The 288,358-nt window shown below is 43.5% G+C and overlaps 1 protein-coding gene across 2 annotated transcripts; it reads left to right on the top strand.

The window, feature by feature from the left end:
* Positions 1 to 75,286: 75,286 nt before the first annotated feature.
* On the top strand, positions 75,287 to 236,004 carry Pip4k2a (phosphatidylinositol-5-phosphate 4-kinase type 2 alpha). Of its 2 annotated transcripts, XM_034510550.2 has the most exons (10): positions 75,288 to 75,654; positions 168,977 to 169,074; positions 170,795 to 170,891; positions 188,024 to 188,176; positions 205,442 to 205,588; positions 211,079 to 211,117; positions 225,878 to 225,991; positions 230,442 to 230,685; positions 232,141 to 232,244; positions 233,733 to 236,004. In XM_034510550.2, the coding sequence occupies exons 1-10, from the start codon at positions 75,511 to 75,513 to the stop codon at positions 233,811 to 233,813; spliced, it is 1,221 nt and encodes a 406-aa protein (XP_034366441.1). In that variant the 5' UTR covers positions 75,288 to 75,510; the 3' UTR covers positions 233,814 to 236,004. The 2 variants fall into 2 exon arrangements, with proteins under 2 accessions (XP_034366442.1, XP_034366441.1); XM_034510551.2 differs by lacking the exon at positions 188,024 to 188,176 and having other exon boundaries at positions 75,287 to 75,654.
* The last annotated feature ends 52,354 nt before the right edge of the window (positions 236,005 to 288,358 follow it).

The following is a 288,358-nucleotide window of genomic DNA, read 5'->3' as shown; positions in this document are numbered from 1 at the left end:
CCCATGGCTTGCTTAGCTTGCTTTCTCATATACCCCAGTACCACCACCCCAGGGGTGGCACCTCCCACAGCAGGCTGAGTTTTTCTAGATCAATCATAATTGCAAAAAAGTACCCTTCAGAATTGCCTGCAGGCAGTGTGATGAAGACATTGTCTCAGTTGAAGCTCCTCTCCCCAGATAACTCTAACTTAAAAAAAAAAATTAAGAGACAAGTGTGTGTATACAAAAATGTATATATACTTGTCTGCATAACAATCTTCAACATGTATACACCTAACAGTAGTGCCAACATTTGTGATATAAAATCTGATAAGACTAGAAGGGGAAAATAGATAAATCCTCTGTTCTAGTTTTTCCTTACCTGAGGTGGACAAGCCCAGTGGGCAAAATTAGTAAAGACATGCAAAGTGACTCAATGCCATCAGTCAACCAAAGGTAACTGTCTTCCAGAAACTTCTTCATTCAAGAGCGGCAACATGCACGTTCTTCTCTTCTCATGTGAAACATTCACCAAGTTCAGCCAGTATGGGGCCATAAAATACACTCTAGCAAAAGCCAAGACCTAGAAACCATGCAATGTCTGCTCTCAGACCACAGTAAATCTCAAGCTAAAAGTCAATAGCAGAAAAGCGGCCAGAAGGCCTCCAAATACTTGCAGAGGAAATAAGAAAACCTTATACAACACCTGGGCCAAAGAAGAAATCACAAAAGATTTCCAACTAAGTCAAAGCAAGCAGAAGCCATGTGTGCTGGTGCACACCTGACACCCTGGTTCACAGGAGAGGGAAGCAGGAGAATTGGGCTTAGGAGCCCAGCCTGGGCTGCATGGCAAGCTGAAGACCAGCCTGATCTATACAGCGGGAATCTGTCTCAAAATATCAAGGGTTGTGGAGGTAGCTCAGTGATTGAATACTTGCCTGGGCTCAAAGCCTGGGTCTGGCCTGCAACACTTCTAGAGAAAAGAGCAGAGCAAGGAGGAAACCAGGAAAGGACTCAAGTAAGCAAAGTAAAAGAAACACTGAAAACCAAAGGCAGAGTCAAGGAAGCCGAAAAGAAGAAGCTAGCAACTAAAACCTGGAGATTTAAAATGAACTGCATTTGTTTTATTTAAATCTATTCTTTTAAAATTAATATCCACAGACCTGCATTTTTTAAGTATATCAAGGAGCTGGGTAGACGGTTCAGTGGGTAGGCTGGCTTGTGTGGTCAGCATACATGTCAGACCCTAGCACCTATGTCTATATGTGTCAACAACATCAGTATCATGGAGAAGATGGAGACTGCCCCTGAGAACTCTCTAGTGGGCCGGCCCTTTGAGAGTGATAAGTTTTTTCTTCAGCAAGAGACCTTGTCTCGAGCCAATAAGACAAAGAACATAGAGGGAAACCCCCAACATCCTCTTCTCACCCCTGAAAGCACACAGATAGGTATACACACCCGCACATCTTTGTACATGTACCAAACACACATACACTAGACGCATGCACCACACATATACACAAAGAATACTGATGCAAAAACACCAAAAAACGTATCCATAAGCCAAATTCAATAATATAAAAGACCTGCAAACTATAATGGAGTGAGATTTAACTCTTGAGCAGTTTGTCTGATCTGAGTGTCTGAAAAGTGACTAGGGTACTGCATCAAAAAATAAGAGAAAAAAGTCATATGGCCTGTTCTAAAAATGAGGTATATTTTTAAAGAACACTAGATTAACTACTGTTAATCACTTCCTCTGTCCTGTGGATTCCCTGGAATCTTCACTGTCTGCATTCATTGCATTTTAATTAGCAATGTCACAACCATTTTCAATTCACAGCAAAACTGAATAACGCAGAGTTCCTGTGTCCACCGCTGAGTCTGGATCACTGAGTTCCGTGTCCACCACTGAGTCCAGATCACTGAGTTCTGTGTCCAGCACTGAGTCTGTATGGCTGAGTTATGTCTGAGCTTCTCTGTCATTTCTGTTAGGGTGCTCATTTGATCTCTTTTTCAGGATGTTTATCCTGCTTCCCAGGATTTTCTCTTCTGAATTTCTTCTGCTCTTCTTTTTGGCTCTAAATCTAAAACAAGAATAGCTTTTATAATAAAAAAGATGGAAGAAAATTATAGCATATAAGTTAAAATAGTTTTTTAGTACAACCAAACCTAACAAAAGAAAAAAAATGTGTTGGATCATAATGAGACATGTGAAGAGCTATTAAAAAATAAATAAAAGAGAAAAAAATGGCTAAATGGAGAGGTGCACACCTCAAATCACAGAACTGGGAAACAGGGGTGAACAGCCAGATTATAATAGATTGTAAATTCAAGGCCAGCAAGTTCAAGTCCAAGTCCAGTCTCAGGAAGAAAAAGAGATTAAAGTTCACATACTAAATTGTTTGTGTTATAGGTGTCCAATAAGAAACAAAATCAGAATACAACCTGCAAATTAAAGTAAAACCAATTTTTAAAGTAGGTGAAAAACTTAAGTGGACCTTATATAAAACAACATCTAATAGTCAATAACAATATGAAAAGATGTTTTATAACCTTAGAGTTAAGAAAATGCTGGTTAGAATCATGCTGAAATAATACAATATACATAAAAGTTTAGCTAAAATGTATAGCATAGTAATTGTTGTGGATGGGCCTGGTGCTGATTGTATTCTAATGCTAATACCGCTTTCCAGGGCAGGGCTGTCTGGAACAAGGAATGAGTCAAGTACTCTTGTGAACCATCCGCTAATGACTAAAGGATCCAATTACTAGGTGAGTAGGAGGCAGGACTTCCAGGTTGGACTAAGTAAGAGAGGAAGGAGGAGAGGGACTTTTGGAACAGGGTTAGCATATGGGCAAGATGTAGCTTCTAGAGTTTCCCGTTTCATGGTAGATCCACCAGGATCCGCCACAGGAGGAATCAAATTTATAAGTTTTACAAGATTAGGTTTTAGTTGTTGCACCCAGAGTTACCATTGTTTCTGAGCTAAGTTGATGTGGTGTTTTTTTTCTCGAGGCAATTCGACTGAGTTCAAGAGAGAAAGGTACGGTGGCTAAGCGTGGGTTTTCCTGATGTGTCCCACAAAGGCCGTGAGGGTTTGAAGCACGGGGATGGTGTGGAAGTGACCCGCCAGTGGGAACTTAGCCAGCTGGGGGGCGGGGAGGGAGATTCTGGAGCTCTGGTGGGTGTTGAGCTTAGTGCGGGAACATGGCGACAGAGCCGGGAAGCCTGTCGGTTGCCTTTTTAAATACCTCCCAATACAAGTAATATCATGGCCTGATAGTTCTAAGAAGCCTTCAGACAGTTCATATCCATGTGGTAGACTTTAAATTGGCATAACCACATTGGAAGACTGTTTGGCAGAATCTACTAAGGCTGTGTGTACCCTACCTTCTCCATATAAACATCTACAGCAAATATGTTCCCACATATGCTTAGCACCAGAAATCTTAATAGCCCTGGGCAGGAAACTACCCAATTGCCCATAAAGAGAAAAATGGATATATACTGTGGTATCCACACACAGTGAGCACTGTGGGGGATAAGGAGGGCAGACAACCACAAAAGCTTACAATGAAACCGCACTGAGGGTATCCAGGATGTACGGCTCTATTTATGGAGAACAGAAAACTGTCCAGTCGAATCTCGGCTGGTATTGAATGGCTGGAACAGGGCATGTTCATAGTGTGTGAAAGTCATGTTTAAAAGAGAAAGGACGATCTGGATTGGTTGAAGTTGTGTAGTTCTACCAAAAAATTAGAGGACAAAAAACATACAAACTGATTTCTACATTGACATTACACCGACACCAAAGTCAGAAAAGAAAAGAAAATTATAAGCCAATTATCTCTGATCAACATAGATTTTTTTAAAACCTTCACACTAGGCAGTGATGGTGCATGACTTTAATCCCAGCAGGAAGGAGGCAGAGGCAGGCAGATCTTCATGAGTTGGGGCCTGCCTGGTCTACAGAGCTAGTTTTAGGATAGCCAAGGCTACACAAAGAGACCTTGTCTGGGGGTGGGGGGAGTGGAAGAAAAATCCTTAACAAAATGCTGTCAAACCAAATTTAATGTACATTAGGATGCTCCTTCACCATGATTAAGGGAGATTTATCCTTGGGCTCAAGAATGGTTAAACATGTACAAACCAATAAATGTGATATACTACTCCAACAGAAACCACATGATCACCTTCATAATGTAGAAAAAAAGCATTGGACAAAATTCAAACCCTTTCATGATAAAAATTTTTTTTCTTAAAAAATTACATATAGAAAGAATGCACCTGAACTATTAAAGAAAAGCCACATATGATGAGCTCGTGGCTAACATGATACTTGAAGTGAAGCGCTGTGATATATGTAACATAAAAAAGCAAGACAAAAGTGTTAGTCTCACCATTTCAGTTCAGCACTGTGCTGGAAGTCTTATCCATAATGATCAGGCAAGGAGAAAAAATTAAAGAATCCAATTTGCAAAGAAGAGGTCTAATTGTTTGCAGATGACATGATCATATATATCAAAAAAAAAAAAAAACCCTTAAAGATTCCATCAAAAACTGGAAAAAATGCAATAGTTACATGCTATAAAAATCAATATAACAAATCAATAGTTTGTATATACTGAATAAACTATTCAAAAGAGAAATCAAGAAAGTAACCTGATATACAATAGGAACAAACTTAACCAAGCAAGTGAAAGATCTGTAGGTTAAAACCCATAACACACTGATTAAAAAGAAATTGAAGAAGACACACATGAAAGGAAAATACTTTGTGTTCATAAACTGCCTGAAGAAGCAACCTGTCCACACCATCTGTGCTAGATAGTTTCATGTCAATTTGCCACAAGCTGAAGTCATCTGATAGGAGGATCTTCAGGAAAATGCCTCCAGCCCAGCATTCAGATACCTTTAATCCCAGTGTTCAGGAGATGGAGGCATGCCTACTGACAAGTCTATGAGTAAAGAAATGATACAGGAGATAGGAGAGTAGAGTTGTGAACCTGGATGAATCCAGAGGACATTACATAAGTGAAATAGTCCAAAAACTCCAGACAAAATAAGTATTCCTTAAGGAAACAGACATGAGATCCCCTAACTAAGGTTTAGTGAGTCTAATCAACATCTTTAAAAAAAAAAAAAAATCAAAATTGGGCTGGAGAAATGGCTCAGCGGTTAAGAGCACTGACTGTTCTTCCAGAGGTCCCGAGTTCAATTCCCAGCAACCACATGGTGGCTCACAACCATCTGTAATATGATCCGATGTCCTCTTCTGGTATGTCTGAAGATAGCTACAGTGTACTCACATACATAAAATAAAAAATGTTTAAAAATTTTTTTAAAACCCATCATTATTAAGTTGCATTTATCCTAAAAATAAAGTTGGTTCAGTATGCAAATAAATAAATAAACAAAATCCGCCAAGTTAACAGACTGAAAGGTGGAGTGGAATCAGTGATTGTCTTCACAGGTACAGGAAAACTAGGCATAGTTTTCCTATTTCATATTCATCCATGATTTTGAAGATGAACTTCCCCAAACCAGGAAGAACAGAAACTCTGGTGGTTGGATGCTGTTGGTTGTGGTTTGTCAAGTAGCCAGGTGCAAAGTGACAAGAAGAAATTAGATATCCTGACAGTGAAGATAAAACTTACCCCAAGGAACTTGGCACCCCTAATCAGCAGGAGGTAGTCTATCGATGTTGTTGCCCCCTTCTCTACCCTTGACTTTATTCAGGGGGTTCTTTCTTTCTTTCTCTCCTCTTTATCCTTCTTTCTCTCCTACCTAGTGTTAGGGGGTTAGTTGAAAGGGAAGAAAAAGGGTGGGAAAGGATGGAAGAAAAAAAAAACTCACAAAGTAGCCAAAGACTGGCTAAAACTTACCTCACATAGTAGTAGTTGTTGTAGTAATAGCAGCAGCAGTAGTCGTAAGTCCCTAAATTAGCTTAGTAATTTAATGCAGCCTCAATAAAAAGTCAAGATTGATTTACCTTGTTGTTTATTTTAGAAGTGTATATTTAGTGTCCTAAAACAGCCCAGTTTTGGGGGGGAAAAAAAAAAACAGCAGCCACTCCTTGAGTTTAAGAAGTACTGGAAAGCTAAAATAATTAAGGAACCATGGTACTAATATAGAAAAAGACACTCAGATCCACAACACTGACCCAAAACTGCAGGGCTGGGGTTGCTCAGGGTGGAGCACACAGTGTGGGAAGGAAAGGGTCCAGAATATGCCCACATCTAGATGGCAAATTACCCAATGAAAGTTACAGAAATTACTAGGAAAAAAGTTGTCTCTTTTGGAATCACGGAAAAATTGCAGAATGCTATGGAAAAGATCTTGTCTATAAATGGGAATATGCAAAGGATGAAGAGGAGAAACTGGCCACTAACACCTCCACACAGGTCAACCGTAAAATCCACTCAAAACCTATTCCACACCAAAACGGAAAAAGCAAAAACCAATAAAACCTCAGTGTGATGGTTTATATATGCTTGGCCCAGGGAGTGGCACTGTGTGCCTCTGAGGGGAAGGAGATCTACACAGCAGTATGAGGAACAGTTTACTGGTTTCTTGGAGGGACTAAATATGCACTTACCAGGAGACCCACCCACAATTCCATTTCTGGTTATTAATCCCAGATAAATAAAAACAAATGCTTACCCCAAACCACAAATACATACTCTCCTGGTTAGCCTTTTGTCACTTTGACACAAGCTAGGACCACTCAGGAAAGGGGACTATCAATTGAGGAAATGTCCCCTTCACAGTGGCCTGTGGGCAAGCCTATGGAGCTTTTTTTTTTTTTAATGATTGATGTGGGAGGGACCCAGACCACTGTGGGTGGCGCTATCCCTGAGCAGGTGGATTGGGGGGTGGGGATGGGGGACCAGGGGGTGTATGTAAAAGCAGGATGAGCCAGCAGGCTAAGCAGTGTTCCTTCATGGCCTCTGTGTCGGTTCCTGCCTCTAGGTTCCTGCTTGAGTTCTTTGCCTGACTTCCTGAATGCCGGAAGTATAAAGTGAAATCAACCCTTTCCTCTCCTGGTTGCTTTTATGAATTATGTCTTATCATAGCAGAAGAAATCTAAGACATGCTCCAGGCTTCTGTTTGTTTTTTATATGTAATAAATGTTTGTTTATAATGACCAGACATTAGATAGACATTTTCAAAATTTTTCTTAACTCCATGTAGTATTACAGCACTACAAACTATGGCATGTTTCTTTCTACCATGGAAATAAATATATTTGCATTCTCCAAGCTTCCCCATGGGCTAACTGGAGCATTCAGCTCTTATCTGTCACCACAGCTGTCCTGGTAATGTTCCAAAACTGTGCACACAATTAATATGTATCATCAGCAGGTTAATGAGAAAAGAAAACATATTTATTCCTGGACAACACAGAACTAATTGGCATACTCCACTGAAATTATATCTTGCATAATTCTTCTATAGCTACCAACATGTCACACACACACTAACCACTGTGGGAACTCTCTCCTCAATTCTCTCCTATTCCCTACTCTCTAGCCCAGAGTCTGACACATAGTAGGTGGTCAATAACACATGATGAATGAGAGACTTGTATTTGGTTTTTGATGTCCATAAAGTTCCAATTTATGCCAGCCATATTCATCTCCCTGCATTCTGTCTCATGAACTCTGTATCTCAATGGAGAGAGTGCTCTTTCCTCTGGCTTCTGGAAACCGTGTGGCTGAGTTACAAGAAAGCTCCTGAAAGTGACTGTGTTCCTTTATTTGTTCCTCTTGAGCTCCGAGAGGTTTGAGATTGAGGCTTTCCCCAGCCTTCCTGTAGATTCAGGCACCATGCCAGCACAAGCCCCAGGATCCAGTTCATTTGCTGGCTGGGCCAAGCTGTAGGTGCCAACATGCAATTTGACTTTAGCAGTAGGCCTGGCTCTTCATGCAGTTCAGGCTCAATAATATTCAAAAGCACGTGAAGAAGAGGATGTTGTCACTCCTGGGCAGCAGGACTTTCTCTGGTCCTATGACCATGTCAGCACTAATAAACACCATCACCTCTGACACTGGCCCTGATGCTTGCTGTGTAGTCTGGGTTGGTCTCAAACCCACAGCCCCCTTGCATCAGCCTCCTGAGAGCTGGAATTAAGGTGTTCACCACCTGCTCTGATCTGATGTCCTTGAGGTGCTCCTAGCTTCCTTCTGCACACCTTCCATCCTTGGGTATGGGCATTTGGCTTTCAGAGATGAGCACCTGGAAGCCCATGGTACCGTGGAAGGCACTATGTTTTCTGTAGGACCTAAATGTGCCTTTCATTTGGTTAAAAGCTTGTTCCTAGGTCTAACAGCCCACAGCAGTTACAAAGGAGAGCAAGTCAGAGAGCAATGTCCTTGTTGGCAGAGAGTGTTGTGGGTCAGTGGTCCAGGAGCCAAGCAGATTGCTGCTTCTTGAGAAAGATTACTATTTCTGCTTGTGTGCTTTCTGTTTTGTTTTTGTTGTTTGTTTGTTTCATTTGGGTCTAGGTAGACTCATAATGTAAACAAGCTCTTGGTTTCCCTAATTCAGCCAATCCATTCTTCTAGATAAGTGCTCTAGTTTCTTCTTGGTTTTTGAGATGACATTAACTGGTGTGTGTGTGTGTGTGTGTGTGTGTGTGTGTCTGTCTGTCTGTCTGTCTGTCTGTATATATGTGTGTGTATGTTTTTCTATGTGTCTGTGTGTCTGTGTGTGTCTATGTTTGTGTCTTTCTGTGTGTATGTCTGTATGTCTATGTGTCTGTGCATATTTGTGTCTAGGTACCTATGTGTGTGTCTGTGTTTATCTGTGTGTATGTCTGAGTGTGTGTTTGTGCCTATGTGTGTGTATGTCTATGTGTGTCTGTGTATATCTGTGTATCTTTGTGTCTGAGTATGTATGCATGTGTGTGCACAAAAGCAAAGAATGGTGGGTAATCTGTACCAGACACTCATTAGGGAGTTCTAATACATGAGGTTCTTGGGCTAGCTACTGTAAAATCTTTATTTTTTAAACAATTATTTATTTATTATATATAAGTACACTGTCACTGTCTTCAGACACACCAGAAGGGGACATCAAATCTCATTACAGGTGGTTGGGAGCCACCATGTGGTTGCTGGGATTTGAACTCAGGACCTCTGGAAGAGCAGTCGGCACTCTTAACCCCTGAGTCATCTCTCCAGCCCCCCTGTAAAATCTTAATACCAAAATATTCTAGAATTATCCAAAATTGCTCCCATTTTTAGTACATATTACATGACAGGCAGTGTATTAGGTACTGTCCAAGGCTTATCTCTCTTAATATTACATACCCATGTGAGGTCAGCTAACATGATTCCCCAGGACACAAGGATGAGCTGAGAATTTACCAAGGTGGAGCAACTATCCCCAAGCCAAACCTCTGGGAATAACAAGATTCTTCTGACCTCAGTAATCTGATAACAGAAGCAGGCATTTTAATCCCTGCTTGTTGAGACTAGGTGTTAGTCCTAGGGCTGGCACTATTAGATATAGTGGCAAATGATGACCTCTCACTTCATATTGCTGACCACAGACAAGCCTTTGCTCTTGGTAAAGGCACAAGTCTACACTACACTACACTGTTTCTGGAAGCAACCGTTTTGTCTTTTTCAAACATCCTCTAATCTGGACCCATATGAATTAAAGGGCGTTCTTATAGGGTGAGAAAGACATTGGTGATTTTTCAAGGAGCCTGTGAAGAATGCAACTCTAATAGGAACAGAGCCTACACTATATCTGAGACTACAAGAAGCCATTCTTCAGTACACTAAGCAGGTTGGTTGGTTGGTTTTTGGAGTTAGAAAGGTAGCAATAGACTCTGAATTCCTGTAGCACATTGTGGAAGAAAAGGGAAGGGATTAAGTCTGCAACTACAACAAGGTGCTGTGAGAGGGAAGCATAGGGGATGGAGAGACACTACACTTTAAGAGGACACTACAGGCCAGATAATGTGACATCAGGGTAGGAAGTCATAGAGAGGCACAGAATCAAACTCAGTCTCAACCTCAAAAAGAGGTAGAGTAAAACTCAAGATGCAGAAAGCATACCTAGCCTGCCCCCCACCCCAACACACACACACACACACACACACATATGCAGAGGATGTGCAGCTCAGTTTTCATGTGAGTCCTCCAGAACTAAAGTAAAGCCTGTCCCTAAAGCTGTTGCCTGTATGTGGATCCTGTTCCCCTCACTGGGCTGCCTTGTCTGGCCTCAGTGAGAAAGGATTTGCCTAGCCCTGCAATGATTGGTGTGCCAGTGTGGAGGATACCCAGAGGTGGCCTATACCCTCTCAGAGGAGAAGGGGAGGGAGAGAGGGATGGTAGGAGGGGAGGATGGGGGAGGGGGGGCAGTGACCCGGTTGTAAAGTAAATAGTAGACTAATGGAACAACAAGAAAGGAAGGAAGGAAGGAAGGAAGGAAGGAAGGAAGGAAGGAAGGAAGGAAGGAAGGAAGGCAGGCAGGCAGGCAGGCAGGCAGGAAGGGAGGGAACAAACAGAGAGCTAGAGAAAGAATAAGAATGAGAATGAGGAAGATAAAAAGAATAAGAAAAAGACCCCTCAGGGTGCTGAAGAGGACACCACTGTCCCAAGACCGTGGAAGCTCTCTGGACACTGCCAGAGGAAAGCAGCCAGGGCAGCCAGGATTCTGGTGTCTCTGACAGACAGGCAGAGCCAAAACATTTGCTATTCTCATTGCAGATGTCAGCCATCCGGCTGGCTGGCTTGCAGAAATGTGAGTACACGCAACTATCCAGATATTTATGAAAAGGAGCCGCTTCAGTTTTTTTCTTATATGGGCTCTGCTGTCTTGCTAGGGAGGGAAGTTCATTTCCAAAGTTGATTTTGCTACAAAGTAAACACTCACTTTGAAAAGCTGCCATGGAGTGACTTGGCAAATTCAGGAAATGCTGTAATAATTAAAACTCGCAGCTCGGCGCTCTCCATGTTGCTCCAGCACGGCAGCAACAGAAGGGACAGAGCCAAGTCCTAAGAGACTCGGGAAGGTCACTACAAGTACTCGGAAATTGCTTTGTAATGTCTCCTTCCAAAGCGCTACATGAATTAGACATTAAGTGTACATAATCTATCAGGGACTATTTTGATGCAAAAAGAGAACCCTGCATCTAGTCTAACTCCTATAGTGATTACTGCTCCAGGAAAATGAGCAAGCTGTGTACACCAGAGTGAAAGAGCATCCCTCTGCACCATTACACATTGCAAAAGAAAAAAAAAAAAAAACCAGAATTTTATATGCAAAATTCAGAGTGAAACTTGACAACATTACACACAACACTTAACAATTCCTCCCTCCCGTTTGGCATAATGATCCCAAGTCTAAACCAAAGAACTTGGTGCTTGTCCTAGATCTCTTTGGATCATTTTTTTCTCATTATTTATAAATTAGAAGCAGCAATATTTGCCACACAAGGATGCTATGAGAGCTTCACTGAGTGAAAGTGCTTCCCATGGGTGCATTGCAGGACAATTTAGAGGTCAGTCTAAAAGGCCAAGATTTCTGCAAGTAACAACTCTTAAAGTATAAGGGCCGAGGGTGTAGCAGAGGAGAACACAGCTCAGTAGTAGATACTGGCCTCATGTGCAGAAAGTCATGGGTTCAAACGCTAGCACTTCAAAAGCAAGATCAAACCACTCAGTTTAAAGTGAGCACTTAGAGGTCTGGGGCTTCATCTTCTGTTTCCAACCCCATGCTGATGTTACAAAAATCCTTAACAAGGTGTAGGAGGCTGTGCATGAGAGTGTAGGTGCTCGTGTCATGAAGTGTGCATGGAGGTCAGAGGATAACCCATGCTTCCACCCTCTCCTTCCATCTTGTTTGAGACCAAGTCTGTTGCACACCACTGCACACATCAATCTAACTATCCTGCAAGCTTTCAGACATTCTGTCTGCCTCCCATGTCACCTGAGAGAGGTTACAGACATGGATTATTGCACCTGCCTTTGTGTATTTCTGGGGATTTGAACTCAAGTCTACACGTTTGCCCAGCAAGTGCCTTTACCACCTGAGCCATATCCTCACCCTAGAAGATAATGAGTTATTGCTAGGCTGTGGTCTTTCAACCCAAAGATTGCAATAATGGTGCTGACTTGTATGAAAAGTGAGACTCCTTTAGAAAACAGAACAAGAAACAACACTATATGGTGCTGCAAAATCCTTGGCCACGATTTTCTAAGTTCATTTGAGAAATTTGATGAGTGCTGTTCTGATAGAATGGAGTTCTTCATCTCTTGGAACATATGAGAGGTAAGAGAGAAGATGACTCGGTAGCTACTGAGCTTCAAACAGGAGAACAGCGATGCCCATTAAACCGCTCAGCACAGATGGATGGCATATCTATAAAGCTAGGCCAGGGTTAGATATCTGATGAAAGACTCTGAGTTTCCTTTTTAAATTTACTGAGCAGAAAGACTGAAGGAAAGAAAGAAGAATATAGTATTGGACTTCAAACCAGTCGCTTTTTTTTTTTCAACCATTATAATGTGGAATCGTATATCCACAAATGGAATATAAATAGAAACTCACTTCTTAGGCACCATTAAAGTACATAAATATTTATTCTACTTTTAAAGCACAATAATAGCTTTAAAAGCTATTTGAAACAAAAAATTAAATGTGTTATGAATGTAAATTAATTAAATTAAAATTAAATTTTGAATTACAAAATCTAGCAATGCTATCAAAGAATTGAAACAACCCTTCAAGTATTATAACAAATTATAGTCTTTATCAAGGCCAAAATGGGGAACCATTTTGTGTCAGTAACAGAGTTTTATTTTCTTCAATGCTGTCTAATAAGCCCTTTGAAATGTTCCTTTATTTAAAAATGGTTCAAGATACTTTATGATGGCTATACTACTCTTAATAGCTATTTAAATCTCTTTTAATAAATGGTAGGCTGGAAACCAAGGTTGACTGTTCCTGGTACTCACTGGATTCTCGTCAGCTATGTGCTAGCTGGTTTTGTTCCAACGGTCACCTGTGTGTTCCCTGGTCCAATTTGTTCATTTGCTGCCCTGCCAGTGGGGTTTCACGAGTTGAATCTTTTAATATCAGATTGTATTTTCATATTTACTGGACTACATGGAGAAATGATTGGAGGAAAACTTTGATATCAGATTGCCACATGAAATTAAATCCGTGTCCTTAAAAATGAAATGGTGTGCTTGACACTCTCGTGTGTTCTTGTGGAATTAGATCTAATGAGGCTTCTATTGGTTTGTTGTTGCTGCTGTTGTTTTGTTTTGTTTTTCATGTCTCTAAGAAACTGCTTCTTGTTGCCTGGAAAATTCCTTTCTGAAATTTTCTATGCATTGTTTCATTTACATTGCAAGACAAGACCATCTTCCTCATCTCACTAAGCATCTAGAACTGCTATGTAAATAGGCAGACTTAGGAGAGAACACCAATTTCTATGTGCAGTAGCAGATATGCAGATGACAAGGCACCATGGCTATGCTCAGCCATCTCTTCCTGATGCTAATTTCAAGATCAACCTTTGCCTGATGACAGCCACTAACATCTGAAAATACATTTCCTGAAATTGGCTCCTGGTCATGAATATTAAGACATTTGAATCTCAAATAAGCCTGCAAGGACTAGTTGTTGGGTTTTATTGCCCTGCTTTTTTATTTGCTTTGTCTTGATTTGATTTACTTTGTTTCCCATTTTTCTTTTGAGATGAGCAACATATACCCACGATGTACCCACAACAGCCTTGAATTATCTAGATAGCTCAGGTTGTCCTTAAGCTTCCTGCCTATGCCTTTTGTGCATTGGAAACATAGGTGTGTGTCACCGTACCTATCTACTATTTTAATTTTATAAGAATTTAAATCAGGTTGTCTCCATATATATGTTTTATATTGCATTTGGGTTCAATGGTCATGTGCTTTCTATGTGCCAGGCCCCTGAGTCAGACTTATGGCTTGCCTTCTTTGATCCTTATAAAACTATGACCTAACATTTATTATATCCATGTTGTAAATGAGAAAACTGAGTCCCAACACTATTAAGATGTCAGTTAGCTTTAAAATGCTGTAACAAATTCCTAGACAAATCAAGTCATAAGAAAGAAAGACGTGTTTTGATTCATGGTTTCAGAGCCTCTACCATTGGTTTCTTGGCCCTGTTGCCTTTAGCTCTGTGGCAAGGCTGCACATCATAGTGTAGCAGAAGAAATCCTTAGCATCCAGAAATCAAAGAAAAAGAGGAAAACTCTGGAATCCCAAATCCCCTTGATGACCTAATTCCCTTCCTCTAGATCCTACCTTCTAAGGAGCCCACCATCTACAAACATTGTAAGGGCCTGAAAACTATGCTCTCAACATGTGGGGCTTAGGGAGACTCTCCAGCTCCAAACTGCTACCCTACACAGCATTGTGTAGACAGTGGAAGCCAATCTGAAAAGAAAACCCTTCGCTTCTAGGCCTCATGTATACTACCATTCTACACAGAAATGTATTAAGGGGCCAGGGAGATGTCCACAGGAAAAGTCCCTGTCACGCAGGTGTGACAAGCTGAGTTTGAATCCACAGAACCCACATAAAAACTGGCATGGTATCATACAGCAGTAACCCCAGTGTTGTAAGGTGAATGGGAAGCAGAGACAGGAGATTCCAGTAGTTCTCAGGCCAGTGAGCTTTAAGTATTCAATAGCTAACAACAAATGAGAACCTTCCTCAAACAAGATGGCAGATGGGGACAGGCAGGTGCACCATGGCACACGCACATGACACACACACACATGCACACACACACACATGTATATACACATACACACACATACACATGCACACATACACACACACACATTCATGTTTTTTAGAAAAAGAATTGAGGGTGGCTTGGAAAGACCATGAGTTATGGACACATAAGGAAAGCAACGAGGGATGGGAGTTTACGTAGTGCCTGGAATTACCCTACTACCTGAAATGCACTGTGCCTGCTTAGGCTGAGCTCTGAAATCTATTGTAAGCTTTCCAGCAATCACGTCAAGGGCCCAGCAAGAATACGGTGCCTACATTATAAAATAGAGCCACTTGGCCAGGTGAAGTGCAATATTCTTCATATAAATTAAGACTATGAAGACAGCCTCATAAGGATCTTCATAAAAAGAACACACTGCCATATAATGAAGGCCATTTCCAACAGCGTCCTTACAGTAAATGGATGATGAATTACACCAGGTTGCTTCTTACTGATCCGCTGACATGGGCAAATGGTCCAATTTAGTTAAGTCACAATGCAGTTAAAGCAATCGTCCAGGAGGCCACAATGACATGCCAGATATACAAGGGCCATATGGAAGAATGAAGGTATTAGTGAAGCCCAGCAAATTGCTTGGGAATAGGAAGCTAAAGCCAAAAACACATCATAAATCCATCATAGCACCTCCTCCCGCTGGAGATAATAACCGACTTCTGTCTGTAGTCGTGACCTAGATCACAATATTTTTCAAGAAGTAGAAGTAATGAAACGCAGGCTTGCACCTCAGAAGTCTGTGTCTTTGTGCCGGGGCTTTTCAAGTGTCCGGCAGCTGTAGACCAAACTCACTCTTCAGTTTCACATTTGCTTCTCTTTGTATGATTTGTGCTCACTTTTCAACAAGATTTGCTTTTCTTTTCTTCCCCCCTCTGCCTGTTCTGATCCCATTACATGATCCCTGTACAACGTGCTGAATCATCCTGTTCACCACGTGGGATAGATGGAGTCTCTTTCTGTGCTTCCATAGCTCTCGGAAACAGTGACACAGGTTAGTGCACACTGAACATGTACTGAACATGTGCACTTTTGCCTTAGACTTTGTGATTCCTGGGTAAAGACGATACATGTAGGGTTTCTGCTTTATGGGTAACGGGATCAGGATACTCAAGGTAAAATAACATGTCCCACATCACAGAACAAGTGGCAGCATCAGCTTTCATAGACAGACAGCTTGCCTCCAGAGCCCCAGATGTCAGCATGTGTTCTCAACAATATACTCCAGCGGTTATCATGTGGCATTGAGTTGTTTATATTCTTATCTCTCGCCCGCCTGTCAACAGCAGACAGAGCTGACCTCCAGCCTTACCATCTCATCAGCATCTACTCATTTGTTGTGGTGATCTGAATGAGAAAGCTTTCCCAGAGGCTTATATATTTGAACACTTGGTCCCCAGTTGATGTTGTTTGAGGAAGTTATGGAACCTTGAGAAGGTGGAGCCTGGCTGGAGGAAGTCCACCACTAGGGGTGTGCTCTGAGGGTTAATAGCCTTGCCCTACTTCCTGTTCCACTCTCTGCTTCCTGTGTGTGATGATGAAAAGGGGATCATCCCACTTCCTGCACCAGCTGCCACACCATGTTTTCCCTGCCATGGAGGACTGGAACTCTCTGGAAGCACGGAAACGTCAAAATAAATTCTTCCTTAAGTTGCTTTTGGCCATGGTCTTTTATCACAGTAACAGAAAAGTAACAAATACAGTTGTCTTCCCACCAGGAAAGATGCTTGCTCTGTGTGATATTAGACACATCATTTGACCTTGCACCATGGCAACCACAGAAGCACAATCACAATAACAGGGATAGCCTCAAAGTGGCCTGACTCCTCTCTCCCTGTGCAAATAAATGTCTCAGCCCTGGATCTTGCCCACCTCTGCTTTCTGTTTCTCTTTCTCCACCACAGTCTGTTATTTCTCAGTCTCTTGGTTCTTCTTTTCCTGCCTATCTTAGTTTGTCACTTGCCCCTCTTCCTCCATCAGTCCATGTTTCCCCTTCGCCCTGTCCACTTTCCCCAGAAGTCTCCCGCGTTTCAGGTCACCCCTTCCCAGCCCTGACCTTTGTTCTGAGAACAGAGCCTGTATGGCAGGGACCCCTTGCTCCCCGCCATCACCTTCATCCCACAGAGCACATCTCCTTAGCACCTGACACAAGGTAGACACAAAATAAATGCTTAAAAAAATAAATAAATCAACTAAAGCGAGAGAGAAAAGTTTCAAAAGACAGAATGTGTCAGCACTGGGGAACTGATTAAACACAGAGTGTTGCACGAGCCAAATGTGATTCCCAGGCAATCTAGTGTAATAGCTGGTGAAAGGCTACTGAGTATTGAATGAAAAAAAAAAAAAAAATGAAGGTATGACTGCTCCAAGCTATGGTTTGAGGAAAAGGTTTATGGAGAAAATAGCCAGAGGCATCTGAGAGGGTCCAAGCTGAACTGGCCCATGGGGAAAAAGGGAGTGGAAGAGGAGAGAAGGCAGAAGAGAGGACCAGGAGCTAAGAGACTAAGAGACCACTTAGCCAAAATGTAACCATCCTATAGGGGTTAGAGAAGCTGGAGGAAGGGAAGGGGCTTGTGAGGTTTTAGGTAGGGGCGGGGTAAGAAGTGCTAAGAGCAATGAGAACTCTAACAGGCATTGGCAATGCTCAGGGACTGGCAGCCAGCCTCCACTCTGCTATGTTAAATAGGCACCTCAGCCATTTGTCCAGGTTTCTTTGAAGCCTAATGGGAATAATACATGCAAGGAGAGGAGTGGTATTTCCCCTTGACTAATGTACCAGGTCACTATAATAGGTCAGTTTATCTGTTCTGTGCACATTCAGACAAACCTCTATGCCAGATGGACACCAAGGAAGAAGATATTCCTCCTAAACGAAGTTAACTGTGCCAATCCCCTGGACCTGCTAGCTCTAGACATTGCTTGGCTTAAGATAGATCTCGAGAAGGATGACATTCTCCTTAAGCCATAAGCCAGCCATGCCACTCCTGAGCCAGCCATGTACCCCCATCAGTTCACAAGCACAAGTACCTGCTGTGACTAGTGTATCATAGGCACCCAGTATGACAGCAACAGTATACACAGATCGTCTTTCATTGAGTCTGGCCGCTGTACTTTGTGTCTGATACAAAGTCGATACTCTTTAACATTTGTTTATTCTAGAGCTCATTTATATAGCAGAAGCAGCTAAGGCAAAAATTAAATCTACATCAGTCTGATCTGATATGGATTTCTAACACACAGGTTTTCCAGGAAAATAAATGGACATTAGGTAAATCAGGCGATAGGATGAGAAGATCCCGTCTATCTCCACGGGGGGTTATTACCTCAGGGTCTGAATGGAAGATCTTTTTCCTTTATGAATTCTTATATGTGGCCACTCAAATCAGGAATGCTTTCATATCCGATCTCAGTGCTTGACCCAAGCTTGGGATGCTGTTTAACATTAAAAAAAATTAAAATAAATAAAACCACATAGATGGAGTGATTCTTTTTTTTGAATACATGAAATAACAATTTTTAAATTTTATGGCATTTTTTAAATATTTTTCATTAAATAACTTTATTCTGTGTCTTGCCATAAATCCTTATTATATGTGAAAGACGGAATTCTACATAAAATTACAATATTTAAAGTGAAAAAACCAAACATAGATAATACATGTATGCATGTATGTAATCCCTAGAACACACCTATAGAGACATGAAATTTAAGACATATTTAAGACTGTTTTAGCTGGTGTGTAGTAAGGAGTTGTTCTTGGCATATATTCCGCCGATGACTTGCTCTATGACTAAGCTTGATATTTTTAGTATGCATGGGATTATTTTGATCTTATTGTATCTGTTGAAGCCTGTTTTGTGACCAATTATATGGTCAATTTTGAAGAAGGTACCATGAGGTTCTTAGGAAAATGTATATTCTTTTATTTTAGGATGAAATCTTCTATAGATATCTGTTAAATCCATTTGGTCCATAACTTTCATTAGTTTCACTGTGTCTTTGTTTAGTTTGTGTTTCCATGATCTGTTCATTGATCATGAACACCTCAATGTGTGAGGTGCAGTGTGTGCTTTGAGCTTTAGTAAAGTTTCTTTTATGAATGTGGGTGCCCTTGCATTGGAACATAGATATTCAGAATGAATAGTTTTTCTTGGTGGATTTTTCCTTTGATGAATATGAAGTATCCTTCCTTATCCTTTTTGATACATTTTTGTTGAAAGTTGATTTTATTCGATATTAGAATGACTACTCCAGCTTGTTTCTTGGGACCATTTGCTTGGAAAATTGTTTTCCATCCCATTACTCTGAGGTAGAGTCTGTCTTTGACACTGAGGTATGTTTCTTGTATGCAGCAAAATGCTGGGTCCTGTTTACATATCCAGTCTGTTAGTCTATGTCTTTTTATTGGGGAATTGAGTCCACTGATGTTAAGAGATATTAAGGAAAAGTGATCGTTGCTTCCTGTTATTTTTTATGTTATTTTTATGTTTGTGTGGCTGTCTTCTTTTGCGTTTGTTGAAAGATTACTTTCTTGCTTTTTCTAGGGTGTAGTTTCCCTCCTTGTGTTGGCATTTTCCATATATTGTCCTTTGTAGGGATGGATTGGTGGAAAGATATTGTGTAAATTTGGTTTTGTCATGGAATATCATAGATGGTTTTTTCATCTATGATAATTGAGAATTTTTCTGGGTATAGTAGCCTGGGCTGCCATTTGTGTTCTCTTAGGGTCTGTATGACATCTGCCCCAGGATATTCTAGCTTTCATAGTCTCTGGTGAGAAGTTTGATAGGTGCAATTCTGATAGGTCTACCTTTATATGTTACTTGTCCTTTTCCCCTTACTGTTTTTCATATTTTTTCTTTGTTTTGTGCACTTGGTGTTTTGACTATTATGTGCTGGGAGGAATTCCTTTTCTGGTCCAATCTATTTGGAGTTCTGTAGGTTTCTGGTATGTTCATGGGCATCTCTTTCTTTAGGTTAGGAACATTTTCTTCTATAATTTTGTTGAAGGTATTTACTGGGCCTTTAAGTTGGGAATCCTCACTCTCTTATATACCTATTATCCTTAGGTTTGGTCTTTTCATTGTGTCCTAGATTTCCTGGATGTTTTAGGTTAGGAGCTTTTTGCATTTTGCATTTTCTTTGACTGTTGTGTCAATGTTTTCTATGGTATCTTCTGCACCTGAGATTCTCTCTTCTATCTCTTGTATTCTGTTGGTGATGCTTGTGTCTATGACTCCTGATCTCTTTCCTAGGTTTTCTATCTCCAGGGTTGGCTCCCTTTGTGATTTCTTTATTGATTCTATTTCCATTTTTAGATCCCGGATGGTTTTGTTCAATTCCCTCACCTGTTTGATTGTGTTTTCCTGTAATTTTTTAAGGGATTTTTGTGTTTCCTCTTTGAGGTCTTCTACCTGTTTATCTGTGTTCTCCTGTATTTCTTTAAGGGAGTTATTTATGTACTTCTTAAAGTCCTCTGTCATCATTGTGAGATGTGATTTTAAATCAGAATCTTGCTGTTCTAGTGTGTTAAGGTATCCAGGGCTCAATGTGGTGGGAGAACTGGGTTCTGATGATGCCAAGTAGCCTTGGTTTCTGTTTCTTATGTTCTTGCCCTTACCTCTCATCATTTGGATATCTCTGGTGTTAGCTGGTCTTGTTGTCTCTGTCTGTGACTTGTCCCTCCTGTAAGCCTGTGTGTCAGCACTCCTGGGAGACCAGTTCTCTCTGGGAGGCATTTAGATATGGAGAGCTATGTCACAGGGTCAGCTCTGGGGTACAGAGGGAAACCGGAAGGATCCTGTCCCTGGCTGCTCCTTGATTCCTGTGTCCTGATGGCTCTGGGCAGGTCCTTCTTGGGCCAGGAATTTGAGAAGTGGTGGTCTTACATGTGCTCACAGGTGTGTCAGCACTCCTGGGAGACCAGGTCTTTCCCAGAGGTATTTGGGTTTGGAGCATTGTGGCACAGGCAAGTAGATTCTTTATGATACTGTGTGTGACTATTTTTGCTGCTGTTCTTTTTTTCCTTCTAGAGCAAAGAGTTTGTTTGCTTTGACTAAAACAACCACTTCCCTCTTAGGGCAAGTCTCCAAGCCTTAACTCCGGTGCCTCAGCATGGGGAGAGTCTGCAAAAGGCCTTTCTACAACTGCAAAAGAGAAATAAAGACAGATACATGAGAGACAATTCAGAAATGCTCCTCAAGAGACTGGGAAGAAAAACTAGAGGCGAGAACAGTATTCAGTATTCGATATGGAAAATCTGAATACCGATGTCAAGGGAAGGCCTGACAAGATGGAACTAAGAAGCGATGCTTCCTTCTTGACAGACCCTGTGTTGGAAGGAGACTTTCCTGAGCTGTGGAAAGCTCTGGATTCAGCCACTAGCACTTAAAACCAACAACAAAGGGGTGTGAGAAGAGGGCCTCTGAGGGAGAGGTAGGTGTGACTGCACCTGACTGGGAAAGGGATCAAAAAAATCACATCCTGCCAGCATGGTCCTCCGCAGAGAATAGTCCAGCTTCAGACTAGCCAGTGCCCCACCCTGACCTACACAGGGACCCATACCTGGCCTGGTGCACTGCAGTGGGGTACCTCAGCCACAGTAGTCACGTGGGCTCCAGACAAGGGCATAAAAGTGAATGGGTAGATGCGGTGGCTTCCTGTTGCCTGCCCCCTGCTCCTTCTTATAGATACTGGGTGATAAGAAATGACACCATAAGAGTGAATAGTGACTGGAGATGGTGTTAGCCTAAATGGAGTGAACCAAGGGGCATCCTGGGCTACTTCTCTGTTAAATGACTTTCTGAGACAGAGACACAGAGACAGACAAACAGAGGCAGAAGCAGAGACAGAGACATAGAGAGACAGAGTCACATAGAGACAGAGACACAGAGAGGGGGGAATGTTTAATGTTTCTGTTAGTTTCTTGAAACAAGCAGTTTGTTCCTTTTTCTAAGCACAAAGCCAAAAATAGGAATGGTTTGACTTTCTCTTCCACAGCAAATCAGAGTAAGCCTCCTCTGAAAAAATCCTCCTTGCCTATTAACTAAAGGAGCTGTCAAGGAGGGATTCTGGGATCATGATATACATGGATACAGAGCCTCTAAATGGGAAACAAAGCTTGACTTTTTTTTTTTTTTTCATTCAGTCACACACATTCCCACCCATGTCAGTAAGTCATCTCTTGTTCTCCTGATCTCTGTAAGTCGTCCCCAGTTCTGGGGAGACTGAGATAGGAGGATCAGGAGTTTGAGGCCAGACAGGGCTATATAGGGAGATGTCACAAAGCAAACAGATAGGTGAATGAAACCAGTTTGTAAAACTCACATTGCTCCCAGCTCCTAGATGCTCTGGAAACTTGAGTCTCTAAAAAGAACATGGCCTGGTTTACGGCTGAAAGTGAAGGCAGGTGTTTTGCCCTTGAGAAAGTAAAAGCCACCTTCCTTATCAAAATGGCAAGCTAAGTAACCCAGCTGATTTTGGCTGTAACTCAGTGGCAGAGCTAAGCACGCACAAGGCCTTGAAAATGCAAATAATTAGAATGATGAAGGAGGACGGGAAGGTGGGAAGGAGGAGGAAGAGAGGGAAGAGGGGGAAGAAGGAAAGGGGAGGAGAGGGGGAGGAGATAGTGATGACAGTGGTGCTAAACTTTACTGTGTGTTTTCCTGGGCTTGGCATACTCTCTACTCTGCAAGTCCTCATTCCATCTTCACCGAAGTGCTACCAGGAAGTATTACGATGACACACACAGCTAGGCAGAATCTTGGACACAGTAAGTACTGTGGCTTTGTAGTTAGCAAAAGAAAAACCTGCAGTGTTAACCTAAGCAATGGGCCTATATTCAGTGCTCTTGGCCATGCAGCTCTGAGTCTACAGATGTAGGACACACCAAAAATCAGTGAAATGAACCAGTAATGGTAGCACAGGGAAAGAGATGCTTTCAACGCAGCCAAGACGAGAGAGGAGGAGCTAGCCTCCAGAGAGGTGAGCACTACTGAGCAGTGAAGAAATTAGGCCTCATAAGCACTCTGAGCTGTTGCTTATTTGAAGCCAGCAGTCTGAGCTTGGGAGAGATCCCTGAAGACCTCTAGAGAGGAGCCCCGAGTCCGTTAGGTGCAATCACCAGCCTTGCTTGGTATCCACTGGAGCCAGCTTCCACTAAGGCCACCAGCTGCCTGGACTGTCCATTTCTAATGAGGACACCCCAGAATAAACATTACTGTTCACATACCCTAACCTTGCACATGAAGAAAGAAAATAAAGTCTTCTCCCCACCCCAACCCCTAGCACACCTTCATTTAAAATGGTCAAGCCTCCTTTCCAGATTTTGGCAGATCTTTCAGGAAATACTAAGTTAGACTAAAAATGTAGACATCCTAGCAATGTTCTGGACTAATTTCAAACAGCCAGCCTGCTACAAATACAACCAAAACATAATTTAAACACTGATGCTTCTTAATTTTAGAAAGACAACAGCTGCTTAAAATATGAATTGAGAACAATAAATAGAAAAAACAGATGGATTTTTCACACAGGAGCTAAAAGGAAAATGTCTGTGACAGACCTACTGATATATATGTATATATCCATAGATGAATAGATAGATAGATAATGGAAATATCCACAAAGCACCTTACCACACTCTAGCACTAACTGCAAAGGAGAGTGAAAATACTGAGCTGTATTATGCCCTGTTCCCCGACTCTCCATTTTGAATGTGAGACTCAAACCTTGCACTACCCGACAGGGCAAAGCAAATGTTTAACATTGACTGCTAGGGCCTAGGCTGCAAATGCAGGCTTCCTCTTCACGCGGTGCATTTAGCCTATCTTCAGAGACTAGATTAGAAACAAAAGAAAAGGAAGTGGATGGGGACAACTTTATCTCCAGATGTAGCCACAAACAGCACATCACCAAAATGGGAACCGAGAAGCCTTAGTACAGCACAGAGAGTAACATCCTTTGGAGGGTTGTTGGGTTTTTTTGGGGTTTTTTTTTGTTTTTTGTTTGTTTGTTTGTTTTTTGAGGGCTGTTGTCTTAATCCTTCCTTCCATTTTTGCAAATATGCTGTGATATTGGAATGGCCAGAATGGCAGACATTTTAGAGTCAAGAATTCTCTCTGTACATGAATTCAGGCTCATTTTAACGTTGATCTCTCTCTCTTGTGTGCATGTGCTGGTTTAAATGAAAATAGCCCCCACTGGCTCATAGGGAGTGGCATTATTTGAAAGGATTAGAAGGTGTGACTTTGCTGTAGTGGGTGTGGCCTTGTTGAAGGAAGTGTGTCACTAGAGGTGGGGCTTTTTTAGAGGTGGGACATTTCACAAGTTCAAGCCAGGCCCAGTGGCTCATTCTCTGACTGCTGCCTGCCAATCTGGATATGTAACTCTCCACTTCTTCTCTAGCACCATGTCGGCCTGAGAGCTGCCATGCTTTCTTCCATGAAGATGATAGACTAAACTTCTAAAGCTGTAAGCCAGCTCCAATTAAATGTTTGTCTTTATAAAAGTTGACCCGCATTTTGCATGTCACTAAGGTAGCAAAAATGTCCACTGAAGCTACATGGAAGCATTTCCTAAAGGAACCCCAAATATTCAGACACTATTTTCAGACACAGTATTTATAGAACTATTGAAAACTCATTTCTCTCATCGTCACTCTTATAAGATGGAAATCAAGCACCAATATATACACCATTGCCCTAGAGACACAAGTAAATTGGGTCTGGAAGTTATTTGCATTTAAGACACTGTACATCATCTGTTCTGACCTTTTTTAGCACCATACTTGTTTGGTCATCTTTTGGTAGCAATTCTAATTCTGTTTTACTATATAACCCAGGCTGGCCTTCAACTCATAATCCTCCTGCCTCAGCCTCCCAAGTGCTGAGACTATAGATATGTGCCACCAAGCCTGGTTTTTTAGTTATTTCTTCTACAGAGTGGTGTAGAGGAAATAGATCATGTCTTTATTGATTGGTATTATCAAAGTATTTGGTGTTTTCAAGACAGAGAGAGGGAGAGAGAGAGAGAGAGAGAGAGAGAGAGAGAGAGAGAGAGAGAGAGTTAGTTTGTTTCTGGGAAAGGCTGAATGACATTTCCATCTCCACTAACCAAGCCAGCAGAAAAACAGATCTCAGACCTCAGAAGAAAAACTAGCCTGGACATTTTCCCTACTGATAAAAAGTCTTGGACTTTTTTATCCTAGGTAGAATAGGAAGCAAGCATGTTAAAGTTGATGTACACATACACACACACACACACACACACACACACAAGCACACAACAGAGACAGAGATCCTTGTGTATCAAAAGCTCCCAGATTTATATGCACCAGCTTCAAGCACTAGCTAATGTATACATTTTGGTCTCTGGTAGTTAATTTCAAGTGGAGACTCTCTTTCACTGTGTTTTGTTTTGTTTGATTCTTTCTCCTCAGAACCAGATTCTTAGGGCACTGCCTGTCTTAGTTTGTTTTCTGTTGATATGATAAAGACCACAATGAAAGAAACTTGGAGAAAAGAAAGAATGTATTTGGATTTCATGTTCCAGTCATGATCCAGCATGAGGGAAGTCAGGGCAGGAACACAAAGCAGGAACCTGGAGAAAGGAACTGAGGCAAATGTCATAGAGAAATGTCGCTTGTTAGCTTGCTCTCTGTGGCCTCCTCAGCCTAGTGTCTATACAGCCCAGAACCTCCTATCCAATGCTGGCACCACCCATAGACAGCTTAGACCTCCCCCATCAATTATTAATCAAGAAAATGCCAACAGACTTCCCTTGCAGACTAATCTGATGGAGGCTTTTTCTCAGTTGTGGTTCTCTCTTTCCAGATGACTCTTCTTGTGTTAAGTCAACAAAAACCTAACTAGTCCACTGATTGAACCCACCACCCTTTCATTTCATCACCCATCAAAATAACAACGCATTTATTAAGTCTATGTGTGTGTGTATGTGTGTACACATGTACACAAGCACACATGTACACATACGTATGTGTGTGTGCATGTGTGTGCGCGTCTGCATGTGTTTGCATGTGTGTGCATGATCATCTGGCACAGCTCTCAGACCAGTATGGATAACAACACATTTATTGTGCTGTCATTTTGGCTTACTAAGTAAATCATAATTGAGAACAACAGACTGAGTCACAAGTGACAAACTTTGCCTGTCATATCTAGTTCATCTCCATCCCTTCTCAGTTCTACTTAGTGTGTGTAGAATCTGGCCTCTGCACCTAGTCCTTGCCATAGAGCATGTGTGCATGTGTGTATGCATGTGTATGTATGTGTGTATGTACAAGAGTGCATGCATGTATATGTTTGTGCAAGCTCATGTGTGTGTGCAAGTCCATGTGTGTGTATGTATGTATGTATGTATGTACACATGTACACAAGAACCTAGATGTATGTGTGCTTATATGTGTGCATGCATGTACATGAGTATGTGTGTGTGCATGTGTGTGCGTGATCATCTAGCACAGCTCTTGGACCAGTATGGATAACAGAACTTTCCTTGGCTCCCCAGGGCATTCATAATGAAGTCAAAGCATTTTGCTGTACCTAAAAGGCCTCGTCCCTGCTCAGCCTCTTGTCAGTACCCAGTCCCTTTCCTCCTTGTCCCCTTGAGTCCCAGCCACCCAACCCACATGTCTCTGAGCTCTCTGCTTTCTGTAGGACAGTGCTTCTTCTGCAGATGAAGTTCCTTATGTCAGAGGAAACTCCTCCCAAGGTCAGCTTTAAGACCACTAGACCTCTTGACACACATCCCCAGAGCAGGCATACATGTGGAGCAATGAAAAGTTGGTTAGACTCAAAATAGTACATAGCTGGTGTCACTGTGGAAACCATAAGGGAGACATGCCACCACCACCCCAGATTTGAATGCAAAGATTTCAAAGGATAGGTACTTTTGACTGCAATTCTAGTCTTAAAAATACTCTTTCTGCTCAACTGAATGATATGAATGAGACCTATAACATCTTTCCAGGATATTCTGGTTTTTGGACTTTCCCTCTCCTCTCTCCTCTGAATGATCATAAAATAAGGATGTATGAAAAAACTTTTATTTCAACAAAACTCCAGATTTATATTTATGGCCCAACTACAATCACAGCTTTATAAGGCCAAAATAAATTCCCTAGTGGCCAGGGACCTTTTCTCGAAATAAACAAGCGATTACATCCACACTGTCCAGGCACCAGCACTGCAGAGCTGTGAAGAAATGTGGATTGGGGGGGAGTGGGGGGAAGAGCTGCTATCATTGTCATCTGTGCCCTCAAAGGACTTGGCTGCAGCTCTTCCTTCTCTGTCCTCACCCCTCTCTCTCTATTTTCACTGAAACAAGGAGGATCTGGGAAGATCAAACAGATGAATCTCTTTCTGCTATCCCCCCAATTCCAACCCAAAGCCATTCTTTAAATATGAGGCTTCCCCTTTAGTATCTGTTACCAATATGCCATTGTTAATGACACTTACACAAGAAGAGAACGGTGGGTGTATGAGAAATGTGAAAGAGATTTTCAGTCCCTGTTTTCCTTTTTAAAACCTCAGGATGAATCAGGCACAGTGGCCCATGCCTGTACACCACGCCACCAAGGAACTAAGGCAGGAAGGTCTCTTGAGGCCAAGAGTTTAGGACTACCCTGAGTAACACCCTCAACTTAAATCAAAGCAATGAGGTACAAACCTCCTCACCTAAGGCTCAGAGAACATCTCAGAACTGAGAGTGAAAAGATTTTAAGAACCAAAGGACCAAAAAAAAATCTGCTGTGATATAGTGTTTAGATATGACATGAAAGCCACACCCATGAAATTTCAACAACATGGTTACAGAGACAAGACCTGAATAATGCTAACACCAGTTGACATGCCAACATGGATGGGAAAAGTCTTACATGGCCCAATCCCTCACATGGCCCCACCCCTTTACATGGCCCCTCCTCTTCACATGGCTCCTCCCCTTCACATGGCCCCTCCCTTAGATGAAGAGCACAGACAAAGGGATTCTGGAAGAGGAAAAAGAGTCTTCCCCAGAGAGGTGCTCTTTAATAGTTATTCAATAACAAGTGATCAGCCCTAAAAATATATATATACCAGTAATGCTAAACAGCTCATCAGGTTACATTTATGTATTTGTTCATAAATATTTATAATAATAATTAAAGAAAAAGAGGCCATGATTTTGAAAAGAGAGAATGGTAGATGCTGGAGGGAGGAGAGAAGGGAAAATGATGTAATAATATTTTAATATTTTAATGTTTGATATATACATATATACCAAACAGGTAAGGTGTGAGAAGTAAATGCACATGGATAAACACTCTTGCAGTCACAGAAAAGTACCACATGCAGCACACATATGCACACACACACACACATGCTCCACTGCCACAGAACACTGGAACCAGGCTGAGCATGATTTGTCTGGATGCTTCCTTCCCTCCTGCCAATTTTGTGGTTCTAGGAGTTTCTGTGCCTCAGTTTCTTCATCTTTAAAATGGAAGTTAAAAGCAACCAATCTTCCAGAACCACTTCAAAGGTCATGCAATTTATGATCAAGCACTCAGAAGATTAAGTCTCAATAAACATTAGCTATTACTATATTATACGAATTATTTATTTTACATCTTTAATACTCAATAAAAATGAAAACAACTGATTGGCCATATAGTTTTTAGAAAAGGATATGATGGGAATGTTTAGAAAATAAATTTGGCATGGCCAGCAAGTCAGTTTGGAAGAACTATTTATAACTTCATCATTAAATCACCAAGCAAACAGGAAGTCATCTTGTCCACTCGCCTTCAGACACACCCCTCTGGAAGCATCATTAACTCTAAATGCTCTTCACACTGGCAGGCTGAGAAAGGAGCGAAAATTTGTTTCCCTTGTCTTTTCAAATTCCCATGAAAGCCAAGTCTAGAAGAGAAACCGAGGTCACTAATGTTCTGGTTAGCTGTCTGAAAAATTTAAAGTTTGCAATTAATTTGAAATTTTTAAGTCCATACGCTATACCACTGTGTGATATATATTTGCTTGCCTCTTGATAGGATCCTTGACAACAAGAGCTATTATCACCCCATTACACAAGGAAGGCGAAGACGAATTAATTATCATTAATTTATTAGGTGTGAGAATGACATTATTATTTTAAAGTCCATAGGTTTCAGTGATGAAGAGTGTCAGGAACAGAAGTTAAAAGCCAAATCTTGCATTTGCTCTAAAGACCAGTAAATTTCGAAAGCTGGAAAATACAAGAGAGATGGAGAAAATATTTGGATTTTAAAATCTGGGTGATGGAGAGAAATGGATGTGTCTGGAGTTTCTCACAATGGAAGCATGCAAATGTAGTATCAGGGTTCTGCCCCACAGGCTGGTATGTTCTCTCTGTGTGAGCTTGAACCATGTGTTCTTCTGTAAAACCATGTATCATCATCTAATCTGTGTACTTTTTTGGTGGCTAACATGAGATGCTTGGCCCCACAGAGGTGTCTGGTCCATGTCAGTGTTCTTGCTTCCAATCTTCTCCCCTTTATGTGTCATATGCAGATGTAAATAGTGAGGTGGCATTAGCCATGGTAACTAATCAGTCTACCAAATGTGCTTCGATGGGTTTTAAAAGAAACAAATCTCTGCAGTGCAATTGTATGACTCCATTCATAGTAATAAAACATACAGGAACATGTTCACAGACCTCACTTGCGTGGAGTATGATACAGTTGAGATAGGAAGTGATAATCATTTGAAAGTGGTTTTTAAAATGTTGCTCAATAATTAATTTTTTAAAATGTTGCATTTCAAAGTTTTATTAGATTGTTTTGACTATAAACATATTTCATTAATTAATATGCATGTGCAAATACAACTTGCATAACACTATCAAAATACCTCAGCCTGCTTCATAGATAGACATTGCTTACATCTTTCCTTGACACAGTTTTATGGAAATCTCTTAAAATCAAAACAGCTGCTGACAAAACTTCAGCCACTTTGTAGCCAAAACACTGTATTTCTATATTAATATAAATAGCTTTCATAGGCGGACATGATCTTTTTATTTGTATAACGCTGAGGGTTATTAATGAAATAACGAAGAATTATGTGTAAACTAGACAGTCTTTGAAACTTGATGAATCTCAGCTGTGAGGAATACTTGAAGACTGACCCAGAGATACCCCTTCACCAGCTTGCCTCTCAGGTCACCCCCATTATCGCTTATGGATACTAAAGGCAGCAGAGGCACCCCTTCACCAGCTTGCCTCTCTGGTCACCACACTTTCATGTACAGAGGCTAAAGGTGGCACCTTAAAAGGCATTTATTCTGAGACTTTTACACAAGAGCAAATTCTGTGCCACATGGATAGTTTAAATTTTCAATTAAGAACATTCATCATTTTCACTAGCACACGACTGTGCTCAGACTATTCTAAAGGGCAGTAGAACGTTAAATCCTGTCAAAAATAACCTATCAAGGGGACGACAAAAGGAACTCCAGCTTTGAAGCTTGAAAAAGAAATGTATTTCTCTGTGAGATGTCATCTGTCTTTAGGATCTGTTTCATGTTTCTTCAAACGTTCCATGTCAGCCCTTCTCCGCAGCAAGATTTGAGAAAGAATTATGCAATTTATTGCCATGCTTTAAGCGTGTCATCATACTGCTGTGCCTGTTCAGGATCGAGAACCCCAAAAGACCACCAAGGAGCCGATTCCGATGCAATCACACTAGGATCTCTTTTATTTAAGCTCCAGCTTTGGCTTACCACCGACCCTGACGCAGCAGGACAGGAGGGTGAAGCCCCGAGACCAGTTCTAAGCAAGCATTTGTAGAGGCAACCACACAAGCAAGGGGGTTTTCAGCTTGGCACACATCTGATTGGAGCCCTTAAAATGATTGGCTGGTGCTAGGAGCCAAACCATAAACTTAACTTCTGCTTTCCTCCTGATTGGTGGTTGTTAGGCAATGACCTGGAGACCAGTGCTAGGTGCAGGCTTGATGGTCAACTTGAGTGCAGCCTTAGATCTGGTTCTCTAAGATGGAACCTGAATCCAAGATGAAGTTGGTCTGGTCTCTCAATACTCTTCTTCTCTGTACTCTTTTTTTTGTTGTTGTTGTTTTGTTTTGTTTTGTTTTGTTTTGTTTTTCGAGACAGGGTTTCTCTGTGTAGCCCTGGCTATCCTGGAACTCACTCTGTACTCTGTAGACCACCAGGCTGGCCTCGAACTCAGAAATCCGCCTGCCTCTGCCTCCCAAGTGCTGGGATTAAAGGCGTGCGCCACCACTGCCCGGCAATACTCTTCTTCTCAATACTCTTCTTTTTGTGTTTGGGTTTTTTTTGTTTTTGTTTTTGTTTGTTTGTTTCCTTCATAGGTTTCCGGAAACAGCAAGGTGACTCTGAAATCACTTTTGCTGTGGAGGATAGAAAGGCGGCAGGATTTATAGAAATAAGAGGCTAATGGGAGTACTGATGGAGACTGGGGTGTGCTGGGTAAGGGGAAGGGAGGGGAGCAAAGGGGGTTGCAGAAAGAACACTTTGCTGCCTTGAAAGCTACAACCAAAAGGATTTGTGTTCTGAACACAGAAACAGGATGTACACTCATGGCTAACTACAAATATCAGTAGAGTCGTGAATTTTGCATCAAATACAACTTCACTGAGTCCAATAGCTGCATACAAGAAGAGAAATCATATCTGATATGTAAATAAAAAGATAAAGAGACAGGGAATATGCTCTATGGGTGTGTGGTGAGGTATTGGGGAAGGGGATGTCTCAGTGGGCACATGCCAAGGCATCCCTTCCCCTGAGGGACCAGCCACACACGGGTATAGTATAGAATAGAGTTTATTCAGGGCACGGGGAGGAGAGTTAAGAGGGTAGTAGAGGCAGAGAGAGGCACAGAGAGGGAGAAAGAATAGAGAAGTAGAGGCAGGCCATGAGCTCGTGGAGAGAGGGGAAAGAGATGGGGGAAGGTGTTAGTGGGCAGAGGGATCAAGAGATCAAGAGAGAGCAAAAGAGGGAGGAGGAAGGGCAAGCAGCCTCTTTTATAGTGGGCCAGGCCTACCTAGCTGTTGCCAGGTAACTGGGGGGAGGAGCATACCTGGCTGTTGCCACGTAACTGTGGGGGTGGAATTTAGACAGAATGCTAACAATATCTGTTGTGTCTCCTTGGTGGCATAAAGTATGGCAGGGAGATGCTTTGCACACTTCAAGTTACATCATCTGCCACATGAGGCAGTGCCTTTTTCCCAGTGCATAGATCAGGAAACGGAGACTCAAGGGAATTGCAACTTGATGTTCCTACAGCAGAACTTGGTTTGCTGTAGCAGCAAGGATCTGAGCTCTCTGTGGCTCCCCAATTGATCAAAGGCAGAGAAAGGACTTATGGGGATGATCCTGTCGATGGAAGACTTTTAAGCCATAAATTAATGAGAATCAATGAAGAAATGTCTCCAAATGATACAGACAGAGAAGTTAGGAACTTGAGTGAAATAGCTTCAACCACACATCGATCATCTGAATCCATTGTTCTTCATCTCTATGTGGCTCGTGTGATTCTTTGAGATGCTGGCAACAGTTAAGAAGTTGAATATTCACATAAACGGTGCACGCACACACACACACACACACTGATGGTTTGGGGGTCCCTAAACCCTTCCCTATCGTAGGCACAAAAATATTCTTGCAAACCAGTAAAGGACTCTTCAGATGCCCCTTAGGTACTTGGTAAACATAAATTGTCTCAGGCTTGACCACTGTGAGGCACAATCTTTAAATGTATCCATCAATGGTGAGGGTTACCTAGGATCCTGGATAGTGAATTCACTCATGTCAGGCAAATCCATCAGAAGGGAAGTATACAAGAAAAACATTATGTTGGCATGTAAAACCTATGGCATTATCCCATCCCTTGGAGATCTGGATAATGCATGAAGAATTAGTATTTATTTTATTTTCATCCATCAGATGAAATTATGCCTTAATTATTGCATGTAAATTGGTGCCAGACGAGGCTGGATGGCTATGGGCCTCAAAGCCTGACAGAACCAAACCCTCCCATCTTCAAGTCAGCCTCCTACTAATGGGGAAGGAGGTTGTAAGAGGAATAGAAACCTCACTGCCCACCAGCAACTCTCTTCTCCTCCAAAATGAGAAGCTCTGAGAAAAGCCCAGTAGAAAAGTGAAGCTGTAGATACTCAAGATAGCTACTGTGAGAACTTAAAGGAGTTTTTCTATATGGAAGGGAGCACCTGTGAATAAAGCAAGGAAGGCACTTAAGCCAGCTAAGCAGGGATAGTGCACAGTCTGAGGTTCGAAAGGGGGCAGGGCATAGGCAGGGCATTTTAGGGCACTGGCACTCATGATAAATTAGCTTTCCCTGGCCCTTGCTACTTCATTTCTGTATTTTCATATGCAGTGTTTATTAGTTAATATTACAGACTCAGCAAGGTAATTTCTGTCTTGGGATCTGCCACCAATTTGCTCTGAAAATTCAAGAATGTCTCTCTGGAACTTAATGAGACTTCCTCAGCCTTCCTAATAATCTGGAAGACTGTAAGGCATGGCAGACAAGCATGAAAAATTATCTAGTGGTACAACAGAATCAGGAAAGAGGAAACTTCAGGGCCAAATCCAGGGAGGTTGCTCTCTGAATTTTCCAGCATGAGGGGAGGGAGGTGAAACCTCAAATAGAGCAGGATTCTTTTTCTCCTTTTAAACTAAAACTGAAAGCCAGTTTATTTTACATATCCTAAAGTCATTTGCATCTTAAATAATATCCCTCAGAGAGGAAGGGAAAGAGAGAGAGAGACAGAGGGACAGAGACAGAGACAGAGACAGAGAGAGACAGAGACAGACAGACAGACAGAGATCATCACTTTTGATGAACTGGAAAAATGGACACAGCAAAATCAAGTTTTTTGTTGTTGTTATTGTGTTTGTTTATTCTTCGCTCATATCAAAGTCACCTGTTTAGACAAGCTTTTAATTTGAAGGATATCTCAGTACACAGAGAGGTCTGATTTGTGAAGGAAGATCCCTGCATCTATTTTGCACAGTTCCTTCTAATCCTCCTTTTTTGAAGCCAGAGAGAAGAAACTTGGAATGTTCTTCCTGGCCCTCCCCTCTGGCCAGACAGATTCCCAGGGACCGGCTGAGACTTTGGCAGCTGAGATAAGGGATAAATATTTGTAACTGTCTGTTATTTTTAAGTCAGAAGCTGTTTATGTTGGTAAGCTTTCTAAAATTCCACCACTACATTTGTGACAAATGACACAAACACCAAGTTAATGCTTAAAATCAAATCAAGAAATGGAACACATTCTTTTCTGAGCCACTTTACACTTTGCTTGTTTTCACTGTTCAGAGAACATCAGAGAAGGAATGACATGGGAAACTAAGTATTTTTGGTGGTCCTGATGGTGGGCAGCCAGGGCTTGGGGCAGACTGGACAAGCATTCTGCCAGTGAGCTACCTCACCAGTCCTGAAGGGAGTTTTATTTTATTTTATTTTTATTTTTATTTTATTTATTTTTTATTTTTTTATTTTTTTAGACAAGACTCACTATTTAGCACTGCTAGCCTGCAACTCACTGTTGTAGACAGTCTTCTTCTGCCTCTTTAATGCTGGGATTAAAGGCGTGCGCCACCTTGCTCAGCCTAAAAGAGATTCTTAGTGATGGCTTACTTAAAGGTTTACAAGCACATAATTTGGGAGGTCACAAATACTGTGATATTCCTATATCCTTTGAGCTTCATAAGAGTGATTTGGAAATGATGAAAAGAAGGTCTGAACCCATCCAGTATCTATGGAAGTTCGTCCATTCACATGTATGCACAAGTAGATATATGAACATGTGACTATAAATACAAACACATATGTCTCTATGTATAGACATAGATACATATACACACTTATTTATATAGTTGGGTGTTTTTCTAAATCTATATACTTTACCATTCAATTGACATGCTTATGTTAAGATTTTTAAATTTGTATCTAATTTTATTTAGTGTGTGTCTGTGTAAATGCCAAAGTGTTTATGTAGGGATTAGAGGACAGCTTGTAGGAGTCATTTCTCTCCTTCCACCATGTGGGTCCCAGGGATCAAACACTGGTGATCAGTGATGGAATTTTAGAAATCTTACCAACATAAACAGTATTGGCAGTAAGTGTCTTTACTCACTGAACCATCTGACTGGTCCAAGAAGATAATTTTTGACTTTCTCACATTAGAATACTAACATTTCGCTGTTGGTACAGGTAATCAAAAATAGCAAATAGGTTTAGCATTGCAGAAACGCAAAGCTGGAGCATTCATGAGGGGCATGCGGCTCTATGGGCCTACCCACTCTCACCCATTTTAACTTTCTGCATTATTCCTACAAGCATCCCAATGGAAACTGTGAAAGATCCTGATAAGTAGGAAGGTCAGTTGTCTAGACCTGGTGGTTAGGATGAGAGAGACGCCAGAACAGAAAACTACAAAGCATTCCTCCTGCTAGTAGTTCTTGGGGGAAGGGAATTTCATCCTTAGTGATGGACATTACATTAAGGAGTTTGGAGAAATAACTGGCAGGGAAAATGTCTTCAAGAGAAAAGGAAGTGAGAGACATGTGGCACCCAAGCACACACTGAACCAAGGACTCAACAATGAAAGCCAATACTGCTGAGTCCCAGACCTCCATCTGCCACTCAGGAACTGCATGACTAAGGACATGGTTCTGACCCCATAGAGAGAATCTCTTGTACTAAATGGAAGTATCAACTGTCAATAAAAAATGATCTGCCTCAGAGCACTAGGGCGGCCCACTAGATTCCAGTGCCTTGATATTGGACTCCCATCCTCTAAAGCTGTCAGAAATAAATGTCTTCTCTGTAAATTATCTAGGCTATGACATTCTGTTACAGTAATATCAAATGGACTAGGCTTAAAAACAAATCTACTTACATTTGCAACCTCCATTTTCCTTATAAACTGATGCCATGCTCACATCTGAAGGCTGTCATGAACATTAACATAAGATGATGTATGGAAAAGTGCTTTGTAAACCATATATTCTAGATAAATGTGACCATATCTATTACACAAGTTAAAGATGTTCAATAATGACGCTCAAACTTTGTTGTAAAATTGCTTCCTCATCATCACATGTAATATAAAGCAGATCTTTCTTGGAGCTTGCCAGAGATCATTTACATAATGAAGCATCTTGTAATGTCATTTTAAGAGAATGTGGAATGTGGATAAGGCCCATTATCTAGGAAGGCTCCAATTCTCAGGTTTGTCATGCCATACAGAAGGCTTTTTCATATTTATACTTAAGAATCCTACAATCTCAGCAAGGAGCTCACAGGACAGGACAGCTGAAATGTCCTTTAACAATGCTTTTCTTATTTCACAACACATAAAGTCTGTGTAGATCTTGCTTCTCAGAGGTAACTGTTATAGATATTTTAGGACACATTCCTAAAAAACATTTCCTGTTTTTTAAGCAGATAACAGCATGAGGTTGAGGAGACAGCTCAGCAGGCAAAGCATCTGTCCTGGAAACAGGATGGTCAGAACTTGATTTAACCATCACAGTAATGTATGTCTGTAGCCCTAACACGAGGCAGCCAGACACAGGCAGATCCCTGAATACATGGATGGGCCAGGCAGCCTAACCAAATGCTGCTCTCTGGGTTCAATGAGAGACTCTGTCTCAAAAACACTCAGATGGGAAATGATAAAGGAAGTTACCTAACATCGGTCTCTGGCATCTGCATGCACATATGCACACACAGTAATAATAACAGGAAGAAGTAAAACTATATCAGTATATATCTAGAAACATAGTTACTAACTACAGAGGTTACCAGGCAGCTCTCTGGGCTGCACGTTTCATAGTCCATTATTTTGCTCAATAACATATCTCAGATGGTTTCGTGTCAGCACAGTAGCAGTAATTAATGACTTTGTAATATGACATTGAACAAACCTCCTGATACGGATTCATCTAGCCCGGGCTGTGAGCTATGCTGTCTGTCCCCTTTCCTTTCTATTTTGAACAATGTTAAAAGCATTCTCGTTGCTACATCATTGGCTCAGAACAAATTGCACATCACTCAAGGGCCACGTGAGGTAACAAAGCTAGTGGTAATATTGCTGAGCCTCCGTTCAGACAATGTGCCAGCTGGTGCTTATTAGAGTAGTTGTTTTCTACTGTTGTTTATACGGATACTGCTGATTTATATTGTTACATGTTTATTAAAGAATGCTTTAATGGCTAGAAAGATGGCTCAACAATCAAGAGCACTGACCGCTCCTCCAGAAGACCCAGCACCCACTTAGTGACTCACAACCACCTGTAATTCTAGTTCCATGGTATCCGATGCCCTTATCTGGCTTCTGAGGGCACCAGGCAAGCATGTGGTACATAGATATACATGCTGGCAAAATACTCATACGTGTAAAATAATTCTAAGAGAGTGCTTTAACAACACACACATCCCAAATGCCTATTACTTCTCAAATTAATCAAATCAGATTAATAATCAGTGTTTGCTATTCATCTTTATGGTATTTTTAAAAATCTGTATTGCATTTTGTTTTGTGTTTTTCTTGTAGCATGTTGGTGTATCTGCCTTATTAATTTCTAAAAAGTTTTTTTTTTTGAGCTACACATTACAAATATTTTCTTGTGTTTGAATGTTCATTTTTGTACTTTGGGGCTAGGAAACAAACACAACCCACCCTCATTTTCATCCTCTGACTCCTGTTCATTTTGGGTGGGGCTCATTCTCATATCCATTGCTCAGACTTACTCTTTTCGGCCCTTCTGTGTTGGTATGGACAGAGTTATTTGCACACTTTTTGTTAGTTCTTCCACCCACCTAGAATCAATTTGGCATCTAATGTGAGGCCAACAATCTGTCTCCCCAAACAGATAACCAATTTCTATAAGATATTGATTTTTTAAAATATCACTTTATTCTTGATGGAAAAGGCTCCACTTCTGTCTTTAACATAGTTGTTCTCTGTCTGCCTCAGCTCTCTGGATACTAGTGCTCGGGTGCCATTCAGAACAAATTACTTTGTCTGTGTTAGAAAATGTTTTCCTACTCCTGACTGGGAAATTTTATTTGCTTGTAGCTGGCCTTTGCTCCTTTGTGGGTTCTTCATCCCACCCTTTGTCTCCCCCTGGCTTTACCCCTATCACTAGATAAGAGAGAAAGAAGGATAGAGGGGGAGGAGAGGGAGAGAGGGAGAGAAAGAGAGAGAGAGAGAGAGAGAGAGAGAGAGAGAGAGAGAGAGATTGATTCCTGAGTTTAATTTCTTTCCTTTCATTTCTTCTTTGAATACTGCTACTAACAAACCCCACCAACCCCACTGAACAATCATCAACCACCAAACCTGCCCTAGCATTTATGTACCCTCTGAACAGTTCCCAGAATTCTAAATGTCATAAAATCACAAAAACTATCTGCAGCTGGCCAAAACATCCCTCTGCTAGAGCACAAGGCAAACCATAGTCAGCAGCTACAGACAGTCCTAAGCAGCCTCATAGCCCAACCTTGGGATTAAAATGAAAATATATTCTTACAGTACTTTTATGTTTTCTAAGGAAACCAAAATTCTCAAGACTGACATTATTACATTTGCTTTTTAAATTTACAAAAAAAAAAAAAAATAGCTGCTTTGGATATATATATATGTGTGTGTGTGTGTGTGTGTGTGTGTGTGTATAATATATTTAAACTCTGATTGTCTTCCATGTATACAAATGTATGCATATAAACACATACACACACAATCACACATGTTTCAAGGCTGAATGAATACATAAATTAATGTCTAATCACCAAACATCATTTACAGTATTTAATAAGTAAGATCTAGCTTTTCCTAGTATCATTTCTATTTGTTTGATATTGCTTCTATCCCCTTTCTCTTAATAGACAGAACTGCACATACACACTTTACCCCAACATAGAATCAGGAGTGGATGTGAACAGGGCACGGGGTAGCCCACCCCACCCCCCACCCCCACTTCCCTAAGGTAAAAAAACTATACCAGTCAGATGCAAAAAAGAGTTTCCGCTTGCACACAAATCATCTGTGTGTGGAAATGAGGCAAATTTCTTAAGTTTCTAGGTGTACCGACACCATTCACTTTCGTATTGTTCCTCCATTGCAACAGAGCTGTGGATGACCCAGAGACTCGCCACGCCGACTTGGCTGGCTCAGAGGGCTTGGCTGGCGTTACTTGGCTGGCAGCTTCCTTACTATTCTCTGGTTCCTCCTTTGATTTCTAGTCACGGCTATGTCAGTCACCCTAGCCATTTCTAATCATTTCTAGTCTTCATTTTTTTTTTTTTTCTGTCTCCTCAGCCTACTGCTTGTCAAGTGGAGCCCTGCCTTCAGTTCTTAAACTCCACTGCTGTGATAAAACACACTGGCAAAAGCAACACGGAGGATAAAGATCGTTCTGCTGCAAGTTCAAGAGCGCAGTCTGCAGCAGTTCGAAAGTCAAGGGGAAGCAGGAGCTTGAAACAGCTATGGCTTTGGATCTGAAAGCAGGAAGCAGAGAGGGATGAGAGCAGACTATGGCTCAGTTCCGTCTTCATTTACACAGCCCAAAATAGTGGCCAGGAAATGGTACCACGCTCAGTGGGTGGATCTTCACAACTCAGTTCAATCAAGGCAATTCCCCACAGGCATGCCTAGAGAGGCCCATCTCCCAGGTAACTCTAGATCCAGTCTAATCAACAGCTAAGACCATCCATCACAAGTCCCAAAAAGAAACAAAATGAAATACCAAGCATTTTTCTTCAATGATTATACATCTACTATCAAGATAGATTAGAGAATTACATGGCTTTAATTATGCAATTTACATATATGTCATAGCCATAGTTTGAAATTCACTAAAACATTAGGTGAGATAAGACTGAACACAAATTATCTTCATGTGCAAAGGGGATCCAACAATTTAAAAACTTTTTGGAAAACTTTGGTATTTTGATTTTTATGTTTAAAATATAGTACAGCATGTGAGGCCAAAGTTAGATAATCCTTATCACATGCCAGAACACATATCAGGACTTCCCAAACTTGATCTTCAAGATGAATGCTAAGAATGAACCCTAAGCTATATTACTATTATTATCCCTCAGTTGGTAAATTAGAAAATGAAGCACAGAGAATTTAAACTGTCTGTCTGCAGGCACACAGGCAGAAAGCACAGAGCCAGGCAGCTCAGTTTACCATCAAGACAGGCATCATCACACTGACCATGAATGCAGGCGGTAAATGTTGTTTCAGAGTACTGACTGTCGGCCTCAAGATCATCCAGCAACGAAGCACAAGTCCCACATATGAAAGTTAAAGTACCTGCAGCTCAGAAATTAACACATCTTACAGCGGTTTTCAACTCAGTCTGTTCATTGCTTCTATAGCAAAATGCCAGAACCTGAGTATTTTACAAAGAAGAGAAAAATTTTAGTAGCAGGTTTGGTTATCTGGTAACAATTGCTTTTTGCTTCCAAAATAGTTGCAATGCTAGTAAGCTTTCCACCCCCAATAACTATCTGAAATGAATTTATGAAGAGAAAAGGTTTACTTTGGCTCCCCCAGTTTGGAGGTTTCAGTTGGTCATCAGTTAGCCCTGTGATGAGGCAGCTCAACATGGCAGAGGTATGGAGTTGGACAAAGCACATCTGTTCAACACCTGGCCATAAAACAGACAGGAAGAAGGAAGTGGCACAGTCCACAGAGCCATTTGAGGGCATACTACCAATGACCCAAACACCTTTTATTAGACCCAGTGCTAAGCTGGGAAGTCAAACCTTTAACACAAGGGTTTTGGGCATTGTTCAATATCCTAACCAAGCCAGGCATCTTGTTCCCACACCTGCAGGAGAAAACAATATGGTGGAAGATGATAGAGTAAGTATACCCAATACAACAAAAACTCATTGACGAGAAGGGGGCCTTCAAGACCTAATCACTTCTTCAAGACCCCAGCTCTTAATGCTGTCACACTGGCCATAAAGTTTCAACACTTGAGATTTGGAGGAGGCACAGCCACACAATAGTACTGTGAGCAAAATATGAGTTCATAAGGAATCAAGAAAGAGTGGGGGCGAACATGTGTGCCTAAAGTTATGCTGGTGTCATAACCTGACAAACCCACTGTTAGTCCTTAGTCGCTGCTCTATGACTGTGAAGAGTCACCATGAACAAGGTAACTCATATAAGAGAAAACATTTAATTGGTGACCTTCTTATAGTTTCAGAGTCATTATCATCATGACAGGGAGCATGGTGGCATGCAGACAAGCCAAGAGCAGCAGATGAGACCTGCATCCTCATCAGTGGGCAGAGAGACCCTGGGATTGACATGAGCTTCTGAAACCTCAAAGCCCACTCCCAGTGACACACCTCCTCCAACAAGACCACACCTCCTAATCCTTCTAATCCTTTTAAATAAGGCCACTTGCTTTTTGCTTCCAAGATGGTTGCAATGTTAATAAGCTTTCCACCCTAATATCTATCTGAAATGAATTTATGAAGATAAAATGTTTACTTTGGCTCAAATATTCTTAAATCACCTAATCATTATGATCTTAAGCATGCCCAGGACACATTAGCCTATAATTGGGAAGAATCATGAAGCACAAAACTTACATTAAAAAACATTTTGGCAGCATGATATTGAAACCTGTACATGAGCACACTAGCAACAAACTATACCACAGAGAGAGTTGTTTCTGTGTAAGACTGCACAGCTCCTGGGAGACTGTAACTCATACCACTGTCAACATCTCAAGAGAGGGTTTATATCTATCCCCATTCTCAAAATTTTAAGCTCAAAATTTAAAATTCACAATGTGCTATCTTCCAAATGTACATCATTTTCACAACAGTTGAAAAATCATAGGACAAAACTGCAGAAGTCAGTACTGTCTATGTCTACATATTTATGTATAAAGCAGAGCAGGTGAAGACTCATCAGGAACTTGCTGCCAAGCCTAAGGACCTGAGTTCAATCCCTGGAACTCTCATGGTGGAAGAAAAGAAATGATTCCTGTGAGTTGTTCTCCAACTTCTGCACTAATGTTGTGGCGTGTGCATACATACACACACATACACACACACACACACACACTAAAGAAAATTTAAGTTTCAATGTACAATGTTTTGAAATAATTTGTTATGAGCAATAAAGACAGGATCATCATGTGGCACGATTAATGAACTTGATGTCACCGAGTTTACTCAAAGATATGAAATGAGTAATGTTAGAGGAATGGAGAAACAGCTGCTGGTCAATACCATGCACGCCCAGAACATTCCAAGCTGAGGATAATGAAGTGCATCCATTAGGCTCATCACAGTGTGGCTGGCTTACAAGGCTGTAAGTCTTCTACAGTAAATGGACAAGATTTGAATTACAACAGATGGCTGCCTGTTGGGTGCACCAGCAAGGCGAGGGAGCAGTCCAGGAGTTAAGTGTAAGGAAGAAGAGCCAAGACTTGAAATAAATATCGTCGTCAAGCACATACTTTGAATCTCGTCATACCAGGGGCTTGTAAAAGTGTTTTAAAATTTAAAAATGGTCCTCGTGGTACCAACTCCATACAAACCAATACCGCCTCATCTGCAAAGATATGACCAAGTTTTTCAAATGAATATGAAGTTCGGATATAAAAAATCAGACATACCAGTGAAATCACTTTGGGTGCTGTGTGTTATGTTTTATCAGCTGCGGCTGAAGTGTCTGGAGATTATTAAAATCCTGAGAATAGGAGCTGGGGAGATGGCTCAGCATACAAGGCAATTGCTCTGCAAACAGGAAGACCTGAGTCTACATTCATAGCATCGACCTGCAAAGAAAGCTGGGCATGGCTTGTTACTGGCACCTGTCAATCATCTCAAAACTGGGAGACTGAAGAGATCCTGGAGAGCTAGTCTAACCAATCAAAAGGGCCCAGGGTTTCGAAGAAAACCATGACTCAAAGAGGGGAGGGGCGAGTTGGTCAGGGGAGAACTAGAGGGTTAGAGTGGATGAGAGAGTACTTGAAGTGCAAGAATGAGTTCAAATCTCCAAACCCAATTTTAAAGAGCCAGCTATATTCATGCCAGCATCTGTAACACAGCACTCCTAGGGGAGACTTCAGGAAGCTTGGGGGACAGCTAGCCTGGCATTCACAATCTGGAAAACAACAAAGAGACCTGGGCTCTAGCAGGGTTGTCTTAGGATCTCAAATACTTGCTGTAGCATGAGCAAGCCCCAAATTTACACACACACACACACACACACACACACACACGATATACACACATACACACATAATACATCAATAAATATCACAGATAAAACTGAGAATTGTATCAGGGCATTTTCTAAGAACTGCCTTTTATGTGGACTTAATTTTTGCTTCTAGATTTTCATTATGTGTTAACTGTTATGGAAATTCTTTCTAAAGATCTTCAAAATGAAACGAAAGAGGTATTCCTTATGTTTTAAAATGACAGGAGTATTCTATGGCTTAGCATGCAAAAACTAATTACTTTTAACCCTTAATTATGACAAAATAATCTGGAAATTTTTCAAAGTGAAAATAAATACTTCCTTTCAGAGAAAGAAAAAAATTTAAATAGATAATGGCCATTCGTGTAAATACTTTCTTTACTTCCTAAAATGAATAGGATAATATTCCTGGCAACAACCAAGAACTGAGTATCACAGTGTGAATGTTAACTATTCTTAGAGTACAATTATAGCACCATGGAATAGATTCTGGGTTAGGATAGCTTGTAGTCTAGATCTTAAAAACCCCTTTATGACTCTTGCATTACAGTCTTGGTTTCCAAAGCCTTGGTCTCCAGTGTTCACCTCAGCACATCACAAGGGCTCTAACCTCATAGGTGGATTAACTCACTGAGTGACATATTTTAGGTGATATTGGGAGGTAGTGGAAACTTTAGAAGGTGGGACTAATAAAACAGATCACTGAGGGTTGAAGGGCATTCTCTCTCTCTCTCTCTCTCTCTCTCTCTCTCTCTCTCTCTCTCTGTGTGTGTGTGTGTGTGTGTGTCTGTGTGTGTGTGTGTGTGTGTGTGTGTGTATGTCTCTCCCCTAATTTCTCCCTCCCTCCAAGCTCACATAAGCTCCACCACAACATTCTGCTTCACCATAGATCCCTAAACCATGATGTCAAAAGACCACAGGCTGAAACCTTGAGCCTGTGTATTGAGTATTTCCTCCATTAGGTTTGTCTCTTCAGGTCTGTGCCACAGTGACTGAAAGGGGACTTCTGCACTAAATGAGATGAGTCGTTCATCACAACATCCACCAAATGTGCTGATTTTATAAGCCCAAGGTAAATATGATCCTGGAACTAACTCCAATCGTACACAGCTACAAAAACTATCAGGTTCATCTACTGTCGTGTGAGCCAGAGACACAGGCCATTACTGAGCGTGACCTTCCTAGCAGTGCTTCTATGCTGGCTCAAAGCCGTTAGGTCTTGCTCTGATTTATCCAGTCATAAAAACAAAGGCAGGGTGTTTGGTGGTTTTCTGACTAAAACCTTGTTAAAAGCATGCTGATATGTCAAGGAACTAAATACATCTCTCTAAGATGGGAATGGGCATAAAACATTTGGGAAGCATAGCTTCGAGGCCAACAGGATGGGAGAGCCCATAGTCGGGGGCAGAAAGCATTTGAAAGCTGTCCCAGAGTTCCACTTCATCACGAGACCATTTCAGGTTGGGATGGCACTTTAGAGAGTGCCATCTAGTGAATGGATTGCAAGAAAATAAAATTAAACTGGGGGCAAATGAAAAAAAACTTTAGAAGCAGACTTTAAAAAAAAAACATTGTAAGAAAATGGGCTGTTTCAAAGAGATGCATCACTTGGGTCTGTTACATGGTGGACTGGTGACTTAGATTTTTTTTTTTTTAATTGTGTTACTTATAACCACTGTAAGGAAAAGTGCAAACGGTATAGTTTGAATTACCCAAAAATCTTATATGAGTAGCATTTAGTCATGTGTTTATTTATATGTTTTATTTGGCTTGAAATTTTTTGAGATAGGGTCTCACTATATAATCCATGTTTGCCTGAACTCAAGCAAGTTTTTCTGCCTCCACCTCTGCCATGTGAGATTATAGCCATAAGCCACCTGCACCATCTAATACCTGTATTCACTATGCCCTCAAGACTGAATGCTTTGTAAATGGGAGAGAAGGCTAGTTTCCCTTTTTTCTGGGAAAGAAGGGGTGCTCTGTGAACCTCACATTTGGAGATAGTTGACGGGAACAAGGTCCCAGAAGTTCTCCAACCATTTCTAGAACTCAGAACCATTAACCTAAAACCTGGCACGCCTCCTGAGGGTACTGGTCTCAAGTCATATCCACAGATGACTCGGGGATGAGGTCTCTGGTCATCCTACTCAGACCCCCAACCAACTGCTATAAGAACATCTTGGGAATATCAAAGACATCATAAAGTCAACATACCTAAGTCCAGACTTGTACTTTCTTTCCCCCAGATTGACTTTTTCCATTATTATGTAGTTCAGAGATTGATATCATCCACCCAGAAAGCAAACTGGCTAGAGTAACTTTGGTTATGATCCTTGACCACAGTCATACCCAGGATCCTATTACACACTGATACCTGCAATTCCCCTTTTTAAATGTCACCCAAATCTCTCCATTCCCAGTGTCATCAATACAGCATCAATACTGGACAACTCCAGGGTTTCAACTATCATAAGCCATCAAACAAATCGATAAAGCAGCCTTCTGGAGTGTGACAGGCTGTGGTCGTCACTATCACACCCTTGTTAGTGACGTCTGTCTTCATTCTTACTGCAAACACACGCACGCATACACACACACACACACACACACACACACACACACACTACATGCCTTCTTCTCTTCTGGCCCACTGAATTTGTGCTGTGTATCTCTAAAAAAAAAAAAAAAATTTAAAGTCTAATTCTGCATCCTTCCTGACCAAGATCCTTGGGTGGACTCCCACTGCTTTTAAAATTAAGGCTCAAATATAGGCCGGTACGTGTGGGTCAGGGTCAGTAATAGATGCTTGTCTAGAATGGATGAGGCCCAAGATTTGACTCCCAGAGTCACAACAGTAAAAATAAAATAAAAATAAGACTTAGGTCTTTAATGTGTTCTAGGTCTAGGAATAGTGATTGTGAAATCCTAAGTTCAATTCTCAGCCCCACACATTAAAAAAAAAATTTAAAAAAAGTGTCCTGTGTGGTCCAACACACCCAGACTCTGCTTACAGAGTTTCCCCAAGCTGTTTCAAGATGCATCCACATAGGGGCCCACTGTGCCCTCTTCCTGACCTCTGGGTTTGCACATGCCTAGGTAATCCCTTCTCGTTCGTTATCAGCCAAGCAACAGCAAACCTTTGTCTCTTAAAATCAATAGACATTGATTACAACTTAGAGACCTACGGTCAGTGGAGTGGCTCAGCTGCTCCAAGCTAGGCTGGCCTGCTCTAGGGCTGGGTTTGTTCATTTAGCCGAGCCGCAGTGGCCTGGCCTGATGGTTACAGGGCTGTTAGTTAAGGTGTCAACGTGGGGGCAACCTGCCTGTGTGTCTCATCTTCCCTCAGCCTAGCCCAGTGTATTTATATAACAACCAGTTCTCAGGGAATGACTCATCAAAGCTCATTAAAGCTGTCATTCAGCACTGACTCCATGTTACTTCTTCCAGCCTATTGACTAAAGCCCTCTAGAGTCAGCTTGGAAGGGAAGGGGGGAGTGGAATAGATTCGTCCAAGGGGAGGAGCTGTGACATGACCTAATAAAAAGGCAGAAATAACGTGGTCAGTCTACTACATCGTCTTTTAGATTTTGCTTAGAGATAAGATTCTTCAGGAGAACCTTCACAAGCTTCCTGCCTGGAAAAGAGTCACACCATGATATAAGGCTTGCCCTGAGAATGCCTTCCTCGATCTCGTCACAGTTGGAACTGCCCGTGTATTTGTGTGATTTGCCTATGTTCTGTTTCCCCTGTCTCCATACACTGATTGCCTAAGAATAGAAGAAGAAGGAAAGCTGACCTCTCTCAGTGCTTACCGTAGTATTTCTAGCTCCTGGCACAAAGTAGCTCCTCAATAAATACTTATTTGATGAATGGTCACAATTTCCATTTGTTATTTTCAGAAGATGCTGTCTCCCAATAAATTTTTTTATTTAATTTTTTAAAATCACGTTGAGGATAGAGATATAGCTTAGTGGTATAACATTTCTTGGTGTTTGCAAAGCCTAGGTTACATTCTATTACAGCACCCCCACGTAACTAGTTTGTGAGAAAAACATTAAGAGGGCATTGCATCCTATGTAGAGCAGAGATCACAGGTGATAAAGTTAATGTCCTCCCTTCTCGTCTGTGTGTGGATGTTACTAGTGTGTACAGAAAATGTCCAGTGTAGCTTTCTCCCTCCAGATATTCATAGACTGAACACTGTTCTGCCAGAGAGACTGCTCCTATATTGATTTAGTTAAACCTTCTCCTTGGTCCAGCTGTACACCATAAAACCTGCCTCATTGTTTATCTGTATGTAATAACCACAACTTCCTATTCTATATAATAAACACCCTGGGCTTGTTAGGGAGGGTTGGGGAGGCTATGGTCTCGCAAGCAGAGAATCCTGTCCTCTTGACCTCAGCATTCTGTCTGTCTGTCTGTCTGTCTGTCTGTCTGCCTGCCTACCATCCTATATACAGTTGTATTTTTTTTTCATTATCTGGCCACTACAGTCAGGTCTATCCCTGGAGCCAATGCTGGATAAAGCACATGCTGTTGATGTTATGAATTGTTTTTCTCTCACAGTGTAGGTATGCAAATTCAAAATTCCTTAGATGCAAGCCAAATACGTACAAGCACTGTGGTCTACACTTTGTTACTCTGCACAAAAGGTTAAGGAAGACCTATTCAGATTCCTGTTCCCTTCCCACTGTGCTGCATGACCTCTCACGTACATACATATGTGAAATTACTTCAATAATTGTCACTACCATTCATGACTGGTATAGCTGGGCATGGTGATATATGTCTGAAATGCATGTCCAGGCTTGGCTACACAGCAAGACCCTGCCTCAAGAATAATCACACCCTCTCCTCCATCGGAGCAAGATGCCCAAAGGAAAGAAGGCCAAGGGGAAGAAAGTGGCCCCAGTCCTGGTCGTTGTCAAGAAACAGGACATCCAGCCCAAAAGAGATCTAACACACTTCAAGTGGCCCCGCTACATCAGGCAGCAGCGGCAAAGAGCCATCCTCTATAAGCAGCTCAAAGTACCTCCTGCCATTAACCAGTTCACCCAGGCCCTGGACAGGGAAACAGCTACTCAGCTGCTTAAGCTTGCCCACAAGTACAGGCCAGAGACAAAGCAAGAGAAGAAGCAAAGGCTACTGGCCCATGCTGAGAAGAAAGCCGCTGACAAAGGGGACGTCCCAACTGAGAGACCACCTGTCCTCCGAGCAGGAGTCAATACAGTCACCACCTTGGTGGAGAACAAGAAGGCTCAGCTGGTGGTGATTGCCCGTGATGTAGACCCCATTGAGCTGGTGGTTTTCCTGCCTGTCCTGTGTCAAAAGATGGGGCTGTCCTACTGCATCATCAAGGGAAAGGCCAGGCTGGGGTGCCTGGTGCACAGGAAGACATGCACCACAGTTGCCTTCACACAGGTTAACTCGGAAGACAAGAGTGCTCTAGCTAAGCTGGTGGAAGCTATTAGAACCAATTATAATGACAGATATGACGAGATCCGCCGCCACTGGGGAGGCAAGTCCTGGGTCCTAAGTCTGTGGCTCGCACTGCCAAGCTGGAAAAGGCAAAGGCTAAAGAACTCGCCACTAAACTTGGTTAAAAATGTACACTTGAGTTTTCTGTACATAAATATAATTACAAAATTAAAAAAAAAGAATAATCAAAAGCCAGCATTGTTGCTCAGTGATAAAGCACATACCAAGCTATTTCCAGCACCAGCCACCCAAAACGTAAGTTTATCTTAAGTATGATTTATTCCCATATTCCACTGAATCTTAATTTTTTTAAAAGCAAGACTATCTAGTGAAGCAAACAGGGCATGTTAGCTCCTATCCCCAAGAGAGAACACAGCTGCGGAATCTGGCAGATTCTCTCATTTGTTAAATAAATGTTCACTGTTGAATGGCTCGCCTGAACCATATAGGATGCCTCCTCTGAATTCTATCTTTTCAGAGAATGATAATGCAGAAAAAGAAAAGTGGAGTAAAATGTGTAGGGGAATCAAGGGACTAAGAAAGAAACCTTAAACGTACAAAGATGTAAGCATGCCGTCTGCTTCTTTGTAGGTACTTTGCTGGCATTGAGATAGTCATAGCTGGGCCAGGTGTGGTGACTCATTCCTTTAATTTTAATCCCAGCACTTGAGAGGCAGAGGCAGGTGGATCTCTGTGAATTTAAGGCCAGCCTGCTGTACCTAGTGAGTGCCAGGACAGCCAGGGCTATGAAGAGAGAGAGAGAGAGAGGGAGGAGAGAGGGGAGAGGGGAGAGGGGAGAGGGGAGAGGGGAGAGGAGGAGACAGAGACAGAGACAGAGAAACAAAGAGAGAAACAGAGAGGGAGAGAGACAGAGAGTCAGAGCCATAGCTAGGATGGCTTGGCAGTTGTCTAATATAAAGCACTTTTAAATATTCTTTTGGTTAAAACAACTTCAGATCCATTATTTCTAAATTTTAAATAGGATGCATCCATATAGGATGCGTCATGAAAGAGAAGCTGACTTCTGCCCACAGCCAGTCAGTTATATAGTGGGTTTCTCTAATAATTGAGAATCTACAAACTTGGTGTTTCCATTCATCATAGTTGCAGTTTTTGGACATAGATATATTCCTATAAAGAGAATCCATAATTTTACTGCTAAAATACAATATGGAGGGTTTTTTCTATCAATGTTGTCTAGGGTAAAAAGAAACTGGGTGTTCAAAAGATTAAATGATTTACCTAAAATTACTAAGTAGACTCTTTTAGGTTTCCCTCCTATTTCCTTTCTCTTCCATATGTGCATTTATAATAATATATAAATGAAGTTCAGTAAGTTGAACTTTTAATCCAACAGGATAGCTTATCACCATGAAGATGCACTATTTATACAAAGAAATAGTTCATAATATTAATTTTTTTGTGTCTTTTCAAAGTTGTCATGCTGTTTAAGTTGGCACAGCTGTAAAAGGTTCTGTTGTAGTTATATTTCAGAGGAGCATGTTGGAAAACAACTCAGTAATTGTACTCAGCCTGAGACTCTTCCAGAACAGTTTAAAAAGAAACAAACAACCAACCACCACCACTACCAACATGGATGAGATCTTCGAGGTGTACTATGGTAATATTCTAATCTATCTCAAAGCGATGGTAATCTTCACAAAGGTTTTAATTACATATTACTTATTCTGTGTGTATGCGTTTATGTGTTTTTGTGTAAGCATGTGTGCTACAGTGTCAGACATCAGAAAACAGAAGTCAGAGGACAACATGCAGGAGTTGGTTCTCTCCTTCTACCAGGTAGGTCCCAGAGATAAACTCAGGTAGCTGGGCTTGTGGCCAGTGCCTTTACCTGAGCCACCTCACAGGCCCTGCAATGTTAGCCTTTTAGGGAGTAGATAGATGGCAAAAAAAAAAATGGCCATGAATTCTTCCCCTCCCTGCATCTACAACCTTGTAAAATGCCTTACAGCTTATCCATAGGGAAATTGGCTTATTTTTCACTCATAATGTGGACTTAGCCATCAGAGTTGACTTTTCCAGTAGGGCGTTAGCAAATGTCATGCAAGTAGATCCTTAAAAGCCATTTGTACATAAATGCCCACTCTCTTGAGATCCTGAAAACTCTTCCACCACACAGTGGGAGAGCCTAGAATGGGCTTCTAGAAACTGAGAGACTAGGGAGTGTCTCCATCCCAGCATCCCTCAGTCCCTACCTGGCATACCTTGTCCCTAACTCTGAACTTTTCAGCCTGGAGCCATGCTACCCTTCCCCAAGAGGCTCTTATATAATCCAACCATGTCTGCTAAACTACACCCTGGGCAGAAGTGGTAAAGTATACATAGCTGGTAAACAGCATGTGACTGACCACCATCTTGGTTAAGGGCAGTCACATGACTCACAGCCATCTTTGTTATTGGAAAAGTTATACCTTCACTGCAACTCCAATTTTATACAGGTAATTACAGCTCATTCCTGGTAGACACAGAGGCTACCTACTCTATTTTAACCTCACAGTTAGGTCCCATTGTCTCATCACCAACTTCTGTCATGGGGGTAGACGAAACTACCTCTAATGAAAGAAGTAACTTTTTACGGTGACATTATCTAAAGGAATCCGCCTTACAATGATCAGCCACCTATGTCTCATGGTGGATAATTAGATAGGAAAAGATGTAAAATTTAAGGTTTATGTAAAGTCTAAGACTTTGCACGCTTCTGAAGGTTGGAGAACATGAAAAACATGGATGGTTAAAGTGATTTAAGGTACACAGGAGGAACAAGAATGCTCCAGATTTCTTTCCCTTACTACACTACTGTTGTAAACTTCAAAAGATTCTTGTAAGCTTCAGGGAATCCACTCGAATCACCTCTCATGTCAAAAAATGGACTCCAAATAAGTGCCGTCAATTAACACCCTATTTCCCTCCCACCTCCCCACCTGCCTATTCCTGAGGGTGGGATCCATTCCCTTTCTCTGGTTCTGGGACCCTATCAACCCTCCTCTAACTCCCAAGACCATAGGCCTAAGAGTGTCAAATGTACACCCAAGAAAAAGGTTTTCTCCCTAAACTCCTTACCTTTATCTTCTGTCCCTAACATGCATACATATATACGTTCTAGCTTCCTGCCAAGGCCAGATGTTTCCTTAGAACTGCATCCAGGACAGCTCCAAAGCAGTTACCCACAGGTACCCTGGCCCAGATTCACAGACTGCTTTAACAGGACCTGCACACTTCGACCCCCAGACGATTCCATGACCTGGACAATAGTAAAACAGCCAGCTGTTACTGGACTTGGCCAACATTCCAGCTTTTTTCCCAACCCTCCACAATGATGTTCCAACTTCAGCAGGAAGTAGTCATAGATGATTATGCTGTCCCTAATTCATTTATCATCAACAAAAGGCTGGGATATTTGATTTCACCACAGGACAAGGGACTGAGGTGCATATTTTCCATACCAAAGCAGATCTGGCCTCTAGGTTCTCCCAGCATCCCTCAATCCCTACTTGGCATACCCTGCCCCCAACCCTGAACTTTTCTGCCTAAGAGCTGTGTTCTCCTTCCCCCAGAGGCTCTTCTGTTTTGGTCTCTCCTCATCCTCTTCTTCCTTCTCTTCCTCCTCTTCCTCCTCCTTTTCCTCCTCCTCCTCTCCCTCCTCTTCTTCCTCCTTCTTCTGTCTCTCCTGTCTCTTCTAGAATGTTCTTTCTCTCTTTCTCCCGGCCCCCTTCCCATGGATACTTACATGGCCTCCTTCCTTGGAGCCAGTGAACTTGTCTGAGAGCAGCTTCCCAATACACCTATGCTTAATATAATCTAATCTGGCTTGAATTGGTTCCTCTCACTGGCAGAGAAATAACTTATCAGGTAGTATGGTTGCAGCTGAAGGATGGGCTATCCTAATGCAGCCCCCAGTGCCGACAAGCTCCCAGTGTGTCTAGAAGCCGCCACAAACCACTGAGAACTCCCCAGCTGAGATCATTCCAAAGTACTGAGTCACAAGCTCATGAGCTATAGAAATGCTTGGTTTTTGAGGACACTAAACTGGAAGACGGTTTGTTTCATAGCAAAAGCTAACTGACACAGGAAGAAAGAACAAAAGCCTTTCAGACAGGCATTACTGGTGTTTGATAAAAAGGGTTAGATTGGAAACATTACTTGATCTAACCTGTGAAACCAAACCATGACAAAACTCTCATTGCTTTCTTAAAAGTTACATTGTTTAGTGAGGATTTTGGATAAAAACCATCTGAATAACTAAATGTTCTAATTACTATTTTGTAACTGCCCTAAAGAACCTAAGATATTGTTTCTCTATAAGATTATTACAATCTGACTTTAACTCTGGTGTAACTAATTCCATTGTAACTACAGGTTCTAAATAATCTACAGCTGGTTGGGCTGTGAACCAGTTTCAAGGAGTGCTTCCTTAGCAGAGAGAGGATGGGTCCACATACAGAGTGTCAGTGGTTTTTTATTGTTCTAAAATTGTGAGAAATATGGAAGCCTTTTCTTACTGATATTTTGAGGGTTCTAGAATGTCCAAACAGATGTTCACAGCCTTTTTGTTCTCTTTGTTTTGTTGTTGTTCTTTTATGTTACAATGGTGCAAAAAAAACGATATGCTTTCATTAGAAATCATTATTCCAGGTTTGCATTTTGATCTTTTCCTGGGTGAGCCATATATGACACAAGACTCTTTCTCATGTTCCTGGGGAAACACCACAGTCACAACCCATGCAGACCATGAGAAAGGAAGCCATCCTTCCCAGTGTACTCTCTAAGTTATGGGCCAGTAAATGCAGGTTGGTTTTTTTTTTTTTTTTTTACTTTGATGTTTTTTGTTTTCAACTTCTGATGCCTTCCCCAAGACAGGATTCTATTGTTATAAATCAGAGACCATGGGCCTATTTGGGTTTTTTTTGTTTTGTTTTTTGGGTTTTTTTTTTTTTTGGGGGGGGGGGTTCCAGTGGAGGAAGCCATCAGTCTAGATGACACTGGTTCTTGCTTGCTTTAAATAGAGTAAACATCAGCAGGACAATGGACAATGGGAATTGGCAAAACCTGAATCCGTAGCAGTCAACCTTCTGTTTGGAATGATTTACATATTAAACCTACATTCTCTGTTACAGAGAGTCACAAGTCTGTTGAGCTGGACCCTTATCTAATTCTTTTCCTTTTTTTACTTTGCTGTTTTTGTTTTGTTTTTTATTCTTAAAAGACTTTTATATTGTAGGGTGGGGGAATCGTCACAATGTGTTTATGTTGATGTGCTTTGTTTCTGTGCTTACAAGAGTCAGCTCTTTCTTTACACCAAGAGAACCCCAACAGTCAAACTCAGACCATCAGACCTTGCAGCAAACATCTCAATCCACCGAGCCAGCCTCGAGTGTCTAAATTTTACCAAGAATCATCACTTAACTGAGCCGGCAGCTTTCAGAGCAATCTGCTCTCCGAGCTAGCAAAAACCACCCACATTTGTAATAAAATATTTAATAAGTATTAAATATTTAAGGTGTGGCGGTCTTATGCAGTTTCTAAAATGTCCAACTTAAACCAATAAAATGTATTGGAGTAGATGAGCACACTAGCTAACTGCAATCTTTGAGATTGGTTCATTCTCCCCATAGGATCCCATCCCGGAAGGAACAATGTATTGTTCATTGGAGAAGAAGTCAGACCTGTGGAGGTGAATAGATACAGTGTATCTGCAGTTCAGAGCTCCAGAGTGAAGCTGAGTAGAAATAGAACACAGACGATGTAGCTAAGTGGTAAAGTCCTTGTTTAGCATAGGTGAGGCCCTGGGTTCAAACCCTGGCACCACCAGAAGTAGAAATAAATAGAAGTAAAGCAACAAACATTCTTTTTTCTAGGATCTCCTAATCCAAAACAAACCCTCCTGTAATGAATAAACTCAATTTGAAGAGATTATATCTGAATCGAATCTCTATTAAACACTTGGGAACTGCTTAATCTTATGTTCGATCTCCAATATAAGCTGAGAGTATAATGTATCCGCCTATACCTGCCACTGAGATCTTCTGAAGGTTAACTGCCCGTCATTTCCTTTTTAAACAATAAATGCTATCACTACAATAACCATTTCTCATCTCATTTACTTGAGTCTTCTGGAGAGCACAGTCATCCTTATTAAATCAGCAGATTAGGGCTGGGGAAGCAGCCCAGTAGTAAAGAAGTTACCTACCACGGAAGGCCCTGGGTTCAATCCTCAGCACTACACACACACACACACACACACACACACACACACACAGAGAGAGAGAGAGAGAGAGAGAGAGAGAGAGAGAGAGAGAGCAAATTTCAAACCCTATTTTGATACCTTTACTACACATGTATGTTTGTATAAGTAATTGCATTTGATGTACGTTACAAGTTAGAAAACACTGTCTCTCTGTTTACATGAGCAATGCATACACCCAGGAGAACCTCAAGGACAGCTAATCTAAGGGACTGTTCAGGACTTGGTTCTCAGCTTCTTCACAAAGAATCAGTTTATGCAGAAGCAGAAGATGAAGGGAACAGGGTTTAGGCCCTTTGTGGCTGCAAGGTAGGAAGGGAAGGAGACAGAAAGTAGGTCAGCAGCTGGGCACACGAACATGGACTTCCTCAAAGAGTCTAAGCTGCAGATCACCTGGGGCATGATCCAATGGTGCAGCTGGTTCTCAAACATCTTCTCAGTCAAGAACCCCAAGGCAACACTAGAAGATTTGAAAAACAGAAACTAAGACTTCTGTTAGTTTCTGTTAGTTTCTGTCCGGCATATAAATGGAATAGGACCTGTCAGAACTGTCTGTCAGTCCATCCTTCACAGTAGGGAAAAGCCAGAGAAATGGAAAGTTGATGACTCAAACTTACTGCCACAGGACAAATGAGCTGGACATCTGAAGAGACAAGCAGGGACAGCTGAAGCCAACTGCAGCTGCTCGCTTTGCGAAGAATAAACAAACTCAACAAATCTTTATCGAGAGCAGTGGTTCTCAAGCTGTGGGTTACGACTCCTTTGGAAGTGAACTGACCCTTTCCCAGGGGTTGCCTGACACCACTGGAAAACAGATATTTATATTACAGTTCATAACAGTAGCAAAATCAGAGTTATGAAGTAGCAACAGAAATAATTTTGTGGTTGAGGGTCACTGCAGCATGAGGAAGTGTGTTAGAGTCTCAGCATTAGAAGGGTTGAGAACTGCTGTGTGTGTATGAGAGAGAGAAAGAGAGACAGAGAGAGAGAGAGAATCAATCAGATGGATCAGATGGCCATGTTAGCGATGCCTCTAAGTTCCTGTCCTCAGGAAGCTGAGGCAGGAGGATTGTAAATTCCCAAGCAGCCTGGGATATACAGCAAGTTCCAGGATAGATTGGAAACTTAAAGTCAGTTGTGTTGGATGGTCTTTTGTTGGGGCAAACATGAGAAGGAGTGTTCTCTTGAAGTGGATCCAAGTAAAAGGCTAAGGCATATCCGTGAAGGAACGGACCTTTAGCTGAAACAGACAAAGGAGAGAGGATGTTCTGTTAAAGCAAGCACATGAAAGGACATGTGATGAAGGATTCTTTGTTGACGACACATATGCATTGATCTGTATTACATTGTGTAGTTGAGCTCTATTTGTCCGGACTCCATAGAGAGAAACCCAGTAAAAAAAAAATTTTGGTGGTGTGTTACAATGTTTTGTCGTTTCCTCGAACTTGGACTGAGTGATGTCAGTTGGCAGAGTGATGTCAGCTAAGACAGATGCACATGCTGAGGCAAAACCCATGGAGGACAGGTGATGTTTGGAGGGTATAAATAGGACTCTACAGACAGTGATGGGGGCTGAGCTAGGCTTGCTTATAGACTTATAGAGCTAGCTGTGCAACACTTGTTGGTCTCAAAACTTTGCTGAGAGAGGCACAGCTGAGAACTTTTCCTGGTGTTCCTCCTGGTCCCTCCTGTTGACTTGTGCAGAGGCTTAGGCCTGGCTGTCTCTGCTAGGTAGTGCCACTGCTGCTGATTTGTGTTTGCTATCTCTACTCTACTGAACTGGACTGCTGGTGTATCCATAAAGTGAGAGGATTGTGAGTGGATCAAGCTGCAGCTGCTGACCTATGAACTGAACTTCGGATTGATTTTCTGACAACACAGATGGGAGTTGCTCCAAAGAACCTTTCTAAACAGGTCTCCCCCCCCCCCGCCCCCTTTCTTTTCTACTACCTCTGGTGGGTGGTAGAATACAAAAAAAAAAGGTAAAAGTGTTTAAGAATCATCATTAAATGTAGATGTTGAACTTGGGAGACAGAGGCAGGCAGATTTCTAAGTTCGAGGCCAGCCTGATCTACAGAGTGAGTTCCAGGACAGCCAGGCTATACAGGGAAACTCTCGAAAGACAAATATACATACATACATACATACATACATACATACATACATGTTGAAAAAAAATAAAATCATACCAGGCCAGTATAGGATGGAATGGGGTGGGGGTGGGGGTGGGGAGGGAGTGAATCTCATCCAGTCTTAAAATTGAAAAGAAGATCTGGTTGCTGGCAACATTGTAGATGAGACTGGAGGACAATTAAGAAGCAAGGCACAGAGCAACAAATAGCACATGGTCTCATTTACACTTGGAAAGTAAGGAAGTCAACTCCAAGAGAATGGAGGATTGAAGCTTTGCAAGGGCTGAAGGAGAGAGGGTTAGGAAAGGGATGATGGAGGTCAAACAGTGCAGAGTTTCAGGTAGGCAGGACAGAGACACACTGGAGAGCTGCTGCACAGCAAGGCGACCACAGTCAGTGCTGTGCTGGGCAGCTCAGCACCAAAACAATGCAGTAACAATCATATGGCAGACTTGAAACCTGCTAAAGAGTACAACCTTAATGTTTCTAAGATACACATACTCACACACTCACACACACACACGCTCACACACACACACACACACATACTCACACATATACTCACAGACACACTCACACACACTCTCACACACACTCACTCACGCACACACACTCTCACTCACACCCACACACACTCACATCCACACACACTCACACCCACATACTCACACACACATACACACACACACAGTACCTATGTAGGGTGACAGGCATGCTAATTAGCTTATTATAGTAATCATTTCACAGTGCATGCATGCAACAAACATCACGTATGTTCTAAACAAGTATATGCATATTTTTTCTCAATTTTATTTCAACGAGAACTGAAAAGTGAATAATAAAAGTAAAAACTAAACAAATATTAAAAGGCAAAGATGTCAAAATGGATTCTTTTAAAGGGGCCCAACTTTATGCTATCTGTGGTTTAAATATAAAGATACACTTAAGTTAAAAGCAAAGTAATGCAAAAAGACACCTTGCTAATATTAAGCAAAAGAACACTGAAATAGTTACATTAATCTCAGACAAAGCTGACTTTAGAACATGAAGAAGTTGTCAGATAAATGAAATAAAATCATATATTCTTGCTAGGTAATTATTATTAAAGTAACCAATAATAATAGCATATCATAAAAGAAAGTACCAGACTAGCAGGTTAAACTCAACCCAATTTCCAGATAGAAACAGGGGAAACATCTCCTAACTCATTCTGTGAAGCCAGCATGACCTGAACAGCAAGATTATATACAGATACATACAGAAACTACCTCGACTAGGAAGGTGAAGTTATCCCCCACATGAAGGTTGGTTCAACATTCAAACATCAGGCAATGCCATCTTTATGTTAACAGGCTTTAAAAGAAAATCATACAACTATGTCAACTGATGAAGAAAAAGCAATTGGCACACAAATCAACTGTCTTTCCTGATTAAAAACTCTTAGCTTACTAGGAAAAAAAAAGTTTCTTTAATTTCCTGGAGAACATTTACCAAAATCTTACAGATATTGTCATATGTAAGGCAAGGAGGTCCCCTCTTACTGCCCCCAGCATTGTCCCAGAAGTCCCTGCTGGTACAAGTTAGTTAAAAGACAAATTAGTAAAAAGATAAGGAAGGAGGAAATGGAAATGACTTTGTTGACAGATGAGATCTGTCTATGTAGAAAATTCCACTGAATAAAAATGAAAATGAGCAGGTTTGGTTGCACACTCCTTTAATTGTACCACTTGGGGACAGAGTCAGGTGAACCTGTGTGAGTTTGAGGCCAACATGGTCTACAGACTTAGTTCTAGGTCAGCCAGGGCAGCATAAAGAGACCTGTCTCAAAACAAGAAAACAAAGGCTGATACCTGGAATATAGGATATAAGGATATGGTCCAAGCTCACGGGATGCAAGATTAACATATAGCAGTAAGTAGAATGCACAACCATTCCCCCACAGCAGTGAAGATTAACTGGAATCTGAAGCCAGAACACAATGTGCTCCACAAACAGCCTAACCCCAAAATGAAATACTTAAGTATAAACGTAGTAGACTACATTCTAAACCATGGCTAGAAAACTGCCAAGGTTTTGACAAAAAATATCTATTTGAATCTCTAGACAAACAGTTCATATAAAGTATGACTTTTAAAAACTCCACATTAAGATGTCAGTTCTTCCCTACTGGATCTACAGATTCTATACAGTTCCAACCCAAACCCCCAAAGCTCTTTCACAGATACTGACATAATTCCTTCTAAAGTCAACTCAGGGAGGCAAGAGATCCAGAGTGGCCACCAAAAATGCTGAGGAATGAAGTTAGAGACTTGATGCTGCCACCAAGACACCGTATTGCTGGCAATATCATATCCACAGAGCAAGTGTACACAAAACACAGAGTCGTGAAGGAGACCCTGCAAACATAGCAACCTGAGTGTTGACCAAGGAGCAGAAGTAACACAACGGCAGAAGGACAGTCGTCAATAAATGGTGCTACAACAACAGACACAGAGCCTCACACAGGAAAGAGTAAAGAATGTAGACACCTAGAGACAGAGAACACACACACACACACACACACACACACACACACACTTACTTTATGCCTTTCATGAAAAATGAACTTGGAAAGAACAGCCTAAACCCACCACAGAAAGCTCTAAAACACCTAGAAGAAAACATACCAGCCCTTGGTTTGGGTGGTAAGGTTTTAAACATTAACCAATAAATAAATAAATAAATAAGTAAAGACTTCATCAAAATGTAATATATCTGTCATTAGAGGCATTGCTGAGAAGAGAAAAAGACAAACCATAGACAAAGGGAAAAAGGCAGAACGTGTTCTTAGTAAAATATTGTATCTAGAAGAAACAAAGAACCTTAAAATCTCAACCGTAAGAAAATGAACATCCCAATTTAAAGACAATCAAAAATCTGAAAAAAGAACTTTGCAGCAATTATTAGGGAAAGGAATCCCCTCCTCACCCCAGTCCCTCACTCCCCACCCCACTCCCTCAATCCCCACCTCACTCCCTCACCCCCACCCTTCAACCATCTCCTCACCCCACCCTCTCACCCCTCACCCCCACCCCTACTCCACTTCCTCACCCCTCCCCTCACCCTCTCACCCACCTCCTTACCCCTCACTCCCCACACCCTACCTACACCCTCACACCTTCACCCCCACCCCTCACCCCTATAGTCCTCCCCACCCCAATCCACCACTCCCAACACCACCTCCCCACCCCCACCCCCATGGTTAGGATCCCTTACATGGAGCCTGGGTTGTCCATGTGACCCACGTTGTCACTGGTGACTTTATAGAACAGGAAAGTCATCTTCACAGAAGGTCCTGTGACAGCTGGGACAGAAAGATAAGGGCCTGTGAAGATGAACGTGCAGATCAGAGTTAGGGAGACTCCAGAATGCTAAACTGTCGGGGTAAATTTCTCGGTCAAGAAATGCAGCAGCCTCTAAAGGCTGGAAGAGAAGAGGAAGTGGGTTTCCCTCAGAGCCAGCAGCAGTAGAACCCTGATGGACTGAATTTAAACCCTGAAACCTATCTCAGACCTCTGAATTCCCAAGCCAGGAAAGAATCAACTTGGAATGTTGTAGGCTAATTTAAAATAATTTCTTGTTCCCCTCCAATCCTAAGCCAAGCTCTTTAGTAGAGACCCTGGCCATGGTCGAATCTGAGAAAGTGGTGTGGCCCCCGACACGCTACAGTGTTTCCTAAATTAACTGCAGTGGGTTACACCTGAAATAGGAAGGCCGTAGAAAGTCTGTAGAATAGTCTACCTGACCATGTCCCTGTGTGGTTGGCAAGCTTCTTTGACCAGGTGGGTGGGCAGTGTTCTTTAATAGTGCCTTTCTGTGGGTGAGGCAGGGTTTAAGCTCAGGGCTCAGTGCTGGCTCTCGAGGCTGTGACTTTCAGTGTTTACATCCTAAGCCGACCGTTCCTCCAGCTCTCCCTTGGCCAAGTGCCTTCTTTTTTCTTTTGTTTCTTTTGAGATCTTAGAAATATCTTTGTCATTTTAGCTAAATCCTTCGTTGAAAATACTTTATATTCCTCATTCATTTTCAAACAACTCTTTGGTTAAAAAGATTCCAAATGACACAACAAACTGTTTAGCAAAGGACAAAAGTGAGACACAGGCAAAGTTATACTTGAGTAAACACACACAGATTGAAAGGCATCTATTATAGAAGAAAGGTTAAAATAAATACATAAAACCCTATTTAATTCAAGAAAGTGGAAAAAAATAAAGTAATGGTCTTAGCTAGGGTTTTACTGCTGTGAACAGACACCATAGTCAAGGCAACTCTTATAAGGATGACATTTAATTGGGGCTGGTTACAAATTCAGAGATTCAGTCCATTATCATCAAGGTGGAAGTATGGCAGCATCCAGGCAGGCATGGTGCAGGAGAAGCTGAGAGATCTACATCTGCCTTTGAAGGCTGCTAGCCGAATACTGGCTTCCAGGCAGCTAGTATGAGAGTCTTAAAGCCCTCACTCACAATGACACACCTACTCCAACAAGGCCACACCTATTCCAATAGTGCCACTCCCTGGGCTGAGCATATACAAATCATCACAGTAACCAAAGAAGAGGAGGAAGAGGAAGGGGCAGAGGGGGAGAAGGGGAGATTTTATAACTAAAATTAGAGTCAGATGTGGTGGTGCATACCTTTAGTCTCAGTACTCAAGAAACAGAGGCAGGTGGATCTCTGTGAGTTCGAGACCTGCCTGGTCTACATAGTGAATTCAAGAACAGTAAGATCCCATCTCGAATAAAAATAGAAAGGAAGGAAGGAAAGGAGGGAGGGGAAGGGGGACAAGAAAACACGAGCAGCTAGCAATCACATCAATTTGTTAAATGTACATATAACATGTGACATCACCAGAAGAAAAGGAAAAGATTCCATTGACAAAATGCTCAAGAAATCAAAAATGCTTAGAGCCAAACACAACAAGAAACATGTAAGGTCTGTGTGAAGAAAACGATAAGATTTACTGAAGACAATAAAAGTAACTTTACAACAAATAAAGTAGATATTCATGGTATATCCTTAGATAAGAAGTCCCAGTGGTATATGACTGTTGAGTTTAATGTTTGTCTGTAAGCTTAAAGCAATCCCAATAAGAGAAGTTCACTCCCAAGGTCATAAGAAGGAAAAAACTTACACATAGTCAAACTTTTTTGGAAATAAAAATATGATAATGGAAGATTTGACCAACAAGTTAGCAAAATATGAAACTACAGTAGCTTTTAAAATAAGTGAATATGGGAAAGTAGACAATAGGCTACTGGAGATTGAAAAATAGCACATTCTCTTCCAAATGAAAATTTCTTTAGAAAGTGGCATTTTATATCAGTCTGCAGGGAAGAACGTATTAAAATACACTAACCTGGGATATCACCACATACCATGAACAAAAAAACTCCAGAGGAATTAAAAAGATATTCTAAAAATTATTTTAAAAAAGATTCAAAGAACACATAAAATATTTGCATAATCTCAGAGAAGGGAGGTAGGTAAATGACTATTTTGAAATGTAGCATATCTTTAATATAATTAGTACTTTAAGAAAAAGAACAACGATAGATTGAGGTAAGATATTTCTTACATATATAACATATGGAGAATTAGTGTCCAGGATAAAGCCCTTCTACAAAACAATAAAGAAGCTGAGAGACTGAACAAGTCAGTCACAAACTAATGAACTCAGTACAGCACAGGTGCTGTGTCATGAGGCTGGAGGATTTATTTCCCTGGCTAACAGCACGCTGCTCTTGACTCTCTTGGGAAATTTTCCTCTGTGGAAAAGACTCTCCACACCAAGCTTGTGCAGTCTTCAGCCTGTCATAGAACTGACAGAGGAACACAGAGCAGAGAAGCCCAGTGCTGAGTGTTTGGTAGGTCAAGGACACCCAGCGTCTTTCTTCCTTGGCATACAAAGAGAATCCGTCTGTAGACTAGACCCATCACATGCTAACACAGGGTGCAGATGGGGCTGATCAAGAGGTGGGAGCGATGATCTTGAAAGCATTCATCCAGTCTCTCTAACCAGCTCTGCCTGGCTCTTTCACTTCACTAAGCAAAGAGTTTCACCAGTTGCAATAAAACCAGCTGTTTCTGAATAGAACCCCTGTAGCATAAGAAATAGCCCCCAAGAAATGACAAATGGGATTACCTGAAATTAAAAGGCTCCTGAATAGCAAAATCAACTTTCAACAGAGTGAACAGAGAGCCCACAGTAGGGGAGAAAATCATGGCCAGCTATGTGTCAGACAAGGGATTGATCTCTAGGATATATAAAGAATTGCAAAGATGAAACACTCACAGGACAAACAACAACAAACCCCCAAAGCCTGCCAACCAATAAATGAGTAACTGACTAAACAGATAAGTCTCAAAAGAAAAAATAAGAAGGGTCAATAAATACACTTTAAAGGGTTCAATATTCCCAGCCATTAGAGAAATGTAGATTAAGGCTACTGTGAGATTATATCTCAGCCCAGTCAGAATGGCTATCTTGAAGAAAATACATGAGGATGTGTGTGTGGGAAGAACAATGGACTCTTATCTATTGTTAGTGGGATTGTGAATTAGTGTGGCCACTGTAGCAATCAGTGTGTAAACTTCTTAGAAAAAGTATAAATAGAGTTTTCATATGAGCCAGCTATGGCACTCTGGGGCAGATGCCCCGAGAGCGCTACCTAGAGACAGACATGTGCACACCTATGCTCATTGCTGCTCCTTTTAACTGTATCCAGGAAACGGAACCAGCCATCAAGAAGTGAATAAGGAAATGATGGTGCATATACACAAAGGAACTGTATTCAGCTGCAATGAAAAATGAAATTATGAAACTTGTGGGAAAATGGATAGAACTGAAGAATGTTATATTAAGCAAGGTAACCCAGGTTGAGAATGACAAATACCATGTTTTTGATAATATGATAATATGCAGATCCTAGCTTCTAATTATTGAATATGTACGTATTCAGGTGGGAGTATACGTAGGTAAAAGCCACAGAACCAGAAAGAGGCTCCTGAGGCAGAAAAGAGGCTTTTATAAAAGTGGAGGAGGAAGAAGGCAACAGGACACATGCGCTATGAAATTGGAAGAGGATATGAAGTGAGGGTTGGGGGGCAAAGAGAATGTGAGGGAAAGTGGACAGAGAGGGAGGGTGTGGTTGGAAATTAATCTAAAGGTAATACGGACTAAACTACTATAAGCAAACCTGTTACTTTGTAAGTTAATTTAAATGAATAAATAAACATTTTTTAAAGAAAATAAAATATTTTGTAAGTGCAAGCATGCTGATTTTTTCTCCTCCAGGCAAAGGTAAAGTTTTAAAGGAAATATTCAAAACATTCTCTAGAAAGGAAGAGAAAAACCAATTTCTTGTATCTTCTACACATGTTGCTTTTAGCTTTTTACTGTATTTAAAATATTATACGTTGTATTTTTAAATCCATTTTATTGTGGTACTAAGATTGACACAAGTAATCAAGACATTTAATCAAGGTAATAAAACTCAAAAAGAAACAATCAAAAAGCGTGCTGAGTGCTAGGGACGTAGCTCAGGGGTTGAACGGTTGCTCATGCGCAGGAGGTCCTGGATTGCATCCCTACCACTATAAAAAATGACCCCCTAAAAAGTGCCTAAACTTTTCCACCACAAGAATATTAATGATTTGTTGGGCACTAGACGATGACCTAAATAAACAGTAGCCGAGAGTCTTTTACTAGGGAAAGGCTTTTGCCGGGGGAAGCCAGGGAAAGCCTGCCCAAGTCATCTGCCCAGGCCCTGACCGTGTAGCTGGACCACAGTGGTGGTCTGAAAACAGCCATATATAATTCCTAAGCACATGAATGTGGCCAGTTCCCACTTTACCTACAAAACCGGACATAGGCTGGTCCAGGTACCCAGGAAGCAGTTAAAAAGTGACGTTCAAAACTGGGGAAATAGTATGGAGCAGGAGCCCCACCCCGCCTGAAGGCTTGAGGGGAGGAAGATGCAGGCAGGACTGGATTTGAAATAGCAATTGCTGATTGTTGGGAGCCGACTTTAGTAGAAAGCGGCTAGATCAACTTTGCAGCCATCTGGAACCATATACCCTGATGAAAGACTTGGTTGTCAAAAGCCTATAACAGCTGAAGCACACTCTGATAAATATATTGTTTATCCCACATAGCTGGTTTTGCTGTTTAGTGACCTCAGCTGTATGGTGCACGTGGTAAAGTGTTTTCACCTGTGTTCTCCTGCTTGTGTATATAAATACCTCAGAATTCCCTTCAAAGGAGAGACTTGAGAAAATAGAAGAGACTGAATCACACCCTGTCTTGTCTCCATTCTTCGAGTCTCTTGCCCCAAGAGCCACACTCTCTCTTGACCAGAGCACTTAGCCCCAAAAGTGTTGAGGCAAAAGTGTTGAGGCAGAATGTGGGCCTCAACAGCTGATAGTCTAAGGGTTATGGGAACGGCCTGAGCACAGCCTCAATTCCAGGATGAGCTCCAATAGCCATGGACGGCGGAAGGGAAAAGTCTCTGAAGGGAACTAGATGCCCCGGGACTGAGTAGTGGAGATGGAGGTTATTTAAGTGTATGGCAGAAGCTGAGCTAACAGCCGCCTGTGGTTTCCATTCCAAAGCCAGAAAACGTAAGTCTCTGTCCCCATCTTGTCACTCTTAGAGGGAAGGGAATTGAGTTTCACTGAACAGTCCCTAATGGAGACGGAGAATGCCAGTTTAATTTTGAAAGGCGTAGGTCAAGTTCTCCGCTGTTGAGGAAACAGCCGAATGAACTTTTGGTTGGGTGAAGGTAATTACAAGAACTTTGCATACATGATATTTGTGATGATAATGAGACCGTCCCAGTTTCTCCCAGATGCAAAGCACTCCAAGCTTGGTGTTAAGGAGAAAGGAAGCAGGTCTCAGAACGGTGTGTGAAGTCTGTTCCTGTTTACATAAAAGCGACCGACGCGTGTGAGTGCCTGGACATATATGTGTGTGGAAAGGACTTTAGAGGGGGTGTTCTGGGATGCTAAGCAAAAGCCAGAGGAGTAAAGAGGAAATGGAAGGGCAGGAGGCGGGACGCCACGCGGGGGCGGGGAGTCTCTTTGTAGTCCGTTCACTTTTGCACTGCCTTTTCTCTTAATAGGAATGTAGTCGACAAATTTAGCACAAAGACCACAACGGAAAAAAGCCCCAGTCCAGTCAGGCGCACTGTGAACGCCACCATCTCAGGGCATCCTTCTTTGGCTCTGTGGACCCCACGGTCCTTCCTTCCGCTGCCCACACCGGTTCCTCCTTCCTTTGTTTTCATTCAGAGCAGTACCCCTAAAATCCCACTATGGCATCCACTAAATAACGCTGAAAACAGCGTCCTTCCAGGTTTATCTTCCCTGCTTAGAGAAGAGGCAAGAATGTGTCTCGTTCATCTCCACACTGAGAATCTTCTCAGCTCTCGATGCATAGGCAACAAAGAAACGATGAAAAGAGATAACGAACATATTTCTGTCTTCAGATGAGACTCTCTGAGTTCTATTTTACCAAGGTTCTAAAATACCAGTTCAATGACCTACTTAAAATTTAATTTTGAAAGCTGAAACAGAAAAAGCCTCAATGAAGAGAGGAAAATCCAGGCCTCCATTGAGAGTTAGTTTGACAAGTACCAACTCACCCTGGAAGAAGCCTGCCATGATTAAATTAATGCAGACAGAACATGAATAATACCAATAGCCAACCATCTACAGCCCTTAAAATCCAGATCTAAAGTTTCTGTAACAGTGACGTTTTCTGTGGCTTCTGTATAATACAGACTGTTAGCTGGCCCTAAAACTATTTTTTTTTTTTTTTAAGAAAAATTAAGAGGTGTTTTTCTGAGTCTGTAAAACCACTGAAGCTCAACTTTGCCAAATTTCAAAAGGCCTGAAAAGCGACTAGGGCATGTCTGAGATACCAGGTTATTAACAGAAAGTAAGGAGCCCTTGACACCTAAGTCCCAAGTGGAAAACATTCAGAGACAGAATTTCGAGGTAAGGTAGAGGTTCAGAGACAGCTTGGTGAGATTCTAGTCTATCATATGCCTCTTGGGAGTGAAGACGGTGGTGCTGCGGGTTTGCCAGTGTGGGAGCGAGGCCCACAGGAGGTTCTGGGGTGCTGTGACAGCTGTGCCTCTGACCCATGGCTCCGGAACTACTTCTGCTTCTGCAGGGGGCCCCAGCAGCTTTCAGGAACTGAGAACCAAGAGGAGGAAGTGGAAACAGCCCGGGGAGCAGTCGGGACAGCTTCGGGACCCCAGGTTCCTCTTGGTGGACAGGAACTGCCTGGCATTAACCATCTCAGCCCCTAGGTCTGAACATGACAGAAGGAAAGTTCTTTGCTGGCTTGCCAGCTATTGCTTTGACTCTTTCACTCAGTTCTCAGAGGCATGGAGACCATGGAGGACCCGCCTATCAGCTTCTCCCTTCCCACCCCCCCCACCCCCACAATGTTGTTCATAACACCCTGAAGATGGCCTTGAGCTGGTCTTGATCACCCCAAGTCACATTGCTTTAGGTGTATTCCAAATGTATGCATCAGTCATTTTTCTAGATTTTCTCCCTTCTTTTCCTCTCACCTTTTCCCTTCCCTCCTTCCTCTCTTCACTCTTTGCTGACCTCATACACATAATTGTCTTGTCCCAGTCTCCCAAGTGCTGCCGTTATAGGCATGTGCCACTTTTCCGGCGCCTTAGATTTTCTTTAGTGAAGAATCTATGTGATATATATACTTAGAAAATGAAAAGAAAGCTGGGAGGTGGTGGCGCAGGCCTTTAATCCCAGCACTTGGGAGGCAGAGGCAGGTGGATTTCTGAGCTCGAGGCCAGCCTGGTCTACAGAGTGAGTTCCAGGACAGCTAGGGCTACACAGAGAAACCCTGTCTCAAAAAACAAAAAAACAAAACAAAACAAACAAACAAACAAAAAAACCAAAAAAAAAAAAAAAAAACCCAAACAAAAAAAGCCCCCCAAAATAAAACAAACAAACAAAAACAAAAGAAAAGAAAAAGAAACCCTAACTCTATTAATGAGACTTTTAAGAGGCGGTGGATTCCACCGTAGCCACCTTCAAGGTGGTTGCATCAGGCCCTCTTGGTTGCTACTCTCTTAAACCTGCCTTAGGCAGGGAGGTGGTGGGGTTTGTAATTTCACCCCACCCCCACCTTACAACACCCCGCTCCTCGTAAACAAGTTCCCCCCTTCCCGTTGTCATCATTGCCAAGATTCCAGATTTCTGTAACAGTTTCCTTATTCGATTCCCTCATTTGACATTTAGGTCGCTTTAATCTATCTGCCACCCTAGAGCCACTGGGATCTTTGAATAAACAAACCCTCAAATTCCCAAGCTCCTGCTGCATTTATCCGTCGCCAGGGTCTTGGTCACTGGCTTAGCTAGCTCCTCCCATCCTGGGCTTTGACTGCCTCCTCTCTTTTGTGTCCTTGGCAGAAGCCCTCACGATGGCAGGCCCTTCTGTCCAGGCCACTCTTCAACCCACTCTACCTAGCTGACCCCTTTTCTTTCAGACTTACATACTTTTCCTTCGGAGAGGTTTTTCTATGCACCTCCCTCCCCCACTCCTTCCGTATCTTCTTACGTATCCCAGGATGGCTTTGGACTTACAATCCTGCCTTCTCCTCCTGAGTGCTGGATTACAAACACCACAGCTGGGCTTTGCTTGTTTGCTCCCACTTCTCAGGGTTGATTACCTCCAGAGCCATCCTTGCAGCTGTGATTATGTGATTGTTTACCTAGTTAGTCCACATCTTCTCAGGCCAGAAATTGTGAGGGAAGAAACTGCGGGCAGTACCTAGCATGTTTTCTGGCACATAGTAGGCACAGTCAGTATGAATTGCATAAGTCTGTTTTTCCTAAATGTAAATTAAAACCATCAAGGAAAACACCAAGCTCCTTAATAATAATCAGACTTAATTCCTGCCAGTCACAGTGAATTAGGCCAACTTCACAGGCATCTTGTGAGACTGCCTTTATTCCCAGTAGGGTCTTCTCTGGCTTCCACAAAATGGGGCTGCCTTGCGTCTTTGCTTTGTGGATATCACAGACTTTCCCCTTGGCCAGAATCTAATTCATCAGATATTCTTACCCACTGATGAAGATTAGACCAGTTTGTAGGGACACTGTTGACTGACAAAGAACTTCCCTCTTAATATGCCCACAGGCTGTAAACAGAATGCGTGAAATGAAGACTTTATAATAAAGAATAGAAGTGTATTTGGTGCACAGCTCTGGAGGCTGAGAAGTTCAACATCTGATGCTACACCTGCCCAGCATCTGTCAAAGACCTAATGCCATGCAGAAGGATGAAGGGCATCAGGAGAGAGATGGGCAAACCTGGAAGGCCAGTTTTACTACAAGCCTACTCAGTCATGATGGACCAATCTATTCCTGATCCATTCACATTTCCAAGATCCTACCTTTCAAATAACTTTGACATGTAATTTCAGGGGCTAAGTTCCAACATATGAAATTTGGGGGACACATTTAAATCATGTTGCCTCCCTTCTTTCTCCCAGGGGCAGAAAACAAACAGACAAACAAACCAAAGACCTGATGTAGTGGTTAGAGAGATGGCTTAGTGGGTAAGACTGCTTCCTGGACAAATATGAGGAGCTGAGTTCAAGTCCCCAGCACTCAGATAAAAAGCTGGGTGTGGTTTAGAATACATATTTGTAACCCCAAACTGTGGACAGTGAGACGGCAGGCAGGATCTCTGGGGCTTTCACCCAGTCCTCTTGCCTCAGTAAGTACACACAGAGGTGCACATACCATGTACACATTTGTTCACAAGCACACATGCAAACACAAAATCAAAATTTAAAAGCAGAATTTTTCTTTATTTAGTTCAGTGACACAGAACTTGCCAAGTATGTTTATATAAGAGGCTTTGACATTGATCTCTAGCCTCACAACAGCAACCAAAATCTGAATGACTAGATATTCTTTTTGTTGTTGTTGTTGTTACACAGTCTCACTAGGTAGCCATGGCTGGCCTAAGCCTTGCTAAATAGGACCAGGCTGGCCTTGAACTCACAGGCGTGTCTGTTTCTGCCTCCCAAATCTGCCTGGATCAAAGAGCTGTATCACTAAGCTGGTTTTAGGCATTCTTAGTAAGATATGAAAATGCATTCACAGCCTATATTTAATACAACATTTTTGTTGTATCAAAGAGTTTCATCAATCTTTATACATATTTGTACATTAAAAAAGCTAATAAAGTGAGATAATGTATGTTATCCTAAAAAAAACCCAGCTAACTCATAAGTTGCTTGTGAATATTTCCAAATTTACATTTAACATTCCCACTCAACTCAGCAGTGTTCTGCAGACACTGAACCGTGCTTACTACTGCTGTTGCTTCTACACTCATTTGAGTCAATTATTTTGTCACAATTTCAACTTTTTTGACTGAGTGTGGTGGTGCACACCTTTAAATTTAGCACTTGGGAGGCAGATGCTTGTGGATCTCTGTGAGTTCTTGGCCAGCCTGGTCTGCATAATGAGTTCCAGGACAGCCAGGGCTATTTACAGAGATCCTGTCTCAAAACAACAAAACCAACCTTTTTCTACATCCATGAAAAACTCAAAGGCTCTATGCATTGGGCAGATACTGCTCATTTATTTTCAATCTACAGCTATCTTTTTTCCTCAAAAACATTTTGCAAACTGAGGGGAGGGGAAGTTCATCTCCTTCCTGCATCTAGAAATATGATCTAAATGTTCCACAATGAAGTTGGCTCATCACTGCCTAAATATTATGATAACAGTAATAAGTGGTAAAGAGTACCTGAAATGTCTCCTCCCCACACTGTGTGTGTGCACACACACGCACGAACGTGTGTTTGTGGGTGTGTATTTGATGGGTGTCCTTGTGTGTTATAGCATGTGTTTGGAGGAGGTCAGACAATCTCAGTTGCTTCACTTTCTGCCTTGTTTCTGCACAGGCAAGGTCAACTGACCTCTGAGCTCCAGGCAGCTTTCCTGTCTTCCTCTCTTTGGAGAAATGGGATTATAGACATTTGCTATCAGGATTGGCTTTTACATGGGTGCTGGGCAGCAGGGGTGGGGCGGAGGGGTGGGGGGTGTTGAATTCAGGACTTCATATCTGCACAGCAAGCATTTTAGCCACTGAGCCATCCCCTCAGCTCCCATAAGGCTCTCTTCTAACAGTTTCACATACGAAGTTTTCATTTACAGAAACTGGGCTCTCAGTGTGAAATGCCATTCCTTGGTTACTCATTCAACTAGGGAAGATGGTTGTGCTTGAAAACTATAAAAAATAACATTCATCTTATAGAACCTGCAAAATGCAAAAATGCAAAATGTTTTGTAAAAATCATCTATAATCCAAAATGTACCCCTGAGAACGCTGTCAATATCATAGTTTGTGTTTTAGATGTACACTCACACATCAAAATCAGGCCAGGTATATCATTTGTATCTTATTTTTACTTATATAAACATTGGTGATTAATAATAATGATTAATTACTATACCATTATAATTTCTATGAAAATATTGGGGAAATCTGGGGTGGGGGGAACCCCTGGCTGATTTATTGGGAGCAGTAGATTGAGCAGAGGGCCTCATACCTGATCTGAGCTATATCCTCAATCTGTATGGTTTTTCATGGATGCATCACATGTTCTGACTCATGAATCTGCTGTAATTCACTGATTGCTTCTCCTACATTGGAAATTTCTCTTTCTGCTATAGAGACCTATATGCCAAAGACCTGAAACCTGGTGAGTTGACTCCGGCCCACCCCAGCTTCCTGCCTACCTAACTCTGATTTAATTTAATTTTTTTTCTTGAGACAAGTTTTCTCTGTGTAACACTGGCTGTCCTGGAGCTCTGTAGACTAGGCTGGTCTTGAACTCAGAGATCTGCCTGCCACTGCCTCCTGAGTGCTGGATTAAAGGCGTGCATTACCATGCCTGACTAGTTTAAATCCTTATCCTCTGAATATAAACTGGGTGATAGAAGACAATCCAGGAAACGACTGGCCCTTGTGTATAGCTTTTGAGCTCCAACTTCTCTCCTACACCAGACTAATCATATTGATAGCAACTCAATGGTAGATTCTTGAAATTACAGCCATTATCCAGGAATTCCGAGTCAACTAGGTAAACCAGAAGGCTGGCCATAGATATTTAAATTGAAAAATAAATCTCTAACTAGCTGCTAAAACTAGTGCAAAACCTCAGACAGAAGGAGTTTGAATATCATACCCCAGAGACTCACACATAGCATCATCTCACAGCAGTGTCTTCCTACAGAAGATGGATCCTAATTGGAGCCTGCTTAATTGTATTTGGACCCCACTCATTCACTATCCTTTAGCTAGGTGTGACATTATATTTACTTTAATAATGGTCTTCCAAGTGTTTTGAATGACAACGTTATAGAACATACAAAGATGGAATGGACTCATCCTACAGCTCTCTGTGATTTCTACCTAAAGCAGTGAAAAGGCTCTGGGGTGTAGCTCAGTTGGTAGAGTGCTTGCCTGCTACACTCAAAATAGAGGTTTCTGGTACAGACCTATAATCCCATCAGTTAGGACGTAGACAGGTGGACCAGGAATTCAGGGCCATCCTTTGCTACATAGCAAGTTTGAGGTTGGATTGGGTTACATGAGTTCCTATTTCAAATAAAATAAAGTCATACAAATACAACCAGATAAAATTAAACCAAGAAAGCTGCTGATTCTCCTCTCCTTAGAGAATCCTAGTCAGAATTATTCAATTGAAATATTTTTATCAAAAGTGTAGTAAAATTAAACAAAATCAAATCTTGCATGGTAATGCACACCTTTAACCCCACCACTCAGAGGGTGCACACACACATGGATCTATCTATGATTTCAAGGCTAGCCTCCTTTCTATATAGGGAGTTCCAGGCCAGCCAGGCTCTGTGGGTGTGTGTTGGGGGTGGGGGTGGGGTGGAGGTGTGGTGGTGGTGATGGTGGTGGTGGTGGAAATCATAGAGCATCTACCCTCTCCCCACAGCCATTTCTGGTTGGACGCTAAGTCATTGTAACACCGTCAGCATTGTGGCTTTGATGAAGGGCTTCAAACTGCTTTATGTGTGTCAAGTTGGTTATAGTAAGAGAAGGAAAAACAAAGTAACAGCTGCAAGAAGCAAAAACAACTCAGCGCCAGGAGCCTGTCAATCATACATTTCCCTGCTAGTACTTGTCTTTTGAACAATTCCTTGCTTAGAGATTGACCTCAGCCTCAGAACCAACAGCAAAAGAGTTTAAATGCAAATAGGCGTGCCTCCCTTCACTATGGAAGCCTCTTGCAAAGGTGCTGAATCAGGATTCAGCAGGATGTATCAATGTTTCATGATTATACCTTTGTTTTCTTGTCCTTGTTTCTGCCCTTCCCAGGAGAAATCATGACCTCTGGCCCATCGGTGCCCATGTTTCTCTGAGAAGGGTTGCCTAACAATGCCCAGAGGTGCCCATTTCCTGTTCTCGTAGGCTCATACAGCTCTTTGCTGTCACTGAATTTAGTTTTTCAGCAAGCCCATTGTCTTGCATTATTAATATATAATTAAGTACATTAGAGTGATTGTGAACAAATAAAGAGCTACAGAGGTATTGAAGTAGAAAGACTCATTTCAATCAGGAGGAAAGAGGTAATTGTTTTCAAGGACAAGGGCTGGTACAGGTTTCTGTGGAGTGGTGATAAAGAGCAATAATCAATGATGATGTGAAGCTCTTGAGTCTGGGTCAATGAGAATTTGTTAAATAAATGAACTCCTAGCTGGGTTAACAGCAATATGAAAGCTATTTCCAATAAAGCAAGAGAAATGAAACAACTTGTGGGCTGTGTAGAATGTTGAATTTGGTTGCAGATTCTTGTGTAAAGGTGCCTGTGGACAAGCTATGAAAACTGGTTCAGACGGGCTCTTTTCTGAGGTCAGGTGAGAGTTTATGGGGTATCAGCAAGGTAAGGACTGTACATTCCCCCCACCCCAGACAGGATTTCATGTATACCTGGCTTGTCTCAAGGAAACTGAGGATAATCTTGAATTTCTGATCCTCCAGCCTTGCCTCCTGAGTGTCAGGATTACAGGTCTGCAACGTTGTGTACTTTTATCTACTGCTGGTTTTGAGTCTAACAAACAGTCTATAGAATAGTCCCTAAAGTGACCTTTGTGTCAGATTATACCTATTCACACAAGTAACATCATTCTCTGGTTAAACGATTTGATCAACTAGTGGAACGGTGGGTCAAGCCTATGACTTCTCAGCACTAATTTAGGCTGGTTTTGTTACTATCTTCAACCCCCTTAGTCATTAACAATGGTCACCATTGGTACCAGGAGAAGCAAGGTATCATTTGGGGGGATAGTATCAACAAGTTAGAACGACCAAGGGGACTTGGGGGCAATCGTGTTGAAAGGTCAAATGAAGAGTAAGGAAGGTCCCCCACAGGATCTGCCCCCTCTTTGTCTTCTTGAAAGATCTAAATTGGATTGTAGACTTGGAACAACAAATGCCAGCATAAGGAGGGCTAAATTTCAGTGGGGTGGTGGTGGTGAAAGGGAAAACATTTTCAAGTTAGAGGGTGTGTGTCCTGAATAAGAGAAGAAAAGGGTGGTCTGTAAAAATGGTTGATGAGTTCCAAGCAAGCGGTCCAGTTTGGGACATGGCTGTCCTGACTAAAGCAGGGAGTTTTCAGTGAGGAATCCCAGGGTAGGCTAGGAAAGACGTGCTAGTATTCGACAGCGTGGGAAGGCCCAACCAGAATCCAAAAGGCGTAAGGTTAGGAAGTTCAAGGCAGGGACTCTTTGGCAGACAGTTGACCAAGAGGAGCCAAGGTCCTTTCCCTAGATGCTGGGAAAGCTCGGGTCCCGATGAAGCGCTCCGGGTCCCACGAACTCTCCAGGCCCTTGGCACAGGAAGCGGAGGTTCCGGGACATTCCTGCTTGCCCCATGCATTTGGGGGCTCCCTCCTCGAATCTCCTTAGGCTCCGTATCCTTTCCTTGCTCCTCCCTGGGTGCGAAAAAGGCATGCTCGCGCGAGTCCCCGCACTCCCCAGCAGCCTCCGCAGAGAGTCGGTTGCGGCCGCCAAGGAGGTGCTCGCCTAGCACCGGTGGCGGAGCGCACCGAACAGCTTAACGGTCCGGCATCCGCATCCGCACCCGCCCCGCCCGTCGGCGCCGCTGCCCCGCCCGCCTCTGCGTCATGACGCCGGCGCTCAACGCGGAAGCCGCCGGCCGCCTGGACCAGCCGCGGGCTGTGCGCCGAGCCGCGGCGGGCGGGAGTCGGGCGGGGGCGCGAGGCGAGCGCAGCTGCAGCCTAGGCGGCGGAGCGCGCGGAGCGGGCGGAGCGAGCGCCCAGGACCGAGCGCGGGCGGAGCGGGGCTGGAGCAAGCGCGCAGCGGCGGCCGCCCCGGGGGATGCGGCTGCTTCCCTGGGCTAGCGTGTAGGGAGGGCGGGTCCCCGGCCTCGGCGGCGCGGCAGTGGAGGGGACTGAGACTGCGGCCATGGCGACCCCCGGCAACCTGGGGTCCTCCGTCCTGGCGAGCAAGACTAAGACGAAGAAGAAGCACTTTGTGGCTCAGAAAGTGAAGCTGTTCCGGGCAAGCGACCCGCTGCTCAGCGTGCTCATGTGGGGGGTCAACCACTCGGTAAGGCTCCTCTGCGGCGCGCTCCTCTTGCTCCTCGGGCTCAGCCTCCCGGCTCTGCTCCTCCTGCTGCAGCGGTGGCAGGGCGGGGACCTCTAGCCGCCTGGCTTGGCCGGTCCTGGGCCCTCTGGCCACTCGCCTCTTGGGGTACCCCTAACCCCACGATAAGCGTTCGCCTCCTGGGTTTCTCCAGCGGCGCTTGCGCTCCCTTTGGAACCCAGGGAGGGTGCGGGATGAGTAGCATTCTCTGTGCTGTGCTTCTGAGCCTCTCTGCGCCTGTCCTGCCCCGCATCGGTCCTCCCGCTGGTGCTTGTTGCCCGGGAAGTTTGTACGGGGACCTTCTCCGTCTCAGTTATCAGTCCCAGCGGGGACTGCTCAGGGCCCAGTCCGAACGATCGCTCCACTTGTCTGGGACCGATGGGCCCTCCTGTCCTGAGCCGGTGGGCAGGTGTACCTGTCCCTGTCAGGAAGCGTTCGGAGCCTCTCGGCGGTAGGACTAGAGTGAACCATAAGATTTTGGGCGGCAGCTTGAGAGCTTAGCTTTCTTTTTTCCTTTAAAGGCAGTATTGTCAGACTCTAGGAGAATTTTTGTGTGTGGGGGGAGCAAAGGAAAAAAAAAAAAACAGCATCGTAAACATGGCCCTGGTGCTGAGCGTCTTCTCTCCATCCCTTCCCGCATCGCCCAGCTGCTGTGCCCTTTCCAGACCTCCTGGCGGGGAGTCTTCCTCCGTCCCCCTTGCTTCCCCCCTCCTTGGGGAGCCAGGTAGAAGTCACCGACTGCGGAAGGGCAGCCTTGGTGGTGACAACCGGAGGGGGTCCCGGCGGGCGCGAGTTTGAGGTGGTCTAGAGTTAATTGTATCCATTTGAGAGATTGTTTAAAAGGCTAGCGGGGAGCGCGTTGGGGAGGTTAGCCTAGCGCACAGCCAGGGATGCAAGGAGGCGCGCGGCTGCGGACTCTGCGGACTGCAGTGTTGGGGGCTGAAATAGCCTCCTGCTGATCTGACAGCGAGAAAACTCCTGCAGCTTTAATCTACTTAGATGGGATCAGGAAACATGATAGGCGCTGTTGGCTGAGCCTTGGAAGTTTCAATGAGCTTGTGAATTTTGACCGTGACCTTACCCACTGCAGTCTGCCAGCTTCCGAGGCAGAGCGTAAGCCTGCTGCTCTGCTTTTGATTTCGGTGGATACCCTGGTGTCCTTTTCAGCATAATAGAAGTGACAGAAAGCCAGTGTGGTTTTTGCACTCTCAAATTAACAGAGTTGTTTAAAATGGCTCAGTATCTTTTATTTATAGTTTTCCCCCAAGTGGAAAAAGCTGGAGAAAGGTGAAGCAATATGGAGATGATTGTGTTTATCTGGAACGATTTAAAGAGTTGAGAAATCTATTACTTTACTGCTGGATCTACCAAGGTTCATTTTACTGACATCTTTAGTTGTTAGGAATGTCATCTGTTAAAACAGCAGACAGCAATGACCCCCTCCCCCCCCCCAGTTTTATTTCAGAAAGTGAAGTTACAGTTTTCCAATGTCATAAGCCTCTAGGTATGTTTGATTTTGTAAAGTTCTTTTTGTTATTTACGTTACTGTTAGCAGCTTCCTAATTACTGCAACTATGATAAATACCAGTTGAGCGTGGACCCAATGTTTACAGGGGCCCTTTTCAATCTCCTTTCAGAGTTCTGGTGTTTTGGTCAGGAGTGTTTGTATGTGTGTCTAGGTTTAATATAGTAAAGCAGTGGCAACAATATGCTTCTCGGGGTAGGGGAGAAGTGACTGAGAGTGTCTGGAAAAAGTTGCCATTGGGTGCACTTCACTGTAACATTTGGGTTGTTACCTTGTACTTACTTATTTTTGAGTTGCTACATTTGTTTTCCAGTTACTCTTCTTGGAAAATACTGAATGAATGGTGGTAGGAACACTGAGTGTTACTTTCTGTTGCTCTCAAGAACAGTTACTAATTCTAAGTATATACATTGCCAGCATAGAGTATCATGTAAGCATTTTATTAATTCAACACATACCAACACATTTGGAGCCTGCTACAGTGGGGAGGGATGCTAAAATGACTCTCCCTTTCGTCCATGTGCCTTTATTTTGAGAAATGTGAGTTGACATAAGACAGTTACGTTTCTTCTTTTTTCTATCAATGTATTTTTTTTTTTTTTTAAATAATACCCCTCCCCCATGCTTGCAAGTCATGTATTTCTGGTTGGTTTTATTTTAGGAAATGATTATTGGTACCAGGAAGATGTTTTACCATGCTTTTTGTGCACCAAAGTTTATAGAATAATATCAAAATAGGTAAATCCACATTATCAATAATGAGCATGTATATAAATGGGGACATTTGAGAAGGCAGATAATTCAAATCAGAGCCCTTCCTTTGTAATTTTAGTGTAGCTAGGATTAGCAAAAAGAATCTTACCATGGGTATAGCAATTTTTTGCTTTTAAAATTCCATCAGACTTTTTATTGGATATTTAAAGCAACCATAAATTTGGAGCACTGAAAAGAAACCATACGTTTTTATCATGTGAGTGTCTTATGGTGGAGTCTGTGTTTGAATTCTTCAACTGTGACTAGACATATTAACCAGTTTTGGGGACCACTGTTTGTAACTGGGAAATGGGATTGTTGGACTTGATGAGTTGCAATTCTTTTTAATTTGATGACTTAATTATTTCTACAGCTTACTAGTTGAATAGCATCATATTAGGAGTCCTAGAGTATGCAGACCTTTGGGGATTTTTCAAAGCCTAGACGGGAAGAGGGAGAGATCTGAGATCTGTGGTGATTTTTTTTGGGGGGGGGGGGAGGAACTGAACTGAATTTGCCAGGTTGATTGTAGCTGAACTTCATTGCCATCTATTAAATCAAAGTCTATTTGATTGAAATGTAGAAACTTACAATTAAGGTGAAAACTTTCCAGTCCATTGTAGTGGTAATGAAAAATCTTGATTTGGACAGTGCTCCGTGTAGAGAATAAGACTGCCATTGTGCGCTTAATTTGATATGTTACTGCTTTCTAACTTAAAATCTCCATCAGTGTGTGGATCTGTGCCAATTTTTATTTTAAGCATTTTAAGCAGAGAATATAATTGAATACATAAAGGAAAAGATGACTTAAGGAGGCAGTTTTATCTTGTTACATTCAAAATTAAACTAAGAATGATCAGGCAGTTAGCTTCTTAAAGTGGTGTTTTAATAGTGCAGGGTGTATGTCGAATGCTTTGAGCCAAGGTTTGTTTTAAATAGATATTCTAAAAGATTTTTATACACTGTGAAATGTTAGCTCTTTGGAGATTAGTATCAAATTCTATTTAGATATATGAAGGAAGACACAGTGTTATCTGTATGAAGAAACTTATGTAAAACAAATATTGTTTTTAGAAATAACCACTTTATTGCTTTTAGAGCATTGTGGCTTCGAGCCATAGAAACACAAATAAGTTACAGGAAAAGTCTTAAATATTATGGGAATTTTGGAGATAGAAGGATAGGAAGCAGAACTAGGTACTATGGTACAGTCTGATTTTCCTATCCAACCTGGCTTTATATACCTTACTTTGTTCATAGCCGGCTGAGAAACTCTGTGGGACTGGGAACTGTTGACCTCCTAATTTCAACTTGTCATTTCTGCTTTCCAAAAGAATGGTCTGTTTTCCAATTCAGGCCTGAAAATAACACTGAAGATCTTGACTTGTCTGGATTCAATCAGTTGTAGTTTCCTCTTGGACTAAGTTAGTTAGAAAGTATGTAGGAAAAGAACCCCTAGAGAGAGTTCCTAAGAGCTAGGTGGGCAGACATCTGCCCTTGGGATGGAGTTTGGTGTTGATCTTCATGCCTGTGGGGATCTGCTCAGGCCAGACTTCTGACAACTTGCCTTGTCATGTGTGGGTTAGAGAATATGAAGTTTTCCATGTGGGGCATCTGAAACATGCATTTTATTCTCAACAAGGTGGGGACTGAAGATAGGTAATATTGTATTCCAGAAATGTAATTTATTGTGGGTTCCATGGGTTGCTATTTGGATATAGACAAAAGGAGGAGGAGGAGGAGGAGGAGGAGGCTAGGTTTGTAAGTGGTATGGATTACTATGGAATGATAATGACTGAAAAATGACATTATAAGGAATTAAAATATAAAGAAGCTAGATATTCGACAGAGCTCACCAAGTGGAACCCATCCCATCATGCATTTCAGAGCTAGTCCCATATCATCTTCCCTTTACTTTTCAGAGGAAAGAAACAGTCATACATGGCAGTTTACTATTAAGGCAGTAGCTTAGTGTTTCCTTCAAAGATGTGATTATTATCTTTTTCTCACCCAATCAAACACCTTAGTATGTTGTTAGTGTTCAGAATGCTGCCCCAAGGCAGGATGATCTGCGGTGCCTTTAGAAAGACTGCCAACAAGAACTGCAATAAACGAACAGAATCTGTGTTGATAGAACATTCGGTCATCTTGAGCAGTTAATTTTGCCAGCATGTACTTGAAATACATAAATTGACACTGACAGGAGTTGGTGCAACTTAGAAGGATGGTTTGTGGTCTGGCTGATTAGGATCAATTCCTGTTTCATTGTTTATGGGTTTTTAAGCAGCTGGTTTACCCACTTGAGTCTCAGTTTGTGCATCCTTAACATGGAAGATTGCCTCACGGAACTATTTTGAGGGTTAAATGAGACAATGTATTCAAAGCCTCGTGGTACATAATTAGGATTCAGTAAATGATTCCTTAAACTGACCAAATTTAAATGCAGTTATGTAATTTGTGGATGATAGCCTTATCTGTTCCTGTTTTAGCTTCCAAATAATTGACACAAAGATCTATTAAGTTTATTGGCAAGCTTTAAGCACTCCGACTGGGCAGACAGACATTTATTCTAACCCTCTAAACTATCTGCATCCTGGCCATGGGCCCCATATTACTTGTAGTTTGAGTCTTGCCCTGACTTGCTTTGTTCCATTTGTGTGTCCTCATGGTGAATCCCTTGGCAACCCCTCATCATGATTCCAGGACCTTCTGCCTCATGGCACCTCTCCCCTCTATTCTCTGGTCATTCTCTTACTTCTTTTGACCCCTGGGATCCCCAGCTGAGATCAGAAGTCCAGTCTTCTTATCTCCTCTGCCCAGTAATAGCCTGACTCAGCTCTTTATTGAGCAACCAGAAACAATTTTTACATGACATCGAGACCAGAGATGCTTGTCCAGGCCATTGTCTGGACTGTAGACAGATGTCTGGGCATAGAGATCAGCATCTGAATACATGGTGCACAAGACCAAACCACCCAACACAGTTATGTTGGTAACATATTAGTAAGCACTAGATCAACAGTTTTCCAAATTTATTATGTCTATAAATCACAAGGATCACTTGGGGACTTTTCAAACACTGATTCAGCCGGTCTTGTGAGGATGAGGTCTAGTATGATTTTAGGTGATGGTGGTTTGAGTTTCTGGGCAGAGGAAGGCATGACTTTAAACATAAATGTTTAGAATTTGTCCCCCAGCTGTGTGTGATGAATTGCCTTAGCTCTCAACCTTCCTAATGCATTATTAATTATTAATTATTAATCCATTATTAATGCAATTACTTATGTTGTGGTGACCCCAATAATAAAATTTTTCATTGCTATTTAATAACTAATTTTGTTACTGTTTTGAATTGTAATGTAAATGTCTTATATGGGACTCCTGTAAAAGGGTCATGACCCACAGGTTGAGAACCACTGCCTTAATATGGTACTCCTGTAATATAGAAAAGCTAAGAGAGGGATTGTGCATTGAAAAGGAATTTTAGAGTTTATGGAATACTGACTTGCTGGTGATGATTGTGGGTAGTGTGGTTATCACTTTGTGGGATTAGAACTCCAGAACAATTAGGAGGGTGGAAATAAAGAGTTGAGACTCTTCCACAAACAGTTGGTAATTGTTGTGGTAGTTTGAATGAGACTAGCCCCCATAGGCTCATATGTTTGAATGCTTTGTTCATTGTTTATGGAACTGTTTTGGAAGGATTAGGAGACACACCTTTTTGGAAGATGTTTCACTGGGGATGGACTTTGAGGTCTCAAAAGTCCACATCAGGCCCAGCATCTCATTTTTTTTTTTTTCCTGCTTCCTGTTTGAGGAATGTAGATTGAGACATTCCATCCTGCAGGGAAGCCCCTTAAGCAGGTAGGTAAACAACTCAAAATAGCTTCAGGAAGTCCCTGAAACTGACCAGACTCAGTAGGTCTACTACTACAGTAAACAAAAGCCAAGAGTCCTTCAGACAAAGTTAATCTGAGCTGCAATGCAGACTCTGGAAAAGCAAAGCTGCAAAGACTCTGAGATGAGACCAGCTGCCTCGGAGCAGAAACAAGTCTGAGCTACCTGGAAGGGATTTAGATCAGCTGAGGCACCAGGAAAGGATATTCTCTAATGTGTTGAGCTGCAGGTGCACAGTGTTTCAGGTTCCTGGCTTTGTGAGCTCTCATGTGTGCTGGAGTGGGCCTTGGTGATGCAGTTGTCTCTGAGTAGTTTCTGTTCCTTTAAGTAGCCCCTCATAAATATTCTTGTAAATAATCGCAATAAAACTCATTGGTTCATTAAGTCAGACTTTGGTGGTATCCATACTTTGGTCTGTCATGGGTTCTCTCCATCTGGGATGTTCCTTTAAGTTTCTGTTCCTTTAAGTAGCCCCTCATAAATATTCTTGTAAATAATCGCAATAAAACTCATTGGTTCATTAAGTCAGACTTTGGTGGTATCCATACTTTGGTCTGTCATGGGTTCTCTCCATCTGGGATGAATAGATACATATTTTGTATCTCCCCAGATGTAAGATCTCAGCTACTGTTCCGGCACCATGCCTTCCTGCTGCCCTGCTCCTTGTCATGATGTTCATGAATGTACCCTCTGAAACTATAAGAAAGCCCCACTTAAATGCCCATTTTTATAAGTTGCCTTGGTCATGGTGTCTTCACAGCAACAGAAAAGTAACTAACATAGTTATCGAGGAATGTATTATTTACTGTTCTCATTGCTGTGAGAAAATACCTGCAAAAATCAATTTAAGGTATTGCAGGTTTTGGGTCACAGTTCGAGGTGTCAGTCTAGCATGGCAGGGAAGACATGGTTGCAGGAGCATGAGGGAGAGACGGTTACATCAAGTCTGCAATCAAGACATAGGGAGAAATGTATGTTGGTTGATTGAGTCTGAGACCCCAGCCCATGGAATGGTGCTGTCTACCTTCGGGACAGGTCTTCTCTTCTTAGTTAAGCTTTCCTGGAAACACAAACATTCTTGTAGACACAACCCAAAGTCTGTTTCCACTGTGATTCAAATTCTTGTCTTGTTGACAATGAAGATTAACCACCAAAGGGTGAAGTAGGTGTCGGAAGGGGAAGGTAGAATTGTGGGGCTTTGAGAGAGGGACAGAGGAAGAAGAAAGAGGGAACAGGAAACAAGCTGAGAGAAGAAGTTCCAGAGAGTTCAGGCTTGTGCACCTTGAGGGTCATTGCTTCAGGGATGGAGGGAGGGAGAGAGATAGTAAGATTAACTATCAAAAGTATTAGTGAGTGAAATCGTTTTCCTTTCTGGAAGATTGGGAATGGAAGGTGAGACATGCCATCTAATTTGGGAATATGTTATCTCTTTTTTACTGTTTATCCGTGCTCAGCTGTATTTCTCTCATTTCTAGACTTGCTAAAGCCTTTTAGCTACAGTCCCTGTATGTACTTTAAACATCATTTCTTTAATTTATTGCTCCAGGGAGCCCTATTGTAGTGAGAGAAAGGGACTATTCCTGTCTCAAAATAACACTCTTAAATGAGTCCTGTTCAGTTTACAGTTACCCTGAATTCTGTCCATGAACTGTGCAGGGACTTAAGGAGCCTAGTGAAGAACACCTCCAAGGATAAGGTGAACTTGGTGTAGGGAGATGATGCAGGCAGCAGTGGCCGAATGCTGAACCAGAGAACTTGAGTAGACTGAGTGCATGAACTGCCTCACCGAGTGCTGGGTAGATGTGGGATTTTGACCTGTACCCTAACCCTAGGTCCAGGAGTCTGTTATCATTTCTTTTAGAGCTTTCGTACACAGTTCCTAGTGTTGGAAGCTGTTCTTGGGTAGAAATCATGAACTGTTGACATTGGGTAAAACTGGTTGAAAAACTCCTTTTTCCCATGACAGAGGGAAAAAAAAATCATTGCTATGTGGAAAGCATGTAGGCAGAAATAAATATATAATGTATTCATAGAAAACTGTTGTTGAGAGTTTTAAAACAGTAACTTACTGTGCCGGTCAGAATTTTTGTCATTGATAGCTAACAGGCCTACCCTAGAGTAACAGTACAAGGAAGAAAGGCTTACTTTGGATCATGTTGCTTTGGGCCTAAGGGGAGGCAGTGCTGAGAGCATGAGGCAGGTGCTGCTCACCTCATGGCTCCTGGAAGCAGAGTGGGAGAATAGGAAGTGGCAAGAGGCCAACATACTCCCTTCAAAGGCATGTTCTTAGCGACCGACCCACTTTTTAATACTAAGCCTACTATAGCCTGGTCTTTGGCTACTTTGTGGGTTCTTTCTTCCACCCTTCTCTACCCTTTTTCTTAGATCCTTTTCAATGCCCTAACACCAAATAAGAGAAAAAAAGATAGATGGGGAAGGGAAGAGATCCCTAAATAAGGTCAGGGGTCAGAAAGGAGATGATGTTACTATTAAATTATTTCCTATTGATTGAAGCATCAAGTTACTTGGGGCAAGTTTGATCGTCACTGTCAGGGTATCCAATTTCATTTTTTTTTTTTTTTTTTTTCTGTACACCACCACTTGGATCAACAGCAACCAACCAATAACCCACCCTGCCTTTCAGGGCCCTCCGAAAAGTCCCCAGAATTCCAGACATCACCAATGGCACAAACTGCCTGCAGCTGGCAAAATCACTCCCGCTCCAGAGCACGAGGCACCAAAGCATAGTCAGCAACTCCATATCCCACACCTGGGATTAAAACAAAAATATATTCTTTTAATATTTCTGTTTTTTTTCTTTTTCAGAACCCAAAATTCCAATATTCTCATTACACCTTCAGGTTACCGTCTGCTAAAAGTCTTTTAAAATTTGAACCTCTCAAGCGTTAAACTGTTGAATATGCCAGAGCCTTTGTGATTTAACTCTCTCTGGAAAGCCTCAGTCATCTTCTAGGCTAGTCAAAAATAACCATCACACTTACCTAAAGTTACAATTGTCAGTCTGTCTTTAATTTTTAAAGGTTCGGTTTGGCTCACAGTTTTAGTTTTTTTTTTAAGTATGTATTTATTATGATGTGTATATGGCATGTGTGATTTATGTATTCATTGCTATGTATGTGGCATGTGTGGAGGTCAAAGCATGGTTTTGTGTGTTGGCTTTCTCCCTTCACCTTTACATGGCTCCAGGGATGAATATCAGGTGGTCAGACTTGTTCAGCAAGCACCTTTTACTTTCTGAGCTATCTTGCCATCCCTAGTTAAGTGTCTTAATTCTAAGTATTCAAAAATGTTCAAATGGAAGTAGTTAGGAGCTGGATTGTTATACAGAGCCTCTTGTGATAATAGTACTTCATATGGAAGTAGTGATGCAGTTAGGATAGGTGTTCTTCATCTGGCACTGGGTTATGTCCTGATAAACCTAGCATAATTGAATATATCCTGAGTGTATTCAATACTTCTAGGCCTCACATCTCAGCCTAGCCTATTTAAAGTGTGCTCAGAACACTTATTCGTGCCTATATTTAGACAAGATTGTATGTCTTAGTTGATTTTCCTGTTGCTGTGATAAAATACCCTGACAAAAAAGCAAATTGAGCGGTATTTGTGTTTACCATTCTGTGTTACAGACCATCACTGCAGGGAAGACATGGAGGTGGGAGCTTGAGGTAGTCACATTGTATCCGTAGTTAAGAAGCAGAGACACATGAATGCTTGTACCCAGTTGACTTCCTTTTATCAGTGTAGGATCTCAGCCTAAGGAATGACACCACTCACAGTGGATGTGTGTTGCCTCAAACTAATCAAGATAATCCCACATAAGAAGCCCAGAGACCGTTCCCAAAACTGTTTCTAGATCTCAGCAAGTTGACCTTGCGGATCAGTCATCACACAATCTAAGAAAGAGCCTTTGTTGTTGAAATAAAGTCTTGACTGTCAAGTACTTTATTGAATGTAGTCTGAAGGTGAAAACTGAAACGGGCATGAGTATGCTTTATACAAGTGGAAGTTGAAAGATTGTAGTCATCTTTGGACTGTACTTGTAAAATGCCTAAGTAGCTGCTGGCACACATTCTTATTAAATGGTAGCTTCCATTATTATTTTAAAAACACTATGAGTGCTAAGACATACTAAGTTATTAGGTCATAGATAAATTAACTATCACTTTATCCTGGCTCATATTATCAGATTACCATTGTATTTGATATTATGTGTCCGTGAATTATTGTAGTGGGCTGGCCTGATTCTGTTTTTTTTTTTTTTTTTTTTTGTTTTTTTTTGTTTGTTTGTTTGTTTGTTTGTTTTTTTGTTTTTCGAGACAGGGTTTCTCTGTATAGCCTGGGCTGTCCTGGAACTCACTCTGTAGACCAGGCTGGCCTCAAACTAAGAAATCCACCTGCCTCTGACTCCCAAGTGCTGGGATTAAAGGCATGCGCCACCACTGCCCGGCCTGATTCTGTTTTTATTCTAAAAGACCTGGTTGCCCCAGAGGCAGGAGAGTCTGTCTGTCTGCAGGTAGACCCAAGTGACAGGTGTTGCTATGTGACCTTGCCCCTAAGTTATTTCTGATGATGATTGGTGAATAAGATGCCAACAGCCAGTAGCTGGGCAGAAGAGACATAGGTGGGTTTTAGGGTTCCCTGGCTAGAGGTTAAAGGAAAACCACGAGAGAGGGGAGAAGAAGGCCAATGGAGGAGAAGCCACCATGGGTTAGGTGAGTCATGAGAATGTGGCCCCGAGGGCTGGCCAGTTGGAGTTAAGAGCAGTTCAGATGAAACATAGTAAATAATAACTTGGGGTTATTGATAGAAAAGTAAGTTCTAATAGCATAGAGTGTAGTTATCTGCTCGGCTCTTGTGCTGTTTGTAAATAATAAAAGTTGTGTGTCTTTTATTCAGGAACTAGAGATCAAGCCCCAAATTGGGATTAAAAATTCCTACAAGTTACGAATCATTATTTTAGAATTTTTTTATTTGTCCTAGCTTTGCTTTATCTATTTTTGTCACTGTATTCATTTTTTTTTGTTTTTATCTTTAATACCTCCACAAGTGACCAAGTGATTAGAGGTGTCAAAATCTAATTCACATTCATTAATTAGAAATTATACGAGCTATCGAATCGATATCTCACTTTGTTTTCTTTTTAACATAAGAGCCACTTCAAGGTGCTTCAGCTGCAAATTGAACATCTAGACGTAGGGTAGACACAGGCACACACATCTGGAGTGTGGTGGAGGCCGTAGAGCTGTGTGGATGGAGCATAAGCTTAAGAAGACCACACTGAGCAAAGTCATGAAGGAGGTGAGGCCTTGGGCAGGATGAGGAGCGCACAGCCCAGGATGCAAAGGCCCAGAGGCTCACACTTGCACCGTGTGGCTGAAGCAGCAGAGAGAAGAAAGGGGGAGACGGGAGGAAGACGGCTGGATCCTGATTGCTTGTTTGGGGGCTTGATGAACACTTTCTGAGAGGTGACGTTGAGGGGGATCCTTGAGGGGGATCGTGAAGATCAAGTGGACTATCCTGGTTACAGAAGTTGGAAAAGGGTCTGTGAGGCCAACGTGAGGCCAACATCTGGCAGAGATGACAGGAGGGGAGTGAGTGGTTGGTTCTGGCTGTAGCCTGGGGCCTCACCTCCTACACTGGGGCTCATGGAACTTGCCTCTAGCCTTTACTCACAAAGCTGTTGTGGTGGTGGTGGGGCTGGAACACAATGGGCATTTTAACTAGCAGGCACTTTGTTACTAGTTTGGAAAAGTACCAGCCAGGATATTCTGCTTTCAAGTCAGGGCTCCTTGGTGTGTCCCAGAGCCAATTGCCAATTGCCTGGGGAAATAAGGCCCGCATATCCTGTCCTCAAGCAGGTTTTTGCTTTTCTTTCTTTCTTTGAGGAATTGGATATAAAATATACAGGCAAAGAAAGGGTTCTCTTGCCAAAAAGATTGAAAACCAAGAGATGATTTGTGGGCATTGTTAGGAGATGGCTGGAACACCAGTTTGGGCTCCAATTTGAAGAGATAAGAAATTGATGTTAGACAAGCTCGCAGTGCTGACTGGGTCACTTGGTAATTTATGGGTATCCTTACACTGGCACTCACCCTCCATGCTGCATTTTACACTGTTTGGAATAATTTCCCCCTTTTCTTCTCCATAGACCTACATTGTATCTCATAGTTCTCCCACAGCGAATACCTTACTAAAAATCACTGGACGTACAGAAGTCGTCAGTGTTGGTCTTTCCACCCTCCACCCCCGTTGTTCCCCAGAGTAGTCTGCAAATATGCCCGGAGCTGCCTGCTTTGGTAGGTACCAGATACACACTGCTGTATTGATTACAGTTTCTCTGTAGCCATATGTGGTTAGCCGTCGCTGGTTGGACATGGAGGCTGCAGTGTCCTCCTCATTACCAGCCTTGATCTGAATGCTTCATCCCATCTTCATAAGCCACTTCTTTTCTAGTGTGACGATTAATCTCCTTCGTTACCTAGACATAGTCTAGAATCCCCCAGAGACACAGGTCTGGGCACACACTGGTAAGTTATTTTCCTGGGTAAGTTAGCCTCTGGCCATGCCTGGGATATCTTGTTCAGGTCAATTGCCACAAGAAGACCTGCCCAGTGTGTGTGGTTTGGATCCTGAACAGTATAAAAGAAGGAAGGGGACTGAGTGGCAGAAGCGAGTGCTATCTCTTGAATGCTCTGCTCGATTTCTGACCTGTTCCTGTCATGTGTGAAGCCTGTGTCGTCACCTCTGTAAACAGACCACCGTCTCTACATGTACTCAAGCTAAGTGCCCAGGCATTAAGCTCCAGTCCTTCTGCTCTCTGTTCACACTCTTCTAAGGCTGGAGTCAGCATAATGCTTTTGTCATGTGCCATAAAGAATGCAGGGAGGCTTCCCGTATTCTCCCATGCCCTGCTTGAATCCAGGTCCTCTACAGCAGTGGCAAGATGAGCTTATGATGTATGCACAACAGCTCGTCACTTCCACAGACTTCCCACCACATGGAGAACAACACTTAGACTGGTTTTTCCTACGGCTCTTCTGTTGCTTGCTTTTCTCATTGTGACCAAATAAAAGAACAGACAAGGAACAATTTAAAGGGAGGATTTATTTTGGCTCAGGGTTTGCCAGGAAAGACACAGAAAACATGGCAGGGGGAGAGGCTCAATGCCGTGGTGGCAGCGAGGTTGCTTGCACACATCTTGGATGAGAGGAAGGAAAAGTGGGGTGGACAGTGGGGTGGGGCCGGCACACAGAGACACAGACACACCAAGACCAGAAGTGGCGCTTGGCTATATAACTGTCAGCCCCCCCACCCCCCCTACACACACACACACACACACACACACACACACACACACACACACTCTTGATACAGTTAGGATCTCCTAAAGGTTCCACAACTTCCCCAAACAGCAGACACCACCAGCTGGGGATCAGGTTTTCGAACACAGGAGCTTGTGGGGACATTCTGCATGCAAGTCATATCATCTCTTGCTGCTTGCTGGCCTGGCCCAACTCCCCTCCTTGCCCTCACGGGTTCCCTCCCTTTGCTTCTCTTGCCCTGTAGTCACATAGGAATAGCCACAGTGGTGTTTTCTGGTCCTTAAACAACCACAGAACTTCAGTGAGTATTTCTTCTTGGTTTAATTACAATGTTCTTCCCTGGATTCTCAAATGGTTCCTGTGCAGATGGCCCCTGTAACCTAATGTAGGTTGTAAGCCAACCTCACATGCTCATTCCTTTTCTGTGGCAGACACTGTCTAAAACAATTGCTTACTTGTTTTTTATTATTCTCTCTCAACTACATTTGGTAATTTTCAGAGAATGAAAATCCTGTCGTATATACACCCTAAAAATGCTTTTATATAGAATTGGCATTCAAAAAAATACCGTTGAATGAGTAGGCCATTTGTCCCCAACTGGTGTCCCAGGAGCCCTTCCACACCCAGTCCTCATCGCCGAGTGAAGGTTGTTGGGCGATGATTGAGCATACTACTAGAATGTTCTGCTGAGCTGGTTGCACAACGTCTTGAGAGTGGGGGAACTTGCTGCAAGGTGGTAGTAATGTGTGGGGAACCACAGGGCCAGACAAAACAGGCAGGAGCTGCGCCTCAGCCCCGGAGCAGAGAGACTTCCTCAGACGCTGGTGGAAGCAAAATGCCCACCAAGAGAAGTGTGTGAAGACTGAAGTTATTTCTAAATAAGTGATGTTATTGTGTGGCAGAGTCACAGTGCAGTGTCCTTGTGACTTGTTCCATGAGGTTTGAGTCTCTGGAGGCCTTTAGACATATCTCTAAAATGTCCCGTTATCAAAAGATGTGCCCTAAGCTGTTCCATAAGCGTGTCAGATGGTGACAGCCCCATTGTCTCTGATCTTCCTGGGTGTTTTCTAGAGTGTGTTTTTTCTGCTGGTTCTTCCCAGACTCCTTATTGCCAAGCCTACTCTTCTTGGTTGAGATCTGCCCATTTCTCTTGAACAGTTACTGAGGCAGGATTTCTTGAATCTTAGGGTGGAAGTGTGACTCATGGGAGGGTGTTATTTTTGTCATGTGTCTCTGGGTACTAGACTTTGAACACTTCTGTGTTATTTTGGACCTTTTGTAATGTAAATTTGGGCTGTAGTCCCTTGCAGGAAGAGTTGGCTTCATTCAGCTGATATGGAGAGTATCTTGTCTGTCCTTCCTTCCTTCCTTCCTTCCTTCCTTCCTTCCTTCCTTCCTTCCTCTTTCCCCTCCCTCCCTCCCTCCCTCCCTCCCTCCCTCCCTCCCTCCCTCCCTCCCTCTAATGTGCATTAGTGTTTTGCCTGCATGTATATTTGTATGATGGTGTCAGGTCCTGGAGTTACAGACAGTTGTGAGTTGCCGTGTGAGTGCTGGGATTTGAACATGGTTCCTCTGGAGGAGTAGTCAATGCTCTTAAACCACTGAGCCATCTTCCCAGCCCCAAGAGTGTCAGTCTTTAACACAGCCACAGGGAAAAGGGGTTTCTTGGTGGACTCCACTTCTTGGTTGGGTGCTAGGCTCTGCCCTGAGTTTCCATATACAACATATGTCAAGGACAGTCACTTTGACTGTCTTTGGCAGGCCATCTCTCCTGCTACCCTGGTTCTTTGATGCCTTTAAGAAGGTATTTTGAAAACCCACTTGTTTCTGATAGCCGAATTCAAGTCTCCGCTCTCCCCCTCCTCTCCTAATTCCTTCCCCTCCAGCTCTAGGCTAAGGCTACAAGCTTGAGAATATAACCAAAGGCAACTTTGAGAGGAAAGGGTTTATTTTAACTTCTAGTTCATAGTCCATCACTGAGGGAAGTCAGAGCAGGAACCTGGAGGCAGGAACTGAAGCAGAGGCCTTGGAGAAGTGCTGCTCCCTAGCTTGTTCCTCATTGTTCACCCAGTTTCCTTTCTTACCCCAGGACTACCAGGGATGGTACCAACCAACAGCAGGCTGGTCCCTTCCCCCTCCATGATAAAGCAAGACAACACCTTGAGGTCTGTCTTCACAGATGGCACTAGCTTCTGTTGAAGTGACATAAATAAGCTTTTGTCCTACTACCTAGCTTAAGCTGTCTTCTTAATGGCTTCTAGGAACCCAGGTCTTAATGCATGCATGGCAGGCGTTTTACTGACTAGTGACCCTTCATCTGTTAAGAAGTCTATCAAGACCACGTTTTAACTTCATCGTTGTGGGGGGAAATGATCTTGGCTTCCTCAAATGTGTATATATTTCAGTGCATCGTAATTCCTTAGTTTTCTTCATCTTCAACCCAAGCCAACTGCCTTGTAGGTGGTGTGTTAAAAGGGGAATGTCAAGAGAGTGTGGTTGGTTAAGTCTATCCCTAGTACTGGGCAGGGAGCCTAGGCTCTTAAAACTAACCCAAGGATTCCTACTGACTACGTGGAGGTGAGGGAAATTTATTACCTTTTCAGAATATAATAGTGTGGTTTTAGCGTGCCTGAGATCAATGCCTGTTGAAACATCAACGTGAGGGGGATTGTTGTGGCTCACCACTTCGGAGGGTCCTCTCCATATTTGCTTGGCTCTGTGTGCCTGGACCAGACAACATGGCAGTGTAGGGGATAGCAGAGGGCAGTTGTTCACCTCAAGGGAACAGGAAGGAGAGAGCAACAGGAAGTGGCCTGGAGTAGTGCATCTCAGTGACCCACCTTCTTTTGTTAGCCCCGCCTCCTAAACCCTGGGAAAGCTCCTAAAATAGTTACCAGCTGGAGACCAAGTGTTCGAAACGTGAGAGGGAGACCTTTCTGATTCAAACATAACAGATATTCTTTTTTCTCCTTTTATTGACAGTAGAATTTTTCTCACATAATATGTCCCAATTAAGGTTTCCCATCTCTCTGCGTCTCCCAGTTCCTTCCCACTGTAAGACCCCAAAAGGGGACTCTCACCCAAGTCCGGACCTGCACGAACCCAAGGACACACGAGAAACCTTCTTGATGCAATTGCAGAGGAGGTTTAATGACGAGGGCCCTCGGGCCGGAATATATCTCACGCAAGAGATAGAGATTCCGACCCCAAGCCCAGGAAACTTGGGATATTTATGGGTAGGGGTTGGGGAGAGCGGGAAAGTTTGGCGCGGTTACATATGATTGGATATATCAAACATCCGTTCCCAAGCCTGGTTTCCATCTAGCCCCCATCCCAATTATCCTAATTTACATCTGTATCTTGCTCCTGAGAGAATTCCTTTCAAGTGATTTCCGTTTACCCAGGTGTTTTATTGCCTCTATCTTGGGTCTTTTGTGCCTTTGAAATGTTTATTCAAGCCCTTGGAATGCACCCCAGGGGCAGCTAACACTTGAGTGTAAATTGAAACTCTGAACCTAAGAAACTCACGTTGAGACCTAAAATTTCATTTTTACAATTTATTCTTACACCACCTCCCCTCATACCCCTATCCAGCCCCTTCCTGTCTCTCATTGGAAAACAAGTAGGTAATAAGATAAAACAAAGACCAACATAAGGTCTAAGACAAAACAGAAGGAAAAGAGGCCAAGGGAAGGCACAAGGAAGAGCAGTAGATGCAGAGACCCATGCATCTGCACGCTCAGAAGTCCCCAAGTCATCAAACTGGAAGCCATAGATTATGCACAAAGGACCTGTGGGGGGGAGAGGGAGGGGGGAGAATATCTATAAACAAAATAAAAATAAAAATTAGATTAAAAAAATAAAGGCCTGGCACAGCTTGAGAAAGAAACCCTCAAAGATACCATTGAGTTCTTTTTCTGCTGTCTGTCTACTGCTGGGCGTGCAGCCTGTGAGTTCTTTTTCTGTTGTTTGTCTACTGCTGGGCGTGCAGCCTGTCCTTAAGAGTTGTTTGTTTCAACAGTGAGACTTCCCTTTGAGGAAACAGGTTTTCATTTGCAACTGGCTACCCATTGGAGGTAGTTTCTGGGTTAAGGATAGGGACTTGTGAGTACTCCTTTCAGCTCTAGGCCTTGCAGACCCATGCAGGCCCTGTGCGTGCTGCCTCAGGCCCTGTAAGTTCGTAAGTGCAGGCCCTGTGCATGCTGCCTTAGTATCTGACTTCATGTGAGCATTGGCCCTGCTGTATTTAGAAGGCCTTGTTTCCTGAGTTTCTTCTGTCATCTCTGGCTCTTTTGCTGTTTGTACTTCCTCTTCTTCAGGGTTTCTTAGGGGGAGTGATTTGTTGGAGACATCCCGTTTCAGGCCTAGTGTTCCATCTCATTCTCTGCATAGTGCCTGGCTCTGGGTCTCTATATTTGTTCTGCTCTGCTGCAGGAGGAAGCTTCTCTGATGATGGCTGAGCAAGGCCCTGATAAAGGAGTGTAGCAGAGTGTCATTAGGAGTCAGTTCATTGCTACATTCTTTTAGTAGAAGTAAAAGAATGTAGCAATGGTGTCCGCCTCCATCCTTGGGCTGCATTATTTAGTCTCAGGGTCTTGGACCCAAGCAGTGTCAGGTATGGGTTGTATCTCATGGAGTGAGCCCTAAGTCAAACCAGACTCCTACAAGCTTTGTGTAGACATTGCACTAGCATTTATTGTGGCAAAGGACAGCCTCGTAGATCAGAGGGTTTATGGCTGAGCTCTTGCTTTTGTTCCACCTTCGGTAGCGTGCAGAGAGCCTTCCCATACCAAAGATGCTAGCACTAAATGGTAAAGGCTCTTTGTAGCCACCAGCTCGACCTTCTCCGTGTTCAGTGAGTCGTAACAAATATTCTTAACCAAAACTTTAAGATAAGTTGTTTTTATTTATCCCACACAAATTTATTACCCATTTATTAATTGTTAGGTGCCTATCAAGGCCTTAAGAAGAGTGGCAAAGTTTTTGCTTTGTAAGAAGGGAGTCTATATTCTGACTGGGAAGATAGGTACAGGGTTGTAGGGTAGGAAATAGGTGGGGTCACAGAGGTGCCTCACTCTATGAGTTTGGTGGCATGTAATTGTGACAGTTACTAATCAGAGTATCGAAAGGCAAGCGGGAGGAGGTGCAGTTGGTAAGCCTGACCAGCACCCCCCAGTCCCTTAGATCAGGACCCAAAGCAGCTTCAATTTCTCTTGGAGTATAATAGTCTCTAATTGTGGTATGTGTGAGTGTGTACATGTGTATGTGTGCTCGTGCGTGTGCGTGTATGTGTGTATGTTTGTATGCATGAGTGTGTGTGCATGTGTATACAGACATGTGGGCATGTATGCCTGTGTATATGTGTGAGTATACACACGTGTGCCTGCATGCCTGTGTATGTATGTGTGTGTTACATGTGGGCATGTGTATGTATGTGTGTGTTACATGTGGGCATGTGTGCCTGTGTATATGTGTGTGTGCATGTGGGTGGGTGTGCATGTGTAGAGACCCGAGGTTGGGAGTCTTCCTCTCTACTTTGCTGAGACAAGGCCTTTCTTTGAACATGAAACGGCATTTCAGTTAAACTATCTGCGGCACCAGGAGCCTGTGGCCATGTCTGGTTTTATGTGGTCTTGGGGGATTTGGGCTCAGGCTCTCTTCCTTTTACAGCTAGCAAGCCTAGTCAGAGAGCCACCTCCCCAGCCAGAGCATCAGTTTTTCTGAAACTTTTCTCTAAGTGTATTAATTTTTCTGGTACGTTTATAGAATAGAACCCACATACTCCCTAGTTTACCTGTCCCCATATCTGGGTACATCTAGATTATAATCAGTCATTCTGAATTCTAGTTTCAGATTTATTAAGAATGAGACAAAGCCTTGGTGTGCATCCAGAGACAACCCACTGTGGCTTTCAGAGCTGGTAGCTGTGCACCGCCTGAGTGGGTGTGGCCATTCTTTGAGTCATCCTGGGCAGGGCACTCCTAGCCTGGGGTGCACAGATGCTCCAGGGCAGCAGAGGGGTCATCCACTGTCTGGAGGAGAGTTTGTGGTATTCGAGTGGGATCTTGAAATTTTTGGGGAATTGGGCTGGAGCTTATGTGGTGGGAAAGCAAAAGAAGGTGGGGTGTAAGCATGGTAATCAGCAAATACCAAAGCAACAAGTGTGAAGGGCCCAGGGACTGCTGAGCCTGCCTTCTGTACAAGTCTGCTTCTTAATACTTCTTGTACTTATATACTTAAGTGTGTGTGTGTGTGTGTGTGTGTGTGTGATGTATGTGTACTGCATATGTAATATATGTGCACTGCATGAATGCCTGGTGCCCTCAAAAGCCAGAAGTGTCAGGTTCTCTGGAATTGGGGTTCCAGACAGTTGTGAGCCACTATGTGGGGTGCTGGGAAATTGAGCAGCAGGTGCGCTCGGCCACTGAGCTATCTCCTAGTCCCCTTCTACTTTTATAGTTTTAGTCATTTCCATTTCTAAGAACATACTGCTGTTTAAATAGTTTCTGTTTGCACTTGTTTCCGTGGGCTTAGTCCTTTATGACTTGAATCCTGTCTGGAAGCTGCTGAACGCTTTTCCTTTCAGAGTTTGGTGTCATTTGTAATTATACAGAGTATCCTTTGTAATAAGCATGCTTGGATTGGTTGGTTGCTTTGAAGGTTCAGTAGCATCGAACCCTAAGGGCGAGCTCTCTGTGGTGCCACATAAAGGCCCTGGGTGTGGGACTAGGTGGGAGCCGACTTGAGCATTGCCTGGTGCTCATCATGTCTAGTGCTACCTTAGCGGGATAGGCACTGTAACCCACCGCTCACAGGGAGCTGGCTTTCTCATGTGCTCAGACGGCCAGTGCCCTGGCAGTGCTCTGCTTGCCTGTCTTTCTTGGGTCATGTATCAAGCATTTCTCATCTCAGGTTCTCAGATGTATAATTCCTATGACTCTGACAAAATACCCAACCAAACCAACTTAATGTTGCAGTAATTATTTAATCTCAAATGGGGGTTTCTACCCTGCCTTTAATCATTCCATTCCCAGATAAAAGACACACAGCTGTTTTATTTAGAGCTGGGCAGATACCTACCTTTCCCATCAACAACCCCGAGTTAAAACATGGCCAAGTTCCATCTGGGTAGCTCTTACCTCCAGTTGGCCAGCCCTCAAGGCCATGTTTTCGTGACTTCCCTACCCTATGATAGCTTCTCCATTTTCCACCTTTTTTTTCTCCTCCTCTTGGTTCTCCTCCGACCCTAAGCCCGGGAACCCAACCTCTGCCTACCTCTCTTCTGCTCGATATAGGCTGTAGGCTTCTTTATTCCCCAATCAGGGATAACTTGGGGGACATAGCATCACTTGGGTCTACATGCGTGCAAATTTACTTGTCCCTGGGGGCAACCAGACCTTGGGGGCAGTACTTAGCATTACAATACATAGCAAAAGACCCAACCTCCACAACTTAAGGAAGGGGTTATTTTTGGCTCATTGTTTTGGGGTACTTCCATCATGGCCGGGAAACTGAGGCTGCAGTGTCCGGAGGCAGCTGGTCACATCACGTCTGTGGCTGGGAGGCAGAGTGAATTGAATGCTGGTGCTCACCTCATTTTTTTTCTCCTTTTTAGACAGTCCAGTGCCCCCCCCCCCATGTTCAGGGTAGGTTTTCCCACTTCCGTTAACCCAGTCTAGAAATGTCCTCAGACACGCCCCGTCTCTTTAGTGAGTCTAGGCCCTGTCCAGCTGACAGTATTAACCTATCACATCAAGTATCTGTATCCTAGAAGAAGCTTTTAAGAGTCACACTTGCTGGAAAGAATCTTGGCAGGCTTGATTCTGTTTTAGAAATGCAGGGCTATGCAGTCTCCTGACCCATGCTTGTATGCATCCAAGCTGATATATAGAAGATAGGTAGGTAAGCAGGGGGTGTAGCCAGTGATGCAGGAATCCATCTTAACAGTTTCCTTTGAGTCCATCACTGTCCAGTGCTTCTGAGTAGTAGGAGCTAGATGCAGAGGGCTTCAACAGTGAGGATGGGGGTGGGGTGGGGGTGGGGGACTTGGCAGACCAGACTGTGCTTCTTGCTCAGCTGGCCATGGCTTTCCTCCTGCTTGTGTGCCAGGTGTTCCATCTCGGAATATGTTTTTAGTGTTTTGGAGTTCTTTTTTTTGTTTTTTTGTTTTGTTTTGTTTTGTTTTTGGTAGTTTTTCATTTTCATTCTGGTGATGGAGTTCTATAGGTTTTAATGGCCTCCTTAAAATTTGGGATGTGTGTGTGAATATACAGATTATATCCCAGCAGAAAGGTTCACATTTACAGGTTATTGTGATCAGCTGTGTACCCAGCCTGGCACTCTTGCAAACACACACAGACATGGTTGGTTGGTTGCCCCTCTGTGCTGGTAATCTACCACCTCCTTCAGCATCCACCCGTGCAACCAGCTTGCAAGTGTACATTTGGAGCAGGACTCAGTTATGAATTTGGTCTTGCCTGCACCCAGGCAACAAGTCCCAAGTGCTTTGGTGTAGAAAGGTCTCTGCGGCAATGGCTATGATAAACCAGCGAGGTGTTTCCCCCCACCCTCCACATTAAGCCAACACAGGAAGAGAGCAGTAAACTTAAGTGACATTCTAAAATGGAAAAGAAAAAGAGGAGGAGCTAGTGCATCCCTTTGTCATGTTCTTTCCTTTAGGCTTAAAAGATCCAAGTGAATATTTAATCTAGTCCATAGCTAATGGGGCTTATTTTTTAATGTGTGTTATGGGAATGTTGTTTAGTGAGTGTTAGAAAGCATATTCTTATGTGTCTTTAGGTGGTGTGTTCACATAGTTTCAATAGAACTTAAATTTCACTGTGTATCTCTACGTGCAGTATTTTCTAAGAAACATGGAAGTGCACATAAGTCTTGCTTTCAGTATTTCAGAGTTGAACAGCAAGACCTCTAGTAACGGACACCTTTTGATTATATAAAGCATACCTTTTGCTATAGTTTCCTTTTTGTAATGACCTCTGAAAGCCTAGTGTTACCAGCTATAGCACTGTGTGGGAGGTGGTGAAGAGTTTAGCAAGTGTCTGATAAAAGGAAGTTTGGTCTGTGGTACATGCCCTAGAAGGAGACTTTGTGGCCCTGGGTCCTCTTCTCTTAGCCTTTCCTCTTCAGTTTCTTCTCTCCTCCCCTGGAGAGAACAGATCTTGTCTACCAGATGTCAGGTAGAAACAGTTCATCATGATGGACCTGCTCCATAGGCTCAGAGCAGCCAGATAAGCAGAAGCCAATAACTCTCCCTTACTTCGAAGCTGATTAATTCATATATTTGTCACAGAGATGCGAGGCTGACTCGCAGACTTTGAGATCTCTGTTCATAGGAATTTTCTCCAGCTCAACAAAACTGGAGCACATGTGTGTGCTGTGCAGAGTCAGGGCTGGAGGTGTGAGCTCTGCTTCCAGGAAAGCAACCTGGCCTGAGGCTGAGAGTGGAGGGAAGCTGCTCAGAGTTCTTTCTTGGTTCTCTGAAACATAAAGCCAGCCTCCTTCTTCCCTCCTTCCCACCCTTCCACTCTAGGGTTCTTTGAAACATAAAGCACCCCTCCCTCCCCTTTCCCTCTCTCTCTCCCTCCCTCCCTCCCTCCCTCCCTCCCTCCCTCCCTTCCTTCCTTTCCTCCCTCCCTCCCTCCCTCCCTCCCTCCCTCCCTCCCTCCCTTCCTTCCTTTCCTCCCTCCCTCCCTTCCTTCCTTTCTCTGTGTGTTGGGTGGTCTATACAAAGGAAGCAAGACTAAAACATTCATTCCTTCATAGAAGCCCAGAGTGGGCAGTTAGTTGGAGAGGATGGTGGTGGGCAGACATTAGCCTGAGGTTGATAGCTTTCCAGGCAGATGGTGCCTGGACCTTGGGAGGATGTTAGCAGCGTGTACAGTTGGTGAGCTTTGCACTCAGGCCAGAGCATTCGATGGCAGGAGTTTGTAGCTGGTAAGCCAGCCTGACCACTCAGTCCTGCACCTGACCTTGGCATGATTCCGATAAGAATGTGCAGAAAATTTAACACAACATTCCTTTGGGCCCATAATTAGAGTGTGCGTGCGTGCGTGCGTGTGTGTGTGTGTGTGCGTGTGTGTGTGTGTGTATGTATGTGTGTGTGTACACATGTGTGCTTTTAGAGAGGTTGGGTGCTGTCATCTCTCTGTGCAGACAGGGAAGGGAAAACAGTGAGAAAGGTAAGTTCATGCTTGTAAACCCAAGCGCCTTGGAGATCCGTGCCGCCGTGTGAGGATATGTTGCTACAAGTCTGTCATTGCTACTTTCCAGAATCTCATACGGGCTTTAAGTGGAGCCCTTGGAAAACTTCATAAAATTTGAACCTTAATTGATTCTTTTATTTTTAATTTAATTTAATTAAAACCTTTTCATTTTATGTGTCTGGGCAGTTTGCCTGTATGTGACTCTGTACCGTGAATGTGCCTACAGAGGCCAGAATAGGGCACCCGATCCTCTGGAACTGGAGTTATGATGTCTGTGAGCTGCCTTGTGCGTTCCTGCAGTCAAACCTGGCTCCTCTGAGAGAGCAACCAGAACTCTAACCACTGAACCATATCTCCAGCCCACTGATTCTTATTTTTTTATAGTTTAAAATTAAATAAAACAAAATTAAAAGTCCTCTGTGAAAGGTGATAGTATATATTTAGCTTGGACAAGTCTAATAAATAATTAAACATTGTTATGTTATCACATAAAAATATAAATGTTTGAAAAAAAAAAAAAACCAGACCTTCCTAATAGGCTTTGGGAAGCAGAGGACTTTCCAGTGTGAGTGACTTAGGTACTTTTTCATTAATTTTAGAACAGAATCTTTAAAATTATGGGTATAAATCTCTTGTGCCCTTTCTATTTTTAAGAGGTAGAAACAAGAGTGTACCTTGTTTCCTCCTTCAAGACTTCCAAAAATTCTCATAATAGAGGAATATTTTGGATGGATCATTTTCCCTTTAGCTGGAATGACTAAATGCTACTTTAAAATAAATATATTTTTATTTTTGGACCTTTAAAACAAGATATCACTGGAGAACTCAATCGATTGGGCTACTTATATGAAGAGAAGACCATTGTAAAGGCGTGTTGCTTATATTAGGAAGTTTTCCATGGAACTTTTAGAGACACGGATTGAGAAGAGATATACAAGTGGCTGCCTGAACACGGACCCAGACAAGGCTAACACCAGCAGACTCACTAACATGTAAGGGGGAGAAGCCCAGCAGTCTCAGCCCTAGACAGAACTGCAGGCTACTAAGGAAAGTTGTGAATGAGAGAAATTGCCTTCCCCAGGGAAGAACAGTAGATGAGATCATGGACAGAAATTTTGGAACAGCATTCAATAGTGGAAGCAGGGCTGGATTGCATACCTACTCTGGACCATGCTGGTGTGTGCTGCATTCTTCCGTGGGTAGTGTGGCTGATAACTTTGCAGCTGCTAACTAGTGTCGTTCTGCTGGAGTCTGACTTCCTGAAGATTAGTTTCCTTCTCGTATTTCCTGGCTCAGTGTCTTTGCATCCAAGCATTTGTCCTTGATATCACCTATCTGATTCTTTTTTGCTTCCTTCTTGCCAGTGACATAATGTGTATATTCTAGCCAGGACTGAAATGGATACTGTTTTTATTGATAGACCCTCATTTCCTGAGCTGTCTAAGAGGCTAACATGCACTTATAGAATCTGGAATCAGCCTTAGGAAGATACAAAATGTTGCTTTTATTTCCTCAGATGAAGTGATGAGATGAGAGCCACACCCAAGCTGTGTGAGAACATGGCTTGGGCTGAGCCCAGAGTGCTTCATTTTTTTTGTTGTAATTAATCCTAGGATGCTTCTAGCCTCCATTCAATCTAATCTTCCAAGCTGTCTTCTCTCGGCTTCTGACTGAATTGCTCTGCCTGGTTTCACACTAACTTTGACAGTATGTTCTAATCTTCTGGTTACTTGTATTCTGTGGCTTATTCTGTTTTCACCTGTGTCTAGCTTGTTCTCTTGTGTCTAGCCTGTCCCTGTAAAACTGTTCCAGTAAAACTGCCATACATACACAATACCACCGCCTACTACACTACCTATTTTTCTCTCTCCTGCTTTTATGTTGCCTCTCTTCCTCTGGTGTTCTCATGTGAATTAAGTATATCCTGACTCTGACTCATTCTGTCAAATCTTTCTCTGATTTGTCACTTTGTCTGCCCTTCAGTTAGAAGTCACTTTCAGACATGACTGCTTCCTTCTGCAAACTGACCTTACATTGTTAGGAATTAAGGTATGTACTGAGGGTGTGTCTGTATTCTAGCCAGATCCTACTGTAATCCAGGGCGAGTCTAAATTCCAGGTAGACCATATCTTTGGATGTGATCTTTTGTCAGAGCAGCAATGTTGCTAGATTAAAATTCCTCTACAGGAAGAGGTTGAGAAAGCTCTCAATATAACTCTCAGAGGGAGCCATGAATCCAGAGCTGTCTATTAGAAAAAAATGTTAAGAGGAAGAGACTCTTCATACTGCTTGCATAGTGTTTATTAAGAATATTCTATGCTGCTTTCATCCTGTATAGCCTGTTGTGGCTTTTAGACAGCTTTCTGTTGTCTCAGGCACTGACAGTTTCTGACGTGTTGCTCAGACTGCCAACGAAAAAGAACAAAGTCTCAACTGTAGCTCAAGGATGCTTTGAGCAGCTTTTTTGTCATTAGAAATAGATTCTTCGAAAACCTTGCTGTTGAGAAATTAGACTTGTGGTTTGTTGAAGTTTGTTTGTTAGCTTTGAGACAGATCTTCCCATAGCCCAAGCGGACCTCAAATCTTTATCTTTCTGCCTCAACTTCTAGAAGAAGTTGAGATGCCAGAATTACCATGTGAAGTGTGACATTGGGAGTCATAAGCTTTTCCAGGTCAGCACTGTACTGAGAACAGGGATTCCCCTTTATGAGTTGGGCTCACTGAGGGTCATAGCAATAGCAGCAGGCAGTAGCAGTAGTGGAAGCCCCAAGGAGGCCAGGTGTGAAGGACAAAGTGTGGGAAGTAGGAACTGTTTATGCTCTCAAAACAAAGAGCAAAACATAGTATACAGATGTAGATTTTTGTAAAAAGTAGTGAATTTTTGAAAAAAATTAAGGAACCAGAAATCTGAATAAGAATGTCTAGAGCATTGGTTCTCAGCCTTCTGAATTCTGCATGTGACCCATTAATATAGTTCCTCATGCTGTGGCAATCCCAACTATAAAATTATTCTCATTGCTACTTTGTAACTGAAAATTTGCTGTTATTAATAATAATGTAAATACCAGTGTTTCCCATTAGTCTTAGGGGATCTCTGTGAAAGGGTCATTTGACCCCCTACCCAAGGGGTCACAATCCACAGGTTGAAAAACAATGAGCCAGAGGAAAACTCTTCTTTTTATAAGAACATAAAACAGAGTTTTAGGGCAGAACCCCAGTGTAGGGAGAAGAGAGGCATGAAAATGGATGGCTACATTGGAAGCTCAGATAAAGGGGTCTGGTGACCACAGCTCTGTCTTCAGGTTAAATAAAGACTTGTGCCTGGGACCACTGAGGTTTGGGACAGTGCAGCTCTGGTCAGGATCTGGCCAGGCTGGCTATTGTCTCAGCCTGGCTCTGCAGGATTTTCCTTGGGTTATCATCCTTAGGGAAGGCAGTCTGGTTGGGAAATGGCTCCTACTGCAGCACCTGTCTTCATCCTGATTGCCCTCCATGACCCATTTCCGTAGGCTTAGTTCCTTCTAGATTCAAGGTCACAGCAAGCTCAGGCCCGTGACTTACCTTTGTGCCTTGTGGGTCCAGGGAGCAGTTAGTGCTTTTTAGCAAAGGCAGTTTCTCAGGACTGTTTCGTGAAGATGCTTATGCAAGGAAATATGCCAGGCTGGAAATGAGAACAGGAGAGAGAGAGAGAGAGACAGACAGAGAGAGAGAGACAGACAGACAGACAGAGAGAGAGAGAGAGAGAGAGAGAGAGAGAGAGAGAGAGAGAGAGAGAAGGAAGATGACTTGTAGGATGGGGCGAGAAGAGCTATGGCCCATGAACAGGCACTTAAGGTTCTAGGGCTCAGGAGGCAGGATGACCATGACCAAGCTAAGCACTGCAGGCTCTGTCCAGACCGAAGGGAAACAGCACATCTGAGCTCTCTCTATCACGAGCTCCTGTCAAGCACGCAGCTCTGTGGAGAGAGCTAACCACAAGCAGCCGTCCTCATGCTCTGTTACATGGCATTTCAGGGTTCCTGTTTATAAAACGTGGATCCATGCTTCTTCTGCCTTCTTTTGTGGGGGACCACAGAGAACCTAGTGCCTCAGTCCTTACTCTGAGCTAGTAGAGCAAGGAGATATTTTTGCTCAGTGCCCCATAGCCCCTTTGTTCTTTTGTCACATTTGACCAACTCTTTGTTGTTGTTTTTTCCTTGTTTAGAGGAAATGCAAATTATTGACTTCAAAAGTCAAAGCAGCCAAAATGCCAGTGCATCTAAAACCACAACAACCCCCCCCCCCCCCCAAGAAAAAAGAAAAAAGAAAAAGCCAACATTGGAGCCAGGTTGTTTAAAATTCTAGCCCTGCCGTTTGCTGTGGACAAATTGCTGATTGCCAGTCTTTCCAAGCTCAGTTTTCTCCTCCACAAAGTGGGCGTTCTGTAGTGTTGTCACAACACACTGTGAGGCAAGGGCAAGTGTCACTCAAGTGTCCGTAGGGCAAGTGACCTGGGCTAACAGTAGTGGCCCTTAGGCTTTTTCTTTGTTATTTGTATCTTTTGAAGGAAAACTCTCTTGGAAGGAGGCGCTCCAGTTTTGTGATAGTCCCTGGGGGTTGGGAGGGCGGGGTGAGGGGTGAATGAGTCAGTTATTCCCATCGGGAATGAGCTCATTGGTGCTGATGCCTCATTGACGGGTGGGAAGCAGTCCAGCCAAGTACCCAACACTTGTGATTTAGAAACTGACAGACCCGATCCTGTCCTGCCAGGTCTTCCTGTGTGACCTTGGGCAAGCCAGTTAACTGGTCATCTGTGTCTTGGTCTTCTATTGTGAGGATAGAATTCGCATGTAACTCATTGTTTGTCTCCCAGTTAACCAACATAAGGTAGTTTTGAGTGTAGAGGCGCCTTTAAGACCCGAGGAACCCTTAGAGCTCTGGCTGGCACACACCGGAATCTTTGTTATTATGCTACTGCTGCTGTAGTATGAATAAGGTCAAGATTAAAGAAATGCTTTCTCAGAGTAAAGCCTCTTCTTGGAGGAACAGTTGGAGGGCATCTTTATTCTTTCTGCAGGACTCCAGCTTTGAAAACAGTGAGCACATTCTGCCACTACTTAGGGTTGTTCTGCTGGTGGCCCTGAACTCACACACAGATCTTCTCTGACACCCAGCAACACCCAGCATGCATCTGTGGTCAGGCTCCTGCAGTCAAGCCATTAGTTTCCCCTCATACACATTTGCCCTTTCAACGTAATGCCTTCATGTGTTGTTTACATTTCCAAGTGGAAGCCACATAGTCCTTGTCTGTCCTGCACACTAAAGTGTGGGCAAGCACCTGATGGTTATCTTTGGTGCTATAGCAACATAGCAGAACATGCCTTTTTTTTTTTTTTAGAAAAATATTTTTATATATGAAGGGCCTCTTTTATCAGTTGAAGTAAACTCAGTATGTGTCAGAAGTGTCTACAAACTGGCTTGCTGTGGGGAAATGAAGGGTACTGGGTAGGGTGTGGAACCTCCCCAGGAAGAACAAAATGACAGGTCTATGCTTTTGAATTTATAGGCAGACTGGGGCTGGAGAGATGCTCAGCAGTTATGAGTACTTGAGACTCTTTCAGAGGCCCTGGGTTCGATTCCCAGCTCCCCTACAGCAGCTCAAAACTGTAGCTCCAGTTTCAGGCAATCCAGTGTCGCTCCTTCTGGACTCTACAGGTACCAGACACAGATATACATTCAGGCAAACCACAATGCACATAAAATCAGTACTAAAATAAAAGATACAAGCAAATGAGTCTATATGTGTTTCCTCTGGCAAATACTAAATTTGTTTTATATAGTTGGTTATTTTGAGGTGTATGACAGATTATAACAATTACAGATACTTTGCTCACGAGTCAGGGTATGCATCCCTGTGAGGAACTCTGTGGGGACAAGAACACCTTTTCATCCACACTAATGCCAAACAGACACTCTTTAGTATTGATACATTGTATCAGCCACGGTTTAGGGTATTAGAGACCTCGTGGTTGTGGATACATGTCACAGCCTCAGTGAGTACAGGATTCTGTGCACATAGAGACTAGTCCCCCAGCCCATGGGCTGTCCTTACTCCTGGAGCACAGATGAGAATCCTGCAGCTGGTTTTTCACCATGTGCTTGATTGCCTGTGAGTGTGTGTAGGTGTGCTGATGGACTCTGTCATGCTGAAGGTCTAGAGCCCTGGCCTCCGTTTCTACTGTATATATTATTAAAAGCTCAATGTTCTGCCACCAATTTCAAGTTTTTCTGTTTATATTGCTTTATTACTACTTTTTAGAAGAATCTTTTTGTTTTGTTTTTTTTTTTGTTTGTTTGTTTGTTTGTTTGAGACAGGGTTTCTCTGTGTAGCCCTGGCTGTCCTGGAACTCACTCTGTAGACCAGGCTGGCTTCGAACTCAGAAATTTGCCTGCCACTGCCTCCCAAGTACTGGGATTAAAGGCATGTGCCACCACTACCAGGCAGAATCTTTGTTTTAAAAACTGTTGTAAATAATTTTCATGTTGTAGGAGTATTTGTTACTGATTATAAAATGAATAATTGTCTACATGTTTGAGGGTTTTTGTTTTTTGTTTTTTTTTTCTTCATGCTGGAACTTTTCCTGTCTTCTTAAATTACCTATAGATTGTTCTTCCTCCTCCTCTTGTTTTCTCTGCTTTTTTTTTTTTACCAGAACTTTAGTGTTTTATAGATTTGAGATTTACATCGTGGTATTTTGGGATATGTATCCAGAGTGGTTACTATAGTAAAGAAAATTAACATATATTTGCTTCCATAGTTACTTTTTGTGACAAACAAACAAACAAACAACCCCCCCCCAAAAAAAAAACAAAAAACAAAAAACCTCCTTGGTAAAAAGTACTGTAGACTTGGCCTGTGCACCTTTGTCAGTCCACCTTTCCCCCAATATTGCCTTATTTCCTATCATCTCTGTAGTTTTGGTCTTTTGTAGAATTCTACATATATAAGTGAGATTTTATTTTATTTTTTTGGTTTTTCGAGACAGGGTTTCTCTGTGTAGCCCTGGCTGTCCTGGAACTCACTCTGCAGACCAGGCTGGCCTCGAACTCAGAAATCCGCCTGCCTCTGCCTCCCAAGTGCTGGGATTAAAGGCGTGCGCCACGTGCGCCACCACCGCCCTGCTATAAGTGAGATTTTATAATACTTCTTTGTCTGATCTGTTTTACTTAGGAAGATGCCCTCCAGGGTCCCTTTTGTGGCAGAGTTAGGATCTGGGTACCAGTTTCTTTTCTGGTTTCATGAACTGTGAGTTAGAGAGACCTAGGTTCAGTATCAATGCAGCACATCAGACTATAACATTTAGTTGATGAGACCTTGATAGTAGAATAACACTTCACGTGAACCAGCCTGGATGAGTTGGGTAGTGCACCTGCAGGTTGGGAGCCTGGCTGTGTGCCTGCCTCAGCTTCTGGAGTGCTTCACAGCCAAGGTTTTTAGTATAGTTTGATGTTTTGAGATAGAGAATTCAGATGGGCTAACTTAACTGCATTGATGGACAAAACTTAAAACCCTGAAACGTTACTAACCTACTCCCCCCCCCCCCCCATATTCTTCTTTTTTTTTTTCTTTAAAAAAATGGATTAAAGCAGAAAATAGAGCTTGTGCCCTGCAGTTACTGAGAAGCTACTCAGTCTGAAGGGGAGGAGATAGTTATTTTTATGTAGACTGCTACCACTTTTCAGAACACTGAAAGGCATCTGGATTTTAAGTCCCCTCTCACGTTTCTATTATGGAGCAGAGGGTGGACACTCTTGGGAGTTGAGATTTCCTTTAGCAGATAGGAACACTTTCTCTGAGTTCATGTTGTCCAAGGCTGTATGTAGCCAGTTGCTTTTGGAAATAATGAGTTTCCTGTTACTGTAACGATGCAAGCATGTGCTGCTTCAACCTATTTCAAAGTTATTTTTCATAGCAAGTTGGATAAATACCCAGTGGGGCAGACTGCATGGGCAGAGTTTGGTTGGGGCAGTGTTCTTGGCATGCTGGTGATGTTTCATAATGTTCCCTTTACTTAGGAGTAGATATTGGAGTTATAGGGTGAGGGCTATGACCATAGTGAATCTACCTAAGTTCATATAGAAAAAGTAAATGATTAGAAGAAACCTGTTGTTAGCTGGGTGTGGTGGTGCATACCTTTAATCCCAGCTCTCAAGAGGCTGAGGCAGGTGGATCTGTATGAGTTTCTGGCTAGTCTTGTCTTTATAGTGAGTTAGTTCCAAGCCAGCCAGAGCTACCCAGCAAGACTCTGACTCAAAGAAAAAGAAAAGGAAAATGATTTTTGTATGAAGGTCCAGGGTGAGTGACTTATCTTCTCAACTATTTGAGTCCAGAAGTGTTTTGGATTTTGGATTTGTTTTCTGGATTTAGAATGCTTATATACATATGAGAGATCTTGGGGAAGGTTCCAAGCATATGTGTGTTTTATGTTCATCATATGCACACAACCTGAAGACCATTTTAGGCAGTACTTGGCTTTTGACTGAGACCTGTCACTCAACATCAGGTTTGGAATTTTCTGTTTCTTGTTGGCACCCTGAAAGTTCAGATTTTGGAGTATTTTGAATTTTGGATTTTCATATTGGGGTACCCAGCTTTCTTAGTTAGGGTTTCATTGCTGTGAAGAGAAACCATGACTAATGCAACTCTTTAAAGGAAAACATTTAATTGGGGCTGGCTTACAATTTCAGAGGTTCAGAACAGAAGGCAGCCAGAAGGAGACTGTCTTCTGCAGGCAGCCAGGAGGAGGCTCTCTTCCAAACTGAGCGGAGTTTGAGCACTAGGAGACCCCAAAGCCCGCCCACAGTGATGTACTTCTTTTAACAAGACCACCCCTACTCTAACAAGGCCACACCTCCTAATAGTGCGACTGACTTCTCATGGGCCATCCAAACTAACACACCAACATTAAACCAATGATACAATAGATACATGACTTACATAGTCATCAAAATTTACACAAGTGGGATTGATGCCAAGGACGAGCCTTGACTTGGAGAGGGATTCTGAGAGAAGGGGTGTCTGGGAGCCTCAAAACAAACAACTCAAAGTCAGAATGTGGGCTACAACCTTAAGACCTATGTTCTGCTTGAGACAGCTTTCCCTCCTTGCTCTTTCTTGAGCTCATTCTCCCCGCCTCCCCGTACCCCACCCCCCACCCTGTGTTCTGCTCTCTCAAGGCAGCTTTTTCTGGCTATTCTAAAAACTCTCTGGATATCCCTTCTCTTGTAGATCAAAAGACCAGTCTTTTATTTTATGTATCAATTCAGTCTTTACCTCAGGTTCCCTTTTGATTATCCCATGAATCAGCATCCCATGATCTCAGTCCCTTGATTTTTAGAGACAGCAAGCACAAGCACAGCCAATAAGATAGCTGGCGAGACCTCACCCTGAAGTTACTACCTTTCTGACCACGCCTGGGTCTAGATTAGGTCTGTCCTAGGATGACCTTGAACTCAGTAATCCACATGCCTTTGTAAGCATAAACAAACAAACAAAATGCCTGGGTGGGATCACCAGTCCCTAAATTTATCTCCTCCCGTATTATCTTTCTGACAAGCTGGCTCATAGTGCAGCTGCCTCTGTTTCTTTAGGTCTGTGAAGCTCCTTATACAATTCATATTGCATCCTTACATTTTGCATAGTTGAGCAATGATATATTTTTGAACTCATGTTTTCAGAGTTCCTTCCCACAGCCTTAAGGGCCATCCTGAAGGTCACAGTGTTCTACCATTTTACTGAGATATTAGATACACCCTTGCCACCCGGACACAGACGCGTGCTAGCTCTGCTTATTGTGGAGTCATGAACCTTGGCAGAGAGGACATTCCTCAAAGGAGGAACATGAAAATATGTACACTATTATGCAAACAAGCCTTATGCCCATAGCAACCATCAACACTCATGGAGGCCCACACTCTGCTGGCTCTGTTCCAGGGGCACATGTCATGCTGTCCCTTACACATGGCCAAGCAGGACCTGGCAGTTTGGCTTTATATAATGTCTTAAAGACTGCTACTGTTGAGGTTCTCCAATACCAGGTAGTTAGAAAAAGTAAGTGCTTTTATTTTATTTTTTAGAAAGGTCTTATCATGTAGTCTGGCCTGTTCTCCTAACCAAGTGCTAGGGATTGCTGGTGTTGACTATCATATCTGTTTTTTGTTTTTTTGGTTTTTTTTTTTTGGTTTTTTTTTTTTTTTTTTTTTTTTTTTGATTTTGTTGTTTTCCCCCAGGACTTTGATTCTGTCGTGACCAAATTTCATTGAGAAAAACTTCATTTTAGTGATTCATTTTTCTTTTGAAATTCAGTATGATAGTTAAAAGAAATAGAGACTTTAATTCTTAGGTCTGACCATACTTTGCCTGTTTCACAGTGAATACTACATCTTGCATTAGTTATGGAAAACATGAAGATCATATGAAAAGTGGTGTGTGTGTAATCTCATGCTAGGTAATTACAAGTTTTAATTGCAGCCTCAGAACTTTACATTCTCCTAAAGTCCTATTGAAAATGTAAAGATTGGAATTCTTTAAAAAACAAACAAACAAGCAAACACATGTGTATGCTGCTGTGCAGTGGTCAAAATGAAGTAAGTGCCATGGTTCTAAGGCTCTTGCATTATGTCTGTTCCATATGGGTGGCAGTAATCCTGCAGAGCACAGTTTACTCAGGCGGACCCTTGCAGAAGCTGCCAGTGATGCGAAGGTCAGGCAGCTGTGTGTGGTATGCTCGGGTGGACAGCTGCAGCCAGGAGAGAAGCTGTGCACAGCGAGCACTACTGAAGAAGGCTTGGCTGGTCAGCGGAATGCCGGGCAGCATGAGGACAGGCATCTCCCCCAGTTTCCAAGGAAACTTCGCAAGTGGTCACTGTGCATATGCCCGAGACAGTTGTTAGGGAGTGTGTGACTCTGCTTACAGAGAATACTTCCAGGAGACTCTGCTGTCCTATAGATTATTGTTCCTTTAGATATAAGGAGTCTTGAGCCAGTAGAACTAAGGGGTCCCTCTGATACACAGAAAGATTTTTGTTTATTTGGAGCTAGAAATATTTTTAAGGGGACAGGGCAAACCAGCTGAACATACTTTTAAATTGAGTGTATTACACTTAGCTGCTTATTTAGAATTCATCATATGTATGTGTATGTGGAGGATGGAGGCCTCCCTCCTCCCACATGGGAGTTACAGGGATTGAAATCAAGTGGTTAGGCTTGGCGGTGTGGTGCTGCCGCTACCCACTGAGCCACCTAGCCAGCCTGAAATGGTTTTTGAATTATGCAGAATGTATACAGCAGAGTAAAGTGAAAAAGTTACAAGTCAAAGAATTAACAGTAAAGTGCATAATGCGTGAGCTGTGTGTGGGGAAGATAGATAAGCCGAAAGATTTATCAAGCAGTTTTCTTCAGCAGAAGTAGAGGGGGCTGCTCCGAGGGAAGACAAAACCAAAGGGTTTTGGAGAGCACTATTGATTAGCCGTACTGTCAGTGCTGTGGACATCGATGCTGGCACCAATAGAGAAGACCTAGCCAAGTTTGCTAGTACACGTCTAGGATTCCAGTACTCAGATGGCTGAGGCAGGAGGATTTCGAGTTTCAGGTCAGTTTCCACATTGTCAGTTCCTGGGCTATATACTGAGAGCCTGCCTCAAAACAAATGAGAGAGAAATGAAAGAGAATCTATCCTATAATACCTCTGAGATTGTTTACGTTTTTCACTCTGATGATAAGTATTTATGGGTGGTAAAACGAAAAGTTGATTTGTCCCCAACCTCAAACGACTTGGAGAATTTAGTGCATCAGATGTATACGAGTGATGTCATCTATTTAGGGGCTAGGGAAGGCTACATTCTGCCCATAAACACAGAGCTGCATGCCTCCAACTGCATAGATGCCATTCAGCTTTTGACAGGTTTGCCTGCTGTGTCTCTTGTAACCAATGTCAGAACAATCCTTCAAAATTGTGTGCCCTGTGCATAATCACGTGTATGAACTAAACTGCAAAGACTGCTGGGAAAGGTTAAGAGAGAAGGAGTCAGAAGAGGCACTGAGGTTGTGAGAAGAAATTATAATGAAAAAAGATCCTGCCTAAGGCCAGGGCTGTGGCTTAGGCTGTGGTCTGCAGCATGGAGTAAAAATCCTTCTGATGATAATACATAGGCTGGTGACTTCTCACCAGATCCTGCAGAACTGAACTGGAGAGAGCTGCTAATGCCCACCAAGGGCTTGCAGGGAAGAGTTGGCTGAGTGAGGGGAAGAGAGGAGATGTGTTAGGGATCACATTTGACAGCAGAATCCAGCTCTCGGAGAGTTGACAACAGGGCAGGTAGGAGGGTCAGGACCACAGCCGGCTGACATGGACCCTGCACCTGTCCTCTGAGCTTCACTCAGGATCCAGGTGTCAATTCTGTCACTTTGGGCCCTGGAGATGTCCTGCTGCTGCTGCTCTGTGGAGTTAGCCCTTCTCACAGCAGGGTACAGTTGGCCTGCCCTCCCAGAGACCCCAGGAGCCAGAGAAAGGTGGAGAACGTCACTGTTTAGTAGGATTTAAAGGCAAGGTCAGATTCTCCACTTTTGAGGCCCTGTCATATTTTATGTGGTTCCCAACTCCTGCTCCCACGGCCACCTCCACCCGTAAGGTTATTTCCCTTTTTACCTTACTCGATGTTAGCAAAACTATCAGCAAGGACCTTTTATTTTTAGCTTCATATAAAATATTAAGGATAAAATGGTCAGGACAGGGAGGCTTCTTACTAAGTAAAGCCAAGCATGTGGGGCTGTGTGAGAGCAGGCCTTTAGGCCGTGGCAGAACCAGAACCATGTAAGAATAACAGCAGAAAAGAAATTAAGTAAATCAAAAAAAAAAAAAAAAAAAAAAAAAAAAAAAAGCAGAAAAGTTGGACGAAGGTAAAATCCACTCTTCAGTAGGACCATGGAGGACAGACAGGAAAACCTTAGCTGAGGTCCTAACAGGTTGTTACGGTTTGCGGTGAGAGATCCCCACTGGGTTATATGTTGGATATGCTGTCCCAGTTGGTGGTTTGGTTTTAGGAGGTTTTGGGAGTTGAAACCCCAAGAGATGGGCCTAGCTGGAGGAAGTGGGTCACTGGGGGTGGGTTTATAGACCCACAGGGCTTCTGGCCCAGTCTCTTACTACCACATTCCTTCCATGGAACAAGGAGTCCTAGCCTCAAACCACACCTATTCTCGCTTGCCATGCACCATGCACCAGAAGTCCTTCCTGCCCTAAATTGCTGCTGATTTTTGGTTTTGCTCGTGTGTGTGTGTGTGTGTGTGTATGTGTGTGTGTGTGTGTGTGTGATCAAGTGTAGACAGACAATGAGCTGATGTCTGATCCCTTCCACAACTGTTCTCTTTTCTATTTACTGAGGCAGGGTCTCCTGCTGAATCCAGATGTCACTAATTCTGTAATTCTTCCTAGTCTAGCTAGCCATCCTGGTATGAGGGTCCATGTTTTTAAGGCTGGGATTACAAACTGTGGCCACGCCTGCCCGTTTCTCCATGAGTGCTGGGAATTTCAACTCTGCTGGGCATGTTTATAAGGTAACCCTTCACCCCCGGGGCCAGTTTCCCAGCCCCTAACCTGTTTCTGTCAGGTGTTTCATTCCAGCAATGACAAAAGTAAAGGGAAGCAGTGGACAGAGTGCTTAGCGTGAGCTCCCGTGTACAGTCCCCAGCACCAAACATAATACGAGTTCTGCGTGTATTATACATATATTCTGCATTTTCCAGGAGTGTTGCCTGTCTGCATATGTGTGTAAAGATTATATTAATCTTTTGGATTGGCTTCTGCTGTAGAAGGTTTTGCTATGCCACACACACATTGCAAGGAGCCAGGTTGCCTCTCAAACCCTCTGCTCTGTTTTCCTTCCTTAACGTAGGAGTAGGAGAATAGATTGTTTTCCCAGAGCTCACCAGAGTGAAGTAGCTCATGAGAAAGTGTCTGGTGTCCCTGCCTTTGGTCTGGACTAGTGTGATACTGTACATGTGATCGAGTTCCGCTATAACACGTTAGAGTCCGTCAATGTGTGGTGGCACACTAGTCGATGTTGAGGTCATGGGGGCCATTAGGGAATTCGAGGTAGCACTGTTTTTGTTTTTGTTTCTTTCTGGGCATTAAATTTACTGTGCATTATTGAACAGGAGATTAGAAAGGCTAAAACTTGGCTGATGTTTTTCACTTTATTCTGCCAGAATTACCGGCATTAAACAAAATTAAACGATGAAAACTGGAGACACTCCCTGCTCCCTGCGCATCCTGCCTTTCATTGTAGTGGCCAGGCTTATCTGGAGCTCGTGGGCTCAAATGAGTCTCCTGATTCTCCCAAGTAGCTGAGACTAGGTGCATGCCACTGCGCCTGGCTGTGTAGTTTTTAATCACTTATTTTTAGTGGTTTAAAAGGAGTTAAGGGGTCAGAGAAATGGGCGCTTATACACAAGGACCTGAGTTCAGATCCCAAAACCCACACTGAAACACTGTGCCTATAATTTCAGCATTGTTGGAGGGCAGGGCAAGAGGGTCACTCAGGCTTTCTGGCCATCAGATTAGCCCCAGGTTTAGTGAGAGAGTCTGTTCCAAGAGAAGACAGTGGTAGAACAGGATTATCTGAGGTTTGTTTTTTTCTGGACTCTGCATACACCTGCATATACATATGTAATTACATATATACATATGTACATATGTAATGCCCTTCAAACCTCCACTGAATCTTAAAAATAAGCAGGCCAAAAGACTTAAACCTTGTAGGTACTTTAACTGATGTCCTGGCCCTATAAAATCTATGCCAGTATAACCATGATCAGCTGTTCCTTTAGACGGAGCAGAATAGCCATGAGTGTTTCATATTTTTAGAGCCCTTTAAGAGCCCTTGGTGGCCTTTCACGCCGACTTCATTATCCTCACTTAGCATCCTTTTAATAAACCTGGAAACTGCTGCCATTATTCAGACATTAGTGAGAGGACCACTTTAGTGCTGTAGCACTGGATTGAGATGCTAAATTATATTTTAGCGTTATTTTAAGAACATTCCCCAGTGCTTTGGGAGGCTCGTATTGCTTCCCATTAGCTAAACTCAGGCAAGGAATGTGTAGGAATCTGATAGTGAAGTGGGGTTGAGGGTATTTTCGGAAATCTTTTTATTAATGAAAACTGTTAAAACACTTCAATAATAGAGAAAACAGTGGACTGTCTCCCCTTCCCTGACCTCCTTGCTTAGAGTCCTCTCTGCTGGTCATTCTTCAGGGTCCCATATGGTAGGTGCTTGCCACTATGTGGCCATTGCTGCTTGTGTAGCAGCTGGTCTGCACTGAGATGGGCTTAGCTAAGTGTCAGTACCACCCCCAGGGGCTGCCCTTAGTTGGAGCTCCTGAGGAACTGTTCTCTGGCTGGTCTGTCTACCTCATCTTCTAGGCTCTATCTGTGAGGTCCCTTGCTTCTTTTTTGCAATACTTTAACAACTTTAATAATCTGTTACTTTTAAAGTTTCAGTCTGACCCCTTGCAGCCACTATGAGTAGGGAACCCCCCACTAGGCGCACCCAGCAGGAATGAATACTAATACATTTGCTGTCTTTCTTTTTGTGATGTTGAGGGTTGAACTCATGACCTTGTGCATAGCAGGTGAGAGCTTTACTCCTGAGTTATACCCTCAGCCCTCATTTATTATCTTAATGCACATTCTTAAAAAATTATAATATCCTACCAATAACATAAAAGAAATCAAAGGAAAATACCTTGTGATAAAATAATATAACCCTCCCTCTGTTTCCAGTCCTGGTGGTTAGATTTTTATCAGACTAACCTGCAAAAGAATCAACTCTGAACACACGCAGGCATGGACATGTGTTAGGAATGTGGGCCCTGGCCACATCATGGCTCCTGGAAGTTATGAGGCAGCCCCTTCCTGACTGAGTCCATAGACAAAGCCCCGCCTACTGATATCCAGCTCCTCCCACCACTCCTGACCAAGCCTTTGCCCTGGAGCATCCAGTGTAGCCTGCCCTGTGTCCCTTCTGTGTGCCCCACTCAATTCATGAGCCCAAGAATGCTTCTGTCTTCTGTTCCTGACTCTGCCCTTAGCACCTAGAACAGAGCCCAGAGCTATAGGAGGTTCTGTTGGATAAGTAAATCTTTTTCTCTGAGTTCTCTGTTGCATACTGCCTCTTGAGCTCTGTGGTCTTGTGAACAGCTGCCTTGCTGACAGTTGTCTCCCAAGCATTCTGTCTGGTCGGTTGCTGCTTGTGTTGTGGAGTGAGATAATATACACAGAATTCCTCACTTGGCAGCATGTACACTAAATTCTGTTTCAGTTAAGTGCTGAGGCAGACGCAGAGGCAGTCAACATGAAGACTGGGGGAGAGGTTTCTGTGGGGAACTGACTGGTATTCGAAGTCTCCTGGGAGTCACATGGCTATTTGGGAAGATCAGTTGTTAACTGTGAATTCTCATCAGTTCTAATTCTTAAAAAATAGAAATATATTTTTGGTTGATGCTATCATAACCCTATTTGCTGAAACGGCTTATTGGTGCAAAGTCTCAAAAAGCAATAGAAATCCTGGAGGCGGCGGCATAGTTTCTGTTTCTGAGACTGAGTTTCCCTAAGTCACCTAGGCAACTTGCTCACGTTGTCCTCCGGAATGGCTGGGACTGCTGGTGCCCACCACGGTGCCAGGCTGGACCACAGGGTTGTGGCCCGTGCTGCAGGCTGCAGTGCAGCAACACATTTTAAAATGAGGGACCCAGAAAGAGGCGAGTACAGAAATGCTGTGAGGAAGAAGAGGAACCACTAGCACAAAACACGTCGAGGGACTGTAGGCCACAGAGGGTAACAGTTTGCCCACTTCCCTGTGAGGGTGGTCGGAAAATGCTAGTCAGCAGCTCTGTGCCACAGTATTTCAGCCACAGAGGACATACGGTGCACCATCTTATCAAAAGATAGTTCAGTCTGCTCTTCCAAGTTAGGAAATTACAAAGAAATAGCTTCCAGATTGATAACCGAAGCTACTGAGGCTCCGCCATCACTGTTTTTGTCTCCTAGACTCTCAGTGGAGAGGAGGGGATGGTCCAGGTGTGTGATGTACTTTTCAGGTCCTAAGAAACACACTGTGTTGGTCGCCAAAGGCCCACTTGTTCACAGGACTATTTTCATTAGACGGCTAATTGATTTACTTTATGCCTTTCTGTGCCAGAGACCAAACCCAGGGCCTGGTGCATGCCGGGCAGAGCCTGGTGCATGCCGGGCAGGTGCTCTGCTGGGGATCCTCATTTCCAGCCCTTCATTTTCCGAGGCGAGGGTTCATTGTGTAGCTCAGGCTACCTCAAACATATGACCCTCCTGTGCTGGGTTGTGAGCACCATATACCCAGCAGACACTTATTCTCTGCTGGATTCTTCTCAGCGTTGTTCTAAGGAAAAGTTTAAAGCGAAGGTAGCAGGAGCAGATTCGTTGTGCCTCTATTGCTCGCCGCTGCCTCAGCTCTTCAGAGTTTCCAGTTCTCAGCCATTGCATTAGTCAGCACTGTGTGAATTGCAAACAGTGCTGGTCACAGGATTGCGGGGTCAGGAAGGTGTCCAGTACCAGGGCTGTCAGTTCTGAGTCATGTTCTCTTAAGGCAATTAAAAAAGGTTTTTGTTTGTTTGTTTGTTTTGTTTTTGGTCTACATGGGCTGCCTTCTATTTTGATGTTTTTTTAGTTTTTTAGTAAAAACTGGTCAGTAGTCCAAATAGATTGAATTCATTCTTTAATGCTCTAATTATAAAATTACATTTTTAGAAAATACTTCCCCATGTTGTCAGCTGAGGATAAGAGTGAAGAACTACACCAGCCTCGGGGACTTGTGTAGAGCAGCCGTATCGTAGATACTTGCAGGGTGTGCAGCTGGCGCGCTGATGTAATGAACTGAAAGTAGTGAAAGCAGCTTTCTCTTGGTCCCTCAAAACATGTTTTCTCATGGTTTTCTGTATTGTTTATGGTTCTTAGGAGAAGAGGGGTGTGTGTGAGAGAGAGAGTGGATGTAGGGATGGGGTAGGTTAATGTTGGGTGTCTTCCACTGTGGCTCTGTATCATTTTTTGACACAGCATCTCTCGCTAAACTCAGGGTTCATTGATTGTTAAGTCTGGCTGGTTAGCTAGGTCTGGTGTCTTCCTGTCTTCATCTTCCCAGTGGTAGGGTTACAGATACTTGGGACTATGCTTGGCTTTTATGTGAATGCCTGTGATTCAAACCCAGGTCCTCATGCTTGTGTGACAGACGGTCTAGTCACTAAGCCCTTCTCCTCAAGCCTGGAAAAATGGGCTTTCAAAAAGAAAGAGATGTAAGCTGACAAGGATTATTAGCGGGGTATAATGTCAGCTCCTGTGAGCGCCGGTCAGTACTCACAAACACCCACCAGGCACACAGCAGTGTTTCCTGGCTGTTAGGGAGACTGGAAGTCTATGTCTCCATGGCGGAATGCTTGGTTGTCAGCATGCTGCAGTAGATACGACACCAAATTAGAAACAGGAAAAGCAGCAGCAGCAAGACAAAAGGCTCTGTGTACAGCCCCGGGGGCGGGGTAGAGGCATGTTCTTGCATAGCACATTTCTGAGGAAAATAAGTCAGTTTTTCAGTGGGGAAACAACTTTTCATTTGGCTCTAATATTCCTCTCTGGGATCGCTTCGTGAATTCAATCAAACAAAACTAAAGAAAAACCTTTTCTGTTTGTGGGACTATATAATTAACCCATAGAAATTAGTGCCATCCAGTAATTACTGAAGAAAGCGGATTAAATGCTGGGATGAATAAAAATAGTCTCTGATATTGTTCTCCCTGGGATAAGATTGTAAGGCCTGTCAGTCATTCTGCGTAAGGGTCTGGGTTGTTATTGGTTGGGTTGGGAATAGCACTCTTTGGTTCCCTGTTACATAAGCACGGCAGAGCATTGGCGGGGGTTGAAGGGGCATGCTTTCTCCCATTCTCAGGGTATGGAGTAAGGTGAACTAGGACAGAGGGAAGTTCTGGTTGCTTAGAGGTTGTGTTTAGTATATATCTAAATTGTGTTGCAATAATCTTTACACTTTTTAAATTTTCTCTCTTGCTGAAGAGAGAGCTCAGCAGTTAAGAGCACATACTGTTCTTTCCGAGGACCCAAGTTTGGTTCCCAGCACTCACATCAGGAGGCTCACACCTCCTGTCATACCGGCTCTGCAGGATCCAAAGCCTCTGTGGGCATCTGCATGGTCCCCTCCCCATGCCCAGGACCTCCCCCCCCACACATACACACACACACACACACACACACACACACACACACACACGGGGAAGGACTGGTTTTATGACAGATAGAACACCCCTGATGTAAGGAAGGACTTCCCAGAGGAGAGATATAAACTTAGGGAAGCGGCCACTTTTTGGGATCATGAGTCTAGCAGGCCATGTAAGATAGCAGCAGCAAGGTGCTCACACGGAGAGGTGGAGCTTGAGGCCACTCCCAGGAAATGTCGGGGACCACTTCTGTGCCTGAGCATGAAGCTGTGTTGGCACTGCCGAGCTTTGGAAGACCTCAGAGCCCCTCAGCTCTCTCCACTGCTCTGATGAACGTGCCTAGCCTCTTTAGCTGTTGCCCACCCATTCAGAGTGCTGAGGGATGGACACTTTCTCTCTCCAGTTTGACAGCATTTTAGAGAAAGATATTCTAAATTAAAGTCCGTGCGACTTAGGTTTAAGTTTATTAGACTTGAACCCCCCTGTCCCCTCCCCCAATCTCCCTGTCTGCCTGGCGAGGTCTCTGTGTCTTTCTACCCCTTACTAATCAGCTCTTCTGGAATTTATCTCTGCATCCAGCTCCTCAGGGCGTAACATTTTCATTTTCTTATGCCCTTCCCTATATCCATCCAGCTTACAGGAGATATCCTACAGATGTGGCTGGCTTGGTCCCCATCCTGATACCTCTTCTCAGGTATACCTTTGGCAGACATCCTCTGTGTTTTCAAAAGCTGGTATTTACAAAAAGATACACACGTCTAAGCAACTAGATTTTCTTTTTTGGAGTCATAGCACCAGAGCTGAGGAGTCGTTTAACAGTTTGTAACAGTCTGGAGAGAGAAGGTGCTGGGGGTAATGTGGTCTGGCTGCCCCTTCATCCTGCCCTGCTCTGCAAGCTTCTGGGCAGCCAGGAAACTGGTCCCAGAGGGCTGGTCTGCACTATTGCTCAGGGTTGTGTGGCACTCACGTTTTAAGTTAGTAGGCTCAACAAACAAACAAACAAACAATGTAGCTAACTAACTAGTAACTACATAGTGTCAATCAGTCTTCATTACAAGAAAAACCACCGGGAGTCTTTTTGGAGATGAGTATCTTAGTTTAGGCTCAGATGTGCCTTCGATAGATTTCATTAGCAGGGAGAGAGTGCAGGTAAAACGTAGCTGCACAATTTTATCATGCCTTTGTATTCGGCAAAAGATTGGCTGTCAGAAGGAAGTCTCACACATTAACAAATTGTTAAAGTATGGCTGCATACTTCACACAGATGAACCCCTCTCCACTCTTCCTCTCGTAACTTACTTCTCACTGGAGATTAATCTCCTTTCCATTCGTACATGCACACAAGCCTTTCTGTCTTCAACCTCTCCTTTCCATTTTCTTCTGGTGATAGCTGAAAACCATGACAGTTCCCTGTGAGGGAATTCACAACCATGAATTGCTTGAATGCACTGTTCTTAAGTCTCTGGTGACATTTTCAGATGGTTCTCTCAAATACACGTAGGCTAAAAATGTGCCACATAATGATAATGCTTTATTATCAGGTTACAACAAGATGTAGGGCGCTAAAACCAAGTGTGTTGTATTGAAAATGAAATATGCTAGAATTGGAAACAGAGCAACTCATGCAGATTACAGCCGTGACGCTTACTATTAAATTTTCCTGTCTGTTTTTAGGCAAAACCCATCCATGTGTTACTGCAAGCTTCAGCACTGAAGAGGAATATAAGTTTCTTTTAGAATTTTAGTATTTTGTTTAACGACTAGACATTGTTGAGATAGAATTGGCATGTAAAAGAAATTTATGTTAGCATTTTCTTCTTTCTTTCTTTCTTTTTTTTTTTGTTTTTTTTTTTTTTGTTTTTTTTCGAGACAGGGTTTCTCTGTGTAGCCCTGGCTGTCCTGGAACTCACTCTGTAGACCAGGCTGGCCTCAAACTCATAAATCCACCTGCCTCTGCCTCCCAAGTGCTGGGATGTATGTTAGCATTTTCTGCACCGACACATATTCATTGGATTTCATTTACTTTACACGTCATCATTTTTGGACTCGTTTAGTTAAATGGCTTTGGTTCATAACATTGAATATTCTAGAACATGCACTCTGCATTTTGAATAATGAGCTTTGAAGTTTCACTTTGACAGGCAGCCCAGCCGTGTGCCAGTGGCTGCGTTATAACTGGCTACTCTGCTCAGCTGTGGCCCAGAACATTTAGTTCTCTCAGCATAGATTTCCCTAACCAGCCTACCAAGATTGAAGTTTTGCTCTGAAATCAACTGTTTTGTAGCAATAGTCTGGGATGCAGAGGAATGCTGAGAGACAGCTCTACATGCTTCAGTGTTTCAAAGCGGGGTTTTAGAGAAAATTTAAACACATTACACAGAAACTCAGAGAACCTCACAATTTACCACACATAGGAGCCACTATCAATTCTGAAAAGTATGCCCTACTTCTGGAAAGTTCTTTGGAAGGGTGTTGATGCCATTCAAAGCTTTTTCCTGTGTTCTTTGTACCATTATTAGTCTCTGGAGAAAGGTGTGTAAAAGACAAAGTTTCTAATTAACAAATAAAGGCCAGTATTAACTTGTCTAAGGGGAGTCCAGTTTCATAACTTTGATTATTTTGGGTGTGAAAAATGTTCGTCTTCTGGCTTCTGCCATGAGGAATGTTCCATTTGTAAGATGTTGATGACATGTTTTTATGACCACTGATTTTGTAAGTAATCCTCAGTTAGTTGAAAAAAAAAATCAGTCAAACTCCACAGACATGTTTTTCTGTTCCTGTTTTAGTTTTGGGTGAACACAACACATTGAGGCCAAAAGGTCAGAAGTAGTGAAGTGTTAAGGTCTGTGCTGCCCTGGTTCTGATTAGATAGTCCACAGAGTCATTGCCCACTGGTTCAGCAGTGCTGTACTGTGCATCACACATCACACATCACAACCTTCTGTTGACTTTGCCCTGTGCGCTGTTAATTTGCAGCTGGTTAACAGAGTGTCCAGAAATGACTCATTTTCATTTCCTTACTTGTGGTCATGAGCTGGCGCTCTTCAGCATCTCAGGAAACAGGACCCACCTTTACCCCGTGAATTAATGTGTTTGACAGATGCTTGAAGGGTTCATTCTGACTCCAATGAGGGACTTTAATGCTAGGATTATGGTTTTATTTTATTTTTTTTAAGTTAGGGTGTGTTGGAAACATAGACTTTTATCTAAAATTAGTTTATTCAAGACATTATTATCTTTGTGCAGTTATGGGCTGTGGGTTCAAAATATGCTTTATTGTAAATGAACAGCTAGCGGGTTCACCTGATCTCATAGGAGGGAAGAGGGGGAGGTAGTGAGGAGAAAGAGAGAAAACAAGACTGACTGACTTGACTTGACTGAATGAGTGAATGAATGAATGAACAAATGCATGCATGAATGAATTAACATCCACTGGGGTTAGAATCTAGGTTCTAGTCCATGTTAGAGAAGCTCTGGGCCACACTGTAACCCCTCATGGCCATCTGTCATCCTCATTTTGTGCTTCATAAAAAGACATCAGTCAAGGACTGAGTTTCTCCCATCGACAGAGCTTTATTATCCTTAAAAAGCAGCGGAAGACGTGTGTGGATGGTGACCATCAGCTGTGTCTGTGTGAATCTGTTTCCAGTGAGGCCTGTTTTAAAAGAATGGATGGCCCGGAAACTCTGCTGAGAACTTGAGAACATCACAGGGTGTGTGGTTGCATACAGCATTTGAAGACAAGCCAGCTTCGGACTGTCACAGGACGCCTGTGTTCCTCGGCGTGTAGAATTTCCTTCTGAGATGCTGTTAGAAGCTTCTTTCTTCTCACCTGTCTTTCACTATTTGAATATGGCTTTGGAGTTGATAAGTTTCCAAAGCAGGCTTCCTAAATTAATACCGCCCTGCTGCAGAAAAGCCTCTCCCCCACCCTTCCTTTTTTTTTTTTTTTTTTTTTTTTCCTGTGAGTTGGGGAAGGAAGCTTTGAAAGACTGTGGTTTCACTTCGGACTTTTATCTCAGGTCCCTGTCCCCATGGTTAGATGACAAACATGAACACTGCGGTTGGTAGTCAGGAAGTTTAATGTTAACATCATTGTAGCTGCACAGTCTTGGATGCTTATTTTGAAGCTCATACTAATGGATAAGCGCCACTTCTGCACTGTCAAGTGGAAACTAGCAATTGTGTAAGTTGAGATTGGGAAGCAAGGCAATGAGAACAGAAACAGAGCTGGGGTTGGAATTTGGAGAGAATAATTAAGATGTGTTCATGGGCTAATTGTTTTCCTTAAGGTACTTCCTCAAGATTCTTTCTGGTAAGAAAAAAAAAACTTTAAAAGAAATTTAAAATATGAAAATATGTAGTTTTTAATCCCACAGTTATACTTGATAATCTGTTCCATAGATATAAAGGAACTGGTGACTGGTTAGTAAGAAAATGTGTATATATAAGTCAGTCTCTCTCTCTCTCTCTCTCTCTCTCTCTCTCTCTCTCTCTCTCTCTCTGTGTGTGTGTGTGTGTGTGTGTGTGTGTGTGTGATTGTTAGAATGTTGAAAGCAAAGTTAATGATCTGTTAGTACTGAAGTAGCCAGTTAGGCTGCAGTGCATTCATACAATAGGAAAACTTGTGTTAGGAAATTAAGATAGACCAGCAGTGTAGGAGGGAGTCTATAAAATTCCATTAAGGAAAAGGAAAGTCCAGAGAAAAATATTCCGTAAGAAATTTTAGTATATCTCCAAGTCATATTTTAAAGACACAAACCATTCCCTATGTTATTTAAGGATTCTAATTTTTTTTGTTTATCTGCATCTTTGTGTGTGGGTATGTGCACATGAGTGTAGTGTCTGCAGATGCCAGATGGGGACGTTACAGGCAGTTGTGAGCTGCTGGAAATGGTTTATGGGAACAGAGCTCAGGTCCTCTGGATGAACCATATGTGTCCTTAATTGCTGAGCTGTCTTTCCTCCCCAACCCCATGGTGTTTCCTCATAGCTACACTGGCTGTGAAGCAAAGTGATAAAATCAGATATTCGAGAGACACTTATTTGGTCATGTAGTTTTATGTGTATTTGTGCTTGGGTGTATTAGATATATAAATGAACATGTACATATAAGAATTATCAAAATATTAATGAAGATTACCTTCAGTATTGGTAATAATAGGTGTTTATGTTTTTCCTCATTTCTTCCTATTTGAATTTTTGAAGAACCCCATAGTTATATAATGTTAAAGAAAAATAAACCTTTGTGGATCAGGGGATAAAAGAACCATTAGGGATTGCTCCTCGACCATTAAAATCTGTTGTGAAAAAAAAAGAACCGTTACAGATGATAGTCAGTTCTTTGCTGCAAAACAAACAAAAAACCAGTTCTGTGTCTAGAGTGCTAGAAGACTCAGAAAATATCCGTGGACCCCCAATAGTAACGTGTATTGAACTCATAAAGTTAAATATTTTGTGATGAATCTCTCAAACCTCACCAGTTAGTATCAAAGACCAAGGCAGCTTAGCATTACAGAGTCTTTGTAAATCACACAGATATCAACCTAACAATAGAGGGTAGACTGGAGATTGGCTCACATTAAAAAAGGACAGAAAGGATGCAGACAAACGCATGGCACAAAAACATGTTACTATTTGTTATTAACACGAAGAAGTACCTGTGTAGATAATGGGTGAGAAAAACCAGCGATGAAGACTGTAAATAGCCAGTAAGTGCGGTGATGCCAACGTGAATGGGACAGTAGTTAGCCATAGTTGATGGTAATGAGTATCCTATACACATGCTCACATGCTCAGTCCAGTACTTCCTTTCCTGGGGGCATATCGTCACATAGTGTGAATAAGAAAGTTGTTTCCAATGCAGCCTGTTTGAAATGTAATGAAGGAAAAGTTAAAATGTGTAAAAATAGCTGGGCGGTGGTGGCACGCGCCTTTAATCCCAGCACCTGGGAGGCAGAGGCAGGCAGATTTCTGAGTTCGAGGCCAGCCTGGTCTACCGAAAAACCAAAAAAAAAAAAAAAAAAAAAAGTGTAAAAATAAGAGATGATATTCTTCAGTCTCTCTTCCTAGTCCAAGTCTTGAGTTCCTAGTCCCTAGTTCCTAGTTCTTAGTGCCTCCAAGTTCCAAGTTCTTTCTCCAAGTGATATCATGTTTGTTTGTTTGTTTGGTTGGTTTTTTTCCGGGCTAGCTTCAGTTGAACTCATAGAGATCTGCCTGTCTTTGTCTTCCAAGAGCTGGGACTAAAGGTGTGTGCCACTGTTGAAGACCACTCTGCCCCATGCTTGGGGGCCCAAGTGTTGTGGCCTGATCAGCCCCATGTTTGGGAGCCAAAATGTCTCAGACCGCTCTGTCAATGTTGGAACCCACACTGCCCAAAGCCTTGGGGGCCAAGTTGTTAGAGCCCGCATTGCCTCAAGCTGCTTTGGTCTGCGGGTCAGGGTTCAGCAAGAGAGAGCATGAGGAGGGACTTGAGGAATGGAGACCAGACAGAGTGTGATTCAATCCTGTTTATTATTCAGTCTCTCTTCCCAGTCCAAGTCCCAAGTCTTGAGTTCCTAGTCCCTAGTTCCTAGTTCTTAGTGCCTCCAAGTTCCAAGTTCTTTCTCCAAGTGCTAAGTGCCTAATACCTAATAATAATAATAATAATAATAATAATAATAATAATAATTCTTTTTTTAAGTTCTCTAGTCCAAGTGTCTCCTTCTACCTCATGCCTAATAACTAACTCCAAGTTGTACTGAACTCTTCTGTCTGCCTTTTATATGTCTCACTTCTAAGCCACGCCTCTAAGTCACGCCCTTAAGTCATGATGCCCTTAGGTCTTGTCTCTAAATCTGATCTCTAAGCCACGCCCTTAAGTCACACACCTTTAAGTCTCACACACCCAAGGGATGATCCTGGGTATCTAAAACAAGATGTTATCAGAGTGTGCTCAGCTGTTGTAGGCTATTGTAATCAAGTCTCTTGTCAGGGTATATGGCTCAAGATGGTTGCAAGGATAATAGCCGCCTTCTGTCGGCTCCCCACATGCCACCACACCAAGCTAAGATAACATTATGTTAAGAGCTATCCAATTGAGCCCTCTGCCAAACAAATCACAGAATAATTCTGTTTGCATATGGAAAATTTAGTGAACTTAATCTAATGTTTAAAAATAATTAAAATTGGTAATTGGTTAATAATATACATATATGATTTTTATTTTTAAAAATTATTTATAGGACATTTTATTAAAAAGTGTCTAGATGACTATGTGTTAAAATTTAGTAACTTGGTGACTCAGACAGAGGCATATACTCAACAGCCAAATAGTGGATGGAGCTTGGGGACTCTTATGGAAGAATAGGAGAAATGATTGCAGCCCCTAAGGTGATAGAAACTTCACAGGAAGACCAACAGAGCCAACTAAGCTGGACCCTCAGGGCTCTCTGATACTGAGCCGCACAAAGAACACACTCAGGCTGGACCTAGACTTCCCCACACATATGTAGCTGAGGTACAGCTCAGTCTTCATGTGGGTCCTCAACAACTGGAGCAGGGGCTATATCCAATAAGCTGTTGCCTGTCTGTGGTATATGTTCTTCTAGCTGGGCTGCCTTATCTGGCCTCAGTGGGAGAGGAAGCACCTAGTCCTGCAGAGATTTGATATGCCAGGGTTGGGGGGGCGGGGTACCCAGGGAAATCCCTACCAGCTCAGAGGAGAATGGGAGGGAGGGAGGGGGAAGGATTGTGGGAGAGAGTGACTGGGAGGGGAGCAGTGTGTGGGATGTAAAGTGAATAAGTAAAATAATAATAATAGCAACAACAACAATAATAATATAATTAGTAAGTTGGATTGGGAAGCTGGAAAGATGACTTGGTTAAGAACACTTACTGCTCTTGCAGAGGACCAAGATTGATTCCCAGCACCCATGTCAGACAGCTTACAGCAGTAACTGCAGTCCTAGGGGATGCAAGCCCTGGGGCCTCATCAGGCACCTGCAAGGATGTGATGCACATATAGTCACTCAGGAACACACACATAGACATAAATTAAATCCACCTTTAACAAAAATACTGTGACTCAAGCCCCTGAGGTGACTCAGGGTAAAACTGTTTACAAACCTAAGAAGTTGAGTTCAATTTCTGAGACCATGTGAAAGGAAAGAAGGACCCCTGGAAGTTGTCTCCTGACTGCCACAGCCTGCCATGGTGTGTGAGCGTGTCGGCACAAGCACACGGTAGTGGTAATCGTGATTAAGTATCGTGAATAACAACAATAACAGTGAGTATTCCTGGCTGATTTTCTCCTCTTTCTTGACATTGTTTGATCATTCTGAGAAAACCCCAAATCCTTAGTAACCACACTACCAACATTCAAATAACTACATTTCCGAATTTATAAATGCCCCTCTCATAATTAGATAAAAAAAATCATTTGATACGTTAATAAAAAGCTAGCCTTCAAACACATAGAAATTGTATATTGAAGAGGAAGATTAAGATACTTTAAAACATTTATTAGGCACTTACTATGTGTCCTTTCTTCACTTACATTATTCTAGCTAAGTGTTTGTTTATTTGCTAATTTAGTGACTTTATATTGGACATCTGTTGCTATGTTATAGTCCCAATAAACAGTCCTTTTTATAGGCAAGAAAATAGTCTCGTAAATATAGCCTTTGGAAATCACACAGCTCGTTAAGTGGAAAGCTGAGGTTAAATACAGCCAGAATCGTCAGGATTCTCTCCATGAGTTGCTGACTCGGGGCTCCCGTGGTTGGTCTGCCAGCAGTCACCCGGCTGTCAGTAGGAAGAGCAGAAGCCAAAAGAATGTGTATCCTAATTCCAAACTGATTCCAGAATGTGGGAGATTCCCAGCTCCCAGTGTAACCCAGCTGCAGAGTTCTACTCCAGGCCACTAGGTCCAGGCTTGGGGTTTGCTGCTGATATTTTCTGCTTTTCCTGTCGCTGCCTGAGAGTTTTTAAGTCATGCAAGTGGACATCAGGCTAAAGGCTCTTTTTTCATTTACTGTCAAATGCGATTTTAAGTGAACTGCAAACTATATATTTCTTCCAATTGAACAATAGTGTACCCTGCATATTAAAGGGCAGAGCTGAACACAGGAGGCAGGAACCTATAATTATGTGCAAAATGTTTTCAGTTGAGCCTGTTGGCATGCACACAAATGGCAAATTGAGGCTGCCCTTTGGAATGCTTACAACACGACACTTCAGAAACTGTTTCCAGTATTTGGTGGAATCTCTCAGAAATGGTGAATCAAACCAGAGAGAAAACTCTTCTGTATTATGGAAGGCACTTGGTTCTTTGAGTTGTTTAGAAAAAGGTTCCCACAGAGGTTTTAAAATATGGGGATGTAGGTGCAGCTGATAGGAGAATAGAGTCGAACAGAGAAATGTTGACTCCTTCATAAGCTAGTTGGGGTTGCAGCCTGAACTGGGGCAGGCGAGGCTGGTGGTGCCAGCCCAGGAGGGGTGAGGTGCCAACCTCTTCTCTTTGGGACACAAACTGGGTTTTCTTGGGGTCTTCCTCTTGCCATTTCTTGCCCCTACCTTTTCAATAAGTTTGTCATAAATCCCTAAGGCTGTTGTGTCTTTTAGGTAGGGAATTTTAATTCTTACACATTTGGGGTCTGGCAGAGTTCCTCAGAATTCCGTCTGTCTCTTTCTCTGTTCTCATTTCTCAGAGTCAGGGTTTTCTTGGCCCCCTTTCTCTGCTCCTCACTGGCCATCACCTGTAACTTCCCCAAACAGTTCACTCAATGCTTACCCATTCGTGCATCATTAGTAGCAGCAGAGGAATGCAAAGCAATAACAAGTGAGTCCCACGTCCTCAGGGAGCTTACGGTTTTAAAGTGCCACCTAAGGTGTGCACCTGCTTAGACCACATGTAGCATGAGTCACAAAGACAGTGCAGCAGAGCTGGAGAGGTGATGTGATCTTTGTTATCAGGAGCCTTTGGGAGAGGCTCCCACGTCAGCTCTGCAGCTGTTCAGTGGGCCTGCCATTATCCTGGAGGGAGGATCATCTCCCAGAATGCTTCCCTTTGCTGGCCCTCACACACCGCCTGCTTTTTTCCTGTGTTTAGCAATGCCATGGCCGGTGGTTTTGACTCTTCCTCTCTCTTTAGAACATGGACAAGGTAGATGGCACTTAATATCCATGGCTCGAGAACAAGATGAATTTTCAGGAAGAATGTACCAGTCACAGCCAGAGTCCATACGGTTAGTTTGTAGTGTTTTAGATAATCATGTCTTTGTTGCATGTGGTTTGCAAAGGGTGACTAAGGACTAAGGTTCAACACTTAACTCTCAGTAAGGTAGAGTAACCAACATGGCTCCTGTCCCGTGGCCCTCTAAAAGTAAACTTTATTTCTGAGAGTCACCTTAGGGTCACAATGAAATTGATAAGGAAAATGAAGAGTTGGTTTTTTTTTTTTTTTTTTTTTTTTTTTGCCTCCTATCCCCAACCCCAACAAGTTTCCTCACTTTGATTTCCCACACCACAGTGATATGTTTATTAAAAATCAGTGATTCTACATTGACACCTACCACTCCAAGTTCAGAGTTCACATTGGAGTTCACTCTTGAAATGCTATAGCATCTGGGGATTTGAACAAATACATACACATGTAAATGATGGCATCCCTCTACCCATTGAATGTGTAAGTCAAGATAATCAGCACAGTATCATACATTTTTCTTACCTGTATGTCCTGTATGTTTCTCAAGTTAAAGTGTATAGAGAGTATTGGTGTGGAAAAGGGAGCAGCCACACAGGTTACAAAAGAAAAACCTGATGAAGTACAACAGTGGAAATCAAGGTGAGATTAAGGGAGTTACCACAAGGTTGGTTTAGCTTACAAAATTCGTTCATTACCTTTTAGGAACTTATCTGTCGTGCAGAATGAGATAGGCCAGTACTGGCGTTTGTTCAGTAGGATCCTGTGAGTCACAGAGGACAAAGATCATTCCTCTCTCATCTGATTTCCTGCCTGCCTTTCAAAACAGAAAGTTAAGGATCCACTAAACATCTTTTAGAACCCTGATTATGTACCAGGCATTGAGGCAAGGTGTAGTTGCTAGAGTCATAGGAGGATACTCACAGGAGATACATTCATGCCTCTCTAGGAGCTAATATCCTGCAGAATGAGCTTAAAGGAGGTTCAGGACAGTGTCCGAGACCTTATAGCCACAGGGCTGAGGACTCTGCTGTGGATGGGAGGGATGTAAGTCAGGAGGGGAGGGCTTTCTAAGGCAACTCAACGGCCAGCCCTGCAAACAGCCTCTAGAACCAGATCTATCCCTTATGGATACTGAATAAATAGTTTCATAGCCAAAACGGGGCAGGACTTGTCCATCACTCCCCTGTGTACTGGCGGGAGGGAGCTGAGGCATGGCTCCACCCTTCTTGGACTCTCATGTCGGGCATGAGCCGTCCCCGTCCCCGGGAGCCTCAAAAGCCTGGAAATGTACTCAAACACATTATGGAGCCTTATGGAGAGGATATTAAAAGCTCAGCGCTAGATTGTCCAATATTCAGAGGATTAACTATGACCTCAGTGAGTTATTGAACTTCCCAGAGCTCAATTTTGTCTTCTGTAAAATGGAGATAAAAAAAAAAAAATCCAGCTATAATGAGATTCTTCTGCAGACTTCAGGGATAATGTGTGTAAAACACCTGTGGCATCTCTGGGCTTACGGTAAAGAAACTGTTGGTCTGCAGCTGCGTAGCAACTATGAAGTACCATGGGCTAGAGAGGCTCAGTTTTCATATTTCTGTATGTACATAAAACATTATATGTTTTCTCCTCTCCTCTCCTCCCCTCCTCCCCTCCTCTCCTCCTCTCCTCCTCTCCTCCTCTCCTCCTCTCCTCCTCTCCTCCTCTCCTCCTCTCCTCCCCTCCTCCCCTCCTCCCCTCCCCTCCTCCCCTCCTCCCCTCCTCCCCTCCTCCCCTCCTCCCCTCCTCCCCTCCTCCCCTCCTCCCCTCCTCCCCTCCTCCCCTCCTCCCCTCCTCCCCTCTTCCCCTCCTCCCCTCCCCTCCCCTCCCCTCCTTCCTAGCTTATGTAACCTCTAGCATCTTTGGTGACTTTCTGTAACTTATGTTTTCTAGTTGGCAGTGTTTTTTCCAGACTTGTCATGGGCATAGCCTGTGCCTCCACATCTTAAAGAGCAAGCCTTCCAGTGTGTAATTCTCCAGTCAGCACAGCATGTTTTAGGAAACAGTTCTCTTGTGGGTGAGCAAAGCACTTGCATGGTTTATTCTGCCGTTGCTCAGGAACACATTGCCTGCTTCTTGTTCTGCCTGTACCTCTGTAATAGTAACCTCAGCAGAGGTTGTAGTCCTCCCAAATAGGTAAGCCCTATTTCTAAGGCCAGCTGAAAGAGATATTTTTTTTTAATAGCACTCATTTAGATAGCCATACCCACCCAAAAATACTGAAGACAAAATTTTTGTCTTCAAAAATTTTAGCTTGGGTGCACCCATTTTATTGATAATATTAATAGTAGTAACAACCTGCATCAGGAAAAGAAAGGGAGAAAATAAAGAAAAAGTATTCTTTTAAAAAGGCACCAGTATTGATGAGCATCTCATCAAAATTGGTTTTAGTTTTTATTTCTCTTGGTTTAATCTTTGTCTTTGCTCTGGACTAGGAAGATTAAAAGGCACCTTCAGAGCTCTGTGGACAAAGAGCAAATCTAAAGTTGCTTTTGGAGGAATTGTCAGAAGTTTACAAAAGTAAAACTACGGACTCTGACTCTATGGACTTCCTGTAGAGTCTGGTACGAGCCCCTTCAAATACAAAGGATAGAGGGAAGATGGGCCGCTCTGTTCCTGAGACGCGCCATTGCCCTAACTGTTTTGGGATGGTTCCCAGACCTCCTCTTGGGGACGTCTGGAGGTGATGCTTCCTGTTACAGAGGCAGGAAGTGGTGCTGTGTTCCAGTGGGAGGCTTGAGCTCTGCAAAGGGGCAGTCACTGTGTGCCATGTCAGTCACTGTATTGTGCGTCAGGGCAGATGCAGAACAAAATAAAACCTGACCCTGAACCTGCGTCGTACATTAAACGCTGAACGTTCTTGGTGCCCTTGGGAGCCAGGGCACACTTAATCAGACTAAGGGAGTTTAACATCTAATTGGCAAGTCGTTTGGGACTCTGTTTTCAAAATCAGGTTTGCAAGTGACAGAACATGAACTGATGTAATCAGAAAGGGAAGTAAGTCCAGGTGTTACTGCAGCCAGAGGCTCACGTGGGTAGCTGCTGCAGGCTTCAAGATGCCCCCTTTGCCCAGTGCTCTGTGTTCTGTGCTCTGTTTATCTTTACCCTTGAAGTATCAGGGTAACCTGGAAGCCCTTGCCTTGCCTTTCCCATCACCGAATCCAGTAGAACCATGGGACTACTGTGGGAATCCAGACCTTCCGGCATGACAGTAGCTGGCTCAGCTGGATTTTATGTTTGTCCCAGAAGCAGCCACCATGTTCTCAGTGGACAAGGGTGCTTATTTTCTGGGTACAGGTCAAGTTCCAGCTCTGGGGGGGTAGGCCAGGAATCAGAAAGGGGTGGTGCACCAGGTGAGACTGTGAGAAGGAAGTTGTTTTCCTAGCTGAGTGGATGCTGAGTAGAACAGCTGGGGTCTAACAGCTGGGATCCAAGAGAAAAACACCATGACAAAACAGAACACGTAAGCCGTTATATACATGGAACTTTCCAGTGGAACAGTATAACACTACATAAAAGGCTGTGCCCTTAAGACCAGCAGAGGAACCAAGAAACAGAATTCTTGACTTAAAATAATGTACATTTGAATGACTGAGGAGTGGTCTAAGAGTAGTCTATAAGTAAGTGAGTACGTGGTACAGATGCATGCTGAGATATTTTCTACCCACCCAGTCTTGTTTCTGTTTCATAAATGGCTGCTGAACACCCACCATTACTAAGTTTTGGAGAAAGTTTTCAAGGAGATAAATGAAGCTATAGAATTGCTTACAACAGGAGCTCCGCCATCTGCAGACATCTTAAGAGTACCAACGCTTATAAGCAAATACATCCAGAAGATAAGCAGTTGCTTCTGCTCTTTATATTTTACCTGTATTTTTAAAACAAATAAAGACCACACAGCTGTGAACCCGTGAAAAGATGAGCCTGCATTAGAAGCACAGAGCATTAGGCTCCTGTGGGGCCATCTAGAAGGCACAGCAACTGTCACAAATGAGGTGTTAGACTAGAAAATGGGCTATTTCTGAACACATGGGAGCATTGACTAGTGTATCGAAATAAGAACTTAGGTGTCCCTGAGAGTCTCAGGAGCCCTTATCAGTATTGATCCAGTCTTTGCTTTCCACTTGGTACCTCCCTCCTCCAGCTCCCCTCAGAAGCATCCCTTTCTGCCCCCATCCCCAAGCCTGTCATCCTCTCCTCTCTTCTCTGAGGCACTAGCTCTCTTCGGTCTGTATTTTCTTCTGGTAAACCCCATGATCTACTTTTGCCGGAGATTTCTTTATTTGAGATTTGACAGGTGTCCCCTCACAAAGCTTTCTATCAGATCTCCTATAATACCTTGTGACACCACATTATAATAAAAATCAGGAAGACTGGACAGAGCATATGCTAGTTTATACTGCCTTATATACCCTGTTGCACACTGCAACAGGGGGGCTACAAGTTCAAGGACAGCCTAGGCCACCTAGTGGGGCTCAGGACAGACTATCTACATAATGGGACCCTGTTAGAAAAGATAAAAAGATATGGCCTAGTGGTCTGAAAATCTAAAATTTAACCTGGAATCTGGCCCTTGCTGCCTCACTTCAGAGGGAAGGCTTGGCCAGAGCAAGCAGGAAGGATGCATCGTTGCTGGAAATTACATGCCTAGCCACCCATGGAACCTTTAAAACTTGGAAGATTTTGCTTCTTAGAGACAACCAGTTCTGTTTAGTCCCAGAAGCTGCTTTTTATAATGGTGGCATATATATGGGATGCAGAGGCCAGTTATAGGCTAGCCTGGGCTACATAATGAGACCTTGTCTCCAACACAAATAAATAATATAATAAAATGAATAAAACCCTTTAGTTTGGGCCCAGGTTAAGAAGCCTTCCGTAGATGGTGTTAAGGAGTCTGGCTTTGGTATCATTGTCAGACCCCAGACTGTGCTGGCACACCTTTCTGCTTCCCCAGTATGTTCTTGGAAAGTGAGAGCCCTGTTTTCCATTTTCTTAAGAATTAATCCTCTCCTAGGGCAAAGCTCACTAAGGGCTGAGTGACCAACCCTGAGGAAATAAAGTCATTTATTCTCCAGGAACATTGTCCTAGCATCTCTGGAAATAATTATGTGATCCAGTTTTCCTGAAAATTTTACTATAACATCTGTTTTCACAATTAAGTTGGAATTATTAATGGCCTTGGGCATCTGTGCCCAGCAAAATCATTTACCATTCCAGAAACCCTCACTATGGGGTTTCCCTTCCTGCTGCTTATTATATCCTGACTGGGCAGCAGGCAGGAACACAGGACTCACTCACCCAGAAGCCAGTGGCTCCTTACTGAGATGCATGGGCACCCCTGAAATCACAGCTGTTTCTTCTTCATGTGAATTCTGACCCCCAGATCAACAGTCGTTCAGAACCCAGGCTTTGCCAAAGGGCTTCTCTGATGTTGAGAATGCACGTGAGTCCTGTGCTTCGGAGGCTTACCTATAGTCACAGCAATTGGGAGGCTGGTACAAGAAGAGTTCTGGTGACGCAAATTTAAAACCAGTCTTGGCATCGTAGTGAGACCTCATCTCAAAGCCAGGCACCCAAAATATCAAGCCATCAAAAAGCCAGTCCAGTGAAAATCTCAGTAACACACAGTCTTGGGGCAGGATCACCACATGGTGTTGTAACCTACTGGACTGTGGGCGGAAGAGCGCGGTTGCCTTCCTGTCCCTCACAAGCATGAACAGCTGCATCTGTGGCATTGAATGCAAGAGAAGAGGTGATGTGACAGTGTGTGGCTGAAGGGCTCATGGAGATGAGAAAGGCGTGTAGGAGCTCAAGGGCAGATGTTCTCATCACCGTGGCCTGGGGACTGAGGTGTCCTGAGCCGATGGCTAGGAGCATGGGAAGGAAATGGCTTCCCTGGGGATGGAGGATTTGACCTTTTGATCTCTTTCATTCCTTATCACCGGCTCCACTCCAGCGTCTGAGGTTTTCCTCCTCTGAGATTTTCCTTGTTTTCCTTTTGTTCCTTCTTATCTCTTCTGTCAAACAGACATGATGGTGGAGTGGCCCTGGGCTTAATTTACAGTATGATTCATAGCCCCAGGGATGGTCCTTGCTGGAACATGTTTTTCAGTTGGGATTTTCATTTGAAATAATGTTCACTGGATAAATACTATTTCCCAGTTCTCTGGGCTGCACACAGTAGCTGTAATCCGAGTGGTAACAAATTTACTGGTCAGGAAGATGGACTTTTCCCATGCTTAATGTTAGTACACATTGGCTGTTATAAAAGTAATTATTACCATCAAATTAGGAAATAATGTGCTTAGTGATTTTTTTTTTTTAAATCATAGATACGTAAACCTTCCAGTTTGATGGATTTCTTAGAGCCATGTCACTATGAAGACATTATTTCCCAGAAGTAGTCACCCACTGGGTTGCTACAGTTACTGCATAGGATAGATAAGAATTGTCATGCTTATACACTCATGGATGTTAATTACTGCTTGTCAAACACACATCGAGTCCTGTGTCACTGTGAGTTCACTTTTAGAAATCAGAGTCAATGGAGGGCAACTCCTGACTTGAGCCTTAGGCCTCCACATCTATGTGCACACACACATCCTCTCACACACACAAACATGATTACACACATCCTCTCACACACACAAACATGATTACACACATGAACAGCACATGCACTACAGAACAAGCAAGACGTTTATTAAAGATCGGTACTGTGTTGATGTACAAATGAAATGGTACTTAAATGAGAGAGAGAGAGAGAGAGAGGGAGAGAGAGAGAATGAATGAGAGAGAATGAATGAACACACATCTGAGGCCAGAAAGTCTCCTCAGTAACCTCAGTAACACTGAGGCGAGATCTGTCTTGTTTATAGACTGAGGTGTGCCCCGATGTTCCATGGGGAGCATGTAAGGCTGATAAATCCCGTCTTTATTTTGTAATTAAGGAAGCTGGGCCTGAAAAAGAATGGTATTTCAGTAAGGCGTTTCCTGTAATAGGTTGTCGGGTCACCTGTGTCCTACAAGTCCCTAAGGGGTTGGAAATTGGGGAGTGCCATTTGTGCTGGAAGACTGGCCTAGAAAGGTTTGGGACACAGTCTGGTCACGTGTGTGTTTAGTGCAGTATTCATTGAGCCAACCCCATGAGTGGCTCAAACTCCATTTTTGTCCCCAACAAGTTTATGGAATGAGGGAGGAAGAATGTAAAACATACAGAAGTCAGTCTTGAACAGATTCCAAGCCATCCCACCCTTTCAGGTAGGGACCTTCTGTGACAGCAAGAGGAGGGGAGGGTGACATGATTGGCCATAGGGAAAAATAGAAAGCCAGGTGAGACTGGTGGTGTGGGCTGAAGGACGAAATGACCTGAACTCGATGAGGCCAGGCCAGTCCCTTCACTCACTGAGGGGACTGCTCTGGCCATGGCTGTCCCTCCTAGAGACTTGGTTCTGTGGCTGTCACTGTAACTGACGTGGCGTGCATGTGAAGGTGAGCCAGTTTGTTACAGTTGGCCAGTTGGCCACTAGCAACCTATGTGTTTTTTCATCTCTTTCGTATCTCCTCATAGTTGTGAATCACTTCTCTAGTGACATCACTAACAGCTGAAGGCCAGGGCTCATGGGCCCTCAGACTGCTGTCTGGCCACCTACCCTGTCTCTACTGCAGGATGTTACTTCCAAGGAAGAGTAGTGACTACGTATTTTGACCCACGGTATTGTTCCTCAAATTCATCAGTAACTTAAACCACTGCCTTTCAGTGTAGAAGAGAATTCTTGGGTCAGTCATGTGGATCGTTTAAGAACATGAACTTTGCCAGGCGAGGTGGCCCACATCTGCAGGCCCTGCAGTGGACAGGCTGAGATAGGAGAGTCAGAAGTTGGAAGGCTGCCTGAGCTACATGGTGAGACCTGGTCTCAGCAAAACAAAAAGTGAGAAAGTAAACTTCAAACAAGAAACTTTTTTTTTTTTTTTTTTTTTTTTTTTGAGTGGGAAAAATACAACCCAATGAGAAAGAGTCTTGCAGGCATTTATAGAGCCATCTGATAAAGGAATACCGGAAAATGTTAAATTATTCATAAGTTGCCTGATAACTAGTAAATAAATGCATGACGGAACATTTAGAATTTGGCACAGCCTTCGAGAGAAGCCATTAAACAAATGTATTGTGCAAGAACAAAAGGCTTTAGTGAAATTTTTGCTCTGATAAATTGGATGACAGACAGCTAAACTCCAATTAAAGCTACAAATGAACATATCACAGTGATCTAATTAGTAAATTATCTTATTAGGGCCAATTGACTTAAAAATTTTTGAGGGAGCAGAGAGGACTGGTTCTGAGGTGAGATGCTGCTGAGTGAACTGCACTTGCTGCCCCTGGGCACATCCTCAGCCCCGTCTTGATCCTCACGGAAAACCCTTTGCGTTGCTTGCTTTCTGTTTGAAGACCGTGTGCAGTCTCTAGCCTTTATTGGGCAAATTGATCTCTTGAAGACATTGTGGTCTGGCAGGGCCACTTCTTGTTCATTAGGTTTGGAGTGTGTTTTAAATAGCTACATTCAATTAGACTGGTTGCCCGGGAGCATGTGAAGAAAGTGTGCCTCTTGCCGACCACAAGAACAGGGGGACGGTTTCTGTTGGATTGTGGTTAATCTGCTTTCTGTACTTCCTGGAGAGAGACTGCTTAAGTAAAGATCACATGCGTTAGGGTTTCTTCCATAAAAATCAGTGCTATCTGTGAAGTAACAGGGCAGCCATGTATTCATGACAATTTTTTTTTTTTTTTATTCTGGGTGAAAACACAGGGAGCAGATAAAACGCTTATTATCTAGAGCACGTGGTTAAAAACTTTCAAAGACACTCATAAAAATTAGAATAAGAGGAATAATAAAAAGCTTTTCCATGGGGCGGAGGGACCCCTGTCTTGTGGGATCTTTGACAAGGTAATAACCCAAGGCCTAGGTAACGCGAGGTAAAAGCATCCACAGACCGAGCGCCTACACCATGCCGAGTTAAGGAATTAACCATCTCTCCTACATGTCTTAATTGTTAAGGTTTCTTGTTCTCTAAGTATTTTCTATGCTTCATGTCGCTTGTTACTCATTTAAGTTTTTTTCTTACTCCTGTATCATATGGTGGAGTTTCTGTAGAAGAGAAGGAAAAAAAAATCACCTAGATAAACCCGGGTGGATCATGTGATGTGACCGAGGAATGAGGCCAACAGGAAGATCAGGCAGGGCCACAATTTTCCAGGAAGGCTTTGAGGATGAAGGGAATCAAATCTCAGCAGCCTTGAGGGTGTGCAGTTCTGGAGGACTGTGGGTTAGGGCTGTGCCTTCAATGGCTTCCTTGGAATTTTTATTTTCTACATATGTTTCCTGGAACATCTCTCTTCTGTTCACATGTGGTATTCGTTTACCTTTCCTTACCCTTCTGCTGCCAGGCCTGATGCTGGATCCCCCTGCAGCATCCTGGCAGTGCTGGGGAAAAACTCCAAACCCACGTGAGTTGCATGTTTTCATGGGGGTCACTTGCGGATTGCTTCACTTCACGCTCCTTCCGTGGACCAGGTGAGCAGAAAACCTCCACCATCCCCAGTGTCTGTTAGGATTGTGTCTCTGAATACCTGAGACAAAAATGAGGAACGTGGTTGTGGAGGGAAGAGTTCTGGGCCAGCTGTCACCCCAGCCATCTGGTCTTCTTGTTGAATGTGGGCTACAGTAGCAGCGTTGGCTTTCCCCATCATGCCTGCCCGCTCAGTGTCCAGAGCAGATGTGCCTCACACGGGGCGGACACTGGGAGGCCGTGTGTGCTAACTCCTACCAACTCTCTTGCCTTTAATATTCTTATCTGTGTCCTTCCACTCTGTCCCTGCTGCTTCTCATGAAATGATGATGTGTTTACTTTAAGACAGAGCAGGAAACACACATTACCATTTACATATGGAACTATCTAGAAAGACTTAGAATCTTATTCTCCTGTTCCCTGCTGTGCTACTGAAGTCTACTGTGGCCTCCTCCTTACCCTGTTCTCCTGCTCCTCCTTCCCCCACTCCCTATCTTAGAGCTCATGAAATAATAATAATAATGATAATAATAATAATAATTATTATTTATATAATAACACTACATTATTATATGTACTACCATTACAAAAGGCATTATATTTCCTATTCTGCTCTTACCAGCTTCTCTTAGCTTCTTGTTTGACATTCTTTGGAATGTCTATAATAAATGCTTGGTTTATTTTTCTGCGGAAAAATGTTCCTTGATCATCCAGGTGACCACCTGGTCAACATGCTACTTTTCTCCCTGCTGATTCTTTACTGTGAGACGTCAGGTTTTACCCAGATGAAAGGTGGTGATCTCAGCCTGTTCATCTCAGGAATGACCTAGCTAGGCCCCACTATATCACTTCAGTAAGTAGTTAAAACTGGGTCAGACCTGGCTATACTACACTACACAGAGCTCCCGCCCCATCCTCGGAGGACCACCCCTGTTCCTGAGACACACTGCCTGCATCACACGGGAAAAGGACAGCCTCTGCTTCTTCTAGTGTGGCACAGGTATTGCAGCTCTAACTGAGGAACAGAGCACATTCCAGAAGTGAGGGTGGTCTTGTGCGCCATTCACACCATTTGGCTTCCTGTCTCTCAGGGAGGTTGTCTGTGAGACAAAGTGTGTGGACTGGAATCTACCTCCTTTGAGAAGAGAACTACCCAAGGAGACACAGAACACATGGAGGCATTGGGCTTGTCTGTATGCTGTTTTCATGAGATGGAAGAGGAAGGAGACCTCCGTGAAGAAGTATCCAAATTCTTGATAATAATGTAGACATGCGTTACAGCTTCCCCTCTGTCCTTTGCTTTGTTTCTGGCCACATCTATCCTAATGAGGTGTCTGTCTGCTCTGGCAGAAGAAAGCATTTCCATTCCTTCACCCCAAGGTAGGAGAAGTCAGTATGACACTTAGATAGATAACCATGGACTAGCAGTGACACAAGACAAGGCAGACCTGGGATGGAATAGGAGACACTTAAGTCACGTGAAGGAAAACTTGGGCAGTGCTGGTTGTAAAAACCTAACACTACCTAGGAAAATATGACGGTTATTAGAGCTGAGTAAAACCAATTTTCTTCTGTGAGCCAGACCATAGACTATCCGTTGGTCTATTCAAATTCTAGGTACTTTTGTTGGGTTACTGTCTTCTGTTTATTATTTTTGAGACATGGTCTCCATGTAGCCCAGGCTGGCCTCAAACTCACCATTGCTCCTGCCCTATCTTTCTGAGATGACAGGCATGTGCCATCTTGCCCACTGTTCATGTTATCTTTTCAGTTCTCCAAGAAGCAGATTTCTGGAAGGGTATTATAAATTCATGTCACTACACACAGTTTTTCAAGTTACACAAGGCCAAATTATTTCATACTATTTAGTTTAGTAGAAATGTGTGCTTGCTTATGTTTCGAGTGATGAGGTTTTGGATTTTTTGTTTTGTTTTGCCAGCTTTTATGTCTTCTACTAGTATAGTTTTATTTATTTATATCTTATGCACCAGATGTTAAGTGTACTCAAAACAAAAATTCGGTGGACCTAGATTGAGTGACAAAAACCCAAGAACACTGCAGCAGAAGGCGAGTGTCTCTGCGGGCCCCCAGGGCGGGGGTTGGCCCTGCAACAGGCTGAGGCTGCAGTACAGCTAGGTTGGGAGGTAATGCTGGTCAAGACCTCTCTGAGTCTCTCTGTGCCTCTGACTCCTGTATCCTGCAAACAGGACCCGGCACTGTATACTTCTGTCTTTTAGTCTCCCTGTTGTATAATGGCGATGGGCTGGAATGCTCAGCCATGCGTGGGGCAGTTTATAGCTAGGGAATGAGGAGCTGTGCCAACTGAGGAGCAGAGTGGTGGTCAGAGTTATGGCTCAGTGAGAACCAGGTAGATTCGGGGATTAGAAGGATGGGGTACAAGCAGCAGGCTGGGCATTCCAAAGAGAAGGAAGGCCGAGTGAATATTAGTTAAGTAACCAAATCTTCTAAAGAGTACACGTTCTGTCCATCATCGCTTGCGCGGTCACTTTGGATCTGTTTTCAGTCTTTGTCACAGGAGTGGCTTTGGTCAGCTCAGGGTCCCTTCACGGCTCACATCCTTCTGTGTGTGAAAGCCAAGCTCTTTAGCTGAAGGAGTCTTTGGGGTTTTGCCTATCTTTGTCACCTGTGACCTCAAGCCTAGGTCTCTTCATTGGTAAAGCGCGGAGTTAGGGTAGATAATCTCCAGAGGCCCGCCCACGTTCAGCGGCTCTGTCCGTGTGCAGCACCATTGCCTTAAGACAGTGGCGTGTACGATGCAATATATGGTGTTGCGTGTAAGGTCATCGTGGCCACACAGCACACGTCGCTTTGTCTTATTGATGAGGCTGGAACATGATACAATTTTGCATTTTCTCTGAATCTTTTATCGTCCCTCTTAAATGCTGCTAATTACCTTTTGATTTGGTAGATTTTTTTTTGTTTCCCAAGAAAACTAGCCTCCACATTTTTGCTGCATGATTAGAAAGAATATTGACACTTTCTTCATCCAGCTGCAGCGGCCCCTCTCTATTGCAACTGCCCTTCGTTTCCCTTTGCACTAGGGAATACAAAACCTAGGCATGTTTAAGCAACTTAGTGTCAATCATGGAGTCCAGAATCTGTATTCCCAGGCCAAGGAGAAGGTAAATAAGTTGAATCTAGGGAGATGGCTGAGTATTAGGATGTGGCCATCATTGTCTCTCAGCAGAACTCCATGAGGAGAGCAGCAGTTCCTGAGGCTCTGCATGGGTCACTGGGTGAGCTGCCTTATTATACAACATCAGCGTAATCCACTCTTAGGTCCTTTGTGCGACAGTGGGTCTTGGCCAGCCCATGTTCCTGCCCCAGCTGCTGCCCTGCAGCCAGTTCTGATCTTTTTTACTTTTTAATGTCTCCGTCCCCAACAACAAGACCTGGCGTCATTGCACAAGCCCAGCCCTCTACAGGATTCCTAGTTAGCCCCAGTCTACCCCTTTGCTGGGGAGTACACTTCTGTCCGTAGAAAGAGCACTTACTTAGTGGTCACCAAGGTTTGTAGGTAATAAATTACCGGGTGCTACCAAGTGAGAAACAGGGAAAGAATTTCCCAAGGTGCAATATTGTTGCCATCCTTCCACGATTTACAAGTCCCTGTTAAGTCAGACAAAGATCTTCTTTCAGTATTCCATAATGAATTTGAGAAATCTAGCGAACTTCTTGTACAGGAGTGTGTGTTAAGAAAGGTGATGATTTAAAATGCCTGCTTCACTTGTGTCTTTAGATTCTATTCAAAGCTCGCTTAGTCCTTCGCTTGGGATAGTCTAATTCTTTTGCTTTCTTTCATAAAAAGAAAAATAGAAAAGAAAAGAAGAGAAGAGAAAAGAAAAAGACAGCATAACCAGTTGGCTGAAATTTGATTCTTCTTAGTACAACTGCCAGTTTTAAGTTTGGAAACTGAAGTATACTAGGTGTTGGATGGAATTTGCCATGATTCCTTGACATGTTCTGAAGCAGTTGTGAACTTGTGTTGACAAAGACATTGTACAGCCTTGATTGTTCCTGCTTCTATGAATTAAATAAGTCCTTCTTTTGTTGATGCTTATAAAAATGCATGTATGCTTATTGGAAGAAAGACAGCACTAAAAAAAAAAATTCAGGCTCAGCCTCTGGCGAACATCTTTAATTCTAGCACTTGGGAGGCAGAAGCAGGTGGATCTCCGAATTGAAGGCCAGCCTGGTCTACATAACAAGTTCCAGGCCAGTAAGGGCTATAATAGCCATAGGGTTTCTATGATTTTTTTTTTTAAACTTGGAAAGTTATAAGTACATACTAATGTGATACGATATTTTGATATATGAATATTTTATGGAAGGATCAACTCAAGGTAATTAATATGTTCAGCTCCTTAAATTCTTGTTATTTCTATGCAGTAAGAACACTTAAAATCCTCTTTCAGCTTCATTGGGAGTTCATTTACCCTAGTGTATGATCTCATTGTGAAATGCCATTACTTACCCCTTCTGTACCTGGTTTTGTTCTCACTGATAGCTGTCCTTCTTAGGTGGGATTTCATTAGGAAAATTAGACACCCTCGTGCCATGACGTGTTGTGCTCTGATTTCAAGGAATTGTAGAGTTGACTGTCCTGTGACTTGTGTCTGCTGTGTGCTTAGCGGTTGGCATTTGTGCATTATGCATCTTTTTTTTTTTTTTTCTTCATCTCCAGCTTTTGGCTTGGAGAGGGGGAAACTTGGGAATATGCAAACCTTTAAAGAGAGAGGAAGAGAAGGGGAACCCCACAAAACTCTTGAATAGAGAAATTGGGAAAGTATATTTTTGTGTTACTGAATTAATTCAAACATTTTGAAACTTCCTTTGGATGGCTTTTAAGTATAAAATGAGTGCCTATTTGGGGAAGCTCAGCACTCACTATGTGTGTTTGTAGCATGTTTGTTCCCACATGCTGGAGGATAGACCTTCCTTCTCCATGCCCTTTCTTGGTTTTCTTAGCCATCAGAACCATCTACCAGACTCTTTGCTTTCTCACACCTTTGTTTGGGGGTAGGATGGGGGGATGGGGTGGAGGTGTGGGGGGTTCCCTCCTACCTGAGGACAGCTCTGACTCTTGTTTTTCTTTTCAGGGTACCTAAACTAATTGGGAGGTGTATATAGTGCTTCTGGCTGTGTCCTCCAGAATATGCATTCAGGCTAAAGAAGCGACCATGTCCCCTGGGGTAATGGCAACACAGATAATCTTTTTTAAAAGTTGTAAATGGGTGCTGGAGGTCTTTGGGGACTGAAAAATGTAGTCAGTGAGTAGAAATAGTCTAAAGTAGGAATGATACGTTCATTGAGGAAGCGTACCACAAATATCCTAGGACACCTTGAGTTTAATATCTTCAGTAAACTTCAGAGTTGAACATACTTCTTGGGAAACAAGTTTGCCAGAAAATTTCTTTCATCTATACATAGACTGCAACAGGAAAGTGATTTCTCTCACCTTCAAAACCTCATCCCGGCTTACTGAATATTCTGTTCAAATATTTCCATTGAAAAGTGTTAGAGGGAATCAGGAGAAGGTGGGAATATGAGTTAGTTCTACCAGAGGCTCTGTGTCCTTTTGTTTTCAAAAGTAGGAATACTTAAAAACATACTTTAAGAATAATTGAAGACAGAAAGACAAGAATGGGGAGCCTGAGAATTCTGAGAGAGGTTATAAGATTAGGTCCAAGTAACTAAAGCCTATGACCAGATGTATAGTGAGATTTAGGTTTTTTTTTTTAAGGCTTATATAAACAAGAGATTGTTCAAGGCAAAGGGGCAGTGTGGTAGAGAAGGGTGGAGGTCATTTAGTAGGATGTTCTTTTAATGTCCTTAATTCCAATTTAATATGCCATAGGTGTTTTAAAAGCAAATGCTTTCTGTTTTAATCATATCCATTCGAAGCAAGTACAGCTAACCAGGAAGATGAGACCTGCCTCAGAGAACAAACTCTTCTCCAAGACACAGCCTCCCAGAGCCCCACTGGGGATCATTACTGCGGATTGCACCATTTTAGGCCAGCTTCCAGGGGACTGCTCAGGAAATGGCGTGATGAGAGTGAGCTGATGGAATTGTAAAACACAGTTACAAAGGGCGGACTGTGCAGAGATGGTTTTCATTTACACATCTATCACAGAACAATTTTCAAATTATCCGTTAAGGTTTATTCTGTGATCAGGAAACACAGTTTTGAAAGTCCATCCCTTCGGGAGCCTTCGGGAACTTCGGCTGAGTTCAGTGAGAGCTATGCACCTTGCCCATCCTGCAGCCATGGGCCTCTAGCAGGGCATCCTCTGAGCCAGACTGTCTTGGCAGTGGTGGGGCCAAGCATGAATGGTTCTGTGCCATTTCAGTCCGTTCGCTGTGTTCTGTGCTGCTTCATTGCTTGGGTGAGTGCACCTGACCATTGAGCCTCATTTGTGGAGGCCTCTTAGTCTCTGTGTGCTAGGCCATGAGAAAGGCTGGCTTCCATAAAGATGGTGACTCTGATGTTAGGAGCCTGTGAAGCCCCTGATGCAGAGTCTGTGGCTGTGGATAGACATTGTCATAGACTGCACACAGTCCAGTGTGCAGTCAGCTCTGGATTCTTGTTTGGACACCAAAAGTAAGTTGTCTCTTACCTTAAGAATGGGCCACATTGTTATTTTTAATTTAGTTTTTGGCCATCCCTGGGTTTTTCCTGATTTTATGTTATATTTTATTTATTTACTTGCTCATTTATCCATTCACTCTTTGACAGTTTCCTATGTGTTTATAAGATATTCTGGTTGTTAAAAAAAAAAAAAAAAACATAACCCTTCCTTTTCTCTTCCTATCCACTTCTGTGCGTGTTCTTCCCAGTGAGTCTCTTCCTACTTTGTGTGTGTGTGTGTGTGTGTGTGTGTAATTACGACTATTTACATGAGCATGGATGAAAACTTACTGTTATATGAACAACTTACCAGTGGCTACACCATGAAGAAAAATGGGCGTGAGGCCTCATGAGCCCCTCCATTCATTGTGGACTATTGATGAGCCCCCTCTTGCCTGGTCTTGTGCAGATAGCTGCTGTGTGTTCATGAGTGCAGCAGGTGAGTCTTGTCCGGAAGACAGCACTTGGCAGTGCTCCTCCTGATCACTGTGCTTACACTCTTTCCACCCACTCTTCCTTGCTGTTCCCTGACTGTAAATCATATGAATGGGGTTAACAATAAGGATATAGCAAATTTTAAAGCCCTACTAGGAAAATTGCTTAAGACTGAGAAGATCAATCCATGGGGGTATTTGTAGTATTCTATGGTGTTTTATAATTTCTTAAATTTAGCTGTATTTTACCTATATGAGTATTATCCTGCATGCATGTGGGCCTGGTGCCCAGTAAGACAAAAGTGGGCATTGGATCTCCTAGAACTGAAATTACTGTCGTAGGCTACCTTTGGGTACTGGGAACCAAACCTAGATCAGCCAGTGCTCTTAACCAGTGAACTACTTCTCCAGTCACCACAATGGTGTTCTATATAATTATCTAAACCTGGCCTAAAGATTCTTTAATATTCAATGCCTTCTTACAAATACACACTGGGCTGCCATCTTTAAGATACTCTGTACATGGCAAATTATCCTAACCCTCTTGTGCCTTCAAAATGTTGAACTGTAGCCGGGCAGTGGTGGCCCATGCCTTTAATCCCAACACTTGAGAGGCAGAGGCAGTGGATTTCTGAGTTCAAGGCCAGCCAGGGCTACACAGAGAAACCATGTCTCAAACAAAACAAAACAAAACAAACAAAAATGCTGAACTGTTCTTCTGGCCTCATCCAGGTTGTAGCCACCTGTGGACTCTAGGGTGTCCGTGAACTAAAATTCCCTCCCCGCAACACCTCACATATCTGGTGGCCTGTTAGCTGGGGCTGCCATAAAATCAGCACTGCAGATGCTATGTCTGGGCAGAGTTTCACACACTTGTACTTGGGGTCTCATCTGCCCATGTCTCACTGGCTGGAGCCAACTTCCCAGCAAAGAACAGTCTAGGTTGGAGGCATTGCCTTTTCTCAGCGACACAAATAGGCAAGTGGCCCAGTTTAACTACTAACTTGGGTTCTGGACATCTCTCCTTCAGAATTGAAGTCAAGCATATACTTGCCCTGTTATAGCTTAAAAACTTACAGGAATTAGTAGCTCGCCCTCGTGTAACAGTATCTGTCTCTGCAGTGAAGTAAGGGACACAAAGTGAATGGCAGGTGAAGGAGGAGGTAGCTCTAGTCCCATGGCAGGGCTGGAAGGGAACTGTCTCCATCACGTCCTGGTTCTGTCTTGGAGAAGCCTTTTCTTTGTTCATTATGGGCAAGCATGTTGCTGCTTTATCTCTGAATTCATCTGGGATGTTATCAGTTCCACTAGCATGGTTCTTCCTGAGCTTTAACTACCATCAGCTTGCAGATTTCTCCCAAGTATTTTCTAGTTACAGAGTCCCATTTATAACTGACTAGCCATCTCAGGACCTGTCTGTGCACACTCCATACTAATGGGTCACGTACATACTCCACATCAGCTTCTCTCCTCCTTAGTGAAGCTTTAGTGTCCGAGGTTTAAACATTTGAAACCACTGCTCCCTCTCCTCATCCCCGCTTGGCCTCCCACCCTGCCTTGTGCCAGCTGGTACTCAGGCCAGCTCAGTAACGCCTGGCATCCAGCACCCTTCCTTTTTCCATCTTACTCTGCGGCATACACTGAGCTGACTGAGGGAAGGTCCTCATCATGTGACCCATGAAATCATTCGCTGGTACCTCCTGTGCTCTGTAATGTGTTCTCTCATCCCAACCCAAGTCCTCTCCTTTCTTCAGTATCTCTTCCAACAGTCTCTGCTCAGACAAGCGCAGTAGTAAGCAACCCCCTTTTCTGGAACCCTCTGTTATAGCTCTCCATGTTAACAATGCCAGACCATTCCTGTGTTCATCTGTTTCTGTATGTGGTTAAGACCCCCTCCTCGAGCAACAATACCAGCCAACCAGAGCTCCCCAGGGTCTAAACCACCAGCCTGGGAGCACATAGGGAGGGACCCATGACTCCAGTAGGGGAGGATGGCATAAGTGGGAGAGGAGGTTCTTGGTCCCATGAAGGACGAACACCAAGTGGGAGGGAATGTGAGGGTGGAGAGGTGGGAGTGGGGGGGTAGGTGGGGACACATCCTCATAGAAGCATGAGGAGGGGGGATGGGATAGGAGGTTCCTGGGTGGTGGGGGGAAGTGGGGTAAGGGGATAAAATCTGAAATGTAAATATAATACCCAATAAAAATAAATTTAAAAATAAAAATAAATAAATAAAAGTCTATATAAGTAAAATACAAAAAAAGAGACCCCTCCTCTGTCTTAGTTTTTCCTCATTATATATCTCTGTAAACAAAGGGATACACAGATTATATCTTTAAAGTCACAATGACAGAGCACAGAGCAATCATGTGGTGAGGCATATGTGTAATCCCAGGACATAGACAGAAGTGAGATTATGGAGAGTTCTAGGCCAGCCTGGGCTACATGATAATTCTCTGTATGAAATCAACACAAACTAAAAAGACAGAACCAGAATTCTCTCTTACAGAAAGGCTGGAATGAATCAGATTTAGACTTCTGGAGAGGCTACAAACATGTCAAGTTTTGAGGCTACTAAAACTTGACAGGGCAGATTTTTTTCTCAGCATTTCCCCACCAGACTAACAAGTATTTGGTGAAATTAAAGGTGACTTTTTCTTTATGTAATTATTGTGTGCTCTGAATGGTTTCTCTATAGATTTAAAAGTTAAAAATTCATAAGGCATCTAATTTCTGCTTGATAGAAGAAACACCTCGGGAAAGGGTCCTTCAGTTAACCTTTTTACGGCAATCTCTTATAATTGGAATGATTGACCATTAGTTAGCTTTTCAAATCTGGACTTTTAAAAGGTGCTATTTCAGAGGAGAGATGGCTCAGCAGTTACAACATGCTCTTGCAGGACACTGACTGCAGTTTGGTTCCCAGGAACCACATCCAGGACTCACTGGTCCCGGTTTGGACCCCATGGGTACTTGCACTTACCTGTACATGTAGTTTGCATGCACATGTACACGTGGCATTGACATATGCAGGACACCGTAGACTATTACAGGAAAGAACTAAACCAGAAAGAGAGAGAGCCCTAATCACCTGAGCAGTACTATTGGCCAGTACCCCAGGGTTTCCCCAAAGCTGCAGCCACTGGGGAAGCAGAACATAGAAGTAAGCAAGAAGCACTGTAGGAAAGTCAGGCAGTGTCCCAGGGACACACTTTACGATTCTCCAGAGCAGAAGGTAAAAGGTGCTTCTTTATTTAGACTTTCGAATGAAGCAAAGGGAAGCAGGCATAGCCAGTTCTAGAACAGTCTAGGACCGTTTTGGTCACACCTGCCTCCTTGCAGCCCTCTGCTAAGTGAGCCCTCTGTCTGTCTGTTTTGACAGGCATCTTGCAGATGGGCTGTATCGGTTTCAGCTGTGTGCAGCTGCCCTGCTGATGACCAGCAGCTGCACATCCTCTCATCACGAGTTCATGACTGGAAGCCAAAAGATTATGATTTGGATTTCGATTTAATGACTTTTTTTTTCCTTTCAAGTAAAGATATCCTTGGTGTTTGTGTGGAGTTTGGACAGCAGTGGTGTGGTAAGATGTGCTTCTGGGTAGCATGTGCACACAGCAGCTTAGAGCCCCAAGGCCACTGAGGCTGATACCCCATTGCTCCTGAGAGTCAACCTGTGATGCCTTGCGAAGACTGAGGCTGGCTGTGCTGTGTGCACACCCTTTGGTCTCTCACTTGCATTGCTTCCTTGCTGTCTGTCATACCAGGCTGGAGATTTGAGGAAACAGTGCTACACCAGAGTCATCATGACTTGTCTCATCTGTTGAGTGCTCAGGCTGGGAAATGTTTTTAGGGCATACTGTGAACAGCCTTTGGGTTGAGCTTTAAAGAATGGCAATTCAAAGTAAGCCCAGTGGCTCCTGCCTGTAACCCTTAGGCTTGGGAGGCTGGAACAGGAGTTATGATAAATTCAAAACCAGCCTGGGCTACACAGTGAATTCTAGGTCAGCCTGGGCTATAGCCTGAGATATTCTCTCACAAAAGAGAAAAGAGAGTGGCAGTGCAGAGTGGAGTATGGTAGTGCACACCTATCCTCTTAGTGCTCAGGAGAGACGAAGCAAGAGGATCCTGAATCAAGGCTCACTGGTTACACAGTAAGAGCCTATCCCAGCACAACCAGAGGTGGGCGTTGGAGATCCATGATAATGGGTTTGCCTAGCATGTGAAGGGTCCTGGGTTCCATCCCTAGCACTGGGGAAAAAATGACTTAGCTCCTGTCATATAATTGGCCTGCTCCCTGCTGAGGCTTGCTCCCATTCCTCCCTGCCTGTGCTGTATGCCTGGTACCCTCTCTCTGCAAACACTGTCCCCTTTACCTGTCTCTTAGAACCCTCCAATAAGTCCCACCCTATCCTCAACCATGACCCCTGTATCCCCTCTCTTTCTCCCAAGCTGGGGAAAAGCATTGTTTTTTTGTTGTTGTATTTTTTGTTTCTGTTTTTTTTTTTTTTTTTTTTTTTTTTTTTTTTAGAACAGGTAAAGAATATAGAGCACAGACCTACAAAAAGACTTAAAGAAAGTAGACCTACAAAAAGCGAGTCTTTTACTGAGGCTGGATGTGTGGTGTGTGGTGTGTGGTGTGTGTGTGTGTGTGTGTGTGTGGTGTGTGTGTTATCATCTAAGTTGCCATCTCCCCTAAGCAGCTTTCTTCTAGCTACTCTTAAGTAGCCCAGGAGGTTTTCTTTCTTTGTAAAATGTGTGTCCTTTTTATTTATGTATGTGCATATGGACGAGAGGCCTCTCAGCATCAAGCCAAGGAGTCCCGGTTCTGGAGGTGCAGTGGTGGGCTGTAGCACAGAAGCTATGATGACCCTGAACCCTGCTTTTCTCACTTCCTCCCCAGTTTTCTCCTTGGGAAGGGGTGCAGTGTACAGAGGTTGAGCCTAAGCTCATTAAAATGACACATAGGAGAGACTATAGAGCAGTGAACCAGACGCCTGGTGTGTGGTGTGCCCTAGATAGATGCTGGCCTTGGCAGTGCTACACTCTGTTTTCAGATGGATGCTGAAGATCAGAAGTGCTATAGGGATAGAAAACCAAAGGGTGCAAGATAGTGTAGAAAACCGAACTGACGATGGAAAGTGTCTCCACTCTTATCCACTTTGTTTCTGTTTGCTTTGTTTTTTGAAACAGTGTCTTGCCCGTTTGCTCTGACTGGCCTCCATATTTTCTCAGTAGCCCAGGATGGCTTCACATTCACAGTCCTCCTGCCTCTAATACCGGAGATGGGATTACAGGCATGTACCACTGTGCTTAGCTGTATATTTTCTATACATATTTCCCCCTCATATTTTCTATTTAAAAGCAAGCTGTAAGGGTTTATTTATTCATTTTGCATTGAGCCAGATGTTCAGGTATGTGTGTGTCCTACGTGAGTCTCATGGCTTGTTTATGGATTTGGACAAGAACTGCTTACCCAGCGAGACCTGAAACATCCCACTACGATAGATTCTGTGGCCCAGAAACTACTCAGACCAGCTAACTTGTGAACTCATAAGCATGGTGTAGATCATGAGGGAGAGAACCAGTGAGATACACATTAAAGATGCCAGTGGTATCTTTGTTTTCACTTTACATTTTCAGAGAATCTCAGTCAAATAAACCTGTAACAAAAAGAAGCCAAAGAGTGCCCTAGCCTCTTAGACAGGTGTCCCCATCTTGCATGACTAATGGTTAGGATGACATCAGCGTTCTCCACTGTGAAATTATTTTCCCCTTTGCTCTTGAGTGTCTTGAGAGTTTCCTAGAGATGCCTGTCACTGTCCTGCTTCTCCTCAGACATTTGCTGCCTAATTTTAACATCCATTGCTAACTTTTAGCCTGAAGTAGTTGGTAACTGCACAGTCACATCTTCATATTTTGTCATTCCATGTTTAGTGTTAGAATTCCACTGTAAGGAAGATGTCTTTCCCTTTATCTGCTTAACTACATTTATGAAAATAAACGTAAATTCATGAATTCTCAGTTTGCAGGTTGCCATACTAGCCAGCATGGGCCACCATAGCAAAAGACCTTATGGCCTGGATGCCTTAGACAATAGATATTTTTCTTTACAGCACGGGGGCTGAAAAGCCCAGCATTCCTGGGAGGTTGGGTTCTGGTGAGAGTCTGCACAGACCACCTTCTGGCTCTGCTCATGCAGTCTCTCCTTAGACCATGTGCTAGCACAAGGTATACGAAGGTGGTGGGAACAAGTAAGCCTTACTTTTTCTTAGACACCAGCCTCATCAGATTCAGCCCCCTCCCCCAACTCTATGACTTCATTTAACCTTAACTGCCTCCTAAGTGGTGGTATTTCATCTCTAAGTGTTAAGGGTTAGGAATTCAATATACAACTTGGGGCTGGAGATATTACTGTTATTATTCATAAGGAGCTATTTTTAAAAGTTAGGAGCAAAGATAAAGGAAAAGGAACTCGATTGCCGGTCAGTGCAAAGCACATGGAGCAGTGAACATCATGTTCCTGTGGTGGTGTGGTGGTGGGAAGCTGTCACTGTAGTACCTGCCCACTTCCCACAGCCCCCATTTCCACATTGCTAGCTGTTAATGTTTATTTGTTTATGTGTATGGTGCTGTAGTTCGAACCCAGGGCCTTGCTCATGTTACTGGGACACTCTCCTGCCGAGCTCCAGCCTACTGTTCACTCTTATAAAAAGAGGAGAACCGATGTGTCCTGCTCTGCCCGTCTGCTCCTGCAGTAGCATGGCCTGGTAGACATGGGATCACCCCTCCAATCTGCATCTCTTTGCTGAGCCTTGGGGGTATTGCAGTTCTAGAAACCAAGACTTAGAATATTTGGTTTTTGTTGTTGTTTGGGGGCTTTTTCCTCTATTTTCTACGTTCTAGTGTTTTGTTAATAATCTTTTCCCCCTAATGTCTGAAAACTGAACATTAGTGTCACTGGTCTACAGGGAACAAACACAACAGTTCTAGAAGCTGCTGACACAGTGGACTCTCGCCCACGGTGGGGGGGTGGGGGGGGCGCGGGAAAGCAGTTTCGTTGCCAGATCTCCGTCACACAGAAGAATCATTCTGTCCGGTCATATTTAAACAGTTGTTTGGTGATTCTTACTTAGTAGCTATTCCAGTATGTTCCGGATAACTACAGAATAGTGTATTTGACATGATGTTTATAACCTTGAAGTGTATAATAAGCACCGTCAGGGCTCACAGTGTTCTGTGCCCTTGGGGTTAGAGGAAGCAGGCTCAATCACATAATGAATACTATGATCACTGGGGCAGAATAAGTCATCGTTGGAAATTAGAAGTTGGGAAGAGGAAATGGTACGGTGTCAGTGACAGTTTCACATCACACAAGGGGACTGCTGGGCATGCATCGGCGGTCACACCGAGCCTGCTGACCACACTGAGAGCATCCTGTAGGTACACCAGTCAGCTAAGGAGGTTATTTGAAAGCCATCCATGTGTCTTTCTTTTCTCCATCATCTATGTAATTGTTAAGTAGCTTCAGGCTCTCACATTGAGTTCTTTAATGTATATTCCTCCTCCTGATTCAAGTGGAAGAAAATTAAGAGTGGCTGGGTTGATCAGGCCACATATTAGGATGCTCACACTTCCCAAAGCTTTGCTGGAGGCGTCGTCTCCTGCTAAAAGTGTAAATTTAAGTTGTAGGTTATGTTATTTGAATCTTAAATTTATCTTTGGGTATTATCTATGTATTGCTTAAAAGTCACTCTTGGCTGGGGAGATAAAGGGTTTGCTGTGCAAAGTTTAAATGCCCCCGAGTCCATGTAAAGCCAGATACAGCCATGTTCATTGCCCATCCCAGTGCTGTTGTAGCAAGATGGAAAGCAGAGACAGAGAATCGCCAGCCAGTCTGCTGTACGTGAGCTGCAGACAGCAGAGACGCAGTCTCAAACCCGGTACAAGGTGACGATTGATACCTGAGGTTGTCCTCTGACCTCTATGTGTGCACTGTGACACGTGTGTGTATGTGTACCCACACAAATATATATTAAAATAAAATAAAAACTTAACATTTCACTCTCGGGTTTTGAAACATACAGAATTACAGAGTGTTTGAAAAAGAATAGCCTGTCTATAATGAGATCTCCTTGTAGATTGCTTCTCTTTAAGTCATTGCCCCACTTGAGCTGTCTGCAGATGGCAGAGAATACTCACAGGTCTAGACAGCTCTTAATAAAAAAAAAAAGCACATAAAAACTAGTTATGGGTACGTGAGGTATTGAGTTTATATATGCTAGTGGGTAAGTGAGAAACTGAGTTCTGTACGCTAGTGGGTGAGTGAGGTACTGAGTTATGTACACTAGTGGGTGAGTGAGGTACTGAGTTATGTACACTAGTGGGTAAGTGAGAAACTGAGTTATGTATACGAGTGGGTAAGTGAGATACTGAGTTATGTACACGAGTGGGTAAGTGAGAAACTGAGTTATGTATGCTAGTGGGTAAGTGAGAAACTGAGTTATGTACACTAGTGGGTAAGTGAGAAACTGAGTTATGTATGCTAGTGGGTAAGTGAGAAACTGAGTTATGTACACTAGTGGGTAAGTGAGAAACTGAGTTATGTATGCTAGTGGGTAAGTGAGGTACTGAGTTATGTACTCCAGTGGGTAAGTGAGGTACTGAGTTATATACACGAGTGGGTAAGTGAGATGCTGAGTTTTCGCATGCCAGTGGGCTGTTGGCAGTTGTTGCTGCTTTCGTTTTCAGATTTCAGTAATCTCTGTTTAGAGATGGTGGATTTGTTTCTCCTCGTTATTAAAGGGGATGCTTGCAGTGTTTGGAATTGAAGCTAGACTTTTAGTCTTGCCCAGGCAAAGTCTGACACCGTGCTTCATCCCCAGACCTTGAGACAGACAGGTACAGTTGGCTGCATCCTTAGGCACTGTTTGATGAGCTGTCAACAGACCGTATGGGAGTCAGAAGGAAAGGTTTTGGTTATTATGGAAAGCTGCTGTTTCCTTCTATATGCTTTAAAGCATTTAAGGCACCACTTTCCTGTGATTTGCTGGGACTGTGGAAGGCTTATACACTGAAATAAAATTATAAAGGTGACTTTATACTGGATGTGGCCATTCTTTAGTTTAAAATGTGTTGCAGACACACAGAAAGAACTGTCAGTGGAATGTGTGTTTGGTAAATATTTTTATTTCATTCATAAGTTTAGTTTAGTTGGGGTAAATATTCTTGTATTTAATCAGATCAAAGTTTTGCCTGGTAAACAGAAATTGATCCTGCAGCTCTCTGAAAGATTAATAAGAATGTTAAAATCACTTTTCTCGATGTAGTGGTCAAGTCACGTTTCAGTTTATAAGTACAGGACTTAGTTAAAAATGGTGTCCCTAAGGATGGGCAGGAATGCCAGAAAAACAAATGGATGTTGTTTGTACCCTTATGTTGTTTCTACCCTTACGGCACTTGTACTCTTGGAGAGAAGAAAGCCATCCCAGGCCAGCTTTGCTCTCATCGTGGAATGTTTTGTTTCTTCTGCAGCTGTAGCCTGTGTTGAGTTTGTTCTTCATTTATCTTACATTGTCTTTGCAGAAGGCATCATTGTCCTCTGATAATTGCTGTCACTGAACACAGTGGGACTGATTCAGCTCACACAGTCAGAGCTCTTGCATGGCTTGCTGGCAGCCTTGCAAAGCTTACTTCTCAGGCATCATAACGAGCCTGCACAGAACCGCAGCAAGGGGCTTCCTTCTTACTAGATTTTTGGCTTAACACGTATAAGAAATTTCAAGTAAATATTTCTTAGATTTCCATCCTCTGTGAGCAGGGGACAGTCCTGTCCCTTAAGGTTTCCTGGAGTTGATGCAAGAGACAGGGGCTCCTAACAAAACATTGGGAAAACCAGGACTTTTCAAACTCTGCATCATCTTCTGCATAAAGACCTTTCAGGACAAGTGTAGCTGGTTCTAGGAGTGTGTTTGTGATGCCAGAGGCAGGGAAGGTTAGGTTAAATGCCTGCTGTTTGCTTTTTATCTTGACAAAACAGATTAGTCCTAAATGCCTCAGAAAAAGTTCCCAAGGGTGGTTGATCTGTCATGACAAGAGAAAGTTTTGGATATTTTGTAATAGCTAAAGTGCTGATTCTTGTTCAGTCTTTTAGAGATTTCCAAATTTACAATCCAGGGAACTGCCAGGATTAAATCTGGGTAGATCACACCCTTAATCTGTGTTCAGAATTGGGATTTGCTGTCACCTAATTCTCAGCCCATCTATTTTTATCGGGATAGACTCTGTAGAATGATGTGTTGGGAAGAGGGGAGAAAAATACTTATGGCACATTCATGTGCGGGCAAACACTCTTTTTTCCAAAAATAATTAATATAAACAGTAGCATTTTTGTTCTTTTGACAATTTGCAAAAGGCACATTTGTGGCTAGGAGATTTGCAAATTGCTCCGGCATGCTTTTAAAAATTAATGAATCTTTAAACTACAACAGTTGTTGCAGTGACTTTTGGTTTATCTTTTTTTTTAAACCACAGAAATATTATAAGAATATGTTTTTGTTTTAATCCCAGGTGCAAGAAATGGGGCTGCTTCAGACTGTCCACGGCAGCTGACTATGTCAGCTGTGACTATGGCGGATGTTTTAGCAGGTGTGTGATTTTTCGAGCAGCAGATAGTTTCTGCATTGTGTGACATTTGGAATTCTGGGGACTCTCAGAGGGTATATAAATGCTAGGGCCGAGAGTGAGTTGTTGGTTGGTTGTAGTTTGTTAAGTAGTTATGCACAAGGAAGGAAGAAGAAGAAATTAGATACCCTGACTGTGAAGATAAAACTTGCTCCAAGGAACTTGACACCCCAATCGGCCGGAAGTAGTCTAACGGTAAGGCGGCCTCCTTTCCCCTCTATACTTTTTTTCTCTCCTATCTAGTGTTAGGGTTGAAAGGGTGGAAGAAAGAACCCACAAAGTAGCTAACGCTGGCAACAAGTTGGGTTTTTTTTTCCATGTTACTTGTTTGTTGTGTGTTATTTGCAAAGCACTTCAGCACATTATTAGTGAGTTTGCAAGCATCTGAGAAAAAGTTTTAAAGTATCCAATTTGAGGCTAGGACTGGCTCTGGTGGAGCACTGGCTGAGCATGCTTAGAGTCTTGGGTTTGATCTCGGCACACAAGTCTTGTTCTTAACCACATTCCTACACTTCACATCAGAATATAAAAATAGGGACTTGTGGTAGTCCAGCTGTTGGAGTGCTTGCCTAACGTGCATGAAGCTCAGGTCCAGCCCTCAGCACCACATAGAACCATGCATGGTAATGTGTCCTGGTTTGCTTTTTATTGCCATGATAGAACACCGTGACCAGTAGCAACTTAGGGGAGGAAAGGATTAATTGCTTACACTTCCACATCACAGCTTACTGTTAAGGCAAGCCAGGGGCAGGAACTCAGTCAAGCAGGGTCCTGGAGGCAGGAACTAAAGTAGAGGCTGTGGAGGAGTGTTGTTTACTGACTTGCTCAGCTACTTTTTTTATATAACCACTTGCTCAGAGGTGACATTACTCACAGCGAGCTGGCCCCTTTTACATCAGTCATTAATAATAATAAAAAAAAAGTGCCCCCACAGACTTTCATATATGCTAAGCTGATGGAGGCATTTCCTCCCAGATGACTGACTCTAGCTTATGTCAAGTTGATAAAAACAATTCTAACTAGCACAGTGCGGTGGTGCAAGCCTCTAACCTCAGTTCTTAGGAGATGGGATCGAAGGGGCAGAAGTTCAAAGTCATCCTTGGCACCTAGAGTTCAAGAGCAGCCTGTTTCTCATACGTTAGTTAATTTTTTTTATCTATAAGGGGTTTTCTGTAGGCCACTGTAACTGACTGACTGTAGGCGTGGTAAAACCTAAGCTGAAAGATATTTAGAATTCCTCATGAGAATAGAATACCCTCAATGTTCAGAAATACTTTCCTCCACAAAGGAAAGTTATGTAAAGCATGGCCTCTGCATGCCTGCCTCAGACACAGCTTTGTCTTGCTTGAATTCAGTCAGAAGCTTGGGGACATTGTTTGCTAACAGTTATTTCTTTTTTTAGATAAAATTTGATTTGCTTCTCAGTTTGCTTGTTTGCTTTTTCCTCACAGTACATTTATTTAAGAATGTGGCCATCTCTCCTCCCCTCCAAAAAAAAAAAAAAAAAAAAAAAAAAAAATGACTGCTCACACAAGCCTATAGGAAGAGAGTCCAGACTCTTGCTTCATTTTAAAATGTCCTGGGAAAGGTTGGGCCACAGTGTTAACACCTCTGTCTCTGTGGCCTCAACTTTGGGACTCCAGGGTCTCCTTGGAAAAAATGCAGGTGGCCTTACCACACTGCAGAGCTGGGTTCCAGGCTTGTCGTTGGAAGGAGTTCTTCCTTTATTTCTCACTGCCTGGGAAGTGCTGTTTTCCCTTGATGCAGTTTCCAATCATTACTACTTGGTGAGAACAAGCGTACTTCATGTTAACAGGAAAAGCAGCCTTATGGGAAGCTTTTGACACGGATTAAAAAAGGTGATGTTGCCCTAACCATACCACATGGCGGGGTGTGAAAGGATGAGCTCTCTGTCTGGGGTGGGGGTGGGGGAGGGAGGGACAAGTGGGGGAGACAAAGGGGTGGTCCCAACTCTATGCCCAGGAAAAGACTGTGTTAGAAAGATCCCAGAACTCTTTATTCCCTGGAGCTCAACACCAGATTTTCTGTTTTCCACCTGGAGTTTGATGGGTAAAGATATTGAAAAGTCTCAAAACAAAGGACCGAGAGATTTATGTGGCCATACTAACATGTAGACTGAATTGTATGTATGTATAAATGTTAATATATGCTTTATAGCATATTTGCAAACTTTAGAAGTTCAATTAAGTATATAAGTAATTAGAACACTACAAAGAACCTGCAACTTTCATTAAAGATTTTTTTTTGTTAGTACAAGTACTATAATTGTTAATTATATTTTTTCAAAGTTGTATCCTAATTGTGACTTTCTGGAAGCCTACTTCTGAGTTCTGTGCCATTTGGTTCTTAGCTTTCATAGCTTTGTTGTTGAAAATTACACCTCACAAAAATACATAAATCCAGATAATGACAGAACATCATCGCTGACTGTATTTGGCAAATTACCACATCCTCCCTTATCAACCTCTGCCAGCTGCACTGAAGTTTTATTTTGTTGACTTTCAAGTGATATTTTTTTTTTTTTTTACTGAAAACTTCAAAATTGGCTAGGAGGTTTGTTCATCTTTAGAAGTCCAACAGATATGTTCTAAAGCAGTTAATAAATGGACCAGAGCTCTCAGGGCACATTTCTCAAGGGCTGGGTAGAGCATCCTGTAAGTTGTGGATGTCAGAGTTTTCATAGGTGGCCCAAGCCAAGTTGCTTTTGGCAAGCTGGCAACATGGAAACTTACAAATACCTGTTTCTTACACAACTCTGGTTTCAGCGCTTTAGTTTTTCTTGAGGTGTTACTTTCTGACTTACTGTAGAGTTTCACCTTTCCCCCCAAAAAGGAGGTGTAAGGAATCTGTATGGGGTTTTGCTTCTAGGTAGAATTCTGCTGAGTGCTGGGGACTGGCAAGGTTCACCAGTGTCTAAAGGAAGCTCATGACTCATCCCCTAAATGCTACAGTGTTAAGGGTCTGTGCTTGGCTTTCCTCTGAACCACACAGTCATTCTTCAAATGTAGCAATCACTTAGCAGTGCCTGGCCAGGGAATTGCTAGAATCAACTTTAGTGCAACTATGAAGCAAGTTTCCCCAGGGTGTGTAATTTATTCTATTTTTAAGTCTTGAAATTTTGACCCTGCCTTGAGGGCATCTACCAACAGTTGGTGCTAGTTGGCAGAGGGATTTGGACCAATTTGATCTCAGGTTGGATTTTGTGCGTCTTTAGTCATTTCTACCGTTGGTAGGAGTACAGAGCTTTTCTCTATAGTGTTGTACAGGAATTATAGTGTTTGTTTGTTTGGACTTTGCTGTTAATGGCACCTTGTATGAAGCATGCACATCAACCATGAATTTTAGTAAAGACTAGTGAAGCACTAAATTTGGTAGTTCAGTGTCACATGCAGCACACCACTGTCTTCAGGTCCTCACCGGCCATTCCTTCCCATAATCCTCAAGATACAGTGTGGATTAGGGGTGGGTTACCATTACCATATATAGTTAAAAAGCAACCCATGTTTTAAATAAAGTCTTTCTAGTCATTTCAGTTGTTCTGAACAACAGTTCTTTATTCCACAAAGCCCTTAGCATTTGGATTGACTGATGGAGGGAACAGAGCAAGGTCAGCCCCGCCCAGTCTGTATAGGTCCATGCTTACTCAGGACTAAGTAGTAACTTGGTCTGAGATTTCTTTGCAGACTCCCCCTTAAGCACCTGCTTGTTTTGTGGGGGTTTGTTCACTCAGCTAAAGATGAGCACAGTGTGAATCTAAGGGCCAGGGCACTCAGAACCTCCCGTTGTGTCTGGTGAAATCAGTGAACAGATCATGGCAAAGGCTTGGTACACTTGGCACATACACAGTCACACACACAAAAAGCCACCAGTCTTGACAGCTTGTTGATATTAGTTCATATTCCAGACTGAGGTTCTGGTGGCCATTTGGTGAATTCAGGGTGCATGGAGGGTAATACCTATTGGCTGGTAGGTGGGTTTGTGGCAAGCAAGGTAGCCCATGTAATAATTGCCTATGGTGGAGTTTTCTCCCCTGGGGACTTCTTCAGCAGGGAGTGCTCCAATGTCCCTAACAAAGTGGCCTGGACTGCAGGGGAGAGGGTGGAGGTGCAGTCCCAGGAGTTGGAGTACAGCTTCTGTTTACTCCTGGGCCCAGTTGGTTTCCTGCTCTCAAACCCAGAGCCTCTTGGAACCTGGTTTCAAGTCATCAGTCCTTGTCTCTGCGTGTTGGAGTCCAGCTGTGGAGACAACCCAGGTGCCCAAGTCCCTGTGTGTTTAGCTAGTAGTTGCCTCTCTCCTGTCAGTTAACAAATGCTTACTTGCTGCCCGTTAAAGATTCTCTGTGGTTTCTCCTCTTCTGTCTGTGGTACCTTTGTCTTTGCCACAGGGTTGGGGTTTTTGTTGTTTTTGTTTTTGCTTTGTTGTTGTTTTTCTATTGGTTTGTTTTGGTTTTCACCCCCCCCCCCCACTTCCTCTTTTGTCATTTCAGTAGGGTTTCTGGAAGGGAAAAGAAATAAAAATGTAGTCAATTCATCAACTACAAGCAGGAGTCCGGGAAAACACCATTACCAGCATAATGGTAGCTTTCCTCATATTGTTCTGTGGGAGCAGATCTTGGGTAGTGAAGCTGGCTGCTCTTCTACCCTGTGCCTGGAAAGGAAAACAGGAGTCTAGCCTAAGAGACCAGGAATCCAGCACTTCCTCTCTGGAATCTTAATGCTAGTCCAGCAGTGAAATCTCTTTGAAAAAAATCTCTCTCCGGGACAAAAAAGAAAAAAGAAGCCAAACTGCAAACCGAATCCTTCCCCATCGTCTGTAGGTTTTACTAATGCTGTCTGTGTGATTGGTGCACTAGGCTGCATGGTTATCTTGCATTGCTTACTTTTAAAGCATGTATGTTTGACCTCTAGGATGCCAGTGGGAACACTATGTGATGGGCAACTCATCTTCTGCATGGCCAGTTGCACCCCATTCCCAAAGGACTGTGAGAGTTAGGATCCTTGCCAGAATGACCGTCAGCATCCCATTGTTCTGATAGAACCCTAACCTCACAGGGCACGTGGTTTAAGAGCGTCCCCCTTACAAGATGAATTTACAGGAAGTAGTAAATCATTTGAGGATATTAGATTCTAACTTAAAAGAGAGGTATGTTCCTTCAAAACTTTCCAGATTCATTTCTTAGAGTCTTGCTAATTGCTGGCATGCATGTCACCGGGAGGAGTGTAGTTCCTGTACATGGACACCCACCAAGTGTTTCATTCACTGCTGCATTTGGACAGCTTCAGTTGCGAGTAGCAGAACCGCCCCCCCCCCCCCACTAGCTTAAAGGGTTGGTCTGTATTAATTATTTTTCTGGTCACTGTGGCTGTGATTTCGGTTCAGGTTTTCAGAAGGTTTGGTTTGTCATTGGAAGAATGGGATTGGGAACAGAGAGGGCCGTAGCCTTCAAAGGCCCAGCCTAATGTCTTAGATCCTCCAGTTTAGGTCCTGGATCCCAGAGGGATCTACAATCTCCCAGCACAGTGTCACCTGCTGGGAACCAAACATAAGACATAAGCCTGCAGGAGACTTTGCAGATTCGACTTCTCTATCTAAAGCACTGGTTTTCTAATGTTGCAACCTTTTAATATAGTTCCTTGCATCGTGGTGACCCCCATCCATAAAATTATTTTGTTGCTACTTCATAACTGTAATTGTGTTACTGTTATGAATCCTAATGTAGATATCTGATATGCAGGGCATTGATATGCAATCCCCAAAGGGGTCTTGACTCACACTTTGAGAACTGCTGATTTAGTAGGATCCTGAAGGTAAGCTGCCCTGGATGCAGCCTAGGGATTTAAATGATGATTTGAATCACTGGCACATGGTTTTTGTTCTGAGTTCTACCCAGTGCCCTCCTAAGAGGTGACTTGTTGAACAAGACTGAAGATGTGAGTTAAGTCAGCTGCAGATGTGTAATCTTGGCTTTCCTCATATGACCCTGCTTGACCAACCTGGATGAGCTCACAGAGATCATACAGGAATTGGTGGGGGGGACCCAAAAATCAAAATGTGTTTTCATTTATTAGAATTTTGGGGACTGCTTCAGCAAGGAGAAGCACTGGGGTTCTTTGGTGCCTGAAAGACTGAACAGTCATCCAGTCAGGGGACTGGGGACTGATGGTAACAAGGGATGCACCCCTGCAGCCACTCAGAGACAGGATGCCAGGAATGATACTACATTATCCCTGCCTGTTTTAAAAGGGGCCAGAAATCCAGATTTGTGTGTAAATTCTCTGAAGTCTAATAGACAAGTAATTAATTCAGGCACTTTCTAAATCACTGTGCCAAAAAAGCACATCACTTGACATCTCTTCTCAAGTTCATTTTAAAGATGTAGTGTGAGATGAAGAAGTGGAGCCAGTCTCAGTCATGGTCTCCAGACTCCAAGGCTGGGGTCCTCCTCAATGGACCACTTTGCAACACTTGTTTTCATTGGCATAGTCTTTCTTAGATTTTTTTTTAAAGCCCATATGCCTCTGCCTCTGGAATAACTCTGGAAATAGAGATTTCCGGACTACATTAGGCAATTAAATGTTGGATTCTGTGTTTTATGGGTGGTAAATTTTAATATGAATCTATTCTTGGGGTTGGTAGTGGGCCAGCCACTGAGGCCTGTCCATCAGAAATCTCTGTGGTACTGGACTAGGGAGATGGCTCAGTTGGAAAAGTGCTTGCCTCACAAGGATAAAGACCTGAGTGCAATCCCCAGGACCTACATAAAGAAAACCAATACATATTTATAATTCCTGTGTTGGGGGAGATGGGCACAGGAAGATCCCTGGGGCTTACGCCTATCTAACCTAGGCAATGGGATAAGGTCCAGGTCCGTGAGAGACTCTTCAGAACAACAAACTGGATGACTCCTAAGGACTGACACGTGATGTTGACCTCTGTATGTGTATGTATACAGATATTTGCACACATGTGCACATATCACATGCACACACTCACACACACACAAGAAGGGAGCAGGTAGGGAAAGGATTCCATGCTAGAGCTTTGGGGCACTGTGTTGCTGAATGGTAGAATTTATGTTTGCATTATAAATTCAAGTAAGATTCTAAGCCAGGGTTTCAATAACTGCTGGTGCCATTTATTATTATTTTAATCAAGTAGCCGCTGTTCAAAAGACTGACTTGATTGCTCTTAGTCACAAGGAAGTAACACCTAGGTGATTAATTTAGGTTTTTGAGTTTGCAGGTGAAGGGGGCAGACCCTTTTGTCTATGCTTATATCTCAGCTTTGCTATCAGAACAATTTCATTTGCCCTGTCAAAATGAAACATTATTTTCTAGATATTGGAAGGTAGCTCACACTTGGATCCTGTGGTCTGTGTGATCTGCAAACATGGAAATGTTAGCTTTTCCAGAATGCCTTCAGAAATGAATATTGATGGAGCCTCAGGAGAAAATTGGCCTCGCCCTGGGACAAATACAAATACACTTTGCAAACACCTTCAGTCGCCTGTTCTTCCTACCCCTGTAATTGGCTGTAATTTGCTCTGCCAGGCCCCACTGAAACCTCAGAGCTTTCAAATTGCTATTCAGTTTGCAGTGTCAGCTGTAACCAGAGCCACTCCAGCCCAAGCGTGGGCCACATACCTGTGTCAGGGACTGGTTTTGAAAGTTCTTTATTGTTTCAACCCATGCTCGTGATGAGATTGTAAAAAGTATTTACAAATGATGTGCAAATTATTGAAGACTTCTTTTTCCCTTGTATGGAACGTAACAGTTACAAATGGCTATTCAATTGACACTAAAAATCTGATTTTAAAAATTTAGGTAATTCTCCCCAAACTTAGTGGGAAAAATATAAAGTGAAAATGTTTTGTTGTTGTTTTGTTTTCTTCCTGATGTTTTGTTCATTCTGCGCTACTCTTCTGCTTTGTTTTGTTTTTGTTGTTGAAACAAGATATCTGTGTTTTTCTTCATTAGTTTCAATTGCAAATCATTGTAACCTTCAAAGATGTGAGGTTTTTTGGTCTCTATCCCCTGTGATACCAAATAAAGCAGCTCAAAAAGGGCTGGGGGTGGGGGTGGGGGTAGGGATCCTGATGGCTTCCTGAGTCGCACAGGGGAAAAGATTTTCTTAGAAAAGGCACCCGGAGGTAATTTTTTTTTGTAAGTATTAGTGAGAATCAGTGAAAGTTTCCATTTGTGTGAGCGTGGACCCCTCTCTTGTGGGAGTGGGTAGAACAAGCCATTGGCATCGAGTTCCTGCAGTGCATTATAAATACTGTTTTCATTAATTTCCCAAGTGGAATAAACCTCAGGGCAGAAAAATGCTTAAAGTAAATGATTTGATAGAAAAATCTTTGTGTGCTTTATCAGAGAGCTGCAAAGGAATTTCTTAGGATGAGTCCAGTAAGTATAGCTTACTTATTTTTGAATGTTGATAATGAAGGGGTTGTTCTTTAAAACAGTAACAAGGAACTAGTCATGCTGTTTACGTTGAAGTCAGGATTCTTCTGTGAAAGCTAAAAGCAATCAAAAACCCAGTATGGGGAATGTGGCATGGCACAGGTAACAGTTAGCTTTCTCTTAAAAATTTTTTTTTAGTAATGGTAACTGGCATTTTAAATAACCATACTCAGGTATGCACGATAATTCTTTTTCCTGTTGGGTCTTTGTTAATTGTGACTCTTTATGGTGCTTATTCAGACCCAATTACCACCTTGCAGGTTTCTCTCTGCTGTTGAATTGTGTTTGAACGTAGGCATGTAGACATTCAGGTTGCTTCTCTTGAGATTTGGAGAGGGAATGAGTGGATATCTCTGGGTCCTTCCCACTCTTCCTGTTGCCACCCCACATCCTGCCCCAATCTCAAGTAGACTTGGCCGACCCCAGACACCTCTGCTCCCAAGGAAGCTCTTGATTGATTGTGTAGCCCATAGCTGTTCACGCCAGGGTCCTGTTTTAACTCAGCGAATAATGATTTGTAGAGAAGTGTCTTTCCTAAAATCAGATTAAATGTCTGTGTCTCCTCTACATGTGAGGGATTTTGGGGTTTTGATCTCACCCCCCTTTTTTTCTTGGTTGAATTAAAACCATTTGCTAGAAAAGTGAGCTGGTGCACCCCTTTAATCCCAGAGACAGGTAGGTCTCTGTGAATTAAAGGACAGCCTAGTTTATGTAGTGAGTTCCAAGCCATCAGGGCCTCTATAGTGAGGCCATATCTAAAAACAAACAAACAAGCAAACAAAGGGAAAAATAAAAGCCCAAAACATAATTATCTATTTGTCTAAAAACATGTTTAGGGTGAATATATCTTAATTGTCATAAATAATGCCTTAAAATTTATGAACTTATCCTTTGTTTGGCTTAAAATGTGTGTATGTGTATGTATGTATATACATATATTATATATGTGTGTGTGTGTATGTGTATAAATGTATATTTTTCTTAATGTCTCAGCATGAAGCAGCTTTGTGGGGACACCTTTATGTGCCTTCATTTTTTGTTTATTTCTTGTTCAGAATCTGTTCGTTGGTCCTGATTTTTGCAACTTAGGTGCAAGCTTACAATGTGAGTTCACATACAGGAATGGTACTCACTTCAATCATGTAACTCACAGTATTTACACTCATTTACAGTGTTGTAGCTAACTTGCACATGATAGGAATTGGAGCGTTCTTCTGAGGAGAAAAGTCGTCGAGACCCCCTTTTCCACATAGAGCTGTTAGGAAAAGTCCACAGAAGGCTACTGTGTAGTGTGTGAAGCATAGTTTTTCCATGAGTTAGAGGAAAACGTAGACAGTTGTCTGTAATAAATAATTGCTATGGAGATTCGTGTCCTTCAGTGATAACTGTTTGTGATTCGGATTTGAATGCAGACTGGGTGACTGAGTGACAAGTAGCAGCACAGGAATGATAACAGTTGAGGGACGAATCCCAGCTTAGGCTGTGTGGGTGAGACCGCTCCAACTGTAGACTGCAGCACATTAAATACTAGTAATTTACTTTTTTTTTTTTTTAAAGAATTTCTTCAGAAGTTTTTAACACAACAAAGGCATAACTTTGAGATGAGCTTTTTATGGTTCTTTGCTGTGAACCCTCACCTCTGGGCCGGTAGGAATGTAAAAGGACCCTGACTCTGGGAAATCTAGCCACTTGCTGAAACTTCTGGAGTCTTGACTTCATGGGCTGGATTCCAGATGCAGATTGACCAGCTAATAGCAGATAGCTAATGTAACTAAGCCTGCATTGCCTTATCTGGGAAATGGGAATGATAGAACCCACACTACTGAGTTGTAAATATCAGACTAGCTGTTATATCCAGAGGGGTCAGTGTGGCATTTGGCAGATGTCCAGTAAGTATTATCTGTGGCATTAATGCCACGTATTAAAGTGAGTTCAATCAAAGCTGAGCAGAGACAAGACATCTGCCTGCTCCTCTTCTTTGTTTCAAACTTTGCCCAGTCCCCTCTGTCCTGCCCCCTTCCTTAACTCTGGAATAATGAGGTCAGGTCATTTGGGCACTTGGTACTAACAGACATTTGTACCAGCCCTCCCCACCACACCAGAGCCTTGCTTCCACTGATGTTGACAACAGAGCTCCTTTATTTCATATCGTATGCGAGGCCTGGGCACTGAGTCTGTACCCAATGGCTCAGCAGAAGACAGCACCTGTGTTTTAGGGGGTGACTGGTACGGCATAAACAGAACCACAAGGTCCTTTGCTGGGTACAGGGAGACCCAGCTGGTGGCCTCTTTGTAGGGACATATGTCTGATTCACTTAGAAAAGTTCTAAGCTGAGTAGGATGGTGACCATGACTGTCTATCTGAGCGGAAGAAGAGTGGCTGTACCAGAGCGGTTTGATGACCACTAAGTTCGCCCCACCCCCTCCCCATAAAGATGCTGCTGCTTTTGTGATCTAAGAGTCCATTAAATATTTGTAGCCCTATAGAATGTGCCCTGCGTAATGTAACTAGTACTTTCAGTTTGCTTGGCTTCACTCTTAGTCCCAGAAATAAAAAACTATTTGGATTTTATAACATACGCTTATTTCTAAGGGGTGGGGGCTGTTTTTTCAATATAGTAAGAATTAATTACAAATATTTGCGTGTCATTCCATAAATATTATGTAACCTACACAAATGTGTGTGTGTTCTCAATTTAAATATATGCAAAGACAGAAATTCTTTAAATACTGAAAAGAGCTGAGTGTAATAGCTCAATGGTAGAACACTTCTTTAAATACCGGTAAGAGCTGAGTGTGTGAGTTCAGTGGTAGAGCACAAGACCCTGAGCTCTATCCTAGCACCACAAAATAATAGTAGTAGTAGCAGCAGCTGCCTGCTGGAATCGTCTGTCCATCTGTCTATCCATCTCTATGCCTATTCCCTGATCCAGACTCCGACAGCATGTACTCGATGATGCCTTTCTTTCCTCTGACCCTTCCAACTCAGAGGGCAAATGGACTGGAAGCTCTGACCCAAAGCCACGCCCCATTTCTCTGACCCAAAGCCACGCCCCATTTCTCTGACCCAAAGCCACGCCCCATTTCTTCACACCTCATTTTCTACACTTTTCAGGCTCTTTTTCACTATAAGCCTCTGAGCCACCAACTGCCATCAGCTTTGCCTGACAGTGTTGGGACCAGCATCGGCCTCCAGGCTGCCCTGCAGGAAGGACAGCGTCCTGAAATCAGGCTCACTTTCTAAGAAGTCATTAATGCATTCAAATCCCTGTTCTAGCAAGAAACTCATTGCTTGTTTGCTTGGTTTTGTCTTTGCTTTCTGCAACCAAAAACCCTTCAGAGTACCTTCCATCCTGCAGGAAGTACAAATGCTTAAAGTGCTTTAATGTTTTTTATTGAAATCAGCAAGGGAGAAAATAGCATGGGGATCAAGTGTAAACAACCAAGAAAAAAAAGCCACAGTCACGCATCAGATCCACCACTGCCACTTCCGTGCCATAAAGGAAATGGAATTCTGTATTTTGCCCTCTGAAGCCTGTGCCTTTGCTTTTGGTTTTTTCTTGAAATAGCTTCACTGGGTAGCTCAGGCTGGCTTCAGACTTTCCATCCTCCTCCTCCAGATGCCCAAGTGACTCTGCTTTGGCTCTTAAGTCCTGTTTGAGCGTCTTATTCTCATCTAACCCCATGAAGCCATCTTCTTCCTGAGAGAAGGTCTCGACTGTCATGTTCAAGTCCCATCCCAATATTTATGTTTAAACTCAATCCCTATAAGAAAGAGAATATATAGACATCCAGATCATTGTTGGGGTGCTCCAAAATATAAATTGTGTCTGTTAATTCAACAAATACCTCGGTGGATTAAAATCTCTATGTCTCAGATAACACTTTGTTAACAGAGAAAGTTGTCCTTGAGGTGGGATCAGTGAGTTGAAGGTCTAGAAAAAGAGAGGGAGACAGACTGAGGATGGAGTGTCCCTAAGGGGCAAAGAGCCTTAAGGACTGGCCCCCTGTGTTCCTCCTGCACCACCCAGGCCCAGTGTGAGGGAGAACCTGGGTGGCAGCTGGGAGGAGTGAGGACAAGCAGAGGAAAGAGTTCGTGGTGGGAAGCCCAGGGCAAGCAGAATTCCTGTGCTCATGGGTTTCTTTATGTGGCAAGATCCGGGTATTCTCACTAGGATGTTAATAATCAATGCTATCTACTTTGTGTTTTTTCTAGATCAATGAACTGAGCCATGTTCAAATCCCTGTCATGTTGATGCCGGATGACTTCAAAGCCTACTCAAAGATAAAGGTGGACAACCACCTTTTTAACAAGTAAGTATGGTTCAGCCTTTCGGAGACTCCCTGGCTGCGCAGACTAGGACTTTTTGTGACTTTCTGTAAACTTACAGTTTTTTCAATGGGTGGGAGTAAAGTTTTGCTGATAAAGTTAATCCTATGATAAACACAGCCATCTGTCATATTCAGAGAAGTAGCAGCAGGCCCTCTGGGATAATATCCCTTTGCCATATGGCATATTGTTCCCTATGAGTATCTTATACATTAAAAGTGATATCCTCATTACTATTTAAATTTTTGGAGATGTAAATTACTTGGATTGTTTGAGCAGTTATGACTTCTGCTCTTATACACAAAACTTTAAAAACAGGGCTTTATGAATAGAAATGACTACATTAGAAAACAATAATTAAGGTATGTTACTATAAAACATAATTGGATGTCATGTTTGGGCATCAGTAATGTCCATCATGTGAATGGGATACCTTTGATGTTAATAAAGAAAGCTAAATCCGTATTAGTCAGTTCACCCGAAAGCTGGAGCTACAGCATAGCCCTTCCTCCACAGGGGCTGCAACCAGGACAGTGGCTGGAAACTGTCACATTCACAAATCACTGTCATTCCTGTACAAAGAACAGTAATAGAGGGGTGTCCACAAATTGTATTTATCGTTCTGTGAGAGTACAGAGGAAGGGCAGTTCTGTATGAGTGGGGTGAGCCTCAGAGTAACCTCCCATATCCCAGTAAGTGTGAAATGTCTCTCCTCCTCTTCTCTTTGTTGTAGTACTAGGGATTGAACCCAGGGACTCCCACATGCTAGGCGAGTGCTCTACCACTGAGCTACCTCCTACCCCCATGCAGTGTCTTAACCATGCTTTTGTTCTGATGTGAACTCATGAGTTCCCACAGTCATGTTTAGAGGTTGACTTTGTGAGGATATAAACACACAAAAGTGTAGTGGGGGGGGGGGGTTTATTGTAGATACAAGGGAGAGTGCAGCCAGAGACATCTGGAATGGTCCAGAGGAGAGACAAATAGAACCCAGAACATGGTCAGCAGACTGCACTGGACCATGAGATCCATGAGATGGGGCAGGGAAGAGTGAGAAGGAAGACGAAAGAGAAAGCCAAGAGAGCACAAGAGAGATGCTCGGGATAAATGGACCAAGAGAGTGGGCCAAGAGAGCACAGGGATGAAAGGGCAGGGTGATACAGGAGTGGGAGCTGGGGGAGGGAGCTGGAAAAGTTTAGGGTAGGGGTGGGGTGAGAAGAGCTGAAAGTGAGCCTGGAGGCCAGCCTGGGCTTTGGTATGCTAATTGGTTTGCCATTTGGCCTGTGTTTCTCTTGAACCTGACAGTGAGGAAATGTTGAATGTGTGAATTTAGAATGTGGATCTTGGGTGTGAGGTGAGCCTTGACAGCTGCCTCCACAGTGAGCTTGCTGTCCCTGCCCTTTCTCACTGCCCTCTTTCCTGCTCTTCCAGCTTGTCCCTCTTCACCCCTCTTCTTGGGGAATGGCTGGTGTGTGCAGGCAGTATTAGGGGATACCACAGTCCCAGTGTGAGAACAGACAGCATTTTCAGTCCATCCCTCTGTTTGTCAGATCTGGTCTGTACCTGGTTCTGTGGAATCCTCTGTGCTTGCTGTGGGCAGTGAGCTCTCACCACCTAACGGCTACACACAGGTCCAGGTTGGACAGAGTGAGCCTGTTAGCCTCCTGTCTGTCTGAGCCTCACTCTACAATGTGACCCTTGCAGGGAAAACATGCCGAGCCATTTCAAGTTTAAGGAATACTGCCCGATGGTCTTCCGGAATCTTCGGGAGAGGTTTGGAATCGACGACCAAGATTTCCAGGTGAGCTGCTTTTGTGAGATGGGTTTGCTCTGTCAAGTAGGACGTGTGTTCCTGTCCTTTTGAGCATCCTTTGCAGGCTCAGTTTCAGTGTTCATTCTGAAGTTAGGCATTCTCTTAAGTAAAGGGATCGGTGTGGTTTGATTTTAGTGAGATGTCTGTAGGAAAAAAAGACAGCACTTAAGAGTAAATATTCTCACTTCTAGATGTAGGCACTACTTTCTGCTTTCTAGAGTCAGTGTCTGATCACCATGTAATAAGCATGCATACACGTGTTAAATTCATTTTTTATTATTATTTTGACAGAGGCCACTAGGAATCTTAGGCTGGAATTGTGTTTTAATTTTCTGGGTTGTAAGTGGGCAAACTCTGTCTCCAGCCCCAGCATTTTCCTCAGGCTATGCTTGTGGCTCAAGGTGCTGGGTTGTAGAGGGGCCACCACTCTCCCATCACCAGTACCAACCTGCACAGTTCTGCATGCCCTCCTCACATACCACATACTGGTGTGCTCTGGCTTCTCTCCCTGTACTTGGCACAGTCTCAATTTTGACTTTTGAAATGTGATAGAACTTTTTAAGTATCTGCTGCTCTCTGATCAGTCTACTAATTGAAGGCCTGCTTTCTTAGTACTTCTACGCGGCTGTGATAAGATGCAGTGACTGAGGTAACTTATGAAAGAAGATGTTTATTTGGAGCTTACGGTTTCAGAGATTGAGTCCGTAACCATCATGGCGGGTAACATGGCGGCAGACATGCATGGTGGTGGAATAGCAGCTGAGAGCTCATATTGTGAGACACAAACATGAAGCAGAGAGAGCTAACTGGAAGTGGTGTGGGCTTTGAAACCTCAAAGCCTGCCTCTCAAGACATACCTTTTCCTAATCTTTTCCAACTAGTTCCACCAACTGACAACCAAATAGTCAGATGTATGAGAGCACTCGCATTTCAAACCACCACACCTGCCAGTGGTTCCTTGATCTTTGTATAGACAGCAGATCAATAAGTACTAAAGGTTTGGTTTTTGTTTGCTTGCTTGTTTTAAAGCAGAAATCTGAGTACTAACTTGTCCTACATCTTCTCAGATGAATAAGCACACTCTCTCTAACCTGCCCTAAATTTAAAACCTGCATCAGTGCCACATTGCTACCCCAGGCAGTCTCACAAGTGCTACATGGGCACAGCTTGCTTTAAGGTTTCTCTTGAAGAATAGGCTTGCTCAGTCAGGCAACTGTATTTGCTTAACCTACCCAAAGATTAGGCTCCCGCTCCCACCCACCTTTGTTAACCTTTCCAAGAATTTCTGCTGTGCTTCATCAGACAAGAGACCACTGTCCGGGTGACCTGTAGGGTCATAGGCTCCCCAGATGCTCGGGTTCTGAACTGAAGGTCTGGCTACCAAAGGAAGGCTCAGGGATAGAGTGTGCAACATGCGGAATTCCTACTAATTGAAGGCCTGGGTATTCCTTCCCTCAGATGGCTCTGACATCAGCACCAGGTTTGGACACAGTTATGGGAGCGATGTTCATGGTGGAAAGAGTGTCTTCTATAGAGAAATTACTGGAGTGAGATAGGAGATCTGTGTGAAGTAAGAAAGGGTCATTTCATGTGATCTGAGAACTGTCACTGCATCTAAACAGGCCATGGATTCTTTGAAATCTCTGCTTGACTCTGGAGTGTGACTCCTGCAGCCCACCTATCCCCATTTTAATTAGGGAAAAAAACAAAACAAAACAAAACCCAGGAACCGTGGGATGGCTCAGTCAACAAGGAATCTGCTACACAAGTGTGGGCACTCAAGTTTGGATTATCGTGGTAAAGCCTGGTATGAGCCAGTGGAGACAGGCAGGTCTTTGGAGCTCACTAGCCAACAAGTCAGTCACTGAGCTGTGGCTTCAATGAGGAACCCTGACTCAAAACATAGGGTGGGATGCAGTGGAGGTGTGACTCCTTATGTCACATCCAACACATGCATCTACATGTATTTGCACCCATACCCACATACAACACACATGCATCTACTTGTACATGCACCTATATGCACATACCACACATGTGCAATGCACAGAAAGAACAGCAATAATAATTATAAAAATTATTGGCATTTTACAGAAACTGAGCTTCAAGGGCCCCACTACAGAACTTCTTGATTGATTACTGAATTGAAATCTTTACGTTTCTCCTCATCAGTTCTATTAAAGAGATGGAAAATAATCTCATTTTGTTGTGGCAGAAAAAAAAGTGGTTTTAAAGTGTCCTAAAATGACAGTTGTGTTCCTGAAAGACTAAGGCATCACTCGGTTCCCCTAAAAATAACACCGTAGAAGTTGATATTTACGCATGTGCAAATCGCGTCATGCAGACTTTGAAAGGAAATGAAGCGAGTGGCGTGATTCATGAGTAACTAATTGGCAAGTCTCTTGAACACTGAGCAGGAGACCAGAATGGAGGAAGTTAGTCTGAGTGTAATTAATCATCGGAACACCTCTTTCCCTCAGCTTTGCCTGCTACTTCAGGCACGTAAATTGTTACTTTCTCTTTGTAAATTGTTGCTTTCTCTATGACAACTGTATTTCTATTTAAAATATTTTTCACGGAGAGTTCGAGAATGCCTTCAGTAAACCAGAGGTGGACTTGTCTCTCCATGTTGCAGTCTTCCCTTATGAAGACTGTGTTGAAAGATGACATCTAAACTGTATACGCTTAACACACGTGAAGCCTTGGTCCCATCCATTGTACCAAAACCCAGAAATTTTAAAAGGTGGCAGAGGCCATTCTGGTCAGGGGCTATGCATGTGAGCCTAAAGTACCCTTCCAGGGTGACTGGAAAAGTTGGGCCAGCAAATGAAGCTCCTGTCACCCTTCAGAGGCACTGGCTTGCTGATGGGAAACAGCTGTTGTCTGGCTGTGTTTGTTTTCTGAAGGGCTTGTATTTTAGACAGGTGACCTTAAATCACTGTGGAACCATCTGATTAATTGTGTATTTGTCTTTCCTTTAACTCCAAAGGATACCTGTCTCACCTTTTTCCTTCAGTGTTGTTTAGTGAAGACTTCTTTGATAATGTGTGTGTGTGTGGGGGGGGTAATTAGCCAGCCAAACTGAGCTCTGTCTGTGAACATAAACATCCTGAATGAGATTGAAAACAGTCCTCACAGCCAGCAAACGTGTGGGTCTTTGCTCTGGTATTGATTTCATGGCTGCATGGATGTGTCTTTAACCTTTTTTTTTTCTTCTTGCTGTTAAAGACAAGTTTAAACAACAGTCCCATTATGGGATATTAATCGTTACTTTTATCAATACCATCCATGATAGTCATTTTTTGTTGCTGTGACAGAATCCTTGAGAAAAATAATATAAAAAGAAGTATTTTGTTGGGCTCATGGTTTCAGAAGTTATAAACCCATGATGCTTTGGGTCAGGATAAGGCAGAATATTATGGTTATAGAAGCATGTGATAGAGAAACTGGCTGGTCTCAAGATAGCCGGGAGCAGAGAGAGAGAGGAGTGACCTGGGGATGGAGAGGAGAGCAAAGAGAAAGGAAGAAGGGAGAGGGGGAGGAACCCCTTCAAAGGCACACCCTCATGACCTTTCATCAACCAGGTTCAGTCTCCTAGCTTCTGTCATCCCTAGTAAAGCCATCAGATTATGAGTTCATCAGTGGATTAACCCACCCTTAGCCTGAACTCACACAATCCCATCACCCCCCAGGAGCTCTCCAGCTAGAGACCAAGCCTTCCAAACCCACACCCACCTAACATACATAGATGTGTGTGTGTGTGTGCATACATGTGTGTGGGCACGTGCCTGCACGCACGCCTGGTGATTTCAGATTCAGTCTGAGTTTAGTGGCTTAGTAGGTTTTTTTTAATTATAAAATAGGTTTGTGATATGCTTAGATTGAGTTCCATTTTTGTGGTTATTGTTGGCCCATTGGTCCCCTGTCCCTGCCTCTTTAAGACACTTTAAGGGGTGACTACTGTCATTGAGGCTTCCGCCACTACCTTTTCTATTTTTCTTCTAATACCGCAAGCCCTGGCCCCTTTCACTCTGATGTCACTCAAGCTGATTGACCCTGTGTGTATCTATTTGTCCTACTGTAGTTCAGATTCTGTGCTAAACATTCTAGGCATCTTCCCTACTTCCACAGTGCTGGAATGTAGTCATCTGCGTGCTCAGGATGGATGCGTGTTAGGCAAGCATGCCACCAACTGAGCCACATCCCCATATTTGATGCCCAAAGGCCTAGACGTTCTTGGGAATACAGACAAAAGAGTAAAGCACTGTAGATTCTATAGTAAATGTTAAGAAGATGTTTCATTAGCTTTGAGAAAGTCTGCAGCCCCCTCGCTGGCTTTGAAGGGCATCAGCCCTCTTAAGACAGTCCTGGGAAGTCGGATAGAATCTTCAGTTTGCTTGTGGGTGTCCAGAGAAGACTTCCCACCAAACCAAAAAGTTGCCCAGGATGGAGCCTGCACTGTTCAACCTAAATACAGGGTGCAGTTGCAACTAACTGAGCCCTCTTGTTCATTGTGTTGGATAATACCAGGTTTTGTTTGCCCCCACTGTGCCTCCTGAATTAGAATCCCTCATTATTCACATTTGATGCCCTTTCTTCTTTGTATCTGCAACAGAGTTCTAATTTTAAAAATAATTCATTTTAGAAGCTAACATTTTAAAGTTCTGATATTCTTGTTTTAAGTTTCAAGCTCTAACTTCCCAGCTCACCACATTCTAGGGAATAGGGGATTCTGCCAGGACATCTGTCAAATAAAGATGTTTGCAGGGCAAACTTCTCAAGCTGACTTAAAGCTGTATGAAAGAAGGAACTATAGTCTTTCCTATACTGCCTACCTTTCCATTGAGAGCTCTGGAAGAAGGGAGAGGGACAGGGTTATTCATGCAGTAGAAAACAGTTGGGTAGAGAGGGAGCTGAGGGAGAGACACAGATGGGGAAGTAGCCAGACACACAAGGAGAGTGTGGTAACAAGTCTGAAGGCCTCACCTTACTCTGCAGCTAGTAACCAGTTTTGTGGATTTTGTGCAGGGAAGAAGAGATGTATGAAGTCTGCTTTTGTTTTATTTTGTGGGTATACTTGTATATGATTTAAATGCATATGTGCATATATATATATATATATATATATATATATATATATATATATATATATATATATATTTGCATGTGTGCATGCATGCAGAAGCCAGAAACTGGTGTCTGGTATCTTTCTTAGTTACTATCCACTTTTCAAATGGCCTCTCACTGAATCTGGAGCTCACTGGTTTCCCTAGGAACCCCTGTCTCTATCTCTTGAATACTGAGATTATAGTGGGCTATCATACCCATCTGACTTTATGTTAGGATGTCTATAGATCCTAACTTGGATGGCAAGAACTTTATCTGCTGAGCCATCCCCCAGATCCTGAAGTCTGGGAGTGGGGGTGGTAAATAATTTTTAAAGGGCTTATTTTTATTTATGTTTATGTGTGTATGCCACATGTGTAGGGGTACCCAAAGAGCCCAGAAGAGGGCTCAGGTGCCCTCTTGTGACCTACCCTCCAAGTATAGGAAGAGCAGCGGAACTTTGAACCATTGAGCCATCTCTCCGGGCCTCTTATCCCGTACATACCTTTAAGATAGTGGGATGGTTCCATAGAGAGGGTCTAGAAGAGAAAGAAGAAAGTAAGAGGCTGGGGGATGTCTCAGTGTGTACAGAGGAGAAGAGAGCTGAGTCATTTGCCACTGACAGAGAGCAGCTGCACAAAACTGTGACAGAGTCAAGCAGAAAAGTCAGGGCCAGGGGTCAGTGAAAACAAAGAGAGGCAGCAAAGAAGAGTTGGCGCCTGCACAGCTGAGAGAACAGATCGTATGAGTCACAGAAGGAAATTGGGAGTTTAATACAAGAAGGAAGGGGAAGATAAAGTTGAGTTTCGGACCGGTGGCATGGAGACCATGAAGTGCCCACAAGACTGGTGACCACTCAGTTGAGTGCCCTAGGTGGTACTCACTAGGAGTCTGGGGGAGGGGCCCGGCTCCCGGAAATCCTTATGGGAGCCTTCCTGGGTTCTCTTTCGACAGTCATACTGACAGTGTCCCCCGCCTCTGTGTGTGCTTAGTCTGTACACTGTTTCAACTCTTGTCTCTTTCCCACTGGGTGGCTGGTGTCTTAGGCTTTTATTGCTGTGAAGAGACATGACCAAGGCAACTCTTATAAAGGCAGACATCTAATTGGGGCCGACCTACAGTTTCAGAGGTTCAGTCCATTATCATCATGGTGGGAAGCATGGCAGTGGCCAGGCAGACATGGTGCTGGAAAAGCTAAGAGTTTACATCTTGATCATCAGCCAGGAGGAGACTGTTTCCCACAGGTAGCCAGCAGTAGGGTCTCCTCTGTCCTGGGCAGAGCTTAAGCATAGGAACTTAAAGTCTACCAGTACAGTAATGCACTTCCCCCAACAAGGAACACCTCCTAATAATGCCACTTCCCATGGGCCAAACATTGTCAAACCACCACAGTTGTTGGCTTTGCCCAGCTCACTCTTGCAGTTTGTTCTCTCTGATAAACACCTTCTGTATCCCAAGGGTCTCTGGGCAGTTACTCCACCCTGCGCATGGAGGCACTTGGGCTAACACACAGGAATCCCGTCTCAGGTGCTCAGCCTTTTGAGAGAGTAGAATGCACTCCACAGCCAATCTGTATCCCAATTCTTGGGTATTTTTCTCTCTTCTCTGAAAGCTGAGAAGATGATTCTCCCCACCATCATGTCCCCACCACCATGCCCCTGCCTCCCTTCAAGCACAGTTTTCCTGCTGGCCCTGTGTTTCCTGCCCTGAACCCCAAGGCTAATAATCAGTAGTCATTCCTTAGCCCTGGATGTGAAGTAAATACAATGTTTCCATTCTGCGAGCCTTGGAGACTGACTTCTGAAATTAGAGCTCCAAAATCAAGTCCCACCCTGAGAGTTCAAAAGACTGTTCTCATAATGCTCTGTGAGGCCCCTGCACCATGCTCTCCAGTGCATCACCATTCGTTGCCGCCTTCCTCTTTTCTGATAGTTGTTTCATTATTGATGAGCATTCAGTGTTTTGCTACGTTCCAAAATGAAAGCCATTCTGTGCTTAGGATCCCACTTCTTTTGATAAGCGCTTAACATGGGGCTTTGAACACGGTATGCCTTTAATGACTCCACGGTGATGGTCAAGTTAGCATGGTGGTCTTTAACATTCTGATGATGTCAGTAGATCACCTGAGCTCGCTCCCATACGTCCAAGGGAAACCCAGAATTAAGCTCTCTGGGTGATGATCACACTTTTCTCTTGGGCTCTGTGATTTGAGGCATACAGTCATAATCCTGAGTTGTCAGCAGGCTTGAGACTGGTTTCTAGGCCATGAAACAGGTAGCCTACACTGGGGGAAGAACACTTCATGGGAGTCTGGATGAGCCCTGGGTCTTCAGCGACTGATGCTGTGGCCACGTTCACCCACCATGAACTGCGGTTCTCGGTTTCATCTGTGACATCGGGGTGGGGTGGGGCAGCAAGCTTTCCAGGCTCTCTGAACTTCAGCTTCACTCTGTGCTTCCCGCCTGTCATATCCTCCACCACACTGTCCTGCTGCCATGATGTCCTGCCTTAGCCATGTGACCAAGCAGTCAAGACTAAGCACTCCTAAGTCACTGGCCCAAATAATCCCTTTCTACTCAAGTTGTTTTCATCACAGTGACTTAAAGAGTAACCAATACAGGTTCTTGTACATAATATTGATAGGTTCTCCTAGGAAGCTAATTGCTTTCCCACATGTGAGCTTGGCAGAATTGATTTTTTTTTTCAAGTGGTCTTGCTTTTGACTAACATTTTTTAAAGGTTCCATATATGATTTTTTAAAAACTAAAACCTACATTTATTTATTTATTTATTTATTTATACTGTGTGGGGATCATGATAAGGAGTGGACAGAGGTGCCTCAGCACACAAATGGAAGAGTGCAAATGTCAGATGTCAGTGTCATCAAGTGTGTTCGTGTCAGAGGACAACCTCAGTTCTTTCTTCCAATCATGTAGATCTCATAATCCAACTCAGGTCAGGCTTGGCGGCAAACGTCCTTATGCACTGAGCCATCCTTCTGTCCCTTCACATGTGACTTTTGCCAGAACGTGCAAGCTACAAACAATACGAAAAATTACAAAAAATAATATGGAGATACGAGATTATATCAAGAGAATTAAGTGTGAAAAATGCTTGGTATTTTCAACAAAGGTGCTAGGGGAGTGACAAGCATTGAAGCAGGTTGTTTTATGAGAACTATAAAGGACTGGTGATTGCAATGAGCTAATTAAATTGACCTTTATGATTGCTCCCCTCGTGGAGGGCTCCACTAAGCCTGGCTCTCCCACTGTGAAAGTAAACATCTTCGTGCCCACTGTTGGAGGAGGCGGGTGGGAAGGAGGGCGCACTAATCCTTTTCTGAAAGAGAAGGGATAGTAAATTTCCAATTATAAATTCGAGAAGACCCTCCCAGGGAACATCTCTCATTATCTTGCTTTATTTCCTGTTGAGGGCACCGGAATACCAGAGCTTCAGACACAGCTGTTGTTGAGGCTTGAGACAGGATATCATATGCTACAAGACATTTATGGAAAAAGGAGCTTAACTACCAACGTGTGCAGTTGGCTTTAAAAGGGATATCGATCCTTAAGTAGTTTTATCTGCTCATTACCATAGCTTTGTCTTAGAACTGCTACTTCTGTCCAGATACAAATTTTACCCTCAGCTACCCAGCAAGCCCAGAATTGGCCTTAGAAGCAACATCTGCTACCCATGATGTGTCCCCCACTGTCACAGGTCAGCAGAGGTCACTTGTAGTGTCTCCTTCCTCAGTCTGGGGTCTGCAGCTTGCACAGCTGGGCAGTCAGTGGCCTCATGAATGATACCTGCATTTCTGAGCCTTGGGAAAAATGTGTGGGCCAACTGCAATCTCACTATGTGAAATGTAACAAGAAACCCTAAGAAGGGGACAGACAAGGGAATCGGAGCAGAAATGTGGACAGGTTGCTAAAGATGCTGTAAAAAAGATATGGCAGTAGTGGCATGGGTTTGCAAACACACGAAACCTTCCGAGTTGTGCGCTTTAGGTGAGTGGTATGGTCTATGAGTGGCTTCTCAGTCAAGGCACTGAAAAGGAACGTTTAGGAACTGGCAGGATGGCTCAGTGGATAAGGACACGTGGTGCCAAGCCTCATCTAAGTTCAATTTCCAAAACCCACATGATAGACAAGAATTAGCACAAGTGGTCCTCTGAGCCATACACGGTCATACATATATGTGCACAAATAACTAAGTATATGTTTACTTAAAAAGTAAGAGAGTGTTTAGGGGCACAGGCGATGTGCCTCAGTAGGTGTAGTATTTATCATGAAAGAATGAAGACCTGAGTTCAGATTCCGGGCAGCCACATAGAAACAACATACTTCTTTAATAACCCAGGTGCTGGAGAGGAAGACACAGGAGGGTACTGGGGGCCAGCTGTCCAGCCAACCTAGCCAAATTGGTGAGCCCCAGGTTCAGTGAAAGACTGTCTCTCAAACAAGAGGCATAGACCAAGACACCTGGCATCAACTTCTGGTGTACATACATGTACACACACACACACATACACACATTCATATGCATGTACATTATACACAAAATTCATTTGTTTTTAGAAAAGAAATTCAGAGTTTGAAATTAGTTTATATTTAATATGAGACTTGGAGACGTTCAGTCCAGCTGTGTCTCTTTGTCGATAAATGAGTTTGCTGTGGGAGTGGGGGCACTGCTGTTGGGCTGTGGTTTGTATTGCGTTGGTTTCATTGCAGACCCTTTTGTCCTGCTCCATGTTGCCCCTGACTCCATCTTGAGCCCTTAGTTTGAGAAGATGCTGAGCTATAAGGGTGGAAGGAGAACCTTGGGACGGCCTGTTACGTCAGCTTTCTTGGGAGAGGTGGGAATAAATTCTTTTCCAACAAGCAAACTGAAGAACCGGTTTGAACCAAGTCCAGTCTGGTAAACCACTGAGTTTATTAGATCTACGTCAGGAGCATGGATTATCCTGAGACAGCTGCTTCACTGAAAAGTCCCAGCCCAGTGGCTGACAGCTGCCAAAAGCTTCGTGGAGTGAGTCCCTTCTTTTTCCCCTTGTCCTCAACCTTCCCAAGGCTCTGTCCAGCTGGGGCAGGATTAAGGACAGCTGAGAGAGAGAGGGCAGGAGGGAACATGTGGCAGAATCTCTGATGAGGGCCTAATGACCCTCCAACCCCCTTCCTGTGCAGGAGCATCAACAAGCCCTTCTTGACAAAGTCTTCTTGGGAAGTCCCAGCTGCTCCGGTTTAGATAACAATGGTCATGCGGTGCCCAGAAACACCTCCCCACAGCTGGGGGTCCTCAGCTTGAAGCTGCTCCTTGAAGTGGTTTGAATTCTCTGATACAAACTTCTTGTAGGAAGGGGTTGAGAAGATCTTCACCTGTCACTTTTGAACTGATCCCTGCAGAACCCTAGATTAGAATGTAAATACTGTTAATCTTATTTCGGAATGGAAAACTTGTCCAAGCTTTGTCTAAAGCTTAGGAATTTGAGTTTTCAAGGGAGCAGATCTCTTCAAACCTGGGGTGGGTTTCTGCGGGTCAATTTTTGTCTGACACCTTTTCTTGAGTGGATAAGAGTCCAGAAAAACAAGTGTTGTAATTTGGAAGTGGAGATTACGAAGATTAAAACAAAAGTGGTACTTTTCAGCCTTGATTGGATTAGATCCGAAACAGTCTTGCTTTTGTATCCGTTAATTAAAATAAGATTTTTAAAATTAACACCTCTGTTGGCCTTCCTTCTCACTGACTTGCCTACTCCATTTATGAGATTACTGCTGTGGAGGAGAAACTACAACTTGGCTTCCCAAAGCAAAGAGATTCCTCTCAGGATCTTCTCTACCAGCAAAGCCTATGTGCTTCTCAGCAAAGAAAGTGGGGCAGATAGAGCTGAGTGGTAGAAGGAGAGTTAACATTCCCCAACAGTCCTCAGCTTAGGCGTGATAAAGTGAGTTACATGACTAGAAATATGTGAAGAATCCTAAGGTTGGCATGGCCTGCAGCCCACAGGACTCTGGGAAACACTAGAACCTGTGCATCCTCTAGCCCCATCCTCATGCTATAACCTAACTCCTAGGAGCAGCACCAGATGCTCTGTTTCTCCTAGAGTCTGTTCCCCAGCTCTTGCCTGGAGAGAAGATGGCTCCTATCCCAGCCCCCTGCCAGCGCTACCTTTGAATGAACCAAGGTTTCCTACACAGGTTAATAAAAACGTACTTAGAGTAGACTGGTTGCTTTAACACCATGGCTGTTATCGATATTTTCCACACACTTAACTCAGCAAAATTGAAAACATAGGAACAAGTTTGATTTTGTGCCACCTGGCTCACACTCTAAATTGGTATTAGAAGGTGTTTGTCACCATGGAAAAATCAATATGAGCTATCCCGTTGAAATGCCTGCCACACTCTAGAGCCTGAGGCCTCGTGGGCACTGGAGTAACTGGGTGTGCTCCTAAGAACTTAGATGGGCTTTCGCTGGCATCCTCTGGGTCTGTTTTCTTATCTCCAAGTTGAGGGTACTGGAATAATCTTTAAAGCTGTTTCCAACTCTGATGACTTTTTATTGTAAGAAGGACCCTTGCGGCACCTATAGTCCCCAGCCTCCCTGCGGTCCAAGGATACTATACAATGCTGGGATTTCTGTTTCCTTTGCAATAGAACAAGGACCTTCAGATCCTTCTTTTCTATTCTATTTCATGAGATCACAGGCTTTGAACAGTTCTTACCTTAGTGTCAGTGCTTGCTCTTTCTGGGGCTGTCCTGAACACACCTGAAATTTATGTAAGCCTTATGTAGACCTGTGAATATTGTCATCTTTTTAATCTTGGCCTAGATGTCCTAAACTGTCAGTACACACTTCCAAGACTACAATGGCCTTCCAGTATCCTGACTAGAATCTCTTTGGGAGACGTGCTCTGTGTTCTAAGACCTATACCTCCAGACTTTGCTTAAGCAAAGAGCCATGACTTGGAGGAAACTGTATATTGGCTTGGGTTGGGTTTTTGTTTTGTCTTTGAGTGTGTTTGGTGTGCCAACCTGTGTATAGGCGTGTTTACGGGTGTCTGGGTACATGTCGGGGGTTCATGTTTGGGGGGAAGCTAGAGCTTGAGGTCTGCTGTCTTCCTCAGTCGCTCTTTGCTTTAATTACAGAGGCACGCATGAGGCCCCGGGCTCTAGAGTGTGGCAGGCGTTTCAATAGGATCGTTTATATTGATTTTTCCATGGTAACAAACACCTTCTAAGGTCTCTGGCTGAAGCTAGCTAGTCAGCTTTCTGCAGAAGCATTCCCCCCATCCCCCTACCCCTGCCTCTCCCTCTAAGCACCGGGGTTACAGGCAGGCCAGTTCCCATACTCAGGTTTGTGCAATGAGTGTTTGATTTGTTGTCTGTCTTACTGCCCTTCACTTTACAGACCAGAAGCTGAATCTCAAAGAGGCCAAATGACATATGCAAAGGCCAAGGAATAACAGGTGGTACAGAAATGTCAGGTGGTACAGGAATGTCAGGTGGTACAGGAATGTCAGGTGGTATAGGAATGTCAGGTGGTACAGGAATAACAGGTGGTACAGGAATAACAGGTGGTGTAGGAATGACAGGTGGTGTAGGAATGACAGGTGGTGTAGGAATGACAGGTGGTGTAGGAATGGCAGGTAATTATAAATGAGGGAACATTCTGGATACCTGACCCTCACCTTCACCATTACACTGCATTGGCCAGAAATGCGAATAAATTTTCACTTTTTAAACCTTTATTTTTATTTGTATGGGTGTTTGTCTGAATGTATATCTGTGCACCAAATTTGTCCAATGTCTGTGGAACCAGAGAGTGTATTAGATCTCCTGGGGCTGGCGTTAGACATAGTTGTGAGCCACCGTGTAGGTTCTGGGAGTTGAACCAGGTCCTCTGAAGATTAACCGGTGACTTTAATTGGTGAGCCATCTCTCTAGCCCATGTCTATCTCATTACAAAGGCGATCTACAGTTATGTTTTGTAATGACGAAAGATTATTCTTGACTGTCAGTTACTCTGTTCGTTTTAGGCAGGAACCTAAGACATGCATTACCTGCCTCACACTGTCCATCAGGTTTTTAATTTCAAGTGGGAAAAATGTAACTCGTGGGACTGCTGCGAGAAAATACAAAATACCGAGGCGAAATTCTCTGGGGCTTGTGTCACCCCAAGGGTCAGGCGCTTTGTGTACAGTGGCATTAGCTTTTCTGATTTTCTAGTTGTCTCTTAGATGGGGCTTTCACTAAATATGATTAATACTTTTTATGTTAATTCTACAGGCACAGTCTAAGTTTTGGCTGACTATCCCCAGCTCCACCAAAGTACTTGGAAACCAAGAATCTTAACGAATTGTTTTCATACATAGCCTGCTAGTGGGGAATGCTCGTAGCTCTAATAGAAATGAGCTCAGTCAGAACCAGGATGAAAGCATTTACCATCTGCATATGCCAAGATCAGGACATGGCCAGTATCTAACACAAAGAATGCAATAAGGAATTTCCATGTCTTTGAAGATGAGGGGAAAGGAAGAGACTCCTGCATGAGGCAGAACCTGAGCTCAATTCTTACACTGTTTATTAGTGCAAGTTTCACACTTGTCAACACAGGCAGCCTTGTCCTTGCTCAGGGTCGTTCATTATCAACTACTGAGGTGAAGATTCGAGTACAGCTTTCTGTTTTATCTGAACTTAGAGTTGGAGGGAATTGATTGGACAGCGTGCTAGTGCAAGTGTGCATTACTACACACTAAATAGTTCTTCACATACTGCAGCTTAAACATGTTACAACCACCACTGGAGACCCTCAGTTATCATGGTGGTCTGACCCGGTCCGTTCAGGTCAGTCAACAGGGTCTAGCAAGAGGGAGAGTAGGGATTGAGAGGCAAGAGACATGAAGAATGGAGACAAGACAGGGTGTGTGATCAAGTCCCGTTTATTGAAAGGAAATCTTGGGTTATATATAAGCAGAAGCAGGGGAATGCAGCTGAAGACACTTTACCATGTGCACCTTGCAGCTGGGGGCACTAGACAACAAAACAAGATACGTGAGAAAAACAAGATGTTTATCAGAGTGTGCTCAGATGTTGTAGGCTGTTGAAAACAAGTCTCTTGTCAGGGTATATGGTCTGAGATGGCTGCAAAGATAATAGCCGCTTTCTGCGAGGACTTGGCTCCCAACAGTGGTCCATATGCCAGCTCCATCAGTATCATCTACTTCCTAGAATGCCCTGGCACCAGCCTGTGGGGTCAGAACCTGCAGTTCCACATGGTCTCCACGTGGGCTGTTCACTGAACTTGAGCAGTGTTGACGACTCAGCTTCTGATTTTGCTCTCCCACACTGGCTCCTGGGAGGATGGGCTAGTTTTCTTGGGCTATGAACCTTGAGGTAGCAGCTGGTTTTGTCAGTTTATTGGATTAAAAGCTGCCTAAGTGTGAGTGGCACTTCTGGTTGAATATGAGGGGATTTTTCCAGAAAGAGTTGATATGTGGGGCTAAGGAGAAAAGACACATCTTGAGAGTGGACGACACCATTAAATGGCCTTGTAGCCCAGGTGGAATAAAATTTGGACAAAGGCAGAGGTGTGCCCACATATCCACACACACTCCCTGATCCAATGTTGTGTGAACAGCCATCCTCCTCACATGATCCTGCCACAGTGTTCTGTAAAGCTCGTAGGCCAAGTAGCCATGAGCTGAACCTACTGACATCTTGAGCCAAAATAAATCTTTCTACAAGTTGAATGTGTGTGTGAGCTCTGGGTGAGTCCATGCCATTCCTATTCCTGCCCCCCAGTTACCCTGCGTTGTCACTTCCTCTTGTCTGTTAGAATTGATGATTCCTGCTTTGATTTTATGTCTGAAGATAATTTGTAGTATTAGTGGTATTTACAGTTCTTATTTACTTGCAGTAAATACCCTTTTGCATATTAATGTTTGGTAGGGAAAAAATAAGACCATTGGTGATATATAATAATAATAATAATAATAATAATAATAATAATAATAATAATAATAATTTTTTTGTTGGCATTTACCCACAGAAGGGGCATTGACTTTTATTTTCTTCCTTTTTGTTCTAAGCAGGAAATGGTAAAGGAGGCTTAAAAAAAAAAGAAATAATTAACTGAGAATTAAACTCTTACTAATGTTACCATTTCCATCCTGAAAAATCCTTTGTTCTGCTTTATTTACCTGATGAATTTCAGTTGTCTTGAGAGTGATTTAACACTGCCAAATCTTGATACTTAAAGTCCTGCTGGAATTAAATTGATTTTTTTTTTCATCTCTAGTTTTCTAATTACCAAATTTGCTTTTCTTAGCTTAATTGGCAGTCTTGCCTCTGCGCTTGGCAGGTGTGCCTGCTTACATTGGAGCTGAGACACACTCTCTCAGGATGTAATAGTCCAGTGCCATGATGCCAGGTGCATCCTGGGAAATCAAGATAAGCTGGGGGGCCATTTCCCTCCTCAAGCTTCTGTCTTGTTGTGGTCTGATTCTACCTTGGCTGTCTCAGCCCTTGCTGTTTTCACCTGCAAATGAGGAAGTTAGAAAGTGACATGAATCTGTTAGGCAGAGGCCCTTCAACTGAAAATCTGTAGGACCCTGATATCTCCTGACTCTCCAAAGTCACCTGTGTTCCCTGAAAACAGTTTAGTCCATGGGTTCCTATGGATGCCTTGTTTAGAGAGGAAATTGAAGGGGGAAGGTGACTTTGCCTTTGAATCCCCATACACATGGGCCAGCAAGCAAGGCCTGGAAGGGGATGATGTCATTACTCGTGGGTACAATTAGCAATGATGAAATCCAGACTTCCTCAGACATGGGAGTTTGCTAATGCTATTAGTCTCTGACCAGTATAAAAAGAGTCGGGCAAGCAGGGGGATTTTCTTGACAGTTCAAAGAAAGAAGAGGGACACTGGTTGAAGTCTTATGTGAGAGAAGACTTATAAGGCTCTATACCAGCTATAGCGTAGATATCCTGACTCAAACTCTGGGGTACATCATTCTGCACAGTCACTGCAGAGACCCCATGCCTCATCCATCCTCAGTAAGTGCTTGAAAACTACTGCAGAGGAGTGGAAGATGGACTAGGCCAGGGGCTTCTTAGAAGTTTTAGAGAACACACTTTCCCACGCTCCTGTTCCTCCACAGGCCATGACTGATTCTTTCAATAATCTTCTAGCTTATTAGTTGAGAACTTAGGTTCTGGACCAGCCATACAAGCTGAAATTCTGGTTCCTCGCTGACTGGCTATATGACCTTTATTCTGTCATGACCTCTCAGCTCATCTTGTCCCCTGTGAAATGATGTGACAGTGAGGGCAGCGTCTGCACAGGGTCCTGGTGGCCTGCTCTGTAAAGACGTGCTCAGTGACTGTCCTTTTGTGACAAAACCGTATCCTATTCAGAAGAAAAATGTCAGCTTTTGACAAATCTGAAAAGAACAAGGCAAATAAATAACTCATTACAGTTCTGGATGTGGGCCTGCTTTTTTATTTGTTTGCTTGGAGACAAGCTCTTTGCATGGAGCCATGCTAAGTAACCTAAAACTTGCTGTATAGCCCAGGTTGGCCTGTGTAGGTCTGATCTACATAGAATTCTAGGCTAACCTTGAGCAGGGTGGGGTTGTATATCCCAACTGAGGCTGAGGCAAGTGGATCTCTGTGGACTCAGGACCAGCTTGGTAGACTTGGAGAGTTCCAGGACAGCTAGAACCTTGATCAAAACCAAACAGGAAAGCATGGAACTCACGGCCACCCTCCTGAATCCTCTTCTCCAGTGCTCCCAGCACATCCTCCTCGAAGAATGTTAGAATCAGTTCTTACCCAACCGTTTTCATTTCATTTAGGAGACTTGCAATCGGGTTACGGAGAATTGTGAAATATTGCCAGCCACTTACCAGTTTATTCCAATTGCAAATGCTCTTGCTATGATGACAAATGACCCAAACCCCAAAGCCACACTTTAACCAGTTCTCTTCCCTTCTCCCTCCTCCTCCCACCGGGAAGAATTCCTTGACCAGAAGTGCACCCCTTCCCAATGACTCCCAGGCTCGCAGCGGGGCTCGGTTTCACACGTCCTATGATAAAAGATACGTCATCAAGACCATTACCAGCGAGGACGTGGCAGAGATGCACAACATCCTCAAGAAGTACCACCAGGTAACTTCCCCTCATCTCGATTGACTCTTGGAGCAGGTTTATCTTTATGCCAGAGTGTCATCGAGGCCAGTGTTCTGAACTGTGCTTGGGCAATTTGACATGAAGATCTCCTCCAGCCTGGGCTTCCAGAGCGATTGTGGCCTCATTACTGGCCCTTAACATGAGAATGCTTATGCTCCTATTTGCATAATGGTCATCTAAGTTATTTAAAATAAATTCAGTCTAATTATGCTTCCAGTGATCCCCATTCTGGTTGTAAAAACCACTTCACTAAAGATGTGGCAACTTTCCAGAAGATTCCTTCTGTGCCAGAAGTCAGATGTTAACCCCAAGTCTGTATCTGTTTACACTCCTGAATCCTGTGCTGTTCTCAGTGTCTGGCTCTTCTATGACTCACCCATTGCCCAGTTGGACCTTGTAGAAATTCTCTGGTTTTAGGGAATATTGTATTGGTCACTTTCTGCCCCAGTTCATCCTCAACTATTACCACTTTGTAATCTCCTGGGGGAGAAGCCTTTGGGAGTTGCTTTCTCTTTCCTGAAATAGATTCTAGCATAGTGCATGCTGGAGCACAGATCCACAGGTCCAACTGGATCAGTAAAAGACTTCTCACTATGAAATAGCAAGAACACCAGAGCAGAAGCAAGACAGTTCTCAGCTCAGATCCTGCCCCAGTCTCCTGCTGGTCGTGTGGCTTCTGGATTTTGAGACCTGTCTCTTCACTTATACAATGAAAGTATCAGTACTTTCCAAGTCCTGAGAATTCAGTGAGAAAACACATATCAAGTACATAGCAGATCATCTGACATGCACTCTGTGCTCAGCATATGGGAAAGTGCCTGTCATGTCACCATAACTAATAATATAAGTCATCCTGAGAAATTGTAGTCTTGTTGCACAAATGCCACGGCTTATGCAGCCATTCCAGTAACTGTCCTCAAAAGAGGAATTTAAAACACATAAGTAGGTATGTGCACGCATGCACGCATGCTCGCATGCACACACGCACACACACATACTTTGTTGTTTTCAGAGTCTGTCTTGGTCTGTTTGGTGTTATTAACAAAACACAAATTGAGTGATTTAGATAGTAAACATGTTTTGCTTGCAGTTCTACAGGCTAGGAATTTGAGATCAGGGAACCAACATGGTAGAAGACCAGAGAGGACCCTGCCCCTGCCTGTGTGGTTAGTCTCTCCTCACCTAGGGATGACAGAACTCTGTGCTGCTTCCTGCTAATTGCAGGAATCACATCAGATCCACAGCATCATTTACCACACACTGGTGATTAGGGCTTTAAATGTTTTATTCGTGTGTGTGTGAGAGAGAGAGAGAGAGAGAGAGAGAGAGAGAGAGAGAGAGAGAGAGGCCAAGTAAGTGTGGCTGCCTATGGAGCCCAGAGAGGACATCAGACAGCCTAAAGCTGGAGTTACAGGTTGTTGAGCCTCCTGACCATTGCTGGGTACCAATCTAGTCTTCTGGAAGAGTAGCAAGCACCCTTAACAAACAGCTAAGCCATTGTTCTAGCCTGTGATTAGGATTTAAAACTATGCATGTTGAGGGAACACAAATATTTAGAGTTTGCTTTTACTTAAGTAGCATTAAATTCCCCTCAGCAGTTCATACTATCACAGAGAATGTTCAGAGTGAAGCTTTGTGAGTTCTGACTGCATCAGATTAGGATTATCGTTAAGTCACATCTGCCAAGTATCACTCTCTCCTACCGTGTTCTCTGATGGCAGCTGTCTGTATCGTGAGCTCCGACATGACTTGTTTAAAGCGTTACCTTTGGTCTTGCTCTGCGCCCTAATGTGGCGGTTGTTTCTTGGCAGTAGCCGTTCTTCCAATCTTGCAAATGTGATGGACAGCGTTTCACTTGCAGTGAGGTCTATAAAAGCCTTCATATTGCATTCTGTCTCTGGAAACCTGTGGCTGACTCTAATGTACTTTCTGAAGGCACCAGTCTGCCTTTATATTCATTTAACATCTAATACATCTTTGATAATGGATATTGCTTTAGAAATTTGTTCTGCCATACGTATGCTATTGCATATGTATGTGTATGTATATATATATGTGTGTGTGTGTGTATATATATATGTATATATATATATATATATATATATATATATATATATATATGAATGATAAAAACTTTTGAAGTGCCCAGCTAATCCCTGTGAGGGCAAATACACTGGCTCTGAAGTACCTGAGTTCCAGCTTATGCTTCAAGCTCCTCACAGATTCATATGCTCCCCTTTCTGGAATTGGATGCCACACCCATGCATCTCTTTATGCTTTGGCGTATCCTGGAACTGCTCAAAGCAAATTGGCTTCTCGTGACAAGTGAGAATGTATTCTTCTGATAAACAGCTAAGATACCTTTCTGATGAAATGGGACATGGTTCAGGTGTCCAGTTCTTGATCAGCCTAGGCTCAGAGTGAATCCTCCAACTTTACAGAAATCACAGTTTGAGGTGTGTTTTGATTATTTACTGTGATAAAAGATCACAGCCAGCAGCAACTTAAAGAAGGAATGGGTTTATTTTTTTAGTTCCAGGTTACAGTTTACCCCTGAGGAGAAGTCAAGGCAGGAACTCAAGGCAGCTAGTCACGTAATATCCACAGTCAATACTGGAGAGAAATAAATGCATTCCTGGGGCTTGCTCATTCACTTGGCTCTTTTCATACTTCTGTAGTTTAGGACCTTTAGCCTAGGGAATGGTCCCACCCTCAGTGAGCTAGGTCAATTAACAATCAAGACAGTCTCCACAGAGATCTCCACAGACCAGTCTCATTCCTTATTGAGATTCTCTCTTCCCAGGTGACTTTAGGTTATGTTGAGTTGACCATAAGACTAACCAACACAATGTTGTGGCCTTTACTCTGCCTCAACGCTTTGCGGCTAAGTATTCTGGTCAAGAGAGAGAGAGAGAGTGGGGCTCTTGGGGCAGGCGACTCGAAGAATGGAGACAAGACAGGGTGTGATCAAGTCTCTCCTATTGAAGGGAATTCTGAGGTATTTATATACACAAGCAGGAGAACACAGGTGAAAACATTTTACCACGTGCACCATACAGCTGAGGTCACTAAACAGCAAAACAAGCTATGTGGGATAAACAATATATTTATCAGAGTGTGCTTCAGCTGTTATAGGCTTTTGACAACCAAGTCTTTCATCAGGGTATATGGTTCCAGATGGCTGCAAAGTTGATCTAGTCACTTTCTACTAAAGTCGGCTCCCAACAACACAAGGTGTTTTTCTGGGGGTACTTGCTGCGATGACACACAAGTCAGACATATCCCCAGTATTATGTAATTACATTGGGTACCAGGACAGTTGCTGACACACTTCAAGGTCACTCACAGTACTGAGGTTCCTTTTTGCTCCTTTTTTGGTATGCTGTTCATTCAGAAAAGTCACATGTAGCCAACATATGAGTTTTTCTCCCATCTTAGAAAGTGATACTCTAGATATAATTTAAAGCATTTCATGACTGGGAACCACCAGTATTAATACACTTCACTTAAAGGACACTAAATTGGAGTCAGATTATGTAGGCCCTAGCTGCTTAATGTGATCTGTGGGCTTAGATTTCCCATCTGTGTTTCATTTCATTAACTCACTCAGGCATTTACCCACGACCATGCTCCAGAAATGATTTGAAGTCACCCTCAGAGAAGTAAAGATAAGACAAATTTAAAAAGCAAAAAAGGCAGAGAGGTGGGATAAAAAGGAAATAAGCCTGAAACTTCTTGATCAGTCTTCAAAGCATTTTGGGAAAACACTTGCCATCTGGAGTTGCATCAGTTTGAACTGAGCTACCTGGTAGTTAAGGAGCACCAAGTAAGTCATACGTAGCTGTCTGAACATAATTAAACCTGTTGCTGAGGAAGAGAGTAGAGCTGCCCGTGACATGTTGCTCATAAGATGCCTGACCCTATAAACAGCATCTTTGCAGAGGCACGGTGCACACAGGAATGCCACAGAACTTTCCATAAAAGAATCATTAGCTATTGGAAGCACACCAGCATTTTCCATTACAGTCAGTGAGCACCTTGCATGTGCTGGTTACCTGGATCTCTCTCCAACTTCCACCAAATGTCCTGCTGTCCTTCATACCTGCCACAGGCTTTGGTGAAGATAATGCAGTGGGAGCCAGGTCTTGATGTCCTCCCTGTGATCCCCTGTGGCCAGCCACCTGTCTCTGGTTCTAAGATGTCCTTGCAAGTTGTCTTCGTTAGGGTTTCGATTGCTACGATGAAACACCCAGGACCACTAGCCAAGGGGTAGCACCACCCACCATGGACCGAGCTCCTCCCCAACTAATTAAGAAAACATCTTACAGCTGGGTCTTACAGGGGCATTTTCACAATTTAGGTTTTCTCCTTTCAGATGACTCCAGCTTGTGTCAGGCTGACATAAAACTATCCAGGACAGTTGACCCTTTGTCAGCTAGCCACACAGCACATCACTGATAAGCCAGAACCATTCTTTTCTTGTTCATCCCCGAGGTCATACATTAACGTTAACGTCTCAGCATAGAGCATTTTACAAACTTTAAAAATTCCACAGTTTTCACAAACTCAAACACTTTTTAAAATTCAGTCTCATTAATGTTCCAAAATCTCTTTTAAAACCTAAAAATATCTTTAAAAATTAAATATCTCAACTGTGGGCTTCTGTAAAATAAAAAATAAATTTAATGCTTTACTTCAAGAGAGAAGAACCAGGGCACTGTCACAATCAAATCAAAGCAAAACCAAACTCCAAAATTGTAAATAACTTAACATCCAATGTCTGGGACTCACTCCTGATCTTCTGGGCTCCTCAATGGGGCTTGAGTAACTTCTCCAGCTCTGCCCCCAGCAACAAACACAGGTTGTCTTCTAAGCTTAGGCAGGCTCCACCCTACTACTGCTATTGTTCTTGGTCATCGGATGGTGCTGGCATCTCCAAAACTCTAGGGTCTTCTGCTGCACCTGGGAAACACTTTCACCAGTAGCCTCTCACAGGCTCTCTTCATGGTGCCAAGCCTCAACTTCTCTGTATGACCCCCTCATTCCTTCAAAACCGGTACCACTTGGTTGGCTCTTCCACGTTTAAAAAAAAAAAAAAAAATCAGTTTTTTCCTCCCAGACCCTGTTTCCGGGATGATACTCTGAGTCTAATTATTATTAAATGCTTAGTCCTGGGTTCAGCTATGTGGCTCATTTCCTCTTTGTTTATTATATCTATCTCTCAGTGTTACTGGGAGAATTACAGCTTTATTTCCCAGAATTCTCTCTGTTCCTACTGGATGTCCCACCTCCTATTTCCTGCCTCAGCTCATTGACCGTATGCTTTTTAATTGACAGAAGTGCTTATAAGAGATTTCCCTCTACACTTACATGTTGAGGCCCACATTCTGCCTCAACACTTTTGCCTCAACGCTTTTGGAGCTAAGTGCTCTGGTCAAGAGAGAGAAAGGGGCTCTTGGGGCAAGAGACGCGAAGAATGGAGACAAGACAGGGTGTGATTCAGTCTCTTCTATTTTCTCAAGTCTCCCTCTTTGAAGGGAATTCTGAGGTATTTATATACACAAGCAGGAGAACACAGGTGAAAACATTTTACCACGTGCACCATACAGCTGAGGTCACTAAACAGCAAAACAAGCTATGTGGGATAAACAATATATTTATCAGAGTGTGCTTCAGCTGTTATAGGCTTTTGACAACCAAGTCTTTCATCAGGGTATATGGTTCCAGATGGCTGCAAAGTTGATCTAGCCGCTTTCTACTAAAGTCAGCTCCCAACACTTACATGACCAAGTTCATTAGCTAGCACAGGGTATACCTTGGCTGCCTCTAGAACACAGCTTCTGTGTGCTCTCAGGAAACCTCCCCAGAAGATTTCATCTCAGTGATGCTGGTCTCTTCTTAATTGCTACTAATTTCTTAGCTCCAGCTAACCATCATCATTTATCCTAATAATGCAAAGGTTTCATGTCAACGGTGCTGGTCTCTTGTTAATCACAGCTTATTCTTCAGCCCCAGCTGACCAGAACCACAGAATCTTAATTAAAAATAGCCAGCGTTCCGGTAGAGTCTTTAAACTTGACTCTAAAACCTCACAAGAGGCTCCATCATCTGTCCTGACCTCCACATTTTCATCCTCCAAGCTCCTACAGAACAACTCACAACACTCAGTGGATCTTCTAGCCCAAAGTTCCAAATTTCCTCCACAGTCTTCCCTAAAACATGGTCATGTCTGTCAGAGCAATACCCCACTACCCTGGCACGGTCTTGTCTTTGTTAGGGTTTGTATTGCTGTAATAAAACACCATAACCAAAGAAACTTGAAAAGAAGAAAAGTGTATTCTGCTTACACTTTCACCCCACTATTCATCATTGAAGGAAGTCAGGACAAGAACTAAAACAGGCCAGGAAACTGGAGGCAAGAGCCGATGCAGAGGCCATGGAGGGTGCTGCTTGCTGGCTTGTTCAGCCTGTTTTTTATAGAAGAACCCAGGACCACCAGCTCAGGGATAGCACCACCCACAGTTACTAATTAAGAAAAGGTAGGTATTATGGAAGCATTTTCTCAATCGAGGTCCCCTCCTTTGAAGTGACTCTAGCTTGAGTCAAGTTGACATAAAGCCAACCGGGGCAGGTAGGATACTATTCTCATTCTGTTCTGGGATGCTCAGAACTCAAGCGCCTTTGTTCTACTGACGAACATTTTTAAAGCTAGCATGCAAGGTAATGTGTGTTGCTTTACTGTGTTCTCACTCATTCTGTTCCTGCTTAAAGTGGACACAGTACAGTCAGGGTTTGTGTAGAATCATAAAGAATCATAAAGGTTTCTGCCCCTCTTCAGTGGGTTCTGTCAGGTCTTCTTTCTTCTGGCTTTTTAGTTTTTATTTTATTATTATTTTATTCTTGTTTTTTTCTTTCCAATCAGCTATGTTCCTTAATTGCCCAAATCTGGACAAAGTGCTTAACTCTGTTGAGATTGCATATTGGAAGGAGAGCCAGGCTCTTAGGTAAGGTGGATCTTCTGACTAGGCTATTACTTTGTATCTCTTTCCTTGGTTGGTTGATTGGTTTTAATGAAATGCATTCACAGTCATCATAGCCATATTCTGGAGACTGAGACTACCAAGAAGTCAGCCTTGGAAGACATTGCTTTCTACCTAAATTCTTCCCAGGGTTAGTTATTTCCTGACCAGCCTCCCCTTACAACATGTGGTGAGATAGGTCAAACAGAACAGGAATTTGGATCAACCAGCTACCTCCACGCCCTGGCTTTGTCCTAACCTTGGATAACTTACTTACTTTGGCACATACTTAAGTCTATTAAATTGGGTTAATAGTACTTTTGGTTCAAGACTTGGCTCATTAGGGCCAGCGAGATGGCTCAACAGGGAGAGGCACATGCTAACAGGCTTCCAGCCATGACAGCCTGAGTTTGATTCCCTGGGCCCACAAGATGGAAGGACAGGACTGGCTTTTTTATGTTGTCTTCTGATCACATACTTGTAACCTCCCTCCTCCCTCCTTCTCTTTCTTCTTACCTCTCTAGGGTATATTTTGGGGGGTGGGGGAGTAGTGGTGTGGGTTGCTCAGAGACAAAGAGGGCTTTCTGTTCTTCTTGACCTGAGTTTGGTTCCTAGAACCCACAACTGCCAGTAATCCAGCCCCAGGTTATCTGGCACCCTATTCTGGATTCTGAAGATGTACACAACACACCACCACCAACACACACACACACACACACACACACACACACATGAACGTGCTCGACATTTGCTAAGACAGTCACAAAATAGAAATAAATTCTTTAAAAGAAAGCATAGCCACAGGCACAGTAAGGATAACAGATAATTTAATCTTCAGTGACATTAAGTAAAACAAGACTTTACAGTCAGTGTTAATTTGATGTTATGTTAAACTCTCAGTTCAAGCCTCTTTAAAAAAAAAAACAAAAGTGAAACATGATGATAACAATTTTGAAAGCCAGAGCCCAGTTCACATCACTTAGAACCCTCTCTGCTGGAAGTTTCCAGGGGTTGTGGATCTTTGAATGGTGTCCACTTTGCATGAGAAGAGCAGCAGATAAGAATTCACATTCCTTGTTATTCAGTCCCAGAGCAAGGGGCGCTGTGCTCCTGAGTCTGTTACATCCATATACTCTGCAAATCTGCTTCCTGCATGTTACTTTTTCAATGCATTGAGGCTCTAGTAAGCCCACAGTTAATTCCGAGAAACACAGGAAGAAAGGCAATCTGTCTGTATTGATGATGGTGTATCCATAGACTTTTGAGCAGTAGGCAGGGCACAACAAGCAGCAGTTATTTATGTTAGAAATGCCAGTTATAGCTGGTCATACTGGCTGCATATTTAAAAAAAAAAAGAAAAAAAAAACTTTCTGAGAAAACTCTAGGAAAGAAGCCATGACTTAATAATATATTATGCAGACAGGTAACATGACATAAGGAATGTTAAATAAAAATAATTCTAATGCGAGCATAGGTAATGCGATGAATTCCTATTGAGAGTATGGAATCCAAGCCTAGGAATAACAGAGATTAAGTTAGCCCCAAGAGTAGATGACAGCAAGTTTACTTAGTAGAATTAGGGGCCAGTACTCAGCATCTTCTGATGCAGGCGCAGGTCATGGGTGTGTTGTGAGCACTGAAAGCCACAGGGCCACACAGGCTTTTTTGATGTTCCAGAAGAGCTTGGTGACATTGGAGGCCAATGGAGGCAATTGGATAGCACTGGGTCCCAGAGAGCAATGCGTCCAGGAGAATGGCAGCTTTGAGTGACCACTGGGAGCAGCCCTCTCAGTCTTTGTATACATGGCACCTGTCCTGCCTAGGAGAGTAAACCGTAGTCTGCCGTGTGCTCTGGATGTCTGTCGGAGTCCTGGGAGATAACGAGCAGTGGTAACTGTTGCTCAGTCTGCAGCTGACTCTCCCTTGGGAACTCAGCGGGTCCCAGGACAGGAGTCATGAGATTCTTGTGCTCCAGAAAGACATCTACCAGGCTATGTGAGGGCTCCTTATGTGTTGATTTGGTAAACAGTACAACAGGTAAGAATGCCTGGGTTAATTGTGCCCTGTGGTCAGGTGGGAAGGATTGCTTGTCAGTAATATAGTACTTGAAAGTAAAATGAACATTTGTACTTGCCGTAAAGACTAGCTCTGAGGACTAAATAGCTACGGTTCCTATTCTCCCTGACCTCTATAAGGCAGGATCTCAGGATATAGCCCATGCTAACTTCAAACTCAGGGTTCCACCTCCCTGGTGTTGATTACAGGTGGTGAGTACCTTTATAATCTGGAAATTAAGCAGAAAGAAGAGAAAATAAAATCAAAGCTTCCTCAGATTGCCCCTGTGCCTGTCAGCAGTGGTAAGAAGTGATTGGATGCTAAAAATCTTTTGACTTTTTTTTTTTAAAGGCACTAAACAATAGATATTAGAATAAAAAAAATCATAGCATGTGGTACCCAGTACACCTGCTTGTTGTTCTTGAAGTATTTGGACAAATTATTTTCCTTATTCACCTGTGGTCTTTAAAGTTCTCGGTTATTACCTAAAAGTAGAAGAATACAGCAATAAACTTTGAAATATTTTATATTTATAAAACATTGTCTTACCTTGTACATATACAGAGTATTATTCATTGATGGAAATATTTTACAGATATTCCTAGAAACACAGAACTCCCATCATGTGTTTAAAATGTGACCATGGCTGGACTAGCAAAATGGCTCAGTGAGCAAAGAGCACACTGTGCAGGCGTGTAGACCTGAGCTGCATCCTTAGAACCCACGGAAAGCCAGGCTTGTAGACCTGAGATGCATCCTTAGAACTCATGGAAAGCCAGGCTTGTAGACCTGAGCTGCATCCTTAGAACCCATGGAAAGCCAGGCTTGTAGACCTGAGCTGCATCCTTAGAACCCATGGAAAGCCAGGCTTGTAGACCTGAGCTGCATCCTTAGAACTCATGGAAAGCCAGGCATCTAGACCTGAGCTGCATCCTTAGAACCCACGGAAAGCCAGATGGGAAAGCACTTCTCTGTAATCCTGGCAAGGTGGAAGGTGCAGATAGGAGAATCCTCAGAAGCTTGAGGTCCAGCTAGCCTGGTGCCCATTCATGCTCAGGAGATCCTGCCTCAAGGATTGGAAGATGAGACCCAACACCTCTACATACATACCAAGGCATATATATGCCTATAACACACATACGTGCAGGCATGCCCACAATAAAAATCTCTGCCTGTGTATAGCCATTTCTTTGAGAATGCTTTAGTGGGGAATCCCCTGGTTCTTTTGGGGATTCCCCCTCCTCACATTTCCTCCCCCACTCTCTTTCTCTCTCTCTCTCTCTTAGGTTTATTTATTTATTTTATGTATGTGGGTGGGTACACTATTGCTGTCTTCAGACACACCAGAAGAGGGCATCAGATCCCTTTACAGATGGTTGTGAGCCACCCTGTGGTTGCTGGGAATTGAACTCAGGACCTCTAGAAGAGCAGTCAGTGAAGTGCTCTTAACTGCCGAGCCATCTGTCCAGCCCACGTTTCCTCTCTTATTCCCTCCCTCCTAAGTCTTCTCCCTCTGCACATTTTGTTGTTATCTGAGGTTCTCTGTCCTTATATTCAGTCTTCAGCTTAGAACATTAGTTTTTGCTTTGTTTTGTTTTTGTAAAGACGGGTCTCACTATGTAGCCCAAACTGGCCTTGAACTCAGTCTTCTCAATTCAACCTCCCTAGAGATGTATACCACCACACCCAGCTAGCACAGGGCATCTCAAAAGCACCAGGTTTTGCCCTAGTACCTGTGGAGGACCAAAGTTTCCTTCCTAGTCACTGTGAAAATAGCAAGGATGGAGAGGAAAGGGGCCACCCGTGGATTTTCCCACATCACCCTGTGGCTTGAAAGGTCATCCTTTGCCATCTTTGTAAGTTCTTACATACTTGGGGAAGTTGGAAGAATTTCCAGCATCAATTGTGTATGAGTCATCGAATGGTCTGTGACTCAGCTGCCTTTCCTTGCGCTTGTAACCTTGTGATACCTACTATGCACAGAATGAGAGCCTACTGAGTGGTTTTCCTCAGCAACATAGCTGTACAACACGTAAACTGTGGCTCTTACCAGGGTTGCCCCCAAGTTAACCATGCAATGGCAGTTTCCATATTATTAGACAGTTCTTCTGTGATACCTCTGGATTGGTTAGTTTCAGCTTGACACAGTCTAGGGTCACCTTGGAAGGCAGTGTCAATAAGACATTGTCTAGATTAGGTTGGCCTGTGGGCAAGTCTGTGGAATACCTAGTAGTACTTCCTGGGAAGACTTGCCTAGTATGGGTGGCACCATTACCTAGGCAGGGAATCCTCTATTGTGAAGTGGATAGAGTGATCTGAGGGCCAGCATGCATGCATGTGTGAGTACACTCATTCATTCATTCAGTCAGTCAGTCAGTCAGTCAGCGCTTTCTGCTTTAGACTGAGTCTGATCTGGCTAATCACTTCCTCTTCCCGCTGCCTTGGCTTCCCCACAGTGATAGACTGTAACCTGGAATTACAAGCCATATAAATCCTTTCTCCCTTAAGTTACTCTTGTCATAGTATTTATCCCAGCAACTGGAGGTGAAGCTGAACCACACTGTCCTCCTGTGGCTGACACATACTTCCTTTTCCTTGCATGATTTCTTTTATTTATGATGACATCAAGAGATTACTTGGCATTTCCCCTCATTTATAAATCAAATTGGACTTTACCATCCCTGCTTTCAAAATCCAGAACATTCAGATTTCTAATGCCAAGAGCTGAGAGTCCTAATACAATTTTGAACAAAGCAGTGTATTTTTAAGTGTATACAACAGAGTATTTGTAAGATGTACCTTGGGTTATTTATCTACTTTTTTTTTTTTTTTTTAAAGTATATGGGTGCTTTGCCTGTTTGTATGTCTTTGAATTCTGTGCATGCCTGGCATCCACAAAAGCCAAAAGAGGATGTCTGAACTCCTGGGACCGCAGTTACAGATAACTGTAACATGCCATGTGGGTGCTTGGAATTCAGCTTGGGTCCTCTGGAACCAGCGAACCATCTCCAGCCCCTTGTTTTCTGAATTTTCTCAGTGTATTTAGTCATTAAATGCTTTTGACATGCTAGAGACAAGTGCTGGGGATATGATAATGAACAAAATAGAAACAAGGTCTCTCCATGGAACTTATAGTGTGCAAAGATGCTGCGTGACTGAGTTGGATCCTATGTGAATAAAACTGGAAAGATGACTGCTGGCTGGAAATAATAAGCTGCCCGGATGCAGAGAGAATGAAGGGGGCTGGGGGAGATGAGATGCCTACAAACTGTGTGGAATGGGAAGGCGAGAAGAATAGCTTTTGTCAAGACTCTGAGTAAACCCCATGTGTAATAGGCACACGATAGAGAAAGAATCGGCCAACAAGTTAAGGAGAGACCCAAAAGAGAGAAGCCAGACAGGAACCTCAGAAGTTGAAAACAGGCAGCAGAGACCTTAAAGTTCACTTGCCCAGTGGGAAGACTGAGAGGCATCTGTTAACATTTACCAACCCACCCACGAGCCACTGAGGATGTTAGTGAGGGAGGGGCCCTGAAGAGATAGAGGGCAAAATCTAGGGGGAAAAGAAATTCCAGAGTGGGTGGAAGACAGGGAAAGCCATAAAACAAATGGAGACCAGTCCTTCAGGAAATTGGTCAAGAGATTGTAGATGAAGGATATGGACCAGAAAGGGCTGGGTTCATTTCAATTTCTTCATTTGTGTGTGGTGTGTGTGTGTGTGTGTGTGTGTGTGTGTGTGTGTGGACGTGTACTTGCATGCCCACACAGTGACTATAGATATACATGAAGCACAGAGCCCATGTGGAGGCACAGGACCGTCCTGCTCCATCCTCCTCTTCTTCCTTGTTTGAGAAAGGATCTTTATATTTTGTCGCAGCCTATACAAGGCTGTCCATCTGGCCCTTCTCCTTCAGGGACTCACCTGTCTGTGCCTTTCCTTTAGAGGAGGTGGTACAGACTTGTGTGCTACAGCATCCTGCTCTGACATGGACTCTGAAGATTCTAATTCTGTTCCTTATGCATGCACAGCAGAGCCTTTGCCCACTCCTGTTTTACTATTATAAAATGTTTTCAAACACGAAGGAAATTGGTAACATACCCACTTTACTATGGTGACATCATTCTGAGGTTTTGCTGAATTATTTTAAAATAAATGATACATATATAGTGTTTCTTTCTAAATACCTTAGTGTGCTTCCCTGAAACCCAGGCCTTTTTACTCTTAAAAAATAGACAATTAATCAATCCCTCGCAATCACTAAGTAGCTGCTGAGGGCATACACAGAGGACCCCAGTTAGCTGCATTTGGCGCCTGTCATAAAGGGAGTGTTTGGGTTTTAGTTCAGTTTCATGAAGGAATTTATTAATGTAAGCATTGTCTGGGTACTGCCAACAGTCATGGAATCCTGAACTAGGGGGAGATGAGGGTGCCTGATTCCTCAAGGTAGATCCTGGGACACATGGAGAGGGACATTAGACTCTGAGCCTGACCCTCTCCCCACTGGCTGAAGCTCTGGATGGGGACCTAGGAGAATGTTAGAGCTTCAGTTGGTGCTGAAGCAAGGGCACCTCTTAGGTACTCTTGATATATGAAGTGGGCAGTGGGACCAACTGGAGACTACCTGAAGATGTGCCAGCAGGAAGTAGAGGTCAATCATTGTCCTTTGTAGGACAAACTGTTTAGGGACAGGGTCTCTCTCTATTCCATGCCATACTGTGACATGCTCTGCTTGGCATGAAACAGATGCCCAGGAAACAGTTTTTATGAATGAACATTGAGAGTGAAGGTGGGGATTAAGGTTTGGGGGAAATAAAAACGATCCAGATTACAAGTACTGCTTCTACTCTATATCATTTTCATAAAAGGCCTGTTGTTAGGTCACTTTGTCCCCCTCTTTTCCAAATGCAGGGACACAGAGAAGTTGAGCAGTTTATTCCACAGGTATTGAATGAAGCCAAACCAAGCAGGTCCTAGCAGAATGTGATTGGGTTGTGTACTGTTCTAGCAGGAACTGGGGCGTTACTTTAGAATCTCTGGTCTGTGGATTGTCTCTAGAAATTGCTGTCTTTGCAAGGGGCTCTGTAGACCTGTAGACTGATGGTAAGAGTTTGTAAGCAGAAGGACTGGAAAGATGGCTCAGCAGTTAAGAGCACTTGTTCTTGCAGAGGAGTCAGGTTCTATTCCCAGCACCCACATGGTACCCCACGTCCATCATTAACTCTAGTTCTGAGGGATCCAACATATTTTCAGACCTCTGGGAGCACAGGGCACATATGTGGTAGACATGGCCAAGATACTCAAATGCATAAAATAAAATAAGATAAAATAAGCCTATACATAATATTGTTGAAGAGAAAGAGTTCGTGTGCAGAGTTGCCTGGGTCATCTGGGGAGGAGCCTAAGGGATGCCCTTGCTTCAGTACCAGCACTGTGCCGTCAGAGCTATCTCAGATGCCCTTCCAGAACTCCAGCCAGTGGGTAGAATTTTCTCTCCTTCAAAATTTCTGATCCATAAGTTCTTTCTAGACTAATAGTATCAAATGCAGTTTGGCAGCACTGATATGAAAAAGACAGGCTTTGATGTAATTTGTGGGCTTGTATGTTTATACACTCGAGAGTTTGAAGTTCATTTCATCTGTGTTCATCAAAGAGCCCCACGGGGGAAGTAAGGACACCTGACACTCGTGGACAGAAATGCATCCAAGTTGGTTGTTTCAGCCACGATATCTACTCTCGGAGGCAAGGAAGTTGTGGTGTGTAACCTGTGTGGGCATATTTCCAAAACTGAAAGCTTGTCAGTTTCCTGTATAACGCTCCTTAATGCATCCAAGTTGGTTGTTTCAGCCACGATATCTACTCTCGGAGGCAAGGAAGTTGTGGTGTGTAACCTGTGTGGGCATATTTCCAAAACTGAAAGCTTGTCAGTTTCCTGTATAACGCTCCTTAGCACCAGTCACTATGGGTGGTACCTCTGTGAGCCAGGCTCTCTGTGACTGTGGAGAGATCTCCATCTTGGCATTCCTGTTGTGTGGTACTAGAGATAGAACCTTTGGCCAAATGCATATGAGGTAACATGCTCTATCCCTGAACTCCAGCTTCAAGGATAGGAATGAACTCCAGCTTCAAGGATAGGAATGGGTGGGGATTTAGCTGAGTGGTAGAGTGCTTGCCTAGCAAGCACAAGGCCCTGGGTTCGGTCCTCAGCTCTGAAAAAAAAAAAAAGTCAAGGATAGGAATGCAAGTGGAGGAGTTGATCATCCAGTGCCCATGCCTTGCAGGCCTCGAGGGAAAAAAAAAAAAAAATCCAGGTAAGAAATAATGCTTGCCAGAGAATGAATGAGCTCCAGAACAGATCCTAGGAAGAGACTGAGTGGTTTGGAGCATGAGAAAGACTGGTGTGATGTTACAGTTTCTTACCAACGTTTTGAGTGACAGCTAACATCACGTCATTGATAATTGAGAAAGAGTGGGGTCTTTTGACGTGCTCTCACTTGCCATCCTCACAGCTGCATTCAAGGTGGGTGTTTGGGTATTCATTCTCTGGAAAATGAAACTAAAATATAAAGAGATTTAGTTAACTCATCTCAAATCCCACAGCTGGTAAACGGCAACCCTGGGATGCATGCTTCAGCATCCTGGCTCACAGCCTGTTCTCCTTGACCTCACTCACACAACATGGACGCCTTCAGACTCCATTAAGACCACTCATCCACCATCCACCTCGTACCACCGGCAAACAACACACTTGAATCCCTTAAATCTCGGTGGGAAATTTTCTTTTCAGCCAAGAACTATTAACCACCTGTTGTACATTAGCGAACTCAAGTCCATTTATTGGTTTGAAATTAAGCTTCACTCATCTGATTTCAAGTAACAAGCTGAGAAGAAACACAATGGGGAAAGATAAACTGAGATTAATATATGTCTCTCAGCTGTTACCTGTAAGGAAGGGGAAATCTGAAGCATCTTGGAGATTCAGCAGAACCTTGCATAGCAAAACCAGCTTCAGTGGCAGATGCTGTTCGGCTCTACTGAGCAGGATCAAGAACGCTTTTCTTCTTTAGCTAGTTAAATATTCCCAGAGTTGATTATTAATAATGTTTATCGCTAAAAAATTCAATTAGAATGTTTTTGTTAAAGTTTTGTTGTGTTTAAAAAAAAATCAAAACTATAACCTTTTTTTAAAAAGACTCAAAATAGGGGTTGAGGAGATGACTCTGTGACTTGTTTTGCTAATGTAAGGATCAAGTTTGAATCCCCAATGCCCATGTAAAAAGCCAAGCATGGATGCATGTACCTGTAACCCCAGCACTGAGGTACATGCATGCAACACATGTGCACAGGCACACACTCGTGCATGCGCCCAGGCACACATATGTACTCGAGGAAGGCACACTCCCCAAAATAATCCAAAATACAACCCTTAACTGTTGGTAATCATCCTCCCAGGCATCTGGTGTAGGCACAGTGTGTACAACATTGGATTTGTGATGTCGACACTATGCTGGAGGTTTAATCTGTGTCATGCGCATAATAAGGCTCATTTAGACTCTTCCCCCATTTTAAAGGCCCCAGTGGTAGTTTATCAATGGCTACTTCCAAGAGGAAGTAGCTCCCTCTTGTGGCTCATTGGCGTATGACCCAAGTCATGTGTTTTTGCAACCCTGGGACTTGATGGCACTCAGCACCTGGCCAAAGAAAGCTGACTTGCCTGTAGCTCGGGGCCCCTTCGTGCCCATTGAAATCTAGATGGAAAGCAGAACATCAGGCTTCCAGCACCAGATTCCCAGCATCCTCCTCTTCACCCTCTGCCTCTCTACCCTCAGGGTCTTGGTCTAATGGTGAATCATCTCAGGATTTCTAGTGGGGGGAGGAGGAGGAGGTAGAAGGTCCTTCATTTAAAGGAGATTTCCATTCTTGCCTTGAGCCACTGTGTTCAATTTTGACATCATAGATTACTTGGGCTACTAGGAAAAGAATATCTTTAGTGGTAAAATTAAATATTCTAATTTATATATCGAGAGAACACAGATCTGATGGGTGAGCAGCATAAAGCAGCTTAAATGTTTTCTGAAAATAAAATCTCAAGAACTGGATCTTTCGACTTTATATAATAAGTGATACACTATGTTTTGACAGCTGCGTTTCCTTTCTCTGTCTTCCGTACAGTATATAGTGGAATGTCATGGGGTCACCCTTCTTCCTCAGTTCTTGGGAATGTACCGGCTTAATGTCGACGGAGTGGAAATATACGTGATTGTTACAAGGAATGTGTTCAGCCACCGTCTGTCTGTATATAGGAAATACGACTTAAAGGTGAGGTTGACTTTGATAATTTTCATATTCATTTTTCATATTCATCTGCTCGTCCACATTGTTTATGGCCGAGTGCTCCAAGACTTTAGCAGGCACCTGCCAACACCATAGGATTAAGAAATCCATGCTGTTACAAGTATATCAGCCACATACCGTGTAGTAGGCTAAGTGCTGGGAATAGTTTAAGAGTGAAACAGACCAGGGCCAACAAGGTGGCCCAGCAGGTAAAAGCACTTGGCCCCTAAGCCTGGTAACCTGAAAGAATTGGTTGCCAAAAGTTGACCTCTGTCTTCTACTTCATGTGCATAAAACACACACATACAATGATAAAAGAATACCTAACAAATCTTTAAATAGGGATAATGATGATGGTGATGGTGATGGTGGTGGTGGTGATGATGATGATGATGGTGGTGGATGATAAATAATGAGTGCTGTGGGTAGAAATGAACAAGGGGCAGGCCATACTATTTTTATTAACAATAAACAAGTACTCTGCCGCTCAGTCACAGCCTCAGCCCTTTTTCTTCTTATTTTGAGACAAGGTCTCACTAAGTTGCCCAAGCTTGCATTAAGCTCATCTTGTAGTCAACACAGACCTTGAGTGATAACCCCCTGCCTCAGCCTGCCTAGTGGCTGGGATCATGGCCTGTTCCACCAGGCCTACCAAGGCATACGTAAGTAGGGTATTAGGTAAGATGTATCTGAAAGGGTGGCATTGGTCCTATCTCGAGAGAAATGACAAAGGGGACAGGTAAGCCCAGAGATACATGTCAAGGATTTAAAATGAGACCCCTGGAAAGTCCTGAATTCAGTGACACGACCTGACTTTTAGACGGCCAACTATGACATGTTTATATGCCCAAACCAAGAGGGGTTGCAGTTTTATAAAGTTTTGTCACTGTGTCATCTTGTGCATGGCTTCTGGGTTATCTGTACTTTTGCACGATCCTGGGCACCTTGAGCAGTGACCACAGATACTGTATGGACCGAGGGGCTAAAATACTTACTCTCTGACCCCTGAACAAGCTTATCTTCCTTTGATCTGTGGTACATAGTTCTCAGGATTTTGTGGGTTTTTGTTTGGTTGGTTGTTTTGTTTTGTTTAATCTTAGAATTCATTCACATGCACAAAAGAGGACCCTAAAAAGTTTTCCTTATGTTGTTTATGTCTGGATGTCTACAGTATTAGAAATGGATGTGGGGCTGGAGAGATGGCTCTGTAGTTAAGAGTACTTGCTGCTTGCTCTTCTAGAGGACACGAGTTTAGTTCCCAGGGTCAGGCAGTTCATAACCACTTGTAACTCCACCTCCAGGGGATCTGACACCCTCTTCTGGTCGCCCCCGTAAACCCTTACATATGAATATATAGGCTTTCTCATATCCCCTTACATATAAATAAGAATGAGTCTTTGCTTAAAAGAAATGTATGAGAAACATTAAACTGTTAATATTAATAATTTATAATTATTTTAAATAATGACAAACTCACATTTTAATGAATTTTTATGACAACTATTAGTGAGTCAAGCTTCTTGGTTTTACATTTTTTTCCATTTATTTATTTATTCACCTCATATCCAGATCTCAGTACACCCCTCCTCTCTCACACAGCCCCTCTTCCCACCCTCATGTTTTTGCATTTTGTGTAAAAAAATTTACATTAAATGTGTCCTTTGACTTTCGTGTATGTATATCATGCATTCCTCCCCCACCCCTCCTCCCCTTCTATTCCTCTCCTGACCCTTATTTCTGATCTCTGTAAATGTCTGGATTAATTCGGGAGAGTTGGGATGTCCTATCCAATCCTGTTCCTGAATTAACACAGTTTCTCCTAATGTTGACATTGAATTAGAAAGTATCAGAAGTCATCTGATCATCCCTACTGGTCATATTGAAAGCCTTCCCTGTATGGGAACCTGAGGCGCATACAGTTTTCCATAAGTCTGGTTTGATAGCCAGTTATCACTGACCTCAAGTCCTGTCAGCCATGTTGGGAAATGACAGACCCCAGCAACTCCAGGGCACAGAGCCATGCAGTTTCATTCACTGTCAAGAACTGTCAGTTTCTCAGGTCTGGACAAATATGCTTCAATGCAGATGAGGTCCTGTCTCAAAAACACCAGACAAACAAGCAACAGTTTTGATTGCAGGCCCCTGAGAGCACTCGGGATTCTGAGCCACACTTGGAGAATTGCTAAAGGAAACTTGCAGCCTTTTGTGTTTGCTCTCTTAACTCCCACTCAGGCTGAACTTCCTGGGTAGGCCTTAGCTGTCCCACATCCAGCTCACAAATCAAGCCGTTTTATTGCCTTGGAAGTGCCTCTGGGGAGTCCCAGCCACACCCCGTCTCTCATTTGGCACCTGCTTCTTCAAGACACTGGAGCTACACTGCTCACAGGCTCTACTGGAAATTTTGGAGTTCTAGGTGGTGCTTTGACTGTCCCATGCCAGAAAGCCAGTGTGGCCTCAGGAGCCTCATGAAGTTAGCAGCGGTGTACAAGTTGCTGGACCTCTGAGCCTCAGTTTCCTGATCTGTTGCAGCAGGAATAGTTTTATCTGCACTTGGAGGATACTTTAAGTAAGAAGCATACATAGCCCAGCCCATCCAGCATAAGACACGGCATAGAGGAACTGGGGGTCTGAGTGCCCCACCTAACATTCATCCCCTTGAAATGCCTAAGATAGCGCTGCCTTCAGGTAAGCCTGCCTAGATGTGAGTTGCATTTATCGGCTGGGCACTGTGCTGTGATTTCTTAGCATCCCCCAATGTTATCACTCTCTTTCCCTTATAAAACCACACACTGTTCTGTTAGAGCCCTCGGGTGCATGGTAATCATGCATCATTTGTGATTTCCATTCAAGGCCTTAACTACTTAATTTTTCATTTTAATTTCTTTTACTGTGCATTAATTCAGTTTTAGAGGACCCCCCCCACACACACACACACATACAGGCTAATGACATTATTTTACATAGAATTAAAGTGTTTTCAAAAATGTGGAGAACAAATTTCATTGTAGGAGAGAACACACACAAACCAACAGAAAAAGGATACAAACGTAGGGACTAGGGAGATGGCTCAGCTAGGAAAGCACTGGAGGGGCCTGGGTTTGATTTCCAGGACCCACATTTAAAAGCCATGTGTGGCAGCACTTGCTTGTAAACCTAGCACTGGGGAGGTGGAGACAGGAGGATCCCTGGGGCTCCCTGGCCTGTCAGCCTAGCTTGATCTGCAAATCCTGGGTACCATTATTACGAAGTAAAATAAAATATAAAGTAGATGGCCCAAACAACAGCCAGGGTTATCCTGTAGCCCCAGGTGCAATGCACACATACATACTCATACACTCAGTGTGTAACGTGCGTGTACACACACAGGTTACAAAAGAAGATTTGTTTCCTTCTCTGCCCAACACCCTAGGCAGTGCTCAAGAATTACAGACATCTTCTGAGAGAGAGAGAGAGAGAGAGAGAGAGAGAGAGAGAGAGAGAGAGAAATATTGTTGTAAGGCAGTGTGCAGAGGAAAGACAGATGTCTGTGACCCATATTATCATATTATTCAGGAACCCTAAATAGACAGTGTCTTCCTTTGGCCCTTTGACATCGTCTTACTGTGATAGAAATATCCTGACAAAAGCAATGGAAGGCAAAGGGGGTTTATTGGTTCACAGTTCCAGATTACATGCAGGCCACTATTGTGGGAATGCCAAGGCAGCAGGCACCTGAAGTTACTAAACACATTACAACATTACAACAATCCACAGTCTACAACAGATAATAATGAATTCCTGCATGCATGCACACTTCTGTTCAGCGTGCTTTACCATATTTTTATACAATCCAGGATCCTCTGCCTTAGGAATAGGGCCACCCACAGCAGGAAGGTCTTCCTGCTTCAATTAAGATAATCAAGATAATCTCCCACTCAGAGGCCAATGTAATCTAGATAGTCCCTCATTAAGACTTTTTTCCCAGGTGCGTCTAGATTATGATAAATTGACAATATAAGAATAGCCATTATTGGTAGACTGTGGACCTGACCTGGTGGTGGCGGAGCCTGCCTTTCATCCCAGCTGTGCTGGAATGGATCCTCATTTGGCAACTACACCTGGTGCTTCTCTGGCTTACTCCCCAAGAAACTTTGTTTTCTCTGGTCTACTCACCAGGGGCTTGATGCCCACCAGTGCTGCATGCCAAGTAACAGGGAGTAGTGAACTTACACTGGGGTGTCTCAAGCTTGCTTTTGTCCCCACTGCCCAAATCTGGACCACCCCCACCCCCACCCCCCCCACCCCCGCCACCAGTTTCTGCATCTGTAGAGGTGCATGTGCACATCAATGGAGAGGTGGTCATCGGTAGGATTTTTTCTTCCATTCCTTATCTAACCAACTGCTCTGTTCAAATCAAGTATGGGTTCCCTTCGTAATTGGCCACTTTAATGATCCAGGATGATAGTTGTGTGTTTGAGCAGTAGCCAGGTTAGCAAAACACTGCACTGGAACAATTTAGGCATCTGGTGCTGGGGCAAAACAAGTCAGAAACTCTCTGATCCTTCTCCAGCCACTAGTCAGTAAACACAGACCCTGCCATGGATGAGCCACAGATGGCTGAATTCACATATTTAGAGATCTAAAGTAAGATTCAACTTGTCTGTGTGTTCCTTAGCTTTTCTTTATGAATTAAAATCCTCCACAAAAAGGAAGGCTTCTCTGCTTGAGCACCGCCTCCAAAGCCTCCTGGGGATTTCAGAGGCGACTTCCCACCTCCCATCAGGCATTTTGGCCAGCACATCTCTGAGGCTGCTTTTGAAAACCTGTGCAGTAGACTAGGTGCTGTGGAGATCAAGGGCTGTGTTTTCTTCCACTTTGTACCCTAGGGCTCAGCATAGGGCCTAGAACAAAAGAGGTGTAAGGAAGAGTGTGGCTTTGAAGGAATCTCCAAAGTAAGGGAGTCAGAAAGCACTCACAGGGGATGTGCTCCGAGCCTGTGGAGCTATCCTTCAGTAACTCAACTCTGGGGAGAAAACAGTGTATGGTACAGAGAAGGCTGTCAGAGGCAGGAGGATCCACATCTGGACGTCTGATACAGGGAAAGGGCATCCAATGCTTTTGTGGCCACGGCCATCTGATAGCCCCACCTCCCTTTTGAAGATAGTGAAACCTTTCATGTTTTGATCAGTGCATAGCAAGTTTATTCTTCAAGTGATGGCAGGTTTTCTTACTTCCAAGCAGGTGGATAAGAACCGGAAAATGACAGGTCGGGCAACAGTGACAGGGACGTGGTTGGAGAAGAGTGGACAGCAGAGCACTTTGAGTGGGAGCCACAGAGCAGATGAGGGTTGTTGGGACGGGGGGAGCATGCTGAGGCTGGACCTAAGGCAGAGCTGTCTTTATTTCTCTTCCGTTCTTCCCAGAACCACTTACTGTGCCCATGGGAAACCAAACACGCCTTGCAAGTCCTTTCTTAACCATTTCTTTGTGTTTCAGGGCTCGACAGTGGCTAGAGAAGCTAGTGACAAAGAAAAGGTAAGCATGATGCCGCCCCTCACTGTCCCAAGAGCGCGCCTTGCATGGTGTTTTTGTCCATTCTTCTCATAGCCCACCGCTGTGGTTGCCTTCCTGCGGCCACCAGCACAAGTAGCAGTCCCTGCAGCCTGGGGATGCATGCCTTCATCCCCTTCCTCGGTGCCTAGGTGATGCTACAGCTACTGGTTATTAGTTGTATGTGTGGTTGACAGAAATGGGTCACATGCAGCCTGCTCTGCACAGACTAAATGTAGCTGAAGTGGAAACTCCAGCTCAGTGTGTAAGTCCTGGATGTTGAGAAACTGGGGTCCCAAGCCTTCTTCACCCCAGTTAGACACGTGGCCCTGACTGTGTTCCTTGCCTCTTCTCTGTCCTTTTTATTAGCCATCACATACTGACTTGGGTGAGCATCCATTTTTTTCAAGTATACAGTAGTGAGAAGAGATTGGGGTTTGTTTTGCTTTTTAAAATCTGGGATGAAAAGACTGCATCTTTGTATCTCCTGGCTGATTTGTAAATCAAGTAATACTTGACTCTTATGGCTTCTTTTAACAGAATTACAGACTTGAAGGGTCAGGCTATTGGGACTATTATAAAGAGGCCATTCAGTCTTAAAATTTCAGTCTACAATGTTTCAGTATTGGTAACTAAGAAATAAGAAGGTATCAGCTGAGGTAGGATCAGTAAAACAGAAAGAGAAAATGGGCTTGCTGTTAGTGAGACCTTCCGAGTAACAGCTGTAAACTGTGCATGTGTGTTTATGCTCCGAAAAATACATTGGATGCTGACAGGAAACAATTCATCATTAACAACTAAGTTTATAGTTGGGATTATCTGAAGTCTTTTGGCGAGATCTAGGTTTTAAGTCAGTTTGGAGATTATAATTAGCCTGAATTGGTAGATGGAGACCTAAAGAGTTGGAAGAGACAAAGTTAAGATTAAGCAGTTACACGCTGGAAAGACTTTTGAACAAGCAGAACAGGTTGGAGCAAGTGAGCAATTAGATACTGGATGACTCTATTTAGTGAAAGACTCGAGATAAGACTTGGATCATTAAATAAAAAAACAAACAAAGCTGCCATTCTAGGTAAGAGAAGGAAAAAAAAAATGGTTCATATATGATTCCTGTTCCAAATTAAAATTCTTCAGTTTTAAAAATAAAGAATTTGGAAAACAGTTTCCTATGTGTAGATCTAAACTAGCCCAGCCTGACACATGGTGAAAGGTCACCAGGCTTTGCACAGTTCCTACATATCAGAAGGGTCTTTTCTGTACTGTCCCACTTAAAGCTAGACTGGAGAACTTTTTACATTTTTATTAAGTTCTTTTAGGATATCATTTTGTTTCAGTTTGAATTTTATGAATTTGTACATGTGCTCTGCTGTGTTCAGAAGTGTGTGTGTGTGTGTGTGTGTGTGTGTGTGCGCGCGCGCGCGCGTGTGTGTTTATAGTTACTGTCCCAGCTTCACTCAACCACATCCAGCAGGAATGATGCTGTTCAGTAGGAAATGGTATTATCGTGTGAGGAACTCTGCAGTCTGACAGGGAACCGTGCATGCTTGAATATGTAGCTGAGGAACCTAAGTGACTCGGGCTGGAAGGGATCAGACAAAGAATGTTCCCTGGAGGAGGTGATTTGGGTGAAGACGGAAGGATCCAGAGGAAGAGTAGCAAGTCCTGCAGAGGCCACCTGGGCACTTAGTAGGTTAGCTAAAAGTACATAACAAGCTCCAGGAGGAATATAGGCTAGATGTGAGACCAAGGTGGGGCTTAGCTGGTGGACATGGCTAGCCACACCACAGAGAGATTTGGTGGCGAAAAAAATAATAGAGCAGATTCATTTATGTGTACAAAATGTGGGAGGCGGTCAGGACAGAGAGTGTCTTGAGAGTAGGCTGTGAAAGACTACACTTCAGATCTGACCAGAGGATCTTTGCACTCCCCACCACACAGCAGCAGGCCACACGGCAGCAGGCCACACAGGATTTTGGAAGGCAAATGCAGCAAAACAGAGATGCCCTCAGGGATGTGAGGCTGACCAGGTGTCCTGGCGAAGAAAGGACAGTCAGCACAGGCGTGCATTGAGTCACCCAAGAGAAAGTGTGGTGGATAGAAAAGAAGCATGTCTGTCGCCAGGGAAGAGATGTGCCACTGCCAGGCACAGCCAGATGAGCAGGATCCTCAATCATTCAGTCAAGTACCTGTTAGGCATCTGTGGTAAGCAGGCATTTTGCCAGGCTTTAGAGGGTATGCCCCATGAGAAGGTGGGTAGGAGCAGAAGCCAGATGGCAGTGGTGAACGGTGGAAGAGAGCAGGAAATAGTGGCTGTCCCTCGTGTTTTCACTGTGCACAACTGAGCATGTATTTTCACATTTCATCCAAGCTCCCTTGAAGATGTCTAAGAACCAGCAATGATTGTTAACTTCCAGGTTGCTGAATGAGCGTTTCTTTCAAGGGCAAAAACTTGAGCAAAGTATTTAACTTTTAGCACATGAGGAGTTTTCAGAGGTTGTACATTATTGATACTTTTAATATTATCCAGAGAAAATATGTAATTATTTAAAGGGGGCCACACGTACACTCCCAAATCCTAGCCACACAGTGGCCCAGGAAAGAACACGTGGACAAGATAACATTTGTACTCCATGACAGTTGCTGGATTTCTTCACCACCACCACCCTGCTTTGGTCACCAAGTCCCTAGAGATCATGTCAGGCATTGGTTTTGATATCTTCAGGCTCCATCTACAAGGGCTGTTCCAGCAATAACCAAACCCAAGAAACACATTTGTAACTAATGGTTGCTGGCGATCAGGGGTATGTAAGGGAAAGCCTCTGACGTTTGATAACTGTGATCTGCCGTAGATACAGCACTGATGTGCCTTAGGACCACAGAAGCCGACGACAGCCACGGTTCCCCTGCCCTCCTCCCTAAAGCCCTTTAGCCCCTTTACTTCTCTGAGTAGAAATAATTAGGATAGAGAATTTGGCTGAGCAGAAGTGCAGTGCCTCAAGCCTCTGCTAGGACGCTCTTTTACCTCTGGCATGGATAAATGGCCAGCGTCCCTCGAAACATTCCTCCTGGTGGTGGTTTCAGAGAATGGGTGGGGCCTTGGGGTGGGGGTGGGGGGTCAGGGCCCAGCTGTACATGGAGCTGAGAGAAGCTACTGTCCCTGAGCACTGTCACAGGCTGTTGGCAGGTTCTCTGTCACAGTCTTCCTCCTCCACCCCTCTTCAAGGGCTACCCCCCTCTCCCCAGCCCTAGCTCCTGAAAACACCGAGAGGGTCTAGCCAGCAGGGTTCCGAGCTGTCTGACTGCATTCTCTTAATCTCTAGCTGTAAACCTAGGCTTCTCTAGTTGGTGGCACAGCAGAAGCCTTCCCTTGCCCTGGGATGTATTTCTATCTAATGTCAATGTATTGGGATGCAGACTGTCAAGCTGAACATGCATTTGGCCATATCCTCTTTATGTTAACGACAGTGCAGTGATTATTTCCTCAGAGCGGAGTTATTTCTAAAGTGGGAACTTAAGTGGAAACTTTGGAAAGTCAGTTGTGTTGGATGGTGTTTTGCTGGTACAAACACGTGAAGGAGCATTTTCCTAAAGTAGACACAGGTAAAAAAAAGACAGGCTCAGGAAGGAACATTTCACTAAAGCAGACACAGAAGAGAGGATGTTCTGATAAAGCAACACGTGAAGGACACATGATGAAAGATTCTTTGCTAACAATACACATGTATTGTTCTGCCATACTTTGTCGAGCTGCATTTGTCGGGACTATAGAGAGAAATACACCAAAAAACTTCTGGCGATGTGCTACAGTTTCTGGCTGATTGGCAGAGTGGTGTCAGCTGATATAGACTCACAATGCTGAGGCAAACCCATGGAGGACACGTGATGTTTGGAGGGAGTGTAAATAGAACTAGACAGACAATGACAGAGGCTGAGCTTGCTTATAGTCTTGTGGGTCTCTCATCTTCACTGATCTTCACTTTGCTGAGATAGGCACAGCTGAGAACGTCTCCTGATCTTCCTCCTGGCTCGGCTGTCTCTGCTAGGCCATGCTGCTGCTGATGATTGTGCTCTTTGCTATCCCAACTCTACCAAACTGGACTGCTGGTGTATTCCTGAAATGTTTGCAAGTGGGTCCGAACTTTCGGTGCTGACTCCAGTGAACTCAGCTGCTGATTTCCTCACACAGATAGGCATGAAACTGCAGCATACCACCAGAAGTTGGGTTTTTTTTTTTGTTTTTTTTTTTTGTTTTGTTTTTTTTTGTTGTTGTTGTTTTTTTTTGGTGCATTTCTCTCTATGGCATCCTGACAAATGAAGCTCAACTAGGCAATGTAAGGTGGACCAATACATGTGTGGTGTCTTTAGCAAAATATTCTTCAACACCTGCTTGCTTTAGCAGACCATCCTTTCACCTGTGTCTGCTTCAGCCAAACATTCCTTCCTGAGTCTGCCTTAGTCTTTCTCCTATGTCCACTTCAGGAAAAAAACTCCTCAGTGTGTTTCCCCCAGCAAAACACCATCCAACACAACTGACTTTCCAAAGAACCCTTAAGTTTCTATTTCAGTTTCACACATGGGTTTGATACCTTGTCCAAGGCCATACAGTTAGGAAGTGACAGCCAGAGAGTGAACCCCAGGAACTCCTAGCACCAGAGCTCACACTTCTTATCTTTGTGACTCCTTCTCAGTGACTGGGATCCTACTGTCTTCTGTGTCTTATTTATTTATTTATTTATTTATTTACTTACTTACTTACTTACTTTATATTCCAATATCAGCCCCCCTCTTCCCTTCCCCCCTCACACAGACCCTCTCCCTTCAAGAAGGGGGAGGTCCTCCCTGGGTATCACTCCACCCTGGCACAAAGTCACTGAGGGACAAGGCACATTTTTTTCCCATTGAGGCAAGACAAGGTGGCCCAGTTAGGGGAATGGGATTCACAGGCAGGCAGCAGATTGAGGGATAGCCTGTGTCTCCTTTTCTTAAAGAACCTATAAAAATTTCCTGTTGGTCCCAGAAGCTATGCAAATGAATGAGAAAATTAACTGCATTAACCAGAACTGAAGGCTAAATATGGTGCTAAAACAGTCCACCCAGGGTCTCAGCTTTTTTTTTTTTTTTTTTTTTTTAAAGAAATCAAAGAAATTATCTGGTTTTAAACTATTTTAGCAAAACAACCACTTACATTTCCTCCACCTAAGGAGTCCGAGCATTTTTCACGCGTGGTTTCTGGTGCATGATTTGGGCCAGTTGCTACATAAACTTTCCTGTGACTCTTGTGGTGCAAGCACTGCAGTGGTCAACACCGCTGCCCTGAGGAAGGGTGGAGCACTCTGCTCTGTGTTGGAGGTTTAGGGCTGACAACTCTGTGGAGCTGCCTCACCCATCCATGTATGTTTCAGATTCTAACTGGGAAGGCGAGGAGAAATCACTTGCAATTACAGGCTACAAAGGCAGTCAAAACTGATAGTTACCCAGGAGAGTATGGCTGCTCCAGGGGTGGGGTGATTCCCTCTGGGAGTTTACTGATAATCTGGAAATACTCAGTTACAATCAGTTAGCAAGTGTGCTGCCATAGTTGAACTCTGACCTTTCCCTTTTTTTTTTTTTTTTTTTCAGTTGTTGATTTTTCTTTCCATGATCAATTAATAGTTTTGACTCTTCTTTAAAAGCATAGCATGGGGGGGGGGGGGTTCATTGTCAAAACCACAAACACCTTCAGAATAGTCACTGGTAACCAGTTATTGAAATACTCTATTTCTTATTTTAACCTCTGAGAGGAAGGCTAGTGAAGTGTCGGCTATAACTGCTGTGCGTCCTGCCCTGCTCAGAACGGTCCCTGTTAGGTAGAACCTCCTTCCTAGAGACTCTCCACTGTCGTCGCTAATTAGCGATCTCAGTTCTTACCCTTCTCCAGTCTCCCTTCACTGGAGTCATTATTTAATTTCCTGTACTTTTAACTTGTTGGTGACAAGTTTTGGAAACTGTCATTTTCAATGTTTAGTGATATAGGTGCAGACAAGTTCCATTCCCTTGGATTTCATCTTGACACATAATTAGTGTGGTTTCATTAGCATGATAATGGAGATGGAGCTGGAGGAGATATGGCCCTAGATTCTAACAATAAGGGATTAACTTTTACGGCAACAAGTATCAGAACATGTATGTATAGATGTCTAGGGTTTTTTTTTTTTTTTTTTTTTTTTTTTTTTTTTTTTTAATGGGAGTCCTTCCAAAAAAACATCGTCAGATTCTGACAGCTGCTACAGCTTGTTTTATTCCTTAATTCTTTGCTTTTTAGTGGAAGGGCATCTTCCATTCATGACTCCAGCAGTTTCGCCCCCTCTAAATGAGACAGAGAAATGCGAATCTCCCTGGTGGTCGATCTTTTCACAGCTGCGGTCCAATTCCAGTGTGACATCAAATTACTAATTATAGCTGAGCAGACCGCCTTTTACAAATGACAGTCTTAGCATGCTGCCAGCTAGCCAGCTCCACAGCAGGGGCTCTGGTGGAGTAAAAGGAAATGTAACTGGACTCACTCGATCTCCAGGGGATTTGACCTGACTCTTTAAAAAGCCAGTGTTCTTGAGAGAGAGAGTCCCAGGGATTTACACAAATATGCATTTTGTACATCGCTCTGCACAGTTCTCCAAATGCAGTTCTGATTTCCTCGGGTAAAGTGAAGCTGGTGTGAGGAGAGTAAGAGGGTCAGAGGACTGCTTTTAACACATCACTTCTTCCTGGACCCACTGGAAAGAAAGCAGCAGCCCTGCAGTTGGCATTTACAGAGCTATATTGGTAATAATCATTGTTGACACTTTGATAACCTGCTCCAAAAAGCCTCCTTGTTGATTCTTATGCATCAAATTGTATTGACAATTAAGAGACTGCCACTGGCTCTGACTTTTTTACCTATTACTGGCTAAAAGGTCAATAGAATTGATCACCTCTACCGCCCCCCCCCCCCAAAAAAAAACCTCTTTTCTCAACCCCCTTTTCAGCATTTCTTCTGAGATCTTTAAATGGTCCCCCATCATACTTAATCCCTATCCCCTGTCTGGTCCTTGCAGTTATAGGCAAGATAGGATGAGTGCCTGGCCCCTGAGAAGGTACAGAAAGCACATAGTGTGCCCTTTAGGAAACCTTTCTCCAGTCTGCCTTACCTCTGGTGGTGAGCTGTCACCTCAGGGGACATTGGGAGGACTTCCAACTCTAAGCAGCTAATGCTTTTAAACTTACTCTGTGTCTTCCTTCTTCTCCCTAGATAGAAGGAAGACATCTATCTAGGGAGACATGCCTGAGGAACACCCAAAGGGCAGGGCATGGTTTCCCTTCAGAGCAGAAGTAGGCATTATCTCACAGGCTTTTCCCCTGCAATCCTGGCAGTCAAAGTTTACGCATGCAAAGCAAGCACTTGAGTTCCTTGCCCTGCCCCAGACCTTAGAAAGACAGCACTTCAGCAACTTCAGACCTGTGGGCCAGAGATGGTTTTAAAAAAAGAGTTTGGGACCAAAGACATCAGAGTCTGGGATCTGAGTCCAGCTTTGAGACCAGACAGGGTGATCCCAGTGATGGAATTGGGAGGTTTAATGACAGGTCAAATTTTAACAAGAAAGGAAGTGGGTGGGGAGAGAGGATTTGATTAGATCATTGGTTCACTTGTTTCAGGATTTTGTAAAAGTCTCTGGTTTTAAATCAAGCCTTTCTGGGCCCTCTCAGAAATTCTGATTAACAGTGACAACATTTAGAGTCCTTCACTTAACAGTCACCAAAATTACACTTGTTCTATGCAAAGCTTAAAGTGATGATACTATTGATAGACACGTATTCTGAGACCATCAGCATGTCTCAGTAAGCCCTTGGGAAACTGAGAAAACCCTGAGGTATTCTGGGAAATAGAGCGGTTTGCTTGTGTTGCATGTGATGCTGAAGATGGAACCCAGGAGTCCCTTGCATGCTAGGCAAGTGCTCTACAGATGAGTTGAATCCCTTGTTTACAAGCAGGGGTTTCCAGCTTTTAATTCACTTGTAATTTTTCCAGACTGGTAAGCCTGGCATATGAAGAACAGAAGATTTTTACGAACATCTTCTAGATTTGGCACTTCCGATAGCACTGAAATCGCCCAGTCTTTTTGACATGTATGCTGTGTAAAGGGGAAGGTGCCTTAGGTTCACTTGCTTCCATTGGACAGAACTCAGCTGAGCATCAGAGGCACACACAAATACACGGGAAATATTGTAAGCCAGCAACTCCTGCGCAGTTGCTTCTCGCTACAGTTAGAGTAGAGAGAAGGTATCTAACATGTAGTATGTGGCGTAAATTTAAGCCAGCCTGCTGCACATGTGCAGTTGTTAGAATGGCAGGCAAAGATCTTTGCTGTGTTCATGTTAAACCAGAATCAAGAGGACTTAAGAAACTTCCCTGGAGTCTTTAACATTTCTTACATTACCACCAACAATAGATGTGCATATCATAGAATCTTTTGAATTGGAACAAACCTTAAACAAATACTCTTCATTTAATTTTTATTATTTTAATTATATCTCTCTCTCTCTCTCTCTCTCTCTCTCTCTCTCTCTCTCTCTCTCTCTCTCTCTCTCTCTCTCTGGGTGTGGTTCAGTGCATGTGAGTGTGCCTGTAGAGGTCAGAGCTGTTGAGTCTCCCTAGAACTGCAGTGGCAGGCAGTAATGAGCCAGCTGAATGGGTGCTAGGATTTGAACTCGGGTCCTCATCAAAAGCTGTGCATGTTCTCTGCCACTGAGCCAACTCCCCAGCTTATGAAACAAACTTACTTTGACACGCCTATTTTCTAGGTCTTGGAGACTATTTAACTGCCACATCATTGCTTATGAAGGAAGACCAAACCTTTACTTTTTTATATGGCTACTTAATATTAATTAAAATGTGAAAGTACTTTAAGTAATATTTTTTTACATGTTAGATACTTAGAGAAAGAGCCCATAGCTAGAGTTTAACAGTTTCAAAGAGCAATATGACAGTTAAACTTACCCAGTTTTGTGCTTTTAATCTCAGCATGTTTTACATATAAACAGGGATTCCAAAATAAAATTATGAAGCAGTCTTATCCAGATATGCACTCTCCTTGTTTTATTGTAGAAGTTAGAAGTTAGTAAGGATCTACTAGGCCATCCCCAAGCTAGGTACTTAGGTCGCCGACATTCCGTTCTGTGGTGGGGAGGTCATTACATGCAGCCTGTGGGAAAGCACCTGTTATCATTGCCTCTTCTCTGTGAACTTCACCCACATTGGCTAATTTGCCTTTTCATGTATCAAATTTGTGGCTTAGCTGTTTGGGAAGCGGAACTGATTTTATTATAAAGCCCTAACATCTCTTGTTACCCAAAATTGATACCATACATGTGATGTTATTCCATCAAACTACTTTTATCCCACCCCTAGTGCAAGGATTACCTACATTCTTTCCCTTACAGGGACAGTTCTGGGGGCATTTCTACTTTGTGGACAGATTCTTTATGACAGGCACAGAATTCTATTCTTCACAAGTTTATTTCCATTTAGGTGAGCTTGTAATAGCAAGTAAATTGGGAACCAGTCCCTGGCATGAGGCAACAGTGACTACATGTCTTTTAAGTTATGTGTTTGACTTGAAGTGTCACAGGAACAGCCATCAAAGACACCCCAAGTAGCAATCTTTGACATCGAGGCTTATAGTGGAAAAAAAAATTAAGTAGGTTACTAAATAAGCACATTGAACAAAAATTCATCCCATTCCAAAATACAAGTCCTTTAATCCCAGTGTACGGTGATACATAGAAGCCTTTGCATTGAAACCTCCTGGTACCAAATCCTGTTTGCATTAAACACTCCAGTGTGACCGGAGCACTTCATCTTCCTGATAATGTCTGGATGCAGAACAAAGCACAGCTCTATGCTGTGGGCTCTGTATTTTAGTGTGAAGAAACATGTATTTCTCACCTTGCTGTTGCTTATAGCCATTTATAATACAGTTGGCTGTTTTGTAAAAAATTCAGATTAAAGATAAAACTCAATGTTGTTCATGCTTGACTTCTGTGTGTTTAGAGCTATATTTGTGACTACAGGCACAAATTTAATTTTGGTGGTAATTTTTTTTTAACCTGACATCTGAAAGCTTGATTTTTTTTAATTGAACATAAAATCCTGTGTAATTTCTGATCGTATAAGCCTTAAAATGGATTGTTTATCAAACTGTACAAATGACAGCAGTTATGCACACACATGTGCATGTATGTTAAAGTTGACCCTTACTTGAAAAAACTGCTCTGCTAAATCACCTTGGTAAAAAACACTGTTTGTTATATTTTGGTTTTATATTCAGAGAGTCTGTAAGAAGTCATATTTTTAAGTGTAAAGGAGGTAAGTAATATGAAACAAATTTTTGAGGCCTTGCTTTTTACCTTGAGTCTTCCCAGTTCCTGGGGCGGGTGGGGGAGCATGGGGAATGTCCTCACTCCTTTATGTGAAGTGTGTCCAAGTCTGTCTCTCACATCCGCCTTTATCTGCTGAGCTGTCCACTCAGGCTGTATTCACTTCTACAATTGAGAATGGTGTTCTGAACGTTTTAAAGCCTCAAACCTCTGGTTAAATCTTCCCGAAAAGGATCCCTTACCTCCCTTGTTGAGTCATAGGGAATAGGGATTCACTAGAAACTTGACCCTGAGCTGGATTGTGGTCCAGGTCCCTGCCCCTCTTCATTTGTCTCTCATGTGTGTCGTCCTGACCTTGATCAATACTGTTGAACAGTCCGTTCTCATAGTCTGTTCCTCACCACAGGATAAAACCGACTTGCTGAGAGGGTCTGGTGCTGTGTTTTGACCGAACGAAGCCCAAAGCTCTCAAGATTTCATACGTCATAGGGAATTCCAGCAAATTCACTACCTCCTGAGAATCGATTTATAGCTCCCTTGCACCTCGGTTATATTTTCTGGCTACTAAGCATGGACTTTTGCTTTAGGTCAGCAAAATAATAACCACTAAACCACCCACTCACCATGAAAACCCAAACCATAGAAAAGTAACAGGGAAAAGAATTCAGCAAATTCCTGTCCTTGCCTGTATGTATAAAAGCATTGCATTTTATTCCATAGATTCAACTTATATTACATAAGTTTAAATAATTACTCCAAGGAGTTAACTTAGCCAGTTTTAGTCTGCAGTCCTGTTCTAGTCTTAGTTGAGATTTCAGGTTTTAACACGGAATATTCGTGAGGATTTCTACTGGGATAAGCTCTGCTGAAGAGCTCAGGTTTTAGACACGGGAGGCAGAGTTGAGGTTGACAAAGCAGCTTGTAGATGTGGAGCCACTGAGGCAGGGCCTGAGAGACCGGCCAGGGTCACCACGGCTGCATTTGTCCAGTGTGTGCCCTGTGCCACCATATACTCTGGACAGTAGCACTTACACACACCAACAGGTCCAGTCTCATAAAGGGCTTAGTCAGAAACCCATGCGTAACATGCGACTAATAAAAACTGAAAACTGAGATAGTCTTAATCATGGTTTATATTACTGATAGCCTAAAGTAAAAGAGCCTATGCCTTTAAAACCTTAGGAAGGAGAAAGGAGGGGTGGAGAGAAAACAAACCAGGTTCTTACAGGCAAGCCTGCGTATTCCTTTCAGTCCACACACTAACCCTATTGCATAGCTATGATTACTTTCCCATTAATCAGCTGAAGAAATGGTTTGGGGCTGAACCAAGCAGCTAGTCCAAGTCACAGCCAGTGAGGTAACTCTTAATGTGACATCTTTTAGAAAAGAAGATAGCTTTGCTCAGGATTTCCCAGAGACAGCTTTGCCTCAAGAAGCCATACCTGAAAACATGACAAGTGTGTCATGGTAACTGCACGTGGCAAACACTGCTTCATCCTTCGACACGCGTGGCCTGTGGAATTCTCACAGCAACCCTCTACTTACTTATCCTACTCAAAGATGAGAAACCACGTCACAGAAAGAGTCACATGCGCAAAGACACACAGCTAATAATTAGAGGAGCCGAGATAACTGGTAGCAGCCAGCCTGGGTCCAGTTGTATCTAGAACCACAAGTTTTAATCTATATCTCCTGGATGGAGGTGGAGATATAGAGTCAGCCTAGGGTCGGGCATCACCCAGCTTGCAAGTGAGACGATTGATCACACACTTGTATGTCCAGATGCCGGATACAGACACTGGAGAGCTAGATGGTGGGGGAGGGGTTCGCTCTGCTCTTGCCTTTAGGTGTGCTTATGTGTTTGTACATATCACAGTAATAGAGATGCCTTATCTTGAATCCAGGCCTTACCTTGCCTGTACTGACTAGATACGGATTTGGATGTGTCCTAAGCACTGTTCTCGGGAAAGCTGGGAGAGGGCCGTTTGCCTACCATATTAGACTCCTCACCCACAGCTGCTCTCCTAAGGACCTGCCTCTGCCTCTTGATCCTTTCAATAAGCCCTTAAGTCGTTTAACCAATCTGGTTGCTCCTTTTGAACTTGATCCAACCTAAATACATCCCCAGTGCTTGTGAAATTCACAAGCAAGCTCAGTATGGCACAGGGTATCCAGAGTTTTATGAGGTGTAGGATTAGACTTTGCCCTGTCACAAGAGGGAATTCTGCTGGGGTGAGATCAAAATAGTGTTCATCTTTATTAATGTGACTTGTATTACAAACACACACCCAGAGTGTACACTTTACTGCTTCATGTGTGGTGTGTCATCTCAATCCTCAAATTGCTTGAATTCTCTCTCTCTCTCTCTCTCTCTCTCTCTCTCTCACACACACACACACACACACACACACACCCCTACCTCTTTTCCCAGTAATTTCTTACATATAGAATTACATATAGAAATACAGATGAGTTGTAGAATCAAAGTGGAAATGTAATCTCAGCCCCTGCAACCCCAAAGCAAAACTACACAAAAGCATTCAACTGTCTCCCAGGCCTCTCATTCCTGGCTTCATGGGAAGGTCTGCCTGCTTCTTGAGGGCCTAGTCTTTTACATCAGAGCAGGGTATATCCTCTCGCTGCTCTCAGAATGAAGCTTGCTAAAACTTCAGGGCTTGTGCCTCATTCACTTCTACACCATGTTTGGGAAGCTAGGCTGATGCCTCAGTGGTTAAAGCGCCATGCAAGCCTGAAAAGCTGGCCTCAGATCCCTAGCACCCATGTAAAATTCAGGCATGGTGGTGTGCTTCTGTAACCTCTGGGGTCAGGAGGGTCTCCAGAGCATTCGTGCATACACACCTGTGCACGCGCGCGCGCACACACACACACACACACACACACACACACACTGTGTCTGCAGTTCTAAGTCTAGTACAAATGATGTCACTATTAATATCAGTGTGCTGTGTTCTGAAGGAAGAGGTTCATGGTTTCTATTTTTAACTTACTATATTATTTTTAATGTGCATCTTACTTTCTGGGTTTTGAGAGAGCCACACCGTGCTGTCTTGACTGTGTTCTACTTCTGAGTGCCTCTCTTTCTCATAACCCTTCTGCTTAAGCCTGTATTAAAATATCTTTATTAATACTCCCCTTCCAAAAAGTGGACACTGACTCCGCATAATCGGATATGAAAACACACCTCACTCTAAGTATCGAGAGGGTATCTCCTGCGATCCTGCTTCAAACAAGACAACCAGCTCCGTTACAGTAGGGACTTTACTGCTCATAGCAGCAACTCCCTGTGTGACAGCAATTCAGGAGCTGCCTATTGAGTAGAATGAGAGAGAAAGAGATGCATACCATTCAGACATTTGAAGGGAAACTCGGTAGATAAATTCCAATGTATTTTCTTTAGCTGGAAACCGTTTAGGAACCAGGAAGGGGGATATGTTGTTTCCATAGATTTTTTTTTGTTCCCTTAGCAGAAAAAGGACCATTAGGGGCTTAGCATAAGGCCAAGAAGGGCAGTGTATTCCATTGGATTCCTTGCGGCTGAAAGAAATAAACTATGTTAGCAGAAAGGAATTGGGGTGGAGGGTGGTTTGTTTGGCCTTTGAACTATCCAGAGTGTAGATTGCATGAAGTACAGTCCGTACAATCTTAAAACCAGATGCCTGTGTTCTGTGTGCCGTAGCACAGGCTAACACCCTTTCCTCCGCTGTAACCCACACTTTGAGTTTCTCCAGGCCTCTTGCATTGGCAAACCGAAGGGCAGTTACTCGGCTGCTCATTCTTGTGAAGCATGAAACTTCTCATCTTAATCTGCTGTGTGTTACAGTATTATTTGTTTGGAGTTATCCTACAGCAGCAGGGCTTTGAGAAATAACTGCCAAACCTCTGGTTGGATGCTCTCCCTGACTCAGCACACAGCTGATGGACGGGACTGTGTGAGACAAGATGCTATGTGTATCTAGAGTTCAGTTTAGGCCACCCAAGATGGCCGGAGGGTAGGTAGCGTACGATTAGACAGTAGAGAGCTCCTCATAAAGTACTCCAAGAATACATGTTCAGTACTTGGAAAATTCTTGTAAGAAAATGAACCAAAGAACTCCATCAGTGTCAATCCCCAGAAAACTGTGAAGTGTCACAGACAGGGAGCATGCCTCGCCCCGGTTCCCAGTGGGAATGCTTCCAGAGGTCCCGGCTCACTGGCTCTCCCTGCTGGTATTAAGCCACCTTACACTTATTGCCCCCGCCTAGGTGGGCAAAACCACCATCAGTGTCCCTGTTGGAAAGAGCATGTCATTTTTTTTAGACTTTATTCAAGCTCCTTCTTCTCGTTCGTTCTAGGCCAAAGAGCTGCCAACTTTAAAGGATAATGACTTCATCAATGAGGGCCAAAAGATCTATATTGATGACAACAACAAAAAGATATTCCTGGAGAAACTGAAAAAGGATGTCGAGGTAAGAAAAACCATCAAGGAAGCTCTGCCATGTCCCACTATGAGCTCACTGTGTCACCGTCAACTCGTTAGCTTTTAGGGGCTTTAAAGCCATCTTTTCAAATCTATAATGAAGATTAGAATGTATATATTCTTCGTTACCCATGGCTCACATATAAACAGGTAGACCTCATGCTACAGGATCTGGTTTTAAGGTGCAGTGTGCCCAGTCAGGACGACAGGAACCAGTAAGCCCTGCTGTCTTCTGTAGCGTGTCCCCATTCTCAGATGCCCTGCATTTGGGAGTGAAGAGGAGGACCCACATATGACAGGCAGCATGGGTTTGCTTCAACACCGGAGCATGTGAACCAGAAACCCGGGTGACAGAACAGGGCGTCCTTCCCTCTGAATCACACCCCTGTGTAGGTGTACATAGCCTCACCTTGGTTCACTGTTACCACAGTCGCACTGACACCGGGAGGTGGAGAGCCTTGCTGGGTCAAGGGGTCAGCATGAGAGCAGTTTGGGTTCATGGTCCTTGGTGAGGATGGCAAACAGGACCCAGTGTTTTAGTGAACGCACAGCCTTCTTTTGAAAGAGGTTCATTTTTAATACTGTTTTTTTTTTTTTTAAATAATTACCAAAAAAAAGGAGAAGAAAGAAAAAATAAAAACCTCTTTGTATCATTTTGTTTAGCTTTCCTGTTGGGCTTTCTTACTTCAGTCTTCTAGAAATAAATTCAGGGGCAAGGTATTTTCTTGTAATCTGTCGAGTTACGAGACAGTACAATGAGAATTTTAATTTAGGTAATTACTCAATAGGTTTCTCTTGGCTGCTACTTTTATGTGCCTTTTTTTTTTTTCCTTTGAAATACTGTTCCCTGTGTACTAAGATCGGCCTCTTGGAGAAAGGCTTTGTGGAAAGATTTTCTTTCTCCTGTTGTTAAACCAGAACAGTTAGAAAGGCCAGAGCCGAGGGATGCTCCATGGCTGATCCCTCGTGAGGGCAGGAGCAGCGGTCACGTCTGCATCTTAACCTTCTAACGGCTCCTTTCATTACACGACAGGCTGACCAGGTTTATTCTTAATTATCTTTTAATTTTTTCTTTTATTTCATGTATGTCTGTGTGAGGGTGTCAGATCCTCTGGAACTGGAGTTGCACACAGGTGTGAACTGCCATGTGGGTGCCTGGAATTGAACCCCGGTCCCCTGGAAGAGCAGTCAGTGTTCTTAACTGCTGAGCCATCTCTCCAGCCCTATCTTTAGGTCTTTAACTAATATTTTTTCTATCATTTTAGCCTCCATGGTGTGTGCGTGTGTGTGTGTGTGTGTGTGTGTGTGTGTGTTTGTTTGTGTGTGTGTGTAGATTAGTTATTTACAAAGGATACAAGTGAATAGTTTGGTTTTGTTTTTTGTTTGTTTAAGGAAGGTGTTTTTCTCTCATCTTTTACTAATACGCAGTTCATTTTGCTTGGCTGTCGGTGCTTATTATAAAAACGTGTGTTAGTTAAGTGTTTCCTCTTTACCTGAGAACCAACTTGATCTACCTGGTAATTCAGAATTGTAGTGTAGGGGAAATACTCTGTTTTGGATTTTCACTTACTAATCAAGAAATTTTTGATCTTGAGAATACTTGAGAATAATATTGTTTTAACAATTATAGTAAATAGCCCTTAGGGTGATCTATGACCTGCCCCCCCAACCCCAAAAATCTTTTTGTTTTTGTTCGTTTGTTTGTTTGTTTTTCTGTTGGCCACCCATCACTGAGATAGTAAGCTTCCAGGAAGACTGTAATCCAAGCAGCTCAGAGGTAGAGTTGGGTTCTGTGAGGATGCTCTGCGCTCATGTTGTCTGTAGTACTTGGTTGAGGAATTAAATAGTTAATCCGGTATATGGTTCTCTCACACACACCTGCTGTGTGGAAGTGGAGGCAGAGCATAAAGCGTGCGTTCATTTAGAGTGTTTCTCAGTGGCTGATAACAGTGTCTTTACCTTTGAAGCCCATGCAGAAGCATCATTAAATTTTTAAGCAGGTAATTACGGTGAAGCAGCTTGACATCTGATCTTGATAATGAGACTAGCATTTAATCTAGTTTTCTTTTTTTCATGAGTCCCATGCTTTCTGATTTTGATGCCTAGCCTGCCTGCTAAAATTTCAAGTATGTGTGTATGGCTACATGCATGTGTGTTCATGTGTGCATGTACGCCTGTGTATGCATGTGTTATTTTCATTTTTTATTTTCTTTCCATAAACTCCTCTCTGAGTTTAAGACAGATGGTGGTGCATTCTTTTAACTGCAGCACCCAGAACACAGAGGCAGGGGGATCGTTCAAGGCCAGGCTGGTCTACATGATGAGGTGTAGATCAGCTAAGTCTACACAGTAAAACCTGACTCAAAATAGGAAAAAAAAAAAAATAAGATGAAGAAAAGAAGATCTGAGTCTATTATAAGTCAGTCAATGGTCTGTATTTTTCTTTGAAATGAGAAATAATTGTCATTTGAAAAATCTGTTCTAATTGTTTTTTTTCTCCCTGAAATAGAAATTTTTGTCTATGTGCCAGACTCCTGTAGTCCAGATAGCTTTCATATAACATTCAGTACATTTTAAACCCTTTTCTGCAAAAAAGAAAAAAGGAATTTTAGAATGAAACTCCCTTCCATTTTCTTCTTGCTTCTTCTCCAGCTCCATTCGGATTCTAAGAGTCAGGAAAGCCACAGGGACTCATACGCCACACAGTTCTAATCTATGTGGTCTCCAAAGTGTCTCCACTGAGCCTCTCGGCTTCGTGTGTTACATACCCACACCCATGGCCATGCATAAAGGCTTGGGGATGCAGGAGGCAGGGTGGCCAGCATCTGTGGAGCATGTCGTACTTCCCAAAAAGTTACTGTCTTTTTTTCAGTCTTAAAACAACTTCTGTTCCAGTACTGTTACTATCCCTCTTTGCCCATGGGAAAGTTGAGCCCAGGGATGCTAACAGACAGCCACGGAATCAGACTGTGAGTTAGCTGCTCAGAATCCACACTCCCAAACACACTGACAGAGTGCACAGCCAGGATTTTGTGTTCCTCAAAGACTCTCAGGGAGGATGACTACAGTTTTCATTTTAATGGTTTTATTTATTTATTTATTTATTTATTTATTAAGAATCTTGCCAGGATTGTGTTTTTAATAGTGCGATCAAATGTTGACCAGTCAGATTGGAGTGTTAATTCACATCTCATACAGTTGGGAGGTGGGGTTTGAGGAGGTAAGGAGGTTCGTTTCAACCCGCTGACCAGAGTTTATAACCTGCTCCTTGGCCACATGGCCACCAACCATAGAAGGGTTGGTTCCAGTACCCTTAAAAATCACAAGGAAGGTCCTGGCTGCAGGAGGTAACACAGGCTTAGGGTGTGGCTTTATGATGGACCGTGTGCTTTGACATGTACCAAGGCTGTGGGTTTAGCACCGTGCACCAAAAAGAAAGAAAATTAAACTACAGGAATTTGGAATAATGAGGAATTTCTTCTAAAGGAACCAGATAGACTGGATTTTGTGAGAGGAAAAAAAGACATGAACCAGAGGCCTGGCAGTGTAAGACAAAGGCAAGCAGAGGGTGTAAGGAGTTCTGAATCTACACATGTGGAAATACTGCAGATTTTTAAGACAAATACATGAGTTAAGCCAGGTGTGGTTGTGCATGCTTTTAATCCCTACATTCAAGAGGCAGAGGCAGGTGGATAGCTATGAGTTCGAGACCAGCCTGGTCCGCATTCCTGAGCTCTAGCCCAACTAAGGCTATGTAGTGAGACCCCACCACAAATAAACAGGTAAATAAGTTTAAAGAGACAAAGGGGAGGGGTAGACATGTCTCGCCTTTCCTACATTCACTGACACCAGCCCCACAACCGAGCCCTGGTCCCCCTGTCTTCTCTTTCTCCTTGTAGGCTCACACTGTGGGACTCTGCTTTCCCCACAGAGTTTTGGTCTTACTTGAATGTTTGGAATGAGCTCAGCCCGTTTCACTCAGACACCAGAGTGATTTGCAGTAAAGTCAGCAGGAGATGAGTCAAGTGCCTCTCCCACATGCTTTTCCTCTACATTCACACCCATCCTACCATGCCACAGACATGCCCATTGTGTGTGGGAGCACCTTTCCTCTAAGCTACCAGATGCTCTCCATCACAGCACCAGGATGGTGGCAAGTTTACCTTCTGCAGATGGGATTCTGAAGAGCCAGCCAGTCAATGGGCAGCAGCTTATCCTCTTAGGAGTACCTCAGTGGCCGCATAATGAATGCCAGTGTCAGAGGCCAGTTTTGAGTGGGGTAGAATAATCCTAGCACTGAACCAGCCAGAAATGTCTAAGATTGGGAACCATGCAAGGAGGTTCAGGGGTCTCTGTTAGCCCTTGGAGCCTTCCCCGGTGTGTGTCCTTCCGATCCTAAATTCTTTGATTCTTAACCGACCTGTCTCCTCCTCCTCCAGTTCCTTGCACAGCTAAAGCTCATGGACTATAGCCTCCTGGTGGGGATTCACGATGTGGAACGGGCAGAGCAGGAGGAAGTGGAGTGTGAGGAGAACGACGGGGAAGAGGAGGGAGAGAGTGACGGCACCCACCCGATCGGGACTCCACCTGACAGTCCCGGAAATACACTCAACAGCTCACCACCTTTGGCTCCTGGAGAGTTTGATCCGAACATTGATGTTTATGCAATTAAATGCCATGAAAGTAAGCTTAGTGTTATTGACTCTTTCTGCATATAGAGTGGATTGATTTTTGCACTGTGATCTATCAGTAATTCTGGTCCTTGTTCCAAGGGTGCTGCTGTGTGGGGCCCCTGCCGAGTCAAATACATTGATATCAGACAGTGATGTGTGTTTAAAGGAAACTAATTCCAGATGTTAGAGGGTGCAAGAAAACTAGAAAGTGTGTTTAATATGTTACACATACACATTTGTAGAGAATATATTATGACAGATATGTCCAGTGTATTCTGACAGGCGTACACCTCAGGATAGCATTGAATAAAGCATCCCAACAGATGTTTCCAGATCACAGTGTTATACCTCAGTGTAAAAAGGTTAAATACCCCAAACATGTAACATTAAACATTTTTTTTTTCATGCCAAGCTCAGTGGTACAAAGCCTGCCCGAGCAATTTAACAAGAGCCTATCTCAAAATGAGCGATGTTCGGTGTTTGTAGCTCACTGGTAGAACACTTATCTGACATGGGTGGGGTCTGGGAGCCCCAGTACAGAAGCTGGACAAAGCAGCTTGGTTCTTTTAAATAAATCCAGTGTGTGTCACAGATCTGTTCTGGGTGAGGCAAGTGTGTGCAGTCCACTGTACCCTCAGGTAGCCTTCTTGTGGAGCTGGCATATTATCAAATAGGCTGCCTTTCCAGGGGTACAGAGGCCAGGCCCTTGTGCACACAGTGAGAGTCATTGCCTCTTTGCTGTCCCTGTGACCCTCCCCCACAGGGTCACACACACGGCAATTCTCAGGATCCCGGTGTTTGGTTGGTTTCGACTTTAGCTACATGTCCATGGCAAAAATATTTACTAATATGTAAGAAAAAAAAATCCAAAACCTCCCTCCTTACTTAAATAATACAGCAGGCTATTTCTGTCCCTCCTTCTGCATATCAGCCAATGGGTTTGAATTGTATTTTTCTATATTTTTAATTTTGCTCACCAAAGTCATTCCTTAAACATAAGAAAACTAGTTATAATTGAATGTATGATTCTTACTATTCATAATTGAAACTATGTATCCTTTGAAACTATGCAGAAAGTAGGTAATGGAGACCTAAAATCCTTTATTCGGTTCTGATAGTCTATCCAAGGAGAAAACGCAGTGTCTGACGGTTGAAAGAGATTGGTTAATAAGCATAATTAATTCTACTTATTTTACAGAAAATTCTAAAACTAGCATTTTTCTTTACATAAAAACAGTTTACTATTGTGAACGAAACGCAGATTAGGAAACAGAACTAAAGCCCTCAGATCACAGCCTCCTTGCACTGCTCTGGCTTCTTGATGCTTCTGTTATCATTACAGGGAGCCAAACAGAATGAGGTTTCTGCAGCCTTCCCTCCCATCTCCCTCCTAGTAGCTTGTTGTGTTTTGTTTTTCCTAATTGTTGTCACATGTCCCACAGTCTCTGCTTTTCTCACTTTCCAGATGCACCTAGAAAAGAGGTGTACTTCATGGCGGTTATTGACATTCTTACTCATTACGATGCAAAAAAGAAAGCTGCCCACGCTGCGAAAACTGTTAAACATGGCGTAAGTACCAGCCTGCACCCTCGTACCCCCAAGGCTCACCCTTGTACCCCCACGACTCACCCCTGTACCCCAGGCCTCACTTCCACAACCCATACCTCACTCCTGCACCCCGCACCTTGCCCCTGCACCCAGCGCCTCGCACCACAGCTCCCTGGCACTGTCTGTAGTATGTGGACACTTCTTCATCTTTCTGGCTCGCTGTTCTCAGTTCTCTGGTGATTGTTCCTGGGAGTGAGGTGTCAAGACAACCCTGCAGTACCAGAGTGCCTCTGTAGGTTCTTCCGTGTTTGAAAAACACCCCAAAGATGAATATACTGATGATAGTTCTGTTTTCAAATGAAATGTTCCAACCTGAAGCCAGGTGGCTCCAAAATATGCAGGGTTGTATTTCTTTTCTCACAATATTTTTTTTTCCTGTCATAGAGATTTTGAGTATAAGGTGAGCTGTACATACCTACCCTCCTCACCTAGCTTGCTTGCTCCAAATCTTCACTGATCCAGGGACATCGTGGAATCCCCATGAAAAGCCTGTGAGGGAGGTTCCATGTGGTTCCCTCCACCCTTTCTAGAAAAGTACTCCAGTGTGCTTCTCCACAGAAGCTTCTTCTTCGTAGAGTGCATGAAGCCCTGTGTGTGAGCATATAGCAGTGCGTGAAAATATTCCCTGCATACTCCTCCCCCTCCCCGTGTGGTGTTTCTCCAGTGGGAGAAACTGAGGCTGATAGCCTCAGTAACTTCCAGAAGATTGACATAACAATACATGCCTGTAATCCAAGCACTTTGATGGCTGAGGCAGGAGGATTGAGGGTTTAAGGGCTACACAGGAAAACACTTTTATTCCAAGAAAAGCAGGGCACATCGGAGGGTTTTGAGTAGAAAGGTAATATCTCAAATGTGGCAAGCTGGGACCGGGTGTGTATGTGTTGTTTTAAGATTTTTTTTTTTCTTTCTAGTTAGTGTGTGTGGGTGTTTTGCTTGCATGTACATCTGTGTATACCATGCGTATGCATGGTACCTATGGACACCAGAAGAGAGTGGTACAACTACGTAACTATCACTACAGTTATAGACAGTTGTAAGCTGCCGTATGGCTGCTGGGACTGAAAGCTAAGCCCTGGAGGAGCAGCCAGTGCTCCCAGCTGCTGCGCCAGAAGACTGTGTTAGTAGTCTGTGGGGCGCCGCAAAACTGGGCCTCATTTTCACTCACAGATCCCTAGGAGTTTAGATTTATTTGGCCAAATAGCAGAGATACTTATGAGTAGTGGTTTGAGAGGCCTCTTAGCTTTAGGGTTGGGGGTGTGGCTTTAGTGGTGTGGTGCTGCCAAGCATGTTCAAGGCCTTGGATTTAGTCCCCCACTACTGGCTCCCCAAGAAAAATGACTAGCTCAGTGTTCAGCTGCTGAACTGGAGATAGCTGTAGACACTGAACGGTAATTTGGGGCAATCATGAGCATTCTGTCAACATCCTTTTCCTTCACAATCCCCTAGGCTGGAGCGGAGATCTCAACCGTGAACCCAGAGCAGTATTCAAAGCGCTTTTTGGACTTTATTGGGCACATCTTGACGTAACCTCCTGCATCGCCCCGGATGGGCATGACCTCGGGAAGGCTGGTGGCAGCTTCAGTGTAGGAAGGAAAGGAAACCTGAACTCCTCGAAGCACTCACCTTGCAGGAAGCAAACCTTGTTTACATCTTCAAGCCGAGATGACTGAAGTTGGGGCCTACTCGCTTTAACAGCTACCTGGTATTTCCCAGCATCGCTCTTCCTGACTCTGTACGGGTGCGCACATGCGTGTGCACGCGCGCACATTTTAAAGTAATTAATTATTAATTAATTAAAACAGATCAGCTTGAATCAGAGCTTGTAACAACGAGACCTGCCTGAGTCCAGCTGTGGCCACATGAACAGATGAAAGAGACAAGGCCGTGGGGGAGGGGAACGAAAGTGCACCTCACTGCAGCACCACAAGAGAAACTGTAGATCAGTTTGTTTTCTGACTTGAAAGATGTGAGATTGTTCATCACGATGGTGATGGTGGTGGTGGTGGTGGTGGTGGTGGTGGTGGTGGTGGTGGTGGTGGTGGTGGTGGTGATGATGATGATGATGATGGTGATGATGATTAAAAGAAAGATTAAAAATTTATATCAAATGTTTGGCCCACAGAAAGACTACTCCTGAATAGTTGTTACCTAAGCCCACAGCCCTAGGTAAAGGAATGCTAGCATCTCCCTGTGCACTGGTTCAGGGTTCCCTCCTAACAGTGTCACTGTCCCCAACTGTCCCAGGCTGAGCCCTTCATCTTCCAAGAGTCTGATGCCAAGAACCTGTCTACAATTTCACCTCCAGGAAAACCGCTTGCTTCGCTCTTCTCACCTGGAGCCTGTCATGGTTAACACCCTCGTGTTGAGCTGCAGAAATTCATTCTGCAAAACAGATGTAGAACTTCCCTGAAAGGTGCATAGTTTGGGGCAATCGCAGCTACACCTCCCGCTGCAGGAAGATGAGCAAGGAGTTAAACCCCTCCTGTGGCCGAAGGCAAATCCCAGTTATATGAAGTTTATGATTAACCCTTGTTTAGGAATGAAATTTTGTTATGAATTATCCCTTTAACTGAAACCCTCAGTTTTACTGTTTACATGGTTAGAGAAACAGGGATATTTTTGAATCTAAAAATTTAATATACAGCATGTGATTTTTGAAGTTTACATGTAAAGCCATTTTGCAGCGTAGGGGACATAATGTTTGTTGTGTTTTGAGGTTTGTCTTGCAGTTGTGTTTCTGAGTGAGTGTTTTGTTCAAAGTAGACAGTCTATCACATAAAAGCAAGAGGATTTTGTTCCTCAAGATGTGTATTTATCAACCTAATGATTTTTTTTCTATAAAGAAATTAAACCCAAAATCTGGTTATGTAAGTTCATTGCCCTAAACTGTGCTGATTGTGTATAACTGAGACTTAAAAACAAAGCAAACAAACAAAACAAACCCAACCTTCCAGCATCAACCGTGTATCTACCAAAATCCCTGCGTTCCTAAAAGGCCTCAAGTTACAGAATCCTAGAGTTGCTTAGCTACATTACCAACTTACAGGCTGTGCTGCAGCTGTGCCTTTTAAAAGCCCCTGTCTCAAATGTGAGATGGTTTCTGTAGGCTGTGTTAGAAAGGAAAAAAGAACCCACCCTTAAACAATTACAAGTCAACAAGTCCCCTGCCAGGCTGCCTTCCCAGTCACTTTTCCTTTTGGCCTCTCCAGGTACAGCTGTGCCCTACATGTGTGGGCTGCCTTCACAGCATCTGGAAGCCAGCGTCAACACCATCTGACTCCTGTGTACTGACCTGCCACAGACTCATTAGCTTACCATGTTAACTCCACTGTAACATAGTTGTACAAATCTGTATTTGATGCATTTAAAATAATCAATGCTGTATGATTCGATTTCCGGGCACTGTTAATTGTAGTGTCTGATCCGTTTTGAGTGTTCTGAAGCTTTACTGTTAACCTTTGATCCCCAGACTTACAAACCCAAGACCCTAAAGTAAAAAAGAAAAAAAAATGAAGGTACGCATACGTGATCTGAGTAACCATTTCCTCCGTGGCCAATCTGTATGCTTTTAGAAGTTTACAAAAAATGCTTTGGTTTTTGTCTGTAACCATCTCTGTCATCCAAATAAGCTGTTTGGACGAGAGCGACAGCAGTGCTAACAGCGTTCTCCAGTCGTTGAGCCAGGCTTTATGAATAAAGCACTTTGATGACTCTCTTAGTTTTGCTTCTCTGTGCTAGAGATGAACGGTGATAGGCCATTCTGTGGAAAGGCAAAGGGACATGGCAGCTTTTACCCCTCTAGGGCCTGACCTTCAGTCTCCAGTGATGGATAAGACACATAAATGACAAATAGACGTCTTACACGACAATCACTGGGCTGCAGACAGCTCCCCGGGGAAAGCACTTAGGCACAAGCATTAAGCTCCAAGTTAAGATCTCCAGCGCCCACATAAATGCCGGGTGGGCGTAGCACCTCATCACTAATTCCAGCACTCCACAGGTGAGAGAAGGAGTGTCCGGACAAGCTAGACTAGACATCTTGGCAAGCTCTGGGTTCAGTAAGAGACCCTGACTCAACAGATAAGATGGAGAGCTGTAGAGGAAGACTCGATATCAAACCTCAGGTCTACACAGACACAGACATAAACAAAGAAACCTCAAGTGAGTACCGGGTAGTTTTTGGTTATTTTTATAAATAATATGAAATGTTAGTTTGGAGCCATAGCATTTTCTTGAAACGTCGTTGGGTACCATTGAGGAGAGAGGGCTGTTTATGGTATTCCGCTGGTATTCGGTGTCCAGCAGACACGGTGTTTGCTGCCGTAGCCGCTGTTCTGAAATGATAGACTAATGCGATTGATGTGTTAGGCTGTCATAAAGTGCACTTCCTGTTGTTGGTGTGAGAGACCACACGGAACATTAGGCCAGTACAGAAAACAGCACATTGCTAGTGTGAGCCACATAGGAAGGCAGAAGACACACGGCTCACCCATCACCACCCTCACTGCACGCCTGTCGCCACACATACACCATCTGTGCCTAGGGCTTTCCAGTGTCTGAGAAGGTTCCCGGTAGCCCCACCATAGGCAGCAGTGAGCTTTTGTGAAAGTAACTTGTTACAATCTTCGGTATTCATGTTTTTAACCATTTAGCATGTTTGAAACTGGCCTGCTGCTTATGTGGGACACTTTTTCTTTGCCCTGATGGTCTTGTGTGTGTGACTGGAGAGGTTTGGGCCTTTGGACTTGTAGTTCCAATTTTCCCAGAAGCTCCCACTTTTCCTGTCATGACTTTAAGGTGCATTTGTCTAAGAACATAAGTGCCGAGTTGCTGTTGCTCAGCCAGCTCAGCTCAGTTTAGTTTGTGGCTGACCTGAAGGTGTGGCCCTGCATGGCACGAGAGGTGTGAGCTCAGGCCCTCAAGCTTGTACGGCAGACACCCGTCCAGCTCACATACTTATGTACTTATTTTCTTAAGTAACCGCTTACCCAGCCCTAGTTACACAATGGAGACTGTTTTATTTGAATCATAAAGTATTTTTCCCACAGGGCAGAAGCTCTACTGAACCTTTTGAGTTCCTATACTCAAGTCATCTGCTCCTGCTATTTGCATCTTGAATTTCCCACTGAGACCTGTGTGCTGAGTCTTTGGTCCCCTGGTCCCCAGGCTGTGGCCCTGTTGAAAGGAGGTAGAAACTCTAGGGTGGGGATTTGGAAACCCAAAGGAAAACTTCACTGAAATCACATCTCACCCCAGTCAGAATGGCCATCAGTAAGAACACAAGACTTTCCCCTGTCTGCAAGTATAACTGAGTATGATTAGCGCTTGGTGCTTGCCCATGGGATGCTTGCCCAAGTTACTGCTTGGCCATTCCCTCAGCCTCTGCTTCCTTCCCCATGCCTGCGTTACTTGTAGACAGGATGAGTTTTGGATTGAAAGTTTTGTGGGTGAGTTGATGTCTCTATCACTCCACTGGGGTTCCTGTCTGGATACAGGAGGTGGCCTCTTCAGGTTCCATGGCAGAGTCCTCTGCCCAGCAGCTGACTCAGTTACAGACACCCACAGCCCAACAGCGGATGGAGCCTGGGGAGTCTTACAGAAGAATAGGAGGAAGGATTGTGAGTCCCAAAGGGGAGAGGAACTCCACAGGAAGAGCAATAGAATCAACTAACCTGGATCCTTGGGGCTCTCAGAGTCTGAACCATCAACCAAAGAACACACACAGGCTGGACCTAGGCCCCCCAGCTCATGTGTGGCTGATGTACGGCTTGGTCTTCATGTATTTCCCAAACAACTAGAGTTCGGGCTATCCCAGAAGCTGTTGCCTGTCTGTGAGATACGTTTTCCTAGCTGGGCTCCCTGACTGGCCTGAGTGGGAGAAGAAGCACCTAGCCTCGCAGAGACTTGAAGTGTGTGTGTGGGGTGCCCAGTGGGGCCCCCACCTGCCTAGAGGAGGAGGGGGAGGGAAGGATTGTAGGAAGCAGTGACCACTGGGAGGATGGCAGTGAGCAGGATGTAAAGTGAGTAAGTTAAAAAAAAAAAAAAAAAAAAAAGACAATGAACACCAGTAAAGGTAGACAGACAGCAGCCCTTGTGTGATGCTAGTGCAGCCGCCATGGAAATCAGGATGAAGGTCCCCAAAAACTAAAATCAGAACTACCAATGGCCCAGCTTGCCACTCCGGGGTATATACTCAAAGGACACTGGGTCAGGATATCTGAACTTCCTCTTTCGTTGCTGCTGCTGTCATTGTTCTGTATGTACAGTGTGTGTGTGCTCATGCATGTAGATATATGCATATATGTGTAAGCACCCATACATGTGTTCCCGTGTGTGCAGAGAGTCAAAGTTGACTTTTTCCATCAATCTTTTATTTATTGATTCAGGATCTCTCACTGAACCTGGAGCTCAAGAGCTCATCAATCCTGGCTAGCCTCGCCAGCCAGCTTGCCTTAAGGGAGGGAGCCCTGGTTTCTGCCTCCTGAGTGCTGGGCTTACCGGCAGCTGCCACGCCTGCCCAGCTTTTACATGGGTTCTGGGGATCCATACTCCCACCTTCATACTTTCACATGTACCTTATCCCCAACCCATCTCCTCAGTCTCACTCATGTTCCCCGTGCCACTGTTCACAAAAGCCAAGATAACCACAATAGCCTGAGGCCCAGCAATTAGCTAGTGTTTTTTTTTTTTTAAAAAAGTGCAGTGTATACACAATGGAGTTCTATTCCCCAATAATAAAAATGAAACTGTGTCATTTACAGAGAATGCAAAGGACTGTAGGCTACATTAAATGAATCAAGTCAGTCTCAGACAACACATCTCATATGCAGAGTTGGCCTTTGAAGGAATATTATTCTTAGACTGAAGTAGAAGAGGGACCGTTTGGGATGAGGAAGGAGAGCAATGGGAAGGAAGGGAATAACGGGGTGACTGGAGGGTGACTATGACCAAAATATGTGTTATCCATGAAAACATCATCATGATTCTTGTTATTTTGTACAGCAAATATGTGCTAATAAAATTGAGAGGGTAGGGGTTTGCAAGGTGGCTCAGTGGCTCAGGGCACTTGTTGCCAAGCCTGCTGACCTGGGTTCAATCCCTAGAATTTACATGTGGAGTGAGAAATCTGACTTTTGTGGGTTGTTATCTGATGTGACATACCATGATGTGCACACTTACACACATACATAAGTAATATGTGTGTATGTATGTATGTATGTATGTATGTATGTATATGTATGTATATGTATAAATGGTGAGACCTAGAAAATGGAAGTTAGGTTGCACAGGGATGCCCTTGAAATCGGTGAGTACCTCAGCTTGCTGGTGTCTGTGCTTCCCAGCCATCAGGAGGTGAACAAGCTTCTTACCAATGACACAAAGGCCCAACGTGTCAGGGCCCAGTAGCCATGAAACCAGGAGTTGAAATGTACCTTTTCTCATTTTAAGTTGACAGCCTCTGATGTTTTGTCCCAGAAATGGGAACCTGGCTCGCACACCAGCAGCCCTCTGTTAAGCCTCTCACCAGCCTTTCTTTGGATCCTTTGTGCTTTTGAGTTATTGTGTATAGTCAGGTAAGCACAGAGCAAGTGCACCAGGAAGAGAGAATGCGCTCAACCTAGTTCCTTTCTGAAAACCCTGTCAGATAGAGTGGGTACCTTTCTATCAGACTGAATGTCCCCCAGAAATTTGTTGTTTGTCTGTTCATCACATGGAAACCCTGCCGAGAAGCAGTTAAAGGCCACATCTGTAATTTTCTATCTTAAGCACTGTTCAGCTTAACTTCATGAAACAGGAGACAAAGGATTATCATTTCATAGTCTGCGCTGCAATAAATCTGTCTTATAAGACCCCACACTTGTTGCTGGAAGAGGTGTTACAAGTGAATAACAATGGGGAGTGGCTAAGGACCAGCACGGTTTTATTTAGCTATGGGAGCCTTACACCTGGGCTCTGCAGGGAGACCGAGGAAGAATGAGAAGAGTTTTTAAAAGGTGAAATAATGTAATGGTGTTTGTTGTTTTGAGATAATTATCCTTGGATACTGATCCAAGGGTACCACTGGCCCCCGATTGACTTGGTTGTTACTAGGCAGATGTTCCTATGAATGTAGTGTGTGTGTACGGTTGTGGTGGGTTGTCAGTGATGTGGTTAACTGAGTGCATCCTTCACAGGGCTGTGTGTGTGAAAGCCCCTTCTTTACAGTCTTTTCGATCCAGTTCACTAGGGTTCCCCAGAAGTTACTCTATTCTCATACTATCTTCTTTCACAAAACCTGAGACTGGAGAATCTGAGTGAGTTATTTAAGGTCACTATGGTGGCATAACCAAGGTTAAAACTCAGCTTTGTTCCCATTCAAACTGAATGTCTGTCTCACGTATGGTAGACTTGGGCCGCTCACAGCCTGAGATCCCACCCTTACCCTGAGGAGAGTTCATTTGCAGCATCACACATTTCTCTGCCGCTTCCCTTTAGTCCAATGGCCAATAATTTAGTTTTTGTTTTTCTAAATCAGGGAGTCTCATTTCAAGTTTATTTTTTTCTGCTGCTGTAATAAAATACTCTACAAAGCAACTTAGGGGAGAAGGATCTTTCTTCTCTGGCTTATGGTTTGAGGCTACAGTCCGTCATGGTGACAAGAGCTTGATGCAGCTGGTCACAGGCAGAACTTAGATATGGCATACGTGGTTGGGCTTGAAAACCACTGACTTAAATAGCTACCCCAACCTCACTGACCACTAAGTGTGTGTGTGTGTGTGTGTGTGTGTGTGTGTGTGTGTGTGTGTGTTCAGGTGTGTATGTGGGTTCACATATGTGTGGAAGCCAGAGGTCAGCATTGGCTATCATTCCACAGGAGCAGGAGTTAATTACCTTAATGTTTGAGGCAGAGTCTGTTAATGGGATCTCAGGCTCACCTCTTAGGCTACACTACCTAGGCCAACAAACTCCAAGAACCGTCTCCACGTACCCAGTGCTGGGGCACAAGCAAACCCACCACTCCTGGCAGGAACTTTATGAACTGAGCAATCTCCCCCAGCCCACTCACTACAAATTTCAAACACTTTTTCTAATGTACGTCTTTCTCTCCACCCCCCCACCCCCCATTTTTCTATACCTTCTCTAATCTATGAACAAGACAGCTTTTTTTGCTGATTACAACACCAGAAGCAAGAAAAGCCCTGGCAGAGGGCTATACTAACCCACTGCTTTTTTTTTTTAAATCATAAATAAAGTTTTATCAAAACATAGTCCTGCCCATTCATACAGTATTTCTTATGGCTTCTCTCCAACTGCAACAGCAAAGTTCATGGCTGAGGCAGAGACGTCACAGCCACAGTGACTAAAACACCACATCACATACCCTTTGCAGAAGTTTGTTCAGCTCTAAAGCAGAACTCATTTAAATATCCCATCAAAACTAGGGACACCAACAGCCATTCCTTCATTCTCTTCTCATCTGTGATATGACAGAAAACAGAGTTTGAAAAGAGCATCAAAGTCTGCCAGCAAAGTCCCATATTAGTATTTGTTCTGTTTTAGGACTGACTAAGGTGTGTGTCTTACCACCCTGACATTGATGTGCCCATAGTGATTAACTCTGGTGAGGGGCTCTTCTGAGCCCCACTGGTTTTCTCATTGCAATGATAAAGGGGAATTAATTATTCTTTTTGAGACAGACAACAGAGGAAATGAAAATAACTCCTAATGTTTGGCAAGCCTTTATGTGAGCTCTCCCATAATTCCCTTTCCTTCCTTTTCCTACAACTTTTCCTAACTCATACACCCACTGTAGTTAGATTTCCTGTCTTCAGCATATTCAGGGTAGATATAATAAAACTCCACACATTTACCACATGTGTGTATGTCACACCCCAAGATTGCCGGATCATGCAATCATACATCTCCCTCTGTCATTGCACCTGGCCCCAGAGACTTGCATGAACCGTGGAGAGCTCAGACTTTCTGTCTAGAGATGAGATTTCTCATGCTTTCAGTGAGGCTGGCACAACGACAAGCTTTTTACTGAAGGTAAAGTGTCTTTGGCTGCATCCTCATCATCTTAAATCACAATTAGTAGCTGGGTTTCCTATCCCAAAAGACACTTAAAAAGGATCTTAAATATGAATTATTCAGTCCATTTGTTAAGACACTACAAAAACAGATGGCACTACACTTTTTAACATATATGACATCTTATAGTTTTATGAAATAATTTATATATAATATGTATGTGCATATATAGAGAGAAAAAACTAATATATAGTCACTATATATTACACACACACACACACACACACACACACACACACACACACACACACGTTTTTTCTTGATGCCCAGGCTTGTGCACCTGCTAGAAAAATGCTCTGCTACTAAGCTATGTCCCCAGTCTCTCTTATACTTTATCATCATCATCACCATCACCATCACCACCACCATCATCATCATCATTCCTCAAGAAGTTCTGGTTAAGGCTTCATGGTGACTCTCGTGTCCACTTTTCTACCTAATTCTGCTATGATGTGGGTGGGATTTATTTGCTTAGCACTCCTCCCTGGAACCCCTACTCCATTGGCAGTCAGTCACCAAGTAACCTGTGAGTCCCGTACACTATACAGTCTCAGAACCACCAAGTTCCAGACGCCAGCTTTGCCACAGTTGTGCATTTTTAACGTCATGTTTGATCAAGCAGGAAAGTGCGGGTTTTCTGCTTGGCTTCTGAGTATGGATCCGTCCTATTCCCATCTCCCTTTTCCCAAATTACGAAGATGATTTCATGACAATTAGCAGATCTAAGTTTCTATAAATAGCCACATGGAGTAAACAGAACATATGGCCACAGTGAATACAGATGCTCTTCAGGGCTGGCAATGCTGTCCTGTTGTCGCCCACTAGGTTCAGCCAAACTCAGGATACTCAGTGAGGCCATACATTTGTTCTTTTGACAGTTCTCCACTTGGACTTAAATCTGGGAATTAGGACAAGTCTAATCAGCTTTCACAATCCCAAATGCCAATCCCATGTAACAAGCAAAAAGATATCCCCTATTTGTGTTTCCTTGTGAACTGCTCCAAATGCTGCGTGGGTTGTTCCAAAGTAGGGCGGGAAGCACCGCTGGATGGTGGAGTAAAGACCTGTGAGTTCTTCCCAGGAACCCACGCGCCACTGCGTCTGTGCGCTGCCGCGTCTGCTGCTGCCTCGAGTGCCCCGGGACAGTCCACTGTGTTTTGTTTGTATCAACACCAATGTAAAATAGCTTTTGCCGTTAGGGACACAGAGCAGCAATACCCTTGTGCTTTGTTGAGTAAAGACGACATCTACCTTGAAGAGGTGGGAGAGGTCACTGAGAATCCATGACGGTATGTGGTCTCTGACTGAGTCTTCGGACATAAGAAGTGGAAATACAGTCAGGCTCAGTGCGGTAAAGCGCTTGCTGTCCAAGCCTGGTTTGACTTCTGGAATCCACATAGAAAGCCAAACACAGTGGTATGCATCTGTAATCCTAAGTACTCCTGTCTGAAAGCTCATGGGCCAGCTAACTTAGAGTACACAGCACAAGGACAGAAATAAGAGAGACCTTGCTTCAAAACAAGATTGGAAGGTGAGAACCAACTCCCAGTTGTCTGACCTCCATACAAATTTGGCAAGCATGTGCCCAACACTCAACACACAATTAATTAATTAATTAATTAATTAAAAACAAATAAAAGAAGAATAGAGTCAGATCTTGGTCAGTAGTCTAGCCATGCTCTGTGAAGACCTGAAAATGTGAAGCCCCGCATGGGGCTGTACCACTCTGGGGGCTGTGTCTAAGGCCAGCCTGCTAACACACAGGCCAAGATGGCTCTACTGTGTTCAAGAATTCTCCATGGCTTGCCAAACATGGAGAGTTTGTACATAAAAAACAGAGATTCTCGGTGCTGGAGAGATGACTCAGCAGTTAAGAGCACTGACTGCTCTTCCAGAGGTCCTGAGTTCAATTCCCACCAACCACATGGTGCCTCACAACCATCTGCAATGGAACCCAATACCCTCTTCTGGTGTGTCTGAGGACAGTGATGGTGTACTCATATAAAATAAATAAATAAATCTTAAAACAACAACAACCAAAAAGCAACCAAAACCAGAGATTCTCTGGAAATCCATGTGCCTGTGGAATTAGTGTGACACTTGTCATAATTAACTTTGGCAAAGCTCTGGGCATCAACTGGAAGCTTGCAGAGATCTATAAGGCTGGCTCAAAGACAATTGACCCCAGGAAAAACACTGGGCTTTGTTTGTTTTATTTACGTCCTCCATGTTCCCCTCCATACAGCTCCACCAGTAACTGAAAACCAGCACCCACTGGAGGAGACAGAGGGATGTGCAGCTCTCCAGATACATACATGCACATGTACATACACACACACACATGCCACACACACACAAACCAAATGTCATATGCCACAAATGCACACACATGCACACATGCTCTCTCTCTCTCTCTCACACACACACATACACACATACATACACAAGCATACACATGCAAACATGCATATACATATGTGTATGCTACATATGCATATACTTATAAGTAGATAGGCGATAAACAGACAGACAGACAGACAATCTGTGCAGTGGGATGTCCGCTGAGGGCTGTGGAAAGTTCCACCATTATCCTGAAGAGCTAGAAGGCTACTTACTGTTAGCTCACATGCAGGTCTGTTCTCACACTCAGCAATGTCTAAAGAAAGGTTTACTCTCTCACCTCTGGCCTTGAGGATCTGCATAAGCAGGAAGTGAGGATAACAAAGTCTTAAGTGGGTGGAACATTAAAGCTATGTGCCAAAAATCACTGAGCCTTTCAGCATGTAAGGAAATATTTGTTCACTCCTTAGCTGGCCACTGCACTAGGTGAGAAAGGACAGCAGCTGTGCACACGAAGAACAGAGGTTGGAAAAGTTAATCGGAAGGACTTCGAGCACAGCTCAGTGGTAGGGCTAGTACTTGTCTACCCTGTGCCAAGCCCAGAGTTCTATCCCCACTGCTGCAGAAACAAAAATAGAGCCCGAAACAAGTTACCATATCTCAGCACTGGACTGACAGTCCCAGCCATGGGACCAGGCCAGAAAAGGAAATGGTGCATCCAAATCAGAAGGAGGGAAGTGCATTTTTCTAAGTTTCGAATAGCTTGATATTGTGTATAAAATGCTAAATAATAATAATAATAATAAGTTTTTACACCTTTAACTATAGTATTTGGGAGGCATAGACAAGTGGGTCCCAAAAAAAAAAAAAAAAAAAAAAAAAAGAGTCAAGTCTACTTGACTCTGTTCTCCCTTGGGCATCTTAAGATTGCATCTCTATTGCTAATATAATGTTGAATTTTTTTCTATTGTTTCTCCAAGTCTAATAGTCCTTGCATCATATTTTAATTTGTTTGTGTTTGCTCTTAGCTTGTTGTTTCTGGTTTAAGATGTTTAGTCAAGTCTCCAGATGTTGTTTGAAAGCATTTAATGAAGCTCAAAGTGGCTGTGTTTAATCTCATGGTTGTTTTCTGGAGAACATTTCACTGGCTGGATGAGACATTTGGATTGGGAAGTGATGGAAGATGAGTAGTGTACACTCTAGCGTGTCCACGAGGGCATCTGTTGGAACACTCACTCTCTCGCCCTTGTTTGAGAAACTGTTGGGGGCCGACTTTTAGCAGAAAGCGGCTATCAGCTTTGCAGCCATCTTGAGCCATATACCCTGACATGTGACTTGGATTACAATAGCCTACAACAGCTGAGCACACTCCGATAATCTTGGTTTAGATACCTTAAGATTAAAGGTGCGTGAGATTAAAGGTGTGTGAGATTAAAGGTGTGTGACTTAAGAGTGTAATTTAGAGATAAGATTTAGAGACAAGACCTAAGGGCATGATTAAAGGTGTGACCAAAAGGCATGGCTTAGAAGTGAGACATATAAAAGGCAGAGACAGAACAGAACAGAGAACCAGACACAGCAGAGAGAAGACAGGTAGCAGGCACTTGGAAGAGAACTTGGAAGAAGTAACTTGGAACTTGGAGGGACTAGGAGCTAGGGACTAGGCACTAGGAACTCAAGACTTAGGACTTAGACTGAAGAATAAACGGGATTGAATTACACTCTGTCTGGTCTGCATTCTTCGAGTCCGTCCTCACTCTCTCTCTCTTGCTGAACCCCGACCCGCGGACCAGAGTGGCAGCTTGGGCCGGGATACAGTGGTCTACCAAATGTGGGTCGGCCCGGGCCTCAACATTTTTTGGCTGCCCCAACGTGGGGCTAGTGTGGACCCCAACAAGAAACTTATGTCACTAAGTTAAAAAGTCAGCATGAGGCTCCAAGATCCAGGAGCAGAACTTGCCTGTCCTACCCCTTTCTAACTACATGGCACTGGGGAGTAGGCCAGAATAGTGCCCCATGCCAATCTATGATCCTAGTATTGCAGAAGCTAAAGTAGGAAGGTTGTGAGTTCTAGGCAAGCCTGTGCTAAGGTAGGACCCTGTCAGTCTTGGTTAGGGTTTCTATTACTGCAATAATGACCAAAATGTCATGACCCAAAGCAAGTTGGGGAGGAAAGGGTTTATTCAGCTTACACTTCCACACTGCTGTTCATCACCAAAGGAAGTCAGGACAGGAGCTCATCACACAGGGCAGGAACGTGGAGGCAGAAGCTGATGCAGATGGAGGAGTGCTGCTTGCTGGTTTGTTTCCATGGCTTGCTCAGCTTGCTTTCTTATAGAACCCAGGACTACCCGCCCAGGGATGGCACCACCCACAATGTGCTAGGCCCTCCTGCATTGGTGACTAATTGAGAAAATGCCTTACAACTGGACCCCATGGAGGCATTTCCTTAACTGAGGCTCCCTCCTCTCTGGAGACTCTAACTTGTGTCAAGTTGACACAAAACCAGCCAATAATGTCTTAAACAAAACCAAGTATTCCTAGAAACAGTGAAAGTTCCATTTCTAGGAGCCTTCTCTGGAGTAGAGAGAGACTCTCAGTGCTGACAATTCAAGGGACATGAAAGGGACACAGAAGACATGAAGATGTCCAATCCGAGGTACATGTTCAAGTATAATTTTCCTTTCTACATATGAACTACAACAGGTGAGGGAAGAAGCACAAAAGGCCGTGAGTCAGCGTTTCAAGCCTCAGTATTCATAGCAGATGTAGCTTCATCTAGAGTGAAAATCTCACCGTCTCCACAGCCCAGGCAGATTTCATAAATCTGGCAACACCCAGGCACTGACTGGTTGCTGGTTAGGCAGTCTCAGAGCTGGTCTGAATCACAGGAGTCAGGGGCGGGACCAGATGTCAACCTACCTCCTCATTAGTCCTGGATTGATGTCCTTTCAACACTTAACAACCTGTGAAAATAAGATGGTGAAACTACCCCAACCTGGTCCCCACCATCTTCCCCTTCCTCGTTTTTATTTCTCACTTATTATTTATTTATTTGTTGTTATCCAACCATAATTCTCACAGGGCCAAGAACAAGCCAGACGTGTGAATCAGATGTCAACAGCAGCTCCATGTCTACAGACAGCAGCCATAACAATCCGCAGAAGGACGGGGCTGTGTAGGAGGCTGTGTCCAGGCTGTCAGGCAGGTGTCCCAGACACTTGTAAAACCAGAACTAACACAGTACATGCTGCCAAGACAGGAGATCTCTAGATAAATGAAAAAGGCCGACCTCAGGACTTGATTATGCAGAATATACATCATAACCTCATTTAACAAACTTTTATTAGGTTTCTATTATGTGTTAAGCCGTGTATGAATCGGTGACAATGTGTAAGTCAGCAAACCAAGGGAGCTTCCAGGCCAGCATGCTGGCTGACTCCAGCGCCATGCCATAAGGCTCGGGCTCTTGCCCTCTATCTGCTACCTGGGAGTGGAAAGCCTCAACGCGCTTCTGCATTTATCAACCATAAGAGGACAGACTCGGGTTCATTTAAATCTCAGCTTGAATCCCAGGCCTGTGACTGTGGGTGGTCTTCAAAGCTTGAGTTTCACACTTCTAGAAAGCAACCATTATGTAGCCCAAGTGGTCTTGCTGGCAATGAAATAAGATAGTTGAGTGTCAGGCGTTAGCACATTGTGCTGGTCACGTCCCCCAGATTGTTCAGGACTGTGGGTTTTCACCAGAACCCTTTTTCATGACTAGAAGACTGAGTGACTGCATCCTCACACCGTCATCTGACATGGCAGATACATGCTCTCTGGCTCTGACATCGGTCTTTGTCCTTAGTTCCCATTCCTTCCTGTTGTGAACTATATATCAGGAAATTACCCTTCCCTTGAACCCATTCTTCCTCTCTGATTTATATTTCCACTCCTTGCTTTGTGAAGGCAAAATTTCACTATATAGTTGAAGGTCGACTGCAGCTATGTAGCCCAGGATGACCTTGAACTGCCTGTTTCCTCGCCCTGAGGTTGCAGCCATGTGCACTGCAAGCGTGTGCACTGTGTTGAATCTTTTTATCTTCACTGGGTGGCTCTGAGTAAGACTCACTGTGTCTGCCTTAAAATACCAGTTCAGAATTGTAGCCAGCCTTTGACTACATTGTGGGTTCTTCTTTCTTCTCTTCCACTCTCCTTTACCTCTTTTCTTCTACCCTTAGAACCTCCTAACACTTGATAGGAAAGAAAAGGGGACAGAGGAGAAAGGGACAATGACGTCATTAGATTACTTCCTGCTGAATGGGGACATCCAGTTTCTTGGGGCAAGTTTGATCTTTGCCTTCAGGATATCTAATTTATTCTTCTTCTTTTTTTTTTTTTTTTTTGTCTCTTCCCACACAGCTAGTTGACAAACCACAACCAACAGTATCCAATCACCAGCCAACCAGCCAACCAGCCAACCAGCCAACCAGCCAACCAGCCAACCAGCCAACCAGCCAACCAGCCAACCAGCCAACCAGCCAACCAGCCAACCAGCCTCCACTATTGGGGCTCTAGCATTTATATAACCTCCAAAAAGTCCCCAGAATTCCCAAATCACACACTCACATACTATCCACAGCGGGCAAAATCACAGCCCTGCTAGAGCACAAGGCAAATCACAGTTGGCTGCCGTGCACAATCTGAAGCAGCCCCATATCCCACACCTGGGATTAAAATGAAAACACATTCTCATCATATTTCTATGTTTTTAAAGAAACCAAAATTCTCACTACACAGAAGCGTTGTTGGGAGTTCCCATTTACTTACAGGTGAACTAGAAGAGAGGTCTTTTCAGACAGTGATGAAACAGATTCAGGAAGCAGATCTGGGGGAGCGTGGGGAAGCAAGGGCAGATGTTTGCCCCACACCAGCCTTCCACTGGAAGATTCTAGAAGGAAGATGACATAGAAACTTCCAGCTACAGTGACAGAAGACCAACCTTGAGTACCCTGTCGGACTTGCTCTTGAGATAAGAGTTTTGCCTAAAGATTTCTCACCACCACCATGTGTACTTGTGTGTGTATGTGTGTGTGTGTGTGTGTGTCTTCAAGTTCCTTCCACAATTTAACATCTTCCTGTAATCTCATCAGTGGCCTCTAGGGTAACTTTTCTGTGAAGGTAAATTGCATGCAGACCCTCTGCCAAAGTGTTCCTCAGTGGCTCTACAACATAAATTATTAAACTAAGCTGCATTTGATAGGAACCTGGAAAGCTCATGACAACTGTGCCCTGTCTTGGACTAATATGAGAATGAGGGGATTTATTGGGTGAACTTGCAGCTTCTCGGATGCTGCAACTAAGTAATCCTTAGACATAGCTAAGACTTCAATAAGGAAAACATTTCCAAAGATAAGAGATGAAATAGCATATGGAGAGTGAAAGACCAATCCTGTTGGGTTAGGAGTAGAGTCAAGGTCGAAAAGAGAGAGCTCAGGGTCAGAAATTCCAACTTAAATCAACCAGTTCTTCTCATCTGCCCAGGGTGTCCTTCCCCAGAATCTGGCCTGCTCACCGTGGAGAATCCCGCTCGGCAAAAGTCAGACCTAGAACAAAGTCAGCTATCTCACCCCGCTACAAATTTTCTTTGTCAAAATTTCAGGTGCAAATTAGTTAAGAGCATGTTTTGTAACCTAAAAACAAGAGTAAAGATACAAAAAGATACAAACAAAGCAACGTGGACACTGGGAATGTGAAGTTATCTGGAAACAAGAGTTTACAGAAGGCTTCTGCTGAACTGTGCAGTGAGAAATGCGTCTCCCCTGCAGTGTCCCAAAGGCTCAGGGGCTCACCAGAGAATCACATAAATTACCCTTGGCTTGCTCTGTGGGGTGTGGATGTCATTAAGGCCTTTAAAGGCTTTTTTCTTTTTTTTTTAATTAAGTGATCCTTTTAGGACATGTTCATCGACTTAACTGGAAGTCTCCACCTCAGAATCATTTGGGGAGGGGACTTTCTCCGAGAAAAAAAAAAAAACACTGAAGGACATTTTTGTGATCACAAAACCATTTCCTTACTCTGTCCACCCAGCCATCCAACCAGGAACCTTTCCCCATGCCTGCCTGGGTGCTGGGAGCAGAAGCTCCTCCAAGGAACTTCTCTTCCATCCACCACCTCCTTTGACTCACATGCCATTTCTTGCCCTCCATTTGTGTGTCTGTGTGTGTGTATATGTGTCTGTGTCTGTGTGTGTGTATGTGTCTGTGTCTGTGTGTGTGTCTGTGTGTGTGTATGTGTCTGTGTGTGTGTCTCTGTGTGTATATGTGTCTGTGTCTGTGTGTGTGTATGTGTCTGTGTCTGTGTGTGTGTCTGTGTGTGTGTATATGTGTCTGTGTGTGTGTATGTGTCTGTGTCTGTGTGTGTGTCTGTGTGTGTGTATGTGTCTGTGTGTGTGTCTCTGTGTGTATATGTGTCTGTGTGTGTGTCTGTGTGTGTATGTGTCTGTGTGTGTCTGTGTGTGTGGGTGTGTTGCACACACTTGTTAGTATGCGTGTGTAGTGTGCATGTGTGCAAGTGGTACCTGCCTGGCTGAGGCCAGGAGTCAGCAAGCTGTGTCTTTTCTCAATCATGTTCCACCCTTTTTTTTTTTTTTTTTTTTTTTTTTTTTTTACAGAGTCTCTTACCGAGGCTGAAGTGCTGAAGCTAATTGATTAAACCTGTGTGTGTGTTCTAAGCTTTGGGGATACCTTTCTCCATCCCTGTAGTACTGGGTTATAGGCACACTCTGCCATATGTGGGTGCTGGGGATCAGGTCCTAGTGTTTATCTGGTAGGCACGTGGCTGACTGAGCCGTCTTCCCAGCCTCTCCTCCCAATTCCTGAAGACCTTAAATCATGTCTCTTAAGTGTACAAATGTACTATTAAGAGCTTAGGACTGACATAGCTGCTCAGCCCACCGCTTTCTATGAGAGATATCAGAACCATTAATGGAACAGCACGTTCATTTATACCCTACGTCTAGAATGTTTTTACAATGATCTCATGCTCAGAACTGAAGCAGACATCACCTCACTTGACCACCAGCTGGGTTTTACCTGTGTGCCTCCTCGTTCGTGAACCTTGTCTGAAACCTCTGCCTGGCCAGGTCTGCTTCATCTCCAGGCACCTATCACATGCTCTTTCAAAAAGGTACTTACCAGAAAAATCCCACTTACCTTTCATAATTCCTCAAATTAGGAGAAAGAATTCATGATGCATGAAATCTGCTGTAATAGGATTACTTCCTAAGCAATTAAACATTCTCCCACTTTAACCCCAGGATGGGAATCCCAGCCAAATGCTGCCTTCAAACGGAACAGTATTTTAACACAATGATGCCTTAACATCTTTGGGCAGGTTTGGTTTGGGTGAGCTTGAAAACAGGACTTTATTTGCAAATATTAAAGCAGCCTTCGAAGAGATGGAGTTGCAGACCTTGTACTTCCGTTTTCATTTAGCTTTATTTGTAATTAAATAATTAATTTAGCTTTGACTTTTTAACTTTTGATCTATTTGGCCAGTGCATGCCTACTCGCACATGCTCACATAGGCTCAGGAAGCGGCACATCATCGGCCATGGTGTCTGCCCACACCACAGCATGTGGAGTTGGTCAAGGCAGAGTCTCTTGTTGCTTCGCTGTGTTTATTCCATGCTGGCTGGCCCTGGAGCTTCTAGGAGAGTCTCCTGCCTTCACCTCCCATCTCCTTGTGGGATGCTTATGGATGTATCCAACACACTCTGTGTAAGTTCCAGGGCTCAATCTCAGGTCATCTGCTGCACAGCTCCAACTTTTACTTACTGAGCCATATTTCCAACCTTTGTTTACACTTTCTATGGCCTCTCTCAAATTTTAGGTCATTCTCTTGCCTCAGCTTCTCAAGTGCTGGTATTACCACCATGTTCGGTACTTGGTTGGCTTTTGTCTGTTCTTTTCTTTCTTCTTTCCTTCCTGTTTTGTTTTTTGTTTAAGTTGGAAAGTTCCAGGACGTCTCAGCTGCAGAAGCTGGAACCTTCTTCCATTAACAGATTTGTCTACTTTTAATTGACTTAGTCTTGGAAATTTCAACCTCACTAAAAAAAAAAAACAAAAAAAAAAAACCATCCACCCACATTCCTATCCACTCTTTGCCAGTGATTTCAAGTTACATGGCAGTGTATGCTAGCCTTCCCCAGTCCTTAGACTCTTCCTTTCCATGCTGACTTTTTAGTTGTATTTTTAAGGCACTTTGGAAATGCAAAGCAGTATGACCAGCCAAATTACTAACGATGATGAGTTTCAAAAGAGAAATTAATCACAGGGAGACTTGTAGTGAGAATTCTGGACTTTTGGTTTCTTAACACACACACACACACACACACAGAGAGAGAGAGAGAGAGACAGAGAGAGAGACAGAGAGAGAGACAGAGAGAGAGACAGAGAGAGAGACAGAGAGAGAGACAGAGAGAGACAGAGAGAGACAGAGAGAGAACACATTTTCATTTTAATCCCAGGTGTGGGGTTGAGGGCTGTTTCTAAGCAGCCACTATCATTTGCCTCGAGCCCTAGCAGAGGCATAATTTTGCCAGCTGCAGAAGATGTTTAGAATTCTGAGAACTTTTCTGAAGGTACATAAATGTTCCGATTGGTGGACTGAGTGGTTATTGGTCATTTGGAGGTGGTGAGGGGAGTTGGTTGTGGTTTGTTAGTAGTTGCGCTCAAAGAAGAAACAACAACAACAAAAAATAGACTTAGACATCTCCCTCTCCGTCTCCCCCTCTTCCTCCCTCTCCCTCCCCTCTATCCTTTCTTTCCCATCTGGTAATAGAGGTGAAACTGGGGCTATAAAGGGTAGGAAAAAGAAGAACCCACAACATAGCAAAGACAAGATTCAGACACACACTGTTTTTGACCTCCTGGTGGTAACCTGGAATACACACACACACACACACACACACACACACACACACACACACATGGGTGAGCTCATTGATAAAGCCCTAAACACATCTCCAAGCAAGTTTTCTTCTTGTGTTTTTGTACAGGTTACAACATTAGCAAGGATGGTCTTGCTAATGAAAAATAATGATTATCTGTGCTTAATGTTGATTTTTATCCGTACACATGTTCAGGGCCTCCAGCTTAAGCTAATCTGTGTCCTGTGTGGTAATCCTTTATGCTTTGATATTTTTAACAAGCTCTATGACTTTTATGTAAAACTTTTTTTTTAAATTTTATTTTGTTTTGAGACATGGTTTCTCTGCATAGCCCTGGCTATCCTGGAACTTGCTTTGTAGACCAGTCTGGCTTCAAATTCACAGAGATCCATCTGCCGCTGCCTCCCAAGTGCTAGGATTAACTGCATGTGCCCCCATGCCCAGGTCTATGTGAAACTACTAATAAAAGCTCCTTAGAGCTCTCTTGAACAGGTGAGTTCCCTGGTTTACAAGCAAGTGAGACAGACAGGGTTTCCGGGTGCTCTGTGAAAATCCTCTCCCCTGGAGGGACACATTGCAATGCCGCTGTCCCTATTTCTACTTCCTGCTAGGAGAACACCCTCCCTTTAGGCCAGAGAGTCTTATTAACCTAGGAATTGATGTTGCTGTTCCAATATAACCATAAAGGTCACATTCTGTAATGGGGAAAGGACACATTTGCATAGATCCCTCTAAGTCTACTGTCCTCTGAACAGCGCCAGGAGCTAAACAAAAGCTTTTGTGAGCAGAATAATCTTGAGGGACTTCAGAATCCTTATTTCTCTTTCCTATCTTATCTACCATAAATATACAGCTCAGACCAAAGGACATAAATGCAGTTGTCAGCTCAGGACAGGTTGGTGTTACTCTAAGTACCACAGGAACAGTATGTATCGGGGTGGGTGGGGGAGGCTGGTAAGACTGCAAAGATATGCTTTTTCTATAAAGCATTGCTTGCATTCCCTTCTTGCACCCCCATTTCTGGAATTCCTGTTTCTAAAGGGGGGAAGGAAGACAGGATGTCTTGTGGCCACATATGTATGTAAAAAGGAGCCAGTGTCTATAGGGATCATTCTGTGCTGCAAGGTTGAGTTTGAGGTGGAACTTTTAGCAGCTTATCCCTGTTGGCAGAAAGCAAACCCCTAACTGATTTCGAAGATAAACATCACCGGAAAACACCACAGACTTGTCTTTCCAGCGGTAGCCGCCATGCACAGAGGTGTTGTCAGCCCCCCTGAGAAGCCTGGGGACATTCGTCTCTTCTCAAGCTGTCCTCACTCAGGGCTCTCCTCACATCGATTTCCCACCAGCCTCCAGGACAGGACTGGATTGGCTCCCAGCACTGGAAACTGTTCCCCGTGTTGATGGCTCTTTTATGGTCTTGGCAGGCATGTACAATAACCAGCAGAGAGAGAAATTCTGCCTGCAAGGGAAAATTAAAACCCTAATGTAACTGCACTGGCCCCGAGTGGGGTTTTACATGTTAAGCTTGCTCAAGACTTAGGTTAAAATCAACCTAGCAAAAGAAGCTTGAAGAAAAATAGTCTATCCAGCTGCCAAAAGGCAGACAACATCTTTGTTGTCCAGTTGACAGAGGGTTTGGACAACTGAAATGACATGGTACAAACAAACTGGCATTTCCCAGTCCAGTAATCCATCTCCTCTTCCCCACCCCCCACCCTCGCTCTTCTCAGTTCGCCCCTGGTCTATATTCTTTCTGGTCTTCAACTTGGGTGCAGGGATCTATGGGAAATGATATTCGTTACTCCAAAGTCATTGGAATTACTTTTTTATTAACTCGTAAACTACGTTAGTAAATGTTCTTTCCTCACGTTTTCACTAGGCCTTTCTGCAAGGCCTGACATCATCACTGATCCCACCGGGACCTCTGCCTGCTCCAGTTAGCCTTTGTCATATTTCATGACATCTGCTCTGCAGGTCAGGCCTCCCTTCCAGGGCCTTGCTGCTGTCTACACCTGCCTTGCCCCAGAGTCAGCTCCCCAGCTCTGGGGCTACTTCTGAGCATCAAAGAGGGAAGCCCTCTTGCGGTCCACAAAAATACTGTCTAAATTTCCCCGAGTGGCTAATTAGCCCACCAGTGTCCACCTTCTCAGTCACTTCCTGTCAGGGCAAGCGTCAGACTTGCTGAAAACCGCAATCATTTCCATATAATCTCTCCTGCCCTCCTCCGCCCTCCGAGTCCCTCTTTTCTCTTTTAGCTGTATTCATCACCTCACAGCCCACAGGCTACCTGCCTCCCGGAAGGCGCTGAGGCAGCAGTCATTGTGGCAGTAATGAGTTTTCCTGCTGACATGGAACCTCAGACGCTTGGTAAGTGGCAAAGCACGTTGCGTACGGAAGAAAAATGAAAACGGGCAGAACTCAATAACCACCTTCAAGGAAGATGGAGGGAGGCCAGCTGTTTCCCATTCAGGGTGAAGACAGGAGAGAGAGGAAGTCAAGGGAAAGGCAAGACTTTTCAGTAACCACCACACAGGGGCTGAGGCTACAAGGGGAGCCTCACAGGGGATGAGCGGTCTGTGAGAAGAACCAGACCCGGGCTGCTCCAAGCACAGGCTTCTAACCAGGGCTCGTGGATTCCTTCCTGAACTGTGGCTACTTTCAAGATTGTCTGATTTCATGTTTTCTGTTTGTTCTAACAATTTATAAGCAAAGGACAATGGAGACAACCGATGAGGTGAGGGAGACTGGAGGCTGCTTGGCCTTCACTTCCTTGCCCCCAGCAGCTACATACTGTGTGAACAAGCAGTAGGTCAGCTTTGCTCTTCTCCACCACAGGTTTTGGACAGAGGACCACGAGGTTGGCGATTCTTGTTGTACAATGTGAAGGTGATTATTTCCTGCTGATATAGCAGGTTTGGGGAGGAAGGCTGTGTGTGCCTTGTGAAGGCGTATCAAAATGCATTGATGCATAAGGCAGTGTTTGTGTTCCCAGAAGGACCCACCCTCCTACTCACACCATCTTGGAACCCAGTCCAAAGGGGCTCCCACCACTTCTTTCAAGGAATCTGTGAGCCTCTGAGTGAAGCTTTGCTCACAGAGGGTGCCCTTAAATGAGCAGAGCTCATTCTTCTAATATTCTAATATTCTTCTAATGTGCCCACTAAGCCATCCTGGATCACCATACTGACTGATACTTCTTATTCCCCTCCCCAGTATTCGTGTGTGTGTGTGTGTGTGTGTGTGTGTGTGTGTGTGTGTGGTTGCAGACATGCATGTTTTGCATGTGTGTGGACTCAGCTATGCAAGTGGTAAATGTTTACATGAGTTCACATGGATGTGGAGGTCTGAGGTTGATGTCTAGAATGACCCTCAGTTGCTTTTCCACCTTTTTCTTTGAGGCAGGGAGGTTCCTTCAGTCAACCTTGGAACCCTTGGATATGGCTGGTCGTGCTAGCCAGATTTCTCTCGAGAAGCCCCTGTCTCAACTACAGGGGGCTAAAATTGCAGAGGGGCCTACTAACTCACTCGATATTTTCATGGGTTCTGAGGATCTCTGGTCCTCCTGCTTGCCGGGCAAATGCTCTAACCACTGACCCACCTCCCGAGCCTTGTGTGGATATTTCTTTATCTGTTGGATAACTAATGTGGTGCCAAAGCTGAATTTGCTCTACAACAGCTTTGCTCAATCCACTGATGCTGCTGGCCTGGGAAGAGAGAAAGAAGTCTGAGAAGACCATAGAACATCAGAAATAGAGTCAAGCTATCAGCAAACACTGAGGAAACATTCTTAGGGATCGCAAGTCAGTCTGCTGCTAGACTGGGGCCCTCTGGAGATCTGGGAGCACAGGCAGCCCACTCAGCTACTGCAGGTGTCCGTGGCAGCTTCAGAGCTGCCATGGTTCCCTGTCTTCACCCGCTTTTGTCTATCAAAATCTTTCCCTAAAATACTGACCTCATCACCTTTACTACCTCATTAAACAGACGTAAATAAATGACTCTGCCCCGACCCCCTGAGCCCCAAGAGACACAATTCAGTCCCCTTCACTCCTGTGGCTTGACTGTGTCATTCAGAAAGTTCCTGTGTAAGAAACATAATTACAGAGTCCTGGATTAATGAGGGCACCACCCTCAGGAATGGATTAGTGTCACTCCCATGGGGGTGGAGTCATTAGCACAACAGTGGCTTTGTTATCGAAGTTGAGCCCCTTTCTCTGGCCCTCTCTGATGCCCTCTGCCATGCAAGGACCCAGCAAGTCGGCTCTCTCATCTTTCCAGCCTTCGACTTGTAAGAAATGAGTCTCTTTCATCACCCAGCCTTTGAGTACTGGAAGCTGGATGAAAGCATCTTAGGCTCCTCTGGCTCCCATTGGTCGCAGCCCTCTGAACGCTGTTCTGGACATTCCCAGTTTGCCCCTCTTGAGCTCTAGCCAAGGTCAAGCCACACTCATGTCCTTGTGAGTTCTGTGGATGTCAACTCTCTCACCAAGACATCTTCCCCCCATCTCCCCATCACTCAAGCCCTACCACTTCAAGTTACCCCTGCTTCCCGAGACACTTTTGCCTGTTCCACCAATAGTACTCCTTTGCTGGGATCTCAGCCTGTGACCCCAGAGTCTAGCCAGAGCCCTTGCATAGCGTGAGGCTTTGAAGTCCTTTGAATGAAGGAAGGAATGAATGAACGTCCTTGTCAGACAGCGCTTCCACAGCTCTGCTATTCCATAGTCTGTAGCAATATGGGCCACTGTTTTTCTTCCAAATGCAAACCAAGATCCCTGCAGAGAGAGAGCAAACATGCTATCTATCATCCATCCCTTGAAGAAAGACTGGAGGCCTGTTACAGGAGACCGTGAGCCTCATCAACTAGAAACCACTGTCAGGTCTTAAGAGTCATGCCTTCATCTTGCCAATAAGCAATCCTATGCTCTGTGCTGGGTATTGGGGCTCCAACATTTGAACACTTCCTTCCTCTACCTTCCAAACTTGGAAGTGAAAGAAGTCAGGGAAAGAGGAAAAAAATGGAAGGGACCACAGAAAAATGATAGACTAGAAATGGGTGATGGGGACCAGTTTGGCCTGGGGTGGGCAGGGACCTCACTGGGAGGCTGCCCCCTTGAGGGAGCAGCATGAATCCACACAATCAGAACAGGGGCCATCTGGGGCAAAGGCCAACATGTTTTTTGAGGGATTCAAAAAATCCTGTGCAATCTGTAGAGTGGCTAAAATTCAACTTATGGAAAAAGCACATGCTGGTGAGGACACTGCACAGCTGAAACGTTCAGCCACTGGTGGTGCAGACTGAGCAGTGATGCAGTCACCCTGGGAAACCATTTGCAAGATTCTTATAAAATCAAAAACGCATTTGCCAATGATGCAGAAATACTAGTAGTAGGTACTTAGCAGAGAATTTAAAACACATGCTCACAGAGAGGCATGCACAGACCTGTTCTTAACTTTAGTCAAAGAGCAAAGACACAGGAAATAACCCCATAGCCTCTCAATTGAAGAATGGGAATTATGTTATGGCCACACAATGGAATACTACTCAGCCACCAAAAAAAGAAAGAAAGAAAAGGAAGAAAGAAAGAAAGAAAGAAAGAAAAGAAAAGAAAAGAAAGAAAAGAAAAGAAAGAAAAGAAGGAAAGGAAAAGGAAAAAACAAAAACAACAAAACAAAAAATCCTTCTCATTAGACAAATAATGCAAAATTATCAAAAGATTGTGGCAAGGCAAAAGAATCCTGGCTTCATGCGCTGTGGTTTCACTTGTATGAAATTCTTAGCCAAAACAATGGCAAGATTACAAAGACATACACAGGGTCAGTAGTCAGCCAGGGCTGGAGACAAGAGAAGAGAGGAGAGATCAAAGGAACATGGAGGAAAGTCTCTATACCGTGACTCTGGGGTGAAAGTTCCACAGATAAATACATCTGTCAGGACTTACTGAATTGGACATGGGACTTCACAGCAGATTTAATATGAAAATTCAACTCCAAGTAATCAGATTACCGAAGGAAATCTTGCACGTCTACAGAGGATGCACTTTATCCAGGAGGCTGGGAGAACCAGGAGAAAACATCACCAACAGGGATGAGACAGAAGAGCTGTGCTACAGAAGAAGAGAAAGCTGACAAGCTGGGTGTGGCAGCCTTGGCTTGTAATCCCAGGACCTAGCAGGAGGGCTGAGAGAGAGAGAGAGAGAGTATGTGTGTGTGTATACACACACACACACACACACACACTCACACTTACACACACTTACACTTACACACTCACACACATTCTCACACAGACACGCACACGCAGACACACACACACACACACACACACACACACACTCACACTTACACACACTTACACTTACACACTCACACACATTCTCACACAGACACGCACACGCAGACACACACACACACATACACACACACACACACACACTTACACTTACACACTCACACACATTCTCACACAGACACGCACACGCAGACACACACACACACACACACACACACACACACACACACACACAGATATATAGCTCAATGGTAAAGGTTCACACAGTATGCACAAGACACTGAGTTCATCCCCTGAAGTGTACACAGGGAGAAGGGAGAAGGCAGTTTGAAAAGCCCAACCCAGCCTTGGCTTTTCAGAGTATGAAAGGCCAGTTCATATCCAATTCGTTCTTTCTCCTTCTCCAGAACACAGTGCATCCTGAGCCCACAGCTACGGGAGCTCCATAAGCTTCTAGTGACTGACGGGTTGCATGGATACCTTCATTTCTTTTTCAGGCCCTTCACTATGTGCTAGGAAAGACATCACATCATAGCCCACAGGTGGTTGCAAAGATGGGGAAGATAGAAATTTGAAAATAAATGGTCTGTTTGACAGACAGTTCTGACATGGGGAGAGGGAGCACGGGGCACGAGGCTTTTTTGCTGTGCTTAGCATGGCTCCAGGGACAGATATGACTGGGGTGGTGAAGGAATGGAGAAAGGACAGACGCAGAGATGCACACTGGGTTTGGGTGGATTGGACTCTGACTGAGAAGCCCCAGCAGCACCCTGGAAGCTCGGAGTGTTTATTACATGAGTTAACCAGAGAGGTTGGGTTATTGCATACAGCTGACCAGAGAGGTGGGGCCATTGCATACAGATAAACAAGATGGCAGGTTTATGGTTTAACGTTGGAGGTAGGATTAGTCAATCTGGGTAGGAATAATTCCTTCAGGCCATAAGTATATGGGGGAGAAAACTACAGTGGAAATCTATTTTCTGTACACACTACCAACATCCACACAGGGACCACAGAAAGACTTTGCCATCCATCCCTCTGAGCCTCCTCCTGGAGGGTGGGGGAAGTCTTTGCTGTTTTCCCGTGGGTCTAAGACTAAAGTTTTTAACATAGCTATCCCCATGCCAAAAGCACACATTCACTCAGGACTTTGCTAACTCAGGGCCTCCCCTTGCTCCCCACACCTTGTGGCTAGTGTCTCCTCACCTTACAGTCTCCAAGATGGTCTGAGTGAATCCAGTTACACAGTGACTCTCGCTTTTAGCAATGGAACTGGATGCTAGTCTCACACATCAATCCAAGCCATGGCTGGATAGAGTTGAAACTTATGTGTCCTTAAGGGGATCAAGGTAGGGGATGTAAGCATGTCCCTGCTTGTGTTTCTCTGGGTGTTTCTTCCTAATTAAGTACCCAGCATAATCATCTGCTAGAGGTAAGTGCAGTGGATGGTGGCAGCACACATCCCTGGCAGGCGTGAGGTGTGAAGACCAAGGTTCTGTTTGCAGCATGGCAGACATGCATTGAAATGTCTGCTAGCTTTGTTTTTCATGGTACTGCCTGAATCACTGAATGAAAATCTTGGGGCCTTTGGAGAGATGACAATGAACACTTTCTGCTGCTGTTGAATTTGTCCCAGAGGAGGTCAGGTGCAGGCTCCATCCACCGTGGGTGGCAGATGTGACCCCAGCAGACCAGGATGCCTGCAGGGTGCAGTGCTGTAGGTGGAGCCACTGGACAGTGAGCCTTTCTGAATTCATTTGCATAAACCTGTAGATCACTGCTTTCTCTAACACAGGAGGCTGAAAGACCTTGCTAATTGTGTTCTGAAATTCCAAAACACGCTATGGTTTCTTCACTAATTTGTCATCATGGTTTTTACAAGTTCGTTGACTTCCCAGAGTTTGCAATGAAGACTAGCACACTTTACAGAAATGTTTACCCAAACCTACTAAACTTTGCAGAATTTATGCCTACAACTTAGTTAAAGGTGAGGTATTGTATAAGGGGGAAGTACTTAAGTGTTCATTTCTGGGATGTTCCTTATTTGAGATAACTGAGTGACCTGTAACCCTTGAGGATTCTACTTGTCTGCATCTTTCAAGAAGGTTCTATAACTTTGTTATATATATTGGATGACCCCAATGGTGCCGCTGCTGCTGCTGTTGTTCTAGGGTTGCAGGGAAGGCTCTCACTTGCTAGGCAAGCCCTCTAAGCCCTGACATTAAGGCACAGTCACATGCTGACACTCCTAATGCCATTCATGATTTGCATGGTTTTTTTTTTTTTTCCTTCAAGAACAAATTTACAGCCTGGAAATATAACTCAGTGGTTAAGAGCACTGGCTGCTCTTTTAGAAGACACGAGTTCATTCCCAGCACCCACGTGGTAGGTGTCTGCTGTACGTGTTGGTATGTGTGGTAGGTACATACTTCTAGCCTATGTAGAAACACAGATAGACATGCATGTGATACATAGGCATGCATGTAGGTAAAACATTCATACACATAAAAAAAATAAGTTCTAAAGAATCAATTTGCATAAGATTCTTTTTCTATGGTTTGAACTGTCTCTCAAAAGTTCATGTGCAGGAAACTGAATCCCCAGAGGTAAGGGCCCTTGGGTAGTGATTAGTCCTAGATGAAGCATGAAGACAGGGTCCTCCAGGCCACATTAGCTGAAGTCTTTATAAGAAGAGGAAGAGAAAGTGAGTTGGCATGCTTACTCTCTCTCACCCTGTCCTGCTGGCAGTGCCTTCTGTTATACTGCACTGTAGCAGGAAGGTCCCCACCAGGTGCCAAAGTCATGCTCTTAAACTTACCAACCTTCAGAGCCAAGAGGAGAAAAAAATAAAGCAACAAAATCCTCCATTCTTTATACATTATCAGGTCTAAGGTATTTTATGATAGCAACAGAAAAATGGACTAAGATACTTTAAAGGTATGAATTGTCATTTTATTAACAGTGGGTTAAAAATAAGTTGATTTCCCAGTACCAAACTTAATAAACATTTTTAAAACACCAGGGTGAACACTTCTTTTATAGCTGTACTCATGGGGTTTGAGAGTCAGGAACTCAGTGAGTAGATCAATGGTCTGACAGGCAGAAAATCTCCACAAACTGTCAGGGAAACCCCAGAAACAAGGTGAGTCTGATGGCATGCAAGGTTTGGTGATGATCGACCCAAGCAAGTCAGTGCTGGACAACTGCCCTCTCCTCAGCTCAGCAGACTGCTAAGCTGAGAATCAAAGCCAAGGAGGAAGCTGGAGCAGCAGTGGACCCCAGAGACAGACAAACCTAGATGGCCAATTCAAGCCATGAAAGCTTTTGTGATGGTTCACTGGCTAGAGACAGGCTTGCTATAGACACCTAGCCAATTGCTTAAAATCTAGATTTAATCATTCAACTAATACTTCGTGAGCACCCACCATCACGCCAGGAAGCACAGATGCAGAACCAGACCTCCTGCCTTCATGTACCTAGAATTATGCAAATTTTGTCTTCTGTCTCTGGCACTCACTTGCGCTATTGTTCCTATCAGGTGTGTTTTATTTTTGCATTGGATTTTTGTATCTTTTGGGTTGGTAATATTTTTGGGCTGCATTTAGTAACTGGGGCCGTTCAGAGATACTAGGTATCATTACTAGTGGGAGGATGGATAGCTGGTCTTTGTCACTTTGTGGGTTGGTTCTCCCATCCTTCTCCACCCTTCTTTCTTCCACCCTTAACTCCAGATAATAGAGGAAAAAAAGATAGAGAGGAAAAAAAAAGATCCCTGAGTAAAGTCAGGGGTCAGAAAGGGGGTGACATTATCGTTAGACTATTTACTGCTGATTAGGGGTATCAAGTTCCTTGGGAGAAGCTTGATCTTCTCTCTCAGGATATCTAATTCTTGTTTCTTCTTTGTATACAATTGTTTAACAAACAACAAGCAAACAACCCACCTATTGGGACTCTAGCATTTATGTAACCTCTGAAAAGTTTCCAGAATTCCAAATGTCACACAATCACAAAAAATATCTGCAGCTAGCAAAATCTTGCCTCTGCCAAAGCATGAGTTAAACCATAGTCAGCTGCTGAGGACAAGCTGAGTCCTATATCCCTACACCTGGGATTAGAATGAAAACATACTGTATAATATTTCTACGATTTTAAAAGAAACCCAAACTCCCAGATTCTTGCTACAGGATAACCCTCTCATGTTTAAATTGTATGATGTGTCTTGACTTGGGGTGGGTTCAGCTGTTTTCCTGACACTCTGTACATTTTACTCAAAGATCTGCCAGGTCCATTACAGTCTCCTTGGGACAGCAGCTCTGTGTACTGCTCCCGCAGCACCACACACAGTCCTTGGCACACAGCGTGCCTAGTAAACGTTTGTTGCGCAGACTGGGTTGAGAGTCAGCCAACTCATCCCACTCGGCTTTGCTTTTCACAAACGTCTCTTCTTTACTTTCTCGTTCCTCTCCTGACTCTGCAGCAAATTTAGTGTGGTCGTTTCTACTTCCCCATTGTGGTGATTAGACCGCAGGGGCCAGCACCAGAATGAGCACATCTTTAGAAGAGAGAAAGGGGCTGGATTTTCCCTAGCTGGCTCGCTGGCCGCAAGCGTTTGCCTTGAGCGGAACCCTTCATTACTGAATGATGTAATGGGTGGATTTTCAAGTGCCGGACACTTCCCATGAACATTCCCACAAGCTCTGCTCCTTTCACAGGTGCCATCCCAGACTGACTCAGAACACCCTCCAAATCAAAGCGAAATTTGGGCGCAGTCTAATGACACATGGCTTTTTGAGATTTCACGGTGCTGCCTCTCTTCTAGTACCAGGGGACTGGCCTGGGTCTGAATTCTGTGTTCAAACTACTGTTTCTGAAGTGGCTCATGATTTATCTGACAGGCTCTGTCATTTGGCTGTCGGTGATGGGTTTGTGAGGGAAGGCACATGGTGACTTCCCATGCTTCCTTGGCATTTGGAATTTGACAGTGAATTTGCTCATGTATTTTCCCCTGGAAACATTTGCCTGGTGTTTCTGAACTGGGAGCCTCTGTTCTTTCAGGCCAGACTCTTCGGGGATTAACAAGCTGACAGTGATTTTTGGCAGAGCTTTTCCCCCTGCCTTGGCCTTGCAAGTCTAAGAGAACTGAACAGGACCTGAAACTACTGGACCCTTTTCACCTCTGTGGTTGTTCCAAAGCAGTTGCAAATTGACTAGAGATACACCCTGGGAAATCATTGAGGCAGGATGCAAAGGTACATGTGGGATGTCCCACCTCTAACATGGCACTGGCAAACAGTCGGTGCCCAAGAAATGTTTGCTATTTCTGTTTTCAAGGAAAAAAAAAAAAAACAACAAGGAACAACACCAACAGAGAGTCTATGGAGGCTGTGCTAAGTCCACGGAGAACAGTGTGATTGACCTGAGTCATCAAAGCGCTGCCTGGAGGAGGGTCAGATGGGGATGAGCCATGGGTAGAAGGTGGTACAAGCTAGTCACAACTAGTGACCAGAGCCTGCATCAGCCAGTTCACCATCATTTTAAAGAGTGATGCATTCATAAATAAACACATGGAAGCAAGATAGCAATAATTAAAGCTGGCCTGGGGATGCAGTGCAATGGTAGAGTGCTGGCCTAGCATTTGCAAGGCCCCAAGTTCAATTTCCAGCAACAGGGCAGTGTGTGTGTGTGTGTGTGTGTGTGTGTGTGTGTGTGTGAATAATAAGGTATTTTCCCCCAATTCTCTCACCTTACTCCAATCTTATTGTTTCCATATAGAACTTCTCAGGCATCTAACATGAACAAACTTGGATCTGGGCCAACCAGGGACTCAGTTCCACTATCACCAATAGAAAAGAGACAAAACCTGTGAGGCTCGGCTTCCTGAAAGTTAAAATGGAACTAATGAGGCTTGTGCAGTGTCCAGGGAGGAGCAGTGTTTTCTGTGCCAGCATGGGGTCCTGAGTTCTGATCTATGGCACCCACTTAAATGTGGGCTAAGTGCCTGCACCCCAGCACTGGAGGGTACAGACTGAGGGTTCCTGGGGGCTCACTGGCTAGCCAGTCTAGTGGAAACACCAAGCTTCAAGTTCAGGGAGAGACCTTGTTTCAAGGGAATAAGACAGAGAGTGATGTCCCATGTCCTCCTCTATTGTCCTGTACTAGCTGCATGATAATGATGTCACACACTCATGCACACACTCACACACGCATATACACAGAAGTGCACACATGCATAGAAGCACACATGCAGATACATGCACGTATGTGTACACATACATGCATACAAATACGTAAGCACATATGTAGATATACATACATGCACACTCACACAGGTGCATAGGCACATACACACATGTACGCAATCGCACATGCAGGCACACACACATGCAGACACATTCACACACACACACACACACACACACACACACACACGAAAGAACAAGCTAATAACTCCCACTAGAACAGATTATTCAGAAGATGAAACCCTGGCGCAGAGCTGACATGTAGGGTGTGTTCTACTTGATGACAGCCATTTCTGCTTGGATGGCTGATTCCTCTGATTTAGCAAGCACAGGGTGACAAGCAGATGTTTCCTATGGTGAAGGCATGAGACAGGCATGTGATAAATGTTCGCTGAGTGAATGGCTGGATTAATTAAACAAGGTCTTTTCACTCCATTTAAAAGCTACCGTCTATGAAATCAACACTGCATAGTTTTACAGCTTAGAGACACTGGAGGTTTATTATTGCGGGGGAAGGAGGATAGTGCATAGTGCATAGAGGATAGTGCAGGATACTGTAGTTTACTTGGCCTCCAAAAAATGAGTTCTGGTGTTTTAGAGCAAAGACCGGCTGGTAAGCTCTTACATGTGAGAAACTCAACCATAGTCAAGAGAGTACAACTGCTATTCAGATACAACCAATTGAGGCTTCTGTGTTCCAACTTGAAGAATTAAGATCTTGGTTGTTTTTCTCCTCCATTGAGGGCTTGTCTGAACCTTTGCCGTAAGCAACAGCCCCCCACTTTCACCGTCCAATCCTTCCGTTGGACGGTGGCCAGGTGAGTCTTTAAAAATGGAAACCACAGGTTTGTTTAAAATAAATCTGCTTTCTTAGAAAGAAAGATTCACCACCCAGAAGCAAACGGCTTCCCAGCTCCTCTTCTCCCAAAAAAGGAATTTGGAAGCTGGTTTAATATATGCATGTTGAGATTTTTCAAAGACACTTTGAGCCCGGGGCATAATGGCAACTTGTTTGCACATTTTAAGGAGTGTCTCAGGGGAGACATCAACACTGAAGGGCCAAGGGTAAACAGAGTTTAGAGTGCACACACACACACACACACACACACACACACGCAAACACCTTACACAGGCATGCACACATGCACGCATGCATGCTCACAGACAGGTGGTACATGTGCTCCTTGACTGATGTCTTGGAATTCTGGGCACCATGTGGATTATATTAATTTCACAGTTCACGGATTTGCTGTTTTCTGAAGCCACCCTGCTTTGAACTTCATAATGGTATTCACTGAGTATAAAATGTAACTGTACTAACTCACTTGTATTTTTTAAAGATTTATTTTCATTTTCTTTTATAGATATGAGTGTTTTGCCTGCATATACATATTTACACCCCATGTGCATGTCTATGAAGGCCAGAAGAGGACATCGAATCACCTGAAACTGAAGTTACAGGTGGTTGTGAGCCATCATGTGGATGCTGGGAATCAAACCCAGGCCCTCTGCAAGGGCAGCAGGTGCTCTAACCACTAAGCCATCTTTTCAGCACCCTCACATACTTGCATTTTGAGAAGCTCTCCTCATGTCCAATGAGGACACAATCAATCTGGGGGTAAAGCTTTGGAAAGAGTGATGGACTCTGGGGTCATGAAGGACTTCTGCTGGCCAGCTCTTTGCTAGATTGCAAGAGAGTGAACACAAACACATGGGCATGATTTCTGGACCCCTCACAAGTAGGCCCTGCTCTGCAAACATCTACTCCCCAACTTCTTTTTATAGGTAGAAACTTTCAAGATGGCCAAAGATGCATTTCTCCAGCATTGGAAAAGAAAGGTCAGAGATTATTTGTGCAGAATGTTGACATCTACTGCTAACCCATGACGTGTCTAACAACTGGTGTCACTCTCAGGAGCTCTGGAAAACTCAAGAGAACCTTGGCAGGGATGTGAGTGCATGTACACCAAGGAGGGGACAGGAATACCACATGAGAAACCCTTCTCACTAGGGCATTTCTCCTGGGTTTTGGGAACTACACGGGGATAGGGTGCTGACTAATTTTAAGTCAACTTGACATAGGCTAGAATAATCTCAGAGGAGGGAATCCCAACTGAGAAAATGCTTCCCTGAGATTGGCAATCAGCAAGCTTGCAGAACATTTTCTTAATCAATGATTCATGTGAAAAGGCCCAGCCCACCATGGAGTAGGGCCACCACTGGTTATGTTGGATTCTATAAAGAGTCAGGTTGAACAAGCATCTCTCCAAGGCCTCCTCATTAGCTCTTGCCTCTAGGTTCCTGTGCTGTTTGAGTCCTCATCCTAACTTCAGTCAGTGATGGACTATAGATGTGTAGGTGTAAGCCAAGTGAATCCTCTCCTTCCCGAGTTGCTTTGGTCATGGTGATTCATCACAGCAATAGTAACCGAAACCAAGACTGTTGGATTAAGACAAAACATCTGGAACCTCTCTAGGAGCCTGTTGTAAAAGACTGGATAAGGAAACTGAGGAGACAGCCAGTCAGTAAATGCTTCCCTACAAGCCAGAGGACCTGACTTGGGTCCTAGCACCCATGTGAAGACTGATGTGGGGTTTTGCAGCTGTAACCTCAGCACCTGGAACACAGAGGTAGGAGGAGCACTGAAGCTTGCTACTGAGCATCAAGTTCCAGTGAGAGAGCCTGTCTCACAAAGACCAAGATGGATGGGTTCCGAAGAAAGGCACTCAAGGTTGAGCTCTGCCTGACACACACACACACACACACACACACACACACACACACACACACTCCACAGAAGGATCACATAGGGAAGACTGTCTCCATAAAAATTTCAGTGTGTGTGTGTGTGTGTGCTAAAATGCCCAACTGCAAGGTATGTTGTCAGAAAGTTTCACTTTAAATTTTAAAAGAAATGACTGACACGATTTTTTTTTTTCACCCTAGAAAACCTTAATAAGTAGGACAGAAAAGATCGTGTAAAGTCCCCCAGAGGCTGTCTGGGAAACTACCTCACATATTACTTTTTTGTTTCTTTCCATTTGGGGAAAGTATAGGCATGAAAAATACATCGGAGTTGACAAGAAAAATGTACCTCTTTTCCCAGGACCTATGAGATGCACCATTGCCATGCTTTGCTTTAAAATGCTTTACAACCAAAGACGCCGAAACAAAAGGGGACATGTCTACGCTGGGCTCTATTAAATAAAATGTAAATGTTGTTTCTACAGGGGAAAAAAAGATAACACTCTTGGGCTCGCTTCAGCTTCATAGTTCTATTTATTTATAATTTCAGTGGTTCAAAAAAATGGCAAAATTATGCACCTGGCATCAACCAAGTTCAAGCCTGCCTTGTTAGCATTGAGATAGACTTCTCTCTAATTGATTTCATAATTAGTGATTCTGGTTAGTTTTGAAAAGTAATCAAATTGCCATTGAACTTAGCAGCCAGCACTGCAGAACTCAGCCCTTAGATTGTGAATCGACTTTTTAAGTGGAGCCTAAAGGGCTAGAGGAATATTTCAGCGGTGAAGGGCACTTGCTGATCTTCCAGAGGCCCTAAGTTCAATTCCCAGCAACCACAGCCATTGCAACTCCAGCTCCAGGGAGTCCTATGCCTCTATGCTCCTATGCACATCCCCACATGCAGACATACATCTATCTGTACATAGTAACAAAGAATCAAAAATAAATCTCAAAAAAAAAAAAAAATGGAGCCCACAAATGTCACAAGGTCAACCACGGTATAAGACTGTTTTTAATCAGGGTAAAGGAAAAATATTATTATACATAAAATATCATGAAGTCATTCAAATCCATTCAGAAAACATTGGCACTAACAGATAAACGGTCAAAATCTGTTCACCACAATTCACATACAAGACAAATTCACAAACATCTGGAAGAAATCATATTGGTTCTTATTTGATCAAAGAAACATTTGTGTAGAACAAGCCCCAGAGGCAATTTTGTGCTTACTACATATCAGCTTTTTAAAGTAACGACACAACCCAGTACGGCAAGGAAACGGTGAAACTAGATTTTCCTCCTTATTTCGAGAAAATCTATTCTCCATGGCTATGCCAGCACAAAGCACTGTGGTGGCCACAGGCAGAACCAGAAAGACTTGTTTCTACCCTGGAATTCCATCAATAAGAGCTATGCGCACATATAACAGGCTCAGTGGCCAAAGAGCACAGTGCCTTGAAGCAGACGTGCAGGAGAGGTTCCTACACGTGAGCTTGGCTAGTTCCCGGGCCTGCCACCACCAGTCTGTGCCTCAGTCTCAGAATTTGTAAAAGGAGACTAATAAAACTACCCCCCCTGTGACCTTTGTTCTCCTTGTGTGAAATAATATGTGCCCTTAACTGTCTTAGGAGAGGGCCTGTGTGTAGTATGTAATGCCTGGCAGCCTCCGTTCTCACCACACATCAAAGACCAAAGACTGGCGTTTGAAGCAACTTGATTTTTCATTTTCAGAGACATAGCTTATTTACTATATTATGGTAAGTCATCAAAAGAGTTGGCACAGCCATTTTCTTAATAATCTATAGAAATAATGAGATGTTTATATAATAGGGTATTAAATAAAATAGCAAACGGTGTGCTTATTCTTACAAAAATGATTCACATTTAAGTACATTGTTTGAGAACAAAAGTAGTCGTAGGAGAGTAGGTGGATTGGGGCTGATTGAGCATTATTTTATTAATGGCAGATTTCCATTTAATGAAGTGGTATACTAACATCGGGCCAGCAAAAACGACTGCACACTCAAGCACATCCTCAGCATATTAAATAAGCCAAGTGCATTTCATAAAGCAGAAAAAAAAAAAAAACCTCAATCGTTTTCTTATTCATCCCTATCTACTTAATTAAGAGTGTTTCTCCCTTAGAAAGCCCTCCACTCTTATCAAACGAGCATTTTAGAAACTAACTCGTTCTGTTGGTAGCATAATGTTCCATATAGAAGCAAGAGAAAATTCTTGGTATTGCTCTGAGAGGTGTGGAAACATAAGACAGGGGTCAGACAAACCATCTTAGTGAAATAAACTGGCCATCTTCCAGTCTTGCTAACTGATACGGGAAACAAGGAAACAGACATACCTTTTAGGAAATATTATAGAGGAAATGTTACAAATAACCCGTCAATTCCGCACTGGATTTCAGTTTCTAACAGGTCAAAAGGGGCCGATCAGACCCATAACTCAAGGTAATCGGGGGAAGAAATCAGGAAATGAGCCCAAAGTGCTGTACTTGGTGCCATGCATGCAAAAGACAACTTTTCATTTGTTTTGTTTTTCTGTACCCATTTCCTGGAAAAGATAGCATGCTCTATCTAACCTATTAGGGGTGGGAAGAATTAACAAAGCAATGTGTAAAAAAAGAAAAAAAATAAACGAAAAAGAAAAATAGTAGGTGTTTTAGAATATAAAGCACTCTAAGCTTATAGAATAATTTACTAAAAACAGCGTGTTGTTGTTGTTGTTCATCAAGAGGGAACCTCACTGAAGAAAATGCCTTCACCAGATTGGCCTGTAGACAAGTCTGTGATCATTTTCTTGATTAGTAATTGGTGTGAGAAGTCCCAGACCACTGTGGTGGTGTCACCCCTAGGCAGGTGGTCCTCCTGATTTGTATAAGGAAGAGAACTGAGTAAGCCATGAGGAACAAGCGTCATTGAGCAGGATTTCCCCATGGCCTCTTCTTGAGTTCTATGCCTTGAATTCCTGCCCTGACTTCTTTTCATGATGAACTGTTAAGATGAAATAAACTTTTCTTCCTCATTTTGCTTTTGGTCATGGTGTTTATCACAGCAATGGAAAGCAAACTTGAATTAAGTGGATTCAGAGGATTAAAGAAAGATACATAGGTGCTTTACAAATTTTTTTTCGAATGAAAACAAGGCATATGTCTGAGCACCGGTCATCACTCTCAGTGTCTCCGTCCCCAATGCTTTTTATTTCCTTTCCTCTGGTTTAGCTAACCCAATTGATGTAAAGATATTAAATGCTAAATGACTGGGAGTAGGTAAGCCCTGTGTTTGGGTCACCCAGCCAGATTCTGTATGGGAACTCGGTGGGACATGTTTGGGTGACCTGCTGCTTAGACACTACCCTAGGAATCTAAGATCTCATGTTGTAGGAAGAAACAAAGGGGGAAAAATCCTGAAAGGTGTTCTCACGTTCAGGTAATACAAACCCATGTCACGAGTGAAGTTCCTTGGATTCTGGCTACAACTGTGCTGAAACTGGTTTCCTCTATTTGACGGCTTGTGCTAGTTCACAAGTGAGAAAACCAGTCAAATCCTGACTGTGTTGCTTATCATTATTAAGGAATGCCTCTGAGGCTCTGTTTCTCCACCTTTAAAACAAAGATGATCAGGACTGACGATGATTCGCCAGTTAAGAACAGGCACGCATCTTGCAGAGGACTCCTGTTTGGTTCCCCATATCCGTATCAGGCAGCTCAAAGCTGCCTACAACTCCAGCTCCAGGAGATCTGACCTCTGGCCTCCAGCACGTCTGTAGTCACAAGCACAAACTCATATGCACATGCCAATGATTAAAAATAAACCTAAATATATATTATAAAGGTTGGCTATTAAAAACTCCACAGGGTTAAACTGCGTAACTACATTGAGCAGCTCAGCACGGTGCTGAGTATGCAGTAAGCACGCCTGTCTACTGCCACTGCCAAGTAAGCTCACTCTGGTGAACAGAAGCTGATGACTACTTGTCGCGTATATCTAAGTAGTTTGCAAAACTGTCCAACTTTCCAATTACTTATTAGGCCCTGCTCTTTCTCTCAAAGGATACCCACTTCCTTCTACTACAGTCTCCTACCTCATTCCGGAATTTTTCATGACAGCAGGCTGAGGACCTGGGACACTATAAGCAGCCTATAGGAAAACCTGATCAAAAGTGAGACTATATTAATTCTCTCAGTTCCCAGGCTTGTCATCTTAAGCCTATACCAGGTGTGAGGTGTAGATGAGTGTTGGTTTTCAGAGTGTGAATGGAGGTTATATATGGCTCTTTGTACTATATAAATGCAGGCACTGTGACAAGCCCAAGACAGGTAAATGTATACATGTATACATAACACACTCTGAAGCTTCTCAGTGAAGCCAGGCCAATTGCCTGGGCCTATATTCAGTCAGCCACCTTGGAGAGATGCAGTATAGATCTCAGAATAAAGCCATCAGTCCTGAAACTGACAGTGGTTTGCAGTCTGTCCTTTGCTTTGCAGTGGGGCTGGAGCCCAGGCTCCACCTATCTCTGAAAGCAATCCCTCGCTTCCTCTGGCCTCTGCTTCATCTGTCTGTTCGAGTTAAAAGTAGTAGTTGCAAGAAGGCAGAAGTTGGTTCTACCTGAGGTTCCACAATGATAGTGGTATTGCAAAGCCTGGAGGCAGCAAGAGTTCTTGTTTGGTCCAGTTCTCCATGTTTCCACAAAGCCAAGCCCAGCCAGGCCCAGCCAGCCCACGGCAGACAAAGCAGCTTTCTGGGACCTCTTCTAGTATTGCATCATCTTGGGGTGAGTCTGGGATCTCAGAATTCAAATAACAGCTTTCCGAGCCTTTTACTGCCAGGGAAGATGAGTTGTGGGTAGGGTTTCTCAGAGACAAGTACAAGCTGGCACACGACTTTGATTTTTATCAAGTTAAAAAATGTAATGCAAAATGCCAAGGGGACAGCAGATGTGTGAGTATGTATGTGGGTGAGTATAAGAGAGATAAAAGGTGTGTGTGAGAGAAAGAGTGCTCAGGAGAAATATTCTTAACACTTCTCTCAGCCATGTGCAACTATTCTTCGTTGAAATAAAAGACCGATCGAAGAAAAGCCTAGAAAACTCCCGCTTGGTTTCCAGCTGCCCGTTCTGTGGTTTTTAGAGAACAAGAGGCTTTTGTGGCTGCCCACTCTCATTATTCCCGCCTCCGCTCACTCCAGCAGAAGAAGCGGGAAGGGGAGCAAGAGTTCTCCACAAAGCTCTGTCCTGATTCGAAAAGAGGCAGCAGGAGCCCCAACTCCCGTCAGAGGAGGCTGAAGCACATTCTCATACTGCTGCTCTGGGTCACTTGACATCTTTACTGAGCATCTGCAAAATGGCAAAGTGTAGGATAGTAATTTTTTAAAGCCTACCTGCCCGCCCAAATGACCATCACTGCTACCCACATCTATCTTGCTCCACCCACATCTGTTTTGCTCCACCCACATCTGTCTTGCTCCACCCACATCTGTTTTGCTCCACCCACATTTGTCTTGCTCCACCCACATTTGTCTTGCTCCAACCACATCTGTTTTGCTCCACCCACATCTGTCTTGCTCCACCCACATCTGTCTTGCCCCACTCACATCTGTCTTGCTCCACCCACATCTGTCTTGCTCCGCGCTCAGTCCAGCTCCTGTTCATCAGGCAGCCTCTTTCCCATTCTGGTGGCCTTAAGTTGGATGGTGACACAGTTAGGAAGTGGCAAAGTCAAAGCTAGTCGCTGCAGTTCTTCAGTCTAACCATCCAAGACAGGTCTCCCAGCTCTGGGCCTGGGTCAGATATTTGCTGTTGGTCTAGTTTATGTCAGTGGTTCTCAACCCTTTGGGCAAACCTCTATCTCCATAAATGTTTACATTATGATTCATATACTAGTAGCAGAATTACAGTTATGAAGTAACAACGAAAATAATTTTATGGCTGGGGTCACCACATCGTGAGGAACTGGATTAAAGGGTCCCAGCATTAGAGAGGTTGAGAACTACTGATCTATGTGAATTACATAGGGAATGTGAGTTTGGCCGAGAAGTAAAACTGATCTTGCCCCTAAGACCCCACCAGAAAATACCTATCAACTGTAGCTAGTCCTGAAGTATCTGAAGTGGATTCCTTTCTGGTGATGATTGGGCTTTGGGAAACACCAGTGACTGCCACTTTGACCACTGATCTTACAGACTGTGAAAATTTCTTATAATTGGACCTCTGTGACAGATCTGCATTTTTAACTGAAATATATTCAGTGCTAATTTATGTACTGGGGAAATATTACCTAAATTCTTAATATTTTGAACATTCCTTTGATGCAACTCAAATGGTTATCATGTAAATAGACAATTATATTTACTATTTTGCTTCATTTTTTGAAGCAGGGTCCCAGACTATCCTCTAATTTGCAATCCTCCTGCCTCACCCAGAGTGCTAGGATTACATGAATATGCCATTGTGTCCCTCTAACTGTTACATTTGTAAATGATCATAATAATCCCTAGCACGGATACAATCTATCTGCCTTAGGCAGCTGTTTGTGGGTACCCAGGAGCTAAAATAAACTGAATTCAGCTGCTTCTCATAGACTTTGACAGTGCCTTAGAAATCTAAGTCAGGTCTGCACCAGGACAAAGCAGACCTTCTGAAACACATCGGGAATAACGTTCTCCACCGTTTGCTCACCTCCCCTGAATTAGCAAGGCTGGATCCTTCTGCACTGGGGCAATGCCAGGCTGCAGGTGTTGGTGATGAGGATCCTCCTGAGCTCTCCACCCTAGTTTCTAGACCACAGAGCCGAGGCGTTGGAGGGACCGTGGATTGCGCTGCAGAAGCCAGGAGCACTCCATAGCCAGTGGAGTGAACCAGAGAAGGCCTGGACGTTGCCCGCCATTGCAGGACTGAACGTCCAGCTTATCAAGCAAACGCCGTGGGCTCTAAGCTTTGGCATCGCGCGGATCTCAAGCGCTGGAAGGACAGTGAACTGAAGGCTGCCATGACCTCTCTCCCCTCCAACCTGCGACCCAGGGGAGAGAGCTCAGAGCCCTCAGCTCCGGGGGGGGGGGGGGGGGCTCTCTTGCCACTGAATTCTAGAAGCACCCGGAAGAGCCCTCTGTAAGGAGCGGCTGCGCAGGTAGCCACAAGGGTGGTGTCCCAGCGCAGCTGGATCAAGTGAACCCAAGGGAGCCTCCCTGCCACAGTGCGGGCTGCTTTCTCGGTGCAGGAATGAAGAGTCCCTCCCCTTGAGTCCTGTGTCGTCGAGTCATTTGTTGGGCGAATTCGGTGCCCCACAAGGGCCACCCTTATCTGACAAGCCTAAGGATCCTGAGGATTTTGGAAAAAGAGATTGAGACAGAATCCTTTGGTAATAGGGAATACCAGGTTCAGGGAAAGGGAGCGGAAGATTGCCCCGAACATAGGCAATCCAGTGTAAGGAGAGGCGTCATTGCTCTAAGGCTGATTTTAACCCGCACAGAGGCGCAGCATATGGTTTCCAGGTTTGGCGGCACAACACAAAAGAATTTGAGCCGAAGGGGCCTCCAGACACGGAAACCAAATAATCCCGATTTAGAGAGGGCTGAGTAGCAGGAGGCTGGATTTTTGGTTGAGCTACAATTAAGGGAAGATAATTAAGCCTGGAGCCCTGCAGCTTATTAATATTTATAGCCCAGAGCAAGAGGGCCTTCGCCACCCAGGAGAGGGACTGGAGTCTCCCAGGCCAGGGGCTTCCCAATGACTGGGGAGGAGAAAGGTTGATAAGCAAAATGGGGTGATTCCGCCTCTGCGCTTCTCTTCTTAATTACAGGAGCAGGAAAGTCAGTCAGGAGAGAAGGTGGACGAGTGACTCGTGTGTCTCAGGGGTGGGAGGGATGCGAACAGAGATGACCATCTCTTCCTTCAGGACCCCAGCCGTGCCTTCAAGGATTCCTGGAGAATTTTCTTTTCCTCCCAGCCTTAAGAGCACGCCCAGGGGACACAGTGATTAAGTGTTGTCCTGGCTGAGGGATGGACCAGCCAGGACAACAGCCTGGCTGAGGGATGGACCAGCAAGCCCGCCCTCTGGCCAAGAACTTGCTCATGTACGGTTTGTGGGATGCAGGGAGGCATCTCCTGCCTGCCCCCACCCACGGGCCCGCAGGATCCGGGGGTGGGGGCGGTAGCGCTGCAGGCCTTTGATCCCCGCACTGCTGTGGTGGCAGGCTGCTGAGGGGTCGGAGGGGCTTCATGGCACTAGTGCTCCAACCTTCCCTGTCGTCTGCTCCCCGCGAGTCACCGTGCCACCCGCCACTGAGGACAGAGTAGAGAGCTTCAGCAATTTGCACTAAACGCAATTTCTGCTGTTCTTGAACCCAGATGGATGGAGGTGGGTGGAGGAGGGGCGGATGCCCTGGGCCTTTGCTCCCCACCCCCCTCTCCTCCCCCCTGCTAGCCTCCAGCGGCCTCGGCAGTAGCAGCCTCCGTGCTTGGTGCAGATCGATTCTCCGTAATAAACGCGGGGTTCCGCGGGGGGCGCCACTGCGGTTCCCATGGCAACCCTTTGCTTCACTGCAGTCCAGGAGTCCTGGTCACGCGTGCCGAGCTGGGGATGGAGCCGTTCGCAGTGACCGCGGTGGCAGCCAGCCTCTTCCTACTCCTGCTTTTCCTGGTCTTCATCTTGGCCTACGTTGGTGCTAGTCCCGGTCCACAACCTCTGTCCCAGAACTGTTAATTGAAGAAGAAAGGGAGTGGCGATTTGTCGTTGTCACGAGGCGTGGTCCCGATGGAGCTGCGCACCACAAAAGATTCTGCTACGGAAGACGCATCTCTACCCAGGCAAGATGTGGCGACACCAGACATACTTGGAGAGATGTGCCCAGCTCATCCAAGCAGCTGCAAGGGTTGATTAGCATTGATACCAGCGAACGATGAGGAAGGATTCCTGTGTGTCAAAGGGAAGATAACGGGATTTAATTACGATGATTGTGGGTTATAGCATAAAGGCTTGCTTAACAAAGAGATGTTGATGGCATTATAAGCGAGTTATTTTTACACATCTGTATACACATACCAGAAAAGGAAATGTTTTGGTAGGCACGAGTGAATTTTCTATATAAAAACGTGTGCAGTTCATGGATGATGGATTTTAAGCAGGAGTTGGTGATGTTAATTTACAGTAATGGTTATTCTGTGCTGAAAATGAAACCACACCCCTCTCTTTTACCATATCACACCTTTTAACACTAGCTTGGATACATAATAAGGTAGCTCTAGCGACCATCTCAGCTGTATTATTAAGGGAGAGTGATCCTGGTAGAGGAATATCTATTCTGCAACAGTGCCAAATAAAATTTGAAAACAAAAACCGCCCTCTCTGGCTACTTTGCACTGCTTGAAATAATATACTCTGGTATTTTATGTTCATTTTCTTGACTTTCATTCAATGTCCCCACAAATGACACATTGTCACGTTCCTTCTTGTTATTCATGTTTTTATTTTTAGAAGCAGACCTTTAAACATTACAGAATAGTTGTAGACTTCCAGAAAAGTTGCTGAGTCCCTTACTGCCCTGCCTTCAATTTTTTCCATCCTCAGCATTAGTCATGATTAACTACGTTAGTGTGGGGGCATTTGTCACCACTAATGAACTAATGTTAACACATCATTATTAACCACGCTTCATATTTCATTGGATTTCATTAACTTTTCACTTCCTTTTTCCATTTTTGGATCCTGCTCAGGCTACATCACATTACGGTTGGTTCTCCTGTCTCCTCCGAGAGGCTGAGAGATCTTTGCTGTTTATGATCTTGAGAGTCAGAATAATTTTTTTTGTATCGATAGAAGTTTAATTTACATAGTGACATGCAAATAGCTCAAAATCCAGTCGCATGACTTTTAACCACTGAGTCCACCTAATTGACTCTTGTACAGAGAGCATCAAATCAAATTTTTTAGAATATTGTCTTACAAATATTGCAGTTGTATTTGTGATGTTATCCCATTCATAACCATAACCTTATAACCATTTTCTCAGCTTCTTTCAACTCCATCCTGCTATGCAAAATTGCTCAATTTCCAAGCATGTTAAAAAGCTATTAACCTGATGGTAGCTTCATGAGTCATTGATCATTTACTTTGAATAATCTTCTTTTGGACACAATTTAGTCTACTGACCTCTGTTCTAAAACATTCCCCCAGCCCCCAGGGAGCCCAGACAGGCAGCTTGAAATCAGGAAAATCCGGAAGCCAGTCTGAGAAGCTCACAGATTTCAACGACAGCCTCCTTGGCTTTTAGTTTTTAATATTGAAGCAATAATTAATGTATTTATTCATGCACAGCTCTTGGGGGACTTGGTTTTAAGTACCACATCTGTAATTTTGTCATATCTTGCTGGCTCTCCTAATTGTTAAAAAAAAAAAAAATCCACATTTCCTTAATTCTTGAGACTTTGAGGCATGGTATAAACAACAAAGATGTATTTTTAAGCAATGCAAACCAACTGAACTGGCATTTAACAATGAAGAAAGTGGTCGTCATAGTCATAAAGTCATTGTGAGCATGGTAGCTAGAATCCAGAGCGTGACACACTTTAAAGGGATAATAATGAAGCCCTACATTAATAGACTCTGGTTTCTCGTCACTACTGTGCTTCTCTTGTTGGCAATACAAAGTAGTAGCATCCAAAAACACAGCACAACAAAGCGACAATTTTACCACTCACCAACAGCTGCTGTTTGTTTTGATGTTTTGTTAAAATAAATAAATAAATAAATAAAGCCACTACAAACCTGCCTGGTGAGGTGCAGACTATCTGACCAAATTTAGTTGAAGCTTGTCAAGCCAGATGTTCCTCAGTTGATTCCGGAAACTGCCCTGTAGAAGGTGGGGTTTTTTTTCCTACCTTTTAAAGTTGGGTGGTATTTATGCCAACACATTTCTTGCCGGCATTTTCTCTCTCTCATCCCACAAATAAAAGAAAAACCAGCCAAGGTTACAAAGTTGATACTGTATGGGCTGTAAAGAGAAAAACATGTTAGTATTTTGCCATGACAGAAGCTTTTCTTTAAAAACAAAAAACTTTGTAATTTAGCATTAGAGTAGATATATTCTGTCTATACCACAAATTTCAGTTCTTATTCAGACCAAGTAATATGAATAAATGCCTTCCAGAATGATAGTTTGAGAGGAAAAGAGAAAATAAAATTTTGAGGAGTAATGTTTGGTTAGTGAGGTTTCCATTTAATCATGGCTGGAAAAACAGAATGTTAAACATCCTAGCATGTGCAAATGTCTTGGTTGTCTGAAATTGGGTAACTATCAGAAATAATAAAGTATATGTGCATGTGCAAATATATACACATACATACACACACACACCCCAGAAATAAAATTCTGGTTTTGTCCTGCATGCTCAAAATATCACATATCTTAGCGGTTGTCACCCATGGTCTGAGAGTCCATCTAGAACGTAGATTTGATCTCTGTACCATAACTAATGAGCAAATATGCATTCTGAAGCAAAGTAGCCAATCCATCCATATCTGGTACCACCACTGACTTGGGAGACCATAAGCATGTCTTTCTTCATGTAATCAAAGTTTAATTATTTTATGTATATGAATGTCTTGGCAGCATGTATATCTGTGTACCAGGTCACATAGCAGGTCACACAGAGGTCAGAAGAGTGTGCCAGGACCTTTGGAACTGGAATTACAGATGGTTGTGAGTCACTACGTAGGTGCTGGGAATTACACCTGGTTCTTTGCAAGAGCAACAATTGCTCTAGACCACTGAGCCATCTCTCCAGCCCCTAAGCATGTTTTTAAACTGCTCTGTGTTCCAATATCTTTGACTGACTATAGAACAGAGTTATTAATACATAAATTTCATACAGTTGTTAGGATCAAATAAAATATTCACATAGACACTGTAACCCAGTGAAGCAGCTAACAGCTGAGAAGCTCTCAGTAAGTGATTACTACTGTCTTTCTGTTGTTTAAAATCCCTTCTATAGCCAGACAGTATATCCTATAGTTCATCTTATTGGAAAGAGACCAAACAGAATCTCTAGGTTTGAATTGATTCAGCTGTCCATTTTAACAGGCTCTTATTTCTGGCATATAATATTCACAACATTATGATAAATATGAATTTAACTTTAGGCAAACTTGTCTAAAGTCTCATGTGAAAAAGCTACCATTACATTCAGGCCCTGAGCAAGGTTCCCCAAGGAGCACAGAGCACAAGACTTCGGATCATCTTCAACTCAATTGACTCTACTGTGTGTTAACCATGTGGAGGGCTCTGGTGGGAGTGGACTAGTCATAGATAAAACTCAGCCCCTCATGAAGTTTACAGTGAGTTGGAGTTAGGGGAAGATACAAAAGTAAATGTACAGTTAGTGTGCACAGGATAAGCTGGGGTCTGACCACACATAGCATTTGGCTCTGTGTCCTTGAGGGGGGCAGGTGAGCAGAAAGACCTCCCAGGGGAGATGTATAAACTATGGAGGCAGAACCATGGTGCTGATGCAGGAGAGGCGAAAATCTGACCCCAGAAGGAGATGTGGAAAGAGGGTATTTAATTTCAAAGACCGAAGAGGTGAATTCTAGTCATAACCAAATGAGAATACGGGAGAGAAAAGGGACAGGAAGGCCCAGGTTTCTGATTTGGGGTGCTGACTGGATGGTTTGACTGAAGAGAAATCCTGAAAAGAAAAGGGTCGGGATGAAGATGATCTGTAGGATTTCAGACTCAGAGGTTTTAAGTGACTGGGGGACACCCAAGTAGGAGTGCCCAGGGAAGAGGTAGGTACAGGGTCATAAAGGTGGGAGGGGCTGTACCAGTTATGTAGGGGCTACTGGAAGTGGCTGCAGTGGCCACAGGAAAGAGGGACCACAAACCCAACGATGGCAGCAGATGTGGGCTCACAGGTGTCCACTGAGGCCACATGCAACTGGGGATCCAGAATCTACGACAATTCAGAAGAGAGCACCAAGAATTGTCTAGGAGCCAATCAATCTCCGGGGAAAAATCCCACCAGGTTAAGGAGATTGAAGACATAAAAATATAGCAAAATGAGAAACACAAAGCCTACTGCAAGCCTTTCTAGGATATCTTATTCAATTCCCCCCTATTCTTGCCTTAATTCTTTTTTGGCCAGGATACTTTCCTGTGAAAATAGATCCTTGGTTTCAGTCCCTGGGAAAATTCAAAGACAAAGGTCCTGTTCTGGCCTCCCTGGGTACCAGGCACACATGTGGTACACATACATACATGCATGCAGAATACTCATACATAAAATATTAAATACTAAACTTCAAATAATAGAGCTCTGATTTTTTTGCAAGATAAACGTCAAAGAGGATGTCTGTAAAGTCACTGGAAATCACAGCTGGGCAAACAGTGGGAGTAAAACATTGTATCTCACTTTTGAGCAAAATTTTTTTTCTGAATTAGGTGGCTGCTCTGATCTATTTTGCATGTTGCTCACTGACAGATCCACCACAATTTGTATGATTAGAAAAATAAAAAAGAGCCCAGGCAGTCACATCTGAAAAAATTACTTACTGGGTATGTTTTTTATGCTGGGCTCAATGCTCAGTCAGAGAAGAAGCTAAAGAGCAAACCAGCAAACAGGGGACTGGATTCTGGTCTCAGTGAGCTGGCGAAGGAAACAAAGACCCAAGCAGACAATGGTGACATCATGCAGCAAAACTTGGATGGGGGAACACCTAGCTGTTGACCCTGCTCGGCCAGAAGGACAGGGCAAGTGACATCATCAGTAGGCTCCCTATTGTCACAGCACTGGCTCAGAGGGGTCAAACTTTGCAGATGTTTCCATCAAAGAATATGGCTCAGGATCAAACGGAATTTATGGGGAAAGTGGTTTGTGGATGTGGCACCGTGCTGGAGCTACGTGCCTAACATGTGCAAAGCCCTGGGCTCAATCTCCAAGCTAGGCATGGTGCACATTCCACAGTTCTAGCACTTGGGTAGTTAAGACAGATCATGAGTTTCAGGTGTGTGTGTGGGGGGGGGACAGAGAGAGAGAGAGAGAGACAGACAGACAGAGAGAGAGAGAGAGAGAGAGAGAGAGAGAGAGAGAGAGAGAGAGAGAGAGAGATTAGAAAAGAAAACTAAGGGAAAACCTGTACTGCTTGTCACCAAACATATACTAAATATGCAGTGGTCAGGTTAGGACTGATCTAAAAAAACCAATCCATTCTCTCTCTCTCTCTCTTTCTCTCTCTCTCTCTCTCTCTCTCTCTGTGTGTGTGTGTGTGTGTGTGTGTGTGTGTGTGTGTGTGTATTTGTGTGTGCATGTATGTTGCCAGAGATAAAAGCATATGCTGGATAAGCATCCTGCCACTCTGAGCCTCAGTTTCACTTATGGGTGCTAAACATTTGATGCCACTGACATAGCCAAGCCTCTTTGACCTCGTGGAGAAAACAAGATATTAGGGTTGTTGTAAGAATTAAATGAGATGATCTTTGTAAATTTAGCTGCTATATAGTATTAAGGGATCCTAGACCCACATGTAAAGTGTCTGAAGTCAGGTCATAATAAAACTGAATAGGTGCAGTTTAATTTATGTGGGAAGGTAGAATTAGTAGCCTGGATTTTTTTTTCTTTAAATCTTTTATAGATTTTTCATGTAAATCATTTACTAGAAGCCCGACCTTTTAGAAATTTCCATCGAAGGGTATGTGGGTGAAATAATGTAACATCTAGAATCTGTTTAAAATAATGTAGTGCACCTGGGGTGTAGTTCAGTAGAGCGCTTGCCTAGCATGCTCAAAGCCCTGGCTTCAATTTTCATTGCCACAAACAGAGATAAATAAAACAGTCCATTGCAGCAGCTCAGTGGTAGGATGTGTGCTTAGCTTGCTTACAGTCCAGTGTCTAGCACCAGAATGATAACAGGCAGTAATAATGATGACAATCTGAGTGGGCTGGAGAAGGAGAGCGTGTACAAACATCCTTATGCTAGTCGATGTTGAAGCTAGGCTACAGGTAGATGAAGCCTCATTACAGTGTGCTGTCTTTATACATGCTTGAGCTTGTATTAAAAGAACTAAAAGACAGGGTTGGAGAGATGGCTTGGTGGTTAAAAAAAAAACTTGGATGCTCTTTCAGAGGTCCTGAGTTCAAGTCCCAACAACCACATGGTGGCTCATGACCATCTGTAATAGAATCTAATTCTGTTTTCTGGTGTGCATGAAGACATAGCACTCATACACATAAAATATATGGAAAAATACATCTTAAAAATGTTCACAAGTTAAAAGACAATAATAATGAAGTCATAATTTGCAGCTATATTTTGTATACATTCTCTGGTAAGGTGTGTATGCCCTGTTTTCTTTGCAGATCTGTCAACCTGAGGCAGAATCACGTTGCTACAGCAACTCTTCACTGTACTAAATGGTTGTGAAGTCAAGATGGTGGCAGTTTGTTATCCAGGAGATGATCTGTATGTGTGAGAGAGAATTAACCCAAAGAAGCCTTCTAGGCACTCTTGGCCTTAGAGAGAGGCTGCCATGAGGATCAGGGGTGTGATGAATTCAGAATTTCCAGATTATGTTAAGGAACCTTAAAGACAAAATTTGGAAGAATCATCTTTATTCCAAGTCCTTGCTGTTTGCTGGACCTCATGGCCCAGGTAGGTGTAGTTGGTAGATAGACAATATGAACCTCTTATCAGGAAGACAGATGCTGGGCAAATATCTTTATCTTTCCTGTTAGACTACATCCCAACAGGTCAGAACCCAGCCGAAGCCCCACTTCTTAGACATGGACTCTGTTTCCACAGAGGTCCACTAGTAATTTTAGAGATCAAGAAAACTATCATGTATCTGGGGAATCAGTCTCTGAGCATCATTAAGTCAATCCCCTGACTTCAGAGTGACTTTGGTTAAATCATTCCATATGGTGATTTATGTGACAGATGAAGGTCTCTCTGAAAAAGTCCTATGAATTAACCCCGCAGCAGACTGGGCCACTCTTGTTCCACAGTGGGCTTGGCCGTGGTCTCTATTGCTTGATCTGTTTGGTGGATTGTCCTAGGCAAGTCATTTTACCTATGTATCTTCATTCTCCTTTTAAAAACTCTCTTTTTAAGATTTAAAGAGCAAAGGCTCAGTGGTTACAAACTGACTGTTCTTCCAGAGGACCTGGGTTCAATTCCTGGTTTCTGCATGGCAGATCTCAACTGTCTATAACTCCAGTTCACACCAATGTACATAAAATAAAATCAAATAAATTATTTAGAATAAAAAATATTTGAGAAGCAGAATAAGACCTGAAGATATATAAGACCTGAGGATATGTGAGACCCGAAGATATATAAGACCTGAGGATATGTGAGACCTGAAGATATATAAGACCTAAGGATATGTGAGACCTGAAGATATATAAGACCTGAGGATATAAAAGACTTGAAGATATATACAAGACCTGAGGATATACAAGACCTGAGGATATACAAGACCTGAGGATATGTATTAAAGAATACCTGGGTGACTATGTATGTGAATAAGGTGACTTTACAGGGCCACCTTCATCTTTGATCTTTGCCACCTATATCTTTCTCTATTCATAGCTCCTCCTTTTAAAAGAGTGTCACCAAACAACCCTTAGTGTCACTAAGGGTTGGTTTCAGAGAGTCCTATGAAGGCCACCTCCTCAAATTTCCAATAATTAACTCCTTTTTTGGTTTCTATGTATTAAGTAAGCCCCTAACACATGTGTCCTAAATGTGTTTTCTGCCTTCAGCAAATGCCTGAAAGCACCTCTTACACCACTCTGAGTTCTCTCTGTGTCTCTGTCTCTGTCTCTGTCTCTCTCTGTCTCTCTCTGTCTCTCTCTCTCTCTCTCTCTCTCTCTCTCTCTCTCTCTCTCTGTGTGTGTGTGTGTGTGTGTGTGTGTGTGTGTGTGTGTGTGTGTGTGTGTAAAATTTTGCCTTTGGTTTTCAGGATGTTTGATGCTTGTTAGGTTGAACAGAATATTAATTGTGGAGCATTGGAGCATGTCTTTTCTGGCCCTGATAGCAGTGTCCTTGCTCTGGAAGGTGACATGCATTTCTCCTCCTAGGCTTCCCAAAGAGCAGAGGCCCCTAAGCACACTGGGATTAAGGCATGCTCACATCATGAGAATCTGTGTGAATATGCAGGGAAAATGATGGGTGGAACCCGGAGTCTAAAGGGCAATCGGGAGCTATGGTAAGTTCTAGGGAAGTGAGAACATTTTTGTAGCTTTCTAGTTCATGGTTTCTTTCTAGTTATTTTGGTGGCCTATAAAAGTAACATCAGAACCAGTATGATGCCTCTTCGGGTAAGGCATCTGCCTCACCATCCTTGCCTGAGTTTGATCCCTGAAACTGAGTTCGATTTCCTTCATGGGGAGGAAAAAAATCAATTCTACCAAGTTGTCCTCTGACCTTCACATGGCACTGTGTCACCCACCCCCCATGATAACGATGATGATTATAAAGATTTAAAGGTAATTTTAAAAGTCACATCAGAGTGTGATGACCGTGCAGCCAAGTGACCAGAGTAGACTGAAGCCTACTAAAGCTAAGCTAGCTTTAAACAAAGGAGAAAACAAGCTATGGGCGTGATCTCGCCAAGGAACATTCAAATCTACAGATAGGGATGGCTGGTGGCTCATGCCTGTCTTGGGCTACAGAGTGACACCAAGTTCGGCCAAAGCAACTTAGTAAGACCCTGTCTTAAGATCAAAAGCGAAAAGAAAGTCGGGAGGTAACTCAGTAGTAAAACACTTGCTTAAAATTTATGAGGCCCTAGGTTCAATTCCAACTACCAGAAAAAACTAAAATTAAAGAACAGTGGTTTGGTTAGGGGTGTGGCTTAGGCGTGGAATGTTTGCCCCAGCAAGTGTGTGAGACCCTAGGAACGCGCGCACACACACACATACACACACACACACAGAGAGAGAGAGAGTCAGTGGAACATCTTCCTCCTTTCCTGAAAACACAGCAAATACAAGTTATAGAGAGGTAACTAGGAGTTCAAGAAATGTGTAAATTAATCTCTTTCTTGGTAATATTTGCCATCACCTATAAAATTATTAAAATAAAACATAAGAAATGTCAAAGTTCCAGCAACACTTTGTAAAAATCTTATAGAAAGATGCAGAGAAGAGATTTGCATGAAAACGTTTGAACCCCCAGTCTGAGAATACCTGTGTCAACAAATCTCACCAACCAGGCTCATAAGCAGTGCCCCCCCGGCCCACCCACAAGTGCTATCAGAGACCACACTCTCCCCTTGCTCTCTCAGTATGAGCTGGGACCCTGCATGTCCCCAACCCCTGGCATCCCAGATTCTTTGAAAAGTTTCTGGGACTTGGTGGTAGGTGACTGGTACAGGGAGTGGAAGCTGTCTACTTTGGCTACAGTTCCACTGTGGAATTTTCCTCTCTTCCATCTCAACTCATAGCAAATTGAAGCTGGGAGCTGAAGGGACTGCCTCAGTCCACACAGCTCCACCAAGGTATGATTTAAAGATGTCTCCTCCATGGCCGTTCACATTGCTTGCTTTAAACACCCATTTGGAACACTATTGGAATGGCTCTTCCTAGTGAATGAGAGGCTGTCTACTGTTAATACTGTAGCCAAAGGCTCTGAAGTCAGACAGACTTATATTTGAGTTCCAGACGTTTGTTTTTCTTTCTCTGTGTCTGGAGACTAGCCACTGAGTCTCAGTTTTTCCAGCTACAAAATGGGTTCATCATACGTTAACCTTTAGACATAGATGTCCCCAGGGCTAAACCCTTTATCATAGCACCTGCTCTTGGCCCTCAGCTAACGCTCACTGGTCCTATGGGATTTATAGTGCTATTCTTTGAAATGGGAACTTAAGGGTTTTTTTGGAAAGTCAGTTGTGTTGGATGGTGTTTTGCTGGGGGAAACACATGAAAGAGTGTTTTCCTGAAGTGGACACAGGTGAAAAGCTAAGTTTCTCATGAAGGAATGTTTCACTGAAGCCAACTCATGTGAAAAGATGTTCTGCTAAAGCAAGCACGTGAAAGGACACGTGATGAAGGCTTCTTTGCTAATGACACTCATGTATTGGTCCTTCTTACATTGTGGAGTTAAGTTCCATTTGTTGGGACACCAAAGAGAGAAATGCACCCAAAAACTTCTGGTGGTGTGCTACAATATCTTCCTCCGACTTGGGCTGATTGGCAGAGTGATGTCAGCTGAGACAGACTCACTTGCTGAGGCAAGACCCATAGAGGACACATGATGTTTGGAGGGAGTATTAAAAGGACTCCACAGACAGTGATGGAGGCTGAGCTAGGCTTGCTTATAGAGCTCGCTGTGCAACGCTTGTGGGTCTCTCATCTCCACTGATCTTTGCTTCCCTGAAAGAGGCACAGCCAAGAACTGGCATCCCTCTGGGTCCCTCTTGCTGACTAGTGCCAAGGCTGAGGC

The sequence above is a fragment of the Arvicanthis niloticus genome, chromosome 8 (genome assembly GCF_011762505.2).
Source record: "Arvicanthis niloticus isolate mArvNil1 chromosome 8, mArvNil1.pat.X, whole genome shotgun sequence".
NCBI classification, from domain to species: Eukaryota; Metazoa; Chordata; class Mammalia; order Rodentia; family Muridae; genus Arvicanthis; species Arvicanthis niloticus.
The sequence above is the reverse complement of the archived record's forward strand: the minus strand, read 5'-3'. Positions and strand labels throughout refer to the sequence as shown.

Bases quoted from the DNA above. Each gene is read 5' to 3' on its own strand.
- Pip4k2a (XM_034510550.2), top strand. From the start codon at position 75,511: ATGGCGACCCCCGGCAACCTGGGGTCCTCCGTCCTGGCGAGCAAGACT. The intron at 170,892-188,023 runs GTGAGCTGCTTT...CCCACCGGGAAG, and splicing joins TCGACGACCAAGATTTCCAG to AATTCCTTGACCAGAAGTGC. The intron at 188,177-205,441 runs GTAACTTCCCCT...TCTTCCGTACAG, and splicing joins TCCTCAAGAAGTACCACCAG to TATATAGTGGAATGTCATGG.